Genomic DNA, 268,971 nt, shown 5'->3' with positions numbered 1-268,971 from the left:
TAAAGAACTGAATACTGTATTCTTGAATATTAGGTAAGAAGTAAAATTTGGACGAGGGAGTCAAATATAAAATTAAAAAATTATCAAAACAAAAAAAAAGGAGACGCAAAATTTTCAAGACAAAAAAGGGGGACTGTGCAAAATAAGAAAAAAGGAAATTAAGATTGTGACAGTAAATATACGAGGGTTAAATAAAGGGTGCGGGACAAAGTAAAACGATGTAAGGAATAACGCCGAAGTGGTATAAATATATTTTGGATCTAGTAACAGAAGATAATAGCATATACTACATGGATCCAGAGATACAACCGGTCTAAATTAATACTTAGTATGGACCTTACGTCATGAAATAGTAAAATGGGGATAACCTTATTGCTTATTATCCGGAACGGGGGCGAAGCAAGGACTTTTTATGAACGAAAACTGAGATCACGTGAATTTCTGCACGTGCTACAAGTATGAATAACTTTTTCTGGAAAAAAAAATCAATTGGCATTTAACAAGTTCTTTAAAATTAAATAATAATAATATTTTTTTTTTTGATTCGGACTTACAATGATCTCCATTTCTTAAATTTATTAACTAAATAATAATTATTTTGAATCATTATTGCATTAACTGAGAATCAGCTAAATTTTGAAATTATACTCAAATTAAAAATTGAGAGACTAACGAAAAGATGATTTTTAGCATAGATGTAGAAACTGGAATTATAACCTTGTTATGTTATAAAACTAACCAAACATGGTTTCATAAAAATAAAACCATTAGTAGTTAGCCACACGATCCATATGACCATTGGAAAGAAATAGAAAATTTCGCGAAATTAAATTTTATGAGATTGTAACATTCGTGAAATCCGATAACTATTCATGAAATTTATTTATTTGCATATACTTTTATCATATTGAAATTATTTTAAGCAAAGAACAAACTTGTGGTTGTATTTATTTTTAAATCTATGTATCACGTTGTGTGGTGAAATAATGCAACTACGAATTTTAGATGATGTAACTGAACATACATCACAATCAACGTGATGTAGTATAATAATCGAGCTGCGAAGAATTCAATCTATTAAATCATCAATTGATAAAAAAAAACTTTACTAGCGCATGCGTAAACTTTTTATTTTAATTGAAAAGTTAAGTTCTGGCCACTATAGTTAATTTTATGCCTTATAATGATCAAGAAGAGAAAGTACTATAGTTTTTATTAGAAAAAAAATACTATTTGGATTTTATATTTTAAAAAAAATTATCATAAAATCCAAACGAACAATATTTTAATTTAAGCAAAATACTAACAATAACAGAATATGTAATGTACTGTATATTTAAGAATAAGCTTAATTTTTTTTTTATTAATTTTTCTAATTTATTTTGAGCTTTTTGATCTCCTTGTTTAGCAGACTTCTCGTACCAATAAATTGTTGTATATTTGACATATAACATTAAGCAATACTTGCAATATTTTTGTTTAAATAGACTTGTTGTAGAATATGACCTTTTGCAATAGTAACATTTATTTTCACCATTATTAAAAGGAATAAACTTAATTATATCCTTTTTAATTCCTTTTCCATATTAGCAAGATTATATTGAGCTTCACTATTTCCCGAATTTGCTGCCTTGTGATATAATTTAAAAGCTTTGTCATGATCTTTATTAACGCCATTTCCATTTTCATACATAACGCCAAGATTATTTTGAGCTGCACTATCTCCTAAATTTGCCGCCTGCTGATATAATTCAAATGCTTTTTGATAATTAACACTAATTCCAATTCCATTTTCATACATAACGCCAAGATTATTTTGAGCCGTACTATCTCCTAAATTTGCCGCCTGTTGATATAATTCAAATGCTTTTTGATAATTAACACTAATTCCAATTCCGTTATGATAAAAATAACCACACTTAAATAATCCTATTGCGTGACCCTTATTTGCTATTTTTTCATAATATTCGAAGGCTAATTTTTCATCTACTACAGTTCCACGACCAAATTGATAACATAATCCAACATAATATTTTGCTAATGCGTGATCTTGTTCTGATACTTTAATGAATAAGTTAACCGCTTTCTTTTCATCTTCACTTGTTTCAATTCCTAAATAATTAAAATATCCAAGTAAAAATATGGAATCTGAATTATTTTGATTACTTAATAACCAATCATAAATTTCTTTCGAATTTATATTATTATCATTAAAATAATTAAGAATATATTTGATCGTTTTTGTATCTTTTCCCTCATTAGCCAATTGATTAATATAATTTACTATATTATTAACTATTTTATTTAATTTTTTTTCGGTTGAAATATCTTCATTTGTTAATGATGTATATAGTACCATTTCTTTTGTATTAATTTTATCAAAATTTTCAATAATTTGAGACATTTCTCCATGTAATGAATTGTTAATATTTGAAGTATCAATATTGATTGGATTAAAATTTTGTCCATCTGTTGATGTTGATTGAAGATTTGATTCCGTTTGATGATTTTCTGTTGTTTTCGTTATAAATGCTTTTAATCTTTCTAATACTTGATTTATAGTTGGACGATTGTCTGGTTCAATATCCCAACATTCTAAAAACATTATAATGTTAATAAATTATAAATTATAATTAATGAGAGTTCATACGTACCAGTATAAATTTTAATATAACTTTCAGGCGTATTAGGAATGGGTTCTTCTCTACGACCTTGTGAAATTTCTAAAGCTAAATCAATATCGTACTCTTCAGTAGCAAAGGGTGGTTGACCACTAGATATCTCCCAAAATAACACACCAACACTATAAATGTCACTTTTTTCATTAAATGAACATGTTTGATTTGAGTTTTTATTTTTTTTTCGTCCACTAAATCTTTTTGGATCAACGTAAGGAATTACTCCAAAAAATTTAGTTTTTGTATTGGATGATGATTCGATTCTTTTTGACAACCCGAAGTCGGACAATTTGATAGTATTTTGATGAACCAATACATTACCGGAATGCTATTAAATTGATATGACGTTAAAAATTGAAAAAAAAAATTATAATTATTATTTTATTATTTAATAAAATGAATTACCAAATCACGATGCACTATTTTTTCATTATGTAAACACGACACTGCGCTAGCTAGTTGGTACGCCAAATTATATTTGTCGTTCCAGGTAAGGTTATCGAAGTTTTCCTTTAAATAATTTTTGAGAGTACCAGAATCAGCATACTCCATCACTAACAAATAATTTTTCGATTGAACATATTGATTTTCTAATGATGAATAAAAGTAATAACATTTTTGCAAAGTTAAATAATAGAATAAGTATACTTACTATAAATGAATTTTATCATACCTGGTTCAAATTGTGCGACTCCATAGAATTTAATAATATTATTATGAAATTGTATATCACGTTGAAGCTTGAGCTAGAATATAAATATTATAATATTAATTTAATACATATTATTAATATAAAATGACAATAGTATACTTATTACATAATTTATACCTCATGAACGATTTCTTTTGCAGTGACGTCATCAAGATTAAAAAAGTATTTCAATGCTAAATATTGTTCTGAATTTTTCCAATTTGCACGATAAACCTTTCCGAATCCTCCAGTGCCAATTCTTTGAACATTACTAAAATATTTGTGTTCATAAAGTCTAAAATATTCTTTAGAAATAGCTTCTTCAATCCAATTAATACATTCATTTGTATTTTTGGTATTTTGCATTTTGATATTATTATTGGTCATAAAGTAAAATCAAAAGACGAATTTTTATAAAATTTTTTTAATTTTTTCATTATATAATATTTAATGTCGTACAGTACACAAAAGGTTGCACAAAAAGCCACCTGCGGGCTGCGGCGTTTAAAAAAATAAATAAATTTGATTAAATTTAGTGTATTAACAAAAGAAAAAGAAAAATAAATTTGACAGTAATTTCGGGTTATCGGGTTGATCATACTGACCTAAATTAAAAGTTTCTCATAAATATAATGAAGGTAATCAATATTCTCAGTTGCTATAGCGAATTTAGAAAAATCGATAAAAATAGATCAACATTTTATTAAACTAATATTCGAACCAAAGGCTCGTCTTTTAGGGGTTTGTACGAGTCTTTTAGATGTGACTAATTAATGAACGATTAATTTGAGACTGCCATTATAAATTTACTGCGGTTCAGATGTTTAATGATCATTGGACATAGTTATTAAATAACGTAATTTTGATTTTCGAGCAATATTATTAGTTTTTTATATATTACAAGTGTTTAGAATATTGAAATTGTTTGTGTATTGTTAAACTAAAAATGTTCAAACAATAATTTAATGTCTTCAAATATTTTGAGCATGATTTGACATCCTTGTTTAGAAAATTATTCAATTCCATCTCCTCCTTCATATTAACAAGATTATATTGAGTGAATCTATCTCCTAAATTTGCCGCTTTTATATAATATGGCCTCACTTCTCTTATTAACACTAGTTTCATCATAACAATCCTAACATCCTTATTCTACCCAAATGTTCTTGCTTTGTTATCATCTTAGTTAATCGATTTCATTTCCAGTTACATAAGATAAAACTATTTCTTAATTTTACCGCTTTTCAAATACTAAATAAGCAGTTTTTTTCAACTTTTTTAATTCCACTATGTACAATCCTTTTAAAAGCTAAATTTTCATTTTTTTATGGTTCCATTATCAAATTCATAACATGCTCCAGGAAATTTTTTCCAAGTAAAATCCACATGGAAATCCACATCAAATATTGTGGAATTATGTGAAAATCTGAATAGTTCCAATATTTTCCAAATACCCTGTGACGAAACACATGGTATTTTCTAGGATACAGTATATGAGAATGTATAGAATTCCACATATTTCTGAACCGATCTATCTAAAAATTTCATGAAGTTTACACTTATTTAGTTAATTAGGTTAATTCATGATAGCATACCATAGCAAAAAAGAAATAGTTGTATTTTTTTAGTTATGAATTATTTAGTTAACATTTTATTTTTATCAAATTAGATTTACTTGGAGTGGTACGAATTAATATTGTAAATGTTAAAAATCTCAATAGATACTCTGGATGTAAAAATTACTTGTTTAAAGGGTTGTAACAAATATAACACAATTAATGTCTGCAAAAACGTCAGACTTATATATTTCAATTCATGACATTGATACTAAAACTATTATTTCCTTTTATAATTTATGTAATCGCTTATCAAAGTCAAGATGATAGTAAATGATGATGAAAAAGTAAATCGATGATAGTGTATTAATTGCAAATAACTTGAATTCCTTTCATTGTTATAAGATAATTATAATTTTATTAATTATTTAATATTTTACTCATATATTGAATACATTCGCGACTCTTTACCTACAATACTCTTTAAAGCTTCATTATGGAATGAGAAAGATTATGTATCTTATATGCATATGGATCAAAGATACTGAGGATTGTCATCAGGCACTTAAAACCAATGAATCTTCTTGGTTGGCGAGGCCATACAATCTGCAACCATAGACGATCCTATAAAAAAATTCTGAAAAAAACTCCGATAAATGATCATTTTCCTAGTTTTCATCTTGAAGAAACTCAGACACGCACGTGATCGTTTTTCTGAAAAATTTTTTATAGGGCGTATCCTCAATCAACAAAAACTAAAATTAAATATGAAGATATCAATGAATTTGCTGAAAATTCTGCTGAAGAATTTGTACTGAGCTTATTAAATTTTAATTAAAGCCTGAAAATGCTAAGAGGCTTGTTTCCCAGCAAGTCAATGCCGATACATTATCTATTAATAAATATGAAAAAGCACGGGAATGACTACAACAGGAAGTGTTAAAGATTATTAGATGAAGCTAATTAATGAATCGGCTGTTGAAGAAATTATAACTGAAGATGGAGTACAAAATAGTGTAAGTTCATCCGAAATAATATCTAACAAAATTACTGAAGAACTTGTAGTAGTACATGCTGCATTATTTTGCCAAAAGAATGATGGATCTCTACAACTTTCTCTAAAATTTTGGCATAGCTTTCGCGAGGTATACTTCTGTTATTCAAATTTCCCAAAATTTCCTTTTCCCCATTTTACTATCAAACTGCATTCGCCTCCATATATATTATGTAATCGGATAAACCTTTTTCCTTTTCTAAATATTTAACAGTTATTCTTTTATGAATATAAGGCATTCTCGGAGCAAATGCGCCAAAAATGTCAAAAATACTGTTTCCAAAGAACTTTCTCAGTCACGAAGGTTGTGCGATAATTTTTGACTTCTAGATAACGATGATATCGATAAATCGGTTATTCAGCATTTGATAAACTCATTGCAATACAGAAACCATGAAGGCTATTTGGATTCAACTCCTATTCAAGAGAAAAATACTTTAAAAAAAAATGATAGATTATATTAATAGAATAAATTTTGTCCATAAGCTTTAGTTGATAACGATGGTCTACTATATACTGTATCTGTTGCTATGCATGTTAATGATGAGAAAAAGCTATTACAAAATATGCATTATTATTTTCAATTTTCATAATTACCATTTCAGTATAATGAAAATACAAACTTCTACAAATGATTCATTTAATATCCTTAATATTACAATTGTAAATTCAAATATATGGCTTAATATCCTCTTTTTAAAATATATTCACATGGATAATTTATATGTTTATTGAACATTTTAACATGATCTTTTTTTCATCAAATTAAAATTACTACTAGATTAAAAATGAAAAATAAGCTCTATTTTAGAAAAAATCATTTTATTTATTAAAACACGTATTTAATTTTTGAATTGAAAATTTGGCGTATTTTTATAGACTAGTTTTCGCAATTAGTCTAATCATACTAATTCCTAATTTGGATGAAAAAAAAAGTTTCAGATTAATTTTATACATTATTAGTATGGGTGAAACTAACGTTTTTCCACTCTAAGAAAAACCCATAAAAATTTTGAATAGCTTTAATATGATATTCTTTTTTATTGTTTTATATGAAATAAATTTTTTTTAGTTGCCCATGATATGCAGTACAGGAGAGCCGTCTTAATCGTAATTGCTATTCTCTTTTTTGTCATGTACTAAGATAAAATAATTTAAATTACAAAAATTACGGCGTGAATGATGAAACTGGTCACTGTAGTTGATTGGCGTGACAGTCACGTGATTTTGGCCTGCATTACGGCATTATGGTCATATAAGTATAAACGAGGTTGAACAAGAAATTACCTCGTGAGCGCAAATAATAAAAGCTAAGTTACAAAAAAAGAAATTAAAAGGATACGTATAATACACATTACAATATTTAATATTAAAATAGGATATTTTTATTTTCCACTAGACTATTCGATCGATGATCCGAGAGTTATTAAGTATAAAGAGAGATGATATCTTAATGAATTCTTTTTTTTAAAAAAAAAAATCGGTAATAATGGTATTGTGATATCGGTAACCAATAATAACACGGCAAGTAATATTACGGTAATTAATAAATTATAATTAAAGCAATTAAAGACAACAGAACTCAATTATTCGTACGATTTTATTTTCTATCTTTTTTTAATCAGATGATGATAAAACTTTTGTGTGTGTTCAGATAAATGGCCTTGACCTCATAATATGTGACCAATTGCAATCATAATATCCATAATTCCGAATTATATTTATTCTAACGATTATTATCTTATATTTTTATATTTTTAATTTCGAATCAGGTACATACATACATATATTCAGTATATACTATAAATACGTACATACTGTACAAGTAAGATTCATCCATTCAAAAGTAATCTAATATATACCTATAATTTCTAAATAATAACATGATATTTTAAAATAATAATAACTAATGATAATATAAATAATAAATAAGATGTATGAACGAAAGAATAAAGGATAATAATTTATAATAATAATTACCATATATGTTAAAAAATTGAAAGAAGGTAAAAAAGTATTAAGAAAACGTAAAAAGTAATAAGTCCCAGCTTAATTACTTTTATTTCAGACTTTCAGCCAATAATGACCAAAAAATAATAATATGAAGCTAAATTCACGAAAATAGAATGAGATTTAGCGGTAAACGCTGGTCTTACTGTATGTCGATATTTACAAATAGAATTCCTCCTCGTGTTAAAAAATATTAAACATACTCAGAATTAGACTCAGTACTGTAATACTGTAGTAACATATGTTTCCAGCTGTACTGTAATGATTATAATAATTTCTTTAGGGAACGTTTCGTAAGTAATTCTAATTTTGGATAAATATTTTTTTTCTTATCGCGGTTTATTATCTCCGGTAAATAAAAGCATCTTTTTACAGTAATGATAAATAAATATTTCATCATCTTAAATTTCCTTTTAAGGAATTTAAAAAGCAATAATTAAATGTGTTGGCGTAAAAACTTTAAAATCATGAACGAATTAAAAAATATATATTTATTCTGTTTTTATTATTATTATTATTATTATTTTTGTTGATGGGGTATTGAACTCTAAAATTTTTTTCATTGTCAAAAAGAAATAAACAAAAAAATTTGTTGAAATATTATTATTTTTTTTACTCTTTTGTTGGTATTTGTATGCTAGGTAATAGTAAATAAAGAAGCAAAACCATCATCATTAGGAAAGAACAAAGTGTTTCTCCTGTAAGAAAAATAATCTTGTAAACAAAAAAAAATAATCCTTTTGTTATGTTCAGCCGCTCATTATGAATTTACTATATTTGGAAATGTTTGTTTAACATCAAATTCAAAAAAAAAAATAAAATACAATAAAATAAGTAATTGGAAATTACTGGTAAAAAAAATTTACCAATAATTATGATTAATTTTAGACAGTAAAATGTTCTTGTACGTTTTAACAAAGGTAATTGGAAATTATCATTGATATCAAGAATAATGCTTACCAAAATTAACGTTATTGCAATATTTACTATAACGCCTTGCTTAAAAACTTCTCATTCAACGACTCCCAAATAGTTGTAAATGTAACCTGATTTTTCTTTTTCCAATTAATAAATCGGAATTCTAAACCAATATAGAAAATTTCTCAATGTTTCAAGCATGAATCACATGATCTTATAACGAAAAATTCCGCAAAAAAGATATTTTAATAAATATAACTTTACAAATAAATGTATTTTTTTTGTCTATTATGCAGGGTTATTTAATTGAGGGCGTCAAAGGTGCATTAAATGATCGCCTTATTTTGGATGGAAGTTGATACACCGTGTACAAATAGAAATTCCTATTAAAGTATATATGTGCATTTGTGTAATACCAGAGTTTGCTGGTTGAATTGCTAAATTGATTATTATTTATCTTACTAGAATAAAATGAATCACTTAATTAGTATTCATTGATTGATAACTCTTTTACATTAAAAAAATTCGTAGAATTTCAATAAAAAAAAAGGAAGAAAGAAAAAAAAAGCAAATTGCCCTTAATTATAATAGGATATAAAATAATTATGTATTTATGACGTAACAAGAAATTTTTCTCTAAAAATATATTTGAATGATATTTGGATGTCACAGATAGGCTACAACATGCGTATTATGTAGATAATAATCCACTTTATATAATTTTATTATATTCAATAAAAGAAATTGAAGTTCGGTTAGAAGAATGACCAAATTGGTATAGATTATTTATTACTAATTTTAAGAATCAATACTATAATCTTTAAAATGTTTGTGTATTGAAATTCGAAATAGGATTTCTAACGATATTTAAGTTATTCGAGTTTTTACTATAAACAGATTTTGCATTTCTAAATTAATAATTTACGATTTACAGAAATAAAACGACGATTTCGAATCATTTTGAATTAAGCTTAAGTGAAAATGAAAATGGTGTTTAAATTAAATATTGTTAATAAGCGAATATAAAAAATAAATCATATCATAAGTTTCGTTCTTAAAAAAAACTTTTGGGAACGTAATGTATCAAGTATCATATTGATTAAAAAGAAGAACCATTGAAAAATTGATGTGTGAATGGGGGATCCGTGTATTGTATTGATAATCGACTAATGCGATTTAAAGTATTGACATGTCTTATTTTTCGTCGTAGTGGTCGACGATTTCTTCGACGAATTACACGGGGCATTATAGGAATCTGCATAGAATCTATATCTTTTCTTTGATACTTAGAACTGATAGAAAAAAATAATGACGACAATTAAAAAAGAAATAATTCACTAAAAAAAATTTTTTTTCTTTCTTAAAGCTTACCACTCTAAATTCTCTGGAGAAGCAAATGTGTTTCCTTTTCTAATATAGTGACCACGTTGTGATACTTGTAATTGTTGAGCAACTTTTTGAGATAGTTGTTTAGAATACGAAGAGCTTTTACTTAGTTTCTCTTGTCCCTTTTGTTTGTGTTCTTCACGTATTATCGCTTGACGAATATCAAGTTGTTTGCAAACCTCTCTATGAGAGGAACTAAAATTAGTATCGTTCTGTTTATGAATTTGACCGAGATAATTAACAGGTTGGATGCCAGAATAAGTGATTGATGGTGGTTCCATTTTCTTCGTTTTGTTGTTCTCTCAAAACATTACTATTAAATTATAAATTTCATTTAAAGAAGTTTCGAATATTATTTTTCCTTTCAAAATGAGAACTGAACCAGGGGATTTATTTTATGTATAGTATACTGTATATATATATATATATATTTTTTTTGCTGATCAGGTATTTACTTTATTGACTCATTTATTTTTAACTAACTAATATATATATCGAAAAATATTATATAAACGTAAATAAAAAAAAATTTTTTTTTTATAATAGTATAATTTATATTTATAAAAACCTGTATAACAAAAAAAAAATTTTTTTCAAAAAGATGACAAAAATACAAAATACTAAAATAGGATATTTAAAAAAACCATAAATAGTATAACAGATAAAGTCGATTATCATTCATTTTATTACGTACTATAAAAAAATTTATCCGTTATTTCTGTAAAAACTCCGTAAAAATGAGCCTTTCACGAATCCATTCACGGAATAAAAACGGATTACAGGGTAAATGTTAGTGTGCTTTTGCTTAATTAATGTTTTGTTTTCTTATTTTTAATTTCTTTACTCCATCTTTAACAAAAGTTTACCAACAGACTAATTTTTATTTAGATAGTTCTTCGGCTCCCTGGATGTGCGGAATTTTAATAAATGTAAATTTTGCTCTTAGGCTCTTCATTTTTTGCATATGGACGATCATTTTATGGCTGCAATTAGAGTATTAGACTCGCATTATTCACGTGATGCGTAATTTTGCACGTATTTTTTTTAAATTTTTTTAAAATATTAATATCCCCTCCTCTGTGGATAGGTAAAGACCCTCAGTGTCTATAGGGGGAACAAAAAAGAGGGAGTGGTGGAATATATACAGTATAATATTTTAAAAAATAATTGGTAGATAAGATAAAATTATTTTACTCAAATTTTATAATCTATCCAATCATCAAGATAATATTAGTAATTTGGTTTGGCCGAATATTGCCTCCTAATACATTGCAAAAATATTTCAAACTAATGTTTTCTAATTGAATTTCAAAACTAATGAGTTACTATGAAACGATAGCAATATTTTTACAATTCGTGACTATTTCGCTGATAAATAATCGATGCGAATTTATGGCATGATTATTTAGTAATTGATTAAGCAACAAAACACAGGTTCCTGTAAAGCGCTTAATTGTCAAAAAAATTATCCACGAAAAAAATTTTTACATCCAATTTATTAAAAAAAATACATTTAAATTAAAATTTATACTACTTTTAAAAATATATTAATTGGTTGCAAATTATTTTTATTATATTTTGAATAAAAATTCTTTCAGGCTTGATCAAATGGAGAGCTTTGAAATTATCAGCCGGATCCTAATTATTAAATTAGAATTAATATTTTTTACTATTTATTATTATTATTATTATTAAAAAAATATGTTAAATTAACATTTCTATTTAAATATATCATATTAGTTATTAATTGTTTGAAATTATTTTTAATAAAAATTCTTTGGGTTAGAAATTTAATTCTTGATACCCAACAAGATCTGTTATAGAAGCTAATAATGTGCAAAAATCGGAGGAACATTGTTAATTAAATGTAAATTCATTATTTCTTAAATTTAATAATTAGTGTATTTAATCGAGTCGATTATTTAAAAATTCTCATTGAAATAATGATCGACATTAGATTACTTTCATGCATCCATGCACAATTACGTTTTAGTAATACCTTACTTTTATTTAAATGCGCAAACTTGCATAAGAAGAAAAAAAAAGAAATATTAACTTCGTCAATAAAAAAGTCAAGTAACTAAACAATGTCTGAAAACAATGAATCTAATATACCTGTAAAATTTACTGGAAATTCAAATAATGAGTGGATTAATTGGATTGAAGAAGCTATCGCAAAAGATTACTTCAAATATTACGAATACAACCAATTTAGTAATTTTCAAGAAATTGGGAGCGGAGGCTTTGGAAAAGTTTACCGTGCCAACTGGAGAAGCTCTAATGTTTATTTAGCATTGAAATCATTTTATAATTACAATGATATTACAATCAAGGAAATTGTTAAAGAGGTAACAGAGATATATTTTTACTTAATATAATAATACGATATTTTCTAATTTAAAATTTTATTTAGCTTAAAATTCAGCGTGAAGTAGATTTTCATAAGAATGTTATTCGTTTCTTTGGTATTACAGGTACAATATATTTTCTTTTATGATTATTTTGACTATAAATTCTGATTAAATATTTTATTTTATTTTTTTATAAGAAAATCAAAATGATAATTCAAAAAATTATTGGTTAGTAATGGAATATGCAGACAGTGGTACTCTTCAAGAATATTTGAAGGAGCATTTTGATAAACTTACTTGGGATGATAAATCTAATATGGCACTTCAGTTAGCCTGTGCTATACTATGCTTACATGATGAAGGGATTATTCACCGTGATTTGGTAACTCATTTATTTACATTTACCATTTTATATATTCTGTTATATCTTTTGAATAATAATTAATAAACTTATTGTAAATAGCATCCTAGAAATGTATTAGTACATCAAAATATGATTAAATTAGCAGATTTTGGGTTATCAAAAAGAATTGAAGAATCATCCAGCCTCCAGTCTTCAAAATTATTTGGGGTAATCCCTTATATAGATCCAAAAAAACTTAATAATGATAATTACAAATTAAATAAAAAAAGTGATATTTATAGTATTGGAATACTTTTATGGGAGATATCTAGTGGTAAATCTCCTTATAAAGGATCAAATACTATTAGTTTAGCGATTAAAATAGTAAATGGCGAAAGAGAGAAACCTATTCCAGATACTCCCGAAGATTATGTAAACATTTATACTGGTAAATATAATTAAAATACAATTATAGTATGATTTATATTGAGTATTGCTAATATCACTATTTGTGACGGACTACCAAAATTAGAGTGGAGTTCTGGGCAGAGTTAAAAATGTGAAATTCTGCTTAAAATTTTACCTAATGCACTGGTGAGATTTAGCAATTTTCTATATTAATAATGTTAATTATTATGTATTTTTTAGATTGTTGGAATTATGAACCAGATAATCGTCCAACCGCCAATCAGGTTGTCTCTAGATTAGATGCAATTGTTCCAAAGAACAATAATATAATTATAAATGATTTTCAGTTAGATGATTCTCATACAAACATCCAATTATCAAACAATAAGCAATATAATTCAAATGCTTCTGAGGATTCTAGTAATAAGTCATATTCTAGTAATAAGTTGTATGAAGAATCACAAATCATTCAATTAGAATCTCCACTGTTGTTAAATGATAATTTTATATTAAAAGTTGATGAAATGGTTGAACTTCTTAATAAGATAGCGATAGAAGTGGAAGAAGAAGATAGTCAAAACATTTATAATTATCTTAATAATCATAATATAACTTCAAAAGAAATTTATAATTGGATATTAAATAATCAAAATCATTCAAACTCTATTGTTTTGCTTGGGGATTTTAATTATTTAGGAATTGAAATTAATGTTAATCAAAAAAAGGCATTTGAATTATATCAAGAAGCTGCAAATTCAGGAAATATTATAGCTCAATATAATCTTGGATGTTGTTATCGATATGGAAAAGGTGTTGATAAAGATTTTGATAAAGCTTTTGAATTATTTGAAAAATTAGATAAAATAGGATATTCAAAAGGAACAAATTATTTAGGATATTGTTATTTTAAAGGAATTGGAACTAGTATTAATAAACAAAAAGCATTTGAATTATATCAAAAGGTAGCAAATTTAGAAAATACATATGGAATAGTTAATTTGGGATATTGTTATCAAAATGGAATTGGAACTGATATTAATAAAAATAAGTCATTTGAATTATTCCAAAAAGCAGCAGATTTAGGAAATGCATCTGGAATGAATAATTTAGGGTATTGTTATGAAAAAGGAATTGGAACTGATATTGATAAGAAAAAAGCATTTGAATTATATCAAAAAGCAGCAAATTTAGGTAATTCATATGGAATAAACACTTTAGGAGATTGTTATAGAAATGGATTTGAAACTGATCTTGATGAGAAAAAGGCATTTGAGTTATATCAAAGGTCGGCAGATTTAGGAAATGTATTTGGAATAAATAATTTAGGATATTGTTATCAGAATGGAATTGGAACTGATATTGATAAGAAAAAAGCATTTGAATCATATCAAAAAGCAGCAGATTTAGGAAATATATTTGGAATAAATAATTTAGGATTTTGTTATAAAAATGGATTTGGAACTGATGTTAATAAGGAAAAGGCATTTGATTTATTTAATAAAGCAGCAAATTTAGAAGATGCATCTGGATTATATAATTTAGGATATTGCTATGAATATGGAATTGGAATTGATATTGATAAGAGAAAGGCATTTGAATTATACCAAAAAGCAGCAAATTTAGGTGATGCATCTGGATTAAACACTTTAGGAAACTGTTATAGAAATGGATTTGAAACTGTTATTGATAGAAAAAAGGCATTTGATTTATATCAAAAAGCAGCAGATTTGGGAAATGCATCTGGAATATATAATTTAGGATACTGTTATGAATATGGAATTGGAACTGATATTGATGTGAAAAAATCATTTGAATTATACCAAAAAGCAGCAGATTTAGGAAATGTATTTGGAATGGTTAATTTAGGAGATTGTTATAAAAATGGAATTGGAACTAATATAAATAAACAAAAAGCATTTGAGTTGTTTCAAAAGGCTGCAAATTTAGGAAATGTAGATGGAATAAATTTTTTAGGAGATTGTTATCGTTGTGGAATTGGAACTAAAATCAATAAACAAAAAGCATTTAAATTATTTCAAAAGTCAACAAATTTAGGAAATGCAGTTGGAATAAGCTATTTAGGATATTGTTATCACTATGGAATTGGAACTAGAGTTAATAAACAAAAAGCATTTGAGTTATATAAAAAAGCAGCAAATTTAGGAAATAATATGGCTCAAAATAATCTTACTATTTTAAATAAGGAATGGTGAAAATTACAAGCGTTTTATTAGCAAGAAATTTGTCAAACAGTTTCCTAATTAAAGATCTATATAAGTATCAAATGAATAATATCTATGTATAATTTTTCTTATAAAGCAATAAATAAATTTTCTATGATTTACAGTATTTGTAAGAATTATTATTTATTATATCCTAATAAAATAAAATACATTTGCTGGTTGAGTGGGTAGGACCCAGAAATATATATATAAAGGTCAGGTGGCGAAAATTTTTTTTACTATGAGCTGTATGCAGAGACTTTTTATATGAGTAGTACACATAATTGACACCTGATATTGAAAATCCTGCAAAAATATGCAAATAAAATTTCAGACATTAAGTTATTAATTATTTTATCATGACTTTATACTATTATTTATAAAACTAAATACTAATGTGAAAAATAGAATTTATTCTAATTTACCATTTTTTCAATAATATTTTCTAAATTTTCACTTTTTAACCCTTAGAAATTTCTTTCAATTAATGCTAAATATTACAATGCGGTTAATGTACAGTAAATATATGGGATTAGCCAAGCAAATTTAAGCCAAAAATACGCAAACTAATTTTTTACATATAAAAATTTTGATAAAAATATGCAATCTTGATAACATGAAAAATTCTTAGATTGTACGCAAATCAAAACTTTACTCTGTCTAATTTCACTATGATGGCGACGCATCTGTGTACCCTACTCCTGTATATATATTTCTGGGTCCTAGTGGGATGTTTTTCAGAAAAATTTTATGTATATATAAAATATTATTTCTCTAATAAAATACTGATTCCCATGAGGGTAAATTTTTTAAAAAATAAAATAAAAAAAAAAACCCCGAGACTAAAAGTATTTGTGGCGAGTTTGTTCTGTGGTGGACTTCCCCATGGCACAAAATGGCCAGTGTAATGCCGTAATATACCTATTAAATTTAGTAATTATGAGGCGCAGTATTATATTTAAAATTAGTGTATAAATTTTTAATATTATGAAATTGTGTTTTAATTGGTCCGCAATGACGTTAAACTAAGGATCGAGTGAATAAGGAAATAAAGGAATAAATGTCAGTGATGACGTAAAACTAATTGATTAGAAAATTACATGAATAATTTATTCAAGTGAGTATGTCTTAGAAAGGAATAGTCAAAATTTATGTTGTAGAGCATTTGATTGGAAAATATTAAGTCGATCATTTGATGAAATTATGAAAGTAGAACGTCAGGATATTTAAAAAGGACATGAATCTGATCAGAGTGAAATATAATAATTTGAGAAAAATTAGAAATTTTAGAAAATGATACAAACATATATTTTACTCTAGAATAGTTAATATTCGAATCTTTTTAACTTTTTCTTATGATGAAAAAGTGCCACATTAATTAAATTAATGGTATTAAAAGATCTTTAATATGAGGGGAAATTATCGCAATTTAGAATTTAGGAGAAATAATGTATTTTTATTAAACAAGCATACTTTTGACATTATTAGGCCTAGATCATTACACTGGCACTACGGATTTGGATGGCATATCATGTGATTTCGTGATAGGCAATCATCTGTGGCGCGGCAACCTAAAAGATGAATCTTTTCTCGAAATTTCCAAATAAAAAAAGTAATCAATCAAATGGTATGCTAACAAGCTAATCAAATAATGATATTTTTATCACTTAACTGAATATTACTTTGAAGCATTATTATTACATTGACCGAGAATCAACTAAATTTGGAATTATACTCAAAATTAAAGATTGTGAGACTAACGAAAAGATGAATTTTTGACATCTATTTTGAAACTGGAGTTATAAACTTGTTACAATATATAACTAACCAAACATTGATTTCATAAAAATAAAGCCATTAGTTAGCCGCGATCCAGACAAGAAAATTTCGTAAAATTAAATTTTATGAAACTGTGCCATTTTGTAAGTATTCATGAAACTATATATATTTTATCACAAGAGGTATAAAGAAAGTTTAGTTCTTGCCACCATCAGGAGATTAAATTATGTGTATATTAATCATTAATGTAGATTTATCAAATATGGGTAATCCCGAAAATTTACACCTTGAAAAAACTCGTAAATACGCGATATTGTTTAATTTACACTTAAAATATAGTATTTGATAATTCGTGTCTAAAATAATTGCATAGATTTTTTATAAACAGTTAGTTTCAAAAATCTATATTCTGAAAAATTGTATAAATACATAATTTTGAGTATTCTATATATAAAATCACAGTCTAAAATATTTCAACAAATTTCCATCTAAAAAAAAATTGTGTAAATTTACATAAACAAGTAGTTTCGGATATTCACATGCTAAAAATTGTACAAACATATGATTTTAAGCAATCCATACATAAATACAACAATTCGAAATATTTTGATAAATTTGCGTTTAAAAAAGTAGTGTGGATTTATATAAATAGATAGTTACACCATTTTATGATATAAAAAAACATGTAAATATGCAATTTTGCGTAACTTACTCAAAAAGTATGATTTTTAAGATAAATATAAAATATAATACTGTAAATTATAAAAAAAGTTAAATAGCATAGTGGTTAAGTTGCGAGATATGATATATAATAAAATAACTCAAGGTAATCAGTTCGATTCCTAAGGTAAGCAAAAAAAAAAAATAAATAAATATAAAAAAATTATGCCGAGTAAATAAAAATATTAAGGAAAGAAATAACAAATGAAGGAAAGGAGAGAGGTGAGAGAGAAATAAAGGGAACAAGAAGAAAAAGAAAGGAAGAGAAGAATTTTATCGTGTATTCCCTTATATTTAAAAATACAAAAATTTTTTTATTAAATTAATATAGGAATTCTCATTATTAAGAATATTTGTGATTTTACACGCCCGTATACCCACGTAGGTGTCGTGAATTTGCGTGATTTTTTACATACGTGTAATTTTGCAAATCTACACCCTTTTTAAACTCCTGATGTATTTATGTAGAATTTATGAAACTTTTTAAGATACAAAATCAACGAAATATTTTTTAAATTGTTTTTTTGTGTAGATTACTTAAATCATATGTTCAAGAAGTTATTTCAAGATATAAACTACCTATTCACGAAAATTTTATGACATTTTTTAAGATCCGCCTTATTAAATAACTATGTTTTAAGTGTAAATTATGCAAAATTGTATATTTATAGATTTTTACGGAGTATAAATTTTCAGGGATTATACATATTTGACAACTCTACGCTAATATTCGCCTCATATAATCTCCTGATGTAGGTAGTTTCAGCAATCTACACTTTCGAAATTTGCATAAATACATGATTTTGCATAACCCACGCGAAAATGTAACCTAAAATATTTTGAAAAATTTTTATTTAAAAAAGTTGATTAAAATTTACACAAATAGATATTACTAGATATATACGCTAAAAAAAAATTTCTAATAATATATGATAACAATTAAAAACATTTTTAACACTGAGTCGAGGAAAATTAGCAAATGAAGTTTGTTTTATTTTAAATATTTACACTAAAAAAAATTATATAAATACATTTTTATTCTAAGATATATAAATATGAAATATAATATTTATAATTAAAAAAAAAAGAACAAATAGTGTAGTGATCGGATAATGAGACTTAATATATTAATAGTCTACCTCGAGGTATTCGGTTCGATTCTTGGTGTAAGTAAAAAATAAAATGTAATTAATTAATGAGGTATTTGGTTCGACTCTTAGTGTAAGTAAAAAATAATAAAATGTATTCAGTTCCAACTCCTTAATGTGAGTAAAAAAAAAAATAATAAATATTAAAATGTGAAAAAATTAAGAGAAAATTTTTATTACATTATTTTTTACTATTAAAAAAACTACGTCATTTTTAAAAATACACCATTTTATACTATTGAAAATTCCTCTAAATTTTTCACACTCGTACGTGTATTATTTTGTAGATCTACGCTTATTTTATTCTCCTGATGTTAAATTTTCTAATTTAATTTGAGCGTATCGATCTCCTTGTTTAGCAGATTTCTCGTACCAATAAATTGCTTGATTTATATCCTTGTTAATTCCTTTTCCGTATAAATACATAAGAGCAAGATTATTTTGAGCTGTTATATGTCCTAAATTTGCTGCCTGTTGATATAATTCAAATGCTTTTTGTTTATTAACACTAAATCCAATTCCATTATCATAAAGATAACCACAATCAAATAATCCCATTGCGTATCCCCTATCTGCTATTTTTTCATAATATTCAAAGGCTAATTTTTCATCTTTTACAGTTCCATAACCAAATTCATAACATAATCCAACATAATATTGCGCTAATGTGTGATTTTGTTTTGATGCTTTAATGAATAAGTTAAACGCTTTCTTACTATCTTCACTTGTTTCAATTCCTAAATAATTAAAACATCCAAGTAAAAATATGGAATCTGAATTTTTTTGATTAATTAATAACCAATCATGGATTTCTTGTGAATTTATATTATTATTATTAAAATAATCAAGAATAAATTCGCCTACTATTGAATTTTTTCCTTCATTATTTAATTTGAAAATATAGTTTACTATATCACTAACTATTTTGCTCAAATTTTTTTCCGATGAAATATTTTCATTGGTTAATGTTGTATATACTACTATTTCCTTTGTATTAATTTTATCAAAATTTTCAATAATTTGAGACATTTCTCCATGTAATGAATTGTTAATATTTGAAATATCAATATTGATTGGATTAAATTTTTGTTCATCTGTTAATGTTGATTGAAGATTTAATTCCGTTTGATGATTTTCTGTTGTTTTCGTTATAAATGCTTTTAATCTTTCTAATACTTGACTTATAGTTGGTCGATTGTCTGGTTCAATATCCCAACATTCTAAAAATCATAATAATGTTAACAGATTATAAATTATAATTGATGAGAGTTCATACGTACCGGTATAAATTTTAATATAATTTTCAGGCGTATTAGGAATGGGTTCTTCTCTACGACCTTGTGAAATTTCTAAAGCTAAATCAATATCATACTCTTCAGCAGAAAAGGGTGGTTGACCACTAGATATCTCCCAAAATAACACACCAACACTATAAATGTCACTTTTTTCATTAAATGAACATGTTTGATTTGAGTTTTTATTTTTTTTTCGTCCACTAAATCTTTTTGGATCAACGTAAGGAATTACTCCAAAAAATTTAGTTTTTGTATTGGATGATGATTCGATTCTTTTTGACAACCCGAAGTCGGACAATTTGATAGTATTTTGATGAACCAATACATTACCGGAGTGCTATTAAATTAATATGACGTTAAAAATTGAAAAATAAATTTATAATTATTATTTTATTATTTAATAAAATTAATTACCAAATCACGATGCACTATTTTTTCATTATGTAAACACGACACTGCGCTAGCTAGTTGGTACGCCAAATTATATTTGTCGTTCCAGGTAAGGTTATCGAAGTTTTCCTTTAGATAATTTTTGAGAGTACCAGAATCAGCATACTCCATCACTAACAAATAATTTTTCGATTGAACATATTGATTTTCTAATGATGAATAAAAGAAATAACAATTTTTTAATAAGTTACATTTTTACAAAGTTAAATAATAAAATAAGTATATTATAAATGAATTTTATCATACCTGGGTCAAATTGTGCGACTCCATAGAATTTAATAATATTATTATGAAATTGTATATCACGTTGAAGTTTGAGCTAGAATATAAATATTATAATATTAATGAGTACATATTACGAATATGAAAATGTCGCATTATACATTTTATAATTTATACCTCATGAACAATTTCTTTTGCAGTGACGTCATCAAGATTAAAAAAGTATTTCAACGCTAAATATTGTTCTGAATTTTTCCAATTTGCACGATAAACCTTTCCGAATCCTCCAGTGCCAATTCTTTGAACATTACTAAAATATTCGTGTTCGTAAAATCTAAAATACTCTTTAGAAATGGCTTCCTCAATCCAATTAATACATTCATTTGTATTTTCGGTGTTTTGCATTTTGATATTATTAGTAATAGTAAAGTAATAACAAAAGACGAATTTTATTTAATTTTTTTCATTATCGTAGAGTAAAAAACAGACAATAGCCTTTTCCTATTCGGTAATCTGTCGTACTCTCTGAAATATAGTGGTACAATTTTTTTTTATATTTTTTAAAATAATGTGCCCCATAGACTCCCGGTCAAACGATCATCAAAACACTTGCAAAGTATACTCTTTTTTGGTTGTGATCAACACGAAAAGTTTGCCTGCGAATTTAATATCTTAGATTTTAGATTATAGATTTAATAATAAGAATAATGAATCCTAAATCTAAGAGTATAACGCCCACCCTCCCTCCTTATGAACCGATGGGCTATATATATTTTTTTTCCTTCATTTTTTTTCATTTTAAAAAAAAAATAAATTTCGGGTTACTCTCTGTATTACGCAATATTTACTTACGCAAAAAAAAAAATTTTATTTTATACCCAATATAATTTATCAATTTATTCAACAAATCAAAAAAATTTTCTTCATTATCTTCATATATAAAAAATTACTCAATGTATTATGCAATATTTACAAAAAATAAAATAAAGAAAATTTTACGTATTACTCAATATATACTGTATTATATAATATAAAATTTGTCAATTTATGTAAAAATAAATAAACCCATATATTACTGCAATATAAAATTTATTTTTTTCATAAAAATTTTTCAAAATTAACTTATTACGAAAATTATTACGAAAAATATATTTCGTAAAAATTATTTTTTCTTCATAAAAATTTTACACATTACTCAATCAATCAATATATTTTACAGTATAAAATTTATTTATTCATAAAAAAAATAATTTAAATCAAAGAAAAAAAACTGATCTTTATTTGTTTCCTATCTCTTTTTTTTTACTCATTTACTCAATCAAATTTCATAATTTCATAATTTTTACATTTACATAAATAAATAAATCGAATAAATTCATGTAAAAAAACTGGTATAAAAACAAATTTTTTTTTCGTGACTTTTATTTGACTTCTAATTTCCATAAAGGTATAAATAAATAATTAATTAATTACAAAAAGGCAGATGATGTGGCTATAATACAAATATTACATTAATCAAAATATAAATTATTTCCAAATATATAAGTTGTTTACGATATAATATAAATTTTTATATATTATCTATATAAAAAAAGGAAAGATTCGGATGATGTGGCTTAAATAATTACAATATTACATAAATTACTCGTGCTTCTAAAAAAAAAAATCCTAAAATAGGTTTTTTTGCGGCGATCAGACTCCTTTATTTTATTATCAAAAAAAAAAAAAATAGATCTTTAGTTAATCAAATCAAATAAAAATTTTTTTTAAAAAAAATGAATCTTTATTCTGGAGTGCAAGAATGATTATTAAAAAGAATCCACTCTTTATCATATTTTTTTTAAAAACTTTAATAAAAGAATTCCTTATATTTTAATTGAAACATTTTTTTTAAGTCTTTTTTTTTAATTTTTTTAAATAAAAAAAAATTTCATGTAATTAAAATAAAAATAAAAAAATTTCATGTCGTAAATTCATACATTTTGCATTTTTTTTTCTTCAAATTAAAACCCGATTATCATTTCATCTATTGAATATTCGTATATAAATACTCTGATATTTTTTTTTTACTTAAAAAAAAAACGTATATTTATATTTTTCAAATATACAGTTTTATTCTTAAAAAAAAAAATTACAATATCTTTTCTACCTCCTATATCTCTAATGCCAGCAAAGTTGAGTACGATATGCTACATTCACGATTCAACCCAGAGGTCGACAAAGGAATATAGCATAAAAGAAATAACTGGAATATCCAGACTGAGTGATGAAGACCCAACCAAAATCATATATCTAAAAATTAAAGCGTTTGTTCCATTGGATAAAGAAATTGATACACAAATTGAAGAATTTGAAAATGGCCAGGTAATTTACTTGAGAGGTAAATTTATTGCCTGCAATGGATGGTACACGGTAATGTTACTTATTTTTAGTTCAAAAAACAAAAATTAAAATAAAATAAAAATTAGTATCAAATTATTAATTTTGAAAAAATTGAAATAATAGGTCAACGCTACATCAATTAAACCTATGCCAAGTCTTGATTTTGATATGATGCCAGCTGTAGGCATAAACATAATGGTGACGGGTTTGACCACTCAAACTGTTAAAAATGTAGGTGACGAATCTGTTCTTGACTTTCACGTGGAAGAAAATCTTGGAAATAGAGAACCAAAGGATTTTTGGTTAGAGATGAGACATAATTCAAATATTAATTATTTGGCCAATAAAACTAATTCTATCAATCAAACCATGAGATCTACGATGGCAATTTTATCAGGCCTACTCTATTATCAAGAATCCATCATAGATACCAGCACAACTGAAGAGTCTATACCTGGGAAACATATCTTGAAATTAGATGATATATCACTAATTTCTAGCAACCGACCTAATACGTCTGCTCAATCCATTAATCTACCATGGTTGAACCAAGAGTCAACAAGTTCAAGGAACACACCTCGTACACCAAGAGGATCTACTTTGCAGAAACCTCTGGTTTTCACAAAATATGTTAGATATAATCACTACATATTACCAACTGATGGTATATATATGTTCTACACATTTCAATACACGCAATATGTTTGTAATATTAATAAAATAATGTTATAATATTTTTAATATATTTTAAAATTTAAACTTAAACTAATATAATGTAGTAAATATTTTTGTAATATGAATAAAATAATTTTACAATATTTTTAAAGTATGTTAAAACATGTACTTAAACTAATGATATAGTGAATATTTTGAATATGTTGTTAATATATTTCAAATATATTGTTGATATATGAATAACATATTTTGAATACTTGTTGTTGATATACGAATAATATATTTTGAATATGTTGTTGATATATTAAAAATATATTTTGAATATGTTGCTGATATATGAATAACATCTTTTCAGAAACTATAAAATTTTTTCCGATGTTAATATGACCATGCTGATACGGTATCTCATATAATGATATGTCACGAGACACTTAACGGGTAAAAATAATGGAGTATCATTACAATATTATCACTTTATTACACAAATATTAAAAACATCACATTGAATTAATGTCACAATATATTGTTATCATAATTGCAATATTAATTTATTAACATGTATATTTAATATATAAAATACATTATATTATAAAATATATTATCTAATGTAAAATTATCTATACTATGATATGGACTTCAAAAATGCTGATGATTTACGCTAACTGTATTACTTAACTTCCTCTTGTTATAATTGGATAGCCACGGATTTTTAAGCGATCAACGTACTAAATTTCCGTTGACATAGCGCCCCTGGTGACACAACTATAACAAGGTGGGAATTTGATTTGGATAATGGTATCATCTGACATCGTTAAAATAAAAAAAGATATTTTTTCACTAAAAATTAATTACTAAGTTTCATAATTATATATACGAAACTCTAATCAATTTCTCCTATATGTCCAAATAAACTTTAAAAAAAAGAAATTAATATATAAACTATAAAAAACTAAATAAAAATAAAAAGAAAACCTACTTAAAAGAGCGTATCTGAAGAGACAAAACTCATCTAAAATCACAAAAAATGAAATCATTAGATTAATATTTCGTTAAAATATAGAGTTTAAAAATATAAAAAAAAACATACTATAATCTTTTCCTATCAAATTTCCACGTGTTAAATATTTGAAAATTACAAAAAAGAGTAAATATTACTTTGCAGAAACCTTTGGTTTTTACAAAATATGTTAGCGATATTTTTAAAATATACCAGACATATGATATTCCTATTTATGTTATCTCTGTTTTAACTATATGCTGACAATATGTTGAACATATAATATAAAAATCTTATTTTTATATAGTAACTATATGTTAGAGACATGGTAAAATATTATTTTGAATGTTAAATTTATATGGTTATTATATGCCAAATATGTGTCAGAGATGTGATAAAAATATTATTTGAAATATTAATTTTATATAGCCATCATATGGTAAATATGTATCAATAATATAATAGAAATTCAATTTTATATAACAATCATATATTGAAAATATATCGAAGACAGAGTAATAATAATAAAATAATATAATAGCCATGTTTCAAAAATAATAAAATAATATAATGATTGTATGATAAAAATTTCGATTTAAATTAAAATTTCCTCCAATAAATTCATGTACGACTTGATTTTTGAAAGAATTTCTCTAGTGTAATATAATAATATAATGTTAGCAATATAGTTGTCTAGCTGATTAAACTGCAGTATAATAAAAACTATTTAAAACATAACTTCAATTAGCCTCATCATGCTTGGTGCTACATGTACTTTTATATTCGTGAATAAAGTGAATTTGAGACGTGATCAATAAAATTGATTGGAAAGATTCAAAACTAACGTGATTCTTCCAGCTTCTGAATATTATAAAGTGGACATCTTGATATAAAATCAACATAGTTCGTCACCTGAAATTAAATAAAAAATAGTGTAAAATTTGACCATTGTTTGCTTTATAGCATATGCGACACCTTTAAATTCTTCATTTAGATCTACAATATCGCCAATATGAAGTTTTAATCGTACAGGTTCTTGATTGTCTTTAATAACCATGTATGAAATTGAACTATAAAATTCTATGTTTTGTTCAATATTGCTGCACTTTAATTTAAATAATCTGCATAAGCTCTATAGAGATTTCGATAAAATGGATGATTATCAGCCAACTTTCTTGATACGTCTTTACACTTAACTTTTTTGGCACTCCATTGATCTTTAATAGCCACCTCTATTTCCAGAAAGAATCAGCAAAACCTAAAAGAGAAAAACCAAAGAATAAACTGTTAATAAGTTGTTAAAATAAAATTATTAAGAAAAAAATTAAAATTACTTACCAAAATTTCATATCCAAAGATTTGAGAGAACGCCTTAAAAAACATAAAATGAACAGTTAGAAACCATTTGTTAAAAGGCGAAAAAAATTTTGAAAAGTGAAAACATATACTTACCAAAATCCAATATCTTAAGAAATCCGAAAAACTGTCTAAAAAAAAAAAGAAATGTATTAGAAACTGTTCGTTGAAAGATGGAAAAGTTAAATAAAAAAATAGTCAAAAACTTACCAGAATGTAACCTCTAAAAAAACCTGAAAGAACCATCTAAAAAAAAGAAAAAACGAACAGTTAGTAACTATTTATTAAACTAAAAAAGAAAAAAATAAAAATTTTACTTGCCGAATTCCCACGTCCAAAGAGACTCAAAGAATTACCTAAAAAAAAAGAACTAAAACTGTTAATAATAGTTCGTTAAAATATTAAAAAAAAAGAATGAAAAATATATTTACCGAAATCTGGTTTCTTAAAAAATAAGTTTTGCAAAAATTGCGAAACTTTCTATATTCAGAAAAAAAAATGGAACCTACAAAGAAATGAGAAAAGTTAGTAACTTTTCTCAAAAAAAAAAGTAAAAATTTGTTCGTAAAAACTTACTATATCAAAATCGAACCCAAAAAGGAAAAAGCTTATTTTTAGTTTAAATAAATAACTGCGGCTGTGGCTGCGGTTATATTAATATTGTATCACATGATTCATGTATAAAATAGTATAAATAGGAGGCTTCCCCGAAATAAAATTTTTTTTTTTTATATTTTTAATGATATTTATATGTGCTCATATATATACACACATATATATATCTAATATAAATAATATAAATAATGATATGTATTCGTCAGAGAATACATTATCAGTTATACTAAATATAATATCAAGTCTATTAAGAAGCTTAATAACGTTGCCTTGAGACTTTCATTAGATTAGAATGAATAAACCATATACTTTAATTAATTAACTCATTTTATTCTTTATGGACTCTGTATAATATTATATATTTAATACATTTTAAATGTTTATTTTACATATTCTTTACAATTATATCTTATACACTTTTAGATTGAACAATTATATTTTATTATTCTTTAAATCATTTCATCTCTTTTTTAAAAAAAGTATTTAAAGCTAATCTTTGACGAGATTAGACAGGAACCACTAGAGTAAGAAGCTTAAAGTTTTTGGATTTCCGATGAATATTTGCTCTTTAGATGGATCTAGATGCGTAAAATTTGGTTGATAATTGATATATTGATGATCATATGGCTGTAATTTTTCCGGGATTGTCTGTACAAGTCTGAAGTGTGAACTGTTATCTCAATTGATAACATGTGATTATAAACAAAATGAAAGTATTTTATTTTTTTTTATTTTAATTTGATGAATGTTTACTAATTGCTCATTTAATTTTTTTCTTTTTAGGGATTCTTTGAAGTACCTTAACTATACTTATACTTTTTATTAGTGGTGCAAACAGTCTGGGTTTATTAGTATAACAGATTTGAGGTTAAAGGTCATAAGCTATCCCACCAGCTGGCAAAGTGTATGAAATTTCTTTAATTCACAAAGAAAGCCTTGCTAAAGTCATCTTTAGTGTAGGTCTAGTAATACATTGCCTTAATTGAGCGTGGCTACGAAGTTTATGATTCTTAAGTAAGCTCCAACTATATATATATATCAAAATATCTTATGTTTAATTACACAATTTATTGACTACCATTTAAATTTAACATGTGTATAAAAGTCACAATTTGTTATTATACATTTTTGCTATATATCAATAAATTAACAACTATTACTTTTTAACATTAGGTAAATTTGAACACAATTTTATTTCAGATAATATTTTCGTTAATGGATTAATAAAAAAAATTGTTGTATTAACATTCTTATTGCCGAGTTGAAGTGAAAGGACAAAAAGGATAAAATCTATAATTTAAATTTTTTTTTTAAAAAAAATATAATTGTATTATTTAAAATTAAAAAAAATTAAGGTTTCATAGTACTGCCTTCATATAGCCAATATAGGACAGCCGAGACGAAAAAAAATGCCACTAGCGATCGACCTTATAGTCATATGATAGTCACATGCTAGAAGCGTTGTTATTCATATATCAACAACATATTCAAAATATATTATTCGTATTTTTACTTCAAATTGGTTTTTCTGAAACATAAAAATAAAAATATATTATTCGTATATCAACAACAGCATTCAAAATATGTTATTCATATAACAACAGCATATTTGAAATATATTAACAATGTATTCAAAATATTCACTATATCATTAGTTTGAGTACATATTTTAACATACTTTGAAAATATTGTAAAATTATTTTATTCATATTACAAAATTATTTACTACATTAGTTTAAATTTCAACATATATTAAAAATATTATAACATTATTTTATTAATATTACAAACATATTACGTATATTAAAATATGTAGAACATATATATACCATCTGTTAATAACATGTAGTGATTATGTCTAACATATTTTGTGAAAATCAGAGGTTTCTGCAAAGTAGTAATTGTTTTGTCAAAAGAAATAATAATAGATGGTAAGAAAAACCTTACCTACTGAATTTTTCATGTCTAAATATTGTATTTCGTCTACAAAAGAAAAAAAATTTTAATTGTTTCATTAAAAAATTAAAGAAAAAAAGGTAAAATAAAAAGCCTAAAAAAAGAAAGGAATGAAACAACTTGAAAAGAGAAACTTACAAATTCATGTTTAGGGAGATTTGAAGCAGTTGTAAAAAAAAAGTGAAAAAAAGAAACAGGGAAAAGGGAAAGGGAGAAAGGGAAAAAGGAGCTAATAAAAAAAAAATAAGCTTAAAAAAGCTTAGTCTTTAATAATCAAACTGCAATCTGCGGATCATCGGTTCTTTCATCATCTGCCGCAGTAGTTTTAACAAAGCAATTAATACATAAATAATGAGAGTGTTAATATTTACAATCAAAAAATATTTAGTTTTTTAATATATTTTTTGATATACTGTGACAATACCTACAGTAGTGGCGGAAAATAATGATAATATCATGTGATTTGATCAGCATTGTTCATCATTTTCTTTTCAATAACAAAAATATTTTTTTTTACGTGATTTTTAACCTAATACGTGAGCTACAAAATAAATAAACAAAAAGTCATAAGATCAGCTAAAAAAATTTTTTTATCCATCTTTTTTTTTAATAATACCGGAAAAACTAACCTTTGATGAAAAACGTTCATTTGTAAGCAATTTGTGGCCAATGGAATCCGTAATATACCCGAATTACATAAAATAACACATATTCCGAAGTCTACTTTATATAGATATGTCCAAAACTCAAAAATTCTGGTACTATTAAATCAAAACCACGTCCAGGAAGGCCTAAACTCTTACCCCAAAAAAACATATTCAACTCAGAAAATTAGCCAGGAGAGCTTTATCATGATAATTTAACTAAAAATTTTTTTCTAATGCTACAAGAATACTTGGAAGAAGGTGGACATTCCAATGACCCTAAGCATAGGGCAAAGTTGACAACAATTCTTCTTCAAAAAAGGTGTCCACGTGTGTTGGATTGGTCATCCTATTCTCCCGACCTTAATCCCATAGAAAATCTATGGGCAATAATGAAGAAAAGGTAGAAAAGAGGGTAAATCAACATATTGCACAAAAAAAACTGGTTGGATTAGATGATTTTTTTGTCAATTATTCAGTCAGAATGCGATAATCTTAATCCAGAACTCTTATCGAATTTATGTGCATGCATGAAAAAACATTTAGAAGAAGTTATTGAAAGGAGGGTCGTATAATTAATCATTAAAATTTTAGTTTTATTAACTTGTGGTATTATACTAAATGTCATTAAAGTTTTATGTAAATAAAATAAAAATTGGCCAAAAAATTTATAACTTTAAAATTATCATTATTTTCCACCACTACTGTATAATACGAATGTTGGAACAATTTGTTAAAAAAAAAGTATCATCACATTTAATTATAATTTACGTGTATTTTAATAATAAAGTAATGATACCTTGCAAAAATTCAAGGTTTCTGCAGATATTTTGAATAAGACATGTCATTGATATAAAAATAATATGAATTTGAGCTTAAATTTAAACTGAATCTTAATTTGCTAATAAAAGTATGCAAAAAATATCATTATCATTAGCTTATAAATATCATTACTATATATTACATCTTTGGTTCATAACCTGACGCTCACAAACTTGCAAATCATAATCCTGAACATTATTTTAAATTTTTCAATAAACAGACTAATATATGAATATACAGTTGTCTTATTTTAATGATGGTTACTTTGCAAAAAAAATAGAATTATGATATTTACTATTGGTTTAACTATTCATCAAACTTGCTATTTATGCATGTAATAATACTTAGTTCAAGAGTTCTCGTACTGGCAATGATTCAACTACCCCAAGCTTTGTTGGTATTTTTAAATCAATCGTATGTTCATCATATTTTTTGATAATAGGTTGGGTGTCTCTACTGTTTTTTTGTGCTATAATAACTGCTTTGACGACCTGCTGCATAAAGATACCAAGTTTCGTGATTATTGCTTCATCTTTTTTCAGTTTTTGTTGATCTGTAGCTTTTAAATGCATACAGAGAACTCGTCGCCAAACATCTTCAGTGATGAATTCATTTAATTCATCATATGGTTCTACAGCACTATTTTTAATAATGAGTTAATTTTAATAATTAAAAGTACTAATTAAATAAAAACTTTATAATAATACATACTTCTCATGTGTTACAATAAAATCATCTGCAAGTTTCACAACAGCAACATGAAATTTGCAACGATATGTATTATACCATCCACCTACATCTTTGAGTAACGCACCAATTCTAGAATCAGTCTTAGATATTTTGCATACACGTGAAATTAATTCTTCATATAATTCTTGTGTATTGTTTCTAGTACGAATGAAGAGTGCCTTGCATTCTTCTTGTAACTGAAATTTCTTATGCTAAATTTGAAATAAAGTAATAAATATTAAATATACAGTACATGAAATTATTGTTATATTATTTTGTTACCTGATCAATTTCAACAGGTGTTGATAAAAGCTCATAAGAAAATTGTTGTGATGGTAAAGCTGAATCATCACCTTCATCAGTTCTGGTCATCATTCCATTTCTAATATTTGCTGCTAAGTCTAAAATTCTTTTATGGTGTGCAAGCCAATATGCGATCTCGAACTCATTTTGAAATTGAGTTGGAATCGCAACATTTCCTATTTCTTGTCGTACTTCTTCAGGTTTTTTTTGTAATAGTGATTCTTGATTTTGTAAAACTTGCATTTCTATAGAAGAATGTAAAGTACTATTTGTTGATGTCATTTCATGTTGTGATGCAATTGGTATATGATTTTTGGGGCTTGCTAAATTTGTAACATCAGGATTTTGACTTGTAGTTTCATCTTCTGATAAAATATTTGGTGATGATAATCGTGTTGTTTTTGTTGGAATTGAATTTATAATTTCAACATCACTTGATGAATATTCCTCTAATGGTTCTTGTGAATTTCTTTTTTGTATTGTTTTTGTATGATGGTTTAAATCTTTTGATTGTTCCTGCTGACTTTGCAACTTTTTAGTTGAACTTCGAGTTCTTCTTGGATTAGTATCACGTTTTTGTACTTTCTTTTTCTTTGTTGAAGGCGAATTTATAACAGTTTCATCATTTAAAGAATCTGCAAGCAAAATAATATTAATAAAAATTGTGTTGCTATCAGAACCAAATGTCAATAATGTACTAGTACTACCTGATTGTATTTTTGTTGTTGTAATATCTTTAGGTACTATTAATCCTATAATAAAAGTCTGTTAAAACAAATAAATAATATAGAATACTAGAAATTATTAACTTACTAAATCTTTTTTTAGACATGATATAATCAAATAGTGTAAAGAAAGAAATGATTATTGATATGGAATTTATTAAAAGAATTTAGTTTTCTTCGTAAAATAACTTATACTGTATATATATAAAAATTTAGATTTAATCATAAAGGATTTTAAATCTATTTATATTTTTTAATATGAGCAGAATGGTCTATTAGTAATCATATTGTAAATTAATTGAATAATAAATATTTTGTTATTGTATATATTTTAATAAAGGATGGCGTCAAGCATATTGTAATTGCATGAGTTATTTCAAAACTTTTATTGATTTTTAGTATAAACGGAATTTAAAAAATTAGATAATATGATAACATTAATTAATTATGGTGTAATTTAATTTTAATATTTCCTGATTTAGGTATGAAGGATTATTATTGAAGATTTAGCTTACTTTTAACTACTAATACCAATAGTTTATCGTATATAAAAGTTTATTAAAGTTTAAAATATCTTGCTAATTTTTATCTTAATTTTTACAAAATAAAAATAATTGTTTTTTAAAAAAAAATCAAAAAATAATTAATGAACCGCTCAAAAAGAATTACTCGTGTATATGCATCAATCCCAAAGCTACGTGTTAGAGCAACTAATAAACAGCGTGATGATGAATATGGAATATCTTCTATATCTAATAATGTTTTAGCATATAGTAGGCCGGAAAATGCTAATTTGCTTTCTGAAGAATCAACAGTTAGCCACATTCCATTATTAAATGATGAGGTTAGTATAAGGTATTATATTATCTACAAAATAATATTAATGCATTAATAAACACTTTTCAATTGTAAAAATCATTTCACTAAACAGCAGATACAATTACTTAATGATGTAGAAGTTGCTTCAGTAAATTATAATAATGAAGTTTTAAATGATGGTGATAATGAAATTTTGGTTAATAATGGTAATGACGTTTTGGATAATAGTGAACCAATATTTAATGCTATGGACGAAGAATTTGTAGGTAATGGTGAACCATTACTTGATATTGTAGAAGATTCGGAACCAGAAGAAGATCCATTAATAAATGCCGAAATTTTAGAAGAATCTTCCAACTTTAAGGGTTTTGATGGTGAATATGGCCCATACTTCCCAAACTTCACATCAGCAATGCTTTTTATCTGGATTACCAAACACATGATTTGTAAGTGATATTATTAATAAATTATTTTAGATAAAAAACTATGCAAGTAAAATTCTTAATATACTGGTTTTTTGTAGCAACAAGTGCATATGAGGATCTTGCAAAGATCCTCATACATCCCAAATATCAAAAAGAAGATGTTACTACAAATATCCGACAAATTCGCAAATGGAGAAACAGATTACCTTTGGCTAAAGTATGCCAGCATGATGTACCTCTCCATATGCAACGGATACCATCTACATATGAATCTATTAGAAAGGCATTTACCATCTCACCTTTAACACACCTGGAACGCATTTTAAACAACCCAATACTCATGTCAAATATGTATTTTGGTCCAGGAGTAGTCACAAATGAAAGGCGAGAATTTTGGCATGGAGAATTTTGGCAGGATTCACCTATGTTTGGAGAAAATGAAATAAGAAGCAACAATAAAGGTTGGTAATAATTTAACTGTTATTTATTAAAAAAAATTGTTCAGTTTAATGACTTTAATATAAATTATAATAAAAAAAACTAATCAGCTTTTTTTTTAGTATACAAAGCAGGTGATTATTTAGTATATTATAAACAGTCATCAACATATATGTGTCGAGTTCGTGGTGTAGTAGTTGATGAAACAGATGGTAATATGCTAAAATTAAAGGTTGATCAACTCTTCTCACATGAAAATCTTCCAAATTGTCGCTCTACTGATAATCGGCATATTCGTGGAAATGGTAAGGAGTTGTGGTTAGTTGAAGGTGAAGCAAAATTTATTAATCCACAAAATATAGAACGACACATTACTGTTTGGTTACGTGATATGCCAGAACCAGAAGAATATGATTATTATATTCAAGAAATTGTATATTTCTTCAATGGCAAATGGAAATATCGTAATATTATAATGAGACACCACTTACCATATGAATATATTACAATTACACAACCACCACCATCTCAACGGCATTTGCCTATCATGAAAATTTTTCTTGATATTTATGTTGATGATTTTGGTACATTTAGGAATGTTTACCACTCACTAGGTGGTGTGTATTTGCAAATTGGTAATATGCTACAATCACATCGGAAGTCACTTAAAAATCATTTTTTAATTGGTTTTGTTCCATTTGGAGCAAATTTTGAAGATTTCATTAAACCAATACTTCAAGATATAAAACGTCTAGAAAGTGGCTTGGTTATGAAAACAATAAATGGTGATGTCTGGATAATTGGTGGACTTGGATGTGTCACAGCAGATCTCCCTCAGGGAAATGATATAGCAGGTATAAAACGTCATGGAGCAAATCATGGTTGCCGAACATGTAATGTTTCACATGATCAGCTTACTAGCCTAAATTATAACTATATAGAGAATGCACGTTTTAATCAACAGACAGAAGAACGTCTTATAGAAATCAAAAATCAATATGCAAAAACAAGAAAGGAGCAACTATCTACTGAATATGGTATATCAAACCCTGGGTCTTTTAATGTACTAAAATGGGATCGACACATTCAAACACCACAAGATGCATACCATTCTATGGCTGGAAAAGCACGAACACTTTTAGAGGCAACATTCAATGTCTTTAACGCAATTGGCGAAAAGGAATTTTTAAAACATTGGAAATATATTGAAAAACCCACTAATTGGAGTCGAATGCCAAATCCAATACAACATCGGCAAAGTTTCATGTTTTCTGATGTATTAAGAATTACAATGTTGATGCCATTTATACTTAGACGTTTTTTAAAATCTCATCATATAAAAACAGAAGCTTTGAATAATTGGCATGAAAAACTTGGAATAAGGCAAAATTCAGCTGTACTGAAATTATGTTCTTGTTGGGCAATTGAAGCTAAATTATTAAAACTTGCATTTTCAGTTACTATAACAAATAATATACAACAAGAATTTCAAAGATTGCTTAAAGAAGAGCATGAAATACTCATTCAGGCAAGACAAAATTATTTTTTTCTTCATATTTTTAATAAAATAGTACTAAGCTAATAACTTTTTTTTATGAATTTCCATATTTCTTATTAGTTATTTCCAAATATTTTCACAAACTTACCCAATTTGCACATAAATGTTCATCTTTTACAACATATGTGCAATTTTGCCACCCTTGTAAACACTGCAGTTGGCATAAAAGAAATGGTGCATCGCATATTCAAGGCAATGGTTCCACATATAAACTGTAAAGTAGTTGAACTTGATCTTACCCGAAGATATAATACAGTGCAGGCACTACGACATCTCATTGATGGTTGGATAGATCCTCGCTTTAGTATAGAAACTAATGCATTAAACAATCTTACTAAAGATCCAATACTTTACTCAATATTATCAGACTGGTATGCTACAGAAAGTTCATTCACATTTACAAGTATTCAGAATAATGACAATGAAAGTGATGGTAAATATATTTAGTTATTTTATTATTGGAAAAATTTATTTGCTAATTTAAAACTAATTTTTATAGATATTACATTTGGAGTAAGCAACTTTAAAAATATTATTGATATTTCGCTTAAAGATCAATGGAGTGCCAAAAAAGTTGAGTGTAAAGGCATATCAAAAAAGTTGGATGATAATCATCCATTTTATCGAGATCTCTATAGAGCTTATGCAGATTATTTAAATTCAAGTGCGGCAATATTGAACAAAAATATGGAATTTTATAGTTCAATTTCATATACAGTTATTAAAGACAATCAAGAACCTGTACGATTAAAACTTCATATTGGCGATATTGTAGATCTAAATGAAGAATCTGAAGGTGTCGCATATGCTAAAATTGAATTCATTATTCAACATAAAGCAAACAATGGTCAATATTACACTTTTTTTTTATTTAATTGGTTTCAGGCAACGAACTATGTTGATTCTATATCAAGATGCCCACTTTATAATATTCAGAAGCCAGAAGAATCACAATGGTTTCAAATTTTTCCAATCAATTTTATTGATCACGTGCCTCAAGTTCACTTTATTCACGATTGTAAAAGTACATGTAACAGTTGTAACACCAAGCATGATGAGGCTAATCGAAGTTATATTTTAAATAGTTTTTATTACACTGCAGTTTAGTCATTATATTGCTAACATTATTTTATATTACACTAGAGAAAAAATTCTTTCAAAAATCAAGTCGTACATGAATTTATTGGAGGAAATTTTTAATTTAAATTGAAATTTTTATCATACAATAATTATATTATTTTATTATTTTTGACACATGACTATTATATTATTTTGCTATTATTATTCTGTCTTTGATATATTTTCAATATATGATTGTTATATAAAATTGAATTTCTATTATATTATTGATACATATTTACCATATGATGGCTATATAAAATTAATATTTTGAATAATATTTTTATCATATTTCTGTCACGTATTTGGCATATAATAGCCATATAAATTTAACATTCATAATAATATTTTTACCATGTCTCTAACATATAGTTACTATATTAAAATAAGATTTTTATATTATATGTTCAACATATTGTTATCATATAGTTAAAACAAAGATAACATAAATATGAATATCATATGTCTGGTATATTTTAAAAATATCGTTAACATATTTTTTATATTGATAGGGTTTCTGCAAAGTACCATACATTCCATGTATAGAAATCATACCATACATGACTCTTTTTGTAAAAGAAAATCTAAATTATACTATACATAAAAAAAAAAAAATTTTTTTTTTATATAATAGTTCTCCATTTTTGAAGAAAAACAAAATATTCGAAACTTCTTTATATGAAATTTATAATTTAATAGTAAGGTTTTTGGAGAATATTGAATAACAAAAACAACATGCACTTTTAAAGGTGTCTTTAATTCTTTTTGAAAAAAAAAATGGAAGCACCACCAGTCACTCATTTTGGTTTTACCCAACCTGTTAATTATCTCGGTCAAATTCATAAACAGAACGATGCTAAAGTTATTTCCTCTCATAAAGAGGTTTGCAAACAACTCGATGTTTGTCAAATGATAATACGTGAAGAATATGAACAAAAGGGACAAGAGAGACTTAATAAAAGTTCTTCATTTTCTAAACAACTTTCTCAAAAAGTTGCTCAACAATTACAAAAATATCAACGTGAAAGAAATAACATTCACTGTAAGAAAACAAACTTGCTTCTCCAAAGACTTCAGAATGGTAAGCTTTAAGAAAAGAAGATAAAAATCTTTTTAGTGAATTATTTCTCTTTTTAATTTTTGGTCATTAACTTCTCTATTTCTATTAGTTCTATGTATCAAAGAAAAGATATACTATATTCTAAGCAGACTCCTATGATCACCTTATTATCCTATATAAATCTTAAACGAAGAAATCGACGACTACGACGGCTAAGACAAATAAGACATGTCAATACTCTAAATCATATTAGCCAATTATCAACTACAAAACACAAATCAGTACAGATTTTTAAATCGGTCCCCGCAAAAAACTTTACGGAGAATAAAAAAAATTCTTTATAGGGTCTTAAACGAAGAAATTGACTTGGATGGTAATAAATTGTATTAGCCAATTATCACAAATCAAAAACGATAATTAGAGGCCCGGACCTGAAACTCGGGTCAGGTTCAGGCCGGGAAAGGTCCGAACTGGCTTCGCAGTTTGGATGATATTTTAACCACCATACACAATAACAGTTATCATGCAGACTAAGATCATGTTCCATATAAAAATAATAAATGAACTTTATAAGCTTATCTATGTATTTTTACCTATAGAAATCTAAATAACGTAATTCGCTGAAAATATCAAAGATATTATGCAATAATAATTTATTTAAAAAAATATCAGTATGTTGAAAATGACATGATCCTATTTGGCTGCATAATAACAATAATAATTCGAAATCGTTGTTTATTTTCATAACTCAAATATCGCTAGAAATTCTACCTTCGAAGTTCAATAAATAAAAAGCTTAAAAGCTTTCCAATTAAAAAAATAAAAATATTAAAGTTTATAATATTGATTCTTGAAATTAGTTTATAAATAATCTATATCATTAATATTTACAGTTAATTCTTTATTGAATAAATGATAGAAAAGAAAAATAAAATGATATAAAGTGAATTATTAAACTACATAATACGCCTATTGTAGCTTATCTGTTACAATCAAATATCATTCAAATATATTTTTAAAGAAAAATTTCTTGTTACGTCATAAATGGACAAGTAAACTTTTTTTGGCAACATTTTCTTTCTTTTTTTTATGAAAATTCTACAAAATTTTCCTTTTTTGGTAATTTCCTTATGATAATAAACATCCTAATTAATTGATTTATTTTATTCTAGTAAGACAGATAAAAATCAATTTACTTTAATATTCTAACAATTTTTTATATGCAATTAGAAACTCTGGTATTTATTTATACACTGTACAATCTGTACATATTAGTATTTTTAATGACATGGAAAAAAAGACGATCAAATAAAGATTTGATAAATAAGCCCAAAATGTCATTCAAAGCCATTTTTGATTTAATGACATTTTTTTAAAGTTTACACATTAATTAAAAATTTTTTTTCGCGGAATCTTTTGTTATAAGATCATGCGATTCATTTGAAACGCTCGTGCATATTGAAAAATTTTTTATATTTCGAAAAAAAGAAAAATTACAACTATTTGGGAGTCATTAAATAAGAAGTTTTAGTTTTATGCAAAACGTTATAATAAAAAAAGAAACTCTTAAATAATCTTCCAAATAAAAAAAATTATAAAGATTTTTATCTTACAGGAGAACCATTTTTTTAATTGTCTTTTCCTATCTAACGAGCTTCTTTATTTACTATTTATTACCTAGTATACAAATATAATATTATTCCACCTTCAGTCAAGCAATTTTTAATTCGTTCATGATTTTTAAAGTTTTTATTTAGGAACAATTTTGGAATTTCTTGATTATCAAACGCCGACATGTATTATTAAATTCCTTGCCTTACTCCTTTTATGTTGGCTTCTTTGTAAAAAAAAAAAAAGTGCTTTTTGGAGTAAAAAGATACTTTTATTTACCGGAGATAATAAACCGCGATGAATATTTATCCAAAATTAGAATTGTTTCACGAACCATTCCCTAAAGAAATTATTATTGTCATCACAATACAGCTAGCCGGTAACATTTATTAAAACCCTCGGTGTTGCTACTTTTTACGGGGTATTATTTTACGTAGTACACATTAAAAGAAGTTTATTGTTTTTTTCGAAATGAAAAATTATCTATCATAATTATATTTTAAATAAGATAAAATATGAAAAACTGACAACTTTATTTTTATAAAGAGAAAAAAAATCAGCCATATACTGTAGGCTTTTTTTTATGGATATACAGTAGATACAAAATAAATCTTTGAATTTTATTTATATTATAGTTTCCATATAGAAAATATTTATTATACTTTATTATTATAAAATATTATATAATATCTCAAGTAGTCAAGTTGAAACTAAAACTAAGACACCTAAAAACTAAAACGATTCTGTATATCTGATATATTCAGTTATTTATAAATTACGTGATAGATTTTAATTTGTAAATAAATACTGTCTAACCACAAGTTTAAAATGAACGATTAAGTCGAATAGATTAAAACTTATAAATATATACATACGCCTAAATGGTGTTATTCATTATTTAGTTTGATTTGATTTTTTAAATTTCAATGATCATAAATTAGTATTTCTATAATAAAAGAAATTAATTAATCACTCAATTAAAATAAAAGTTTTAAGAAAGCTTTTTCATTGAACATTTTTTATTTTTAGAATTTGAACTATCGTTAAATAACCGTACAATTTATCATTTACTGTAATACTTAATAATTCTTCGCTTACAATACGTAAAAAATTTCAATATTCTAAACACACGTAAAATAATAAAAAGCAATTATTTTTATACTAACAATATTTATAACTATGGATAAATATGATCTGGAACATAATAAATTTACAACGCCCGGTTTAAACTAATCAATCAATGTCAAAAAATTAATTTTTTTGGTTCACTAATTAGTTACTATGTCTAAAAGACAACCATATAATTTAAATATTAGTTTAATAAAATGGTTAATTTGCTATAGCAACTGATATTCTGAGAATATTAATTCTTTTCCATGATTAATTTTATGAGAAACTTTTAATTTAGGTCAATATATCAATCAGATATTACTGACAAATTTATTTTTCTTTTATTAATTAACTTACACTAAATTTAACCAAATTTATTTATTTTTTTGAACGTAAAAACATAACGATAGATCTGTAGATCGCCGCAGGTTATGTGACTTTTTTTGTACAACCTTTTTGTATGCTGTACGACATTACCAAAAATTTAATATATAACTAGCCAGTATTTTTTTTTTTTCAGTACCCACCACAGAACACGGGACTGACGGGGACAAATTCGAGCGTATTAATTAATAGCATCACGGGATCAATGATCAGGGATCGGAGCATATTATTTTTTAATATTAAAATAATTAAAGATCGTAAATTTTAGAAATGTAAGAATGCATTTGTTTATACGAGATTATCATAAATGTTGTAAATCATCATTAGAATAATGAAGAAAAATAAATTGTTTCATTTGATGTATTGTTTTAATTTTATTTATTATTTAAAAAAAAATACAATAAATTAAAAATTAATGTGAAAAATTTTATATATTTAATAAAGGAAAATAAGTTTAATGCAATCTCCGATACCTTTTTTGTTTATTATTAACTTTTTTATGCTCAGCAATTATATGGTTAAAAATATATATATATATATTTTTTTAAAAAAGAATAAGAAAATAAATTTTATTATTTAAGTTTCACTAGAGGTTTCGTTTTGGGTCATGGTTGGAAGGGGGTTTTCTTGTAATGCGGATGCTAGTGATTGGCTTCGAGTCTTCCTGGTGGAAGATAGTTGTGAAAGTGTAACACGACCTCTTTTTAAACGTGGTGTACTTTGCAGAAACCCTATCAATATAAAAAATATGTTAACGATATTTTTAAAATATACCAGACATATGATATTCATATTTATGTTATCTTTGTTTTAACTATATGATAACAATATGTTGAACATATAATATAAAAATCTTATTTTAATATAGTAACTATATGTTAGAGACATGGTAAAAATATTATTATGAATGTTAAATTTATATGGCTATTATATGCCAAATACGTGACAGAAATATGATAAAAATATTATTCAAAATATTAATTTTATATAGCCATCATATGGTAAATATGTATCAATAATATAATAGAAATTCAATTTTATATAACAATCATATATTGAAAATATATCAAAGACAGAATAATAATAGCAAAATAATATAATAGTCATGTGTCAAAAATAATAAAATAATATAATTATTGTATGATAAAAATTTCAATTTAAATTAAAAATTTCCTCCAATAAATTCATGTACGACTTGATTTTTGAAAGAATTTTTTCTCTAGTGTAATATAAAATAATGTTAGCAATATAATGACTAAACTGCAGTGTAATAAAAACTATTTAAAATATAACTTCGATTAGCCTCATCATGCTTGGTGTTACAACTGTTACATGTACTTTTACAATCGTGAATAAAGTGAACTTGAGGCACGTGATCAATAAAATTGATTGGAAAAATTTGAAACCATTGTGATTCTTCTGGCTTCTGAATATTATAAAGTGGGCATCTTGATATAGAATCAACATAGTTCGTTGCCTGAAACCAATTAAATAAAAAAAAGTGTAATATTGACCATTGTTTGCTTTATGTTGAATAATGAATTCAATTTTAGCATATGCGACACCTTCAGATTCTTCATTTAGATCTACAATATCGCCAATATGAAGTTTTAATCGTACAGGTTCTTGATTGTCTTTAATAACTGTATATGAAATTGAACTATAAAATTCCATATTTTTGTTCAATATTGCCGCACTTGAATTTAAATAATCTGCATAAGCTCTATAGAGATCTCGATAAAATGGATGATTATCATCCAACTTTTTTGATATGCCTTTACACTCAACTTTTTTGGCACTCCATTGATCTTTAAGCGAAATATCAATAATATTTTTAAAGTTGCTTACTCCAAATGTAATATCTATAAAAATTAGTTTTAAATTAGCAAATAAATTTTTCCAATAATAAAATAACTAAATATATTTACCATCACTTTCATTGTCATTATTCTGAATACTTGTAAATGTGAATGAACTTTCTGTAGCATACCAGTCTGATAATATTGAGTAAAGTATTGGATCTTTAGTAAGATTGTTTAATGCATTAGTTTCTATACTAAAGCGAGGATCTATCCAACCATCAATGAGATGTCGTAGTGCCTGCACTGTATTATATCTTCGGGTAAGATCAAGTTCAACTACTTTACAGTTTATATGTGGAACCATTGCCTTGAATATGCGATGCACCATTTCTTTTATGCCAACTGCAGTGTTTACAAGGGTGGCAAAATTGCACATATGTTGTAAAAGATGAACATTTATGTGCAAATTGGGTAAGTTTGTGAAAATATTTGGAAATAACTAATAAGAAATATGGAAATTCATAAAAAAAAGTTATTAGCTTAGTACTATTTTATTAAAAATATGAAGAAAAAAATAATTTTGTCTTGCCTGAATGAGTATTTCATGCTCTTCTTTAAGCAATCTTTGAAATTCTTGTTGTATATTATTTGTTATAGTAACTGAAAATGCAAGTTTTAATAATTTAGCTTCAATTGCCCAACAAGAACATAATTTCAGTACAGCTGAATTTTGCCTTATTCCAAGTTTTTCATGCCAATTATTCAAAGCTTCTGTTTTTATATGATGAGATTTTAAAAAACGTCTAAGTATAAATGGCATCAACATTGTAATTCTTAATACATCAGAAAACATGAAACTTTGCCGATGTTGTATTGGATTTGGCATTCGACTCCAATTAGTGGGTTTTTCAATATATTTCCAATGTTTTAAAAATTCCTTTTCGCCAATTGCGTTAAAGACATTGAATGTTGCCTCTAAAAGTGTTCGTGCTTTTCCAGCCATAGAATGGTATGCATCTTGTGGTGTTTGAATGTGTCGATCCCATTTTAGTACATTAAAAGACCCAGGGTTTGATATACCATATTCAGTAGATAGTTGCTCCTTTCTTGTTTTTGCATATTGATTTTTGATTTCTATAAGACGTTCTTCTGTCTGTTGATTAAAACGTGCATTCTCTATATAGTTATAATTTAGGCTAGTAAGCTGATCATGTGAAACATTACATGTTCGGCAACCATGATTTGCTCCATGACGTTTTATACCTGCTATATCATTTCCCTGAGGGAGATCTGCTGTGACACATCCAAGTCCACCAATTATCCAGACATCACCATTTATTGTTTTCATAACCAAGCCACTTTCTAGACGTTTTATATCTTGAAGTATTGGTTTAATGAAATCTTCAAAATTTGCTCCAAATGGAACAAAACCAATTAAAAAATGATTTTTAAGTGACTTCCGATGTGATTGTAGCATATTACCAATTTGCAAATACACACCACCTAGTGAGTGGTAAACATTCCTAAATGTACCAAAATCATCAACATAAATATCAAGAAAAATTTTCATGATAGGCAAATGCCGTTGAGATGGTGGTGGTTGTGTAATTGTAATATATTCATATGGTAAGTGGTGTCTCATTATAATATTACGATATTTCCATTTGCCATTGAAGAAATATACAATTTCTTGAATATAATAATCATATTCTTCTGGTTCTGGCATATCACGTAACCAAACAGTAATGTGTCGTTCTATATTTTGTGGATTAATAAATTTTGCTTCACCTTCAACTAACCACAACTCCTTACCATTTCCACGAATATGCCGATTATCAGTAGAGCGACAATTTGGAAGATTTTCATGTGAGAAGAGTTGATCAACCTTTAATTTTAGCATATTACCATCTGTTTCATCAACTACTACACCACGAACTCGACACATATATGTTGATGACTGTTTATAATATACTAAATAATCACCTGCTTTGTATACTAAAAAAAAGCTGATTAGTTTTTTTTATTATAATTTATATTAAAGTCATTAAACTGAACAATTTTTTTTAATAAATAACAGTTAAATTATTACCAACCTTTATTGTTGCTTCTTATTTCATTTTCTCCAAACATAGGTGAATCCTGCCAAAATTCTCCATGCCAAAATTCTCGCCTTTCATTTGTGACTACTCCTGGACCAAAATACATATTTGACATGAGTATTGGGTTGTTTAAAATGCGTTCCAGGTGTGTTAAAGGTGAGATGGTAAATGCCTTTCTAATAGATTCATATGTAGATGGTATCCGTTGCATATGGAGAGGTACATCATGCTGGCATACTTTAGCCAAAGGTAATCTGTTTCTCCATTTGCGAATTTGTCGGATATTTGTAGTAACATCTTCTTTTTGATATTTGGGATGTATGAGGATCTTTGCAAGATCCTCATATGCACTTGTTGCTACAAAAAACCAGTATATTAAGAATTTTACTTGCATAGTTTTTTATCTAAAATAATTTATTAATAATATCACTTACAAATCATGTGTTTGGTAATCCAGATAAAAAGCATTGCTGATGTGAAGTTTGGGAAGTATGGGCCATATTCACCATCAAAACCCTTAAAGTTGGAAGATTCTTCTAAAATTTCGGCATTTATTAATGGATCTTCTTCTGGTTCCGAATCTTCTACAATATCAAGTAATGGTTCACCATTACCTACAAATTCTTCGTCCATAGCATTAAATATTGGTTCACTATTATCCAAAACGTCATTACCATTATTAACCAAAATTTCATTATCACCATCATTTAAAACTTCATTATTATAATTTACTGAAGCAACTTCTACATCATTAAGTAATTGTATCTGCTGTTTAGTGAAATGATTTTTACAATTGAAAAGTGTTTATTAATGCATTAATATTATTTTGTAGATAATATAATACCTTATACTAACCTCATCATTTAATAATGGAATGTGGCTAACTGTTGATTCTTCAGAAAGCAAATTAGCATTTTCCGGCCTACTATATGCTAAAACATTATTAGATATAGAAGATATTCCATATTCATCATCACGCTGTTTATTAGTTGCTCTAACACGTAGCTTTGGGATTGATGCATATACACGAGTAATTCTTTTTGAGCGGTTCATTAATTATTTTTTGATTTTTTTTTAAAAAACAATTATTTTTATTTTGTAAAAATTAAGATAAAAATTAGCAAGATATTTTAAACTTTAATAAACTTTTATATACGATAAACTATTGGTATTAGTAGTTAAAAGTAAGCTAAATCTTCAATGATAATCCTTCATACCTAAATCAGGAAATATTAAAATTAAATTACACCATAATTAATTAATGTTATCATATTATCTAATTTTTTAAATTCCGTTTATACTAAAAATCAATAAAAGTTTTGAAATAACTCATGCAATTACAATATGCTTGACGCCATCCTTTATTAAAATATATACAATAACAAAATATTTATTATTCAATTAGGCCGCACCAATTCAATTTTTCGTTTAACATAACCCCCTCCCCCCTGTTTTTGGATTTTTTATGTAAAAAAAATACATGTAATTTAGGCCGGAATTATACAAATCTTTAAGTATTGGCCGGAATTATCATCCAAAATTTTTGCTCACTCTTTTGGTCAAAATTTTGGCCAATATTAATGGTAATTCTGGTTATGTATTGTATTTTATATATTATTTTTTGTCCTCCCCTCCCCCCTAGATTGGGGCCCCTATGTTATGTTAAACAAAGAATTGGCTTGGAGCAGCCTTAATTTACAATATGATTACTAATAGACCATTCTGCTCATATTAAAAAATATAAATAGATTTAAAATCCTTTATGATTAAATCTAAATTTTTATATATATACAGTATAAGTTATTTTACGAAGAAAACTAAATTCTTTTAATAAATTCCATATCAATAATCATTTCTTTCTTTACACTATTTGATTATATCATGTCTAAAAAAAGATTTAGTAAGTTAATAATTTCTAGTATTCTATATTATTTATTTGTTTTAACAGACTTTTATTATAGGATTAATAGTACCTAAAGATATTACAACAACAAAAATACAATCAGGTAGTACTAGTACATTATTGACATTTGGTTCTGATAGCAACACAATTTTTATTAATATTATTTTGCTTGCAGATTCTTTAAATGATGAAACTGTTATAAATTCGCCTTCAACAAAGAAAAAGAAAGTACAAAAACGTGATACTAATCCAAGAAGAACTCGAAGTTCAACTAAAAAGTTGCAAAGTCAGCAGGAACAATCAAAAGATTTAAACCATCATACAAAAACAATACAAAAAAGAAATTCACAAGAACCATTAGAGGAATATTCATCAAGTGATGTTGAAATTATAAATTCAATTCCAACAAAAACAACACGATTATCATCACCAAATATTTTATCAGAAGATGAAACTACAAGTCAAAATCCTGATGTTACAAATTTAGCAAGCCCCAAAAATCATATACCAATTGCATCACAACATGAAATGACATCAACAAATAGTACTTTACATTCTTCTATAGAAATGCAAGTATTACAAAATCAAGAATCACTATTACAAAAAAAACCTGAAGAAGTACGACAAGAAATAGGAAATGTTGCGATTCCAACTCAATTTCAAAATGAGTTCGAGATCGCATATTGGCTTGCACACCATAAAAGAATTTTAGACTTAGCAGCAAATATTAGAAATGGAATGATGACCAGAACTGATGAAGGTGATGATTCAGCTTTACCATCACAACAATTTTCTTATGAGCTTTTATCAACACCTGTTGAAATTGATCAGGTAACAAAATAATATAACAATAATTTCATGTACTGTATATTTAATATTTATTACTTTATTTCAAATTTAGCATAAGAAATTTCAGTTACAAGAAGAATGCAAGGCACTCTTCATTCGTACTAGAAACAATACACAAGAATTATATGAAGAATTAATTTCACGTGTATGCAAAATATCTAAGACTGATTCTAGAATTGGTGCGTTACTCAAAGATGTAGGTGGATGGTATAATACATATCGTTGCAAATTTCATGTTGCTGTTGTGAAACTTGCAGATGATTTTATTGTAACACATGAGAAGTATGTATTATTATAAAGTTTTTATTTAATTAGTACTTTTAATTATTAAAATTAACTCATTATTAAAAATAGTGCTGTAGAACCATATGATGAATTAAATGAATTCATCACTGAAGATGTTTGGCGACGAGTTCTCTGTATGCATTTAAAAGCTACAGATCAACAAAAACTGAAAAAAGATGAAGCAATAATCACGAAACTTGGTATCTTTATGCAGCAGGTCGTCAAAGCAGTTATTATAGCACAAAAAAACAGTAGAGACACCCAACCTATTATCAAAAAATATGATGAACATACGATTGATTTAAAAATACCAACAAAGCTTGGAGTAGTTGAATCATTGCCAGTACGAGAACTCTTGAACTAAGTATTATTACATGCATAAATAGCAAGTTTGATGAATAGTTAAACCAATAGTAAATATCATAATTCTATTTTTTTTGCAAAGTAACCATCATTAAAATAAGACAACTGTATATTCATATATTAGTCTGTTTATTGAAAAATTTAAAATAATGTTCAGGATTATGATTTGCAAGTTTGTGAGCGTCAGGTTATGAACCAAAGATGTAATATATAGTAATGATATTTATAAGCTAATGATAATGATATTTTTTGCATACTTTTATTAGCAAATTAAGATTCAGTTTAAATTTAAGCTCAAATTCATATTATTTTTATATCAATGACATGTCTTATTCAAAATATCTGCAGAAACCTTGAATTTTTGCAAGGTATCATTACTTTATTATTAAAATACACGTAAATTATAATTAAATGTGATGATACTTTTTTTTTAACAAATTGTTCCAACATTCGTATTATACAGTAGTGGTGGAAAATAATGATAATTTTAAAGTTATAAATTTTTTGGCCAATTTTTATTTTATTTACATAAAACTTTAATGACATTTAGTATAATACCACAAGTTAATAAAACTAAAATTTTAATGATTAATTATACGACCCTCCTTTCAATAACTTCTTCTAAATGTTTTTTCATGCATGCACATAAATTCGATAAGAGTTCTGGATTAAGATTATCGCATTCTGACTGAATAATTGACAAAAAAATCATCTAATCCAACCAGTTTTTTTTGTGCAATATGTTGATTTACCCTCTTTTCTACCTTTTCTTCATTATTGCCCATAGATTTTCTATGGGGTTAAGGTCGGGAGAATAGGATGACCAATCCAACACACGTGGACACCTTTTTTGAAGAAGAATTGTTGTCAACTTTGCCCTATGCTTAGGGTCATTGGAATGTCCACCTTCTTCCAAGTATTCTTGTAGCATTAGAAAAAAATTTTTAGTTAAATTATCATGATAAAGCTCTCCTGGCTAATTTTCTGAGTTGAATATGTTTTTTTGGGGTAAGAGTTTAGGCCTTCCTGGACGTGGTTTTGATTTAATAGTACCAGAATTTTTGAGTTTTGGACATATCTATATAAAGTAGACTTCGGAATATGTGTTATTTTATGTAATTCGGGTATATTACGGATTCCATTGGCCACAAATTGCTTACAAATGAACGTTTTTCATCAAAGGTTAGTTTTTCCGGTATTATTAAAAAAAAAATGGATAAAAAAATTTTTTTAGCTGATCTTATGACTTTTTGTTTATTTATTTTGTAGCTCACGTATTAGGTTAAAAATTACGTAAAAAAAAATATTTTTGTTATTGAAAAGAAAATGATGAACAATGCTGATCAAATCACATGATATTATCATTATTTTCCGCCACTACTGTAGGTATTGTCACAGTATATCAAAAAATATATTAAAAAACTAAATATTTTTTGATTGTAAATATTAACACTCTCATTATTTATGTATTAATTGCTTTGTTAAAACTACTGCGGCAGATGATGAAAGAACCGATGATCCGCAGATTGCAGTTTGATTATTAAAGACTAAGCTTTTTTAAGCTTATTTTTTTTATTAGCTCCTTTTTCCCTTTCTCCCTTTCCCTTTTCCCTGTTTCTTTTTTTCACTTTTTTTTTACAACTGCTTCAAATCTCCCTAAACATGAATTTGTAAGTTTCTCTTTTCAAGTTGTTTCATTCCTTTCTTTTTTTAGGCTTTTTATTTTACCTTTTTTTCTTTAATTTTTTAATGAAACAATTAAAATTTTTTTTCTTTTGTAGACGAAATACAATATTTAGACATGAAAAATTCAGTAGGTAAGGTTTTTCTTACCATCTATTATTATTTCTTTTGACAAAACAATTACTAATATTTACTCTTTTTTGTAATTTTCAAATATTTAACACGTGGAAATTTGATAGGAAAAGATTATAGTATGTTTTTTTTTATATTTTTAAACTCTATATTTTAACGAAATATTAATCTAATGATTTCATTTTTTGTGATTTTAGATGAGTTTTGTCTCTTCAGATACGCTCTTTTAAGTAGGTTTTCTTTTTATTTTTATTTAGTTTTTTATAGTTTATATATTAATTTCTTTTTTTTTAAAGTTTATTTGGACATATAGGAGAAATTGATTAGAGTTTCGTATATATAATTATGAAACTTAGTAATTAATTTTTAGTGAAAAAATATCTTTTTTTATTTTAACGATGTCAGATGATACCATTATCCAAATCAAATTCCCACCTTGTTATAGTTGTGTCACCAGGGGCGCTATGTCAACGGAAATTTAGTACGTTGATCGCTTAAAAATCCGTGGCTATCCAATTATAACAAGAGGAAGTTAAGTAATACAGTTAGCGTAAATCATCAGCATTTTTGAAGTCCATATCATAGTATAGATAATTTTACATTAGATAATATATTTTATAATATAATGTATTTTATATATTAAATATACATGTTAATAAATTAATATTGCAATTATGATAACAATATATTGTGACATTAATTCAATGTGATGTTTTTAATATTTGTGTAATAAAGTGATAATATTGTAATGATACTCCATTATTTTTACCCGTTAAGTGTCTCGTGACATATCATTATATGAGATACCGTATCAGCATGGTCATATTAACATCGGAAAAAATTTTATAGTTTCTGAAAAGATGTTATTCATATATCAGCAACATATTCAAAATATATTTTTAATATATCAACAACATATTCAAAATATATTATTCGTATATCAACAACAAGTATTCAAAATATGTTATTCATATATCAACAATATATTTGAAATATATTAACAACATATTCAAAATATTCACTATATCATTAGTTTAAGTACATGTTTTAACATACTTTAAAAATATTGTAAAATTATTTTATTCATATTACAAAAATATTTACTACATTATATTAGTTTAAGTTTGAATTTTAAAATATATTAAAAATATTATAACATTATTTTATTAATATTACAAACATATTGCGTGTATTGAAATGTGTAGAACATATATATACCATCAGTTGGTAATATGTAGTGATTATATCTAACATATTTTGTGAAAACCAGAGGTTTCTGCAAAGTATATACGGATGCATGTATGGACTATAGCATAGTGGTATGAAGTGATACTGTGCCAACAATTAGAACAATTAGATTTTATAAACCTTTTATTATTATATAAAAAAAACAACAAAATACAAATATCAAAATGGGTTTTATAAGAAAATTATTTTAAAAACCATAAATAGTTTAAGTCGATTATTCGTACCATATAATTTCAATAACTACTTTATAGAAATCTATATTTTTCAACAAAAATAGAAACGAAATAGTGATAAAATGGTATAACTTTTAGTCAAAAATTTGCATTAGTCTATACAGTTACTATTGAAGCTGTAAATATTATTAAATATTCATGTTTTCAATATTTTATAAACTCAACAAATACATTATAAAGAATTAATAAATTGCATCTCGTTTAATTTGTGAGATTGGTAGTCATTCAGCAAAAATTAATAATTGAATATCCGCAAACTTACATCTCGATTGAACAAAGTCAGGCACTTGGCATGCATAATTAGTCATTAAATGATTAAAGCTTGTATTTCATTGCAATCAGTCATGTTATATGATATAAATTAAATAAGAAATACTTGTTACAAGCCATTTTTTAAAAAAAACTCAATTAAAGTTTCGAATCCAAAACTTACCCAGCTCATCCATTCCATTCTAACAAGTTGACTTATTCTATGTTGAAATATTCTATTGTTGTAATGTAAACCTAAATCCTGCAAAAAAGTAAAGAAATGGCTACAAAGGTAATCATTTTTACCCTCGAAACTTATCAGTAAACAAAGTTTCTACAAAATAACATTTCTTAGTTAACAAAAAAAACTAAGAAGAGCAAAAAAAACTGTTTCGATACTTACGAAACTTAGTCCTTCATTTTTTCAGAAGTCCCAGTCCCTACTAAATTTTAGAGAAACGTTAATATAATGTTTCTTTTTTTTTAAAAAAATAAACTTAAGTTTTGTGCAAAACTTAGCGCTTTTTTTTTATTTTTTCCCAGAAGCCCATCCTGAAACCTAAGAAAAGAAAGTAGGTGAAACGTTTAATAAACCATTCCTTCAATTAAAATCAAAGTTCGAGTAAGTAATTTTAAACTTACCACGCACATCCTTCAACATTTCCAAAGGGGAAACGTGCAAAGAAAAAAAATATGAAACATTAGCTAATGTTTCATTAAAGAAAATAATAAATTAAAGAAAAAAAGAAATTTAACTAAATACCACATTCAAAGAGCTGAAATGCCATCTAAAAAAAGAACTGTTAGAAAGAAAAAGAAAGAGTTCCTTTTTTTTTGGAAATCAAAAAGTTGCTAGTTCGGTCCAACTTTTTAATTCCATCACTGCCAATTTTTCTGCATAAGTAACAAAATCTTGCTTTCTAAAAAACTTTATACCGAATATTTCCTGCGCTTTATTATTAAATTTTTGAAACGTGGATAAATTATTTTTAAGCTGATTTTTTAATTTTGAGATGTCATATGTACAAGCCCGATTTTCATTTTTTGTCCCTATCTGAGTTTGGGGCATTTTTTCTTTTTTTCTCCCCAACTTTAGCTATGGGGTACGTTATTTTTTTCTCCCCAATTTAACTGGGGAGTTAACTTTTTTTTTTTCTCCCCAACTTTAACTTAGAGTACTACATTTTTTTCGCCCCAAAGTTAAAACTGGGGAAGAAACCTTTATTTCTCCCCAACTTTAGCTATGGGGTACGTTATCTTTTTTCTCCCCAATTTAACTGGGAAGTTAACTTTTTTTTTTCTCCCAACTTTAACTTAGAGTACTACATTTTTTTTGCCCCAAAGTTAAAACTGGGGAAGAAGCCCTTTTCGTTCTCCCCAACTTTAACTTTGGGGCATGACAATTTTTTCACTCCCCTCCTTCGTTTATTGCTATCAAAAATGAAAGTATACCCTGTGTGTTGCTGAGGCTCAGCAACACACATGTCCACCTTGATTTGCTTTCATATTATAATAGCCTCTATGCCTACATATCACATGGTTACTCCCCTTCTTCGTTTATTGTTTTATAAAAAAATGAAAGCATCTTTGCAATGTTGCCGCAAGTAACACGCCCTCCCCTACTTTTTTGCTTTCATATAATAAAAACATTATTGTGCATGCATTGCTAATAAAAATGAAAGCATACCCTGTGTGTTGCTGAGGCTCAGCAACGCACATGTCCACCACTCATATGCTTTAATATTATAATATCGTTTTTATACCCACTCACGCCTGTCCACGTATGCCTGCTTAGATTACTCTGTTTACTCATACTCATCTTTCAGTCGGAGACTGCTTATTGCGGTTTTCAGAAATGTTGGCATTGATAGATTTTCAATATATTGTATATTTTGTGTTTTTGTGTTTTTCCGGACATTTTTGATGACAAATTCCGGACAATTTCCAGATATTTTCTGGACAGAAAAAAACAAACAAAATATAATTTTTTTCCGGACATTTTCGATGACAATTTCTGGACATTGCCTGGACATTTTCCAGATATTTTCCGGATATTTTACAGACAAAATATTGTATTTGTGTTTTGTATTTTGTGTTCTTTTTTGTCCGGAAAATATCTGGAAAATGTCCAGAAATTGTCATCAAAAATGTCCGGAAAAACACAAAAACACAAAATATACAATATATGGAAAATCTATCAATGCCAACATTTCTGAAAACCGCAATAAAGGCACATCCAGTCTTATGTTAGTTTTTTTTCATGTTAGTAATTATGCTAGTTTTTTTACACAGGATTTGTGTTAGTTTTTTGTGTTAGTTTTGTGTTAGTTTTTTTTTGTTAGTTTTTGTGTGTGTTTTTTATGTGGTATTTTTTGTAACGAGGAAATGACTAAAATATATGATGATTAGGTTTTGTGTGACAAAATACTATGATAACATGATTCTTACTTCGTAGATGATCCACATGATACCCTGAACTGAGTATCACGTAAGAAACGAGACAATAATGCGAAATTGAAATTGTACTCTAATATATAAGGTTAAAACACTATAATAAAGACTGGCAATATACCATGCCATTGGCTAGTAAAAGGAACAAAAGAATATTGTACCCGACCCACAAAAAATCAATACTGCAGAAAGCATGCATTTGTGTTAAGAAAAGGGTCTACACTACCAATGCCATATAAAAATTGTGGTAATGGGACAAATTCTGTATTACAAATTTGCATCCCCTGCGGTCAGTACAGGCTAGCTTCAAAGCTCTGGCATGAAAGAAAAATAACGGAAGCAATTAATTAAAAATACAAAAAAAATTTTTTGAATTGAATATAGAAAGGATACTAGATACAACCTACAAGATAAAGTAGCAATGATTCCTCCATGTGAAAGATGTGGAAAAACATTCAGAGATATGAGGGCATGAACAAGCCATGTGAATATGAAAGGGAAAAGGCAATACAGACCAGTCGGAGACTGCCCAAGGGCACAGGCAGAACAACAACTTTGCAGAAACCTGGTATTTTGTTACTAAGTCGTCACATGAACGACTCTGATTCGTAAGAAATTCGTATCGATCACGTTACTGCATGTTATCATAACGAAATCATCACGAATCGTAGCAAATTCGGTTGAGAATTAGTAGCAAAGCTGTGACAAATTATAATTATCATTTTTAAGAAATTGTTCTTAGCGTTTAAAATTAGCCGAATAAATTAATCTGAAACTTTTTTACAATGTATTGGCGAATATTCAACGATGGAATGACTAATTTTTTTAGATATATTTTTTATTGAAAAACATGAAAAAAATTAAATAAAAATTTACAATGTATTGGCGAATATTCAACGATGGATGACTAATTTTTTTTAGATATATTTTTTATTGAAAAACATGAGAAAATTAAATAAAAAGAGCAAATTAATAATATTTTTTTTTAAGTATAAAAGCGAAATTAAATGTTTACAAATATAAAAAATAATAGTTAAAAATTAAATTAATAAATATGCCAATGAATAATAACTGAAAATAATTAAATTTTCAAGTTGCTCGCGAAATTATTGCCATTTCGTGATGGTACGGCAATTTTTTGCGTTAATATATCTAGGGCTTTGGTAGCGTCAGTATCTCTGGATACATAATTGACAACAAATGCCTTCCGAATAAACTGGCGCAAAATGTTTAGAGAGTTTTTTGAGCGTAACTCATCTATCTTTGTGGCATTCAACCACCTCTGCAAGACGTTCATTACAACAGTATCATCAATGAACGCACTTATTTCCTCCTTTTGCGGCAGACGATCACTATAAAAAATTGTTAAAACTGATTAGAAAACTATTGTAAGATTACACACAACTTCTATAAGCATTTTCTAAATAGTACTAACCTTTCCAATCTTTCCTTAAAGGAATTGATTAATCTTTCTATCCCATCAATAAATTTGTTGCGAAAATCGCCAAAATTCCTATTGGCTAACCGAAGCCATTCGATACCATCAGCCGAATTAAGATCACATTTGACGATTTTTCGCACTAATTCTTCAAGTGCACTTTTTGGAGGATCACGGACCCGAAGGAAGAGGCATTTTAATTCCTCCAAAAAGTCACGGCCAATTTTTGTCTGTAATTTAAAATAAAAATGTGGGTTAATTAAAAATTTAAAATAAAATAAACTGAAAAAATCAATTTGAATAGAATCTATTAAAATATTACTTTGTCTTGAGCTTGTTCTTGTTGCAATTGTGGTGGCGCAGATACACATGGTACAAATGATGAACTGTTTGCGACTGGCGTTTGCATCGATAAATACAAGCTGTAAGCAAATTGTAAGACACTCGGATTAGCACATAACTATAGACAGAGTTGGTGGATAGTGCCCATTTCACGAAAAGGTGTTGGAAGTTCGGGATCAATAGATCCAGGCATACTATTGACAGCTCCAGATGCATTGTTTGACATATCACGAAATGGAGTGAATATGTTACTAGTATTCATGTTTTTTGTTATTGACGTAAGAGTTCTTGGAGGTGAACTAACTGGAGATAATGATAATTGAAATGTAGCATCTTTGCGTCTGATGTCTACATTATCATTACAATCATTGCCTCGATTTTCATCTAAAGGAGAAATTGTGAATAAAATATAATAAGCTTTACTAATCAATCGATTGAAGAAACTTACCCGTGAGATCATCATCACTACTGTATAAAAGTTCATTAACTGAACTTGAAGGAATAACGGTTTTCTGTTGTTTTTTTTGACCACGCTTATTAGGACTTTCGTTAACTGGTTCTGGAACTAAAGGAAGGAAAAAAGCATGAACAATATATTCGCAAGCCTTCAGTTATCAATTAAAGCAAACATTAACATGAAAGATGATCGTCATCGCTAATAATTAATGGTTCATTAGTAAGTTCCTTCTGCTTTTCCTTTTGACCACGTTTAACAGGAGTTTTGGCAACTGGTACTTGGATTTCAGTATTTAGAACTAAATAAAAAGGCATGAATAAAGTGATTACAAGCCTTATCTATTAAAGCAAAAAATACCCCAAAAAAATACCAAAAGGTCCATTATTTGGCTCCTCCTGCTGCTTTCTCTTTCGACCACGTTTAACAGGAGTTTTGGTAACTGGTACTTGGATTTCAGTTTCAAAAGGCGTAAACAAAATAATCACAAGCCTTGCCGATTAAAGCAAAGATACCCAAAAGAAAATTACCAGAAGGTTCATTATTTGGTCCCTCCTGCTGCTTTTTCTTTCGACCACGTTTAATAGTAGTTTTATCCGCCATAGAAGATTAATTTGTAAAATAAAAATAACGGTTGTAATTTAAAGAAGGAAACTGATACAATTATATTTATTAATAAAATATTATTATTTATAATGTAAAAAAAAAGAAAACCAGACTTTATTAATTAACCTTTTATTATATAATAGTTTAAATAATAATTAAAAAATAAATTGCTATGAAAAACGCGTAATTAAGCTAAAATAGTTTGTCGCGTAAATTTTTGCTTATCATATAATAGTCTAATAATAGTTAAAAAATAAATTGCTATGAAAAACGCGTAATTAAGCTAAAATAGTTTGTCGCGTAAATTTTTGCTTATCATATAATAGTCTAATAATAGTTAAAAAATAAATTGCTATGAAAAACGCGTAATTAAGCTAAAATAGTTTGTCGCGTAAATTTTTGCTTATCATATAATAGTCTAATAATAGTTAAATAAATTACTATAAAAATGTTAACGCGTAATTAAGCTAAAATAATATAAGTTAAACTAATATATAAATAAGCTTTATTTAAACTAAATGCGAAAACAAGTTGAAATATTTGAATGTCCATTTTCTCTTTTTTTTCTTTTTTTTCATTCTGATAAAATTATGTTTCGCAATCGCTATATTTCCTTTAATAAACAACGCAATTATATTAGACAACGTTATGTGTTTAATGCATCTTCACAATTTTCTACTAAAGAAAGATATACTGAAGTGGATGGTGAGTATTATTTAATTTTAAAATTGATATGTATTAGCAGTATTTTAATATATTGATATTTCAATTCTAGGAGATGATAATATGTCCACTACTAGTAATAATGGTTTCATTCAAATGGATATATATAATGACGAGAAGATAAATGAAAAGTTAAGTAAAAAAAATTCTGAAGTCACAAGTGAAGAAAATTCTGAAACCACAAGTGATGATGAAGATGAAGTCACAAGCGAAGATCTTGAAACTGCAAGTGACGATGAAGATGAAACCACAAGTGAAGAAGATCCTGATGAAAATGAAGTCACAAATGAAGAAGATTTTGATGATGAAATAAATGTTGATAAGTCTTTCAGTACTGAACAAATGCCACGAAATTTTGGTGATTTTGCACCATACTTTAGCAATATTACAGAAGTATTATTTTTTTGCTGGATGCAAAAACATAACATCTGTAAGTTGAATTTTTTTATTAATTTTGAATAATAATTTGACTCATAATAGTTTTTATTAGCCACCCGTGCATACGATGAATTAGTGGATATAATTCGTCATCCACAGTTCAGGAGTGAAGATGTCATACCAAACAGTCGACGGTTTAGAAAGTACAGACAACGATTGCCGTTACTTCCAATCAAATCTCGTAGAGTTCACATTTCTGACAAGAAGACTCCATCCACGTCTAAGAAGATTGGAAGAGCATATTCTTTATCTATATCTGACATTATTTGTCAAATTCTAAACAATCCTTCATTATTTAACAAGATGTATTTTGGACCAGGCCAAGAAGTTGCAAATAATAAAGAACTTTGGCATGGAAACATCTGGAAGGAATCATCAAGATTTGGGCAATCATCTATTATAATTGCTAATGGTAATGTCCTACTATTGATGATAAATTTTCTTTGTAAAGTCATTTGTTGTTAGTTTGTACTTAATTAATTTCTTTCATAGTAACATATCACTCTGGGGATTTCGTAATATATAAAGAATCTAATGAAAGAAGATTTGGTCGTGTATTAGCCATTATCCAGCAAGATAACAGGCTAAAGATCAAGATCCAACGTATCTTAAGATACGAAGAGTTGCCAAAAAATCTGCAAAGTAATAGCCGAAAAGAGCGATCACGAGAAGGCGAGGTCTGGTTTTTTGACAGAGAAATGGATAATGCAATTGCAATTGTAGAATTACAAGCAATAGTTAAACTTGTATTGATCAGTATTCTTTATGATAATGTTAGCAATGGACATTCAATTAAAATTCGCGAAATTCTTTACAAATATAATGACCACTGGAAATTAAGAGATGTTAAATACTCTTATCAGCATCCTTCTGAATTTGCACTATTAGAAGAACCAGTAACAAATCGTCCAGTTTATAAGCTATTCATTGACCTGTATTATGATGACTTTGGGACGTTCCGTAACGTCTATCATTCACTAGGGGGTGTCTACATACAGGTCGGAAATATGCCATTTTACGAAAGAAGATACCTTAAGAATCACTTTGTTCTTGGCTTTGTGCCTTTTGGTGGTTCTTTTGATGAATTTATAAAGCCTTTCATTGCAGAAATGAAAGTATTAGAGAAAGGCAAGATTATGAATATCCAAGGAAAAGAGTGTCTTGTGATCGCGAGTTTAGGTGATATCACTAGCGATTTGGTACAAGGCAATGATTTGGCTGGTGTGAAACGGCATGGTGCAAATAGAGGTTGCCGCACCTGCAATGCAACAAAAGATTCTTTAACATCTGATGTTGACTTGCAACTTATCTCTCGTTATCATCAACAATCAGATAAACAATTTGAGGAAATATGTGCAGCATCAACATTGTCAGAATGTAAAAATCTTGCTACTGAATATGGTTTACATCTGCAACCACCAATACTCAGTCAATTGCAATGGGAAAGGCACTTGCAATCACCTCAAGATGCTTATCATGCCACTGCTGGAAAAGTTCTGAGGTTTCTTAAAATAACAATTGATGCTCTTTTGCCAGAAGGAAAGTCAAAATTTATCATAACTTGGAAAAATTTTGAGTATCCAAGAACCTGGCATAAATTGCCAAATCCAATTTCCCACATAGATAGTTTTATGATGTCTGATTGTTTGCGATTGGCTATGGTGATTCCATTTATACTTAATAGATTCTTAAAACCTCAGCATTTCAAACAATCCGAAATTGAGAAGTTTCAGATGCGAATGGATGTTTCTCGCAGTAATTTGGCAATAAAACTCTGGGTGAAGTGTTGGATATTAGTTTCAAAAACAATGGCTATGGTATTTAAAAGTTCCTTTACAGAAGAAGATTATGCTGAACTGCGTAAATGCTTGGATAATGAACGAAAACTCTTATCACAGGTATATTATATGACTAAAATTGTTTGATATATATTTATTGTAATCTCATTACTATGATTTGTTAAATTTCACATTATAATTTATTAGTAAAACATTTCATACAAAGTGTATAATACTAATTATTGAATTAATTAGGCGTTTAAAGACTTTGAAAATCTTCCGAATCTACACGTCAATTTTCACCTTATGCAACATGCAAAAAGTTATGCAACACTATTGAATACTAGCGTTGAAACAAAGGAGATGATGCATCGGATATTAAAAAGTGCTGTGCCACGAACAAACCTAAAAAATGTGAGTCTGGATCTATTAAAACACTATACTACATTATTTGCAGTGCGTCATTTACTAGATGGTGGTATAGATATGCGCTTTTCCACATCAAACCATGGTTTTATGAATCTTCCACACCACTTGCAGCGCATGATGAGTGACTGGTTCATCATAAAAGGTGAAGTTAATATTGAAGATGATGCAGACGAAGGTAAGATGAATAAACAATTTGTATTCATATTGAAATAAATATTTTTACTAAACTGTGTTTAAAGTTTATTTAAAAAAGCGTATTGTTCGAAGACATGTTGATGCATCACTATTGTTAAATTTTCAAGCGGAATTGGCGTTAGCATATGAAGATTTAGAGGATTATTCTATGAACCAAAACAGTTCACCTGTATTCTTCGAATATGCAAGATTTTATATAAAAGAAAATGATGATATTGTTCAATGCCGTTTGCATGTTGGAGATATTGTCACAATCAATACCGAAGAATTTGGAGGTAGTTTCGCGGTTATACGAGCAATATTTTATCATCAAAAGAATAATTTCCGTTTTACTTTCATTATCATCGATTGGTTTGAAGATATGAACCGTACAAAACTTGGCTGCCCAGTATATCGATTGCAAACGGCAAATAATTGGCGAAGAATCTTTTCTATTTCTCTAGTTAATGCAGTCAATACTGTACATTTCGTTCATGATTGCAAAGATGGTGAATGTGCTGGGGGAAACCACGACTTTAGAAACAATTTGTATATGAGAAATTTGTATTTGTTTAATGCTGTTTAATTGTTTATTAATTCTAAAGGTTCGAAAATGAAATAATAATGATCTAATGCTAATAATTTAATATTACTTTACTAATTCTTTAACACTTCGACAATAAGATATTAATAAAAATTTATTAATTCTTTATGATTTCGATAATACAAATATGTTAATAATTTACATTCTCGTGAATATTAATTTATTGATAATTCACAATTACGAAAATATTAATTTACAATTTCGAAAATATTAATTTACAATTTCGAAAATATTAATTTACAATTTCGAAAATATTAATTTACAATTTCGAAAATATTAATTTACAATTTCGAAAATATTAATTTACAATTTCGAAAATATTAATTTACAATTTCGAAAATATTAATTTACAATTTCGAAAATATTAATTTACAATTTCGAAAATATTAATTTACACTTTCGAAAATAATAATTCATAATTTCGAAAATATTAATTTATTAATTATTTACAACTTCGAGAATATTAATTTATTAATTATTTACGGTCTTGCAATGAATTTGGTAACGGTTTTCTTAATATGCAGTAACTGTTTGTAGACGAATTAATTGGCAAATTCTTTTTTAAATTTAATCAAGTTATTACCGAATACTTGTCGTTCAGGATGCGATTTTGTTACGATCCGCTTGCGATTTAGAATATTTCTGCAAAGAACTTGTGCAACAGCCTGCGCCACAGTCTATACCACAAAGTTCAACACAAAGGACACTAAATAATTTTTAGCAAGTTAAGACTATCCAGTGAGTACGAAATAGAGTACAAAATATAGCATTTGTAGTGCAGAGGGGTATGTGTAAAAAATGTAAAAATCCTATTATTGAAAAAAAGTATGTCAGTATTGGTATGCAAACTGAGAGATACCACTGCCAAGAAAAATGTGGAAACACAAGGTGAAGAGGTAATAACTTCAGCAAAGCTGGGTCAAAGCAGTGTCAAAGCCCAATGCAATTAGTCCCAAAGAAACAAGTGACTGAAAATACACTTATTTTCAAGAATAATAACAATAGTACATATGATTTTTACAATGGAAAAACAAGTTGGAACGGAAGTAATAATACTTTCAGAGAATTATCACATCAATATTTGTTTATTCCTGTAAAAAGAAATGAGACTTTAGAAGAGGCATATGCCCGCATTACAGTAGAGTCAGAAGAATTGATGGAAAAGTCAAATGGAGAGATTAATATGAAAATAACAGAAAATTATTTGAAAACAACATTAGAACTTTTTTGTAAAAAATCAAAGGCCACTAATTATAAATAAATAATAGGTAATAAAGAAAGTAAATAAATAATGAAGGCATCAACTGGTGGGATAATATGGTCTGAAAAATATGAAGGTCCTGCCCAGGAATTAGATTACGAAAATATGTACAAATTCCTCGCGTGATATTGGTCCTTTCAGGGATCCTTAAAATGATATACTGCAAGTTATAAACGAAATGATAGCTTGGATCCTATCCCATAAATAATGTGTAGATCTTTTAGCTCTGGACGTTTTCTAACCGCAAATTTACATCATTAATGTCTGGGAGAAGGGATTTTCTTGCCAATTACTCATCGATGTTGTTTACAGACTTGATATCGAATGATGCATATATAGAAGATTTTTATTGAAGAGAGGAGAACAAAAAATATAGGAAAAAGCATTAAAATGTATTATTATTTCAGTAGAGTAAAATATTACGCTAAAAAATTAAAATTATATAAACTAGCATTAAAATGTATTATTATTTCAGTAAAGTAAAATATTACGCTAAAAAATTAAAATTATATAAACTAGCATTAAAATGTATTATTATTATTATTATTTCAGTAGTTACGCTAAAAAATTAAAATTATATAAACTAGCATTAAAATGTATTATTATTTCAGTAGATTGTTATAAATTTTTTGGAAGTAAAATATTACGTTAAAATTAAAATTATATAAACTAATTCATCGATATTTTTTTGCTAATTCTTCTATTTCCATTGTCGCCTCAGGATATACATCTGAAAGAAAGTGTAAAAATTAGTCAAAGTAATATTATCAATACACAATGCTGCCATAATAATTTTTTGCATATAGTACGTACATTGAGGTTTCCTAACATACTCGCGTACAACTCCATTCTCTACGAACCATGCTAACTCATCCCCATCAGTTGAATATTTTTGCGCTTCCTCGGGAGAATCCCCAAGTGGCCATAGAAATTGACTCTCATCATCTAACTGAAAAACCCGGCCATAACAATCTAAAAAAATCATTCCATAATCTGTCTCTCCAACAATGATTATATGATCAAAGCCGTATTCGGCAACACAAGATATATAATACATTAATTCCTTTGGATCAGTATCAAGAACCTTAAAACTAATAAAGTCCGCAATGCGAGATTTGTCCTTGAATTTTTCAACTAAGGTTGATATGGGAGTATCGTTGCAGCTTCGTTGTGAAGCATCTTTTCTATTATATACGTGCACTTGCAACATGGCGCTTTGGCTATCAATTCTGACTGATCCTTCTTCCTGGGCAAGGCGAGAGTATGCGTGTACAAAACGACAGGTTCGACACGTTTTCTCAAGTGTTGGAAATTCCCACGCATCGCCTCGAAAGGCACCGATTCCGCACAATTCCCCAAATTGTGTCTGCAATTCCTCCTTTTTTCGCTGGTTATGGCATCCGAAGCATTCGACGCACACTTTAACGCCGCCATGTTCTCTACCCTTGACTTCGCTGCCTGATCGTTCACTGGTGGTATACAACGGATCGATGCACCAAACATGCATCGTATCACTGTTCCTTTCCGGTTTGATAATATTTGGTGCGGGGAAAATGTCACGTTGACTGTTGATGGGCGCAGAATTTGAACCGGCTGTATTATCATTAGGCTTTTCGCCAACAATTCCAGGCTTCTTATCATATAATTTATTTGTTCCTCTGACGTCATCTTTTTCGCAACTCGTCTCGAAGGCCGATGTACGTAAGCCCAGAGAAGACTCCACGCATCCCAAATTGTGATGATGATTACCGGGTTGAATTTGTATGGTTCTACTTTCCTCCCCGTCGGACCGAAGGGAGTCATTGTTCCGTCCTTTCTACATAAAAATGGTCGTTAGCTTAAAAAGTAATTAACAAATAAAAACTAAGATTTTTTTTTTCTACCAAAATTAGAGTATCTCCATAATATCACGATTATTAAATAGAATTTCATTCAAGCATTTTTTTTTCTGTACCCTCATTTCTTACCTGAAAGGCTCCACAAATTCCGTAATCAATTTTTTCTGCCATGCTTCTTTTAGATTTCCTAACCACTTATACGCACTTAAGAGATTTATTTATTTATTTATTTGTTTTATACGCACTTAAGAGAGAAAAGAGGGAGATTATTAACTTGCGAAACAGGTTAGGTTTCACTTACTTTATTTGCTCTATGGTTTCAAAAGTGGCCATTTATATAAGATGTACGACTGAATAAGGATTAACATGCTTTGGACGTTGATTAATAATCAAGCCTTTAGAAAAAAGCGGTAATTTTTACGCCTATATTACATCATATTTGTATATGGCGTAGTGAATTACGACAAGTGTTGACACCCCGATTAATAATCAAAGCTTTTGACCTGCGTCTATATTATATCATATTTGACTATTTGTGTATAGGCGCTATGCCTAATTCTATTATCTGTTATGATGCAAATTTTACGATTTTTCTCTGATTCTGATTCATCAAAATCAATGTCTTAATTTTTCTACTTCATTGTCTTTAAAACCACAACGTCTTAAAATTTTCGGCAAGATTAAATCCGTCATCCGGGTTACACAAAAAAATCCGGATGAAAATTAAAATCTAGAAAAAAAAATAATTATTTCGAAAATTTACATCAAGGACTATTAAACAAGCCATTAATTGTTAAATCTGATCATTGGTTTCGGAAAAGTTTTAAGTTATCGAAATCTGACAATCCGGATGAATCCGTGCACGAATCGAAGCACTATGCCCTCCACTCTAACTCCACATTCTGAGCATTCTCTGCCTCAAGCTCAGTGATGCGCTATCTCAATAATTTAAGCTTAGATAGTAATATTTTTTTTTTCACGATGGAATTATTTAATGTTATATTGCGAATGTAAACATATCGGCGGATTTGTTCTATTCGGAATTATGAAGATTAAATAAAATCAAATCAATCGTACCCAAAAATTATGCCGTAACACTAAAAATCAGCTGATGGTTAGTCATCTGACTAAATGATCAGCTGAGGTAAAAAAAAATTGCGTCGCGAAATAAAATTATTAGGCAAAACAGAGCCGCGAAAAACCCATTTCTCACTTTTTACTTAAATAATAGGCCACTATTCTGAAAAATAAGTTTTTTTTGAATATACTTGTGTAAGAATAGCAATTTTATAAAATATTCTTTTAAAAAAATATTTTAAGAAAAAGCGGGCTCATGGCCAAATGGAAAAGTATATTTTGATAAAAAAAAAAAGGATATTCGAATTAAAAGTTGTACATAACTCTCATTTATTATTTAGATAATAACAACATTCAAGGATAATGGCTTATACCTCCTACACCAATTTCTCCAATTACCGTTAAATCCAAGCGTGGTTTAAGCCAACATGATACTATAATACGCAGATATAATATTTTTCGTAAAGACTTCTATAAACTACCAAAAAAATTCATAAATGAATCTAAAAAGACATTTGTTCTCTTAATTCACCGCCAGTTCTTGTCATTTTAATACTGGTGTAATACTATTTTCATATGAATCTTCGAGGTGTAATATATTTCACCATTACGCCACCTTAATGCCGAATTATCTGAAATAATTACGCCCACATGTATGGCCGTGCGGCTGATGTGCATTGGAAGCTTCCAATTGGCTTGGAATTGGAATAATTGGAAGAATTGGAAGATTCCAATAGCTCCCAATCTTCCAATGCACCCTAAATGATTTTTATATTAAATTTAAAGCTAAAAAAAATTTTTTATTTGCAAAAAAAAAGACCGATCGGCCTTAAAAAGACTGAAGACCGACGATCTCCCTTTTTTAACAAGTTGTAACCCGGATTAAAATAAACTTTCTTAAGTAACTGCGCCACAAATAAACAAGATACAATCGGAGTTTGTGGAATATTTGTTCCGTTGTTCAGTTTTCTTGATTAGGAAAATCTATTTTTCATTGTATATACCTTTTATATCTTTTTAAATGAAGAATAATTTTCTTTCTTTTTTTTAAAAAAATAAAAATAAAAATACCCTTTCGTTATTTTTTTTTTAAAAAAAAAGAAACATAGAAAACGTAAATATAAACGAATAAATAAATAATCACAATGTCAAAAAATAATAATAAAAAGATCAACCTATCAATTACTACCACCACCAAAAACGCTAAAGACACCACCACCACTATTATTATTAATTCAAAGGGTGAAATTTTCTTAAAAAAAATTTTAAAAGATTTTCATAATAAAATTATTCAAACGAAAGATTTCAATAATTTTGAAAAATTTTTGGTTGAATGGATGAAACTTAAATTTGAAATTAATAAAAATGATCCAAAAAAAATTTTTAATTTAATGAAGAATTTGAAATTTTATTATGATAATAATAATAATAATAAAAGAAATAATAATAATAATTTTATTTGGTTTACAAGTTTAATGGGATTCTTTTATCAATTTGGTATAGGTTGTATTATGAATGAAAAAATTGCTTTGGATTTATACTTTTTATCCGTTAATAAAAAAAATCATGACGACGATGATGATGATTATGATAACGAAATACCTCCACTTACTTTAAATGATGATTTTAATAATAAATTATATTTAACTGAAGAAAATAGAAATGAATTTAATTTATTAAAGAATAATAATATAATTATTGGAAAATATTTATTATCATTATATTATTATAAAGATATTATTATTATCAATACAGTCAATACGATGATATTAAAAGTTAATGAATTTACTATTGATAAACAAATGGAACTACAAGAACAACCTATATGTAATGATAATAATATTATTCAAGATAGTATTAAAAAGTTAAAATCACAAGAAAATAAAGAAAATACAAATAATAATACAAATAATTCAATTATGAATAAGAAAAAAATAAGTAAAGAAGAGTTTGAAAATATTAAGCGATCCGCTTTAAAAGGTAATTCGGAGGCACAATATAATTTAGCAATTTGTTATATGGATGGAATAGAAACAACAAAAAGTAAATTAAAAGCTGCTGAATGGTTTTTATAATCTGAAAATAAATATTTAAATAAAAATGAAGAATTTAATTTAAATTTAAAATTAGCTGTGTCAAATAACGCTGATGCACAAAATAATTTAGCTGATTATTATGAAAATGGTAAAATATTAAATAAAAATGAAAAGAAAGCATTTGAATGGTATTTTAAATCCGCTAAAAATGGAAGTTCTTTGGCTCAAAATAATTTGGCAACTTTTTACCTAAATGGTATTGGAATAGATAAAAATGAAAAGAAAGCATTTGAATGGTACTTGAAATCTGCCGAAAATGGAAATTCTTTGGCTCAAAATAATTTAGCGGCAATCTGTTATTTAATTGGTATAGGAATAGATCAAAATGGAAAGTTAGCATTTGATTGGTTTTCAAAATCTGCTTCTCAAGAAAATGATTTAGCACAATTTAATTTGGCATATTGTTATTTAAATGGTATTGGTACAACTCAAAGTTACAAAAATGCTTTCAAATTGTATTTAAAATTGGATAATTTAGGACATAAAGATGCTCAAAATAATTTAGGTGGTTGTTATTATTATGGTGTAGGAACACATCATCATAAGCCACATTATATAAATGCGTATAATTTGTTTTTTAAATCAGCAAGTAAAGGTTGTGATGCAGGTAAATTTAATTTAGGTTATTGTCTTAAGCATGGTATAGGTATAGAAAAAGATGAAAAGTATGCATTTAAATCGTATCTGGAAGCTGCTGAATCAGGAAATTCAGCGGCTCAAAATAATTTAGGTTATTGTTATTATTATGGTATAGGAACAAATAAAAATGAAAAGAAAGCATTTGAATGGTATTTAAAATCAACAAAATCAGAAAATTTAATCGGACAACATAATTTGGGAATCTGTTATCTAAAAGGTATAGGAATTGATAAAGATGAAATGAAGGCTTTTGACTTATATTCAAAATCTGCTCATGCAGGAAATGGTTTGACACAAAATTTCTTAGCAACTTTTTATTTATATGGTATTGGAATAAATATTAAAGATGAAAAAAAAGCTTTTGAATGGTACTTAAAATCTGCCCTTACAAAATGTGATAAAGGACAATATAATTTAGGTTATTGTTATGAAAATGGTATTGGAACTTGTAAAGATGAAAAAAAAGCAGCTGAATTATATTTAATATCTGCTAAAGCAGGAAATTTAATGGCACAAAATAAAATAGCAAATTGTTACTTAAATGGTATTGGAATAAATAAAGATAGTTATAAAGCATTTAAATGGTATAAAACATCTGCTGAAAAAGGTTGCATTTTAGGTCAATATAATTTGGGTCATTGTTATGAAAATGGTATTGGAACACATAAAAGTCAAAAGAAATCATTTGAATGGTACTTTAAATCTGCTGAAGGTGGAAATCTGAAAGCACAAAGTAATTTAGCAAATTGTTATCATTATGGTATAGGAACGGATAAAAATGAAAAGGAAGCATTTGAATGGTATATGAAATCAGAAATTGCAGGATGTACAAATTACTTAGGTTATTATTATTTTAATGGAATATGTACCAATGTAAATTATGAGAAAGCATTTGAATTGTTTTTAAAAGCTGCTGAATTAGGAAATGCAAATGCACAGCATAATTTGGCAGTCTGTTATCAGTATGGTAAAGGAGTAAATTTAGATTATAAAAAGGCATTCGAATGGTATACAAAATCATCAAACAATGAATATGCAGATAGTTATTTTAATTTATGTGAATGTTATTATAATGGTATCGGAATTGATAAAAATCTTGAGGAAGCAATTATTTGGTATAAGACAGCCTTAAATAATGGAATAAAAAATGCAGAAATTAAATTAAATAATATTTATTTTCTTTATAACTAAACTTACAATTGAAAAAATTGAAAGAATAGAAACATCCTAAATTCTTTAAAGACCTTTAATACTACTTATATAGATGTTTAAATTTTTTTATTATTATTTTATTTCTGTTTTTCTATTTCAATAAAGAATGTTTAAAATTTTTTTTATTATTATTCTATTTTTGTTTTTCTATTTTTAATAAAGAATATAAGATGTTTTAGGAACCTGGGCAGCTGATATACTACTATACTGATTTCACCCAATTCCCGCCATCTTATTTTTTGCATTATATACCTTAAGACAGCTTTATTTGATATTTTAAAGCATTCCCGCTATGTAATAAGACTAGGAAACGGGAACCATTATAAGTTCAGAGCGAAATCTAAAATTTGCGATTTCATTAGATGATGATCACATGGCGGACAGAGAAATTCACATGATCAATTTTTTTTGACATATATTGTCCTTCACTTCACTCCGGACAATTAGTATTACAGGGCTTTGTTACCGTGTCAGAATCATTTTTAGGGTATCATAAAATTTATGCTATGTCAGATTGCATTTATAAGTGCCAAGGGTATGAAGAACACGAAATGCCTGTAATGCCTTTGGCACGATTCAGAAATCCTTTATAGCATATTATTTTTTATAATACCTTAATAGCGATTCATTTGGTAAATAAATCAGTTAAAAGTATAACCTCTAAAGCATAGTAGGATTGGTTTAAAATCCATGTTGTCCATTTCTAAGATTGCTATTAAGGTGACAGTACGCCCAGACGTACACCTTGATGTAAATTTTACATCCAGACTGGGACACTATTGGGCAAGATCAAAAAAAATTACACCTAAAAGGTAAGAAAATTTTTACCTACCGGATATACTTTTTTGGTTGACATATTTAAATGCCATGCTGCTAAGTTTGCCTAGTTATTAAATTAAAATTAATATTTAGAACTATTTGGGGGAGTCGTAAAAATGGATAGAATCTAACCTATTAAGTCGAACAATTAGATTAGCATATATGATATTTTGGAAAAATCAACAAAAAAGAATTTTTCTCTGCAAAAATTTTTTGAAAAAAAAGAAAAGAATTATTCAAATGTACTCTGAAAGATAGCTTGCCCATTTATTAATAATAAATTCACGGTTCCATCTTCCTCTCATGTTAATAACGAAACACTAATCAATCAGTGATGTTGATTCAGCTGTTAAAGCTGCAACAGATGCTTTACATTTAACATTATGGATATCATTAAGCGGAACTGACAGAAGAAATATTTTACTAAAAATAGCTGTTGGTATTGATAAAAATTTGAAAGAAGCCAAACAATTAAAGATTTTAAACTTGAAGTATCCAATTTGCAGAATGATTTAGGTATCATTAAAAATTACTTAAATTCAAATTTCTATTAAAAATGCATTATAGTTTTCTAATTACAATTTTCAATAGATTTTTTTGCAGGATACATGGACAAATTAGTTGATCACACTACCCTTTGTATAAACAAGCTACACTCATACCATTAGAAACCTGTTGAATATGTGAATTGATAAAAAGCTTTATTTTTTATTATTAGCATCATGAAAATTAGCACCAAGTTTAGCTTGTGGGAATGCAATTATATTTAAACCAGCACACAAATTCAATTAATTACTTCAATATTAGCAAACACAATTTCTGCTGAAAAAATATTACCTCCAGGTATAATTAACGTAATACCAGGATATGAAGTAGTTGGAAGGAGGATTACCAATCATAGAGAAGTAGTAAACGTAGTTTACAGTATCAGAAGAAAAGACTCTTCATCAAGTAACTTGAAAAAGGTTACACTTGAATTAGGAGGTAAAAACAATGATTGTTTTTCTGATATACTCTAAAAAAATTGTAAGTATGCAAGAGCTACATCATATTTTTATAATCAGTAATTTATGAGTTATTAATATAAACAATTCTCAAATTAATTTTTGCATATAATATATACATAGTAATAATATTTATCCATACGAAAGTAATTGATTTCATTTTATCTTAAATTTAAGTTTCTAGAATTCCAAATTACAAAAAGTCAACTAGCGCTACCACAAAAAATATGTCGTCAACTAGCACTTTTAGTACTCAAATGAAGGGGCAATGTCTATTATGCTCAAAACTATTCATATTCTAATTCAAAGTTAGGAAGAAAAATTACGATATGTTACATCAAGATTAATATCTACTTGTAAAGCTAGAAAGTATCTTTCAAAATAAACTTGAAGAAAGAGGAAAGGTTCCATTATCTCTTATTGGTCCAGGAATAGGTGATAAAAAAGATCAGTAATTAGTGTTGTGATTCCTCAAGTATGTTTATTGGCCACATTTAAAGGTACTGTATCTAGTGCTTATTAATACAAACTAGCTTTTAGTCTTTAAGCTCATTATATTAGAAATCTAGTAAGTGAAAAGAAACCTCTCTTCAAGGGAACTGTGCAAAATCAGTTCCCATCAAAACGATGCGTGGAATATTCAACCCCATCAAACCCGTCATTTGTACATACATGCGTACCCTCACCATACCCAAGACTAAGAATTACAATCAAGATCAAATAGATAGATATGACTACAGCTTACTGAGTATAACTTTCAGGATAATTTCTATTTACCTTAGAATATTTAAGCCCAGTATTAGCATTTGATGTTCAATACATTCACATTATTAGGCAAAGAAATTATACTTACTTTTGGGAATTGAAGCTGTATAAGTTTGTTTTTTCTATAATTCACTAAAACGCACATTTTTGAAAATTAATTATACAAGTTCCTGTGGTAAAGTAACCTACAAATTCGATGGTATTTGTAATATTATTAATTATTATTTTTGTGAAGTTGATGACTTGATAAGGTATCAGTAGATGATTATCAGCAGTAGATGATTTAAGCAATCTTAAACTACTATTATTCATAATTGCATAGCGATGACAGAACATTTATGAGTTATAACCAAAAGAGTAGAAATGCATATTCTTTTGCACCAATGATCTTCTTGTTTCTAGTGTTGGTTGTCCATTTGGTAAGTTGGTATATATATTAAAAGCAATGCCTTCCTATTCTTATTAAAATTTCAGTTATTTATGTATGTTGAACTGAGTGATGCTTTTATTATCATACTATTATCTACTATACCTAAACGCAAACTGTGTATTTACTTATACAGTATTTGTTCCTTTCGTTTGGTTTACTTAGGTTTGGCTGTTTTTGATGACAATGGGAAATACTGTGGATTTGATCCTCCATACCATTTTATTATTCCTATACATTTAATATTAAATGATGTTCAAACAATAATTTCAAACTTATTATTCAGTTAATTCTGATTTTGAATAGTATGGTAGCAATAATAATGATGATTTCATACATCACACTTAAATAATAATGAATACAGAACAAGTATTATACCAAAATAATGAGGAAGCAAGCAAATTATCTAAATAGTTATTATTACATAGTGTGTAATTGTACCTATATATTAATAATGTTCTTCTAAAACCTCCTGATAGTATCTATATAAGGCAATTTTTTTTTAGCTGTGCTTCTCACATTCTTTATGATATCTAGCCTGAAACTTATTTATTAATTAAAAAAGACATATTGTAGATAATATAATAAAAGAAATTTTGTGAAAAAAATTTTCTTATTAAAAAAGTATTGCATAATAGTATATGTTTTTATATAATCTTCAAATGTATTGGAATAGTTCTTTGTAAAATTCCTAAAACAGTAAACTAAACAATATCATGTTGTTTATTTTTGGTATAAAATGGAGGTTGACTGTTAGAAATCTCCTGGAAATTTTAGTATATAAAAATGTAGATTTTATCAATCATATCGTACTATTTTAATGGAAAATACATTTAAAATTTTTGCGCCAGAGATCGTACGTCGAATTGTACCAAATCACGTGAATTTTGCGTAAACTAATTTTATATATCATTTTGGGTTAAGTATAATTAACAAAAACAATCAACTTTTATTAAAGTTAAAAGGTTGATTATTCAGTTAGATTTTTTTGTCATTTTTGAATTTTTATTAGTATAAACTAGCAGTCACCCGTTAATGAGTTTGTTTAAATAGAAAAATTTAGTATCATAATGTAATACTAATTAAATTAAAGATGGTTACGGTAGTTTTTTTGTTTAAAATTAGGAATTTGTAATAATTAGTTAACAAAAAATAATAAAATAATTTATCCCCTGATCGGCACCATTTACACGATTATGCAAATGTAGTTATACCTACTGGATAGCAAATTTTATATGTATTTATTTATCCGTTTCTAGGAAATTTTGCGGTAAAAATTAACTATTGATTATACTATAATGGACTGATTTGAAAATTTGAGTAATTTGGAAAGATTTGCATTTTCCAAATGAGAAAAACTTTCTTTTAATTTATTTGTAATCTCAATATTATTTTTCAAGTGTATTAGTAATAGTTCCGAAGCTTTTTAAAATTCAATTATTTTTTAAAATCTTTTAAAATGAAAAAAAAAACCAAGTGAAAGAAAAATAAGATACAACAATAAAATAAACTATATTAAACTCACGATATACTATAAAACACTTACTATTGTGTAAATGGCAGGGGATAAATCAATTATCTCCTGGCTAATTGGAATAGTAAAATTTTACTTAGAATCGGAACATGATCAGCCTTCGGCCGATCATTTATCCAATCCTAGTAAAATTTTACTTATTCCTAATTAGCCAGGAGATAAGTAATACATGTATTAAATTATATTTATAAAGAATGATATAAATTATATTTACAATAATGTAGTTATTTATATTAATGATTTGACGTTTGAGTGTAGAATGAAATTCGGATTAATTAAGGAATTGTGAAAAAATAATTATCAATAAAATTGATTAATTTTTTAAAAGTATTCTCGAAAAGAATTTTTCTAACTATCATTAGGGGTGATGATCACCGGTGACTGAAATTATGATAATCAACCAGCATTAAAAAACTATAGTGCCGGTAAAAATTGATAATTCTGGCCAACGGTGATGATCACCCCCGGTGATTTGAAGTAAAAACCTTTCGAGAATCGAAAAAACTTTAATATTATGAAAATATTACAAATATTTTTATTAATTACTAATTATAAATTTTTATAATTATTTCTTATTATTTATATTACGTCAATCTTATAACTAACTTAGGAAAAATATTTGAACAATTAATTGCCGATCCGCTTAAAATCGGCACTGTAATGCCGTAGTATACCTAGTAAATTTATTAATTGTGAGGCGCAGTATTACATTTAGTCTTAGTGTATAAAATTTTAACTTATTTTTATTTTTATTTTAATTGGACCGAAAAGTCGTTAAACTATTAGTCATGAGAATCAAGGATAATTGGACCGAGAAGTCGTTAAACTAATAATCACATGGATTAAGGTAATTGGTCCGTGATGACCTTAAACTATTAGTCACGAGATTTAAGGATAAATGAAGATCCGAAAGATACTAAATTGAATGAAATCAAGTGATCTGAGATGTCAAGTGAGTAATTTGTTGATCACTACGTTAATATTATAAATCATAATTCAGGAGTTTATGATGATCAAATGGATACAAAATTAAGATAATGGAAATACTTTAAAACAATGGAAATACTTTAATAATTTAAATCCATGAATTGAAATTATGAATTTAGTTACACAAAAACAAACATAAAAGGGCGTGAAGATCACCTTTTGGGAGAAAAAATTAGACGAATTTTGTTATGAATTATTTATTTTGTTATTTAATGTTATTAAACCAAGCATATTATTGTATATATTTATATTATTAATAAAGAGTCATTTTGTTAATACCTGAGGTGGCAAACATAATTCTCTATGGGCTCAGGTGTTACAAGTGGTGCATGCTCCGAGAAAGGAAAAGTGATCATCCTCACATGATCACTACAGGTTATAAGTACAGGATCTCTGAGAAAAGAAAATGATCACCCCCACGTGATCATTAGAAGTTACAAATAAAGGATCGACGAAGTTAAGGAATTATAAAAGTAAAAGTTCTAAGTCTTGGTTAAAAAGAATTTAAGGTGTATTAACGTTAAATTTTAATAAAATAAAGTTAAATATTTTAAAGGATACGTGAAAATAATGGTTACCAAGGTAAAAGGTATTAATTTGGGTGAGTATGACCATAAATGTATAAAGAGATAATGTTAAAAATTAAATTTTTGATCTAACTTGACCACCGGCTGATAAGTCAATGAAAAATTATTATTATAATAATTTTCGTACATATGAACCAAATATGTATGGTAGTAATTGATTATCAAGGGAAATGCGAGGCTAATCAAGTTAGAAGGGGTTTTAATAGAATATTGTAAATAAGTTCCATGAATTAAGGATTAAAAATAATTTTATAAATAATTGAGGTTAAGTTAAGGATAAAAAGTGTACCCAAAAACCGACACTATAAATACGATGGTAGGGTAATTCTGTGTGAACTCAATTGAGGTTTTCTGTGTGATCAATTGAGAATAGTTCTGTGTGAGCTTTTTCTGTGTGAACTCAATTGAGGTATTCTGTGTGATCAATTGAGAATAGTTCTGTGTGAACTTCCAAAAACAATTCTGTGTGAGGGTACCCAAGAAAAATCATGATTAACGTTAACAAAAATTAAAATAATGTTTGCTGGACAAATATATCTAAGGAAAGTTATTAAAAATTAATAAGGATATAAATGATAAGAGATTTTGTAGCGTAGTAAAATTATATAAAATGTCAATACAGGTGTCGAGATTATTAATTAAAGATTATCAAAGCACAGTAAATTTTAGGATATAATAGAATTAGAGGCGTAGTAGAAGTATATGAAAGAGGGAGATTTGAATCTCCCACTTATTAAAATTGTTGACACCGAGGAAAGATACATCAGTCTTGGAAATACAACAAATAATCGGACAAATCAAATATGGATTCACACTTCAACCTTAGGTTGGAAAATTTTATGGAATATAAATTTATTTGTACAAACCTGTAAACTACCATACTCAGTAACGAACAAATGAGGTAAAGGCAAGCCCAGTATAGGTCAAATAAAATATAAAAGTAGGATAAAAAGTAAAAGACGCGAAAATTTTTAGAGAATTTTATTAAAAATGGAATGGTACCATGTTTGGAACGCTGAATATATAAACCATAAACAAGAACATGACCTAGGAGTGATAGAACCAGAGGAATGTTTAGCATGTGAAATATGTAATCCAATAGAAAGAGAAGTATCAGCAGCATTCAAGAAATTTTGGGATGCTTTATTTAAATTTGAGGATACAATACTAATGTACAATAATGTGACACATAAAGAATTATTGAATTTATTAAGTATGGACAATAGAGAAAGGGAGGATACAATACATAAGGGAAAATGTAGGAATATAGTAGATAGAATAATTGAATCAATAAGGTACAGACAACAACCAAAAATGAAGGAAAAAGGATTGAGAATAATAATTGTAGTAATTGTAAGGGATTGTATTGAAGGAAACTTGGAAAATGAAGTATTTGATCGATTAATAGGATGTCCAGAAATAATGAAACATGGATACATTTTAGAAGATTGGGATGTTGAAAATAGATTTCAAAAATTTTGGGATTGGTATAACACGATATTGGAAAATGAAATGAAAGCAATACATGTTAAGAAGTTAGCAATGAAGTTATTCAGGGATCTATTATATGAAGAAACAGAAGATCTGTTGAGGAAAGAAGAGGTAATTGAATTATTACTCCAGATAGAATATCAGAATAGATGTGAGACAGACACGCAAGAAGGAGGTGATGCATGGATAAGATATGTATCAAAAGTAAGACAAAGATTTATTGATACCAAACAATTTACAAGGGAACCTGAGGACCCAGAAAGTGATAGTCCTGAAAGTTATGAACTAGAGGACAGTGAGGGTAGTATACATTATGAAATAAAAATAGAGGATGATGTCGAATGGACAGTGGAATCATTAAAAAGAAAAATTGAAGAAATGGGTGGAAGGTTCACTGACAAGGATATACAAAGAATGTGGGACCTAAGGATAAGGATAGAATTGATATTAACAGAAGACTTTTTAGGTACATTTTTCGAATTAATGAGACTAAGTGATGAAAAATTAAAAGATGAAATAAATGAATGGTTAACAAAAGAAACATTGAGATGTGGAAATTGTAGAAATAGAAAGTTACCTGATATGATAGCAGACATTGGACAATGTAAAAATTGTGAACAAAAAGAATTATTAGAATTAAAGGATGACTTAGAAAAATTAGGATACGAATTAAATGTGTCAGAAATAGAAAGAATGAGAAAATTCAGGATAAGCAATAGTATAATATTAACAATGGAATTTATGGAAAAATATTTCCAGGAAATTGATACGAATGACAAAGAATTAAGGATAAAATTATATGAATGGATAAATGAAAATACCACATTTTGTAATGAATGTGGAATAAGATGGATAAACAATAAATTTGACGAAGGAAAAACCAAGTGTAGGGATTGTGAGAATGACGAAAATGAAATTGATATCAGGGTCAAAAGATTAAAACAAATATGTGATGATAATAAAATAGAAATAACTAATGGAGAGTTATTAAGGTTAATCAGTATGGGATATACTGATGGAGAAATATTGGATCAAGAATTTATTGAAATATTCCAAGGAAATAAAAATGAATTGGAGAAAAATTTAAGGCGGATATTAAATAAATTTCTGAAACAGCAAGCTGGAATTGAGGATAGTGAAAGTAGTGGAAATAAATCTGATGATGAAGAATCGAATGGATCTGAAAAAGAATCAGATGGATCTGAAAAAAATGGAGAAATTTTAAATCCAAATGATACCGATAGCAATGAAAATTTTGAAGAACCTTATGAAGAAAACATTATAAATAGACCTGGTTTTGACTCAAGTGAAAGTTCAGAATCAAACTCTGAAGATAAAAGTGAAATATCTGATTATAATATAGAAAATTTATTTGAAACACCTTTAACACCACCGATACCACCAATCCTACCAATAGTACCAATAATTATGGGAGCAACAAGAGCTGAAGTAAGGGAAGATTTTAGAGCGGCTTTACTAGCAGCAACAGGACATGATATAGGAGGTAATTGGGCTGGATTAGTCGCAGCCAACCCATTAGCAAATGCAATTGAGGATGCAGGAAATGTAGCTGGAGGAATAATTAGTATGCCACAATTTTATGGAAGGGAAGAAGAAGACATAAACGATTGGGTAAGACAATTTGAAACAGCATTTACTGCTATAGGAAAAGCAGCAGGAGTAAATGGAGCTAGACAAGCAGCAATGGCAGCTACCTGTTTGAAAGGTGCAGCAGCACAATGGTATAATGAAAAGAAGGAAGCAAACAATGGTCATTTGGTAAATTGGCAAGATAACGATAATGATAATGATTTAAAACATAGGATTAAACAAAGATTTACCAGGGAAGATGTTAGAAAAAGGAAAATGTTAGAATTAAGGAAAATAACACAAGGAGTAAATGAAAATGTTGAGGCATATACGATAAGGTTTAGACAAATATTAAGGATAGCTACCAGAGGCCATGCATTAGATGATGAATTACAAGTGGATAATTATATCGAAGGATTAACACCAACATTGGGATATCAAGTCAGAAGACAAAACCCAGCAAATTTAAATGATGCAGTGAATACAGCAAGAAGAGAGGAGGAAGCTACTAATGAATTAATAAGAAAGACACGTGGTATATCAGTTAGTACCCAAAGAAAAGGAATCGATATACAAGATGACAAGCCAAAGAATATATTTGAAAAACCATTGGAGAAAAATTATGAGGATGACCTTGCCGACATGTTTAAAAAATTAGAGGTAAAACTAGTAAATCAACTTGGAGGGCAAAAGAGACCACCAAACAATAACAATAGACAAGGACCACCACCTCGAGCATGTTATAATTGTAAACAACCAGGACATTATGCAAATGAATGTAGGGTAAATAATGGTCAAAGAAACTATGGAAGACCAAATAATCAAAATTATAATAGAAGATCAAATAACTATAATGGAAGACCAAATAACTATAACAGACCACCAAACCACCAAAACAATAATCGAGGATTCAATGTAGTGGAATATGATAATTATAATGACCAATATGACCAATATGATTATGATAGTCAGGATTATCAGGATAATTATGACCAAGGATATAGTTATGACGACCCGTATTATCAAGATAATGATGTAACATTTAACCATGTTGATCAAGATTTTTATATTGGTGAAAGACAAACGAGAAGTAACATAAAAAATAGGTCAAGTAATCGAGATATAAATATGGAAATTGATCAAGAACAAACACGAAGAAGGAATGATAAATATGCAAGCCAAGAGGAAAGGGCAGCAGCATTACCAAAAAGAGGATTCACTGACGAAAGTCTGAGGAAAGCACAAGAAGCAAGGAGAAATAATAATACATGTGGAAATTGTGGACAAAGAGGTCACTATGCAAAACAATGTAAAAATGAACGTGTTGAAGGTATTCATAGGACAAGCGCATTTCAAAGAAATATACCAAAATATAACGTATTAGAGGATATGAAAAGTACCAGAGCAAATGCAACTTTTTCACAAATTATAGATATGAGCCCAGAACAAAGAAAAATATATTATGATGGTATGAGAAGGTATCCACAAACAGATTGACTACAAGAATCAATGAACAACATTGAAGCAGAACACTTAACTGCATTAAGGGGTAAATTAATAATAAACCAAGAATTAAAGGACGTAATGTTTGATACAGGAGCAGCAGTAAATGTAATAACTAGTCAGATAATGGATGAAATGGACCTAAAAATTGAGGAACCGAGTACAGTAAGATGTGTGATGATAAATGAGGATAAATTAGCATCTAGGGGTACCACAACAATATACATACAATTTGGGGATAAGGAAATACCCATTAAGGTTGAAGTAATTGATTCAGGAAAAAACGAAATTGTGTTAGGAAATGGAGTATTAGATATGTTCAAAGCAAATATAGATTACACAGATAAAACAATAATAATTAGAATGAATGATGAAACTATGGATATACCAGTAAAATACACACAAAGGACCATTAAAGGGTTTGAAGAAACATTTGATGAAGAGGAAATATTAGAAGAATTATACCAGGATGAATTGTATAACATATATGAAGATGACCATGAAGGTCAGGAAGATGAAAATTTTAAAGTATAAGTCTTGGTCAGAATGATACTGAAGAGACGATAAAGAAGCACAAAAGTGACCATGGAAAATTTACTGAAAAATTTAAAGTAGGGGACATAACCAATGAACAAAAAGGTAAATTAAAAGTATTAGTAGAAAAATATAAGGATATATTTGAGTACGATGGTGAAAAATATAATAGGACAAACCTAGTAAAACATGAAATCAGATTAAAAGGGGGTACTGAACCAATAGCCCAAAAGAGGTACAAAGAAAATGATGAAAAAGGTAAATTCATCAGAAAAGAGGTTGACGAGATGTTAAAATTGGGAAAAATTAGAGAATCTAGAAGTCCATGGTCTTCACCAGTGACTTTAGCAGGGAAAAAGTCGGGAAATTATAGATTTTGCATCGACTATAGAAAATTAAATAAAGTTACAATAACAGATGCATATCCATTACCGAGGATTGATGAGCAATTAGAAAGGATAAGTTCAGGAAAATGGTTTACCAGTCTAGATTTAGCATCAGGGTTTAATCAGATAGAAATGGCTGAGGAAGATATTGAGAAAACAGCATTCATATGCTCAGCAGGATTATATGAATATAATGTCATGCCATTTGGGTTAACAAATGCACCTGCAAGTTTTCAAAGGTTAATGGATAAAGTATTAAAAGAGTACCTAAATGAATTTGTGATAGTATACATTGATGATATAATGATATATTCGGAAAATTTTGAAGACCACCTAAAACACATAAAGTTAGTGTTAGAAAAATTAAAGGAAGCCAGTTTAATACTAAAGTTAAAGAAATGTATATTTGGGAAAACAGAAATAGAATTTTTAGGACATGTAGTTGGTAAGAATGGATTAAAACCAAGTCCAGGAAAGGTTGAAAAGATACAAAAATTAACAGCACCTATAAATATAAAAGGTGTAAGGTCAATATTAGGGTTATGTACGTACTATAGAAAATTTATTAAAGATTTTTCAAAAATAGTAAAACCAATAACATCTTTATTGAGAAAAGATGAAAAGTTTGAATGGGGCATCAAACAACATGAAGCATTAGAACTATTAAAAAGGAAATTAACCGAAGAACCGGTGTTAAGACAACCAGATTGGTTAAGGAAATTTATATTAATTACAGATGCTTCGGGAATAGGATTAGGGGCAGTGTTAGCTCAAAAAGATGATAAAGGTCAAGAATACGTAATAGAATATGCCAGTAAAAGTTTAAACAGGACAGAACAAAGATGGCCAATAACCGAACAAGAATGTTATGCAATTGTATGGGGAATACAACATTTCCATAAATACTTGATCAATAGAAAATTTGAGGTAGTAACAGACCATGCAGCTTTGAAGGGATTAATGACTGCAAAAGTACCAAAAGGAAAGAGATCAAGATGGGTCATGGAATTGGAACAGTATGATTTTGAAATAACCCATAGACCAGGAAAAGAAAATAAAAATGCAGATGCCTTATCAAGAATAATATAAATAGATGGGTAAAAGAGTTACTTTTCAAAAATAAAAATGGAACAAGTGGTAAGAAATACAAATCACAAAATAAAGGATATAATCAAAAATTTAGAAGGTATAACAAAGGAATTAAACAGGATAAATTATAACTATAAATTCAAAACCAAAAATTTTGAAGATAGTGAAGAAAGACCATTAATATTGGAAACTCAAGAGGAAATATTACAAATAGAGGTAATATTAAGTAAAGTAAACGAGCTAAAATTATCAGAATTATATAAAAATGGGACCTAAAATAATAATCATATGTGGAGTTGATGGTACTGGGAAAACATTCATTGTAAATGAACTTATAAAAGAATTTGAAAAAGTAGGACAAAGTGTGAGGTTTAACACCTTTAAAAGGAGAAGAGAGGACAATGATAAGTATAAAATACCAAAGAAAGGTATAGAATGGGAATTCAGGAAGGAAGTTGTCGAACAAATCAACAGGAGAATGGAAGAACATGATAATGAGGATTGGTTAATATTAGATAAAAGTCCCTATAGTGAGTACTTTTATCAACAAACACCATCATTCGACAGAGGATACATAACAAGATATGAGAACCACCTATTAGAAAAGGAAGTATTTAGGAACAAAAGGATAATTGATAAATCAATAGTGATATTTTTAGAAAATGAAAAATGTTGGGAAAATTACAAAGGTAGAGAATATTTGAAAAAGGATCAAGGACATAAAACATCATATCCATTATTAGATGAAGAAAGATATATGGAGATGGTGAAATCATTTAAAGAATGTCAAGATATTTACGAAGGAGAAAAATATGCTAATATTAAAATATCAAATAATGACACAGATTGGGAAAGAGTATATAATAAAATAGTAGAATTAGATGGAGATAAACCACCAATAGAGGTTAAAAATGTTGAGATTAAGGATAACATCAGAGTAACTGATGGTAAAAAGTATATGGAGAAAAATGGTAAAAACATCAGAATAATAGAAGATTTTGAAAAGATGGGAGTACTATATTTAGCTCATAGTCATGAATTATCGGCACATATGGGAATCAAAAGTACTTATGATAATGTAAAAGATAAATATTATTGGGAAAATATGCTGAATGATGTTGAAAGATATGTAAGGACATGTGATGAATGTCAGAGAAGAGGGAAACCACAAGGGAAAAATGAATTACACCCAATTAAAGTAGTAGAACCATGGTATCAAATCGGGATTGACTTTGTTGGACCATTGAACACAACAACAAATGGTAATAAATACATCATAGTAGCAATGGATTATTTTACAAAATGGCCAGAAGCCAAAGCAGTAAAAGAAGCAACTGCCAAAGAAGTATCAAAATTTATTTATGAAGACATCATTTGTAGACACGGATGTCCAATGAAAATATTGAGTGATAGAGGAAGTCATTTCAATAATGAAATGATTAAGGAATTAATGGAAAAATTCAAAATTAAATGGAATTTTTCTACAAGTTATCATCCAGAGACAAATGGACTTGTTGAAAGATTCAACCGAACATTAGGTCAAGCATTAGCGAAATTATCAACCAAAGATGATTGGGATCAAAGGATAGCACCCATATTATTTGCTTACCGAAATAAAAAGCATAGTTCAACAAAAATTCGACCATTTTATTTAACATACGGAAGAAATGTACGGACAATAATGGATGAAAATATCAAAGAAATTAACCTAAGTGATAGAATAGTTGGATTATTAGAAGAACTACCAAAAATCCGACATGAAGCCAAAGAACAAATACTGAAATCTCAAACAAAACAAAAAGAGTATCATGACAGAAAAATAATCAAAGAACACACCTTTGGAATTGGAGATAAAATACTACTCTATGATAAAGCCAAAGCACAACAACTATCGGGAAAATTAGAATCAAAATGGTTGGGACCATTTTACATTCATGAAATACTACCGAATGGAGCTTATAGAATTAAAAATATTAAAGGTGTCATCAAGAAGATACCTGTAAATGGAGAACTATTAAAGACTTACCATACACCGATGAGTAAATGATAACTATCATCAATGGACTTAGAAAAATAAAGATAATTTATAATCATGTGAAATAAAATCACATGACATAAAAATAATTTTCGAAAATAGGAAAAACTAATGAAAATTTCCTAAGAAAGACCAAAGTGAAATCCGGTACAGGAAAACCGTAGACTTAACAAACACATGATAAACCGTAGATGTAGACGCAGCAAAAAGGAATATTTAAAACGCAGCTGAGTCAAGTGACAATGCATGTTTGATTTAGTGGTATAATTCGCACCTACCACTTCGAGACACGAGTTCGATTCTTAGAATAAATTTAATGTGGGCATTAAATTTTTATGCGGGGGATAGTTGTAATGCCGTAGTATACCTAGTAAATTTATTAATTGTGAGGCGCAGTATTACATTTAGTCTTAGTGTATAAAATTTTAACTTATTTTTATTTTTATTTTAATTGGACCGAAAAGTCGTTAAACTATTAGTCATGAGAATCAAGGATAATTGGACCGAGAAGTCGTTAAACTAATAATCACATGGATTAAGGTAATTGGTCCGTGATGACCTTAAACTATTAGTCACGAGATTTAAGGATAAATGAAGATCCGAAAGATACTAAATTGAATGAAATCAAGTGATCTGAGATGTCAAGTGAGTAATTTGTTGATCACTACGTTAATATTATAAATCATAATTCAGGAGTTTATGATGATCAAATGGATACAAAATTAAGATAATGGAAATACTTTAAAACAATGGAAATACTTTAATAATTTAAATCCATGAATTGAAATTATGAATTTAGTTACACAAAAACAAACATAAAAGGGCGTGAAGATCACCTTTTGGGAGAAAAAATTAGACGAATTTTGTTATGAATTATTTATTTTGTTATTTAATGTTATTAAACCAAGCATATTATTGTATATATTTATATTATTAATAAAGAGTCATTTTGTTAATACCTGAGGTGGCAAACATAATTCTCTATGGGCTCAGGTGTTACAGCACGTTACTAATAAAATTCGGGGATAATAGCGATAATAAAAAAAAGCATTTTTTGCATCTCGCGCGCGAAATAAGTTTCACCTATTTTACAAACAGAAATATCATAAATACAATATTTTCTTTCATTTTATGACAAGTCATATTTGCCAAAAAATTTTATAATTATATTTCTGTAACTGGGTTTCTTCAACTTTCACTTGTTTTTAATAATAAAAATATTTCAAAAAAGCTTTTAAAAACAATTTTAGAAGCTAAAAATTATAGGTTTTTTATGTAAATAATGCAATATAGTAAAATGAAATATTGAAATTTCGTATATTTTAAGGTGTAAATCTGACACGCGCGCATAGTAAACTCATTATTTTGCATACGAATGTATAACTTTTTTTTGCAAATTCGTTTTTTTCAAGTATTTTTTCAGTATATCATATGATTTTTTTATATAAATTATTAATTTAACTAAACCATTTGAATTAAAATCAATTAAAAATATCAATTTTTTTTTGATTTTTATGAATTTGGAAATCAAAATATTTATGAAAAAATTTTAATCATCTTTCTACCAACGTGGGTCAATTTTCCTTACATGTTATATTGATTTTTTTTTTAAAAAAAATAATAATTTTGTAAATATATTTAATATAATATTTTGTTTCTTTATTTAATAATAAAAAAAATTGAAAAGAAAAGAATAAAAAATTAAAAAAAAAATTTGAGAGGGATAAAGAAAGAAATCGGTTTAAAAAAAGAGAAATTTCCGGAAAAAAGGAATCCGAAAAAAAAATAAGTACCGAAAAAAATTCTGAAAAAGGACAATAATTCGGTCCAAAAAGAGTGAAAAAAAAAAAATTTAAAAATAGCAATATCGGTCTAAAAAAAAAGATCGAAAAAAAAATAATATGAAACAATAGGATTATTTAATAATAATGGAAAAAGAAATTCCGATTAGGGTAAAATTTCATTAACTGAAATTGGATTAGTTGATTGGAATGCGGATGTCCCGATTGTCACGCCTGTCACGGGTTCTAATTATATTTCAAGTTACACAATTCAAATTTTTTTAGTTAATTTTTAATTTATTAAAATAAAGTATAATTTGTTGTGTTTTATGATTCATTTAAAATTATAAAATATTAAATAAATGAAAAATCAACATGGTTCATTATACAGTACTAGAAAGTTTATAAATATCTGCGTGTTGATATTTGTAGGCTAGGTATTGTTTCTCCTGTAAGAAAAATAATCTTGTAAACAAAGGAAAAAATAATATTCCTTTTGTTATATTCAGCCGCTCATTATAAATTTGCTATATTTGATATTAAATTTAAGGTATTTGGAAATTACTAGTAAAAAAATTTACTAATAATTATGATTCATTTTAGCCAGTAAAATGTTCTTGTACTATAATAACATTCCATATATTAGGTTTAACAAACAAAGGTAAATTAGAAATTATTTATTAGTAAAAATTAGATTAATAAACCAGAATTTTAACCAATATAGAAAATTTCGAGCGTTTCAAACATGAATCACATGACCTTATAACGAAAATTCCGCAAAAAAATTTTAATAAATAAAAATGGCATTTTTTTGTCTGTACTGCAGGGTTATTTAAGGGGGTCAAAGGTGCATAATATATTAAATGATCGCCTTACTATGTTTGAAAGTTGAAACTCCGTGTGCAAATGGAAATTCCCATTAAAGTAAGTATATATGTGTAATTGCGTAATACCAGAGTTGCTGGTTGCATATAAAAAATTGCTAGAATATAAAAAGTAAATTCGTTATTAATATATATTAAACATCCGGCTTTCTCATTATCCTTCTTTTTCATCTTATATTTTTCTCGCATCCCTTGCATTTAATTAACTCCGCCGGCGAACCATCTAAATTTTCTGTGTTGCCTAAATGGACCTATTCTTTTAAATTGCTTACTTTTTGATTTTTTCCTATCTATACAAAAAAGAACTTCGTTATTATCATTCCATATTATCACTAAAATAAATTAATACTTAATTAGGATGTTTATTATTCACTGATTAAGATATTATACCAAAGATGCAATAATAACTCTTTTACATTAAAAAAATTCGTAGAATTTTCATAAAAAAAAAGGAAGTAAAATATTGCTAATAAAAAGTTTTCTAAAAGGCAACGAAGTTGTCCCTTATTATTATCCTGTAAAATAATTATGTATTTATGTCGTAACAAGAAAGTTTTCTTTAAAAATACATTTGACGGTCACGGATAGGCTACAACTGAACATGCGTATTATGTTGATAATAATCCCATTTTATAACTCTAAAAATAAATAATCTATACCACTTTGGTTATTCTTCTAACCGAACTTCATTAATATTTAAACTAATTTCAAGAATCAATACTATAATTAATATTTTTATTTTTTAATTGGAAAGTTTTTTTATTCATTGATATTCGAAAAATAGGATTTCTTACGATATTTGAGTTATTCAATCGCAAGTTTCATAAACAGATTTTGCATTTCTAAATTAATAATTTATGATTTACAGAAATTAAACAACGATTTCGAATTATTTGAATTAAACTTAAGTGAAGTTATCTTGGATTTTTAATTTGTTGTTATTGACTAGTTATGATGATTGCCGAACACCTTTATTACTTCTTGTCCGAATTCTTGTTATTAATGCGTATAATTTTTTTCTGGAACCTAACATAACGCTAGTTGTGATATCAACATGTGCGCTAACGCAACAGAACATTGAGAACATCTTGAGTTACAGCTTACCCAGATATTGTTCTATAATTAAGTGTGCTCTCGTATATCATCATTACTTTGCAATCATAAACAATAACATATTTAGAGATCTTGTAGAGTAATATAATTAGAGATTATTGTGTCCGGCTAAGAGGGATATATGGGCAAATTATTCATGCATTATTCTATTATGATCATAAAAAATATGGGATCGCCAATGGACAATGATAGATAGTGATAGGTTGTGTGTGATATCGATATGTATGGAAATGATTTACTATTCAAGGGAAGGGATCGCAAATATGCAATCAGCATTTGCATTAATTTAGGAAAATTTTGATCCGTTAGCAAGTAAATTATTTAATTATTTTGTTAAAATAATGCCATGCGGAAAACAACGGAGATTTACATTACAGTATGACAAGTGTTACATTAAGGGGCTTGTTTATTTGGTTTTAATATTTGTATAGAAGTATGAATATAGACGTTAAGAAAAAGGTGTTTGCATAGGATTGGCTGATCATGGTATTTCATATTACATTTTGTGTTCATTTAAAAAACATAAAAAAAAATAATAATAAAAATAAAAAAAAAATAAAAATAAAAATATACACACATATATATATATACATACATATAGTATATACGCATTTTTTTTTTCAAACGAAATGATTTTTTTAAATAATTCACTGATATATATTTTTGCGTTTGGTGCTTTTCTTCAATTGTTAGTTGAAGTAAAGTCTCAAATAAGTAACCCGGATTTACGTTACGCTCATACTGCTACATTAATTGATGATAAAATATATATATTAGGCGGAGCAGTCCCTCCTCGTGCTGATAACGGGATACTACCAAAAGAATCGTTTTTATATCTCGACGTCTCTACTCCTTTTAGCACTAATAACGTAAATTATATTGACATCTCAAACATCAATGGCGTTCCATTGAGTCGATATTCTATAGCTGTTAAAGGTGGTGCAAACAATAGTACGTTATTCTTATATGGTGGTGAAAGCCTTGGCAATCAAACAAGGGAATTAGTTAATACGTTTGATGCACAACATAACATATGGAGTGCTCCGAAAATAACTGGTGATCCTCCTCCCCAAGGAAAGAATTTTATGTTTCCTGCAATTGATTATAATGGGGGATTTTATACATTTGGTGGGAGTTTTCCTTATGTGAATGATATGCATGTCTTGGATACAATAAATTTAAGCTGGAAAAAATTCAGCTCAATTGGTGCACCTAGTGTTAGAGATGGTTATGGTGCCGTATTCTTACCAACCAAACAAATTATCTATATGGGTATGTAATATGAACATATGATTTATTAAGAATTTTTCCAGGTTCATGATATTATTATTATATCTAGGCGGGTTTGGTCCGAGTGGCCTTTTACCAATGAATGAGGTAATTACTATAGAATAAAATAAATAAATTAAAAAGTAATAACTCATGATTTTGATATTATTTTAAGGTATACTTATTTGATACAATCAACAATTTATGGGACACTAAGGTAGTGTTTTTATTAGTTTTTTGTTATTAATTTAATTTAATAGTGTGTAACCTTCTTTCTTACGTTAGACAACTGATGGAAATATACCCACAGAAAGAGCTGCATTTTCAGCGGTTCTTGGTAAATATTTTAAATCATGGTTATTACGTAATATATCAATATATTTAATTTAATTTAATCTACAATCAACAGGATTAGATGGACAAAGTGTGATTATTTTTGGAGGGGATTCAGCAATCCCTCTAGTCGAAAAACTTTATGTTTTAGATGTAAATAAATTTAAATGGAGTGTTCCGGGAATCTCTGGAAAAATTCCAGCAAGCCGTTCTTTTCATAGGGCGTTGGTGGTTGGAAATTATATGGTCGTAACTTTTGGTAAATATAATAATTATTTAGATTTTAGTATTTTATAAATTATTTAAATTTACTAAAATATATTTGATATTAAAGGTACGGGATACGTGCGAGAAAATGATAATGATATATTATTACTTGATATCAGTAATAAAGATGGATTTGTTTGGACAACATCTTTTGTACCTCCATCACTTACTTCTCAATCTCAATCACCTACTTCTCAACTACCTAATCAATCATCATCACATTCTAATATTAATGTAATCGGCGTAGCTATAGGAATTTCAATAGGTGTAATTGGTGGTATTGCATTGACAGTCGGAGGTTTCTTTTTATACAAACAATATAAAAATAGAAAAGAAAGAAGTAAAGCAATACCAACTCCTGGAAATGAGAGTATTAATATCAAATATTCTTAAAAAATTAGATATATCAAACCCTAAGAACTGTAGTGGTTGAAAAAAGTTATCGGAATAATTTTCCAGTCAAAATTTAACCGGTAATTTCGCAAATCCACACCCTTTTTTAAACTCTTATATATGCCATAGACTTTATTATATCATATTCTTAAAATAATTGAAAATAAAATACAAATCTGAAAAAAAAATTTAACGATTAAAATTCTGTTAATGTCGCATGATTTGTTTTGTTGGGAATTTCGTACAACTCCTTTATGATAACAAATTAACCACAAATAATAAATTAGATGTCGTATTGGGTATACCCTAAATTCATAATTAGATTCCTTTCCATAAAGGCAATTATAGATACATTTGCATATTTTCCTAATTTTTTAATTGCTGCGGAAAAATATTACCGCAAATCTTGTACTACATGTGCGCAGTTGCCATGAAATAAACGATCTCGTTGCTTAGCATTTTTCTGACAGAGATTTTTTTTCCGATGTATTATAGATTGATTAGAGTGATCTCGATCCTGAATTAAAAATGCTAAGCCCTGAAACTCGATTAGCTTTATGTAACCAGCAATTAGAGCTGCGACCCGTCAGAATTTCTGGATTCGGATCATACCCAAACAAATATTACCCGACTCCATACCCGTTTATACCTGTTTACTTTTTTATCAGATATGACTCGAGTAATATCCAGGTATTACCCTGATAAAAATCAATTTTTTTTCTAATAAATATACACAACAAGAAAAATAAAATAAGTGCTGCTAAAGCTCACCAGTACTGACCATCAGCACACCTCTTAATTCTGGCCGAAAGTTATACAAAATAAAATCAATATTAAACCTTAATTCTGGCCGGAAATAAAATTTTACCAGAGTTAACATCTTAGCTCTGGCAAAATTTGAGTAATTACCCGGGGGTATATATGCATTAACATAAAAACGGATACAAAGCGGGTATTACCGACTTTTACCCGTTTGCTATTCCATGGTATTGTATTTTGTAGAATATTGTTGCCGTATTAAGACTGGCGTTATGTGAAAAATATTGGTCACAGGTAGGGATGGCAAAAACGTTTTAAAAACGTTTTAAAACATAAAGCACTTTACTAGCTTTGATTGCATCACTATGTGTAACGGCCTCAGGGAAACCTATAATTTCTTTTACAAGATCAAGTATTATTTTTTATTGCTTAAAGTAACAGTTATCAACAGAGTAATAAAATTGAACTAGTGAATAATATAGATAGGGATATAATTCACATAATAGTTGTAACCTTGTCTTTCTTTACCATCATCGTGTTGCGAATTAAAAAGGTCTTACCTGTTTTAGGCGTATATAATTTACCTATCAAATTACACTTTAGTTTTGAATCGATAATACTTAGAGCATAACCAATGACTGAACGTAATCATATCTTTGATATCGGACTTCTTTATTTCTCCAATCTCAATGTTAAACGTTTCAATTTCATGGAGAACCCGCGGTCATGGATTAAAAAAGAGCGTCGTTCTTTGCTTCCTAACAGTTAACAAATATGTTAGCTTCTCCATACCGTTACTTTCTGTAAAACTGTTACGAAATTTTCATCAATATGATATAATGTTATTGCTACGCTTTCTTACTAATGATGATGATGTAGTCTACTAAAATACACAACTTTACCTTTTTTTTTCCTTAACTTGTTTATTCGCGAATACATTTTTTTGGCTTTTTTGAGGTTTTTTTGAACTCATCATTTAATTTCGTTTCCTGTCACAAAAAATAAGCTACTTTATTATAAACGAAAGTACATAATTATTACAGGAAAAACAACAATCGCCAGTCATCACTCACATTTAATATCTTATTAGTTCTATATTCCAGAATAGAGACCTGGTTGTCATATTCCAATTTTTCAGACGAAAGTTTTTTTCTTTTAGTGTAGATAACCTCATGAGCCATTTAAATCAAAAACTATGAAACCATCCGAATAACGTTGTCCGTTTAAAATATCGTACGTTAAAATTTGTAGTCCTCTGCACGCTGTAATGTGGGAAATTTTCGTTACATGACCTACAGTTAATACAGTCATAATAAACTTCTAGTTTGAAAAACGGAACACGTATATTAATTCATTCTGCTAATTTTTTAAGAGAGATTTTTATTACTCGTATTAGTGCATTTTAGTTAGTCGTATTCGGTGGGAGGTTCATTGATAATTTTTGGAGAGACGTTTGAAATTACAGTACATTGTTTGCCTTCAAAAGAAGAATTTAAATTTGTTTCAATCAACTTTATCGCCTAAAAATCTTCGCAAATTAAACGTAAGAACGCAAATTTTTTCTACTAGATGAAATCTAATATTTATCGATTTACATCGTTTGGAACTTACAACCATTGACTATATGATACATTTCTTATACCACACTTTATTAATACGAACAAAATTTAATGATAACGAATTTTATTTATTTTTTATTAGTATTATAAATGAAATTATATAATATTACATATTATAAAATTGAAAGTTTACGAATATTTTTATTCGTGAGTTGTAAAATAACCGGAATTTCCACTCGTACGTTTATTCACAGTAACCTTAACATAATATTTGCTCCCGTCATTCGCCCAACTTGGATTAATCAAATATCTAATTCTTCTGGAAGTATTTTTCAACTAATATAATATAATTATACAAATTAAATAATGTATATGTCGAATAAAATAAATTGGAGGAATACTTACATAACCATTTTTGATGATATTATAAGCTTTTTTACCATCAGCATTAATAACACTGATATCAATCCTGTCTCTTTTATCTATAATCATATTGAATAAGAACAACATAGTCATATTATAATTTACGAACGGAATTACCAATTTTATATATAAAAATTTTAAAAAAGAATTTAACACGAACCTTTAAAGCAACCACTACTAACACTATATTCTACATAATTCCAACTGTAAAATCGAAAATTAGACCCTTGTTTAGGTCTATAAACTCTAATTCTGCACCCTTTTCTTTGAGTCTCTGTCTCTTGAGCATGAGAGAAATTAAATGTCATCATCATAATAATAAAAACGAAGTAAAAGATGAATGCGGAATTGAATTTCATTTTGGTTAGGTTTAAAAGAGAAATTTTTATTTAAATTTATTTGGTGGTTTTTTGTCGAGATTCTGGACAGAATTCGTCGTTTATATGTATTTTTTTTTTGTTTGTAACAAATTTTGTGATCAATTTAAATAATATGGTGTTAATAATATCAAGTTTGTTTGTATTTATTTAAAATTATTTTAAATAAATTAAAATCACTAGAATAATTATTATAATCAACTTAATATTATAATAAAGAAATGATCCGAATCAATACAATCCCGATAATTAACATATTTGTTGCTATTTTTAGAATAAACAACTTTGGTCTCGAACTCCAGTATTATAATTGAAATCATAAGTATAGAAAGTTAAAGATTTATATATTATCTTTAGAAAAACAAATTAATCGATCACTTACTTTTCGCTTAATTATTATAAATCTATCCCCTTTGATAATTTTTACAAAATAATAACCAAAAATATAAAGATATTGATGTAATAAAAGAAGTTATATTCCATTTATTATGCATATTTTAATTATTTTTGTAATATTAATATTAATTATTAAAATTATTACCATTAAAATTACTTGATGTATTTAATTTAAGATAATTAATTATTTATTATTCGACTTATGTAACTGATTTAACTGAGTGATTAATCAAAAGCAAATAAATATAATAAATTTATAGATTGAATAATCATAAAATTATAAATATACTATAATGTTTTAATAATAACTTATATTGTTCATTCGTCATAATTATCACATTAATAAAAATACAAGAAATATTATGTTTTTGATGATTAAAGAATATTATCAATATTAATTAATATTTTTTATCAGATTGGCTACGACAAGTTTTATAAAAAATTATTGATTATATTTTTCGGTGATTTATTTGATATTGCGTTAAACGTTAACTACGTCTTCTTTAGTTAGTAGTTTAATTAAAGTGAAGAGGAGTCAATTGTGCATTATATGACGTCACTAAAGTTTAATTTAGTGGATTAACTTTAATTCTTTAAATCTCTCAGAGTCAGTAACAGCTGTTAAACATGTGATATACCACACAGTTACCATGTATTATACTTGGTTTATTCAGATCATCGCAATATATAATCCATTGCGATGGCCATGTGGCTTTGTTTGCGTAACTTTCATGAGAATAAAAAGAAAAATTCACATAAAATATTTAGAATCTTTTGTCTCTTTATTGTTACTCTACGATTACTAATATCAAAATGCAAGTCACTGAAAATACAAACGAATGGATTAACTGGATTGAAGAATCTGTTTCTAAGGAATATTATAGATTTTACGAACGTGCCCATTTTAGTAACATTCAAAAAGTTGGTACTGGAAGATTCGGAAAAGTTTATCGTGCAAATTGGAAAAATTCAGGAAAATATTTAGCCTTGAGATCCTTTTTTAATCTTGACGATGTTACCGCAAAAGAAGTTGTTCATGAGGTATATTAAAATACTTTCATTATTTTATAATGCAACGGTTAATATTCATCATTTAAATTTGTATTTTATAATCTAGCTTAAGATTCATCGTGATATACAATTTCATAATAATATTATTAAATTCCATGGAATTGCAAAATTTGACCCAGGTATGATAAAAAATTCAATAATAATTTTCAAAGTTATTCTTATTATTTGACTTGCAAAAAATTTTAATAATAAAATTATTAATTCCTTTTATTTATCGTTAGAAAATCAAAATTTTCAATCAAATAATTATTTGTTAGTAATGGAGTATGCTGATTCTGGTACTCTTAAAAATTATTTAAAAGAAAATTTCAATAATCTTACCTGGAATGATAAATGTAACTTGGCGTATCAATTAGCTTGTGCCGTTTCATGTTTACATAATGAAGGAGTAGTACACCGTGATTTGGTATTAATTTACTTTAATTATAAACGTATTTATCGTAAAATTATTTTCGTATTTTTAACATCACATCATAACGTGTACATTTTTTTTAAATAGCATTCCAGCAATGTATTAGTCCGTCAGAATACTATCAAATTATCTGATTTTGGGTTATCAAAGAGAATTGAATTATCATCCAACGCACAATCAAATTTACTTGGAACAATTCCTTACGTTGATCCAAAGGGATTTAGTGAACGAAGAGAGAATAAAAATTCAACACAAATATCCTCATTAAATGAAAAAAGTGATATCTATAGTGTTGGCGTATTATTCTGGGAGATATCAAGTGGTCATCCTCCCTTTTATACTGAAGGTGGACAATATGATATTGATTTGGCTTTAGAAATTTCACAGGGTCTTAGAGAAAAACCCATTCCCAATACCCCTGATGATTATATTAAAGTTTATACTGGTACGTAACACATTTTTTTTAAAAAAAAATAATAATAATTCAACGAATACTGTAATTAGTTATATTATTTACAATATATGTTTTTAATAGATTGTTGGAGTGGCGAACCCGTTAATCGTCCAACCATAAACCAAGTAGTAGAAAGATTAAAAACAATTATTGAAAAATCAAACGTAACAACTACTATTGATACTTCTACAAATATAGATAATTCATTACATGGAGAATTATCTCAAGTTAATCAAACTTTTGATAAGATAAATATATCTGAGAAAGAATTAGGTAAAACGGTTAATGACATAGTAAAATATATTTTTCAAATGGCTAATGAAGGAAAAGATACAAAAACGATCAAATATATTCTTAATTATTTTAATAATAATAATATAAATCCACAAGAAATTTATAATTGGTTATTAATCAATCAAAGTAATCCAGATTATATATTTTTACTTGGATATTTTAATTATTTAGGAATTGAAACAGAAATTGATGAAAAGAAGGCTTTTGATTTATTTATTAGTGTATCGGAACAAAATCACACATTAACACAATATTATGTTGGATTATGCTATGAGTTTGGTCGTGGAACTGTAAAAAATGGAAAGTTAGCTTTTGAATATTATGAGAAAGTAGCTAATAAGGGTTATGCATCAGGAAAATTCAAAATTGGTTACTTTTACAAGAATGGAATTGGAACTAACGTTAATAAGCAAAAAACGATTGAATTATATAAACAAGCGGCAAATTTAGGAAATTGTGCGGCTCAAAATAATCTCGCTATTATGTATAAATCTGGTGATGGTGTCGGTAAAGATTATGTTAAAGCTTTTGAATTATATCACAAAGCGGCAAATTTGGGAGATAGTACAGCTCAGTTTAATGTTGCTGCTATGTATGAAAATGGTGATGGAATTGTTAGAGATTTAAGTAGTGCAATTTACTGGTACGAAAAATCTGCTAAACAGGGATTTCAACGTGCTCAAGATAGATTAGAAATATTAAAATTTTTTGTTTGAATACATTATTAAATTTTTAGATAAATACTGTGGAGAATAAAGAAGAATTCGTTTGATGGATGATACAAGAACTTTAGCAGTTAGGAGATAATCAGATTTATTACTGTATATATAGTATCTCTCACATTTCTCAATATTTCTCAATAATATTTTGTCGCAAATAGTAATAGATCGCTCTTTAAATTTGATTCTTGCTTTCAAATTATCTATAAATAAAGGGTTCATTATTACTTACTACAGATAAAAATTATTGTTTGCATGTTTCTTTATCGTAAAATTTACAAACGTAAGGTGTAATAATTTTAGATTTTTTAAAGCTAAAAATATTTTTTTTTTTACAGGTTTGACTAACTCACTTGATTCTTAAGATAACTATAGACTATTGACTTTCAATTAATCGGCCGGCTAGTCATTTTAACAAAGCAATATTATATTTATATACCAATATATTTAATGCCTGTCAAAATTATTAGCCAGTTGTTAACTGGATTTTTACAATAATTTCTCTTCATGAATGTTTTTATAAAAACAAATCATTCAGTATATTCAGCATTTTCTAGATTTAACGCTTTATCGTAATTGTAACGAAGAGCACAAATTACAAAATAAAATCTATGCACGCGCTTTATATACTCAGGTCACTAACGCAATTTACGTGATCCTTTACCCTAAACCATCTTCCTCTCCTGTTCTTATAGCTTTATTATCATTACTATTTGAGAAGAATCCCACTTTATCTGGTGTAGATTTGGATGCGATTTGTCATGTTGACTCACTACCTTCCTTCTTTGACCTATAATCTCGTCCAACTTGAACTCGCTGTCATCAAGTTATAATTGTACGAGCTTAAAGTAAACCAGAATTTCGTTGGCCAGTAAACTCGATATTTCATTAAAAATTCACATCCTTCTATTATTTCTAGAGACGTCTTGCTAGTCTCCTCGGGTACGATATCGATCAAAACTTTGAATTTTCGCACTCTTCGTGCGTTTTAAGATCTCAGTCTCCAGGATACAATCTTGCTTTCCTTCTTAAATTCTTTTTATTTCGTAATTAAACTTTCTATATATGACTAGAATTTCCATTAGTTGACATACAAACAAATATTTTAATCATAGCCAATTTGAGAGCAAGATTATTTTTAAACCTTCAAGAGAAATTTCTCGCATACAAAGATTTATGATAAAACTTTGAATTTTCATTAGAATTAAAAAATTTTAATCATTTAAAATTTAAATATCAAAATTTTGTCAATTTAAATTTTAGGATTTTTAATATTAAGAAACGTTGAATAAATATGATTCATCAATAAAGATTAGGAAATAATTGAGTAAAACTAAGAACGTTCAAATATAATGTACAGTAGATAGAAATTCAGCTTTATTACCAAGTTGATTTACTCTTAGGATTATTCTATAATATTATTATTTATATACGACAGAAAAAGTTTAACCAGATATACGCAAATAATAATAAATAATAAAAAGTTTTATATACTGTATCTAACTTCGCATACAACAAAGAAAAGGAAAATGTTGAAAACAAGCTAATGAATGAACCAAAGACAAATTACTAGTTTGTTTTTATATTTTATTAATGAATCACCTTTAAATGTAATTTATGATAAAATTTTACTGTATAAAATTTTTAGAATTTAAAATATTTTTTTCTAAGGTTAATTTTATTAATTACTAACATCCATAATTTTTAATCTATCGGTTTCGAGATTAATATTTAATTCAGTATGTTGAGTTGTAATGATTTTGGAAACAATATTATTTTTCTTAGTAGCCATACGAGGTATTGATTGTTTAATTGATTGGTTGTTAGAATACAAAAAATATTCTAGTAGTTCTTCATATAATTCTTCAGGTAAAATTTTATTATAAGGTAATACTTCGTTTGAAAATTCATTAGAAGATAAATTATAGAATCTAATATGTGGAATACAATTTTGTAAGTTATTTCTTAAATTATCAAAATCTTCCTTTGAAAAATTTGCGGGATCAGAAGGAAGTTCTGGATTTTGAGCAAGTCCTCATTTAAGCACATGATTCCATACTTGAATTTCGTCCATTTGAAGAATATCACTCTGAATGAGCGAGACCAAAAGTTTTCTGAAATTAATGAAGAATTCAAAGATTTGAATAACTTATTTTGGTTATATTATATCAGTACAATATTTTTGAAGTTCCAAAAAAGAATCGTTTTCAAAGCATTTTTGATATATCAAAATAAAATTTTGTTCCATCCAATTTGCCTTAGTTTCAATCAAAAAGGATTGTAAATAATCGATTAGTTCTTGAAGACCAAGTTCACTTCCAGCAACCAAAATGTCAATTATATTCCTAATATGATATCATGTTTATCCAAAGAAATACTTTCATCATAAATATATCTAAAAATAAAAATGTAAATTTAAATATACTATTATATAACTTCAATTTAATTCATTTCTTCTTAATTATTATTATTACTGACCTCAGGTGAAATATTTGGTAATTTTATATGTACCAAAGTTCCATCATTTTTCCTCTTATTAGTTGTCAAAATTTTTTGTAAATAAGTAGAACGATATTGTAAGATAACCATATGAGCACGAAAAAACTTTACATAAGGATCATTTCCAATTTCAATAGTAATATCGTAATACTCTATCATTAGTAAATTTTGTGGTAATAATTTATTATTTTTCATATGCTGAATATAAACTAAAAATAAGATAAATTCACTTACGGTTAGGATGCGTAAATTTTAATCAAGAAAGCTAAGTTAAAAACTCAAAGAGATTACACGTGTCTCTATATAGTATATACTCTTAAAATAATTTTATAAATCTTAGCATTTCTTCCTATAAATATAGTTATGGCTTCGAATGTAAGCATTAGTATAGCTGTAATAATAGCCAACTTGTAACATATAAGAAAATTTATATACCAATATGAAAGCAAGGTAAAAGACATCATTTATTCATAACTTCATTTAAATGGTATACGATATCAAAATTTATCAAAATTTAGAGATATGCACTGATTAATAGTTTGAAGACCACTACGACCTCATTCTTATGCGATTGAATACAAATATCGATCAACTTATTGTTTATCTACCAATTATAATAACATTTGATTCTTATTTTTAAAGAAAAAAAATAGTTTTATCGGTTTATTAAGAAATTTACAATATTAGTGTTCTCGTGAACATAAAAAGAAATCTTGTATTGAACGAGTTATTAAAAGAAATACTAAACCGAATTATAATGTGTTTGAGAAATATACTATATTTTTTTTGTTTAAAACATTATAACAATTATTTATAGAAAAATTTATGGCTTAATTGATCTGGTTTGAATGTAAATTTCTGGCTAGATCAGGGATTTTGTAAAGTAAACAAGTTAACATTCTAAGCTTGGTAAAGATAAGTAGAAATCACAATCAATTTATATAATATGGTGATACGATAATAAACAATAAAAAGAAAAAAAAATTAATATCCACTATTGCAAAATTGATTTTAATTTAGAATTTGAAATACTTCATATTCTTCCACATAAAAACCATCTTCAGTTTCTCTGATTTGATTTTCGTAATAATTTTTACCACATAAACCAGAGTCATTAATTAAAATAAGGCCATAATCAAAAGATGGACCAAAACCACTAGAGTTAAATATGGCACGTTGTTCATTTTTTACGCGACTTAAAATATAACTTTCAATATCATCGCTATTCCTAAAAGAGAATATAAAACTATCTTTAGTAGCACGATAACAACAATCAGAATTCCATTCAATTGGATTATATCCCCCAAGAATTTCAGTACTATCTTTCACTTTAACAATTGTTATAGTATTAGACTGATAATCACAGATTTCATGAAACTTTTTAGCTGTAAATCCATCACGAGATCCACGAAATAACAATTGGAATTTGTACGCAGTCTCTATTTCATCCGTAATTTTTAATCTATCGATCCATTTCGAGATTAATTCAGCATGTTGAGTTGTAATGATTCTGGAATCAATATTATTTTTCTTAGTCATACGAGGTTTTGATTGTTTAATTGATTGGTTGTTAGAATCCAAAAAATATTTCAATAAATCTTTATATAATTCTTTTGGCAAAACCTTTTTATAAGGTAATATTTCTTTTGAAAATTCATCAGAAGTTAAATTATAGAATCTAATAAATGGAATACAATTATGTAAACTATTTTTCAAAGTATTAAAATCTTCTTTTGAAAAATTTGCAGGATCCGAAGAAAGTTCTAGGTTTTGAGCAAGTCCCCATTTAAGCACATGTTTCCATACTTGAATTTCTTCCATTTGAAGATTATCACTTTGAATAATTGTGATCAAAAGTTTTTCTGGAATTGAAGCAAAATTTAGAGATTTGAATATCTTAGCTGGCTCTTCGGAGGTTAAATTAGTACAAAAATTTTGAAGTTCCAAGAAAGAATCGTTCTCAAAGCATGTTTGATATATCAAATTAAAATTTTGTTCCATCCAATTTGCCTTAGTTTTAATCAAGAAGGATTGTATATAAGTGATTAGTTCTTGAAGTCCAAGTTCACTTCCGGCAATCAAGATTTTAATTATATCCGAAGTATCATATTCCTCCAAGGAAATTCTTCCACTATAAATATATCTAAAAAATAAAAAATCGTAAATTTAAATATGCTGTTATACAGTATATTAATTTTGTAATTTTAATTTAATTCTTTTTACCTTAAGATTATTTGAAAAATTTCAGGTAAAATATTTGGTAATTTTATATGAACCAAAGTCCCATCATTATTCTTTTTATTTGTTGACAACATTCTTCGTAGATACGTGGAACGATAATGTAAGATAACCATATGAGCACGAAATATCTTTATATAAGGATCATTACCAACTTCAATAGTAACATCATAATATTCATCATCATTTAAAATTTCAAGTAAATTTTGAAATAATTTTGGTAAAAGATTATTATTATCCATAATTTTTAATTTCATAGAAATGAAAGAAGATTGACAATTTTGTTGAACGGGTTAACCCTTATATACTTGTAAAGCTGCTGATCATTTTATTAACCAGTCATAATTGTTTGTGTCACTCATAACTGTTCTAATAAATTACAAATTTATTTTTTGATAACTTCAATTGTCTGTGCTGATTATGATTATTTACCGCTTTTTAATCTTGCTATTACTTCTTTTCCGGTTTATTGCCGTGTCGAACATTTTACACCGAACATACCGAATATATCATAAATAATTATGTGTATAACCTATTTTTGTCGTTTTTAAATGTGAATATTTCAATATACCGAACGCACATCAACCCACCATATTTTTTAACTATTTTTTATTTTGTAGGAACCCTCCGGCGCTTCATAAAAACTAATTATTACAAAAATAATTGTAAAAAAGTAGTTGTTCAATTTGGACATATAAAAAAATATGATAGAAGTTTGTTATTTCAAATGTTATTGCCATCACCTTCATTTTTGTTATTTTCCGCTGTTTTACAATTTTGACTAATCCTAAAAGTACTTTACTATTTAAAATAATCAATTTATTTTATAGTGAAGAGAATTAAAAACTATAAAGAAAATTTTAATATAATCAATATTATACTGAAAGTATTGTACACAAATGACGAAGAATTTCATTACAATCAATTTCAGTACATATTCGGGAATTCTTGTATATGGCATAATTTTATTTCGCACTAATATGATTTCAGATAGTATGAGATAGGATTCCGGAAATGATTTGACGCTATATTTGTAGCACGACGTGTGAATTTTCTTCTTTATATTCCATAGGCTTTGAGTTGATGAATAGAATAAAGAAAAGGAAAAATGATTAATTTCCAATTTTAGTTTATAAAGTTTTTTTTTTTGTAATAATGTTTTTGAAAATCTTATTAAAAAAAATTCTCAAAAGAATTTTTATATCAATCTTATTATAGCTGTTTTCAAAAAGGTGTGATTGGGTGATTTTGATTTTCGTGTATGTGTATTGAAAATCAGAAAATTGAATTACCAATCAGACTTACCTTTTTTATATAATTTATAAACCAAAACCATATACTATTATTTTTACAACTGAAAAATATATTGCATGTGGATATGGATTCATTTGCAATTAAAAGAATTATTATCGTTAACTAGGGTGGCGTCAGGAATCAAGTTGGCACGCCCTTTAATATTTTTTCAGTTAATATGTTATTTATTGTGAGTTGTGTATTTATGTTTTTGTTTGTAATAATGTAGAATATATATTAAGAAAAGAATCTGTTTATGGATTTTTTTCACTTTATTATCAATTCTCTCATCTGCTTTTAAGTATCTACATTTTATATTAAATTTGTCAGCAACATTTCCCTTTCCAACAATTTCATTAAATAAATCATCATCATCTTGTACTTGTCTTATAACGTAACCAATGAGAAAAACAGAGATTGAACTAATCGTTAAATGATGACCTGCATTAGCTGTTATCTAATTTATTTTTTTTATTTTTTAATTTTTAAAAAAAGAATCAATAATTATTTTCTTTGGGTATTATTTTTTTTTTTTTACATAAATAATAAATTAAAATTTACCTCCAAAATATCATCATGAGGAGGTTCCTCATTGAGAGAAATTTTTCTTGTAGACCTAACTACATCACCAGATGTAAAATCGGGAATCCATTTCAGAACTGATGGCTTTTTTGGAAAAAAAGAATTTATTTTTAAATTCATTGTTGTATTATCTTCTTTTATCATAATACCAATGGTTTTTTTATAATAGAATTATTACTTTCTCATTCAACAATTGAATGAATTACACAAATTAAAGTGAGTTTTGCTGGTATAGTATTTATTTATTTATTTTTTTTATGTAAGGAATAGATATTTTAATAAAATATTTTTCTTAATCGATTTTTTTTCCTTTTTTTTCTTTTTTTTTAAAAAAAAAGAGATACTTATTAAATATTTTTTTTATATAAGCTTCATTAAATTAAAAATGAAGTCAATATTTCTTCATAAAGCTTCAAGCTTAATATAAAAATGCTGGAAAAGTTTAAGCTATATTTGGGCATCAAACTAATCATATATTGAATTTCATGGTTAGTACGATCAACAAATTTATTAAAATAATGCTACGATTAAAAGCTAGACATATTACACAGGCTTTTCGGTATTCTTATCTCCAAGCTAAATAAAACAAGCTAGCGAATGAAAAATTTTATCAAAAAACTTTGTGCAACCATCTTAAATAATATCCATAGCAATCACGAATAGACCCCACTTTTTTTATATCTCCTGTGTTAATTTCTAAGCCATCATGAAATTATTCATCTAAGAAAATTAGCTGTTCACATTAATATTGTACCTATATGTACCATAAAAGCACTACGAAGTAATTCATTACGCTCTTTTACTATTTTATGCAGCTAAAATAAATAATTGTATGAAAATACAAAATATAAAATATAAACTTTTTTTCGTGTTATTCCACAATAAACTAGTGATTTTCAAAGAGTAGAAACGGAAACATGTTTGCCACTTCGAAACTATGTTATCTGTTTAGATAATTTTAAACTTTTTTCTCCGTTAATAAAAATTTTGTTGCACGTGATTTATATGAAAGTCACGGGATTCATAAAAATTTTTTTTATTGACCTAAACTTCTATAAAACTTGTTTATTCTTCAAAATAAAAGGCAGGAATGCAAGATGAGTTAGAACTTACCGATATTTTATTAGAATAGACCTTCTTTGAATAGAATTTCTATAAATTTGTTTAAGCCTTCTGTTTTTTGTTTACATAACAAAAACAAAATTAAAAATGCAACATACCACAATTTAATTACTTTATATAGGGCAAAATGTGACATGCATTGGGAATAATTAATTCCATGATTAATAATAAGAAAAATTGGTCTAACAAATTGACTTGTAATACATGGCTTTTTTTGTGAAATGTAATTTTAAATTGAATATCAGAAATTATAGATTTCGAATGATTTTATTATAATAACTAGAATATGCGATTTGCTGGGGGACTTCGTCCCCCAAATATAACATTTATAATTAAAAAAATTCTTTGATATAAATAAATTGAATTGTTACTGAATAATAAAATTTTATTATAATTAGACCCTATAAAAAATCATGCTTTAATAAGATTTATACAATTTTTTCTTAAAAATAATGTATCTAAACTATATATAAGGATATAGGAAAATGCACAATTCCATATCACAAAAATGCACCATTTGTATGATTGACCATAATTTATACTGAATTTATATTGATTTGATCAAAGAAATTACATAATTTGAGCATAGAATTTACAAGAATTGGTCAATGAATTTACTGCTTAAATTATAATTATTAATATTAGTTGCATTTATATGAATTTAATTTTAAATAATAATATTTTATTAAATTATTAAATCAAATAGTATCATGTGATTATAATTAGCCAATAATATAAATTAATTTTTATAATTTAAAATAATGACATAAGCTGTAATAAGTGTTCTAAAGTTAATACAGCTACAAAAAAATGAAATCTTATGAAAACTAATATTCAAGTAGTTTCAACTTGCCTGAACAACTTTCAATTAATAAATAAAATTGATTTCATTTGCCCAAAGTGGATATATTACGCTCTAAATTAAAAAACAGAAAAGAGAGTTAATATCATCAAGAAAAATGCAATTTTCTCTGAGCACTACACCTACATTCATGAAAATTAATATTCAAGTGGTTTCAACCTGCCTGAACAACTTTCATTTAATAAATAAAGTTGATTTCATTTGCCAAAGTGGAAATATTACGCTATAAATTAAAAAACAGAAAAGAGAGTTAATATCATCAAGAAAAATGCAATTTTCTCTAAGCACTACACCTACATTCATGAAAATTAATATTCAAGTGGTTTCAACCTGCCTGAACAACTTTCAATTAATAAATAAAGTTGATTTCATTTGTCTAAAGTGGAAATATTACGCTCTAAATTAAAAAACAGAAAAGAGAGTTAATATCATCAAGAAAAATGCAATTTTCTCTAAGCACTACACCTACATTCATGAAAATTAATATTCAAGTTGTTTTAACCTGCCTGAACAACTTTCAATTAATAAATAAAGTTGATTTCATTTGTCTAAAGTGGAAATATTACGCTCTAAATTAAAAAAACAGAAAAGAGAGTTAATATCATCAAGAAAAATGCAATTTTCTCTAAGCACTACACCTACATTCATGAAAATTAATATTCAAATGGTTTCAACCTGCTTGAACAACTTTCAATTAATAAATAAAGTTAATTTCATTTGCCCAAAGTGGAAATATTACGCTCTAAATTAAAAAAAACAGAAAAGAGAGTTAATATCATCAAGAAAAATGCAATTTTCTCTAAGCACTACATCTACATTCATGAAAATTAATATTGAAGTGGTTTCAATCTACCTGAACAACTTTCAATTAATAAATAAAGTTGATTTCATTTGCCCAAAGTGGAAATATTACGCTCTAAATTAAAAAACAGAAAAGAGAGTTAATATCATCAAGAAAAATGCAATTTTCTCTGAGCACTACACCTACATTCATGAAAATTAATATTCAAGTGGTTTCAACCTGCCTGAACAACTTTCATTTAATAAATAAAGTTGATTTCATTTGTCCAAAGTGGAAATATTACGCTATAAATTAAAAAACAGAAAAGAGAGTTAATATCATAAAGAAAAATGCAATTTTCTCTAAGCACTACACCTACATTCATGAAAATTAATATTCAAGTAGTTTCAACCTGCCTGAACAACTTTCAATTAATAAATAAAGTTGATTTCATTTGTCTAAAGTGGAAATATTACGCTCTAAATTAAAATACAAAAAAGAGAGTTAATATCATCAAGAAAAATGCAATTTTCTCTAAGCACTACATCTACATTCATGAAAATTAATATTCAAATGGTTTCAACCTGCCTGAACAACTTTCAATTAATAAATAAAGCTGATTTCATTTGTCTAAAGTGGAAATATTACGCTCTAAGTTAAAAAACAGAAAAGAGAGTTAATATCATCAAGAAAAATGCAATTTTCTATGAGCACTACACCTACATTCATGAAAATTAATATTCAAGTAGTTTCAACCTGCCTGAACAACTTTCATTTAATAAATAAAGTTGATTTCATTTGCCCAAAGTGGAAATATTACGCTCTAAATTAAAAAACAGAAAAGAGAGTTAATATCATCAAGAAATGCAATTTTCTCTAAGCACTATACCTATATTCATGAAAATTAATATTCAAGTGGTTTCAACATGCCTGAACAACTTTTAATTAATAAATGAAGTTGATTTCATTTGGCCAAAGTGGAGATTATAGTATATTTGGAAAAAGAAGTTTAATTTAAAAAAATTTTATATAAAAAATAAATGTAATATAAAAATTAAGAACTGAGATGATAAAAATTTGAAAATGACCTGACATAAATTTTTAATTAATTTTTTCATTAATTATAAATTCAAGTAGTTTAAAAATAAAAATAGTAAGAAAAAATATTTTTTATGAAATATCACATTATTTTCTAAAAGAAATACACTTAAATACACTTATAAATTTAATTTGTGATTATGTAATATCCAAATATTTAATCTTACAAATAGAAAAAAATGTAAAAAAATTTATAAAAAAAGAAAAATTTTTGAAAAAAATTTTTGATTATCACAAGATCTACATGATCATCTACACGTTTCAATTTTTTTAACGAAAAAGAAATATATTTGAATCTATTTTTATTGAAAATCAATAAAGATCAACAAAATCAAATACAAATATAAAACTTATTGTTTGATGCATCAAGTTAATATGTAGCGAAAGTGGCACAAAAATTAATATTTTGTAATTTTATTCTAATGATATCAAAGAAGCAATATTGCAATAACAACGTCTATAGCTATATAGCTATTGCAATTAGCAATATATATAGCTATATAAAATTGAATCAAAAAAGTTCACATTGAGCATTTCCGAAATTATGAAAAAATGCATGTAGATCGTATGACAAACTACAAATTAAGCGAAAAAGTGAATAAATTTGGAAGATGATCGTCAGAAATTTATCATCCAAAAGCATACTATCGCTAATTAGAAGTTAAACAATCTTTGTCATATAATTTTAGGAATGAAATTTTGGATAAATCTATGATTTTTTGGAAAGTGAGGTGTAATAAACTTAATGAAATTGATAGAGGTTTGGGAATTGATAAAAATGTTAAAAAACAACATTTTGGTAAAGAGCAGTTTATTGACAAAACGCGTAAATCAAAAAATAAGAAATACTTTAATCTACAAAGTCTTCAAAGTCATATTTATTTTGGGGGTAATACAATAGATTACTATAATATTGTTGATTACGGTAGTGTTTTGTAGTATTATTTTTATTATCTTTGATGTTGTAGTAGTAATTAAAGGAGTTGTGGTGAGTTTTTATATAACATTACCGAAGTCCATACGAATAGTAGTAGTTATGCGGATAGTTTAGTGAACCTATTTGGGTGAGCAGGATGGTAGATAGTTCTTTTGAACATAAAATCTTAAGTCCCTAATAATATTATAGTATTAGTTCGATCGTGTTCTTTACTAAATGTTATATAATGTAGATCTTTTCCTTTTTTGTAATTTTTCTTATTTCTAAATAAAGTCGACTTCGTTAAAAAAAAAAAAAAAAAATTAGAAGTTAAACAATCTTTTTTTTTTATATCAATATTATTATTAGCCAATATCGCTAACTATAACTAATAAAAATTAAATTTCAATAATTTTTTTTTAAATTTTTTTGATCTGAACTAATACAACTTTATTGCCATCCCAATTTTTTCGCGTATATGAAACGTAAACATTTAATAAAAATGTTTGATTTTTTTATATATATATTGGTTTATGGGTCCTTTATACACTATATATTATAAACTTAGAGCCTTTTACTAAAGAAATACCATATTTTTATCGTTTAACTTGGTGATCACACTTTAGATGATCACACTTGGTCACATTCAATCACACTTTCTTAAAGAGGATTTAAGAAGGAGTGTGATGTATTTGTTTTGTAATAGTTATGGAGTGCAGGAGATTGCTGAGTTACTAAAGCTTAGTACGACAACAATATGAAGAATTATTACACATTACTAGCAATGGAAATGTGTAATAACTCTACTATAAGAGCAAAATGGAAGGATGAAAATTTTTAATTCTCATATCTTTTATTTATTTTTATTTATAATTTATTTATTTTAAAATTTATGCGCTTTTATTTATAAATTTACGTGAAATTATGAAAGAACATGCCTATTATTATTTGGATGAAATTGTAGGAGAAATGAATAGAGAAACTTTCAACATCTACATTACGGAGATCTTTAAAATATTGTGGAATAGCAAGAAAAAAGGTTAGTGTATTTATTATAATTTTATTTATCGCTTTTTACGTTAAATTAAAATTACCGTGATAATTTAAATTATAGTGTAACAGAAGTCGTGCACGACTTCGTTATTAATTGTAAGTTTCATATCATGAATCGCAAGACAATAGAACTTTAAAAGAAATGGTCTTGTAATGAATTCACATTTTAAGCTTTACATTAAATCTATTAGATGGACCATAAATAAAATTCACTTCTGATATCATTGACCATTTGCCTTTGTCGCTGAATTGGAGTTTTTGATCGTGTTATAATATACGACTTACATTTTTCAGCCAGAAAAAAAAAACAATTTGGTTTAGCTATCCGTTTAATCACAATCAATCATAATTATGGATTTTAGTTGCGAATTTTGTCTTAATTTGATTGGTTAAAAAAATAATGATGATATTTTGTACTTTATTTCATTTTCTATTTTTGCGTTTCACGAAAATATAATATTTTTCACACAAAATGTTCTATTAAAGCCTGGTTCAATTTATTTTATTTATATTATTTAAAATTTCGAATTAGTACCCAAATATTTATGTTGTGACCCAAACGAATATGTCAGATGAACGATCAGCTCAAATTCTTGTCCAAATGATTGATCTACAAATTAAGTTGCGCTTACTTGGTGCGCTTATAAGTTCAATCAGAAAATACTACTGAATAATTCCGACTTATAATGAAATATGTTGCTCAAATATATTTATGTTATTGGTCAATCTAATAGGATCATGCTGATTTTGACGGACTGATATGTAATTGTTATCGGTCATGTTGTAGATGATAACTGATTTACCACTAGGATTGCTATGTATATCATATGGCCGAAGGCCACATGATAGAGTAGCATCCTAGTGTAAATCAGTTATCATAAACATGACTGATAATAAAGTTATTGGATATGTATGACGTAAAGCAACTGAGACCTTTTTCGCGTATCTTATTTATTATTTTATAATAATGTGATCAAAATTTTGTATATCACTAATTATAAAGTGACCAAAATTTGTGTATCACTATTATAAAGTGATCAATAACATACATGAAAAATGTCCAGTGCTTACATAGAACTTATACAATAATTTTTGTTAATGGCTAAATAATTGATATTTTTCTTTTATTGGCTAAATATCAAATATATTTGCAATCATATTACAATTTAATTTTACTTTTTATATACTCTTACTATAATAATAGTATTATCTTGCGTGTCTGACGCAATAATCTAGTTATTGGTTGTGGTGGATAAAATATCGTGTCACCCCTTCGGGGTGTAACTATTATATATATTGTAATTTCCATTTTATAATTTATTTCCGCCAGGGAAATATCCTTTTAATAAAAACATATCTCATTATTTAAGAACAATGTACTTTATGCCTTTATCATAATAATTTAACTCACTGTCGTACAGCACCAAGTTTTTCCGTCGAAAATCGGGGCAATTACATCCCTAGGATAACTTCGTTTCCTTCATTTTCTAAGTCGACTTATTTCTTATAAGGAAACTTTGGTTTATTTTTTCAATCGATGTAATTCCTTTGAGCGCTCTCAACTTACCCCTAATTCAATAAGAACTACACATCCTTAAGTGGAAAACTAAAAATAGTTCCAGCCAAGTACCAGGCTAATGTGGTACAAAATTTCCGGCATGATAGCAAATTCAATGCTGATTGGTTCCCGTCATATCTCAATAAAGAAAGTAGTAATACCGTTGTTATCAGTTTTCGTCACGCGGTAAATAAAATTAATACACTATCTTATGTCCTGTGGCCCTGTTTGGCTGTTTGGCTGTTCCCTAGTTTACCATAAAAACTTTGAATTAACTTTATTAGGTTATACAAATGATGTTACTTTGTCCTTATTATAATTGATCTGTTTCAAATAGTATAATGACATTTTTTTTGGAGATTTATTACCAAATTGATAAAGGCGTGCAATAAAGATAATGATTGAAAAAAAAGATATTGTTTTTAGAGAGATAACTATTCGTGCATTGTAATACGAAAATTATTATAGAGACTATTGTTATTTAAAGTGAAAAAGCCCAAAAATGAATTCTTTCGTCTCTTGATTTTTACATTCTATAATTATTCATAATTATCAAAATGCAAAATACAACAAATACAAATGAGTGGATTAACTGGATTGAAGAAGCTATATCAAAAGAATATTTTAGATTTTATGATCAAAACCATTTTAGTAACTTACAAAAAATTGGTATGGGAGGATTTGGAAAAGTTTATCGTGCAAATTGGAAAAGTTCAGGACAATGTTTTGCGTTAAAATCCTTTTTTAATTTTAACGACCTCACAGCAAAAGAAATCGTTCATGAGGTATAAATTATAAAATATAAACTATATAATACAAGTACGACAACGTTTTAATACTCATTATATACTTTAAATTTATATTTATAATATTTTATATTCTAGCTTAAACTTCAACGTGATATACAATTTCATAATAATATTATTAAATTTTATGGAATTGCAAAATTTGACCCAGGTATAGTAAATTTTAATGATATTATTCTTAGCTATCCTACTGCTAAATTTAATTTAATAACAAATGATTATCATTTTCATTCATCGTTAGAAAATCAAAATTCTCAAGCAAAAAATTATATGTTAGTGATGGAGTATGCTGATTCTGGTACCCTTAAAAATTATTTGAAAGTAAACTTTAATAGTCTTAGTTGGAACGATAAATGTAACTTGGCGTACCAATTAGCTTGCGCCGTGTCATGCTTACATAATGAAGGAATAGTGCACCGTGATTTGGTAATTTATTTTATTAAATTATTCAAAAATTTGGTTTCATATTTTAACGATTTTAACGCGTTTTTTTTTTAATAGCACTCCAGTAATGTATTGGTCCATCAAAATACCGTCAAGTTATCCGACTTCGGCTTATCAAAGAGAATTGAATCATCATCCAATTCACAGTCAAAACTTTTTGGAATAATTCCTTACGTTGATCCGATAAGATTCAGCGGACGAAGAAAGAATAAAAACTCAACGCCATTATGCTCATCAACTGAAAAAAGTGATATATATAGCGTTGGCGTATTGTTCTGGGAGATATCCAGTGGTCAGCCTCCCTTTTGTACTGAAGGTGAACAATATGATATTGATCTGGCTTTAGAAATTTCACAAGGTCTTAGAGAAGAACCTATTCCAAATACGCCGGAAGATTATATTAAAATTTATACTGGTGCGTAATATTTTTTTTTTAAAAAAAAATTTCATCAAACTCTCTTTAATTATATTATTTACAATATATTATCATACCTTTTTTTTAGAATGTTGGAATGGCGAACCAGATAATCGTCCAACTATAAATCAAGTAGTAGAAAGATTAAAATCAATTACAACAATAACAAATATTACAATAAAAGATTATGAAACAGGATTAAATCTTCAATCAAAATCAACAGACGGACAAAAGTTTAATCAGATTAACGTTGATACTCCTTCAAATATTGATAATTCATTACATGGGGAAATGTCTCAGTTTATTGAAAATTTCGGTTTAATGAATACAAAGGAAATATATAAAGTACCAGAAAATAATAAAACAAAACCAAACAAAAATTATCAAACTGGATTACACCTTCAGTCAAAACCACAAATATTCAATAAAATTAATGCTGATACTTCTGGGGAGATGTCTCTGATCATCGAAAATTTTGTTATATCGGATACAAAAGAAATAGTGTCTACAGCACTACTAACAAATGAAAATATTTCATCCGAAAAAAATTTAATAGTTGATGATATAGTAAATTATATCTTCAAGGTAGCTAATGAAGGAAAACACTCATCATTATACAAAAATACTAAAAATATTCTTAGTCACTTTAATAATAATAATATAAATTCACGAGAAATTTACGAATGGTTATTAATTAATCAAAAAAATTCAAATTCTATATTCTTACTCGGATATTTTAATTATTTAGGAATCGAAACAAGTGAAGATAATAAGAAAGCATTTGATCTGTTTTTTAATGCATCAGAGAAAGGTCATATATTAGCACAATTTTATGTTGGATTATGTTATGAAACTGGTCGTGGGACTGTAAAAAATGAAAAGCTAGCTTTTAAGTGTTGTGAAGAAATAGCTAATAAAGGTCATGCAATGGGATTATTAAAAATTGGTTATTTTTATAAAAAAGGAATTGGAATAAATATTAATAATCAAAAAGCATATGAATTATATCAACAAGCGGCAAATTTAGGAAATAGCATGGCTCAATATAATCTTGGTTATATGTATAAAAATGGAGAAATTGTTGATAAAGATTATGTCAAAGCTTTTGAATTATATCACAAGGCAGCAAATTCAGGGAATAGTGTGGCTCAACATAGTCTTGGCCATATATATAGAAATGGAGATGGTGTTAGTAAAGATTATGATAAAGCTTTTGAATTATTTAAGCAATCGGCTGAAGGAGGGAATTTAGATGGAATAGTGGCATTAGGTTATTGTTATAATAATGGCATTGGGGTTAGTATTAATAAGAAAAAAGCATTTGAATTATACCAACAGGCAGCAAATCTACAACATAATTTGGCTCAAAATAATCTTGCTCTTATGTATAAAAATGGAGATGTTGTCAGTAGAGATTATGGCAAAGCCATTGAATTATTTCAACAGTCGGCAAACTCGGGAAATAGTTTGGCTCAACGTAATCTTGCCTATATGTATAAAAATGGGGAAGGAATGGACAAAAATTATAACAAAGCTTTTGAACTATTTAAAAAATCAGCTGAAGGAGGAGATTCAGATGGAATGATGAATTTAGGTTATTTTTATAGTAGAGGTATAGGAACTAGTGTTGATAAGAAAAGAGCATTCGAACTATACCAACAGGCAGCAAATTTAGGACATAGTATGGCTCAAAATAATCTTGCTCTCATGTATAAAAATGGAGATGGTATTGGTAAAGATTATTACAAAGCTATTGAGCTATATCAACAAGCGGCAAACTCAGGAAATAGTTTGGCTCAATACAACCTTGGAGCTATGTATGAAAATGGGATTGGAGTGAATAAAGATTATAATAAAGCTTTTAAATTATTTCAAAAATCAGCTGAAGGAGGAAACTCAGATGGAATAGTGAAATTAGGTTATTATTATAATAATGGTATAGGAACTAGTGTTAATATAAAAAAAGCATTCGAATTATATCAACAGGCAGCAAATTTAGGAAATGATATGGCTCAAAATAACCTTGGCAATATGTATGAAAATGGAGAAGGTGTCAAGCAAGATTACGGAAAAGCTATGGAATTGTATCATAAGGCAGCAAATTCAGGAAATAGTTTAGCTCAATTTAATCTTGGATATATGTATAAAAAAGGAAGAGGAATCAAAAAAGATATTAATCAAGCAATTTATTGGTTTGATAAATCTGCTAAACAAGGATATCAAGATGCTCAAAATCAATTAAAAAAATTAAGAAAATGAATAATACAAATGGTAAAATTTTTTAAGATATTTATGCATATTCTTTTTATTACTATATTTATTATATTTATTAAAAGTGTTATATAATTTTTTTATTGTAATGGTCATTTACTGTATATCATTCAGATGTATAATACTGTAAAAAAGAAATAAAATTTGTTTATAAATTACTTCTACAAGTTGTTTTTTACTTTTAAATCTAAATTTTCGCAATTAATAATAAAACAATAATTGTGTGCATATTTTTTATCATTTGATGAAACTTTCCATTTTTACTAAGTATTCCAAGGACTTAAATTTTACAATTTTACAGTATTTGAGTATAAATCATACAATAATTCATGTAGATAACTTTTTTTAACTTCTAATTTCATAATATATTGATAATACTATATTGATCTGAAGTATTTATAACAATCTTTCCAATTGAATAAAAAGAATTCAGCTTAGTTTTATACTAATTTGTTCCAAAATTATAGTACCGTTAAGGCGTTAAGAATTGTTTATATCAAAAGTCTTTTTTGGTAAACTGGATAGCATCTGTCGTCATTTGATGGATTCTAATGGTCAGTCACTTAACAAAGTTGTACCGAATAAAGATTCAATGGCAATTTATTACTTAATTTTAACTGTATTATTCTTATTTTATTTAACTAACTAGTTGTAGCCCGTCGCGCTGCGCCGGGGAATGGAGGGTGCATAATGATTAAAGCAAGAGAGTAATATAGCAATATATTTGTAGCATACCCGATTTGCAATGCAGATTTTTATTGTTATCATATCATTACAATTGTATTAGTATAAGGCAAAAAAATGTAAATAATTTTATGTCTCTATGACCAATAGAAGGTGAGTTATTCCATATTTTTTCTTCAGAATCGCAGATTCTAAATTATTGATAAAATACATATGAACTTATCACCGCCTTTTAATAGTCAAATTTTATGGTTCACTGGTGGATCACGAATTAATTCTTTCCAGAAGTCCATTTTGCCTCCAGGTGGTGTTCCTATAAAACTATCAATAAAATGTTAGGAAATGTTCTTAAACAAAATTAGCAAAAGAAAACCTTTTGTCTCCAAGAGTCTCTGAAAGTCGTTCCTATAAAAAAAATTATTAAAAGAACATTAGGAACATTCTTGAACAAAATTAACAAAAGAAATAAAAGAAAACTTACTTTTTATCTCCAAGAGTCTCCAGGGGGCATTCCTATAAAAAAAATTATTGAAAGAACGTTAGAAACATTCTTAAACGGAATTAAGAAAAGAGACGAAAAAGAAAACTTACCTTTCGTCTAGGGTGTTCCTACAAAAAAAATTATCGAAAGAACATTAGGAAATGTTCTTAAACAAAATTAGCAAAAGAAAATGAAAACCTTTTGTCTCCAAGAGTCTCTGGGAGGCGTTCCTATAAAAAAATTATTCAAAGAATGTTAGGGAACATTCTTAAATGAAATTAACAAAAGAAAACATAAAAAACTTACCTTTCATCTCCAAGAGTCACCAGGAGGCGTTCTATAAAAAAAATTATTGGAAGAATGTTAGGAAATGTTCTTAAACGACATTAGCAAAAGAAACAAAAAAGAAACATTACCTTTCATCTCCAGAGTCACCAGGAGGCGTTTCTACAAAAAAATTATTGAAAGAATGTTAGGAAACGTTCTTAAATGAAATTAACAAAAGAAAACAAAAAAGAAACATTACCTTTCATCTCCAAGAGTCACCAGGAGGTGTTCCTATAAAAAAAATTATTGAAGAACGTTAGGAAATGTTCTTAAATGACATTAACAAAAGAAACAAAAAAGAAACATTACCTTTCATCTCCAGAGTCGCCAGGAGGCGTTCCTACAAAAAAATTATTGAAAGAACGTTAGGAAACGTTCTTAAATGACATTAAAAGAAAACAAAAAAGAAACATTACCTTTCATCTCCAAGAGTCACCAGGAGGTGTTCCTATAAAAAAAATTACTGAAAGAACGTTAGGAACGTTCTTGAACGAAATGAATGGGAAAAAATGAAAAAAACACCTTTTATTTTTAGGAGTCCATTTTGTCTTCAGGGTATTCCTACAAAAAAAGGGTAATGAAAAAAAAACATTATAAAACGTTCCTAAATGAAGTAAAAATAAAAATAAAAAATAAAAAATAGATTGATTATCTAAATACACAACCAATAAAATTTTAAAATCACATCACGTGATAGGGTGCATTTGAACGCCAGGTGCGTTTAAATTTTAAACCCTTTTATCTATTATTTATATCTACATATCTATATAACTAAAAAGTCATATAAAATTGTATAATGATATAATGTGTATTTATCTGTATTATTGATTTATTATCTGTTATTTTTTAGTTAAATTTTTGGATCGGTAAATCAATATCATGAATACCGATCAATCTGATCATTTATATCATCATTTTATCATTACAAATGCCGATCATTTTATATAATAAATCATACTATGAACACCGATCATTTCTGTTGACTGAAATTATCATAGCTTTATTACCAAATTACCAAAATTTAGATATTTTAAAAAAAGCTATTATAAAATTAAATTATCTATAATATTATAATTTCGTATGATTTAACATAAAATATATTTTTGATCCCTGTTTCATATGATACATCTACATAACATATTATAAATTAATTTTTTCATTATATAGCACATATTAAAGTAAGTTAAATAAAAAAATTCTATAGTATTTAGATTACCCTGTATAAATAATTTGAATTGTGTAATGGGTGGTTTGTCTGCTCCCGAAATATTTGATCTATATTATTATGGTTAAAATCCATTAATCAGTAAATTATAGCATTAATACCAAATTGCTAATCATTGCTATTTTATTGCTGAAATTAAAAAAAAATTAATTAGCCCGTTTATTGATTACAAATACTTATTATTATAACTATGTACTCTTTTCATGATTAGATTGAAGGTCCTGAAAGTGTGATCCAAAGTATTCGTGTTGGATATTTACTAATTAGATTCCAATTTTTTTAAAATAAAATGTAATTAAATGTTTTTTTGATTGTTTTTCTTATAACAATGGGACACAATTATTTTTTTTAAAAATTATATTTATTTCGTCAATAACAATATTTTTTTCATAATAACAATATTTTTTTCGTCAATAACAATAGGATACAATGTAATTTTTTTTGATATTAATAATGATAACTTTTAATATTATTCATTCAATATTAAAATTTTTCGATAACAATAAATTCCACAAATACATTATTTTTATCAAAATGTTCTTTGATAAATCATAAATCATCAACATATATTTTATTTTTGTGATAATATATATAAAACATCAATTTTCCATCAACATAATATGTAATATTTTGTTAATACTAAATTAATATGGCTTCACTTCAGGAAACATTTGAAGATAAAACGCCTGAACAATGTAAAAAAAGATTAAATAATGAAAGTCAAACCTGTACAGACATGCATAAATCTCATAGATATCAGTGAATTAAAATTCTCATATTACATCAAGAGAACTGTCAGACAAAAAACATTGTATATAATGAAATTTTTCAAAATATTTAACACTCATTTATTGTAAATATAATTTAAATTACTTTAATGCACTATAATTATATCATTCTAATATATAGCTACATTATTGTAAATATAATTCATATCATTTCTAAATATAATTTATATTATTCTAATACTGTAAATATCATTTTACTAATTGTTAATATGATTTAATATATCTTATTTTAATATTTTTTTGTTAACTAATTATTAACTATATATCAAGTTTTAATTAATAAACAAAAAACTGTAACCATTTTTAATTTACATTATAATACCAAATTGTTCTATTTAAACAAACTCATTAGGTCCAGTGCGAAGCAACAGGTAACTGCTAGTATATATATAAAATAATTAGTACTGTTAGGCGCAAATGAATCATGTGAATCATGCGATACAATTCAAAGATTATTTATACAGGCTAATCTAAACGTTAGAAGATCGACATGTATTTTTTTATTATATTATATAGATTACAGGGTATGAATATCATGGAATTACGGTTAATTTCTGCAGAAATGATCAGCATTGGGAATTTAACGGTGCAATATCTGGATAATCTGGATAACCCGGTAAATTTATATTCAGATCTAATTACAGCTGATTTCATAATATACGGACACCTAATAGTTACATTCGGTAAAACTCGGTAAAGTTCAGAATAAGGTAAAACCAGTGGTGTAGTTATTATTTTATTCTTAATTATAACGAATCTTACCGAGTTTCTCTCGGCGGTATGGAGTAAAAATGATGGGTGTTCCGTATATTATGAAATCAGCTGTAATAGCGGATATCATTAACCGGACAAACACTAGTCTATATCTGAGCCAAATTTAACTGACGCTCTTTAGTGATCTTACAAGTTGCAATAATTTTATTATTGAATATTTTAGACCTCAATTTGAATATAAATACATAATATATATAATAAAATATATTATAGAAAAATCATCTAAAAAGAATAAAGTTAATTAATAATATAAATAGTAATTGTTTTAAGCATTAGATCTATTCAAATTAACTGTTTGACAAACTGAATGATTAGAAATGAAAATAATTTCAAATGATAGGTTATTTGATTTTATCACATATTATGCAAGATTTTATTATGATTTATCCTATTTATTTAAAATGAATCAATTCTATTATTCTTATTATTCTCAAGAAAAAATATTAAATATTAAAAAAGTTTTCTATACATATATTTCTAATGCCTGCAAAGTAAACCACATTGTGCATTGCCCCAAAGATACTCAAAAGAAATACAACATAAAAGAGATTACCGGGATTAATTGAAGAGAGCGTAAATAAAATTTTTTTTTTAAAAAAAATAAAAAGTGATGATATATTTATTTTTTCAGTTGTTAGTCATTAAAAAAAAATTTTAAAGTGCATGAAGTTTATATGAAAAAATTTCTTTAAGAATTATTTTTAAGAGGAGAAATTTCGCTTTGTACTTTTTTTTACTTAAAATTTTGATTATTGTAAAAAGTTCCTTCTTTAAGTTAAAGATGATTTTAGATATTGGATTCTTTTTTCATTAATTGCTCTTGCACTCTAAAATAAAAGGATTCGTTTTTTTAATCAAAAATTTTTTTAAGATCTCATTCAATTTTTTTTTTGTAATAAAGGGTTTTATAGAATGGAGAAAAAATTTCCATTTGGGAATTTCTTTTAAAAGTCATGAAATACTTGTAATACATATTTTTTTTGGAAAAAAAGCTTGAGCAGCTAAAAAAAGTTGCGAAGCAAATTTTTTTTACTCTGAAAAGTAATCACGCTTTTTTTGGAAAAATTATTAGAGTCAAAGGGATGAGATTTATAATTTTATATTTTAACAAGGAAATGGATCTGATGAATGCGATTAATGCATCTATAGAAAATGACGATTTGGGAAATGGATTGTGGATAAAGAAACAATATGATTATATCGATAATGGAGATCTGCAAGAATGTATTCGACGAACGAGTTATCAGAATATTGCCTCAAGTGGTGTTCCGATGGAGTGGCAACAAAGTAGGTCATTATCAAATTTTCTCCGTCGAGATTACATAAACAATGGAGGTAAAAAGTAAATTTTTTGGTAAGGAAATTTTAGAAAATAGTTATATACATATATTAGCAAAAATTATAAAAACGTGTAAAAAATAGTTTTTTTTAATATAGCGTATATAGTCTTAGTTTAGTTTTACTTGTGGTCTGTTGAGGATCAGTATTATAGTTTAGCTTAGTATAGAAACACAACTGGAACAATGTAGTTTAGTTTTATTTAGTTTAGTATAGAAATACATAATGGATGATATGCGAATAGCGCTCTGGTTACACTCTTAGCTGTTTGGTTGCAGGAGAAAACCCTTATGAAAATGCATTTGCAGTTGAAATAGATACAATGAAGCTAGTTAGTTTTTTCAAGGACGTTATTAAGGAGAACCAAAAGCCTTTTTTCGATAACGTTGCTTCCAAAGAACTCAAGTTATTGAAGGTCAACATTTCCCTCGAAGAAGGGATGATTCACTTGAGGGCCAGAAAATGCTTATGTGTAGTTTTTAATGTTTTGACTCAGATAAGGGTACTAAATTATGTGCTAAGCACAAACAACCGGAAATGATTGATATTTTTTATAATGATTATAAAATTTTATTTATGGACTATGAATTTTATGATGTAAATATGAAACTATAATAATAATTATAATAATTACAAAAATAAATTAAAATAAAACAAAAATATCGGTACCATTTAGTTTCTATTTGACATAATCTCGGTAGTATATATCTTCACTAATACAATGTCTACTATTTCCGGAATCGTTTCCACAACTCCAATATACTGAAATCCAAATATCATACCAAGTTCCTCTTGGAGGCACCCGCTACCAGCAGGATGACAACCATGAATTTTTTTAATGAAAAAAAATACAAGTAAAAGGATGAAGTATTTTTTTATTCATGACGAATTATGATTTTAATAATTCAAATGGTTAAGTGTGTACATTATTTATATTTCTTCCCAAAAATATCTTTTCTTATAAAGGAATAATGCGTGTGACGTTCTTGGCACAGATCATAAATAATTGTACGGTTCACACATGGTTAGTATGTACGATTTAAATAATTCCCAATAAAGCGTTTTTTTGTTTTTATCACATGAAGTGTACGGGGATATATCTTTACTATTGATATTGCACGACGAAAAAGGAATTCGAAATTATGCAAAATTTTAGTTCGCCCAAATCACGTGTTTTATTTTATTTGAAGCATTATTCATATAATTAAGCCCAGTAGATCCTGCTTCTAATTGGTTGAGTCTTCACGATTATCATATGACACAGCATGTATCGGCGAGTACGTATCAAACTTAAATTCTATCATATTTAGATTACCCGTTTAAAATTGTTTAACATCTATTATTAATTTATTATCTGTCGATTTTTAGTTAAATTTTTGGATCAGTAATAAATCAATATGAATACCGATCATTTCTATTTATTTATATCATTTTATCATTACAGTAAATAATCGTACTACCCCCTTAAATCTGCATGTGGTATTCAATTGATCAGCAAATAAGGAAGTTTCATACTAATTGCAAACGGGATTCATTTAATGATGAATGATCGTACTATGAAACCTGATCATTTCTATTGACTGAACATTATGGGTCTGGTACTAAATCCTGACAGATACGAAAATCGTTATTGACTGAAAATATCGTAGTTTTTTATTACCAAAATTTAAAGGATATTTAAAAAAGCTATTATAAAATTATCTATAATATTCTAATTTCACATGATATTGTTTCATACGATAACATCTACTCCGTAAATTATAGCTATTTATTATTGAAATTAAAAAAAAATTAATTAGCCCGTTTGTCGATTACTAATACTATTATAACTATGTACTCTTTTTATGATTAGATTGAAGGTCCCGAAAGTGTGATCCGGGATGACCCAAAGTATTCAGATATTTACTAATTAGATTCCGATATGGTCAATTTTTTTAAAATAAACCGCAATTAAATTTTTTTGATTTTTTTTCCTGATAACTAGTATTGATCCGGCCGTTGATTAGGATCACAACATTTTTCTATTATTTTTGTCAAACTATAATTTTTGTCAGATTTGAAAAAATTATTCTTCAAATTTTATTAATTTTGGCCAAACTTATAGCTCCAACTCAAATAAACCGTTGCCAACCCGTAGTAAACCGCGGATTGATCCGTTAAAAACCCATCCGGATCGAAGTACTACTGATAACAATGGACACAACGATTTTTTTTAAAAAATTATATTTTTTTCGTCGATAATAATAGGCCGCAACAGGTTTTTTTTTAATAATATTTTTTATTTGATAACAATTGGGAGCAACGGATTATTTTTTTTAGCATAATATTCTTTAATAATAATTTTTTTTTAAATTATATTTTTTTCGTCAAAAACAATAGGATGTAATGTGATTTTTTTTGGTATTAATAATGATAACTTTTTAATATTATTTATTCAATATTAAATTTTTTTTTTGATAACAATAAATTGCACGAATACATTATTTTTATCAAGTTGTTCTTTCATAAATCATCAATACATGTTTTATTTTTGTGATAATATATATAAAACATCAATTTTCCCATCAATATAATATCATAATATAAGTCTTATAGATGCTACACAACATGTTAGCATAAGGCGTCATGAATTGGGAAGAATGGATCAGATTTACATCCATTGTGGCACCAAATTTTGGATAGAAAAAAAACATAAAATAGTAAAATATCACCATCTTTTACTGTATGCTGTGCTGATGATAAAGTCAGATTACCGCCTCTGCTTAAACCACCTCCATATTTACTAGATTTATATACTTCATCAGATTCTGATACAAATTTATTTTACAAAAATATAAGAAGTTATAACACTCTTTTATCATACACATATTGAAGCCAATATTAATCATCTTAAAACAAGGTGTATCTAATTTTCAATATCATAGGCAAATTTATCATTGTATTGGATCATTACTACCAGAGAATGGACATCCGCCAATATTTATTCAATTATATATTTATGATACTGAGCATAAAATAAGAATCGCCACAATCATCAGGAGTTTAGATAGGGTGTGAATTTGCAAAACTATACACATATAAGACAACATGTTGAATCACACCACCTACGGGTATATACGAAGCTGCAAAATTGCGAATATTACTTAAGGGACAGATCGAAACTTAACAAGAGAAATAATAATCGCGGTTTATGCAAATCATTACTAAACTTGGCTAATATAGGGATAATCGAATCAAAATCGAATCTCATTTGTTGAAGAGAAAATTGAAATTAAGCAAAAAAATTAATTTAGCATTGCATCCAAAATTAAAGTGCATGATTTTTTTTTTTTGTGCAATTTGCACCTTAAACTGTAACGTATCTTTATTAAGAAAAAAAATTAAGGGTTCCCAATACATCTAGACACTTAGAGCCAACCATGCTCACACGGCACGGAAAACCCTATAACAGAGTATTACTTTAGCACTAAATAAATAAAATAAAATAAACTTACCCTTCCTAACTGAACTAAACTATGTGAATAAAGACTTTCTAAGATATACTAATGTAAAGGATATCAGAATTAAACTATGATTTTTCCCTAATCTAGCTTACGAAACTAATCAAACTCTACAATATCCTAAATTTTTATATTTATCCTAGACCCCTAAAAAAAAAAAAATTAGTTAAAAATTTCTACCAAAGTTTAAAATAATTTGGGATCAGAATCTTTTTTACGTGAAATCACGTGACTTCGATAAAACTTTGGGTATAAATTTCGATAAATCTTCTATTTTCTATTCTTAAAAAAAAAAAAACTCTCTCCTTAATTTTTCCAAACCGTTAGAATGGCGCAGTAGAAAATTTTTTCGCTATACGAACTTTTTGTTTTCATTATAAAACATCATAGGACACCCAAATAGTATACCCAAAACAACTCATGAATATTATCCATTCCACACCTTGCAGTATATACGTGTGGTAAAAACTTTTGTTTTTAATAGAAATATACGCTCGCTTTAGTCGATAGAAGTTCATTTAGTTATACCTAAAACTTTTTTCACATATATCTATATATATTTCACCCCTAGGATAGAGTAACTACTTTTTTCTTTTCTATCTGCCCATATACGCCCCCTTTAATATACAACTTTTATATTGACATTTTCTTTCTTTTTACAAAATGTCTTTAACAAATACTCCCTTCGATATTTTGATAAAAAAATTTCACGTGACCAAACCAACACGAACCGGTTATAACAAGATTTATGAAATTAGGTGTTCAAGATGTTACTTTTTTGAGCTTGCCGATCAAAGAACAAGCACCAATCCCCTTAATTTTATAATACACACAAATGATTATCATATAAACACTACCCCAGTTAGGCATTATTCTGCAAGCAAAAAACTCAACGCCAAATTTGCAATATCCAAGATGCTCATGCACTTTTTTCTGGCGCAACGAGTTATTCCGAGCAAAATTCGCCAAAAATTTTTCAATTTTATTAGAGACAAATTATTGGATAGAATAAACATTATAAAATCACGTGCTTCTAGTGATATTAAACGAAACCAAACCACCAAAACATTTTTTCCCTTTTCTTACAAAAAGTATAGATTTTATTTCGGTATATACATTCCTTGTTCACATTTATGTGTATCATCTCAATTCATCAAAACTACCTCTCGTTGTGATGTACCCTCCCCCTTTGTGATGTCACAAGGCAGATGAGCATGTGTAACCCACCAATCATATTTTTTTAAAAATAGTTTACATAATTTTATTAAATCCCCCGATCGTTCCAAGTCGGAAAAAAACCAAATTTACAACAACAAAGCGGGCCATGCTAACCTCACGTTTGAAAGATGGGATACACATCAAAAGAAGTCGATATACTCACGTCGCCTTGGTATCAGTTATCAGACTCGATATTACGCTAATGGTAGTAGCTCATTCTTCAACAGACCGAAGAAACCAATGTATCGAAAAAGATATTGGGATTTACAGTTTCATCCTAGTAAACACCCTTGTACACGTAAGAAACAGGAATGACGTTTTAAAAGGGCATGTACTCGTGTCTTTAATGTTGGAAAACCTAACGTATCACTTAGTGTTGATGATAAACTGAGCGCGTCTAGAAAACATAATTTTCTTTTTACACCTTCACAAGTCATTGATAAACATTTATGTCATGTTCATTATCGAGCGAACGATACGATTCCCGATCCTACACATTATAATTATTTGGTCCCCTTTTTTCACTTTAAACCTAAAACCATATCGACCTTAAAGAAGAATATTGTGATTGAACCTATTGAAATGAAAGAGCAAGACGTGGAACTCTCTCTTGATATCCCGACCATGCCCATTAATGAATACATACCTTATAAAGAATGAAGATTTAGACAAGAAGTCAAATGGCGTGAAGAGGCTATTAACAATTATAATCCCTTACCTGATGATGATACTTACATTCATCCTTTCTTATACCTCACATTCCCAAATCACCATTATTTTTCAAGAAAAACCACTATAGTAAATATGGTGTTGACTATAAATATAACACACCTGGTACTCGTATATGGTTTAATATTGTTCATCAAATTGCTAGAAATGCTGATCCGTCAGGATACAAAATAATGGTAAAGGACGAAAAAGAAAAACTTCAAAGAGAGAAAGACCAACCCAAGCTCGATAGAAAAACAAAATTAGCTTCTGAATTAGGTACAAGTATTAAACGTGCCGACCAATGACAATTACAATCGGAACTACTTACATCATTCGCCGATGAATATCATGGAAGACTTCGAGGTTTATGTAAGAAATGAAAAATCCATATGGCGCCCACTAGTGCCAAAAATGATCCACTTAGAGAGAAAATTCTCAAATTCTCGTTGAATTTTGAAGATACTGTAAAAAAATATTATGATAATCCGGACAACCCTGACGAGATTATATACTCAGAAACATCTGATAACACCCATGCTATTGAGCATAGACCACACAAACGTTCTACCTTAATTAACGCTAACCTTAATATTCATAAACAGGCGCTACCCTCCAAACGTATTCGGTATTCGACCGATGACGTAGAAAAAATTAACCCCTAAAAATTTTATTTTAGTACATTTCTTTTTTTGTAATTTTTATACACACATACTTTATTTTTACCCCAATAGCTTTTTGCTATATCAATATTTTTACCCACTACTTTATACAAAAACAATTTGAATAGTGTGAATCATTCCACCTCTGACAGTATTTACAGGTGGCGATCATGAGATCAAAAGCAAAATACGGGTTTATTTCTTTTAGTATTTAGACTGTTATCTACAGACATTTGTTTATTTTATAATGTATAGTTTTGCTACACCTAATTTTTATATAAGATACTTTATTTACTTGATATTTACCACATTAATGTAGTCATTTGATAGTTATTCGTTTTTTCTTGGTTCTCTAGTTTTCTATTTCCTTTCACCTGCTCCTTTATCGGTCATGTTGTTGGAGCAGTCTATTATATATAATAATTAGGTAGAGTCTGCCCCTCGGGATAGATGATGGACTAAATGTTGGGCACACTTCTTAGAAGTAATGCTCTCTTAGAATAGTTCTTCCGACTTTACATAAAATAAATAAATAAATAAAAATCTATTTTCTATTCTTCTTCTTCTTCTTCTTCTTCTTGGCTAGTGTAGTCTTGAGTCCCTCTTTGTCTTTCTCAAAGTGCATGATTTAAAATATTTTCAAAAAAGAAAAATTGATCTTCAAAAACTTAAAAATGACAAAATGATCGGCAAATGATTGGGCAATGATGTTATAGTAATTTACAGTTGGGTATTAGTAATGATATATAATTTCTTAATAGATTTTACTGATTATGGAATTAATTATCAAAGCTTAAAATGGATTATCTTTTAAGGAACAAAAAATCGAATCTATAATCGATTCCCATCCTTAGGATAATACACAATGTTATGTAATATATATAACAAACTAGAGTCATACCTAAGTCTGCTATAACCATATATTTTTAGTATTTATTATTTTTTAAAAATGAGTAAAACTGACAAAAGAAATACAAGATTTAGAAATTTTTTTTCAAAATTAGAATTAACTAAATCGATTATTTGGTTTAATGACTCAAATTAATTCAACAAAGCAATCTTTATGAATTATTAATCTTGAATCATAATCATATTAATATGACGGGATATCATATTGTTTCATGTGAACATCTGAAATTATTACATTCTTATTTATATACATCAAATGAGTAAGCCTGACAAAAGTCAAGTCATTTCTTTAATTTAAGTTGTTTGGCAATGATTCAGTTTTGTTATTTGTCATTCTGACCAATTATTTCTATTTTAATTGTCATACTTTACTATTCTATTAATCAGAAACTATAGTACAGATGTTTAACTATATATATTGATAAAAAATTATATCATGCCATATTTGGCAAAATGATTCAGTTTTTGTCAGTCTTGTCTAGTGCTTCGATCCGGATGAAATCTGTCATTCGGATTGAATAACAATTTAATCTGGATGAAAACTGTTATTAAATGAAAATCTGGATAAAAAATTATTTCAAAAAATCCAGTCCTACCATTAAATACACAACGTCAAGCACTATCAAACATTCCTTAAATTGTTAAATTCTGATCATTGGTTTCAGAAATATTTTAAGTTATCTGAAAACTGGCAATCCGATGAATCTGATGAAATCTGGTTCAAACCGTGGATTTCATCTGGATTTTTGATTTAATCCGGTCAATCTGCATATGGATCGAAGCACTAGTCTTGTCAATGTTAATATCTCATACATCAGCTCAAGTCATAATACCTACAAGTGATTTTTTTTTTATTTAAGATCCCTTCCCATAAGATTTATCTGATTTATTGATTTATTCTGATTTCTAATTTACTAATTTTTATTTATTGATTTATTCTGATTTCTGATTTACTAATTTTTTTTAGTATCAACCAAAGTTTGCTAAACTTGACCTCAGAGATTTACCTAAGACAATTTTCTAATTATCAATCCATTACAAAGAGATTTCATCAAGATATTTTACCAACTATCAAAGATTTTACCTACTCTAAACAAAACCAATGACAGAATAATGTATTTGTGAAAACAAAGTTTGGTTTTGTTCATTATATTGCAATGTATGCAAAAAAATTTAAATGAAATTAGAAAATGTGACCAGAAAGGATTATGAAAAAATTGGTGAGACTGTGAATTGTCAAATTATCAATTTATCATCATGAGTATATCTGAAAGTTACCCTGGCCAAGATGGTAAATCTTGTAAACTTAAAATTGTATTTTAACTTATAATATTCACAACTAATTAACCTTTCAATCTTTCTAGCACTTATTTCTTATATAAAATAGTGAAGCAATAAAGCATCATATTGGGGTTCTTAAATAATTACCATGATATTATTGTTGATTGGTGTGAGCTAAATAATACTTGGACTGCTTGATTTTTGCATGAAACAAAAGATCTTCCTGATTTTAAAGATAAGGTGCATTTTTTTTTATTTTGCAAAGGAAGGGTAACCTGGATTTGACATCTTTGGTAACTAATCCAAGGCTCTCAGTTCAGGCACCCTAACTTTGTTGTTTTTATTTTGCAAAATTAGGATAACCTCTAGGTTGATCATTGGTTTGGCTTAGAGGAATTACTGGATTTGACATCTTTGGTAACCAACCCAAGGCTCTCAGTTCAGGTGTCCTAACTTTTGGATAAAGTCTGCTAATTCTGGAGAAGGAATTGGCTATGTACCTTCTTTATCATAAAATAAAAACTAAATAAAAATTTGATGCACTACTAACATTTTCTTTTTTATAACAGATAATTACGTTATGCAAAAAGATTACAAATATTTTGGCAAGAAATTATTAAAGAATGTAAAAAAAAAAATCTTGTGCCAAAAAGCATTAAACTTATTGACTTTTGCCATAATATTCTTCAAGAACTTGATAATAAATCTAATATTCATCCATTTTATAAGTATGATGAAAAAGAAAATCCTATAAAAAATCCAATGGATTTTTTTACTATAAATTCAAAATTAAATGATAATCAATACACAAGTGCAAAAGACTTTGAAAAAGATATTTGTCTTATATTTTGCAATTGTTATACATATAATAATATTGGAAGTGAAATATATAAATTAGGAGAAGCATTAGAATTGGCTTTTAATAAAATATGGGCTGAAAAAATTATTTTTCTAGTTAAACAAAAGGAAAAATCAAAGAGAGTACAAGATAATGATACTAATTCATCATTATATATAATATATTTTAATACTTTTTTTGCATTTATATTATTTATATTACTTACTTGTAAAAAAACAAATTTGAATTTTAGAAGAAAACAAAGATAAACTAGTATACAGGCAAGTTGTAAATGATGCTTTTCTTATTGCTTCAGCATATGAAAATCTTGTTGCAAGTAATATTATACCTTTTATTGAAATTTTAGAAACATTCCTGTCAACAAGATCACAAATGTCATTATTTTCTGCAAATGAGCCAGTTCTCCAGGCAATTGTTGAAAGTCTTTTACCATTAAAATATCATGTTCCTGAATTATCACTAGTAATAGATGGCACAAAATTAAAAGGATCTGGTCAGTTTTGATATTTTGATATTTTTATTTTAAAAGGAATAGGCAATAATAATGTTAGTTTAGAATTAAAATATATCTCATTAGTTAATTTAATAAAAAATCAAAAAAATAAATTTAATGCAAATGATTTAGAAAATCTAGGTAAAATTATTGAGAAAGAAAATGAAAAGGATCTACTAAAAAGATCATATGCATATTGGTTGAAAGAACATGAAGAAACTAAACAAACAACTATAGGAGAAGTATTAGATAATGGAGTTGATCAATTGAAAACATATATGAATATCATTTCAAAAGGAAAAATAATTAATTATTCTAGTTCAGGAATATTTGATAAACGGGTAAAAATAACTGAATCAAATCCTACTAAATTAAAAGGATTTGTTATTTTAGTAATTGGTTTTCATCGTAGAAATAATAACTATGATAAGATTTAGTATAATTTTTAGTAAATACTTAGTATAAAGTTGATAGAATAGATAATAACTAATTTTTATATGATAAGATTTAGTATAATTTTTAGTAAATACTTAGTATAAAGTTGATAGAATAGATAATAACTAATTTTCATATGATAAGATTTAGTATAATTTTTAGTAAATACTTAGTATAAAAGTTTATTATCATTATAATTATTATTGTTTGCAATAATCTAGTATTATTTACAATTCATTTTGTTATTTGTTAATTATATATGATTTATTGTTTATACATCAAAAAAATTTTTTAATAACTTTTTATCCAATTAAATTAGTAAAAAAAAAAATAAAAGGAATAATTAAATAATTTTTGTTAAACTAAATTAGCATGATAATTTAACAAATCATCCAATAAAATACCAATAACAATATAAGCCATATTATACAATTTTTATTAGTCTTTACCAATGTGGTTTAATATTTTACATATTAAGCTTTTTTACAACTAAAAAAATGAAGCATATACAATAAATATTACAAAATAAATTAGCTTTTGTCAGTTTGACTATTATTATAAAAATAATAATCTTTAACTGTTGGTTTGTCATTTTTTGTAATAATAAGTCAAATTGATAATTAATTTTGCATCAATATATTAGTTCAAGTCATATATATTAATAAAATATTTAGAATATTTCACAATCACAAAGTTTTGAAATTGTTTTCTAAACATTTATTATAACAAAATAATTATAAATTAGCTTTTATCAGTTTGACCATTATTACAAAATAATAAACTTAAACTGTAGATTTTTTATAAATTCTAACATCTATAATCTATAATACTTTATATATATAATACTTTATATTTTTTTAAACTTTATATTTTTTTGAAATTAACAAACTAATTATAAGTACAACTGAAAATTATATTGGATTTAAAGAACTTGTTTTTTTATTTAAATGAGTCAAGAAATTTGTCTTACCACAGATTTTTGAAACATAACTAAAATACTATTATTGTTTTATTCTGCTTTTATTATTATTGTTGAAATTTCTTATTAAGAATAGCAGTCAGTTGCCATTTTATCTTTAAATCTTTATTATATTAGTTATACTTGCAAATTTAAATAAATCAAATTATTTATTTAATGATTTTATTTACTTTCAGAAGGAATGAAAGTGCAATTTATTATAAGTCTCCTCAATACTAAAAAGGAGTAAAAGGAAATAAATTTTAAGATACGATTTTTAATTAAGGAAATTGGTATATTAACTGAAATTTTAACCTTATTGTATATTATTTGAAGTTAGTATATTATACACCAAAAGAAATACCTTCTGGTGATACCCTACTGATAATGGATCAGCAATTAAATATAGTAGAAGTAAATTATATTAATAGTCTGATAGCTAATTAAATATAAAAGTTTGATATTTATAAATTTCCTTATAATTGATCTTTAGTGTACTTGTAATACTTTATTGTTATCTAAATTTTACTTTATATAGTAGTCATAACAAATAACAAATGGTATACAATATATATAGGTAAATAATTCCAAATATATATTATATATTATTTCCAAATAAATATACTTATTGATCAACTTTAACAACAAAAAGTATTATAGATTTAAAAGTACAAAATCTTTAATTTAGCCTACTGAAAATTGTTTTGAAATTTCTAATATTACTAATAGTATTAACAACTAAGTAAATAATTGGATTGAAAATAAAGTAGTATATAATACCAGATACTTATTGTCTGCTATATCTTTATTCTGAAAGTATTAAACCTCACAATTTTTTATATAAATACAAACTATATACTAATAGTAAACTCATCCAATTTAAGAAGAATAATAAAATAACTATATTTTTTAAAATGTAATGAAATAAGATGTAATTTTACATATTATTTGAATTACTTTAAATTTACTAGTTAAATTGCTAAACTAAAATAATACTTAAATTATATTATATGTATAATTAGATATTACTTCATCAACAGGTTTCCATAAAATACGACGAAAACCAATTACTAAAATAACAAATCCTTTTAATTTATTAGGATTTGATTTAACTATTTTAACACGTTCATCAAATATTCCTGAACCAGAATAATCAACAACTCTTCCCTTTGAAATTGTATTCATATATGATTCTAGTTGACTTATACCACTGTTCAATACTTCACCTATAGTTGTCTGGTTTGTTCTTTTATGTTCTTTGGACCAATATGTATATGGTCTTTTTAGTAAATCTTCTTCACTTTCCTTTTCAAGGATTTTATCTAAGTTTTCTAATTCATTTGCACCATATTTAGCTTTCTGATTTTTTATTAAACCAACTAATGAAATATATTTTAATTCTAAGCTAATATAGTAAATATCACCTATTCCTTTCAAAACAAAAATATCTGAATAACCAAAGCGACCTGATCCCTTTAACTTTTTGCCATCCATTACTAATGAAAGCTCTGGAATACGATATTTTAATGGTAGAAGACTTTCAATAATTGCCTGAAGCATAGATTCATTTGCTAAAGATAAAGACATTCTTGATCTAGTTAATAGAAATGTCTTTAAAATTTCAATAAAAGGTATAATATTGCCTACAACAATACTTTCATATGCTGAAGCAATAAGAAGTGCATCATTAATAACCTGTCTATATATTAAATTATTTTTATTTTGTTCTAAAATTTGACATTGTTTCTTCCAGAATCTATCAGTATCATCAGTATCATCAGTATCAGTATCTCTTACTCTTTTTAGTTCTCTTGTTTGTCTATCATAAAGAATAATTTTTTCATTCCATTTTTCATTAAAAATAGATTCTAATATTTTACCTGAACAATATTCTTTACTTTTAATATCATTATATGTATAACAGTTGCAAAATATTAAACGAATATCTTTTTCAAATTCTTTTAAACTTGTATATTGATTATTTTCTAATTTTGAATTTATAGTAAATAGATCCATTGGATATTCTATAACTTCATTTTTAACATCATCTTTAGTATATTTATAAAATAAATTAGCATAAGATTCATTTTCAAGTTCATGAAATATATCATAACAGAAGTTATTAATAAATGTTATATTCTTTTTAGATAAATCTAATTGTGAAGTTTCAGAAAGATTTTTAACAGAACTTTTACCTGTTTTTTTTGAAAGCAAAGATATATCTGGTTGTAAAGTTTTAGAAAGTGATTTAACAGTGGTAAAAGTATTTTCTTTTAATTGTAAAGTTTCAGAAAATTTAATTGGCTTTTTTGGAAGAGGTGTAACAGTGGAAAAAGTATTTTCTTTTGATTGTAAAGTTTCAGAAAATTTAATTGGCTTTTTTGGAAGAGGTGTAACAGTAGTAAAGGTATTTTCTTTTTCATATTCCTTGATAATTTTCTGACTTTTTTCATAATCTTTAATAACTTCTTGCCAAAATATTTGCAAATCTTTTTTACGTTTTGAATGCTCTATATTTACCTATTATAAGAAAGCAGATTGTTAATGTATGCTAAATTTTTATTTAGTAGTAAAGAAGGTACATAGCCAGCTCCTCCTCCAGAACTAGCAGACTTTACTAACAACAAAGTAGGGCGCCTGGAATGAGAGCCTGGAGTGGTTACCAAGCGAACGAGACCAGTAATTCTCAAAAAGTGACCACGGTGAGTATTAAGGAGTTACCCACCTTTGCAAAATAAAAATAAAACATACCTTTTTCTTTAATTCAGTAAAAGCGTTTGAATCCAATAATTCTTTTGCATTATCCAAAAAGCGATTAGTCCAAGCAATATTAAAGTTTTGCCACTTTTCTAATGGAAAATTAGTTAATTGAGACAATGAAGCGATAATAGTATTTCGGTAAATATCCAAAAATCCATGGTAAGAAATTTTTCTTGATTCATTTAAATAAAAAACAAGTTCTTCAAATCCAATATAATTCTCAGTTACACTCATGATTAGTTTGTTAAAAAAAAAAATATATAAGTATTATATATAGATTATAGTAAATTTATAGATTGTAGAATTTGTTAATTTACAAAATTTACAAAATTTTACAAAAGCAAATGTAAATTAACAAAATTTTACAAAAGCAAAAAGCAAAGAATTTATGAAAAGTAAAAGTTGGAAGAAAAATTAGACATCTTAAATATACAAAAAAAATGATGACTTGAACTGATATATTAATGCAAAATTAATTGTCAATTTGACTTATTATTACAAAAATGACAAACTAAAAAAATCAGTTTGTAATAATGGGTCAAACTGACAAAAGCTTATTCATTTTGTAATATTTATATTGTGTATGTTTCATTGTAATACTTATTTTTTAGTTATACCATTAGTTAATTATCAATATGAATATGTAAAAGATTAAGTCACATTGACATAAACTAATAAAAATTGTAATTTTTTCCAAATATGGCTAACATTAAATATGATTAATAATACATGAATTATATGACTCGTAAGTCATTAAAATTACATATGTTCTCATTAATCTTACTCATTATTACGACTTAGGTATATAATAGATGTAGTAACTTCTACAAATAAATTACAATAAAGTCGTAATATTTGTAATTTTAGTATCATATTAAATCATATAGTATAATATCAAATAAATTGTTAGTAATTTTATGAAATATTATGACATTTAAATTTATATTACACAGCGAAATTAATTTGATAGAAAATTCGAGATGCGATCTTTGAGAGTCATGTGATAGAGATGAGATAATTTTGGTAATATTAACCAATTACTGATGCATATCAACTGATATATATCTAAAAAAGCTTGCGAAATATTTTATAATTAATATGTATTGATAGAAATATTAATAGTTACAAAGTATAACAAAATTATTACGTCAAATAATGTAAAATCTTGTCAGGATTGTGAGTGTAGAAGTTTTAAAATATGACGCACGTATTCATATAGTATCATAAAGGATGTAAAATGTAAGTCATTCACTTTTTAGATAAATTTTTAAATCTGTCAAATAGAAGAATATGAATGATTAACAATGCTGAAAGATAAGACTATAAATACATTTTACTGAGAATAATAAAAAATGTGTACAATGAAATTTAAAATTTTTTAATAAAATCCAATTAATTTTTAAATATATTCTTTAATAAATAAAACAATAAAAGTTATATTTATAAATTATTTAAGTATTCTTTGTAAAATTCCGAAATCTGGAAAACTAAACATCACATGATTTAAACACTATCATGTGATTTATGTGACAGATATCTAGAGATAAATAAACACAACTGTAACTACCATTATGTCGTATCGTGATATTTACACCATTTACTAAAAAGGAATTTTTTCCAATAGTATCACATAGTATCATCTTTATAAATTTTACTAAAGCCTCCTTCAGCAATAAATTCTATATTAATGAATTATTTATTTGGGACAAATCCATTTTCCCATATTCAGTATTGTCATATGTCACATTTGGCATTTACCATTTGCAAATCCTTTGGCCAAATGACTTGGTCAAATGACTAGGTCATTTCCGAATACTACTGACATGACCTGTATTTTTGGCCTAATCTCTTTCTTTAGGCTTTAAAGAAGAAATCAAATCTGAAGGTAATTAATAGCTAAAAAAAAAAAGAATTATAGTGTATTCTCATTTACAAATTCCAAAGTTATAATGAATTCAAAACCTCTTGCTTTTTAATAAAATTTTTTTAAAAAAAATCTTTATTTAAAGAATTTATTTAAACTTTTTTGAGATATTTTTTTATAAAGTTTGTGAAATTTCTAATAAAATCTATTAGAATTAATTGATGATATTTTTGTGAGAAATTCTTTAAAAATCCATTTTGAATATTCTTGATTACCTAGAGTAGACGTTAAAAATCTTCAATTTTTTTTGCTCATTAATTAATTCTTTAAAAAATTTTTTCTATATCATGAAATTATTATTAATTATTATTGTAAATATTAATGCAAATTCTAATAAAAAAAACATATAAAGTGGTATGTAGAGGCATATTACTATTTTATAATATAAGGTTTTGGTATAAAAAGAGTCAAATAATGAATTTGAGCCCGTATTTTTTCAAGTCTTTAGGTCTAATTCATAAAATTAATAAATTCCGATGACAGCTTTTTGGAATTTTGGACCGATTAAAGCAATTTAACGTAATGCAGCGCACGCATGCGTACGTATGGGATTTTGCCATTAAATAGAAGAAAATTACAAAGGTTAAATCAAGTTTAAAAGTTGTAGCATCGAAGGGTCGTTTATTAAGTCATGTGACCATGTGCCGTTACTGACGGGACTGCCATAACTATAAGAAATTCAAAAGTCTGCACCCCTAGGCCCTAGCCGGCCCTAGCCTAGCGTGACCAATAAATTTTTGTCATATAAATCTATGCGAATTTTTAATTAACCGTATTTCTTTTTTTTCATTTTGAACTTTATATGTGCTTGCAAAAATATCTTCCCATTTTGTATTTCATTAACCTTTTCCAGATGTGTCAAATACAAAATAAATTTTTCATGATATTTATTTAGTAAATTTTCAAAATAAAAAATGATTACAGTTTAAAGGATTTTATGTTATTACTTTCAATTTATTCAGTATTATTATAAATATCAATTATGTATAATGGTGATTTATTTAAATAAAAAAATATTTTTTTCTTTATTAAACATTTTATATAAAATCTTATTTAAAAAAGAATATAACTAAAAATAGTATTGCTATTTTTAATTATCTATGAATCACATAATAATTTTTTATTATTTTTATTATATTTTAATATAATTATTAAATAAATAAGAGATATTAAAATCAAATTATTTCACACAAACACTTTTCTTTTTTCAAAATCTCTTTATTTGATCTTCAAATTCTTTTTCCTCTCCTCTTTCATTTTTCTTTTTTTTTAGCTGTTTTCTTTAACATTATTTTGAATATCATTCACTATTATTGTCTTTTTATTGATTTTTATTAGTGCTCCTACCGGGTCGGATTCGGTCGGGTTTGGAGAATATATCCGACTTGACCCGGCAAAAATAGAAATGATCCGATTTTAACCCGACCCGAGTATATTTAATTCGAATAACCCGGGTTAGACCCGAAATTTTCATTGGATAATATACTGTATGCTTAGTAATATATCAAAAATATTTTTTCAAATATAATTTTTTCAATAACGCAAGGTAATTGATCTACAAGATGATCATATAGGTCACACAACTTTTTGTTATTAAAACTAAAGCTAAGCACGAATTTAAAGATATCTTCAATTTCCTGTTTATTTATTGCTTTATATTTGAACTATAAAATCGAAATTATATCACTTGCTTTAACAGAAATTTGACTATACTTTATATCTGCCAGGACTTTAAACACATGCATGCTCTAATTCTATCTGCTTTAAGACTACATCTTTTTGCAGCTATCAAATCGGTTCCACTGGAAACTATTGGAATGCTGGTTGCTTTATTAATCATCAAAATCAACTTATTAGTTAATGTAATGTTAATAATTAAAATAATAATTCATACACATACCCAAAATTGCGAGGTGTCTCTAGCAATTTTCGCTAAGTTGAGGATATACTACCTCATTTATCTAACAAAATTATATAACGTAATCAATATTAATGCGTAATCGATATGTGATCAGTGATTTTAATGATCATCCGGGTCTAATTCGGGTCAAAACTCGAGTCAAGGAAATGAATGACCCGACCCGACGGGTCGGGTCATGCGGGTCACGGGTTATTAAAATTGTTAGTACCGACCCGATTTAAAATTTACTCGGATTGAATTATCCGGGTTAGACCCGAATTTTGCGGAGCACTAATTTTTATTAGTTTCATTGATTCAGATATTGCATTGATAATTTCGAAAATTTTGAGTTCCCTATTCTTTTTTGTTATATAAGATGGAATTGGGCCGATCACTCCCTATCTTTCTTCTTGTTTAATAAAAGATATTTCTTAATGGCAACCCGTGTTTTTGTGTAATAATACTTCATTTTTAATATTTTTTTTGTCAATTATTCATCTTTTAATTATACTTTTTACCTTTAAAAAAAATTTGGTCAAAGTGATCAACCATATGTAAAAAGATTTTGAGCGAATTAAAAAAATCTCATTTGAGAATGAGTAATTTGCTTAAATATAAAATAAATGAAAAGAATAGTTATTTATTTAATGTCTGAACCAAAAATATTTTTTTTTTTGGCTTCATATTTAATAGTGTTAGTTATAAATAAATAGATACAATAAAAAAAGAAAACTATATTTATTTTAACTAAAAAAAAATCATATGAAACATATTTATTCAAATAAAAAAAATTATGTATTTATCTTGGTTATAACAGAGGTGACTTTGATCCAATCCAAAAAGTGAAAGAACAAAAAAAATCAGCAAGAAAATAAATATTTAGGAAAAAAAATTATTATTAAAAATAAGAGTTGAAAGCGTTAATCCGATCACTGATCTGGATTCAAGTTTAAAAAACAAAAATAACAGATAAGTAATGAAGAAATATAAAAAAAATATTGTATAAATTATAAAGGAAAAAAAATTTTTTTAAAAATTGTTTTAAAAAGAACCAAATCAAAAAAAGAAAAATTAAAAATATTTAAAAAAAAAAATTCGGCTTTAGAAAAAAACCAACCCGAAAAAAGGAAAAAATTAAAAAAAAAGATCGATTTATTTAGAATAAAATGGTTTACAATATAGTTTTAGAATTCTATTATAATAAAAAATTAAATAATTATAAAATATAATATATAACCCTTTTTATTGATTTCAGAATTTAACCGAACAAAATAACTTTCAGCCAAAACTTTAAGTTGGATTATCATTTCTAAAATTAGAAATCGGAAAAAATTATAGGCGGAATTATACTAATTATACTTTTTGTGTATCGTATATTTTTGTACGACATTATCGATATGATTTTTAAAAAAAAGATCCACAAATGGAAATTCTTTTTATTATATTCTCCGATTTTTTTAAAAATATCAAAATGCAAAGCAAAAAAAATGAAAATGAATGGATTAATTGGATTGAAGAAGCAATTTCTAAAGGGTATTATAAATTTTATGACTATAAACATTTTAGTAACGTTCAAAAAATTGGAACTGGAGGATTCGGAAAAGTTTATCGTGCAAGCTGGAAAAATTCCGAACAATATTTAGCGTTAAAGTCTTTTTTTAATATTGACAACGTCACTGCAAAAGCAATCGTTCATGAGGTATAAAACTATAAAATAATATAATTTAATAGTTTATACTGTACTTTTTGAACTTAAATTAATAATATTCATATTCTAGCTTAAGCTACAACGTGATATACAATTTCATAATAACATTATTAAATTTCACGGAGTTGCACAATTTGACCCAGGTATGATAAACTATTAAACAATATTATTCAAGATCATCTTGTTATTTGACTTGCATAATTTTAATTTAATAAATAAAAATTATTATCTCTTTCATTCATCATTAGAAAATCAAAATTCTCAATCAAGAAATTATTTATTAGTAATGGAGTATGCTAATTCGGGTACTCTTAAAGATTATTTGAAGGAAAACTTCAATAATCTTAATTGGAACGATAAATATAATTTTGCGTATCAATTAGCTTGTGCTGTGTCATGTTTACATAATGAAGGAATCGTGCATCGTGATTTGGTAATCTACTTTATTAAACATAATTAATTAGATGAAAAATTGTTTTATATTTTAATGATTTAACATAATATGCTTATTTTTAATAGCACTCTAGTAACGTATTGGTTCATCAGAGTACTATCAAATTATCTGATTTTGGGCTGTCAAAGAGAATTGAATCGTCATCATTCAACACACGATCGAAATTTTTTGGAATAATTCCTTACGTTGATCCAAAAAGACTTAATGGACGAAGAAAGAACAAAAATTCAACACAAGATGATGAAAAAAGCGATATCTATAGCATTGGCGTTTTATTCTGGGAGATATCTAGTGGTAAACCTCCCTTTTATACCGAAGGTGAGCAATATGATTTCGAATTGGCTTTAGAAATTACACAAGGCCTTAGAGAAAAACCCTTTCCTAATACACCTGAGGAATATATTAAAATTTATACCGGTATGTAATACTTTTTTTTAAAAAAATATTTCACAAACTCTCCTTAATTATATAAATTACAAATATTTTATCGTATTTTTATTTTTATTAATAGAATGTTGGAATGGCGAACCAGATAATCGTCCAACCATGATTCAAGTATTAGAAAGTTTAAAAGCAATTATGACAGAAATAAACGTAATAACAAATGATTGTCGACCGGAATTACACCTTCAATTGGCATCAACAGATGATCAAAATTTTCCAACTAATATTATTAATTCTTCAGATACTGATAATTCATTACATGGGGAAATGTCTCAAATTATTGAAAATTTTGATAAAATGAATACAAAGGAAATAGCACCTACAACATTAACAAATGAAATTGTTCACGATACAGTGAATTATATTTTCAAAATAATTAATGAAGGAAATGAATCTACATTAATCAAAAATATTCAAACTATTACTTATTATTTTATTCGTAATAGTATAAATTCACGTGAAATTTATAATTGGTTATTAATTAATCAAAATAATTCAGATTCTATATTCTTGCTTGGATATTTTAATTATTTAGGAATTGAAGCAAGTGTAAACAATAAGACCGCATTTGATTTATTCATCAATGCATCAGAGCAATGTCATGCGTTAGCACAATTTTATGTTGGATTATGTTATCAATCTGGTCATGGAACTGTGAAAGATGAAACATTAGCTTTTGTGCATTTTGAAGAAATAGCCAATAAAGGTTATGCATCAGGATTATACAAAATTGGTTATTTCTATGAAGAAGGTATTGCAACCAGTGTTAATATGCAAAAAGCTTCTGAATTATATCAACAAGCGGCCAATTTAGGAAATTGTATGGCACAATATAATCTTGCTTATATGTATCAACACGGAAAAGGTATTGATAAAGATCATATCAAAGCCATTGAATTATATCAAAAGGCAGCAAATTCGGGAGATTGTGATGCTCAATATAACCTTGCTAATATATATTATTATGGAGAGGGTGTTGATAAAGATCATGAAAAAGCTTTTGAATTATATAATAAGGCTGCAGAATCAGGAAATAGTTTTGCTCAATATAATCTTGCAATTATGTATGAATTTGGAATAGGAATTAAAAAGAATGTAAATCAAGCCATTGATTGGTACGAGAAATCTACTGAACTAGGATATCCCCGTGCCAAATTTAGATTAGAAGAATTAAGAAATCGAGATTTTTTTATTTGAATACATTATTAAAAATTTTAAATAAATATATAAATATATTACTATAAATTTTTTTTTATTGATATATTTTATTTAAACTATGCCTAAAAATGAATAACATTTTAAATCTTTTTTTTAAATCACTACTTTTTTGACGTATCCATGCCGTCATAACAAGCCACAGATCAAGAAGAGTCTATTTTCAGAAAGGTTCATAAGGATATATATATTCTAAATGAACTTCAACTTACTTATTTACTTCCTTTATAACCTACTTATTTGCTTATAATTTTATCGCTTTTATTACGAATGGTGCGAAGCCTATTTGTCACCAAGAATATGTCACGTGCAGTACTTTATCATGTGATTTACGTGATAGCACAAGTTTAAATTACGTAATCTATTTCAGTGATCATTGTAGAAAAGATTCAGCCTCCTTAGTCCTTATAATGTGTATATATTATAAATGATTCAATTAATGGTTTTTTTATGGTCAGGTCAGGTTATATCAGATTATCTGTTTGACCTGACCTACAAAAAAAAGAAAGGAAACGTTAAAAAACAAAAGAAGCTAAATTTATTAATAAAAATAATTTATAGATTGGTACGTGATCATCATTTCACAAGATCTGATTTGTCAATTGGTGGTCTACATGTGTTAAATCATGCAGTTTTGTTTTGTATCATTAATTTGTACGACATTATCAACATAAAATTTAAAATTCAAGAATTTCAGTATTTAATAATTCTTTCTTCCTTTATACTCCACAAATATTAATAATATCAAAATGCAAAACACCAAATATACAAACGAATGGACTAACTGGATTGAAGAAGCAATTTCTAAAGAGTATTATGGATTTTATGAGCAAAAACATTTTAATAATATTCAAAAAATTGGTGCCGGAGGATTTGCAAAAGTTTATCGTGCGAAATGGAAAAATTCGGATCAATATTTAGCGTTAAAATCCTTTTTTAATATTGATAATATTACTGCGAGAGAAATTGTTCATGAGGTATAAATTATAAAAGAAATAAAATATAATATTTTAATATTAATAATATGTACTAATTAAAATTTATATTTGTAATATTTATTATATATTCTAGTTTAAGCTTCAACGTATTATACAATTTCATAATAACATTATTAAATTTTACGGAGTTGCACAATTCGACCCAGGTATGATAAAATATTCAACAATATTAATATTATTCAAGGTTATATGTAACTTGACTTTCGCAAATATATAATTTAATAAAAAATTTTATTTATTTCATCAATTAGAAAATCAAAATTCTCAATCAAAAGATTATTTACTGGTGATGGAATACGCTGATTCCGGTCCTCTTAAAAATTATTTAAAGAAAAACTTCGATAATCTGACTTGGAACGACAAATACAACTTGGCATACCAATTAGCTTGTGGCGTATCATGTTTGCATAATGAAGGAATTGTGCATCGTGATTTGGTAATATATTTTATTAATTATAAAATTATTATTTTAAAGTTTTTCTATATCTTTTAACATAATAATACATTTTTTTTAATAGCACTCTGGTAATGTACTGGTCAATCAAAATACTATTAAGTTAGCCGACTTTGGATTATCAAAGAGAATTGAAACATTATCTAACACACGAACGAAAGTTTTTGGAATAGTTCCTTATATTGATCCGAAAAAATTTGGTGGACGAAGAAAGAATAAAAACTCACAAATATTCTCATTAAATGAAAAAAGTGATATTTATAGTGTTGGAGTATTATTCTGGGAGATTTCTAGTGGTCAACCTCCTTTTTATACCGAACAATATGATATTGAGTTGGCTTTAGACATTTCACAAGGTCTTAGAGAAGAGCCAATTCCAGATACACCAGAAGATTATAAGAAAATTTATACTGGTATGTAATAGCATTTTAATTAAAAGAATTTTAGTAAATTCGTTAATATATTACTTACATTATATTATTATTAGAATGTTGGGATGGAGAACCTGAAATACGTCCATCCATAAATCAAGTAGTAGAAAGATTAAAAACAATTATAACAAAAACAAATATAATAACAGAAAATTATCAAACAGGATTAAATCTTCAACCAACAATAACGGATGAACGAGAATTTAGTCCAACTAATAATACTAATACTTCTTCAAATACTGGTTATTCTTCAAATACTGATGATTTTTCAAATACTGATAATTCTTCAAATACTGATAATTCATTACATGGAGAAATGTCACATGTTATTCAAAATTTTAATATGATGAATACTAATGAAATTATATCTATAATAAACAAAGTCATTTCACCTGAAAAAAATATAAGTATAATGGTTAATAATATAGTAAATTATATTTTCAAAATTACCAATGAAGGAAAATATTCGACATTAAACAAAAATATTAAAAATATTTTTGATTATTTTAATAATAATAATATAATTTCACGAGAAATTCATGATTGGTTACTTATTAATCAAAATAATTCAGATTGTATCTTTTTACTTGGATATTTTAATTATTTAGGAATTGAAACAAGCGAAGATAATAAGAAAGCATTTGATTTATTTATTAATGCATCAGAGCAAGGTCATGTATTAGCACAATTTTATATTGGATTATGTTATCAATCTGGTCGTGGAACTATCAAAGATGAAAAGTTAGCTTTTAAATATTATGAAAAAGTAGCAAATATGGGGTATGCATCAGGATTATTAAAAGCTGGTTATTTTTATAATTTTGGAATCGGAATTGCTACTAATAAGAAAAAGGCCATTGAATTATATAAAAAAGCGGCAAATTTGGGAAATAGTATGGCTCAAAATAATTTAGCTTATATGTATAATAGTGGTGATGGTGTTGATAAAGATTATAATGAAGCTTTTAAATTATTTCATAGTGCAGCGAATTCAGGGAATAGCAATGCTCAATATAATCTTGCTCTTATGTACCAAAATGGAAAAGGAGTTAATAAAGATTATAACAAAGCTTTTGAATTATTTAAACAATCAGCTAAAGGAGGGAATTTAGATGGAATAATGATGTTAGGTTATTGTTATAATAATGGTATTGGAACTAATGTCGATAAGAAAAAAGCATTTGAATTTTATCAACAGTCTGCAAATTTAGGACATAAAATATCTCAAAATAATCTTGGTATCATATACGAAAATGGAATAGGTGTTGATAAGGATTACGATAAGGCTTTTGAATTATATGACAGGGCGGCAAATTCGGGAAATAGCAGTGCTCAACATAATCTTGCTGTTATGTATGAATATGGAAAAGGGATTGAAAAGGATATAAACCAAGCAATTTATTGGTACGAGAAATCCGCTAAACAAGGAAATCAAAATGCTCAAAATAAATTAGAAAAATTAAGAAAATGGTTCCTATAGATTACTAAGAATATTTTTATTTGTATAGAAGATACAATGCATATATATCCCCTTTCATCATTAGCCTAAAATAGAGTTTCTGGTTTTTTTACATCTATTATAAAATTATTTTCTATAGATATTTATCGCTCTTTAAATTCGATTTATCTAACAATAAAGGGTAATCGAAACATATTTAAAATAAAGATCGGTTTGACAGAACCATTTAAAAAAAAATAATTTAAGATTTTGCGCCATCATTAAAGATCGCTCGGATACGCGACGCGAGCCAGTACGACGTTCACCGGGAGGATTTTTATTTTTTTTTCCTTTATCTTGTAGTGAAGTTTCTGGTATAGCAAATAGTAAAGCTAAACTGAATATTTACTCCTTTATTTACCTACACGCAACTGTCAAGTTGATATCTCCATGATGATTTTTAGACCTTTATTCGAGTATAAATTTGAGTAATAAAATCCAAATAATCGATTAAGGTACCTCAAAAATCAGTTAATCGATTAATTTAGATCATTTCAAAATTGAATCATTCGATAAGTTTTTTTTAGTATATTTAGTTTGATTAATTATTTTATCATTAATTATGGCGCAGCGGATATCATGTGATTGTACGCAAATGCGGGATACTAGAAGTATGTTGATATATGTTTAATTTATAGTGTTAATAAGTTTGTAAACCTTATATTTTATTTAAAACCATATTTATAAAACATTTTGATGTTTGAATATAAAATTTGGAATTCTAACACTAGTATTTTATACTTGTTTAATCTATAGTATATCTCTTTTTTAACAAAAGTTAATGACTATTGATAAATATAAAATAGTGCACGTCGGTGGACGGTGGGATCTGCTTGTAATTTACAGATTACTTAAAAATCTTTCAATAAATTATAAGTTCTCTAAAGGTTTCTATAAATTAATACTAGATTTTCAAAGAATAATTTTCGATAAAAAATTTCTATAAGAAACTTGTAAAAAATTTAAGATCATTTTATTAAACTCACGTTTGATCATGCGATCAATTAGCAGTTATGTCTTATAGTATGATAATGATCTTTAGAGTATGTATTATACATAAAAGCAAGTCATATCGGTAATAAAATTCCAGGAATTTATCGGTATTTGATTGACCTTTACCAATCAAACTATAAATTATTTAAAGCCATGAACAAATATCTTGTTTTTTTTCTAAATCTCTTGGTTCCATTCAATATCTAATTTTTCTCCAGGTAAAAAAAGAACCTACTTTAAAAGTTTTTTCTCTTCTGAAAAGGATTCGAAAGCAATGTTTTATAATTCATATTACAACACGTTAATCTAACTTAAAAATCTCCTAATTAATCATCGATTAACATCAATCCTACTCGTGCCACAGAAATTAAATATACAATCCTGTGTTTAACTTATATTTTTTTTTCCAACCGATCTAAATTTTTTCGGTTCCCCTTTTTTTAATTTTCATTTTTTTTTCTTGAATTGATCTTTACAAATGGTTCTTTCTTTTTTTTCAAATTTCTTCTTTTCTCGAAACACCTTTTTCTTTTCCTATTTTATTTCTTTTTTAAAAATTTCTCGTTTTTTTTCCTTTCTTTTTTTTTAATTCTTTTCCCGTTTAGATTTGGTTTTTTTCCAAAATCGAAAAATTATTATTATTTTTTTTTATTAAATAATCTTTTAAGATTTATATCATTTTTTTCGGTCTTTTTTTTTAGACCATATTATTTATTTTTTTACTTTGAATTTTTTTTTTGGTCTTTTTGGACTGAATTATTGTCCTTTTTTTTTCGGAATTTTTTTCGGTACTTATTTTTTTTTTAAACCGATTTCTTTATCCTTTTTCTTTCCCTTCAAATTGTTTTTTTCTTTTTCTTTCGATTTTTTTTTTCAACCCGATTTTTCTCTTTGTTTTTCCCACAAATTTTTTTTTTAATTTTTATTTTTTCAAATTTTTTTCCGGTTGGCTTCTTTTCCAATCCGAAAATTTTTTTCCCCTTTTCCTTTTCCGGTTTGGCTTTTTTTCTTTCAAACCAAATTTTTTTTTCCCGAATACATTTTTTTTTCTCATTACAATAGATCGTTATAATTAATCTTTTTGAGGTTTTTTTTTCATAATAATTAGTGAAATATTTTTTTTTAGAGGATGTAATTTTTTTTAATGCTACAATGGAATATTTTAAGATAAAAAAAAGATTTTTTTTGTAACAATGTAACAATAAACTACTTATACAAAATTGTTTTTGTAATGAATTTGTAAATTTCACAGTACTGCAACATTTGTTTCGTACGATAAATAAAATTTGCATTTAATAATAATATTATATACTACACATAATTCATATAATCATATAGATTGTGTAATTTACTACATTTATTTCCTACTAATATCATCATAATAATAGTTACCTACTCTCTTGCTTAATGGGCAAGTATCATCCCCGGCGCAACGCGACGGGTTACGTCTAGCTTTTTTTTAAAAAAAAAGATTTTCATTTTATGAGTAAAAAAATACCCACAACTATGAAAAATTTATTAAAAATTGTCAATCACATTATATTGTGAATATTGTGATATACTGTAGATAATTTTCGCCACCTTTTTTAATTTTATATAGCCTGTTAAAAAAAATATTTCACTTCTAGTTTCTCTTCATTTAAATGAATTAACTCGAAAATTATCTGAAGATGTTTTTTAAATGAAAGAAAGGAAAACTTTCATATGGTACATTTCTCGTATTATCTCTCTCGCAATTGTCCCCTCATTAAAAAAAAATTTTTTGAAAATAAAATTGAATATATCCATATAATTATGCTAATAAAAAACCTTATTTTATTTAAGCAATAAGTAAAAACCTATTTAAGATATTTTATTATTTCTTTATTCTTGATTACGATGTAAAAGATGCTACTGTACATGATAATGATTTTTTCAATATGCTAATATATTAATATGCAGAGTAATATCCGAAATTAGAATATCTATAACTAGTTTACACTTGTACATAAATTAATTTTACAGATAATTAATAGCAATGCGGAGTAGCAATCTTCAAAGAAACCTTTATAGTAGGCGGTCTATCAGTCCACTTTTTAAAACTATGTCTAATTTTCGATTTTTTTTTGAATATCGCCATAAAATTGTGGCCGTGATACGAGAGAAGGTGAATAAATTTTTTCTAATTCTTTTCTTCCAACAATGATAATATTTTTGTTATTCAATATTTCATCATCGAGTTTACCTATATCTCTCCATACCACTAAAATCAGGTAAATGTCTCCTATTTCCATTCTGAGTTTCCTTATGGGAGGCTCTTTACTTTGACGTTTTTGATTCACATGGGGTAGATATTTATCCTTCATATGTTTATATTTTTTTTAATTTCTTCACTACTAAGCACCGTTTTACTTTCTGGCCAAGAAAATTTGCACTCAATATTTAAAGCAATGTAACCACCACCGTTAGCCTTTTCTTCAAACATCACCATTTCAAATCCACTGTTGTTTGATTTTGTAGGAACAAACATATATTTATCAAGGTGATCATTAATCTCAATACCTCTACTGTCATTTATTTTACCATCCTTTGAAGGAAACTCTATGCTCATGTGTAATGTTACAATATTCTTCCGTTGAATCCTGATTTTTACCTCCTTACTCTGATTGGGTAAACATAAACCATAAATTTCATGAAGGCCCATTTCCGTTCTATCCTCGTGATCATCCTTATTCCTATGATGTAGTGCACGGTAGAGCAACTCCAAATTCATATGAAACTTTTCAAACGCCTTTCCATCATTTGATTTTAAATCAAAATGATCTTCTACATGAAATAAATTTTTTAATATCCTGGCAACAGTCTTTGCATCATCACCTTCCACAGTTTTCATACAAAAATAATAGAGGCTAACAAGAGTTAAGGTTGGAATAACTTCATTAACATCATCTTGATTAGTAACAGAATTAATATAAACTCCAGAAGTAATGAGATCTTTAACGCTCAACTCCTTACAAGCTGTTACTTTTACCATTGTATCTAAGCGTACATATTCTCCTAATAGAGCCAACTTAACTACAGGAAATGTAATATAATTAACAAACCAATTAACGATTTTTTTTGTTAACTCTTCAATGAGAGCGGCCCAACCATAGGTCGTCAAAGCTGTGGTGTTACTTAAAAGTTCATAAAATTTCTCAAGCGTTCTTGGATGACCATTACAGCCTGATATGCACTTGCAAAGAACAGACACTCTACTATCTGATTCTAATTTTTTTATGACCTCTTTAAATAGCTCTATTGATTCCGAAAATTCAAGTCTTCGTAAAGGTATCCAATTTATTTGTCTACCTAAAGCCGTTTGAGTATCCCATAAGCAAATTGCATCAAGAGTAGTTATAATAAACCTAAATTTTTTATCTTTGGTTGCCAAACTATGGTAGGGTGTGTAAAGATTATTTAATAAGCTAATAATATTTGAGTGATTTTCATTATCAATTTTCATAATCTCATCAACACAAAGAAGTACTGATTTTCCTGAATGATGTATGATGCTTTGAGTGGCTGTCAAGATATCCAATGAACCAAATTTTTCTTCGAATTGATTACAGAAGAAAGCCCAGGGCAACTTTGTTCCATCAAAAAAGTAACTCCATATAATACGCATCACTAATCCCTTTACGCCACCATCTCCATCTCTACTAGCGACATATACTGAACTCCCATTATATGATATACAAGTGGAAACTGAATTACACAGTTCCTTTATAATACAATCGACTATTTCAGTTGGGTCATTTAGGTTTTTTTGTTTAAAAGAATTAAGATCTTCTTTTTTTAAAGAGGCAAACTCATCAAGAAAATAAGACTTTCCTCCTCCTGGTGTAGATTGAAGTGCAAAAAGAGGATAGAATATTTTATCGTTTAAATCCAATTTATTATCTCTTGCGAGTTTAACTTTAAAATGCTGGTCCAAAATATATTTATATGCATCATAAAATGACCCTTCTCGGCCTTTTCTTTCAAGCTTATTTAGATTAGCGCAAAGTTTATGTGGTTTACTGAAATCATCCTTAAGTCCCTTTTGTTCCAATAAATATTCCACTATAGATTCAGGAGTAGATCTGAAAGTAAAACCTTTAGATTGCATGAAAGCATGAAAGTAACAAGAAATATTAGTATAACATAATGCTTGCAACGATAATGTATGGTTCTATTCACCACGTAATTACATACCTGTTAGTCTTTCTTTTTTCGAGTTTTGACTTATATTTTCTTCGCCTAAGTTAAACTCTTCCGTCTTCCTTTTGCCTGATCGAATGAAAATAAAAGGTGAGATAATGGAAATTTCTTGTTCGAGAAGTAAAACATTGAGACACTTACCAATAGCAGAAACGGGGCTACAAAGATATGAAAGATAATTAAAAAAAGAATATGATACAGTGCAAGGTTAAAAATTAAATAAAGGTATTTTTTTCAACTCAATTAAACATTGAGAGACACTTACCAGTGGTGGCGATGATGTGAATGTTAGACGCTTTAAAATTTTTATGATCTAATTCATCTTGAAAATATTCTTCAAATAGTTCTTGAAGTTCTATTTCTTTTCCACCAAGTTTTTGTACAATGTCTTCTTCGGTAGAAACATTTTTATCTTTGATATCTTTTCTCATGACATTAACTTTCCAAAGTTTCATATTGTTGGAATTAACATTTACCTTACTACAAATATCATTTTGAGAAGTACACCTGTAAGTTCGCTTAAGTAGACTTTTTGTTGATGATCACCTTGTTGAAGAAAGGTGTACTTTTTAGTATTATCATTATTCTCATTGAAAAAAGAAACCGGATTTAGAATATTAGAGTCTAGATGTATACAATTGAACAACTGTGACATTTCGATGATATTGCTAATAAGAGTGAACAAATGTAAGTTAAAAAGAAGTAAGTTAAAAAAAGTTGAAAGAGTTTTTTTGAGGGTATATATATTTGTAAAACCTGTAAAACCTCATCATGACTGATAAAATAGACTCGGTGGCTTATTATAAGTTTATCAGTAGTGAAAGAAATGATAGCATGAAAAAATTCTCATGAGTAATTATCACGAGTATTTATTAATTATTTATTAATTACTATTACGCAATTTTTTGGTCATACAGTCTATATTTAACTAAAAAAAAATAAAGCACAGTAACTCACTCATATTTAAAACACTAAAAGATTTGTTGGTTGCCGATCGTACTAAAATAGAAAAGCTTGATTTGAAATGTATTTATATAATCAGCAAATCAATACCAAAGATGGGGGATCAGCATCTTAAAATGGAAATCACTCAAAAACTAATCTTATGTTAACGTTAAGTTAACGTTAACCTATCATGACATGTCAATCATTTCAAGTCATAACAATAACGTGACGCGCCACCCACCCACCCATAGGGTGATATTGCACTTATATAGAATGATCTTTCTTGCTTAAAAATTATGGGATAAAATTTTTAGCAAATCATGTGAAAACTGAATAATTTTTTTGTTAGCCAAAAATGATCAACAACCGGATGACAAATTTTAATATTATGTAAATAAACAATTTGTTTGTATTACTTATTTAAATATAGATACATTTTTTTTTTTTATTTTTAACCAAAAAATAAACAATAATCAAATGGTAAATTTTCATTATCGTCATCATTACATTATCGTTATAATTAAAGTTCCCTGCCGAAATTAGGGAGTTTCGGCATGTCAAAATTGTCAAAACCTAAAAATATTACATTTCACGTAATAACTCGGCGTCCAATGATCATAGAAAAATGCACCATATCTCGTTGGAATCATCTCATAACGACGAGTCGAATGGTGGCTAAATCGTCTTTCTACGATCACTGGATGCCGAGATATTAAGCGAAACGTCAAAAATCGGCATTTTGTAATTTGCGATACTGCGCCATTTGACGTTTCACTTAATAACTCGGCATCCAATGATCGTAGAAAGATGCACCATAGCTCGTTGGATTTGTCTCATAACGACGAGTCGAATGGTGGTTAAATCAACTTTCTACGATCACTGGATGCCGAGATATTGAGCGAAACGTCAAAAATTGGCATTTTGTATTTTGCGATACTGCGCCATTTGACGTTTCGCTTAATAACTCGGCATCCAATGATCGTAGAAAGATGCACCATAGCTCGTTGGATTTGTCTCATAACGACGAGTCGAATGGTGGTTAAATCAACTTTCTACGATCACTGGATGCCGAGATATTGAGCGAAACGTCAAAAATCGGCATTTTGTATTTTGCGCTACTGCGCCGTTTGACGTTTCGTCTATTATCTCGGCATCCAATGATCGTAGAAAGTTTATTTAACCACCATTCGACTCGTCGTTATGAGACAAATCCAACGAGCTATGGTGCATCTTTCTACGATCATTGGATGCCGAGTTATTAAGCGAAACGTCAAAAATCGGCATTTTGTAATTTGCGATACTGCGCCATTTGACGTTTCACTTAATAACTCGGCATCCAATGATCGTAGAAAGATGCACCATAGCTCGTTGGATTTGTCTCATAACGACGAGTCGAATGGTGGTTAAATCAACTTTCTACGATCACTGGATGCCGAGATATTGAGCGAAACGTCAAAAATCGGCATTTTGTATTTTGCGCTACTGCGCCGTTTGACGTTTCGTCTATTATCTCGGCATCCAATGATCGTAGAAAGTTTATTTAACCACCATTCGACTCGTCGTTATGAGACAAATCCAACGAGCTATGGTGCATCTTTCTACGATCATTGGACGCCGAGTTATTACGTGAAACGTAATATTTTTAGGTTTCGACAATTTTGACATGTCGAAACTATTTTGGCATTTCGGCATTTCTACAGGTTTTAGTTTCGACATTTCGACAATAGCCTGTAGAGTTTTGGCAGGCAACTTTAGTTATAATGCTATCATGAAAATTTTTTCAGGGTAGTAATTCTAAAAATGATTAACAATCAGATAATAAGATTGTTGTTTTATTATAATGTTATCATAAAATTTTTTTTTCTCAACAATTGGATGATAAAATTAAATAAATGTTATATCAAGTAATTTTTTATTTTGAAACAAAACAATAAACAACAACTAAATGGTAAAATTTCATTATCATTGTCTTATTATTATGATATTCAGTTATCATAATTTTCCAGAACTAAAAATGATCAACAATCGGATAGTAGAATTGTTTTATTACAATATAATCATGAAAAATTTTTTTCCAGAGCCGTAATTCCAAAAATGATGATAGTAAATATTAAATAAATGCTCTATCAAGTAATAAACAATCTTTCTGTATTGTTATTTAAAGTTAATCACATATTCTGATATATATATATTTTTATTTTTAAACCAAAAAATAAACAACAATCAAGATAATTAACCTTAAAATGATTAACAAGTGAAATAACTAAGCCAAAAATGATTAACAAGCAAAATAAACCGAAAACGATCATCCTTTACCAAATGAGAAAAAAATTATGTTAATAGCTAGTTAAGAGTAATTTCTCATTTTTTTTTATAGATATGTTAAATATAATCAAAAATTTTGCAAATAAAGTGAAAGTTATGGTTTGGCTAGAAAAGCCCGGCGAGCGAAGCGAGCCAAATGAAATTGCATCATCATAATAAATCACATGAATATTTAATACACAATCACATGATCTACCAGTAATTTTTCCACCAGTTAAAATTTAGAAATTCTCTTTAAATCTTAAAAACTATTTATCATAATAATTATGATACTGTATGGTAGTATAAACCAACTTAATTAAAAAAAAAGTCAGAATTATTACAGTTCTAATTATACTATGACTATAGCTCCCTGCCATGTTTAATGTTAACTTGTTACCGTTATATACTTTCTCCAAGCCTGAACTCGTTAAAGTAGATTGAAGGAAATATTTGCGAGAAATTATTAACAACATTAAAGCCTGAACGATAGAATATGCAATTAAGGTATGAATATTTCAGCTGTGCAAACTAATGACCATTTTTTATATAGTTTTCTAAGGACCTTACTAATACCTTACTAGATCACAGAACGCAAACAACATAAAATTTCGGCAGGACTTTACTAGGTTAATGTTATGAAACGTTATTTACTTTAGACATTATATTGAATCTCACTCAAAAAGTTAATAAACGAACTGGTATCAACTTTATAGTGTATTGTATTTTGTCAACAAATTTGAACTAGATTCGTGACTAAAAAAGTTTTTTTGATGAGAATAAATGATAATATGAATACAGAAAATCTAATACGCTGATTCGTGTGTTTTTGCCAACACAGAAAATTGCATTCTGTCGACATCAATTGACTGGTTCTAGGAAAGCCATTCAGAAATATAATCTCTATCAAAATTAATGAAAACGAAACAATTGGCGAACTTAAAAGACGCATTAAAGCTGAAAAAGATTACTTTGACACTATCGGTGCAAGTGACCTCAGATTATGGCATACAAATACCCGTATAGGAAGCAATAATGCAATTCCTTGTTGTGATAACAATTTTTCAATTAATGAATGACAATCAATATCATTTATAGGAAAATCTAAAACCATTGATGAGATTGAATTGCAATTAGAATATAAAAATTTTAACAATGTAATAATATTTTGAGTATTATAATCATAAATATGGAATGTTAAATTTCCAATATTATATGTAAGGTTTGGATTTTGTAAAATTAAGTCTAAAGTATTATCAAAATAATGAATATCATAATACGTAGAACAGTACACTTCAAAAGAATGTAAAGTTCCTTCATTTTCAATAAACATTTCAAGTAATGACCTATTAATTAAGTTTACTAGCTTCTTTTGGTTTTTACCCACTACAGTATCAACCCACATTTGAACAGAAACTAAAATTTTATCTATATCTAAGTATTTAATAAAACTAGGATAATTGAATAATAATGTATTTGAAGATACTAAATTATTATTAACTCCATATTCATATAATTTTGTTTTGACATCTTTATTTAATTTACTTAAGTAAATTTCAATAAATTGTTAATTTCCAAAATATCCCCTTGAAAATGGATCTTCCCATAATAATGGAATGGTTAAATCACACCATGATCTATTAATTAAAATGCATGAATACAATGTTGAAAAATCTTTTCTAAAATACTGTATTATTTCATTTATCAATTCGGGTAAATCTCCTGAAAATATTTTTGAGCATATTAAAAAGAAAGGGAAAGAAGGTTACTTTCGTCAATTTTCAGGGTTGTCAGATTTGTACAATTTATTTAGTATTTCATAAAAGACAACAAAAGGTCCAAATCATTCCTTTTCTATTAATTCCATGTCCAATAATATGGCAAGTAAGCTGATCAACAAAGGATCTAACCTAATATTTAACAGTGTTGTCAAATGACACTGAAATGACATTGAAATGACATCAAATGATATTAAATGACATCATTTTTACTATGAAAAAGTATGAGAAATGACAAACATTTGAAAAAATCAAATTTATTAGAGTATTATATGTAATATGTTTTTATGAAACAAATCAAAAATAAAAATTGAAAATAATAGAAATAAAGGTTGTTTATTGCTTATTGTTTATTATGTTTAAGACGTAAAATTCAATAAAATTCCTGAAAAAGCTTCTTGAATACTATACATCATGATCCATCAATTACTTACTCTTTACAACAACACATACCAAACATTTCCTTGTCCTTTAACCCAAATGTCCACAATTTAAGAGTCCCTACCTATGAAGCATATAAGAAACCTACCACCAAGTTTCCCTCCATTCTTTCCTTTACCTGAGGAAATACCTTCTGTTCTTCTGCATAAGAGGAAGTTCCTGTCACCTATCTATCAGCAAAGGAAGAGATAATCATTCATGTATTGAAAAATTTGGATACTTACAGAGTACCTCCCAGAACATCCCACAAAAATTTCTTTTTAAAAATATGATGTCTCAAAATTAAAGATGTAGTATGTAATTGATAATTACTACCTTGTGTTGTAATAGTAAGGGTTGCAACCTATTACTACTTTTAAACTCAAAGTGTTGTAATTACAACACATGACTTTTCAAAAATTTCCTTTTTTGAAAAATAAAAATTACAAAAATAAGTTTTGTAAAACAGATATCATTACAAAAAGAAATGATTGATATACTATAATATATATTTGTATAATTGGCAATAATTACAATATTACTATATAATAATTACAATACTAGTAGTAATTATAATAGTACTATATAATAATTATAATACTATACTATAATTACAACAAAAGTGTTGTATATATGTTGTAATATTTGCAACCTTACAACATTTTACACTTCTTTCTATGAAAAATAGACTTTATCACTTTATTTATTTATTAGTTGTTTATTTATAAGTGAGATTTATTATTTAAAAATAATTACATATCACATCTTTACTCAAAATTATCAATTTGGGTTGATATATTTCAGTCAGATGGAATAAAAGCCTTGACCTTAAGATAAATGACCTTGGTCACATCATTATCATCAGTTCTTGAAACTGTTATGATTTCTTTGACCATGTAATCTTGAATCAGACGTTCTGTAGAATCATGTATGTAGGTAATAGTTGAGATTTTAGCAGGCATAGTGGGAATTTTGTTAGCAAAGTGGATAATTGAAAAAAAAATTTTTCATGTTATTTATCCATGAAAATAAAACTATATCATATGAAAAAAAAAGATGTTATTAAAAAAATATACACATATATATAAAAAGAAATAATTCTTAAAATAGGTCAACCTCATATAACTTACAAGTAAAAAGCAGGTTGGTTGTATGAAAGAAAGAAAAAAAAATAATACTCTAACCTCATGCTTGGCATTTTTTTTTACAATGGGTTGAGGCACTGTCACATATCATTAAATCAATCAAACCTAAGGTTAAGATGATTTTTTCTAAAAAAGTATCAAAGTATTGTATTTAGAAATTTCTCTTTTTAGTTATAGGTGAAACATTCATAATTTTATTTAAACAAAAAAAAAAATTATTTTTTATTTATGATCCAAATGGAGTAGAAATCCTAATCTATATTTAAGCAAGTGTTTTATACTCATGGTAAAAATAAAATGATTTACTTTTAAAAGAATTGTAGGACAATGCGCGGGAGATACAAAATAGGAAAAACATATCTACTACGATGAGTGATAATCGGGGCTTAATCAAAGAAAAAAATGCAAGGTGCATGAATTCGATATGAGAAAATATTTTTGATTTTTTTAGAATATTTTAATTAATGTAATGAAATAATTGAATTTTTGACACGTTAATATAATTCAATTTCGAAATTAATAATACTTTATTCAAATTTAACTTGATAAAACAACTTTTCAGCCAGTTAATCTTTAACTAACTAATGCTTGTTATTAAATTAAAATTGTTGTATTTTGTTGTAAACTTGTATCTTATGCTATTTGATAACCGTGGCAATATCCTTTTACGACGATGTACACCGGTATTATTTCCGTATAAATGCAGACCAATTTTGTATGACATTGCATTGTTTTGTTTGTACTACTTGTATATTGTGTATCTATTTGTATGACATTACTAATATATATAATTGGTACAGAATTCCAAATAAGAATTATCATTCTTTCGTCTCTACAATTTATGTCAAAATATTAAAATGGAAAACACCGAAAATACAAATGAATGGATTAACTGGATTGAAGAAGCAATTTCTAAAGGGTATTATAGATTTTATGAATATAAACATTTTAATAATATTCAAATAATTGGTACTGGAGGATTCGGAAAAGTTTATCGTGCTGATTGGAAAAATTCAGGACAATATTTAGCGTTGAAATCATTTTTTAACTTTGATAGTGTTACTGCAAGAGAAATCGTTCATGAGGTAATATAAATTATGAAACATACATAATATTAAAATTATATATATGTATTCTTTAAATCTAACAATTATCTACTGTATATTCATTCTAGCTTAAGCTTCAGCGTGATATACAATTTCATAATAACATTATTAAATTTTATGGAGTTGCACAATTTGATTCAGGTATGATAAAATATTCAATGATACTATTTAAGGTTTATATGTGTAACTTGACTTTGCAAATATGTAATATAATAAAAAATTATTATTCATTTTATTCATAATTTAGAAAACCAAATTGCTCAATCAAAAAATTATTTGTTAGTAATGGAGTATGCAGATTCTGGTACTCTCAAGAACTATTTAAAAGAAAATTTCAATAGTCTTACTTGGAATGACAAGTACAACTTGGCATACCAATTAGCTAGTGCCGTGTCATGTTTACATAATGAAGGAATCGTTCACCGTGATTTGGTAATTAATTCACTTTATTGATTAATAAATGTATAAGTAAAGAAAAATTTTTTCAATTTTTTTTTTTAACATCATAATGTATATTTATTTTTTTAATAGCACTCCGGTAATGTATTAATTCATCAAAATACTGTAAAGTTATCCGACTTTGGACTGTCAAAAAGAATTAAATCATCATCTAACACACGAACGAAACTTTTTGGAATAATTCCTTATGTTGATCCGAAAAAATTTGGTGGACGAAGAAAGAATAAAAACTCACAAATATTCTCATTAAATGAAAAAAGTGATATTTATAGTGTTGGAGTATTATTCTGGGAGATTTCTAGTGGCCATTCTCCTTTTTATACCGAACAATATGATATTGATTTGGCTTTAGAAATATCACAAGGTCTTAGAGAAGAACCCATTCCTAATACACCCGAAAATTATATAAAAATTTATACCGGTATGTTATAGTATTTTAATAAAAAAAAATAATTCAACAAACTTATTAATGATATAATTTATTATTAGAATGTTGGGATGGCGAGCCTGATAAACGTCCATCTATAAATCAGGTAGTAGAAAGATTAAAAGCAATTATAGCAAAAATAAACATAATAACAGAAAATTATCAAACAGGATTAAATCAACCAACATCAATAGAATCAATAGATAAGCGAACATTTATTCCAACTAATAACACTGATACTACTTCAAATTCTGCTGATAATTTATTACATGGAGAAATGTCTCAAGTAATTCAAAATTTTCATATAATGAACACTAAAGAAATTATAAATAAAGTTGTTTCAACTGAAGAAAATATAACAAAAGCAAACATAATAACAAAAGATCACCAAATGAGATTGAACCTTCAATCAACATCAGCTAATGAGCAAAAATTTAATCAGAATAATATTGTTGATTCTTCTTCAAATTCTGATAATTCATTACATGGAGAAATGTCTCAGGTTATTCAAAATTTTCATATAATGAGCACTAAAGAAATTATAAATAAAGTTGCTTCAACTGAAAAAAATATAACAAAAGCAAACATAACAACAAAAGATTACCAAATGAGATTGAACCCTCAATCAATATCAGCTGATGAGCAAAATTTTAATTCAACTAATACCATTGATACTTCTTCAAATGCTGATAATTCATTACATGGAGAAATGTCTCAAGTTATTCAAAACTTTGATATAATGAATACAAGAGAAATTATATCTACAATAAACAAAGTTATTACACCTGAAAAAAATTTAATAGTTAATGATATAGTAAATTATATTTTCGAAATAACTAATGAAGGAAAAGATCCAACATTAAGCATAAATATTAAAGATATTTTCGATTATTTTAATAATGATGATATAAATTCACAAGAAATTTATAATTGGCTATTAATTAATCAAAATAATCCAGATTCTATATTTTTACTCGGATATTTTAATTATTTAGGAATTGAAACAAATGAAGATAATAAGAAAGCATTTGATTTATTTATTAATGCATCAGAGCAAGGTCATGCATTAGCACAATTTTATGTTGGATTATGTTATGAAACTGGTCGTGGAACAATAAAAAATGAAAAGTTAGCTTTTAAATGTTACGAAAAAATAGCCAATTTGGGTTATGCATCCGGATTGATAAAAACTGGTTATTTTTATAGTTATGGAATTGGAATTACTATTAATAAACAAAAAGCATTTGAATTATATCAACAAGCAGCAAATTTAGGAAATAGCAATGCTCAATATAATCTTGCTCTTATGTACCAAAATGGAAAAGGAGTTAATAAAGATTATAACAAAGCTTTCGAATTATTTAAACAATCAGCTGAAGGAGGAAATTCAGATGGAATAATGATGTTAGGTTACTGCTATAATGATGGTATTGGAACTAATGTTAATAAGAAAAAAGCATTTAAATCTTATAAAAAGGCAGCAAATTTAGGAAATAGTTTAGCTCAATATAATCTTGCTATCATGTATGAATATGGAATAGGTGTTAAGAAAGATTATAGCGAAGCCTTTGAATTATATCACAAGGCAGCAACTTTGGAAAATAGTTTAGCTCAATATAGTGTTGCTGTTATGTATGAACATGGAAAAGGAATTGAAATAGATCTAAATCAAGCAATTTATTGGTACGAGAAATCTGCTGAACAAGGATATCAGGATGCTCAAAATAAACTAGAAAAAATTAAGAGATTATAAAATTTTCTAAATATATCCCACATGCTTATTAATTTTATTAATAGTAATTTATTTAAACGGTGAAAATGATAAATCAATTTCATTAATTTAAGTAGAGTAAATTGTAATACTATTATACTATTTAATCCCAACAGTATTTTTGCTTATATCAGATACTGAAAAAAAAAATGAATTGTGATCAAATTACATTTACGCTTACTAAATTTTGTTCTTTGATTATATCCAAATTATTAGGCGGTGATGAAATCATTTATAAATGTTTTATTTACCGCATAACTTGGTTATGTTCTTAAATTTAAATTCGAACAATCATATAGAGGTACATGTATAATAATTTCATACCATTATCTTTAAACCTTTGTTTGAGTATAATATATAATAAAAAGTACCCGTATTACAACATTACTACAATTTAATAAAAACTTATGAATTTTACTTTACTACATGGTTTCATTATTGTATTATTACTTATGACTCTGTAATTCAAAAATTCTTCACATTTCGTAATTAAATTAAAGATTTCATATAAATTATAAAATAAATTTTAATAAATCTTTTTAAAACAAGTTTATTTTCCAATAGAAATTTCAACATACCCAAATTTAATAACTTCAAATTTTCATTTAAAGTTAAAGTGATCTTAAAAATTGATCATTCAGAAATTTGATATAGTTGTAATAATTATTATAATTATTATTATCATAATATTAAATGATGAATAATAAAAGTTTGATTTCACATTCCCAATTTCAGAAAGTTATTTATTATTAATATATTGTTCGAATTTATAAAATCCATATTAATCAATTGAAATCTCAAAATCCTTCAAAAATTATGCTCCGTCCCGTTTAGATTACCCTCTGTATAAATAATTTGAATTGTGCAAAATGGAAACGCGTGATAATCCGTGATATGTCTGCGCCTGATCTATTCCTTGTTTTAAAAAAGTTTAATTTATTAATCACATTTCAGGATGCGCTAGTCACAGCAGATTGTTGATTTTTTAAAAATTTTTTCGGTTTTTTAAACCGAAATTACTATATTTTTTTTTACGGTCACATTGTAAATATATCTAAAGCTGGGAAATATAATTTGATAAGTTATAATTACGAACCACTTGTAAGGGAACATTATGACTAGTTGCCTACAAATTTAGTAGGACGACTAGTAATAAGCTATACTGCGTCATATTTTTTGAGCGATTTTGTAATTTTTTTTTTTAGTAAAAATGCGTCACATACTTTAAGTGTATAATCGGCATAACCTGTCACACATTTCAATAAAATATAGTTTTTCGAATTTTCTTTTATAAATTTTTTATATATCGTTGTTACTTCGTTTATTTTATTTTAATAAAGATTTACAGTTAGCCCTAGGAAAATAAAGGATATAAAATCTTATCTCAAAAAGTCCTAATAAGTAATACATCATTTTTCTATAAAATAGTATTTTTCTTTTTTGTTAAAGTACAAAATGTCTTATAAAAATAATCAACAACAAGAAGACAATGATAAACAGCAAGATAATAATAAACAACAAGAATTTTACATACTAGTAAATAACAACTTGGCGCCATTTGCTAGTCATCATAGTGATCATACAGTATTAGACATTTTTGAGATGGTTAAGATTCAAGGCTATATTGAATTCTTTATTTGTATTAGTTACCGTTGCGACGTTGCGTCATTGTTATTTTACGATAAAAGAAAGCAAGTAAATGTAAATGATCTCCATCTCTCAAACTTTTAACTAAGAGAAAATATATAACTCGAACAATAGTATGAAATTTCTTTATTTTTGTTATTTTGAACAAGGGAATTTTCGTTAGAAATTTTAATGAAATACAATAATAATAATGACGTATACTTAAAAGACTTAAATATGTCAGTTTACGAAAATCCTATCTTCAACTGTTGAGCCAACATTATTGACTATCAAGATCCATAATTGCCGCATATATAACAAAAAAAAATCGTTGACAATGTTAATGATTAATGTTGCACAGACTATGAAGTGAATACCGTTTAAACAATCCTGTGATTAAGATGGCTGTGTAATATTGAATGTAGTGCGAAGGGTCATTGATTAGTAGGTTAAAAAGTAAGTTTTTTTTAAAAAAAAAATATTTTTTTTTTTTTTTTTTAGAATAAGCCAAAAACGTTTTTATTAACTTTATTTTTTTCTTTTTTTGTAGCGAAGGGTTTTTGTTTCTTGAATGGATCGGATAGTAAGTTTCGAAACTTTTGAAACTTTATTTCCCTTAAATTTTTATTTGAAGAATTTATTATTAACTTATCTTTTTCTCTCCTTTTTGTAGGAATGGTTTCCTATTCTTGGATGGATGGATCAAATGGTAAACTTTAAAAATTTTATTATTATTATTATTTATGAAAATTTATCAACGTTCCATTTTTTCTTTTTTGTAGTTTTTAGACGGTAATGAGAGAATTGAGAGATGGGCGTATGTTTCAGGTTGATATCTTTAACAATAAATTGTATAATAAATTTTTTACAATGAAAATTAATTTCAATAAATATTTAACACGATGCCCTACAAGAGTATCTTATTTACAATGTATCACATGACATAATTTTGCAATATGTTTAAAAAATTTTAGGTTGTTGACTCAACATAACCATTCTCTAGTATATAAGGCCGGGTAAAAAAAATTTTAGATTCTCGTGACATAAAATTTTAAACTGACCCGGCCGACTCTAAATTTTTTTTTTTTGCCCGGCCTAAAGTACAAATAAATTTTTTAACATAATCTTTTTTGAGACAAGATTATTTTTAACCTTTCAACAGAAATTTCCACATATCATAATTTAATAATTTAAAATTTCATTTAAATTTGAGCGAACTCACTAATTATAATAGTTATATTAATTATAATGATGATATTAAATTATGATATCAAATTTTTAAATGATGTAAGATTATTATAATAATTATTAATTATTATCATCGATATAAAATTTCGTTAATTATAATGTTTAAGATTTTAGAATATTTCAATATATTAAGAAATACTGAATAATGAGATTGATCAATTTGTAAAAAAAAAAAAGATGATTAAGATTAGGGATGGCAACAGTCGGTCACGGTCGGTTATCGGTCGGTCATAACCGGTTAAGATCCTTTGACCGACCGACCGTTTTGGCTGACCGTTTTTCTGACCGTTTTTCTGACCGTTTTTCTGACCGTTTTTATGACCGTTTAACCGACCGTCAGTAGTAGAAAGATTAAAGGAAATTATAACAAAAACGAACATAACAACAGAAAATAATATTAGCGCTTCTTTGAATACTGATAATTCGTTACATGGGGAAATGTCTCAAATTATACAAAATTTTAATAAGATGAATATAAAAGAAATTGTACCCGCAAACATAATAATTGAAAATTGTTCATTTGAAAAAGTTAATGATATTGTAAATTATATTTTCAAAATAGTTAATGAAGGAAAAGAATTTACATTAACCAAAAATATTAAAAATATTCTTGTTTATTTTAATAATAATAATACAAATTCACAAGAAATTTATGATTGGTTATTAATTAATCAAAATAATTTAGATTCTATATTTTTACTTGGATATTTTAATTATTTAGGAATTGAAACAAGCGAAGATAATAAGAAAGCATTTGATCTATTTATTAATATTAGCACAATTATATGTTGGATCATGTTATCAAACTGGTTACGGAACTACAAAAGATGAAAAGTTGGCTTTAAAATATTACGAAAAAATAGCAAATATGGGTTATGCATTATGTTTATTAAAAGCTGGATATTGTTATAATTGTGGAATTGGAACTAGTGTTAATTATCAAAAAGCTTTTGAATTATATCAACAGGCGGAAAGTTTAGGAAATATTGTTGCTCAATATAATCTTAATAAGTATTATATTGGAAAAGGTGTTGAGCAAACTTTAGCACTATATCACCAAGCAGCAAATTCAGGTTATAATTTAGCTCAATATAAAATTGGTCGTCTGTATGAATATGGAATAGTAATTAAAAAGGATATAAAACAAGCGATTTACTAGGACCCAGAAATATATATATGGGGGTCAGGTGATGAAAAAATTTTTTTACTATGAGCTGTACGCATTTTTTCAGGGCCGGAGTTATAATAATGTCAGTCGGTTACTATAATAGGAAATAAAATTTTGACTAGCATTATCAAAAACTATCTAAAAAAGGAAAGATTTTCCTGATTTTTTAAGTTCAAAATACGCAAACTCAAACCTGACCCTTTTATATATATTTCTGGGTCCTGATTTACTGGTATGAGAAATCTGCTAAACAAGGAGATCAACATGCTCAAAATAAAACAAAATCATCTTTTATGTGCGTGGCTTTTTTGTATAACCTTTTGTGTACTGTACGACATTACCAAAAATTTAAAAAAAAATTCGTCTTTGATTTATTTTACAATAATAATATCAAAATGCAAACCACCGAAAATACAAATGAATGTATCAATTGGATTGAAGAAGCCATTTCTAAGGAATATTTTAGACTTTATGAATATAAATATTTTAGTAATGTTCAAAAAATTGGTACTGGAGGATTTGGAAAAGTTTATCGTGCAAATTGGAAAAATTCAGAACAATATTTAGCGTTGAAATCCTTTTTCAATGTTGATGACGTAATTGCAAAAGAAATAGTTCATGAGGTATTATCATACTTTATTCATAATTAGAAAATCAAAATGTTCAATCAAAAAATTATTTGTTAGTGATGGAGTATGCTAATTCTGGTACTCTCAAAAATCATTTAAAGGAAAACTTCGATAACCTTACCTGGAACGACAAATATAACTTGGCGTACCAATTAACTAGCGCCGTGTCGTGTTTTACATAATGAAAGAATAGTGCATCGTGATTTGGTAATTAATTTTATTAAATAATAATTTTTTTAACGTCATATTAATCTGATAGCACTCCGGTAATGTATTGGTTCATCAAAATACTATCAAATTGTCCGGACTTCGGGTTGTCAAAAAGAATCGAATCATCATCCAACACAAAATCTAAAATTTTTGGATGTGTTCCATATGTTGATCCAAAAAGATTTAGTGGACGAAAAAAAATAAAAACTCAAATCAAACATGTTCATTTAATGAAAAATGTGACATTTATAGTGTTGGTGTGTTATTTTGGGAGATATCTAGTGGTCAACCACCATTTGCTGCTGAAGAGTACGATATTGATTTAGCTTTAGAAATTTCACAAGGTCGTAGAGAAGAACCCATTCCTAATGCGCCTGAAAATTATATTAAAATTTATACCGGTACGTAGTATGAACTCTTATTAATTATAACTTATAATCTATTAACATTATTATGTTTTTAGAATGTTGGGATATTGAACCAGACAATCGTCCAACTATAAATCAAGTATTAGAAAGATTAAAAGTAGTTATAACGAAAACAAAAGAAAATCATCAAACGGAATTTAATCTTCAATCAACATCAATAGATGGACATAATTTTAATCCAATCAATATTGATACTTCAAATATTAACAATTCATTACATGGAGAAATGTCTCAAATTATTGAAAATGTTGATAAAATTAATACAAAAGAAATAGTATATATATCATTGACAAATGAAGATATTTCATCTGAAAAAAAATTAAATAAAATAGTTAATGATATAGTAAATTATATTTTCAAAATAATTAATGTAGGAAAAATTGCATCAAGTAAAATTATTCTTGATTACTTTAATAATAATAATATAAACTCAAAAGAAATTTATGATTGATTATTAATTATTCAAAATAATTCAGATTCCATATTTTTGCTTGGATGTTTTAATTATTTAGGAGTTGAAACAAGTGAAGATGAAAAGAAAGCGAACTGTAGAAGATGAAAAATTAGCTTTCGAACATTACGAAAAAGTAGCAAATAAGGGTTACGCAATGGGATTATTTAATTGTGGTTATCTTTATATTAATGAATTAGAATTAATGTTAATAAACAAAAGCATTTGAATTATACCAACAGGCAGCAAATTTAGGACATATAATATCTCAAAATAATCTTGGCGTTATGTATTTTAATGGAGATGGCGTTAATAAAGATTATGGCCGAGCTTTTGAATTATATCACAAGGCAGCAAATTCGGGATATAAATCAGCTCAATATAATCTTGGTAATATGTATGAATATGGAAAAGGAATTGACAAGGATATAAATCAAGCAATTTATTGGTACGAGAAATCTGCTAAACAAGGAAATCAATATGCTCAAGATAAATTAGAAAAATTAAGAAAAAATAATTAAGCTTATTCTTAAATATACAATACATTGCATATTCTTTGTTATTGTTAGTATTTTGTTTAAACTAAAATATTGTTCGTTTGGATTTTGTGATAATTTTAAATATAAAATCCTAATAGTATTTTTTTTTTCTAATAAAAACTATACTTTCTCTTCTTTGATTATTATAATCATGCATAAAATTAACAATAGCGGCCAGAACTTAATTTTCTGATTAAAATAAAAAGTTTGCGCTTGCGCTAGTAAAGTTTTTTGATTTAATTGATGATTTAATAGATTGAATTCTTCGCTAGAATTGCAGCTCGATTATTATATTACATTACGTTGATTGTGATGTATGTTACATCATCTAGAATTCGTAGTTGCATTATTACAAACACACAACGTGATACATAGATTAAAAATAAATACAATCACAAGTTCGTTCTTCGCTTAAAATAATTTCATTATGCTAAAAGTATATGCAAATAAATAAATTTCATGAATAGCTATCGGATTTCACGAATATAAATGCATATTATATTACCAATTGTGTTAAATTTTTTATCTGGTGTCACATGGTTGAAGATCGCACCATTTTGAAAACGGCGATAAGTCACCTTGAGCTGTTTATATACTCCCCGGTCCCCATGACTAAAAATTGTACGATTATTTATTACTAATTCGGACCGAGTGATGTATTTACTTACCTTTATGTTGCACAGACTCTTATAAATATCTGTTGAGATGCCATCGATCCCATTAGCCACTTTTGAGACTTTAGAAGAAATAAGGTTTTTCCTTTTAAAGGAGAGCGTTTCTATAAATTACAAAACTAAACTTATTCATACTTATTAATAGTTATGGAATTACATGAAAACTCTGTCAGAGACAAGCGAACTATCGAAGTTTTTGTACGAAACCTTCCTAGAGCCATTCCGGTATATTTAGAGTATATTATTGTTTTTCTTTTTCAAACAACTGTTGACTAAAATTTCTGTACAATGCTTCAGGAGGGACGGACAGAGGAAACAGAGATTTTTGCAATATCAAAATGGGGAACCAAAATTGATAGAAGTGGAAGTAGACGGAGCGGTAATTCCAGCAAGTACAATGCTGGACGGCTTCTATTTGATCAATATCATAGCTCCAGAGACTCTCGAGGAACAAACAGAATATCTGTTTCAACATCTGGAACAACTTTCAAGATGGATAATACTCCTAGAAACAAATCCTACATATCTCCCATCAGCGTTAACAGTCTCATGGAAGTCAGACCATCAGAAACACCATCAAAAGATTTCTTTTGGAGCGTCATTGATAGGTACCACAAAAACAAAAGACAAATTATTGGATCTATGACAGACATTCAACCAGTGCATGCTTTCACAGGACGCGGACAGGAATCTGATGATGAAACTGACACTCTGGGATTTCTGCAATTGTGCAGAAACCAACACGTATTATTACCTATCACAATGGAGGGAAGACCTTCCAATTATGACGAGAACAATTCGTACGAATTCACAAGAAAGAATGGATCCATGCGACAATTGTCTGATGATAATGTTAGTCAATACGAAAAAGATTTGCTCAGACTTCTTAGTGTATTGAAAAGTAAATATCCATTTCGTGTTGAGAGGAATAAAGATGTTCTATATGATGATGAAATTGAAAGATTTACTGCTCTTTATGGTATTACTAATGTTTATCCTGTGCTTTTATATCATAATTCAATTTTCTGGTTACAAAACCCTGATGGTGTCTACTTGTGGTCACGTATAGATGACAGAATGATACATGGTGGAGGTAATATGAAAGAGGCTCTTACAAATTTTCTCTTTCAACAAGAAAATCTCTGCTATATCGATGAGGATACACATGTATTAATGTTGTGCCTCAGATCGATTCTTGCCTCAGATCGCAACTCACGCACCTCAGATTGAAATCGTCATGTGAGGTGCGTGATGTGGATCATTGATAATCTGAGGTGCCTCGGTTTTAATCTGAGGCAAATAAAAAATTTTTTTTTAAAAAAAATATCGATCGTTTTCTACTATTTTTTACTATTTTATTAATCTGAAATAGTGTTAGTTTAACTCATTAGTAACTACACTAAAAATTACTTTAATTATTATAAAGTTTTTAACAAGAACGGTTCTTTACGGCTAATTGGCTCTTTGAGGTAAGTTCGGAAGCTTTTATTTTATTTTTTTTTTTGTTTTTTTCTTTTTCGGAACGGTACTAACCATTCCTACCTTTTCTTTTTTTGTTAAACATTTTAAGTAGGTTTTTTTTGTTTTTTTCTTTTTAGGAGCCGTATTTAACCCATTTCTTTTTCTTTTTTTAATAGGAACGGTTAAAATGTTTTAAGGTAGAATTCAATTTTTATTTTATTTTTTCTTTTTTGAACGGTACTAACCGTTTTTTTTTCTTTTTTTTTTAGCATTTCGGCCTGGGCTCTCTCCCGGTAAATAGGTATGCTATAATGTTTACTATAGTGTTAGTTTCTTTCTCCTAGAACGGTACTGACCGTTCTTTTTTCTTTTTTTTTTTTAGCAGTTCAGCCTGGACTTTCTCCCGGTAAAATAGGTATTTTATAGTATCTATAATATTAGTTTCCTTTTCCTAGAACGGTACTAACCGTTCTTTTTTCTTTTTTTAGCATTTCGGCCTGGACTTTCTCCCGGTAAATATTTGGTGCTATGGTGTCTATGGTGTTAGTTTCCTTCTCCTAGAACGGTACTGACCGTTCTTTTTTCTTTTTTTTTTAGCATTTCGGTCTGGTCTCTCTCCCGGTAAATATTTGGTGCTATGGTGTCTATGGTGTTAGTTTCTTTCTCCTAGAACGGTACTGACCGTTCTTTTTTCTTTTTTTTTTTAGCATTTCGGTCTGGACTTTCTCCCGGTAAATATTTGGTGCTATGGTATCTGCGGTGTTATTTTCTTTCTCATATGTTTAAATAATCGGCGTATTTGTAAAGTAGAACGGTACTGACCGTTCTTTTGTCTTTTTTTTTAGCATTTCGATTTGGACTCTCTCCCGGTAAATAGGTGGTGTTATGGTATCTATAATGTTGGTGTTTTCTTCTAGATATTAGCCATTCTCTTTTCTTTTTTTAATAGGAATAGATTAATGGTTTTTTGAGAATAGGTAAATAAGATTTTGAGTAAGAAAACATGGATGTTAGAGAAATGAAAATTTATAATAAGAGGAACGAAAAAAAATTTAATGTAAAATCTGATATTGAATAATATAAAATTGTGTATAATCTATTAACAAATAAAATCAATGATTTAAGCATACATGAAATTACTTAAATTCAAATTCTTTATTATTTTTTCATATAAGACATCAGTAATAATGCATTTTTTTGACTAATTAATATATTTTTACATATAACAAATGCCGCATCATTTATTTTGACATGAACGTCCACTATGGCATCTACTGCTACAGTCTCCACCTGCCTTCTTACAGCGACATTTATTACTATTGCATTCACCTTTACAATTACATATACCCCCTGATACTAAACCCGCACTCTGAAGACGTGCAGCCTCTCTAATTGATATTTTGTTTAAGGGAATGACTTCTAATTCAGGAAAAGTTTCTGTTCCAAGTGGTTCTAATTCACTAGCAGAATAATACACTCCAATTATTCCAAATTTTGATCCCAAACTATATTTATTATTTTCAGTTTTTTCCATAATTTTACATGGCAAAGTGGGTCGATCAACACTAAATCTATCAATTTTAGGAACAGCAACCCTTACCAGATCACCAATCTGATATTCTTTAATTCTTTTTCTTCCCTTGCTCATTTGATTGGCCATCTTATTTGTATAATCTTGAAGGTCTTGACGAGCCATATTTCTTAATACTTCGTGCTGTGTATTATTTGTAATATCTAAAAGGACTGGATCAATAAGTACTATATGTCTATTATTTTCATTATCTTGATCTTGGACCACTGCTCTTTCAATATCTAATTGTTGAACTGGAATATTTGATTCTAATTGTATTAGTATGATAAATAATAAAATTTGGCAATTAGATTAAAAAAAACATTTTATTAAATTTAATAAATATTATTGAAATTAATAATTTTTTTAGTATTAAAAACCTTACCTTGCAAATCATCTATTATATCACTATCCAAATCTTCAATACTATCATATATTTGTATAGTATCAGGTATATCCTCTTCATTACAGATATTTTTTGCAAATAATTCATCAATTAAAGTACAATTTCCACGTGGTTTATCACCATATACGAGTTCATATGGTGTTTTTTTATGGGACCGACACCATGAATTGTTCATAGCTGAAATAACAAATTTAAGACCAAAAGACCAATCAGTTCGGCCAGTATTCTCTCGCCACTTACCGAGCTTTTGTTGTAAAATTCCATTAGCACGTTCAACTAGGCCCTGAGACTGCGGATGTCGTGGACGACCATTTATAATCTTTAGGGGCGTGCCAGAAATTACGTGATTTAGTGGGTGGGTGGGGGGTCAGGTCCTGCAATCAGGTGTCACAATATACCTTTTATGGTAATAGTATATTTTTATAGTAAAAATATATAATTTGTTTATTAAGAAGCTTTTTTTGCAATTATCTCACCATCTAAAAGTCCAATTTTAATGATTTTTTTTTTGTTTTATAAAGTATAAAGAGAGCTACAAAATAAAAAAAAGTTTATGCAAATTGAATTATTGGATAGTAAAATAATTGTATTATAATATATATGTAATATATAGTAATTTATTTATTAAGAAGCTTTTTTGCAATTAACTTACTATATAGCAGTTCAATTTTAATGAATTTTTTTTTGTTTTGTAAAGTATAAAGAGGTCTACAAAACAAAAAAAAAGTTTATGCAAATTGGATTATTGGATAGTGAAATAATTGTATTATAATATATATAATATATGGTAATAATTTATTTATTAACAAGCTTTTTTGCAATTATTTCACCATCTAGCAGTCCAATTTCAATGAATTGTTTTTTATTTTATAAAGCATAAATGGGGCTACAAAACAAAAAAAAGTTTATGCAAATTGGATTATTAGATAGCAAACTAATTGTATTATAATATATATATTAATGTAATATATTATATATTATACTGTATATATTTTTTTAGCCAATCAGAATTCAATCACATGGTGGGTAGGGGGGTCAGGTCTCTAATTGAACATAATCACGTGATTTCTGGCACGCCCCTTACTGTAGGCCACATTTCAATTAATTCCTTTATTACTCCCACACAAAACTCTTTCCCATTGTCAGACTGTAAAATAGTTGGAGGAGAGCCTAAAAAATGGAAAAGTTCAAAAAGATATGCTGCTACTTCAATAGCTCTTTTTGAAGTAAGAGCTCTGGCCCAAGAGAATCTTGTAAAGTGATCTCTTACATGGCAAATATATTTATATTCGCCATCTGCGTCAAATGATAAATCAATAAGATCCATCTAAAAAAAATAAAAAATAAATTAAATATAATAATAATAAAAAAAAGAATATAAAATAAATTAAATATTTACTTGCACATGAGATAGAAAATTCCTTGCAATGATAGGCTTTGCTGCTAAAGGGTGAAATGATGGTTTTTGTACTGCACATATTGTACAATTATTAACAAATTGTTCTACAATATCTTGTTTAATCCAACCCCACCTTTCTATAATAGACTTCCATGTCTGTCTTTGCCAACCATGCTGTGTAATTTCTGCATGAGTTCGACATAAAACTTCGTACATATTTTCTACAGCCAACACTGGGTTGTTGTTTGCTGCAACAATTACCCTATAGTCACCAGGTGTTATTTCCTCAAGCTTAAACTTTTTCTTAATCCAGCTACGTGTATTTTTATTAGAAATAGTATTATTTTTAGGGTCTAACAATACTTCTTTAATTTTATTTAAAAAATTAAGATTTATCAAAGCTTTTTCTTGCTTTGACGTAGGGAGGTTGCCAATGTAACGTTCAATAATTCCATTAAATGTATCTCTGCTGATAAACGTATATTCCATGACAAAACATATAGCTACAAACATGTGTTTTCAAGCTGTAATGATATAAAGCATGTGTCTTCAGACTGTAACGAGATAAAACATGTGTTTTCAATCTGTTAACGCGATAAAACGTGTTTTCCATAAAAAAAAACTGTAATAAAAAAATGTCGTGTCTTTGTAAAGATTATCAATGGTTTGCATCACACATATCACCTGACAATAATCTCAATTTTTAAGTTGATTTTATTTATTACACAATTTTTATATTATTCAATATCAGATTTTACAGGACCGGAAAAACCTATAATGGAGGTCACTGTAGTACCCGGCACACTAGTAAAATCCATTGAATTTTTTATATATACAATTTTTAATGAAGCCAAAATGTGTGGATTAAACTTATCTGTTTAAGTTTAGAGTTGAATGCATGATTTATACACTCAATTTAGATTTTTATATATTCTGTGTAACACAAAAAGGTGGTTCGCATAATTAGTAAATTTTTTAAAAAGTGGTTCGCGTTATTATAAAATTTTTTTCGGAAAATTTAATGATCTCAGTTAATATTGATATTAAAAGAATAATTTATGATTCATTTTATTTTTCAGACATTTCTGTATGATTTGTTAGATTTTTAGTTTAATTACTTAAGAAAAATTTTTATTAATTTGGGCAAAACCATCATTTTACTATTGTCCGGTGACCTTTATTATAAGTTTTCCCGGTCCTGATTTTACATTAAATTTTTTTTCGTTCCTCTTATTATAAATTTTCATTTCTCTAACATCCATGTTTTCTTACTCAAAATCTTATTTACCTATTCTCAAAAAACCATTAATCTATTCCTATTAAAAAAAGAAAAGAGAATGGCTAATATCTAGAAGAAAACACCAACATTATAGATACCATAACACCACCTATTTACCGGGAGAGAGTCCAAATCAAAATGCTAAAAAAAAAGGACAAAAGAACGGTCAGTACCGTTCTACTTTACAAATACGCCGATTATTTAAACATATGAGAAAGAAAATAACACCGCAGATACCATAGCACCAAATATTTACCGGGAGAAAGTCCAGACCGAAATGCTAAAAAAAAAAAGAAAAAGAACGGTCAGTACCGTTCTAGGAGAAGGAAACTAACACCATAGACACCATAGCACCAAATATTTACCGGGAGAAAGTCCAGGCCGAAATGCTAAAAAAAAGAAAAAAGAACGGTTAGTACCGTTCTAGGAAAAGGAAACTAATATTATAGATACTATAAAATACCTATTTTACCGGGAGAAAGTCCAGGCTGAACTGCTAAAAAAAAAAAGAAAAAAGAACGGTCAGTACCGTTCTAGGAGAAAGAAACTAACACTATAGTAAACATTATAGCATACCTATTTACCGGGAGAGAGCCCAGGCCGAAATGCTAAAAAAAAAAGAAAAAAAAACGGTTAGTACCATTCAAAAAAGAAAAAATAAAATAAAAATTGAATTCTACCTTAAAACATTTTAACCGTTCCTATTAAAAAAAGAAAAAGAAATGGGTTAAATACGGCTCCTAAAAAGAAAAAAACAAAAAAAACCTACTTAAAATGTTTAACAAAAAAAGAAAAGGTAGGAATGGTTAGTACCGTTCCGAAAAAGAAAAAAACAAAAAAAAAATAAAATAAAAGCTTCCGAACTTACCTCAAAGAGCCAATTAGCCGTAAAGAACCGTTCTTATTAAAAACTTTATAATAATTAAAGTAATTTTTAGTGTAGTTACTAATGAGTTAAACTAACACTATTTCAGATTAATAAAATAGTAAAAAATAGTAGAAAACGATCGATATTTTTTTTAAAAAAAAATTTTTTATTTGCCTCAGATTAAAACCGAGGCACCTCAGATTATCAATGATCCACATCACGCACCTCACATGACGATTTCAATCTGAGGTGCGTGAGTTGCGATCTGAGGCAAGAATCGATCTGAGGTACAACATTATCAAATAAAATAAAATTTTCATCTACACAGTGAAATTCGATAAACCGGATCTTCGATAAACTGGATTTAGGCCTAAACCGGACTTTTTTGCTGGAACCAAATCACGTATATTAAAATAGTTTCGATATACCGGAGTTTACTAGTAAAAGCTCGATATTCGCTATAACGGATCAATTTTCTAACCAGCTATAGTAAAAATGATTCGATAAACCGGATCACGTGATCATTAGCCAATAAAATTTAAGTAATGTGATGCGGTAAATCTTAATTTTGGCCAGAATTATAAAAATCTTAATTCCGGCTGAAGTTATGTATTACTTATATCTTCAATTAATAGTTTTAAGTCACAGATTTCATGAAAATGAATAAGATGAAAAAACTAAATTATAGCGTGTATTAGTTCTATTATCATGAAAATTTTTTGAAAATTCAGCATAATAGATTTTCAGTATATCGAAATTTTTTCGCTATACCGGATATCCCGATAAACCGGATAATTTTAGTGGAACCGATAGATCCGGTTTATCGAATTTCACTGTGTAATTAAAAATGGTCACGTGATTTATATATAATGTCCGGGACATAAAAAATACCGGACATGGACATGGACAGTCCCGTCCCGTCCTGTCCAATGTCCGTGTCCATGTCCCATGACAACACTGGGGTAGTTATCCCGACCCGTCCCAACCCGTGACCGTGGTAAAACAACACAGTGATGACAAATAGGATTTTGACTAACGAAAAAAAAGATCTCCAGACACTTATGGATTAGGTGACAAATAAAATCTATTTTTAGAAGCGGGCGGAATGACTGATCCGGGATGACAGCTCGAAAGGATTGGCTTAGATTATAAGATGAAATGTTAAACAAGGTGGCTTTGTTTGTACTACTATTGTGTATGTACGGCATTATCAAATTATTTTTAAGAAATAAATCCATAGAACTCTTTTTGTTTCTTTTCGATTATTTATTTTATCTACGATTACTAATAATATCAAAATGCAAAACACAAAAAATACAAATGAATGGGTTAATTGGATTGAAGAATCTATATCTAGGGAATATTATAGATTTTATGAACATGAACATTTTAGTAATATTCAAATAATTGGAACTGGAGGGTTCGGAAAAGTTTATCGTGCAAGCTGGAAAAATTCCGAACAATATTTAGCGTTGAAGTCTTTTTTTAATATTGATAACGTCACTGCAAAAGAAATTGTTCATGAGGTATAAATTATGAAGTTAATATTTTAATATACGTAATATATATGTGCTCATTTAAATTTATATTATAAAATATTTAATATTCCAGCTTAAGCTTCAGCGTGATATACAATTTCATAATAACATTATTAAATTTTATGGAATTGCAAAATTTGATCCAGGTAGGTATAATAAAATAAATGTTCTAATACGTTGTTTGATTTTATAAAAATATATTTTGATAAAATGACTATTTCTTCTATTTATAATTAGAAAATGATAACGTTCAATCAAAAAATTATTTACTAGTTATGGAGTATGCTGATTCTGGTCCACTTAAAAATTATTTAAAGGAAAACTTTAATATTCTTACTTGGAACGATAAATACAACTTAGCATACCAATTAGCTTGTGCCGTGTCATGTATACATAACGAAGGCATCGTGCATCGTGATTTGGTAATTTATTTTATTATTAATTATAAAAGTGTTATTATAAATTTTTTTCCATATTTTTTAATATCATAACGTATTTACAGCACTCTGGCAATGTTTTGGTCCATCAAAACACTATTAAGTTGTCCGACTTTGGGTTGTCAAAGAGAATTGAATCATCATCCAATACACAATCAAAACTTTTTGGAATAATTCCTTACGTTGATCCAAAAAAATTTAGTGGACGAAGAAGGAATAGAAACTCAACACAAATATTCTCATTAAATGAAAAAAGCGATATCTATAGCATTGGTGTTTTATTCTGGGAGATATCTAGTGGTCAACCTCCCTTTTATACAGAAGGTGAACAATATGATGTTGATTTAGCAATAGAAATTTCACAAGGTCTTAGGGAAGAACCTATCCCTAATACACCAGAAGATTATATTAAAATTTATACTGGTATTAATTTTTTCTTCAAACCATTTCATTAACCTTTCTCATTAATTACAATTTAGGTTTATTTGGTTTACTTACAATATATAATTGTCTGTTTTTTTTAGAATGTTGGAATGGTGAACCAGATAATCGTCCAACCATAAATCAAGTTGTAGAAAGATTAAAGGAAATTATAGCAAAAATGAACATAACAACAGAAAATAATATTAGCGCTTCTTTGAATACTGATAATTCGTTACATGGGGAAATGTCTCAAATTATTCAAAATTTTAATAAAATGAATACAAAAGAAATTGTACCCGCAAATAATTCATTTGAAAAAGTTAATGATATAGTAAATTATATTTTTGAAATAGATAATGAAGGAAAAGTATCTACATTATTCAAAAATATTAAAAATATTCTTGATTATTTTAACGATAATAATATAGATTCACGAGAAATTTACGATTGGTTATTAATTAATCAAAATAATTCAGATTCTATATTCTTACTTGGATATTTTAATTATTTAGGAATTGAAACAAGAGAAGATAATAAGAAAGCATTTGATTTATTCATTAGCGCATCAGAACAAGGTCATACATTAGCACAATTATATGTTGGATTATGTTATCAATTAGGCCATGGAACTACAAAAGATGGAAAGCTATCTTTAAAATATTACGAAAAAATAGCAAGTATGGGTTGTGCATCAGGTTTATTAAGAGTTGGATACTGTTATTATCATGGAATTGGGACTAGTGTTAATTATCAAAAAGCAGTTATGTTATATAAACAGGCAGCAAATTTAGGAAATTATACGTCTCAAAATAATCTCGGTGTCATGTATGAAGAAGGAAAAGGAGTTGATAAAGATTATGACAAAGCTTTTGAATTATATTACAAGACTGCAAATTCCGGATTTAGTATAGGTCAATATAATCTTGCTCGGATGTATTATAATGGAAGAGGAGTTGATAAAGATTATGAAAAAGCTTTAGGATTATATTACCGATCGGCAAATTCAGGTTATAATTTAGCTCAATATAATATTGCTGTTATGTATGAATATGGAATAGGAATTAAAAAGGATGTAAATCAAGCGATTTATTGGTATGAGAAATCCGCTGAACAAGGAGTTCAAGAAGCTCAGGACAAACTAAAAGAATTAAAATATAAATAATAAACTAAGTTACTTTTTATTTAAATACATTATTAATTATTCTGTTAATTAAATGGTGCATGTATATTATTTATTAAAAGTACTACAAGATGAAAAAGATGACTCGCATATATAAGATTATATATTTAATTACTACAACTACAATGCAGTTGTGACTACGAGTACATGATATCACGTACTCCCACGTAGTCATAGATATCCCGTAGTCATAGACTCATGTAAGTACAATACTGCAAAGCGACTACATTATACAGTACAAATAGTAAATTTTACAATTACATAAATTTATTTTTACCTACAAAAATGTCACGAAAAATCACGTGACTGTTTTTGTCACATGCGCCACACCCTTCCTTGTTTCCATTTTCATAAGTATCTGAGGGACTTAGAATTTTTCGAGGTATGAAATCCTATTTGTCACACATTATTTGTCACATAGTTTAATTTCTTAATCTCTTAATGCCGGCCGTTTCGTGACATTTTTGTAGGGTACGCTGGGGTAGTCTATGATTACGTAACTACGTAAGTACGTGATAGGTAATGTAGTCGATTATATTTTTGTGCTCACGTACTCATGTAGTCATGAAAAAAAAATATGATTACGTAGTTAGGTAGTACGTAATGGTAAAGTAGTTACATGTACTCGTAATCAGAAGCACGTTGTAGTTGTAGTAAAAAGCTAATAACCGCATATATAAGTTTAAGTAGTTTAAGTTTAAAGTAGAGTAACCGTAATCCCAATAGTATTTTTACTTTTATTTAGACAAGTGATGATTTAAAAAACATAATTATAAATTTTTTTCTAAAGTTGTTTATCACTTCTTAAATTTATATCCATATTATAAAATAAAAAATATTGCGTACATTTTTTTTAGTCAATGAAATTATTAAAAAAATCATAATAAGATCAATTTTATTATTGTACCATGATTACTAACCGAAGAAATAATATCTATTTTATTTTTTAAATATAGACAATGACGGGAGCCATACATAATATCTGATATAGTAGATTTAAATAATGTTAAAAAAAAATGAAATATATTTCATGAAAAAATTTTCAATAATTCAGGTTTGAACACTCTATATCGTTCTTTTTCTTCTTTCAAAATGAACGTTCCATTAAACTAGTTAAACATAAAAGTATATTTAACAATTTACATATTTATTAATATTTTTATTTATTATACGTGTGCGTGTGTCTGTTCACAATAGTAATTCAGTTTGATTTAGTAATCTTCGCCCAAATTTACCGATGCATTAAATAATTAATATTATAATTCTTAAAATAGTTTGTGTTATTGAAGAGGATTATTACTATGATTTTCATGACGTGAAAGGAGCGATACGAATTGCATAACAATTCTTTGATGAGAATTTTAAAGATCGAATAATATTTACTATCTTTGCAGATTTAGAAGAATTAATAAATTTTAATTTTTTGGAGATTTTTTATTATTCATCATTTATTAATTTATTAACATAGGTAATAATCAAAAAGATTAAAATTAAATCAATTAAATCATCATATTCAAATTTATTGAAGTTTCTTCTTTAATATTAGAATCATATTCTTGTTCTTTAATTTATTATTCAACATTTCTTAATATATATAATAATTTTATAATAGTTTATTAATTATAATATGATTTCAAATTTTTAAATGACCGATTCTTAAGAGATTTCACTCATAATTTAAATAAAAATTTAAAATTATTAAATGTTAGTATGTGGGAAATTTCTATTGAAGGTTTAGAAATAATCTTGTATGTTACGTGGAAAATATAAAACTATGTTATTGTCCTTTTAAAGAAAGGAAGGGATAGGGTGATGGTAAATGGTGTACACGTGACCGTTTATCAGGAACGCGGCAGTTGTCGCGGCACCATCTCGATAATTTTCTGTTTCGATTTTTGTTAACGTTAACGACTGGCGTGTCTTGTTCATCTTCGCTCGTAGGAAGTGTTCGTTTTAGAAAAACATCTGGTTTGTTCAAAAAATTTCGTGCTTCTGTGTCGAAAATAAATCCGTATTTATGATTCGAGGAATGACTACGTCATTTACCTGCGTAATGATGAAGTAGATGGAATGTTCGGATTGGGTTTGGTGTTAATGTAGAAGTGTTCTCATCTATGTCCATTTCTTGAGTGGCCGTTGATAACTCGACGACCTGATTTCTTAGCTCTTTGTCTGGCGTTCGGTCGACTTATCACGTGACCGTAGAAGTGTTGCGGTAATAAATTTACGAAATATTTTTTTTTTCTTATATGAATAGAGTTATTATATACAGCTTAAATTCTAAAATAAAGAATAAATATATTTTAGTCATATCTTGATGATAGCCATTGTTTATATATTTTTTACACTAATACAATTATGTCTGTGTATTTTATTATCATATATACGCACTATATAGCATTATAGCTTCATACGCTCATATACATTTATACACAAAATTTTCCCAAATCCAATTAATTATAAAGATATCATGAATGTAAAAAACTTATTATCTTTTTTTTTATTTAAATAAAAAAAGCTACATATTTAAGTCGATATTAAATGTAACCCCAAACAGAATGAGAAACGAAAAAGAAAAAATAGTTACATCTATAATTAAAAGGAAAAAAGAAAACAACAAGAATAAAAAGAAAAAAAAACCAAAAATAAAACTAAAAGAGAAGAAAAACTCTATAATTGAAAAGTTCTATTTGTCTATGGGAGTAAAAATCTATATCCCAGTTCAATTCTTCAACTCCCTTCAGAATTACCCTGATTAATAGCCATAATTGCATAAGAAGTAAGAATTACACCTGGCGCCAACGTTAAGACACCTATTTTTAAAAAAAAATGAATTGATACATGCCCTACAAAATTTACAAAATTTTTTAGTCACTATCACCTCATACCATATGAGGTTTACCACCCTGTTAATTATGCCTAAACAGGGAACCCAGGACACCCATGTGGCCATCATAGGATCTATGGTAAATGGACTCATATAGTATTCAATAACAATTACTAAGTAAGTGACATGGCATAGGAGATATGTGTCATTTCCAACGGGAACCTGGCCTTCCCTTCCATATGGATCAGCTTGGGGATCACCTATATGGCATCATTGTAGCTATGCCTTCGTGCACAAAAGCAGATAGCTACTAGCCTGTAGCAAATGGTACGTACTACGAGCACATAAACCCCTATGTCAATTATAACAGTTCACCATCCGGAAGACTTTCAGTGAACCCTGCAGTGTTACACCTACACATACGTCCATCCGGTGAACTATTATAATTATACTCACCACTTAATGATATGACCTAGCCTCGTTTAGTGTTAGCTTGTCCACTATCGAAGGAGCTCTAGTAGTAGAAGAGGGATCCGCAGGAGAATGAGAAGAAACGGAACCAGAAGCTGGAGCGTGAATAGAGGCTTCAAGAGAAGAGTTTTCCGGAGCGGTAAGTTCGGCGGTATTTTGAGTATTCATTACTTCCTATACAAGCTCTATTGAGAAGTGAATATTCGTGATGCGTAACCAAAGGAAGAATGATAACAGTAATAAAATTGCAGTGGTACTAAATTTGGCAAGAACCACAAAACGTCTAAACTGACAGGAGTAGTTAGAATGTTTTTCACTTACAAACAAGTTTTTAATAGCTAATGAAACACATTACCCATATGTTGTCCAAAGGCAGTAAATACAGTTCTTGATGTTGATATATCTTTTTTTTCCGTCTTAGTATTTACTTGCGCGTGAAAAAAAGGTATTTCTCTTGCGCGTGAAAAAAAGATATTTACTTACGCGTGAAAAAAAAGGTATTTATTTGTGTGTGAAAAAAAGGTATTTGTTAGATATTTATTTGAAAAGAAAGTATTTATAAAAAAAGTATTTAATTGTGTTTGAAGGAGGAATGAAAGAGATGGAGGAGAGATATGTATTAAAAAAAAAGAAAAGAACTGTATAAATATTATTTTTTTTGTTGTACAATGATCAAATGATATCAATACCAATACGGGATATTTGGTCGGTTACACTAAAAATTCTGACCAATAAAATTTAACTGTAGAATGATCAACTGACCGTTCAACGTGAACCACCAAAAACGTAGTCGAGTAGACAAAAATACTGATAAAAATAATGTTTATCAATCAAACCAACTCAATTGAACTTTGATCATGAGATTAATGTAACCTGACCAAAAAAGCCGATCGAACAATTATGAACTGGCCTAATATCAATACGTATGGTTATTGTAGCTTTTAATTACCTAATCATGACGTATTTACCTTTAAAAAATCTAATAATGATTTGCTAGTCAAAGAGTATAATTTACTGTAGTATAAATTGAGTAGATTATTTTGAAAATGATAATCAAAAATTCGGATTCAACACATGAATGACTCATCATGGTTAAGTGATACATGATTAAAATATATAAAATAGCCACTTTTTTCTCTTATTCTCTTTAACTCCTCTCTCCTTTCTTATTCCTTCTCGCTTTTCTTTTTCTTTTATTTTTTTTTCTTGTTATTAATAAATATTAAATTACGCTTTGTTACCAATAAGGTAGAAATTATTTAAGAACTTCTCTACACTCTCTGAAATCCAGTGAAATATTCCGACGAATTCCAGATGATTACGTTACATTATGCCACAAAGCCGAAATTAAAAAATTATTTCGGCAACACGTATAATGATAATAATAGTATAATAATAGTACGATTTCCATTATAAAAGTACAAAATAAATTTTTAAACATAATCTTTTTTGAGATAAGATTGTTTTTATCCTTCAATAGAAATTTTCCACATACCAAGACATAATAATTTTAAATTTTCGTTTAAATTTTGAGTGAACTCTCTTAAATATTGATCATTTAAAAATTTATCATAATTATCATTAATATAAAATTTCGTTAATTCTATTGTTATAAAGATTTTTGAATCTTTCGATATATTAAGAAATGTTGGATAATGTGATTGATCAATCTGTAAAAAGGATGATTAAAATTTAAAAAACTAGAATATTCTAAGGAATTTTTTTAATAATATTTGAATAATGATTTAATTGATTTAACTTCAATCTTTTTAATATTATTTTAAACTAGGAAACGGGAACCGTTGTAAGTCCGGAGCGAAAAACTAAAATTTGTGATTTCATTGGTAACGATCACGTGGCGGACAGAGAAATTCACGTGATCGATTCTTTTTCATAGTGCGTAGACATATATTGTCCTTCGCTTCGCTCCGGACAATGATGAATAATAAAAAATTTGAATTCCTATTATAAACTTTCATCTATAAATTAAATTTATTAATTTTTCTAAATTTGCAAAGATAAAAATTATTCGATCTTATAAATCCTCATCAAATTGTTATATAATTCGTATCGTTCCTTTTACGTCACGAAACCATAATAATAATCCTCTTCAATAACACAAACTATTTTAATTAAGAGTTATAATATTAATGGGAGAAGATTACTAAATCAAACTGAATTTGTGACGGACACACGCTGTTTTAATATCATTCAAATAAAATATTAATAAAATATCTGTGTAAACTGTAAACTGTAAATATACTTTTATCAGCTTAACATTTAATACTTAAGTTTCTTTAAAAGTTATTTTATTACATTATCATATTCTATTGGTCCTCCAAAATAGTTCATATATAATATTAAAGTTCTTATCGAAAATATATAAGATCTCTCTCACGAAATTGTTTCTAATAAAATCTGGATCAACTGCTAAGATACCACCAAATCAACACTATTCACGTTATTTAATATTTCAAATTGGAAATAAAGTATCCACACATTGATTGGTCTCTTTATAAAAACTGCTTATTTTCAATTAAAATACACGATGTTGAATGTAGAAATTGATGACTATTAGTTGCTACTGTACTGTAAAGAGTCTTTATATGAGGTAAATCGAATAAAAATGCATAAAGGGTAGACAATCCTTAATAATGGCTAAATTTAATAATTCTGGATCACGGTTAGTTACTACTACTCACGGTTCTATACTTCTATTGTCGATTAATAATTTAAATATACGATTTGTTAATCTTTGCAATTCTAGTTTTAAATCTAAATTTTTAACTCAAATATTTTTAAAGTGCACTTTTGCTAACAATGCTAAATTTTCATAATGCATTGTGCAATCCTTGTTTGTACAAGTATTGTACAAGCCTTATACAAGGTATTGTGAATTTTTATATAGTGAATAATTTGCTATAGTAAAGAAAAGCTTAGGTACGGATTTTCTATATAAATAATAATTCTTAGTACAATTCACCTTCGCTATAGTGAATCCCTTACTATAGTGAATCTTAACCTTCAGCCCATGAGCTTCACTATAGCGAGGGTGAACTGTATTTTTAATATTAATTTATTCACAATCAATTGTAAAATATATAATTCTGATACATTTTTCAATGAGTTTCATAATTTTTACAGTGTTTTCATAAGATTTTTACTTATGTATATATTGTACGATATAATTTACAATTGATTTCATAATTAACTATTCATTATTACAATAAATTTTGCAAATCAATAGGCTTGCATAATAATAACATTGGTCTTTTATAATTATACTAAGCCTTATTACCTTATTACTGAAGACTCCCACTTTTTGTCAATTCGTAAGATTAAACATATGTACATTGTATGTACATCTGTATATATATATACATATGCTTTTTCTTCTCCTTTTACTCGCTATTTCCCTTTTTCCTTCCTTTTTTTTCCATTTCCTTTCCTTCGTTTTCCTTTCGTTCCTTCTCCCATTTCTTCATTTCCTTCCCTCTTTCCGTCCTTTCTTTTTCGTATTTTATTTAAAAAAAAGTGTTACATTTCTATTTTTCCCTTTTAGGTGATATTTTTTTCAAATTAATTCTTTAACGAAACATTTCTCACGTTTCGTTTTCTTATTTTTTAGATGGCCGGGAAGGTTGCTTTGAAGATGGGATTTCGGCAAGTAAACGAAAAATTTTTTTTTCAACAAGTTTTGTTCTTTTTTCCCTCTATTTTAGGCGACTTTTCAATTCTTTACGTGGAGTGGGAGTTCATTCAGATCTTTTGATGTGGGTGAGTTTCTTATTCTTTTAATTTACAGTAACGAAACGTTTTCTAACGTTTCAATTTCCTCTTTTTTTAGACAGCCGGTCCTTGAGCACGTATTATTTCAGTAAAAGCTTCCATAAAAATATTTTTTTCTTAATTTATTTCTTTAGTGAAACATTTTTCTAACATTTCAATTTTCTCTTTTTATTAGACGGTCATATCCCTGGGCGCGTATTAGGCTTCCAAAAAAAACTATATTTTTTCTTTTTAATTTATTTATTTAGCGAAATGTTTACTAACGGTTTCGTTTTTATTCTTTTTAGGCGATTCTTTGGGCATGTGGCTTAAGGTGTTGTTTTATACTTAATTTGAGTTTTCTGGTCTCTTTGGATATGGATATAGGAATTCGGCAAGTGATTTTTTTTAATTCTTTTTTTATTATTAGTTTAACGAACAGTTACTAACTTTCATTTTCTTTCTTTTCATTAGATGATTTCCGGATATTTGGATTTTCGGTAAAATATAGTTTATTTTTTTTTTCTGATTTACACAGCGTACCCTAGAAAAATGTCACGAAAAAATCACGTGACTGTTTTTTGTCACATGCGTCACACCCTTCCTTGTTTCCATTTTCATAAGTATCTGGGGGACTCGAATTTTTTCGAGGTGTGAAATCCTATTTGTCACACATTATTTGTTACGTAGTTAATTGCTTAATTTCTTAATGCCGGCCGTTTCGTGCCATTTTTTTAGGATACGCTGGGGTAGTCTTTTTTTCTTTACTGCGCCTTTTAACGAGCTGTTTTTTACTTTTTTTAGGTGATTCTCCGGATCTCTTGAACATAGATTTGGTGAGTGGTATTTTCTTTTATTTTAAATTAACTCTTTCACTGAAACGTTTCAGATTCTTTTTCTTAAGTGGTTCTTTCAGTTTCGTTTGATGCAAAATTCCGGTAAGATTCCCCTTTTTTTTCTTGAATTTTTTTTTATTTTAATGAATAATTTCTAATTGTTTGTTATTTTTTTTAGGCGTTTTTTTGGCTCTTTGGATGTTGGATTTAGTGAGTATATTTTTTATTTAAATTTTATTTCCGCCTTAAAATGATTACTAAATTTTTATTTTCTCCTTTTTTTTAGACGGTATGGACACGTAGGATCTCGGTGAAAAATCAGCCTCAGTTTTTCTTATTTTTAGATGAGTCTAGGCGCTTGGAACAGACAAGTTTTGAAAAAGGGAATTGATAAAAGTCTCTTATAATTTTTTTGTAGGGAAATCGGCTCAGGGAATCAGCTCTGACGTGGGCACCATATTCCCAAGTGAGTTTCGAAAAAAGAAATTTGAAACTTTAATAAACCATTTTTTTAATCTTTCTTTTCCTTTTTTTTGTCGAGAGATCGACTTCGACTTGGAATCAGATCCAAGATAAGTTTCAAAAAAATGAATTCAAAACTTTAAAAAATTAAAATCAGTTTTTAATATATGGGATCCCAGATAGATCAGTTTCGAAAAAAAATATTCGAAACTTGGTTTTGTAGGGAAAATCGATGGCAACAGACTCCCAGGTGAGTTTCAAAAAAAAAAATTGAAACTGCAAAATAATTTTTATTTTTATTTTTTATTTTGATTTTCTTTTGTATCATAGGACTCCTGAGTCCTGACTTCGGAACCTTATGAAAAGACGATAATTATAGTAACATCTTCTTTTATCTTCTCCTCTGACTTCATTATCTCTTGGTGTAATGGATTTTATGTTTTACAAGTGCGAAATTAGTAGATTGAAAGTAAATTTTTGAAAAAATAAATTTTGAACCAAGTTAAAAACGTTTTTTATTATCATTTTTTTCTTTTTTGGAGGAACGGGCTTCCATTTCTTGAATGGATTGGGTGGTAAGTTGGAATTTTTTGAACCTTTTTTTTATTAGGAAACTTTGTTAATGCTTCCTTTTCTCTCTTTTATGTAGGAACGGGTTTCTGATTCTTGGCTAGATTAAATGGTAAATTCTAAAAGGTTCCGAGAATAAAACATTAAAACTGTTTTATTATCATTATTTTTAAAGTTTATCAATAGCATCAATTTCAATATATTGTAATATTAGCAATAAATTGTACAATAAATTTTTTACAATGAAAGTACAAACAATTTATATTACGATTTGTATTATAAAGCTATAGTGAAATGTCCCTACAAGACCAATAACGAATATCTTAACATGGTTTGTATATAATGCACCGTAATATTAATTTTACAATACATTTAAAAAATTTTAAGAGTAATTTTCTAATCTTAGAATATATATTTAATTATTTCAAATATAGCTGAATAAACCTAAAACATAGAGTTAATAAGTGAATCGACCTTGTTGATAAAAAAAAATTTGATATATAGTAAATTCGCAATTTAATAATTTAACTTGTACTAGCAATAATCATATCAACTAAAAATAAAATATCATGTCCGAAGGTGCACTTCTTTCATTAATGAAATAATGTTCATACTATAGGACAGAATTAGAAAATTTTGGCCAAGATTATAAAATGAAATTACGAATCACGGTAAACACGGTGGCTTTGTTTGTACTACTATTGTGTGTATAACATTACCAAACTATTTAAAAGAAAAAATCCAAAGTAGTTTCGTCTCCTTTTAATTATTTATTTCACCTACGATTACTAATAATACCAAAATGCAAAATACAAAAAATACAAATGAATGGATTAATTGGATTGAAGAATCTATATCTAAGGAATATTATAGACTTTATAAACAAAAACATTTTAGTAATATTCAAAAAGTTGGAATTGGAGGATTCGGAAAAGTTTATCGTGCGAGTTGGAAAAATTCAAAATATTTTGCGTTGAAATCTTTTTTTAATCTTGATGACGTTACTGCAAAAGAAATCGTTCATGAGGTATAAATTTAGATGAGCACATATACTGTATATTATGAATATTAAAATGTTATTCTTATTCTCATTTCATAATTTATATTTATGATATTAATATTTCAGCTTAAGCTTCAACGTGATATACAATTTCATAATAACATTATTAAATTCTACGGAATTGCAAAATTTGACCCGGGTATAATAAAATTTTTTTAATACTATTTTAATGTTGCTTGATTTTACAAAAATATATTTTAATAAGAAATGATTATTTTTTTTATCCATACTTAGAAAATGATGACGTTCAATCAAAAAATTATTTACTAGTTATGGAGTATGCTGACTCTGGTCCTCTTAAAAATTATTTAAAGGAAAACTTCAATAATCTTACCTGGAACGATAAATACAACTTAGCATACCAATTAGCTTGCGCCGTGTCATGTTTACATAATGAAGGAATAGTGCATCGTGATTTGGTAATTTACTTTATTAATATAAAAGTATTATTATTTTTTTTCCATATATTTAATATCATCATGTATTTGCAGCACTCTGGTAATATATTGGTCCATCAAAACACTATCAAGTTGTCCGACTTTGGGTTGTCAAAGAGAATCGAATCATCATCCAATACACAATCAAAACCTTTTGGAATAATTCCTTACGTTGATCCAAAAAAGTTTAGCGAGCGAAGAAAGAATAAAAACTCAACACAAATATTCTCATTGAACGAAAAAAGCGATATTTATAGCGTTGGTGTATTATTCTGGGAGATATCTAGTGGTCAACCTCCCTTTTATAAAGAAGGTGAACAATATGATGTTGATTTAGCAATAGAAATTTCACAAGGTCTTAGAGAAGAACCTATCCCCAATACACCAGAAGATTATATTAAAATTTATACTGGTATTAATTTTTTTCATTAACCTTTCATTTCTCATTAATTATAATTTAGAATTATTTGGTTTATTTACAATAATCTATTTGTTTTTTTTAGAATGTTGGAATGGTGAACCTAATAATCGTCTAACTATAAATCAAGTAGTAGAAAGATTAAAGGAAATTATAACAAAAACGAACATAACAACAGAAAATAATATTAGCGCTTCTTTGAATACTGATAATTCGTTACATGGGGAAATGTCTCAAATTATACAAAATTTTAATAAGATGAATATAAAAGAAATTGTACCCTCAAACATAATAATTGAAGATTGTTCATTTGAAAAAGTTAATGATATTGTAAATTATATTTTCAAAATAGTTAATGAAGGAATAGAATTTACATCAACCAAAAATATTAAAAATATTCTTGTTTATTTTAATAATAATAATACAAGTTCACAAGAAATTTATGATTGGTTATTAATTAATCAAAATAATTCAGATTCTATATTTTTACTTGGATATTTTAATTATTTAGGAATTGAAACAAATGAAGATAATAAGAAAGCATTTGATTTATTTATTAATGCATCAGAGCAAGGTCATACATTAGCACAATTATATGTTGGAGCATGTTATCAAGCTGGTTATGGAACTACAAAAGATGAAAAGTTAGCTCTAAAATATTACGAAAAAATAGCAAATATGGGTTATGCGGCAGGTTTATTAAAAGTTGGATATTGTTATAATTGTGGAATAGGAACTAGTGTTAATTATCAAAAAGCTTTTGAATTATATCAACAGGCAGAAAGTTTAGGAAATATTGTTGCTCAATATAATCTTGGTAATAAGTATTATAATGGAAAAGGTGTCGAGAAAAATTATGACAAAGCTTTAGCACTATATCACCAAGCAGCAAATTCAGGTTATAATTTAGCTCAACATAAAATTGGTCTTCTGTATGAATATGGAATAGGAATTCAAAAGGATATAAATCAAGCGATTTACTGGTATGAGAAATCTGCTAAACAAGGAAATCAACATGCTCAAAATAAACTAGAAGAATTAATATATAAATAATCAAGCTAAATGCATTATTAAATTATATAGTTAATTGTATGATGCATATTATTTAACTGATCCGTTTAAGTAGAGTAATTGTAGTCTAATAATATTTTTATTTTTGCCACGCACGTGATACTTTAAAGAAAACATAATTATAAATTTTTTTTTTTCTACAGTTGTTTAATTTATTCTTTGAGCATATCTATAACTAAAAAAAATATTGTGTGTATTTTTCTTTATTATTGAAATTATTTTTTTTCAAAAAAAAATCAAATATAAGATCAATGTTATTATTGTATCATGTTTAACAACTGAAGAAATAATACACAATAAATTCGCAAAGTTAAAATAATTTTTTGCTCTACCACAACACATCTAACTTGGTAATATTCAATGCCGGTCAAATTATATTTTAACTTTGACGACGTCATGCGATAAGTAGCCAGGGATGGAATTGGATCAAATGAGTCGACTCGAGTCGATTCTGGAACCGAACTTAAACTTAAAAGATTCTGGATCTCTTGGGCTTAAACCTATTTTTAACCATAAAAACCGTTCTGAACTCCGAACCGATTCGAACCGACTTCAAGAACCGACTCAAATTGAGTCATCTGACGATCACATACCAACTAACATTTGAAGGCCAATCAAAATTTTTCTGATTCACATGCTTGTATCTTGCACGTAATTCATATTTTTATTTATTAGAGCCGGAAATAGAACCGACGAATCGATTTCCATCCCTAGCGATAAATCGAATTCCCTAGTCATCTTACAAGAAGAGTATAACAAAAATATAATAAAAAATTCAAAATTACAACAATACTACCATTACCACCATTATTACTTATTTCTCTAAAATCCATTCAATATAAACTTTATGATATTTACTAGATGATTTTTTACCATAATAATAATCTACACATGATTTCGTTATTGTTATTAAATTCTTTATATTTCATAGTAATTAACCATTATATAAAGCACAAAATAAATTTTTTAAACAAAATCTAGATTATTTTTAAACCTTCAATAGAAATTTTCCACATAGCAAGATTTAATAATTTTAAATTATTAGCGAAATCTCTTAACTGAAATATTGATCATTTAAAAATTTGATATCATAAATTCATAATTATCATTATTATTACAATTAATATGATTATTATAGACAATAAAATTATCATAATAATTATCATCATTACTATAAATTTCGTTTTTAAGATTTTTGAATCTTTTAATATATTAAGAAATTGATTAATTTGTAAAAAAAAAATGATTAAGATTTAAAGGATAAGAATATTCTAATATTAAATTAGGAATAGTTCAATAAAATTCGAATAAGATGATTAAATTGGTATAATTTCAACAGGACCCAGAAATATATATATGGGGGTCAGGTGATGAAAAAATTTTTTTACTATGAGCTGTACGCATTTTTTCAGGGCCGGAGTTATAATAATGTCAGTCGGTTACTATAATAGGAAATAATATTTTGACTAGCATTATCAAAAACTATCTAAAAAAGGAAAGATTTTCCTGATTTTTTAAGTTCAAAATACGCAAACTCAAACCTGACCCTTTTATATATATTTCTGGGTCCTATTTCAACCCTTTAATATTATTTTAAATGATAACTAACAATAAAAAATTTGAATTCATATTACAAAATTTCATCCAAAAATTCTGCAAAGATAAAATTATTCAATCTTATAAAATCCTTACTATACAATTTGTATCGTTCCTTTCACGTCACGAAAATAATCCTCTTCAATAACACAAACTATTTTAAGAGTTATAATATTAATTATTTAATGCATCGATCAATTTGGGCGAAGATTACTAAATCAAACTGAATTTGTGATAGACACACGCACTATCGTGCTGTTTTAATATCATTCAAATAAAAATATTTATGTAAATTGTAAATATACTATTATCAGCTTAACGTTTAATACTTTAAAAGTTTCCTTAATAAAAATTATTTTATTACATTCTCACTATTCTATTGGTCCTCCGAAATTTTAAAATTTCAGATTTTTTACAAATTAACTACAAGTAAATGTACTTTTTCAAATTGATCTAAAGACTTAGGAATTTCTCAAATTATATAACTAATATTAAAGTTCTATTTACGTATTTATCAACATTATTTACATTATTTAATATTTAAAATTGTATCCACATATTTATAATTAAGATAATTAAGATTGGTCTCTTTATGAAAACTGCTTGTTTTAATTACTATTAGCTATATTGAAATACACGATGTTGAATGTAGCAATTGGCGACTACCAGCTGTTACTGTCCTGTAAAGAGCTTTTATATGAGATTAATCGAATAAAATGTATAGAAGACAGCAAATAATCACGGTTAATTGCTACTCACGGTTCTATATACTTCTATTGTCAATAAACAATTTAAATATACGACTCGTTAATCTTTCAATTCTAGTTTCAAAATCTAAAATATTGACAAAATTTTTTTAAAGTGTAATTTTCGACATATACAGTATATTTTATTAATTTCAAGTATATTATCTGAATAAATCTTCGCAAAATATCATTATAGAGTTAATAGGTGAATTGATCTTGTTGATAAAAAAAATTGATATATAAATTCGCAATTTATAAAATTTGACTTGTACTAGCAATAATCAGGCATATCAACTAAAGAAAAAACATCATGTTCATATTTTTTCGAAGGTGCGCTTTTTTCATTAATGAAATAGTGTTCATAATTTAGGCCAGAATTAAAAAATTTGGAAATGAAATTACGAATCACGTTAAACACGGTGGCTTTGTTTGTACTACTATTGTGTATGTATAACATCATATTTAATAAATGAAAAAATCCATAAACCCCTTTTGATTATTTATTTCACCTACGATTACTAATAATATCAAAATGCAAAACGCAAAAAATACAAATGAATGGGTCAATTGGATTGAAGAATCTATATCTAAAGAATATTATAGACTTTATGAACAAAAACATTTTAGTAAAATTCAAAAAGTTGGAACTGGAGGATTCGGAAAAGTTTATCGTGCAAGTTGGAAAAATTCACAATATTTTGCGTTGAAATCTTTTTTTAATCTTGATGACGTTACTGCAAAAGAAATCGTTCATGAGGTATAAATTTAGATAAGCACATATATATTATGAATACTAAAATGTTATTCTTATTCTTATTTCATTAATTTATATTTATGATATTAACATTCCAGATTAAGCTTCAACGTGATATACAATTTCATAATAACATTATTAAATTCTACGGAATTGCAAAATTTGACCCGGGTATAATAAATTTTATTAATATGTTAATGTTGCTTTGATTTTACAAGAATGTATTTTATTAAAAAATAATTATTTTTTATCCATACTTAGAAAATGATGACGTTCAATCAAAAAATTATTTACTAGTTATGGAGTATGCTGACTCTGGTCCTCTTAAAAATTATTTAAAGGAAAACTTCAATAATCTTACCTGGAACGATAAATACAACTTAGCATATCAATTAGCCTGTGCCGTGTTATGTTTACATAATGAAGGAATAGTGCATCGTGATCTGGTAATTTACTTTATTAAATTATTATAAATCTTTTTCATATTTTTTTAATACCATAATGTATTTACAGCACTCTGGTAATATATTGGTCCATCAAAACACTATCAAGTTGTCCGACTTTGGGTTGTCAAAGAGAATCGAATCATCATCCAATACACAATCAAATCCTTTTGGAATAATTCCTTACGTTGATCCAAAAAAATTTAGCGAACAAAGAAAGAATAAAAACTCAAATCAAATATTCTCATTAAACGAAAAAAGCGATATCTATAGCGTTGGTGTTTTATTCTGGGAGATTTCTAGTGGTCAACCTCCCTTTTATACAGAAGACGAAAAATATGATGTTGATTTAGCAATAGAAATTTCACAAGGTCTCAGGGAAGAACTTATCTCCAATACACCAGAAGATTACATTAAAATTTATACTGGTATTAATTTTTTTCATTTCTCATTGATTATAATTCAGAATTATTTGGTTTATCTACAATAATCTATTGTTTGTTTTTTTTTCAGAATGTTGGAATGGCGAACCTGATAATCGTCCAACTATAAATCAAGTAGTAGAAAGATTAAAGGAAATTATAACAAAAACGAACATAAAAACAGAAAATAATATTAGCGTTTCTTTGAATACTGATAATTCATTACATGGGGAAATGTCTCAAATTATACAAAATTTTAATAAGATGAATACAAAGGAAATTGTACCCGCAAACATAATAATTGAAAATTGTTCATTTGAAAAAGTTAATGATATTGTAAATTATATTTTCAAAATAGTTAATGAAGGAAAAGAATTTACATTAACCAAAAATATTAAAAATATTCTTGTTTATTTTAATAATAATAATACAAGTTCACAAGAAATTTATAATTGGTTATTAATTAATCAAAATAATTTAGATTCTATATTTTTACTTGGATATTTTAATTATTTAGGAATTGAAACAAGTGAAGATAATAAGAAAGCATTTGATTTATTTATTAATGCATCAGAGCAAGGTCATATATTAGCGCAATTATATGTTGGATCATGTTATCAAACTGGTTACGGAACTACAAAGGATGAAAAGTTAGCTTTAAAATATTACGAAAAAATAGCAAATATGGGTTATGCATCAGGTTTATTAAAAGTTGGATATTGTTATGATTCTGGAATTGGAACTAGTGTTAATTATCAAAAAGCAATTGAATTATATCAACAGGCAGAAAGTTTAGGAAATATTGTTGCTCAATATAATATTGGTACCATGTATGCAAATGGAAGAGGTGTTGATAAAGATTATAACAAAGCTTTTGAATTATATCAGCAGGCAGCAAATTCTGGAGATAATAATGCTCAACATGGTCTTGGCCTTTTGTATGAATATGGAATGGGAATTAAAAAGGATATAAGTGAAGCGATTTGCTGGTATGAGAAATCTGCTAAACAAGGAAATCAACGTGCTCAAAAAAAACTAGAAATATTAAGATATAAATAATCAAGCTTATTTATTTAGTAATAAATACATTATTAAATAGTTAATTATATGGTACATATACATGCATATTATTAATAGCACTACATTATTTAAATTGCGCCAAATGAGTTGCATACATGAGTTTGAGACTTGAGTAGACGTAATCTCAATAATAGTATTTTTACTTTTATTAGACACGTGATGCTTTAAAAAAGCATAATTATGGATAATTTATTCTTTGAGCATCCATATCTTAACTAAAATAAATAACGTTACGTTCATTTTTTCTTTATTGTCAATAATTTCATTCTACACTTAAACGTCAAATCTTTAATATAAATAACTACATTATTATAAATATAATTGGGAATTGCTAAACGTTTCCTGGGCGATTGTCGCCTGGATTTTTTTTAAATATGTCACATGATGTACAATAAATAAAGAATAAATTTATTGATCTGATTTTTTCAAACTAGCTAATTTTTGATCGGCTAAACTTAAAAATTTTATCGCAAACATCTATTTTAAAAAAAAAATTTTTTTTGCAAGCATATTTATCCAAAATAATCTTATCTTTTCTTTTATTTGTATCACTTCATTAAAAAATAAATACAGTGATTTTTTTCTTTAAAATCGTAAATGTGTGATTTAAAATTTAATATTTACAAATAAAATTTTATTAGATAAGTAAATTACAATGATCAAGAAAAAAGATGCTAATAAAAAATGAAATAACAATGGAGTAATGAGAAGTAATAGAAGATGAAAGGAGTAAAAAAGAGTAAGGAGAAGTGTTAGGAAGCAAAAAGGAGAAATAGGACATGATGGAAGATGAAGAGGAGTAATAGGAAGATGAAGAGGAGTGATGGGAGACGAAAAGAAGTGATGAGAAACAAAAAGAAATGATGGGAAGTAAATAGGAGAGAAAAAGAAATAATGGAAAATGAAAAGATGTAATAGAAAATAATGGGATACGAAAAGGATGGAATAATAAGAAGTAATAAGAGGTAAAAAATGATGAGAGATAAAAAATAAAAAAATGATCATGATAGGAGGTTGGATAGTAAAAGATAATGATAGGAAACCAAGTAAAAAATAAACCATAAAGTAAAAAAAATGAAGTTAGTAAGAAACGAAATGTAAGATAGAAACAAAATAAAAAAAATAAATAAAAAATAAAAAACATACCTTTATTAATTGTAGAACCGGAAGGACTAAAAGACCTAAAAATAATGAAATAGAGTTAGTAGGAAACAAAGTGTAAGGATGTAAGTTAGAAATAAAAATAAAAAGAAAAAAAGAAAAATATCTCGAGTCCGAAATAACCGAGAAAATGAACCTTGAACCTATAGATTCCATAAACAAATAAATATGACAAATCTGCTGCATGATCGAAGACCCAGGCAATGTTTACCAATTCCCAATATAATTTAATATTATAATTATAATTTTAGTACATATTATTTTGTTAACTAATTATTACCTATATTAAATTCTAATTATAAACAAAAAACTGCTGTAACCATCTTTAATTTACTTAGTATTACATTATAATACTAAAATTTCTATTTAAACAAACTTATTGGTCCCGGTGCGGAGCAACGGGTAACTGCTAGTTACCGACTGAAAAAATAGTTAAATAATTTTTTTTTGCTCATACTATATCTAATTTGGTAGTAGTTAATGCCGGCCAAAATTATATATTTAATTTTTGCGACGGTCACGTGAATATCTTTGATAAGTCGACTTCATCCATCCCAAATTACAACAATATTACCGTTACTACTGCTACTACTTATTACTTTTAAACCCATTCGATATGAATTTTATGATCTTTACTAGATGATTTTTTACCATAATAATAATAATCTACACATGGTTTCGTTATTGTATAATTATTTATAACTCCATGATTAAATTCTTTATATTTCATAATTAATTTCTCAATATGATACGGATTTCCATGATTATATAAAATAACCTTTAATAGAAATTTTTCACATACCAAATTTTTGAGTGAACTCTCAAAAATTGATCATTTAAAATTTTGATATCATAATTATTAACATTATTATAATTAATAATATAACTATATAAATTATTATAATAATTAGTATTATCATCAATATAAAATTTCGTTAATTCTAATGTTTTAAGATTTTGAATCTTTTCGATATATTAAGAAATGTTAATAATGAGATTGATCAAAGATGTATGATTAAGATAAGTATATTAAATAAAGAATTTGTTTCAAAAAAAATCCGAATGAGATGATTTAATTGATTTAATTCCAATCTATTTAATATTATTTTGAATAATGAATGATAAAAAATATGTATTCATATTTTTCATATTCAAATCTTCATCTAAAAGATTAATTTTTCCAAATCTGTAAGGAATATTATTCGATCTTATAAAATCCTCACCAAAGAGTATTGACTCAATATTTTTTTAAAGTGTAATTTTCTAATCTTAGAATATATACTATTTAATTACCCTTTTCAAAATTAGTGTACCCCTAAATATCACCTCTAAAAAAAATGATTTCCAAAAATTTGCGATTATACTATGCAATTTTATTGTATCATTATGCAGAAAAGGGTTGATTATTAGTGATTCTGAAAGAATTTGAATGGTTTTCTCGATTTTTAAAGTAGTAGTTTCCTTGTTAAAAACATTTGTATTACATAAGATTTTAAATTTTGTTTATAATGAAACTACTCTAAGGATTGAGAAAATCACCAAAATTCTTCCAGAATCACTAATAATCGACTCTTTTCTGTATAACGATACAATAAAATTGACTATAATCGCAAATTTTTGGAAATCATTTTTTTTTAGGTGATATTTAGGGGGTACACTAATTTGAAAAGAGCGATAATTTCAAATATAGCTGAATAAACATTCGCGAAATTAATAAGTGAATCGATATTGTTAATTAAAAAAAAAATTTGATATATAAATTCGCGATTTAATAATCTAACTTGTATCATTAATAAAAAAGTGTTCATAATTCAGGCCAGAATTAGAAAATTTGGCCAAGATTATAAAATGAAATTACGAATCACGTTAAACACGGTGGCTTTGTTTGTACTACTATTGTGTATGTATAACATTACCAAGCTATTTAAAAGAAAAAATCCATAAAGTAGTTTCGTCTCCTTTCGATCATTTATTTCACCTACGATTACTAATAATATCAAAATGCAAAACACAAAAAATGCAAATGAATGGGTGAATTGGATTGAAGAATCTATATCTAAGGAATATTATAGATTTTATGAATTTGAACATTTTAGTAATATCCAAATAATTGGAACTGGAGGGTTCGGAAAAGTTTATCGTGCAAGTTGGAAAAATTCCGAACAATATTTAGCGTTGAAGTCTTTTTTTAATATTGATAACGTCACTGCAAAAGAAATTGTTCATGAGGTACTGTATAAATTATGAATTAATACTTTAATATACATAATATGTGCTCATTTAATTATTTAAATTTATATTTATAATATTTAATATTCCAGCTTAAGCTTCAGCGTGATATACAATTTCATAATAACATTATTAAATTTTATGGAATTGCAAAATTTGATCCAGGTAGGTAAATAAAATAAATCATATTCTAATACGTTGTTTGATTTTTAAAAATATATTTTAATAAAATTACTATTTCTTTTATTTATAATTAGAAAATGATAACGTTCAATCAAAAAATTATTTACTAGTTATGGAGTATGCTGATTCTGGTCCACTTAAAAATTATTTAAAGGAAAACTTTAATATTCTTACTTGGAATGATAAATACAACTTAGCATACCAATTAGCTTGTGCCGTTTCATGTAAACATAACGAAGGCATCGTGCATCGTGATTTGGTAATTTACTTTATTATTAATTAGAAAAGTGTCATTATAAATTATTTTCCATATTTTTTAATATTATAACGTATTTACAGCATTCTGGCAATGTTTTGGTCCATCAAAACACTATCAAGTTGTCCGACTTTGGGTTGTCAAAGAGAATTGAATCATCATCCAATGCACAATCAAAATTTTTTGGAATAATTCCTTACGTTGATCCGAAAAAATTTAGCGGGCGAAGAAGGAATAGAAACTCAACACAAATATTCTCATTAAATGAAAAAAGCGATATCTATAGCGTTGGTGTTTTATTCTGGGAGATTTCTAGTGGTCAATTTCCCTTTTATACAGAAGGTGAACAATATGATGTTGATTTAGCAATAGAAATTTCACAAGGTCTTAGGGAAGAACCTATCCCTAATACACCAGAAGATTATATTAAAATTTACACTGGTATTAATTTTTTCTTTAATAAAAATTTCATTAACCTTCCTCATTAATTACAATTTAGGTTTATTTGGTTTACTTACAATATATTATTGTTTGTTTTTTAGAATGTTGGAATGGCGAACCTGATAATCGTCCAACTATAAATCAAGTAGTAGAAAGATTAAGGGAAATTATAACAAAAACGAATATAACAACAGAAAATAATATTAGCGCTTCTTTGAATACCGATAGTCATGGGGAAATGTCTCAAATTATACAAAATTTTAATAAAATGAATACAAAGGAAATTGTACCCGCAAACATAATAATTGAAAATGATTCATTTGAAATAGTTAATAATATTGTAAATTATATTTTCAAAATAGTTAATGTAGGAAAAGAATTTACATTAACCAAAAGTACTAGAAATATTCTTGATTATTTTAATAATAATAATATAAATTCACAGGAAATTTATGATTGGTTATTAATTAATCAAAATAATTCAGATTCTATGTTTTTACTTGGATATTTTAATTATTTAGGAATTGAAACAAGCGAAGATAATAAGAAAGCATTTGATTTATTTATTAATGCATCAGAGCAAGGTCATATATTAGCACAATTATATGTTGGATCGTGTTATCAATCTGGTTATGGAACTACAAAAGATAAAGAGTTAGCTTTAAAATATTACGAAAAAATAGCAAATCTAGGTTATGCATCAGGTTTATTAAAAGTTGGATATTGTTATGATTGTGGAATAGGAACTAGTGTTAATTATCAAAAAGCAATTGAATTATATCAACAGGCAGAAAGTTTAGGAAATATTGTTGCACAATATAATGTTGGTACTATGTATTTAAATGGAGAAGGTGTTGATAAAGATTATAACAAAGCTTTTGAATTATATCAGCAGGCAGCAAATTCTGGAAATTGTAATGCTCAACATGGTCTTGGCCTTATATATGAATATGGAATGGGAATTGAAAAGGATATAAATCAAGCGATTTATTGGTATGAAAAATCTGCTAAACAAGGATATAAGAAAGCTCAAAATGCATTGGAAATAATCAAGCTTTCTTTTTAAATACATTATTAATTATTTGGTTAATTATATGGTACATGACTACATGCATATTATTTATTAATAGCACTACTTTATTTAAACTGCGTCTAAAAGATGAGTAAACGTAATCTCAATAATAGTATTTTTACTTTTATTAAACACGTGAAGCTTTAAAAAAGCATAATTATAGAGTTGTTTATCACTTCTTAAATTTATTAATTTATTCTGAGCATCCATATCTATAACTGAAATAAAAAACGTTGCATTTATTTTTTCTTTATTGCCAATAAAATTGTATAAAAAAAATTATAAATATGGTAAATATGATTATTTTTTTTGTACTACATTGCCGACTGAAAAAAATAATACACGTACTATAGCCAAAATAATTTTTTGCACTTATTTACAGCAATTCATGTAAGTTAATGCCGGCCAAAATTATATATTTAACTTCACGTGAATATCTTTGATAAGTCGTCATCCGAAGTACTCTTTTTAAACGTTATGATCTTTACTAGATGATTTTTTACCTTTTTACCTAATAATAATAATCTACACATGGTTTCACTATTGTATAATTATCTATAACTCTATGATTAAATTCTTTATATTTCATAATTAATTTTTCAATATGATACGGATTTCCATTATATAAAATATAATAACCTTCAATAGAAATTTTCACATACCAAGATTTAAAATGTCATTTAAATTTTGAGTGAACTCTCTTAAAAATTGATCATTTAAAATTTTGATATCATATTTATCACTATTATAATTAATATAAACTATTATAAATTATTATAATAATTATCATCAATATAGAATTTCGTTAATTCTAATGTTTTAAGATTTTAGAAATGCTGATAATGAGATTGATCAAAGATGTATGATTAAGATAAGTATACTAAATAAAGAATTTGTTTCAAAAAAAATCCGAATGAGATGATTTAATTGATTTAATTCCAATCTATTTAATATTATTTTGAACAATGAATGATAAAAAATATGTATTCATATTTATCATATTCCAAATCTCCATCTAAAAGATTAAATTTACTTATTTTTCCAAATCTGTAAGGAATATTATTCGATCTTATAAAATCCTCATCAAAGAATTGTTATACAATTCGTATCGTTTCCTTTCACGTCACGAAAATCATAATAATAATCCCAAACTACTTTAGGATTAATTATTTAATGCATCAGTCAATTTGGGCGAAGATTACTAAACCAAATTTAATTATTATGACGTGATGTTTTAAATTTTAATATAAAGACCGCTCAAATAAAACATTAATAAAGTTTGTATAAATTTTACTAAGTAAATCGTAAATATATTTTAATCAACTTAACATTAAAAGATCCTTAAAAGTTATTTTATTACATTCTAACTATCCTATTGGTCCTCCGAAATAGTTCATATACGGTAATAGTTTATTGATGGTCCGTCGTGCTTATAAATTTAAAATTTCGTAATAAAATCAGATTTTTATACAATCTAGTTTTGCAAATATATTCTTTTCCAAGCTGATCTAAAGACTTAAAGACTTCTAAATTTCGCGAATTATCTAAATAATATTAAAGATATTTAAAGTTCTATTTACGCATTTATCGAAAATATAGTATGTTTCCTAATAAAATCTGGCTCAACTGCTAAGATACCGACTGAAATCAAAATTATTTGATATTCCAAATTGGTATATAAAGATCTACTTATTCATAATTAAGATTGGTCTCTATATGAGGATATCGAATGTAGCAATTGATGGCCACTAGTTGTTACTGCCCTGTTCAATTGTTACTGTCCTGTAAAGAGTCTTTATGTGTGAGATAAATCGAATAAACATGTATCCTTAATAATGGCTAAAATTAATAATTCCGGATCACGGTAGTTCTATATTTCTATTATCAATAAATAATTAAATATACGATTCGTTAATCTCTGCAATTCAGTAAAATATTATTTAACTCAAGAATTTTTTAAAGTGTAATTTTCTAATCTTAGAATATATATTTAATTAATTTCAAATATAGCTGAATAAACCTTAAACATTCGCGAAATATTAGTGTTAATAAGTGAATCGATCTTGTTGAGAAAAAAAAATTGGTATATAAATTCGCAATTTAACTTGTACTACAATAATCATATTAGCTAAAAATAACATATTTTTTCGAAGGTGCACTAACTGCGCTTCTTTCATTAATGAAATAATGTTCATAATTCAGGCCAGAATTAGAACTTGGCCAAGATTATAAAATGAAATTACGAATCACGTTAAACACGGTGGCTTTGTTTGTACTACCAAACTATTTAAAAGAAAAAAAATCCATAAGTAGTTTCGTCTCCAATAATATCAAAATGCAAAACACAAAAAATACAAATGAATGGGTCAATTGGATTGAAGAATCTATATCTAAAGAATATTATAGACTTTATGAACAAAAACATTTTAGTAATATTCAAAAAGTTGGAATTGGAGGATTCGGAAAAGTTTATCGTGCGAGTTGGAAAAATTCAAAATATTTTGCGTTGAAATCTTTTTTTAATCTTGATGACGTTACAGCAAAAGAAATCGTTCATGAGGTATAAATTTAGATGATCACATATATATTATGAATATTAAAATGTTATTCTTATTCTTATTTCATAGTAATTTATATTTATGATATTAACATTTTAGCTTAAACTTCAACGTGATATACAATTTCATAATAACATTATTAAATTCTACGGAATTGCAAAATTTGACCCGGGTATAATAAAATTTTATTAATATTTTAATGTTGCTTGATTTTTACAAAAATGTATTTTAATAAGAAATGATTATTTTTTTTATTCATAATCCATACTTAGAAAATGATAACGCTCAATCAAAAAATTATTTACTAGTTATGGAGTATGCTGACTCTGGTCCTCTTAAAAATTATTTAAAGGAAAACTTCAATAATCTTACTTGGGACGATAAATACAACTTAGCATACCAATTAGCCTGCGCCGTGTTATGTTTACATAATGAAGGAATAGTGCATCGTGATCTGGTAATTTACTTTATTAAGTACAAAAGTATTATTATTTTTTTTCCATATTTTTTAATATCATCATGTATTTGCAGCACTCTGGTAATATATTGGTCCATCAAAACACTATCAAGTTGTCCGATTTTGGGTTGTCAAAGAGAATCGAATCATCATCCAATACACAATCAAATCCTTTTAGAATAATTCCTTACGTTGATCCAAAAAAATTTAGCGAACAAAGAAAGAATAAAAACTCAACACAAATATTCTCATTAAACGAAAAAAGCGATATTTATAGCGTTGGTGTTTTATTCTGGGAGATTTCTAGTGGTCAACCTCCATTTTATACAGAAGACGAAAAATATGATGTTGATTTAGCTATAGAAATTTCACAAGGTCTCAGGGAAGAACCTATCTCCAATACACCAGAAGATTACATTAAAATTTATACTGGTATTAATTTTTTTTATTAACCTTTCATTTCTCATTAATTATAATTTAGAATTATTTGGTTTATCTACAATAATCTATTGTTTTGTTTTTTTTTTCAGAATGTTGGAATGGCGAACCTGATAATCGTCCAACTATAAATCAAGTAGTAGAAAGATTAAAAGAAATTATAACAAAAACGAACATAACAACAGAAAATAATATTAGCACTTTTTTGAATACTGATAATTCGTTACATTGGGAAATGTCTCAAATTATACAAAATTTTAATAAGATGAATATAAAAGAAATTGTACCCGCAAACATAATAATTGAAAATAATTCATTTGAAATAGTTAATGATATTGTAAATTATATTTTCAAAACAGTTAATGAAGGAAAAGTATCTACATTAATCAAAAATACTACAAATATTCTTGATTATTTTAATAATAATTATATAAATTCACAGGAAATTTATGATTGGTTATTAATCAATCAAAATAATTCAGATTCTATATTTTTACTTGGATATTTTAATTATTTAGGAATTGAAACAAGTGAAGATAATAAGAAAGCATTTGATTTATTTATTAATGCATCAGAGCAAGGTCATATATTAGCACAATTATATGTTGGAACATGTTATCAATTAGGTCATGGAATTACAAAAGATGAAAAGCTAGCTTTAAAATATTACGAAAAAATAGCAAATATGGGTTATGCATCAGGTTTATTAAAAGTTGGATATTGTTATGATTGTGGAATAGGAACTAGTGTTAATTATCAAAAAGCAATTGAAATATATCAACAGGCAACAAATTCAGGAAATTTTATCGCCCAAAGTAATATTGGTGTCATGTATGAAAGTGGAAATGGTGTTGATCAAGATTATGATAAAGCTTTTGAATTATATCAACAGGCAGCAAATTCAGGAAATTACTTAGCTCAATATAATCTTGCTAATATGTATAAGCGTGGAATGGGAATTGAAAAGGATATAAATCAAGCGATTTATTGGTATGAGAAATCTGCTAAACAAGGATTTCAAAATGCTCAAAATACATTGAAAATAATCAAGCTTGTTTATGATTTAAAATTGAAATACATTAATAAATAATCTTAGTTAAATATAATGTACACGCATATTATTAATAGCACTAGTACTTTATTTAAACTGCACCCAAAAATGATACGCATACATGAGTTTGAGACTTTGAGTAATTTTTTATTTTTATTTTTATTTTTAGAAAACAGAAAATCAAACCCGTAGATTCAATTATACAGAGAACCTAAAAAGTCTATATATAATACAATCACTACGAAGCAAGCCACCCCAAGGCGTGACGCTTTCTGTTCTTTATGGAATAGGTGAACGCGAGTCAGAACCACGAACTTTCCCAGGAACACCCGCCAAAAGAGAAAAAAAAGAAAAAAAAGAAAAAAAGAGAAACAAGAACAATTTTACCAAAATTCCAAGAAAAAAAAACAAGAAAAATTAATAAAACCCGTATTTTGCTTTCAGCCCTAAGGCTGCCACTTGTCAATACTGTCATAAGTGGAATGGTTCACACTATTTTAAATTGTTTAATATATATACAAACGTGCATGATGACGTAAGGGTAATTCATAGACGCCAAAATGAAGAATGTAAAATAGGAAAAAAGTGTTTAAGACTCATTACATGAACAATATACATATATAGAATAAGAAAAACTAAATTAATTAGAATTAAGACTAGAAAATAGGGAGTCGGTAGGGAAACTATTCGCTGGTCTTGATCGTTTGTGGTCATGTGATTGTGACGAAGTGGAAGGATAGGACAAAGTGTCCCTCTTGTTAGGTCGGTATTCCACCGATTCAGTTTCGTCTGAGGTGTATGAAGGTAAACCAAAGAGATCTATATGGTATTCAGCCGGGTGACAAGGCCGAGGAGTGTACGGTATGCACGTATAGTCGTAGTAATCTTGATATTTTTCCACCCATTTCTTCCACTTGCGATGTTGTTTCTTTTTGCAAGGCATTGGAGGAGGTGGGGGTTGTTTCATCTGCTCGTGAAATCCATTAGTATGAACCGTCAGTTGTCGAGTTGATATTCCTCGACGATAATAATGTTTAAGTGTGGTGCCCATACCGTTAGCGGCGGATGAGTCGTAATCTAAAGGGTTAGACCGACGTATATGGGTAGTCGGGGGTAAGTCAGGTTCAAAGGGGTTGTATTGCAAATAATAACTACTGTTCACTTTAGACGGGTCTACGGGATTATAACCATAGTATATAGTGCTACGAGGAAGTGGTTCTAACGAATCCATGAGAGCCTCGATTTCTGCAGCATTCAAATAATGAGGGATAGTATTAACGCCAGAAGGCCTAGATAAGGTCGAAGGTTGTGACGTAGTGCTGCAATTCGGCAGCGTGTGATGAGGTATTTTAAATCTATAATCATCAGGATCAGGTAATAATTTCTCCGTTGAAAATTTTTTGAATTTCAAATGGTGAAGAGGTGAGTAGATATGTTGTGATTCATCGAATAGGAAGCGAAAACGTCTTCCAGCTGAGAGTTTGTTATCTTTCAGAGTGCGGGAGGTAGGGTCAATAGTTTTAAGCACCCTTGCACAATGTCTCTTGAAGCGGGTTTCCTGTTTGCGCTTCGTTGCAGGATTACTGCTATGGTTGAGTTTGAAATTCGAAAGGTGTTTCCTGTAAATATAGGCGCCTGGATGTTTGCGCACGAAATTAGTACTGTTAGCCACATAGCATACATTGTACTGAATGCCAAGGCGGTTGGAAAAGATCTCATTTTTCCATCGATGTTGCCAAAGATCGTATACATGATTAGCGTGTGAAGATTTTGAATTCGTATATCCTGGGTCCAATTCAGGCACAGGTTTCAAATGGTGATTTATTTTTGTTCTCGAAAATTCAGGTTGATGAGTACCACAAGCACGTCTATTTAAAGACATGACGAAAGGGCTCGGGCTATGACACCGGGTAAGAGAATTAGATAAAGCGGGTGTGCAAACATGTTCACAAGGAATGTAAATACCAAAGTGGAAGCGATAGCGCTTATAAGAAAATGAGAAGAAAGTTTTTGTATGAGTGTTCTTCAAAGTTCTATTAGAAGCACGTGACTCGATAAAGTCGATTCGATCCAGTAATTTCTGGCGAATCAAATCAAAATACTTTTGTTGAATACGTTGGGGTAAAACTTTTTGTAAGGTAAAAAAGTGTGTGAGCATTTTACTAATTTGATATTTTGTGTTAGGCAAATAGCTCGTGGATGTGTATTGAATAGGCGTAGAATCCATGTGATAATCATTGGTGTGTAAAAATAAATGAAGATTATTGGTGTCCGAGAAAAGATCAGCAAGCTCAAAAAAGAAACTTTTTGAGCGCCTGAATTCGTAAATCTTGTTATAACCGGTTCGGCGTTTTGTCATCACGTGAAATTTTTTCACAGAGACAAGGAAAGTATTTTTATGAAAATTGGACGTATTATTAAACGTTTTTGAGGGAGAAAGAAGGGGTAAAGGTAAAGTAGTCTGGTCGTTATGAACCAGCTGAACGGGAACAGATATAACATCTGTATCCATATCTCTCAAAGGTCAAGGGTAATAAAAGGAGACCTTTCCGTAGAGGCCACCAAGTGGTCCTCGCTCCTTACAAAAATATAAGTGTTTGTGAAAAAATTTATATTACTGCGGTTTGTTAACAAAAAAATCGGAAAGGGGAGAGAGTTTTTTTTTTCTTGAGACTTTGAGTAAACGTAATCTCAATAATAGTATTTTTACTTTTATTAGACACGTGATGCTTTAGACACGTGATGCTTTAAAAAAGCATCACTTCTTAAATTTATTAATTTATTCTTTGAGCAACCATATCTATAACTAAAATAAATAACGTTACGTTAATTTTTTCTTTATTGTCAATAAAATTATATAAAAAAATTATAATATAATAAATACGATTATTTTTATGTAACACATTACCGACTGAAAAACATGCAAAATAATTTTTTTGCTCATATCTATATGGTAGTAGTTAATGCCGGCCAAAATTATATTTAACTTTGGCGACGGTCACGTGAATATCTTTGATAATTCGACTTCCCCATCCCAATATTACCGTTACTACTGCTACTACTTATTGCTTTCAAACCCATTCAATATGAATTTTACGATCTTTACTAGATGATTTTTTACCTTTTTACCATAATAATAACCTACACATGGTTTCGTTATTGTATAATTATTTATAACTCTATGATTAAATTCTTTATATTTCATAATTAACCTTTCAATATGATACGGATTTCCATTATATAAAATACAATAACCTTCAATAGAAATTTTTCACATACCAAGATTTGAAATTTCATTTAAATTTTGAGTGAACTCTCTTAAAAATTGATCATTTGAAATTTTGATATCATATTTATCATTATTATAATTAATATAAACTATTATAAATTATTATAATAATTATTATCAGGCTTATTTTGAATAATGAATGATAAAAATATGTATTCATATTTTTCATATTCCAAATCTCCATCTAAAAGATTAAATTTACTTATTTTTCCAAATCTCTAAGGAATATTATTCGATCTTATAAAATCCTCATCAAAGAATTGTTATACAATTCGTATCGTTTCCTTCACGTCACGAAAATCATAATAATTCCAAACTACTTTAGGATTAATTATTTAATGCATCAGTCAATTTAGGCGAAGATTACTAAACCAAACTGAATTATTGTGACGTGCTGTTTTAATATAAGACTGCTCAAATAAAACATTAATAAAAGTCTTGTGTAAATTTTTTACTACTAGGTAAATCGTAGTATACTTTAATCAGCTTAACGTTAAAAGTTTCCTTAAAAGTTATTTTGCTACATTCTAACTATCCTATTGGTCCTCCGAAATAGTTCATATACGGTAATAGTTTATTGGTGCTTATAAATTTAAATTTTCGTAATAAAATCAGTTTTTTATACAATCTAGTTTTGCAAATATACTATTCTTTTCCAAGCTGATCTAAAGACTTCTAAATTTCGCGAATTATCAAGTTCTATTTACACATTTATCTAAAATATGTTTTCTAATAGAATCTGGCTCAACTGTTAAGACACCGACTGAAATCAACATTATTTGCGTTATTTAATATTCCAAATTGGTAAATAAAGTATCTACTTCATTATTCATAATTAAGATTGGTCTCTTTATGAGGATGTCGAATGTAGCAATTGATGGCCACGAGTTTTTACTGCACTGTTCAATTGTTACTGTCCTGCAAAGGGTCTTTATGTGAAATAAATCGAATAAAAATATATAAAGGGTAGATAATCCTTAATAATGGCTAAAATTAATAATTCTGGATTACGGTTACTCGGTTAGTTGCTCACGGTTCTATATTTCTATTGTCAATAAATAATTTAAATATACGATTCGTTAATCTTTGCAATTCTAGTAAATTTTTAACTCAAATATTTTTTTAGTGTAATTTTCTAATCTTAAAATATATATTTAATTAATTTCAAATATAGTTGAATAAACCTAAAACATTCGCGAAATATTATAGTGTTAATAAGTGAATCGATCTTGTTGATAAAAAAAAAAATTTGATATATAAATTCGCGATTTAATAATTTAACTTATACTAGCAATAATCATAGCTACTAAAAATAAGATATCATGATCATATTTTTTCCGAAGGTGCACTTCTTTCATTAATGAAATAATGTTCATAATTCAGGCCAGAATTAGAAAATTTGGCCAAGATTATAAAATGAAATTACGAATCACGTTAAACACGGTGGCTTTGTTTGTACTACTATTGTGTATGTATAACATTACCAAACTATTTAAAAGCACAAAAAATCCATAAGTAGTTTCGTCTCCTTTTCGATCATTTATTACTACGATTACTAATAATATCAAAATGCAAGACACAAAAAATACAAATGAATGGGTTAATTGGATTGAAGAATCTATATCTAAAGAATATTATATATTTTATGAACAAAAACATTTTAGTAATATTCAAAAAGTTGGAACTGGAGGATTCGGAAAAGTTTATCGTGCAAGTTGGAAAAATTCAAAATATTTTGCGTTGAAATCTTTTTTTAATTTTGATGACGTTACAGCAAAAGAAATCGTTCATGAGGTATTTATTTAGATAAGCAAATATATATTATGAATATTAAAATGTTATTTTTATTCTTATTTCATAATTTATATTAATAATTAACATTTCAGCTTAAACTTCAACGCGATATACAATTTCATAATAACATTATTAAATTCTATGGAATTGCAAAATTTGACCCAGGTATAATAAAATTTTATTAATATTTTAATGTTGCTTGATTTTACAAAATGTATTTTATTAAGAAATAATTGTTTTTTTATCCATACTTAGAAAATGATGACGTTCAATCAAAAAATTATTTACTAGTTATGGAGTATGCTGACTCTGGTCCTCTTAAAAATTATTTAAAGGAAAACTTCAATAATCTTACTTGGGACGATAAATACAACTTAGCATATCAATTAGCCTGTGCCGTGTTATGTTTACATAATGAAGGAATAGTGCATCGTGATCTGGTAATTTACTTTATTAATTATTATAAAAGTATTATTATAAATTTTTTTTCATATTTTTTTAGTATCATAATGTATTTATAGCACTCTGGTAATATATTGGTCCATCAAAACACTATCAAGTTGTCCGACTTTGGGTTGTCAAAGAGAATCGAATCATCATCCAATACACAATCAAATCCTTTTAGAATAATTCCCTACGTTGATCCGAAAAAATTTAGCGAACGAAGAAAGAATAAGAACTCAACTCAAATATTCTCATTAAACGAAAAAAGCGATATCTATAGCGTTGGTGTATTATTCTGGGAGATATCTAGTGGTCAACTTCCCTTTTATACAAAAGGCGAAAAATATGATATTGATTTAGCTATAGAAATTTCACAAGGCCTTAGAGAAGAACCTATTCCCGATACACCAGAAGATTATATTAAAATTTATACTGGTATTAATTTTTTTTAAAAAAAATTCATTTCTCGTTAATTGCAATTTATGTTTATATGGTTTATTTGCAATAATATATTGTTTGTTTTTTTTTCAGAATGTTGGAATGGTGAACCTGATAATCGTCCAACTACAAATCAAGTAGTAGAAACATTAAAGGAAATTATAACAAAAACGAACATAACAACAGAAAATAATATTAGCACTTCTTTGAATACTGATAATTCGTTATATTGGGAAATGTCTCAAATTATACAAAATTTTAATAAGATGAATATAAAAGAAATTGTACCCGCAAACATAATAATTGAAGATTGTCCATTTGAAATAGTTAATAATATTGTAAATTATATTTTCAAAATGGTTAATGAAGGAAAAGTATCTACATTAATCAAAGATATTAAAGATATTCTTGATTATTTTAATAATAATAATATAAATTCACAAGAAATTTATGATTGGTTATTAATTAATCAAAATAATTCAGATTCTATATTCTTATTTGGATATTTTAATTATTTAGGAATTGAAACAAGTGAAGATAATAAGAAAGCATTTGATCTATTTATTAATGCATCAGAACAAGGCCATACATTAGCACTATTATATGTTGGATTATGTTATCAATTAGGTCATGGAACTATAGAAGATGGAAATCTAGCTTTAAAATATTACGAAAAAATAGCAAATTTGGGTTATGCATCAGGTTTATTAAGAGCTGGATATTGTTATGTTTTTGGAGTTGGAACTAATATTAATTATCAAATAGCAGTTAAATTATTTCAACAAGCAGAAAATTTGGGAAATATTAGTGCTCAACATAATTTAGCTCTCAGGTATTTTAATGGACAAGGTGTCGATAAAGATTATAACAAAGCTTTTGAATTATATCACAAGGCGGCAAATTCAGGAAATAGAAATGCTCAATATAATCTTGCTGGTATGTATGAATATGGAATGGGAATTGAAATGGATATAAATCAAGCGATTTATTGGTATGAAAAATCTGCTAAACAAGGATATAAAAAAGCTCAAAATGCATTGGAATTAATCAAGCTTTCTTTGCTTTCTTTTTAAATACATTATTAAATTATTTAGTTAATTATGTGGTATGATACATGCATATTATTTATTAATAGTACTATTTTATTTAAACTGCGTCTAAAAGATGAGTCGCATACATGAGTTTGAGTAAACATTATCTCAATAATAGTATTTTTACTTTTATTAGCAATTTTAGGTATAGAAAAAATATCTTTTTGATCCTTATGCACTTTCATTTACATCATTTCCAATTTTATACTTTCGGTAAATATTATTTAAAAAAGCATAATTATAGAGTTCTTAAATTTATTAATTTATTCTGAGCATCCATATCTATAACTAAAATAAAAAACGTTACATTCATTTTTTCTTTATTGCCATATAAAAAAATTATAAATATGGTAAATATGATTATTTTATTGTACTACATTACCGACTGAAAAAAATAATACACGTAGCTAAAATAATTTTTTGCACTTATTTACCGCAATTCATGTAAGTTAATGCCGGCCAAAATTATATATTTAACTTTGGCGACGGTCACGTGAATATCTTTGATAAGTCGTCATCCATCCTACTTGAAATACTCCTTTCCGATACCACCACTGCTACTACTTATTACTTTAAAACCCACTCAATATAAACGTTATGATCTTTACTAGATGATTTTTTACCTTTTTTACCATAATAATAACAATCTACATATAATTTCGTTATTGTATAATTACTTATAATCCTATTCCTATGATTAAATTCTTTATATTTCATAATTAATCTTTCAATATGATAAGGATTTCCATTATATAAAATACAAGATAAATTTTTTAAACATAATCTTTTATGAGACAAGATTATTTTTAAACCTTCAATAGAAATTTTCCACATACCAAAATTTAATAATTTCAAATCTTCATTTAAATTATTAGTGAAATCTCTTAAATTTTGATCATTTAAAAATTTGATATCATGAATAATATCATTATTATTATAATTATTATAATTAATATAACTATTATAATTAATAAAATTATTATAATTAATAAAGTTATTATTATAATAATTATTATCATTAATATAAAATTTCGTTAATTCTAATGTTTTAAGATTTTTAAATCTTTTCATTATATTAAGAAATGTTGAATAATAATGAGGTTGATCAATTTGTAAAAAAAGATGATTAAGATTTAAAGGACAAGAATATTCTAATATTAAAGAAGGAATTTCTTCAATAAAATTTGAAAAAGATGATGATTTGATTGATGATTTGATTTCAATTCTATTAAGATTATTCAAATGATGAATAATAAAAAGTTTGATCTCATATTCCAAATTTTCATTTTCATCCAAAAAATTAAATTTACTAATAATTTTTAAATTTTTTAAATTTTTAAAGATAATATCTTTTAAAATATTATTAGAACTTATAAAATCCACATCAATCAATTGAAATTTTTTCAACTTGTTACAATTAATAAAAAATCTTAAAAGATCATCTGAAACATTACATTTCATAATTTTTAAAGATTCCAAAGAATTCGTTATAGAACCTTCCATATCATGAAAATCATAACTTCCTTCATAATTTAATCCACTAATAGTGATTTTCGTTAAATGATTTTGATTCAATAAGAATTTCATTAATTGATGATTTTTTAAAGTGAAATCATATTTTTGTATATAAACAATTTTTAATTTAGGATTACAATTCATAATTTGATTAATTATACCAAACTTATTAATAAAACCTTTAATCTTAAATTTTTTTAATTTTGATAAACATTTTTTAGCATCATTTAAACCGAAAAGACGAATATAAAAATCATCACCTTCATCATAATCACCATTATAATTATCATCATAATTATAAACATTAATATAAATAGTATTAATTTCATCAGTATATTTTATAATAGATCTAAAAATCATTTCAGTTAAAGCCAAAATAATATTATTATTAAAAATAATATTTCTTTTTCCACAAATGATTTGAAAATATTTCCATTTATTTTCATCAACATAACTAGAATATCTATAAAAATCACTATTATAACTTAACCATAATTGAATAGAATTAAATAAAAAAGAAAAATCAATAAATTTTATAAAATGAGGATAATTAAAAATTGGTTTTTTAGGAATATAAAAAAATTCTTGATAATTATTTTTTAAAAAATTTCTTATATTTGTATTTTTAATAAAAAATAAAAGTATTGAAATAATTTTTATAGTATTAATATTTTCGATAAGATAATCTCTTATATTATCAAAATTATTTGATTTATTGGTAGTAATAAGAGATTTTTTCCATAAATAAGGAATCGAAATTTTACATAAAATTTTATTCGTTAAACAAAGATAATATAAACTTTTAAGATCATTATTTTCTTCAATTATTTTAATAATATTTTCAATAACTTCAAATGAACAAGTATTAAAAGACATTTTTCGTCATATAGATTGAGATTGAGATTATTATTATTTAAGATTGAGATTTAAGAAGATTAAATTTTATTTATGTTATTATTATAAAATTTCACGTGGCAATTCATGTTAAGATGATCACCATACACATATAGATTAATTGATACCAAAAAACAGGTAAAACTTCAATATAACCAAATTTGGGTAATAAATTTAATTGGCGTAACGTTTTATAAAAATTAAATTTAGGTTGGTACGTTGGTACCCGGGCGTAAAAAAAAAATACGAATTTAATTTTTGATGTAATTTTCATACTGCGGTATTAAAATATACTGTATAATTTCGAAATGTTCTAATAGCGAAAAATACTTTCAAATGTAAAATAAATTAAAAATATTTCTTATTCTCCTACGACTAAATAAATATATTCCTAACAAATCATCCAAATATAAATTAACAAAAGTGAAAGAGACTTAAAAAGAATATGCAAATTTTAATTTCCCACATTCTCCGCATGACGTGGAGTTTTTTTACATATGAGCAAAGTGATTACAGTAAAATTTGTTTGTTGTTGATATATAAATTCAACAATAGAATAAAAAAAAACAAAATTAAAATTTATACTATAATGATTTTCAAGCGCCAAAAAAAAAAATTAAATTTATTTTTATTTTAGCTCATGGCGTAAAAAAAAGGTCATATTTTTTATGATTAAACAATTCAAAAAAAAAATTGTACTAGATTAATATGGATAGATTATCTGAATATTTTTTTTGTGTGGCGCAGTATCGTGGAAAAAAAATCGGATGTTGACGTTTGAAATATTTTGATACCTCCTTATAATCAGTTCACTGTAAACTATATAACTATAATAAAATTAATAAAATTGTAATATTGTACTGATAGATAAAATTAGAAAAAACCTGACAATATATTTTCAAATTAAGATATTTGAAACATGTACTTTTTTATTATTTACATTATTTTTAAAAAAAGGAAAATTTATAGAAAATTTTTATTGTTTCATAAAAGGTAAATTTTCTCCAATTACGGTAAATAATTTTAAAAGGTAATGTATATCCTTCCAATTTTGTTCTTGAAAAGAAAGAAAGGTAAATTTTGTTATTGTTTGATAATTTGGTAAAGTTTTTAAATGATTATAAAGAAAAAACCGGTACAAAATCCTGATCCTTTTAAACGTTATTCATTGGTTATTATATTTTAAGTTTAAAGTTATTTATTTCTTCGCCTTTTACGTAATAATATTGTAAAAAAAAAAAACATTTATATATTTTATATATTTACATATTTACATATTTACATTTGACATTTGACGACTAATAACGGTTGATGCCGAAAAATTACTGTGCATAATGATATGCATATATTTCTGGAAAATCATTTGAATCAATATGAATCACGAGTCATATAGAATCACGTCATGGGGTTTTAAAGTCCGCCAAATGATCCGCATGTGTCACTTTGATCAACTAAATTTTATTTAGTAAATTTATAAGCCATATATAAACAGTTGTAATAAACAATGGAAAAAAAAACAAACGCATTTTTTTTTCTTTTTTTTTCTTTTTTTTTTCTTTTCAAAAAAAAAAAAAAAAAAAAAAGTTTCGTAAAAAAAAATTATATAGTATATATATTTTTTTACTCACATGAAGAAATGTCAAAATTACCTTTAGAAACTATTGAAGAGATCCTTAGTTACATCGATGAAGACGATATAACAACTTTTCATTCTTTATCATTTATTAATAGAACATGGTGTAATCTTTGTATTCCTCATTTATGGAAGAAACCTTTTAACATAAAAAATAATAATAATAATTCAAAAAATCTTTATAAAATAATTACAATAATTTTATCATTTCTTGATGAAGAACAAAAATCCGTACTTAAATTAAACGAAAAAAAAACTGGAATATTTTCAACAAAAAAATTATTATATAATTATCCTTCATATATAAGACAATTAGATTTTAATAAATTATTTTTATTAATAACAGAATGGATAATAAAAAATAAAAAATATCGAACGAAATTTAAAGAAAATTATTTTATAAAGAATAGTGATAAATTTACTTTTGATTTTTCAATCTTTAAAGAGGATGAAGAAGATTATGAATTAAATTTTAGTTATAATCGTATTATAGAAAGATGTTGTTTAAAAGATCAAGAAAAATTGGCGTTCTTTGAATATATTTTTAAAATTATTATAGCGAGGAGTAAAGGAATTAGAAAATTATTTGTTGATATATATCATGAAAATGAAGAAATCGCTTATACTATACCAAAGGATTATTTTAAATATATTTTTGAATTAAAAGATTTTGGAAAATGTTTTTCTGGATTAAATGAATTTTCTTGTAAAGGAAATTTTCATAAAACTTGGTTAATTAATGGAATCAAAAAATATTCTCATGATATAAGAAAATTAACAATTTATCCTTGGAATAGAAATTATATTAATGATTTAAGAGTAAAAGATTTAAAAGGTTTATTAAAAGCTCAAAAAAATCTTAAATCTTTATCATTTTCCGTTGATTCGGAAGTTGAAAAAAAGGTTATAGAATGTATGCAAGGAAATATTTCGAAAACTTTGGAATCTTTTAATATGAAATATGGTGATTTAACGGATAATGAATTAAAATATTTATCAAAATGTAAAAAATTAAAAAAATTATGTTTTGATACCGTTTATTTTGATGAATCAATTAATATTTTAGGTAAAATTATTTATCCTGATCTTGATGAATTAATCTTTTTTAATTGTAATTTTTCAAATTCTTTTATAGATTTATTAAAAGAATTTATTAAGAATAATGGTCATAATTTAAAAAATTTTCAATTAAGTCAAAATATTATAGATATTAATAATATTAATAATAATAATTTAGATATTAATGATATTCTTTCTACTTTATTAGTTTCTTGTTCTAATTTATCCAATTTTTATGTAAATATTGATAATCAATCCGATATTATTTTATTTTTTAAGATTTTAAGACAATTTAAGCATAGTTTAAAATCCATTAATGTTGGTAATTATAATAATGGTATACCAAAATTTAATTTTAATTATGATTTTATGTTAGAATTTATTGAAATTTTTATGTCAATGTCGAATATTATAAATTTAGATTTAAGTAATTGGGAAATTTCTTTTAATTCTTTTAAGATTTTTATTGAAAATTGTTGTCATAGTAAGATTTTATTAAAAGTATTTAAAGTATCATGCGTTGGTGGTTCTAAGGAGGATTTGGAATCTTTAATCGAATCTAATGCAAAATTAAATTCCAGATCATTAGATAATATTTTAATTATAGAGAATGATGAAATTAAAAATATCACCATTGTATGGCATTAACAATTTTGACGACGACGTTAGACGGAGTTAAGTTATATTTTGACGGAGTTAAGTTAATTTATAATTTTGACGAAGTTAATTTATAATTTTGACGGAGTTAATTTTTAATTTTGACGGAGTTAATTTATAATTTTGACGGAGTTAATTTATAATTTTGACGGAGTTAAGTTAATTTTTAATTTTGACAGAGTTAATTTATAATTTTGACGGAGTTAAGTTAATTTTTAATTTTGACAGAGTTAATTTATAATTTTGACGTCATTAGGTTTTTATTATCATTCATTTCATTCCATATTTTTAACACAAATTTTATCTCATAATTTTTTATATAGAATTTTTTCAAATCTACCATAAATATTCTTATATTATTATCCATTAGTTCTTCAATTCTAAATTCATTAAAATTTCTTGTTAATATTTCATAAATTATTTCTTCATAATCATATTTTTTAGAATAAAATGAATAAAATAAATTAAATATTTTTAAAAAATAATATTTAAATAATTTAATTACATTATTATTTTCAATAAAATATATTTTAAATAATTTTTTTTTAGAAAATGTTGTAATCATTGTAAAATTTTCAACAAAACATTTTGTCATTTTTTCATTTTTTAATATTTCATTAGAAAGTAAAAATATTATAGTATCTTCTAATTCTTCAATAATAATAAATTTATTAAAAATTTTTTCTTCATTTTCATTTAATTTTATATTATTAAAAAATTTTTCAATTTTAATTCCAGCGTTTGATAAATTGATTTTTGAATTTTTGAAAATTTTGAAATTTTTGAAATTTTTGAACGGATTCAAAAAATAGAGTTTCGAATAAACACTCGATGTACTCGATGTACTCGATTTAATTCGTTCATAATTTGGTATAAACCAATTCGAATAATCGGTTCCTAATCCATGAATAATTGCCATTATTATAATTGGTGGCATTAAGGAACTATGTAATCCTAACGCTTCTGCTTCTTTAATTCCATCCTTCCATATTTGTTGATACCAATCGGTTTTATCCGTTTTTATGTAATTATTGTTTACAAAAGCAGAAAATAAATTTATCGTGAATAATTGTTTATCGGATACATGTAATTTATTTTGAGACGACATTGCTGAATTACAAGAAATAGTTAACTTTCTAAAAAGAATAGAAAAGAATGTGAGAGAAAACTTTGTGAAAATCTCTTAAATTGTACTTTGTTCATTGGTTGAAATCATGACCAATGGAATTATTAGTCAATTAAAAATCCTAAAGGAACTAACTCTCTTAGTACTCTAAATGAAATCCAAACTTCTTTGTGATAGGCTGCGTAACAAGAATAAGAATTTTTCGATAATCAATACCTAATCTTAGATATTCTTTTATTCTATAATTCTATCATTCTACGTGCATTTTGAAATATTGTATCACACAGCAGATTATTCGAATTACCAAATTTATGCTAGTATAAACCAATTCACTTTGTAAATGTGTCTAGTTTTAATTGCCTTTTAAAAATTTGTTTGTGAATGTATTTGACGTGTTGTTATTTATTTGTAACTAATGTGGGACTTTTAATGTGGCGAAGTCACTCACTTTTTTTTGCTGTTTAAAGCCACATTTTTTAAAGCCTCATTTTACGTGGCTTAATAACAAATGTTTATATTGTTTATATTTTGATACGTAAATTGACACGATGTTAAGAGTTTTATAAAATATGGTCAAATTTAATTATTTAATTGGTCCTAAAGTTGATTGATTTTTGTAAACTCACTTTTTTCGTTAAATAATACTCGCTTTCCCTTTTTTTTTTCATTTTGCACTAACACTTAAAAAAAATTTATACCACTTTCAAAATAAATTTGAAATAATTAAGATGGGATTAAAGGATGACTTTGTGACTTCACTAGCAGAATTTATTGGAACTACATATTTCATTTTCATAGGTAATTTTAATTTTAATTTTTAAATGTATTATAATTACGACGTTAATGGTTAGTAATTATTTAAGGACTCGGAGGTAGTGATGCAATAGCTGCTTTTTCTGGAAAATCTTTAGGTGACATGTAAGTTATAATATGACATTCGATACCTTATAGTGCTGACATAAATTCAAATATGATATAGTGCTGACATAAATCATTCTGATAACCTATAGAAAACTCTTTGCTACTGCATTCTCATTTGGATGGTCATTAATGATAAATGTATGGCTTTGGAGTGATATATCCGGCGGAGGTTAACGTTCTTTCTCTCTCTAGTTTATTTCGCTACAATTTATTAAGTGAATTAACACAACTCAATCGCCTTTCAATATTTTAGTATTGAATCCTGCCATTACTATAGCATTAATGTTTACAGATGATCAAGAATTAAGAATAAGGAGAGGAATTTTTTATATCATCGCACAATTCGCAGGAGCTATACTCGGATCATTACTTGTAAAATTATTTTTACCAGCTCCAATTGCAGCTTTAACAACCCTTGTATGTATTAAAACATAATTGTATAAATGAAATTAATTATTAACGGTGCTTTTTATTTATAAGTCGGACGGAACTACAATTCTTCAAGGATTGGTAATTGAAATTATTACTACATCTTTATTAACATTAACTGTGTATACATTAGCCGTTAATGAAAGAGGTGGATTTATGAAATCTTTTGGAATTGGAACTTCTGTATTAATTTCTGTACTTGTTGGTAAAGTATTGTAATGATTTTTTTTTAATTGTTCTGTTACAAATTTATCTTATTAACCCAAAAAACTTTATTAATCAGCTGGACCATATACAGGAGCAAGGTAAAAAATTATACGTACAAAAATTAATTTTTGTATATTAAATTTACGCGTTATAAAATTATAATTAGCTTGAATCCAGCGAGAACTCTTGGTCCAGCCATTGTAGCAGGAAAAATCTCCGGTGATATTTGGATTTATTTCATTGGTCCTATTATAGGAAGTTTATTAGCGGCATCATTTCATACTTATTTTAAAAAAAATTTTGTAGGTTGATTTTATTGGTTATTAATGTTAAAAAAAGTACTTATATACATTTTATATACTTTTTTTAGGGAGCTCTACATCTTGATAGGGATAGGGATGATCTTGATAGGGATCTTGATCTTGATAGGGAAAATCTTGGTAAGGATTAAATGAAGTTTAAGGATTAAAGGATGTTTAAAATATTTTAAGACCTTTTTTTTCTATACCTAAATATTATATATATTGTACAAGTATATATTGTATAACTAATAATAAAGGAGAATTGTTGATCTGTTGTTTGAATCAGATAATGTACTGCTTATCAATTTAATATCCAATACTTTTTTGACATTTGCATATATCCAACAGTATAACGTACTGTATGTAAACTAAAAATAATGCATGTAAAGAAAAAATTTTTTAATAAATCTTTTAAATGATTTGAGTGGATTAAAAAAAAAAAAAAAGTTAAAAATAAAAAAATCATAATAATAATTTTTTTTTTTATAAATACCAATTAGACGCGCTTTTAAAAAATAAAAAGATTTTTCTTTTTAAACGTGATTTGATAAAAAAAAAAAAAGTTTTTGCCAAGAATTTTTTAAATATAATTTTTTTTTTTTAATATATATATAAATAAATAAAAAATCCAGTTTTTGATTCGACTATACGAAATATGATTATCATATTAATATTAAAAAAAGGTTTTAAAAAAAATATTTTATATTAAAAAAGTCAAATTATTAATTATAAATTGTTGATAATCATAAATAAAATGATGTTATTCGAAACTTTAAAATTAAAGTTTTGAATATCAAATCAAATTAATTCGTTAATAATAAACAATGAAACGGTCAGAATATTACGTAATTTAATTTCGGTAAATTTTTCGGATATTTATTTGGTAAAAACATTAAAAACAAAATAATAAAACCAGTTTAAAATTATGAATTTTTGATTCTAGCCAAAATTTGAAAATTATAACTTGAATTACTTTGAATTATTGAATCATAAAAATAGATATATATTATTTATATTATTGTATATACAAGATATAATATTTTACTACTATCTGCTATTTGTTGCTTATTTTGAGTCTTTTTGATTTTTTTATTTATATAACATCGTATCGGTATCGTATATTAAATGATCTCTTTTTTTAAGATAATTTATCTTTGAGTTATATAATATTATTTCTTCCTTGGTTTATATCAAGTAGCAAAATCATTCCATCATGTCATCACATGTCAATATGTCAACATGTCGAATTATCTTACTTTAATATTTGATCGGACTTTTAAATTATAGAAAGTTTTTATAAGCATGTTATTATATGAGTTACAATAGTATTGCGGTATACGGGACAGGAAGTTACTACAACATTACAGTCTTGTATTGTCATTACTTTAACGTCTCAGTTCAATCCCAAAAAAGTGTGATAAATCAATCCCATGGATAAAATAGCAAATTAGGAGATTGAAGAGGTAGAATATCGATATAAATAATATAATATATATATACGTCTTGTACATGTAGCTCACAAACAATAAAAATTTACCCGAAACTGGTCTGACAGCGGTCCGACAATTTGTCGAAAAATCTTGTAGAAAAATAGTAAGAATGTGAAAGATCGTCAGAGAAAAAAAAAACAAGTTATATGTACTGTATGACTGTATGTATATCAATGAATTTTACCGTAAATAATGTAATTTTACCACCGTTGTTCCACTGGTACTTCTCGTACATCACGCGCGAGATAAAACTTGCCGCAGTGCTCATATTTAGATTCGTTACACGGATTATCATCAATTTGTTATTTGACTTTGAGCTTAAAAAATTTTTTATTTTTTGACAATTTACAAAATGGGTCGACTTTGTGTTATTTGTGACAAAGAACGGGCAATAATAAAAAGACCAAAAACAGGTCAAAAACTTTGTAAAGAATGTTTTTATTATGTATTTGAAACGGAAATTCATAACGCGATTATAGACAATAAATTATTTAAGAAAGGTGATAGGATCGCTATTGCTGCATCTGGAGGAAAAGGTAATGGAACAAAAAAAAAATTTTTTTTTTCTAAAATTTTATTAAAAATAAAAAGTGAAATATCAAGAAAATTAAAAGAATTGTTACTATTTTTTTCATAGATTCAACGGTATTAGCTCATGTTATGAAACTTTTAAATGAGAGATATCAATATGGATTAGAACTTTTTCTTTTATCTGTTGATGAAGGAATAACAGGTTACAGAGATGATTCGTTAGAGGTAATTTTTGTTTTATAAAAAAAATTATTTTTTTCAGAAAATTAATGATTTATTTTAAATAAAAGACTGTAAAGAGAAATCAACAACAATATGAATTACCCCTCAAGATCATTTCATATAGTGAATTATATGGATGGAGTATGGATCAAATTGTAAAAGAAGTTGGATTAAAAAATAACTGTAAGAGGAAAATTAAACGTTGAATTTTTTTTTTAATTACTTTTTAAGATTATAAACGTATTTTATTGTTCTTTAGGTACTTTTTGTGGTGTATTCAGACGTCAAGCATTAGATAGAGGAGCTGTGATACTTAATGTTGACCATATAGTAACAGGGCACAATGCGGATGATATTGCCGAAACAGTTTTAATGAATAGTAAGTATGTTTTCTTTGCGTTTGTTTGGGTAAGGGGCTAAGATGCAAGATAAACATTATGCAGCACCATGAATAACTCAGGCCAGAGATTATTTTTCGGTGAAATGGCTATGTCCCGATACCATCTCAGATATATTTATAATGATTTTCTAATTTCAAACAAAAATTTATGCAAATATATCATGATATATATATTTTCCAATGGTTATATTAATTTATATTTATTTATCTAGTCTTGAGAGGCGATATAGCAAGACTTCAAAGATGTACAGAGATATGTACGACTGGTGATGGATGTATACGAAGATCAAAACCGTTCAAATACACTTACGAGAAAGAAATCGTCATGTTAGTTTTATACTATGTATATATTAATTTTAATCCATACATTATTAATTCAATTTTTATATTTTTAGGTATGCATATTTTAAGAAGCTTGATTATTTTTCGACGGAATGCATATATTCACCTAATTCATATAGAGGTCATGCTAGAACGTTTCTAAAGGATTTAGAATCTGTTCGACCCAGTGCTATTATTGGTAAATATAAATGAACCCAATTCTCCAATTTCTTCACTTTTTTTTTTTAAAAAAAAAAAAATTTGAAATTAACCAAAAATTTATTATAAAAGATATAATACATTCAGGTGAAGCATTTGAAATCAAGAAAGAAGTAAAATTACCTACACAAGGAGTATGTAAGAGATGTGGATATATGTCAAGTAATGAACTATGTAAAGCGTGTGTATTATTAGAAGGATTAAATAGAGGTTTACCAAAGTAAGTCAATAAATACAGTCAGATCTCGATATACTGATATTCTACATTAAAAACGATATATAACGATAAAATTTTACTTTCCCGCTATATGAGAATATCGGTATAATTTGATATAACGATATTTTTCAATGATTTTCATATGGATCCCCAACATATCGTTATATCGGAGTTTGGCTGTAATTTTTTTATTATTATAATAAACATAATAAACATCCTTTTACTAAATTTTTCTTTTTTTCTTTTTTATTAGGCTTGGTATTGGAAAAACTCACAGAATGGTAAATATTATTAATAAGAATTTTTTTTTAAAAAAAATACTAACTATTTTTACTGATTTTTAGAGAAAAATTCATGGAGATATGCCACAAGATACAGCCATAATACCTCATTTTAATAAAATTAAAATTAATGATGATGAAAATAATAATATAATTATTGACGATTCAAATAATTTAAAAGAAAAACTTGCTGAAAAGTAATAAAAATAATTATATAAAAAAATATGTAATTATGCGCAAAATTTTATAAATCCGTAATAAAATGTTTAACCAAACACGGATACTGAAATCCGGTTATTGATTGTTATTCGAAAAAATTTTTATTCAACTTCTAAAAAAAATTAGACTATTCCTATAAAAATTCAGGTCGCTGGGTTGCGGCAGGTATGCGTCAGCCTATTATGTTAATAAAAAAAAAAATTTTTTTTTGATCTGATCGTAAATTAGTTTATTCCTTTTTAAAAAATTATTTCCGGAAAAATTTCTAGCCTTGACCTTTCAGCCTGTTTTTAGCGTGATTATTTCATGAACCCAGAAACTCGGAACCCAATTATATGCTCAGATGTGCGTTTCGCAGTACGTAATCTTGTTTCCACTTATATATAAACAAAGCAAACATTCCAATTTCCAAATCTCATTTTCTTCATTTTCATATTTCGGATGCTTTGCTTTTAAAAAATACTTGATTTGGTATTTATATTTATATAATTCAAAAGTTTCTTTATCCTTACTGCGGATTATTTATAATTATATAACTAATATATAAATTCTTTATCATTTTTAAAGCAAAAAAAAAAATTATAAATTATTAGGATAATTTTATTCCAAATATATAATTAAGTATCATGCTGACAAATTAATATTAGTATACATTGATTCTAATTTAATTTTTTTTTTTGTGATCAAGGTCTTTATCAGGTAATGAGTTGAATAATAACTTTGTGTAATTTTTATGAATTTCTTTCTAACGATTTATAGTATGTATTATTGATTAGACATATCACTGTTTCGCATCGAAATTCATCTAATTGTAGAGATTTAAAGAATAAAGGTTTTTAATAAATAATTTATTATTTATGTTTTTTTTGTATCGTATTTTGATTCTCACTTAAATATTTTGAATTTTTTCTTTTTCTTTTTCTTTTTCTTAAAAATACGTTGACTTTGTCCGCAAAAGAACTTATTCTGAAAATTTAATTATTATACATTTTTTTTTTCTATTAATATCATCATGGATAATTCGAGTGTTGATATTTGTAGTACGGTAGATTCTTTAGATACATGCGTTGCAACTGAATTTTCATACGTTGAACAAGCATATAGAGTTGAAGATAATGATACAGTTAATTTGGAAGCTTTGGCAAGTTTATTTATAAATAATGATGAATGGCGAGTGAATGGAACTGTTCCTTTCATGAAGGATGGAGAAGTTTTGGAACATATCTTATATTATTTACCTTCTTTGGAAAATCCTGCAAAAGAACAATTTATAGAACGTTTAATATGTTTTGCAGAATATTCCGATATGAATAAATGGATTATGTTCGAAAAAAATACTACTAGTAGTCTTTTAAGAGAAATAATTTGGAAAGCATATCAAAGAGATAAAGTCGCAGAATTAACCATGAGACTTTTGGATATTATTTGTTCATATTCTGTAAAAGTTTATGATGTGAAATTGATATTAAATATGATTTGTAACAAATATGAAGGTGATACGACTTATCAAGGGGATTCAGCTTGGTATCAAGGCGTGTTATTAAAATTATTATATTCAATTTCACAAAGACAGAATACTTCAAATTTTTTTTATCTTAGAGGAATTGAATCAGGAATAGAAATATCCTCAATAGATAAATTTCCATCAAATGGTTATTCTTTTTTTACTTGGATTAAATTGGATCCGACTCCATCACCAAAAGAATTAATAGGTTCTAAAGAATATGTACCAAGACTTTTTTCCTTTTTTACAGAAAAAGGAGATGGGATAGAAGCTTATTTTGAAAATAATGAATTAGTATTCTGTTGTAAAAAAGGAAAAGATGAATCGACAGTTGTTATGAATAATTTTAAGTTCACACAAAAAAAATGGTATTTTATTGCTATATCTCATAATACAGCAAAACGTGGATGGACTTCTACTCCAGCGGAAATAACAGTTGTTGTTGATGGTAATATTACATTCAAATCTCGTTTAGAATATCCGGCGGATTTTTATTTTTCACGTCCTTTTAAATATTGCGCGATTGGAGCATCAATGTTATTGAAACCATCATCAAGTTCCGATAATGATTCAAATTCTTCATTATCAAACGCATTTTATAATTGTTTACGTGGTCAAATTACTACTTTATATATGATATGTGATATTCTTACGAAGGAACAAATTTTGGACCTTTACGCTCTTGGAAAAAATAATGCTTCACAATTTCTACCTTATCAAGAAAATGGAATGAAAAGTGATCTCTTTGATGGTATATTTTGTCAAAAGATTCTTTTCATCTTTCACGTGAAAGCGTCAGAAAATCAGAAATGTTTTAACTTATCACCTCGTTATCAATCATCTCAAGATTCATTTACTGCTACTTTATATGGGGTGGAAAAATGTTCAACTCTTAGTTTACAAAATGCAATACATTTTCTTGGGGATCTTGAAATTTTATTCCCTATGATAATGAGATTTGATGATTTGGGTTCCGTAAATTTACAAGCTCCACTTGAATCGCAGGACGATTTTTTTGATTCTGAAGGACCATGCAAATCTTTCTTCTCCCTTTTATCATCATTACTTCAAAATAATGAAAGGAGTCAAAAACACGTTATTAAATCTCGAGGGATTAAAGTTATTAGTCTTTTACTTCAACAAGTAGGTCCCCGACATTTTTCAATATCAGCTTTTAAAAGTATGATAGCTTTGGCTAGCTCTTTATCATCTAATGAGGAGCTTTCACGTGAGGTTTTCTCAAATCTTGTTTTTGAATTTAAATTATGGATGTACGCGTCTATTGAAATTCAAAAATATTGTATTGATTCTTTGAAAAATTTTGTGGATGCAAGAAAACAAATGTGTAGAAAATTATTTGGTATTCAATTCTTTTTGGATATTTTACAAAATATTTATTGGTATAAACAAGGAGAATATTCTGCTTTACATAGACATCCTACAGCAGGAGTTACAAGGCCTAAACCATCACAACTTAAGGAACTTCGAGGAATGTTAATTAGTATCATTCATGGTTATTTTAAGGATGGTGTCACAAAAGATGAGACATTATTCTTATTTAGAAATATTTTAAACAGTGATGATGATACTCATGTGCATGAGATATTAACTTTACTTTTTGATTTATTACAAACAAAGAAGGAAGTGGTCGATATATTTTTTTCTTATAGAGGATTCGAAATTATTTGTGAACTTTTGAAAAGACGTGATGAGAATGTACGAATAGATTGTATTAAAATTTTCACATTTTTAATAACGAGTCCATTAACGCCACCAAATTTTATCAAAAAATTACGATTCGAAGATACGGATCCTATTAATTTGATAAAATTAATGTATAATGCACCAATGACTATCGATATTTATCATGCTTTATTAAATTGGTCATTAGAACAATATAATAATAATATTTTTGAATTTACTGAAAAAATTAATGAAGGATTTCCTTTAACATTACCTCAAATAAAAAATTTTCGAATAATTTTAGTTATATTAGCATTATTAGATTCAGAAGGAACGAAAAGAATTGTTCAATGTAAAATTCTTGAATCTTTAATCAAAATTTTCAAAAAAAATATTTCATATTGTTCTGAACTTAATCAATTTTGGTTTTGGCAACGTTATCTTATTAGACTTATACCAATTTATGGAGGTCAAGAAGGTGTACTTACTGAAAGAGAGAATAAAGATACAGCAGATTGGGCATTTGAATTTATAGCAAATGTTATTTGGAATTTATTTGAAATTGATAAAACTTCTTATAGAACTGTTGAAGAAACTATTATATATATTTGGTCTACTGATCGTCAAGATTGTTTGGAATGTAATCGATCTTTCCTTAGTCAATTGTTTTCTCTTATTTTACAAGATATTAAGAATTCATATGTTGCATCATTCGCCATTACTAAATTGGTAAGTAAAATTTTTTATTTATAAAATCTAAACACGAAAAATTTTATCTAATTTTAATGATGATCTTTTTTTTATAGCAAAATATAATGAATCTTTTGGCTACAACTGAAGAAATACTTTTTAATCATAAAGATTTGGTACAAACATTTATTCAAAGACAATCTACTCATATTCTAAGAAGTTCATCACAATCTGAAAGTTACCCTTCTTCAATAAATTCCGGTCATGGTGAGTTTAATTTTATAAGTTTAATTTTATTAATTTATTATTATTTTCATTCATTTATTTTTATAATTAAATACATATAATTTGTACTTGATTATTATTATTAGATTCCAATATTTCCAAAACAAATAAATTTGATGATAATATAATTCAAAAATTGGAAGCTACATTTACTTCACAAAAATGTGAAGAAATGATCTATCAAAGTGCTAGTAATCCTTGGGAAGAGAATCAAATTCTTGCTAAGGTATATTTAGAAATTGTAGATATTTTAGATAGAACAGGTAGTTGGAGATTAGACTTACCGGCTAAGAGTGAAAGGGTAAATACTTAAAAAATATATATATATTTTTTTTCATAATAATTTTAATTCGCTTTTATATGATAATTTTTGCATGATCACTTTTATTATTATAGGTACCTGGTGAGATTTGTAGAATGGTTTTAAGAACATTAATTGCTGGTATTTCTATTCCGGATCGTGAATTACGTGATCAATCTCTTGATCATATGACAGGATTTATTGAAAGGCATATAAAAGTAACTTTTACGGATTCAAAGACTGGAAAAAAAGAATCACCGGATGAATTTCGTTGTCAGGATAGTGATGTTTTTCAACGACATATTCTTATGTTATTGGGAGAAATGCACGAAATTTTCATGTATGATTCATTTATTATGTTAACATGTACGTGTGTATTTGTATTAATTTTTTAAAAAATTTTTTTTTTCTCCCTCTGATAGGACCACACAGACAAATGGTTCATATGATGAAAAAGTAACATTCACTTATTACTTTGTTATGCATAAATGTAAAGATTATTTGATTCATCTTAGTGATGATGGATCATTTAACGAAACATTTGATTCAATGTGGGTTGGGAAAAATTTCAATAGTCATATTTTTACACAATTCGTTACATCTCGTAGTTGGATATCAATACATAATAAACATATTGTACCTGCAATGAAAGCTGCAAATGAGGATGAATTTACAATGGTACGAAAAATGGTAGACCGATTTTCAAAAAAGGTTAATATGCTTTTACATCGTTTCAAGAAGGAAGATTCAACATCTCTTAAACTAGAAGAAGTTTTTGACAATGAAATGACTTTAATTATTAAGTCTTATAAGGATGAAGAATCAAATAGATTGACTAGTGTTCAAGCTGATAAGAAGAATGATGATATGCGTACTTCTAGGAAATGGTTATCAAAGTTTCATGAATTAACACAAGAACGTGGCGTTTGGTCTTTATCACGTCAAACTGATTTACATTGGAAACTAGATAGAAGAGAAAATTATTCTAGAATGCGAAGAAAATTAACTATAAACTATGATTATGATGCTCATCGTGAAGCAAGTGCAAAAAGAGATAAAACTCCTATTGAAGTTTCCTCAAATAAATCAAAGATACAAAGACTTAAGAAAGCTAATACAGATAACGGTAATAATTCGACTCCATTATTAAATGCCGTAGAACCATGGACAGATGGATGGGGATTCAGTGGATCTTCTTTAATATCAGAATCAGATAGTCTTGCTTCATCGTCTGAGGATCAAGAATGGAATCTTATAGCTGGAGATAAAGTAGTTGAAACTATTGATATCTCTTCTGATATGAAATTATTCTCTACAGAATGTGAAATGATTGTTCTTCTTTCTGCGATCAAAGGAAGAATTGAACTTACGTCAACTCATCTTTGTTTCTTTGTGGATAGACGTAATTTATTGCAAGAACTTAATAATATTGAACAAGGATCTATAGTTGTGGATAGTGAGATTTTACGTGATAAAAAATGGCCAATTTCTGACATAAGAGAAATTCATATACGAAATTATATGTTGAGACGAAGTGCGTTAGAATTATTTTTAACGGATCAAACAAATTATTTTTTCAATTTCTCAGAACCGAAAGATAGATTACGTTTATTTAATAAAATTACATCACTCAAACCTAGTTCAATGAAAAATCAGGATACTAAATCTCCTAAAACAATATTTCAAAGATCAAATTTAACTGAACGGTGGAGAACACATGAAATATCAAACTTTGAATACCTTATGCATTTAAATAGTATTGCTGGAAGATCTTTTAATGACTTAACACAATATTTCGTATTTCCTTGGATTTTAAATGATTATGAATCAGAAAGTTTAGATTTATCTGATCCTAGTATTTATCGTGATTTAACAAAACCAATTGGAGCTTTAAATCCCGATCGTTTAGAACAATTTGTAGAACGTTACGAGAGTTTTGAAGATCCATCAGGAAGGATTAAAAAATTCTTTTATGGAACTCATTATTCAAGTGCTGCAACCGTATCTTGTTATTTAATTCGATTGGAACCATTTACTTCTGTTCATATTTCTTTGCAAGGAGGCAAATTTGATCATGCAGATAGACAATTTCATTCTTTACAAGAGACATGGAATTCCGTACTTAGTGCAAGTGGAGATGTTCGAGAATTGATTCCGGAGTTCTTTTATCATCCCGAATTTCTTACGAATCATAATAATTTTGATCTTGGGGTAAAAAAAAATTATATATATATATATATTCCTGATATTGTCAGATCACCTTTATCTAATGATTCATATGTAAATTAGGTCAAACAAGATGGTACGCGTGTAGATAACGTAGTTTTACCAAAGTGGGCAAAGACTCAAGAAGAATTTATACGTATTCATCGAGAAGCATTAGAATCAGATTTTGTTTCGGAAAATCTACATCATTGGATAGGTAATTTTCGAAGAATATTAATTCATACGAATTTAAACTCTAATATTTATCATGATTTTTATAACTAGATCTTATTTTTGGATATAAACAAACTGGAGAAGAAGCAGTTAATGCTTATAATGTATTTTATTATTTGACTTACGAAGGGGCAATAAATATTGACAATGTTCAAGATCCTATTGAAAGAAAGAGTATAGAACAACAAATTTACCATTTTGGACAAACTCCGACTCAATTATTAACTAGACCTCATCCGAAACGACATCTTAGCAAAGATTTTTTGAAAAAAGATCTTTTATTATCCTCAGATCATGAACATCAACGGTTTTTAATTGATTTGAAATGTGGTCGATTACATCTGGCAGATTTACCAAAACCCGATAATGAAATGCACTCTATAAGTGATATGCAACAAGTTATTACAATTGATGAAAATGGTATAATTGGTTGTCATCGAGTTTTAAGAAAATCAACTGCACCGGAAATACCTTTTACTGTGGAAGTTGATCCTAGTTTAAAGTATAAGAGGTACCTAAAATATTCATTATTGCTTAATCTATAATGATGTCTATTAATATATACTAATTATTACTATTGTCTTTTAGTAAATTGGATAGTCCATATTATTATGATGTAGTGATCTCACCTAGGTGCTTTGCGTGCAGTAAAGATGGGAAAGTTATCATTAGCACTGGTCACTGGGATGACACAATGAAAGTGACTTTAACTGAAACAGGACGAACTATTGATAGTATTTCGGGAAATGATGATATCCTTTGTTTTTCATATCTTTAGTTTTTTTACTATGTTCTCTATTTATTGTTCTTAACTTCTACACACATGTTGTAACAGCAATAGCAATAAGTGAAGATGGACGAATTATCGTAACAGGGAATAGAAGTTCAAATTTATTATCATGGAAGGTCAATTTGACAAGTGATAATGAATTTTTGAATATTGAACATACACCCTTACGTTCATTCTATGGTCATGATGATGAGGTATCTTTCATAGTATGATTTATTGTTTTATTATAATCAGTTAACAAGGTGATAACGGAAAATTTTATTTAATAACAGATTACATGCATCGTTGTTAATGCGGAACACGACATTTTGATAAGTGGATCCAGGGTTTGTAGACGATATCATTATTATTGTTGTTATTTGAACATAATATATTAATTTCATTCTCACTTCTATATTTGACTTTTAATAAATAGGATGGAACATGTATAGTACATTCACTACAACATGCTAATTATATTCGAACTTTGCGACCTCTGCATGATCTGGATGCGATTGTCGAATTCGTTTGTATATCAAAAGATGCGAACATTATAGTGTACACAGAAGTAAACGTAAGTTAGTCATTATTATTCATTTATTAAAATTTGTAATAAAAGGTATAATTAATGATCAATTAAATTTTTTAGGAGGAATATTTTCTACATACTTACAGTGTAAATGGAAAATTACTTAATTTTATCAAAATATCTGATCGATTAAATCATATGATTTCTGCACCGGATAAGAATATAATACTTACATCTAATGATAAAGGACAGATTACTGTATATTTTGCTCTTAGGTTTGTATAAATTTAAGTAATCTATATGTTTATTTATTTATTATTAACATTTATTTTTTTTTTTTTGCAATAATAATAGTTTGGAAGTCAGTCATGAATTTAGTGTACCATTGATTGGTAGATGTATTAGGTTAGGTGGTAATAATAGACAATTATGGGTAGCAGGGGATGATGGTAAACTATTTATCCTTTCACATAATGCTGCACATTATGATAAGTTAATTTAATATCCGATTTTTTGTTTCGCTTTCTTTTCTTTTTTTTTTTTGTACAATAATTTATTTACATTAATCATTTATTGTATTTTTATGATTTTTTTAAAAAAAATAAATAAATAAATACACGAATACTCGATGTAAAATTTTGATTAAATCAGAATTTGAATGATCGTTTAATTTTTTTTTTTATATGTATATATGTGATTAAAACCATCATCTGGCTGAATTATATTTAAAATAGTTACGAGAGATTTATTAAATTTTTACTAAGAAACTTAACAGTATATGATTATTAAAAACTAGCAGCTAATCATATGTAAAATTATAATAAATATTCATTATTTAGTTCCATTAAAACTACTTATAATATAGAATTAAGTGGCAAAAATAATTTTTAGTTTGTAAGACTTTAACTCCATACCAACTTGTGTGTGTTTGAGCGTTAATTTATTCCCTAACCCTTAGACCCACTTAAATTAATTAACTAAATAATAATTGTCCTCATTCTGTTCTTCTTTTAAAGATTAAAGGTATTGGATATGGTCCCATAGTTCCACTATTATCAGGTTCAATTTGTAACTTATCCTTGTGAATACTATCTGCTGGTAAGGACACTTCATATTTTCTTACTGTATATATAAGATTACTTTTTAGTAAATAATGAAGATTAAAATTATGAATATTATAAAATAACTTACATAAAGCGCATAGAGTTATTCTCTGTTCAATAAGTGAGAAATTATTTCCTAAACATCTAATTAATCCAAAAAAAAAAATGTTATCTTTTTTTTTTATAATAAATATAATAAACCAGTATTTCGCATACTTACGCTCTACTACCACCACCAAAACCTAACCAAGCAAAATGATCATGTTTTTCATTCTCAAATCTTTCAGGAATAAATTCTTCGGGATTCTCCCAATTTTTTGACGAATGATGAATTCCATAAACAGATAAAAATAAAGGTGTTTGGGCTGGAATTATATGATCGTCAAATTTAACATCCTGTACATTTTTTCTTACTGATAATTGTGCAATCTTAATGATACAGTTAAAAAAATTTTTTAATAAATGAAAACTAAATCTGATCAAAATGTTAAATCATACATACCGGAGGATATAATCTTAGATTTTCATTTATAACCATGTTCATATATTTTAATTCTTTATGTTGCTCCATGCTTGGCATTAAATTATCACCAAGAACGCGTAAGATTTCATCACGCACTTTTTTTTGCGCATCCTTATTTAATTAAAACAAAATAAATAATTATGATTTTAAAAAGAATTATCTCATAATATGAAATTTTTAAATACCTTGTGGATAGCCAAAAGATACAATATGGTTGTTAAGGAATTTGCGGCTAATTCACAAATGAAAAATAATAATTTATATTAATAAAAACAATAAATAAATGGACAACAAAGATCAATATTGATTTTTCTTACTAGTGTCATGACCAGCTAACATAAAAATTGCAAGATTATACTATAAAAACGTAAGGATTATTATTTAGTTAATTAAATAAAATTCAAAATTCAAAATTTTAACTCTTACCCGTAATTCATCATTTGTCAAAGTTGGATTTTCTGGATCATTGCAAGCACTTATCATATGCTCTAATAAATCGGCAGAATTATTATTTATCTTTTCATCTAACTCTCCTGATTTCATTGATTGACGTTTTTTTTCAACAAGTCCATCATATAAATTATTAAGTTTTGTCATCTTCTTAAGTGCTTCAGGACGCGGAAGATATGAAAGAAATGGGATAACAAAATATAATGGATTTCCCAATTCTTTTAATACTTCATTATAAGTAGTGACATATACATTTTTTGGATCTTCAAGATTCTAATTTTAACATTAATAAATAAAAATTAGCTTTTGATTTTGAAAAATGCACTTTTAAATGAATAATTATTTATAAATATAAAATTGATTATATCATACGTTAAAATCAAAACCAAAAGCAGCTCTACCAAGTACATCTAAAGTCAAACTATGCATGAAATTTTTGATCTCTATAGGTTCATTATCAACTTTTTCCATGACATCTAACAGTTTCATAACAGATTCAACAAATACATGTACTGGTAAACTTCGAAAAGAAGGATTTGTAATACGACTAGATATTATAAAGAAATTTAATTATATATACAACAAATTATATATACAATATTACTTAAATACGCAATTAATTATACCGGTGGCGTCTCCAAACCTATACAATCAAATAACAATGATTAGCTCGGATAATTCTGATCACAAGATTAGATTAACATACTCACATCACCGTTGGACATTACTACGTTTGTACCATAATATTGAGCAATTAAAGATCCAGGGAATGATTCTTCGAGAGGGATCTTGGGATATAAATCTAATTCATAAAAAGAAGTTATAACGATAAATTAAAAGAAATTACAACGTTAAATTAAAAACGAAAATGAATAAAAAATCTAACCAGATTTTGTAATTATGTCTTTTACTAATCCCAAATCGGTTATCATGACCATCCATTCTCCATTGAACCAAAACTAAAAAACTTTTTAAAAATTTACCTTTTAAAGTGTTAGAATAAATAGACTACTTACCTTCCCAATTCCTTCTTTTTCTACAAGATCTTTCATTTTTTCCCAACGCTTGTCTGGTCCAGCTTTATTAAGTAATTCAATAATAAAGCCGGTGCTACTTATTGTTGGCACATTTTCAAGTCCTTTAGGTACTCTTAATTTTTGATAAATTTTATAGACTATAAAAGATATCAAAGATAAGATTATTATAAGGAAATTCATTTTGTCAAGAATTAATCAAACAAGAGTCAATTCGAATGATTAATATTTATTTTTTTTGTTGATAAATTTCGGCCCGTAAAGCTGCTACACAACAAACATTTCATTTTTGGTTTTTTACAAAGATTGGATCAAAAAGAAGTTTGAAGGGGTTCTAAAAAAAAATTACGATAAATGAGCCAATGTCGCAGATCATGGCTAAACCTGTTTGAATTATGATTGCATAGATTTGCACTACATTATTATAGAATTCTATTTAGAAATTTCGCCTAGCCTTCGGTTAAAAGAACGGAACTATCATAAAATTTGGCGTACAAATACAAACTCTTACAAGAATGAATAATTCGATATTTTTCTACATGGTATGATTTTCACAAATGAAATAATGTGAAATCTGACGCGCGCACAATGTAATCTCTTTTTTAAAATAATTTTTTTTTTATTTTTTTCCCTTGGTTTTTTTTTGCATAATAAGATATAATTTTACAAGGTATCATGAGTTTTCGCAATAGTGTTTTTATTGCCAATTACATGTGAAATGTTAGATTTAGTCCATATCCTTGTAAAAAAAGTTGATCCGTTTTTTATATTCCATCTTTTTTCCGTTAAAAGGTCATATTTCCGGAATTAATAACTTTATATCCCGATTTATTTACATTTTTGTTGAATGGATCCGTAAAAAGCTCATTTTTACGGAGTTTTTTAGAAATAACGGATAAAATTTTTTATAGGGTTATTTTTAATATCTTAGACGAATCGGCAATTAATCTTACAACTTCAAAGTTTGATTAAACACATATTTGTTTAGTTTATTAGCGCAGAGAAAAAAAGGTTAGAAAGGTATGACAATCTAAAAGTGTAAATACGGCTGTGCAACATTTAAATGCAGATTTGTCACTTTTGTCACTACCGATAATCATTGAGTCCTTTAAATTGTCTTTGAATGAACCCGCAGGTTTGACACTTACTAATTCCATATGATCGCACAAAGCCACAAACTTTTTGACACTACAGTACCTAATATTTGTTGGATAAATAATATAATCAGTATTTTTAATATTTATATACATTAAATTTTTACGAATAAAAAAGTAAATAAAGAGCTTAAATTTGAACTTAGTAGTATATGATTTGTTTTTGTTTATGCAATTATTTCAAATATATATATAATTATTAAATAATATAAAATAGTAAATAATCAAAATACAGTTATTACAAATAATACAAAATAAATCTAATATTATTTTTAAAGTTATGAATATTTATTCTGTTCTTCTTTTAAAGATTAAAGGTACTGGATGTGGACCTGAAGTTCCGCTAACTTCAGGTTCAATTTGTAATTTATCTTTATGAATACTATCTGCTGGTAAAGATACTTCATATTTTCTTACTGTAATGGCATATAAAAATTAGTTTAATAAAATTTTTAATAAAATAAATAAAATAAAAAAATTATTAGATCAAAAAAATAACTTACATAAAGCACATAACATTATCCTTTGTTCAATAAGCGAGAAATTAATTCCTAAACATCTATTTATGGAATAAAATTTTTTTTTTTAGATAAATTCGAAATTTCATATATCACAGTCAGCTCTCGATATAACGAACCCTCCGGTTTAGATTATAACGAAGAATTTAAAGAATTTAATTGGCTGATTCGTTATAACAAAGGATATTTGACGTATTTGATTGGTTAAATGTCACGTGTTGGGAAATTTCGTAGTTCGTTATATCGAGAATGACCGTATATATAATTATTATATTATATTCAACTTACAATCTGTTACCGCCACCAAAACCTAACCAAGAATAATGGTCATGTTTTTCATTCTCGAATCTTTCAGGAATAAATTTTTCAGGATCTTTCCAATTTCTTGATGAATGATGAATTCCATAAATGAATAATACAATGGGTGTTTTTGCTGGAATTACATGATTACGGAATTTAATTTCTTGTGAATTAAGTCTTCGAGGTAATTGTGCGACCTATATTTAAAATTTTAAAGATAATTAATAAATGAAATTAAATTAAATGTTAAAAAAGTCATTTAATACATACTGGAGGATATAATCTCAAGTTTTCATTTATAACCATGTTCATATATTTTAATTCTTTTTGTTGCTCTACACTTGGTATTAAATTATCACCAAGAACACGTAATATTTCATCACGAACTTTTTTTTGTGCGTCCTTATTTTAATGAGAAAGTAAAGGTAATTAATTTAATTATATAGAAAAAAGAAAGAACATTTGCATGAAATTCTTAATTAATACCTTGTGAATGGCTAGAAGATATAAAATAGTTGTTAAAGCATTCGCGGCTAATTACATTATTGGGAGAATAAAGATTTTTTATATTAATAAAACTGCAATAAAATAAATAAAAACAACGTATAATTAAAGTTCTTACTAGTATCATGACCAGCTAACATAAAAATTGCAAGATCATGCTACAAATACAAAAAAATATTGATATTTAATAAAATTCCAAAGTTAGAAAAAAATCATATTTAAATAAATCATAATTCTTACTCGTAATTCTTCATTTGTCAAAGTTGGATTATCCGGGTCATTGCAAGCATATACCATATGCTCTAACAAGTCAGCAGAATTATTATTTATTTTCTTTTCTATTTCTCCCATTTTCATTGATTTACGTTTGCTTTCAACAATTTCATCATATAAACTATTAAGTTTTGCTATCTTCCTAAGTGCTTCGAAACGTGGAAGATGATCAAGGAATGAAAAGACAAAATATAATGGTTTGCTCAATTCTGCCATCACTTCATTATAGGTAGTGACATATACGTTATTTGGATCTTCGAGATTCTAGTTTTTAATTACCAATAAATGTTAATTATAAATTGATAGCAAAACATAAGTGTACCCTTAAATAATAAATAGATATATATATGATATTCTTACGTTAAAGTCAAAGCCAAAAGCAGCTTTTCCAAGAACATCCAAGGCCAATCTATCAATTTTGCTTCTTAGTAATTAGCAACTTAAGAAATAGAAGTTTACACTATATCTTTCCTTACCTATGCATAAGACTTTTAACTTCTATTGGTTCATTGTCAATCTTTTCCATGACATTTAACAATTTCGTGGCAGATTCAACAAATACATGTACCGGTAAATTTCGAAAAGATGGATTTGCAATACGACTAAAAGATAAAAGGAACTTAATTATTTATATATCATAAATGCTATTCTTAATAATTAATGCAATTTGAACATACCGATGGCGTTTCCAAACCTACATAATAATTAATCTATCATTAGTTTCAGAAAAATAAGTCATGTGATTTATTAAAAAACCATACTCACGTCTCCGTTTGAGAGTACTACATTAGTACCATAATATTTAGTTAATAAAGACGTGGGAAATGACTCTTTGAGTAAGGCTTTAGGATACAAATCTAAAAATTATAAAGTTAAAATCTAGCCAATAAAAGAACTACAGTAAGTAATATCTTTAATAAAATTCCTTACCTGTTTTTGTCATTATGTCTTTTACTAGTCCCAAATCCGTTACCGTAATAGTCCATTGTCCATTGAACCAAAGCTATTTAAAAAAATTTATTTTTTTAGAAATTTTTGATGAAAATGAATATTTTTAAGGTATTATTACCTTCCCAATTCCTTCTTTCTCTAAAACATCACGCGTATCTTCCCAACGCTTATCTGGCCCAACTTTAGTAAATATTTCAATAAGAAGATCTAGGAAACTCAATGTCGGTATATTTTTAAGTCCTTCAGGTACTCTTGTTTTTTGATAAATCTTATAAGCTATAAAGGATAAAACTAAAATAACTACAATGTAATTCATTTTGTTAATTGATTGCAAAAAAAAGGAATATATATTTAAAATAGAAGGAAATAAGTTCGAAATATTTTTAACTGAGAGTTAACATTTTATTTTGGAGGCTTAAATATTACTTCGATAATCAAAATTACCGGACGTAATTTAACCGGCCCGTCGGTACGGCTAATTTAAACGGATAAACTTTCGGCAGTTACAAAATAAAACTTAATATAACAAGGAACCAATTGTACAAAATATTAGATAAAGTTTCAAAATTACAATTAGATAATAAGGTTAATAACCGATATTTATAGAAATTCCATTTAAATCGAAAAAAGAATTTTGGCCAATTACAGCCTGATAAATCGAAAAAAACAGATTTATGATTATAAATTGATAAATAAACATTTAGGTGATTCACGTGAAATATTTAGAGATTACCAAAACAAGAATGTTCCTAAAGAATATTATTATGACTCTGCATAACTTTATGAGGCGAACAAAATAATGTTCATTCAACTAATTCTAATTTAATACTATACATTTATTAAAAATTGCCACGTCTTTCGTGATAATAATAATTACTCCCTTGTATAAGTAAGCATGAGCAAATTAATTTCCGATTTTCCGGTAAACAAATTTCTATTTTTGATTTTATATATAGTATTTATACTTCTTATACTTCTTTAGCGACATTAGTATAAATAGATTCTTAAAACTATACCGTACAGTCGTGCGACAATTTTTATAATCATAAATATATGTCATTATTATTACGTTGCTCTGCCGTGAATTGCTACTGGATATAATCACAAATAATATATCGCAACTGCATCATATCAACTTGTACTTATCAAGTAACAGCCTTTTTTAAGAGTGATCAACAAATAATTAAAACAATTTTAACTTATCTAGACACAAATAAAAAGTGAAGGCGAATAAAAACGAATGAATAAAAAAAAACATAAATCATATGACTATAGTGTTGAGCACCGCGGAACGGGAAAATTATTTTTTAAATATTAAAACTATTAAATATAAAGTAACTTACATAAAGCCACACAGAGATATTCTTTGTTCAATAAGTGAGAAATTAAATCCTAAACATTTATTTATCAAAAAATAAATTTAATTTAATATATAATAATAAAATTAAATTTTTTTTTCACATAAAATAAACTTAACTTACAATCTATTACCGCCACCAAAACTTACTAACCAAGCATAATGATCATGTTTTCATTCTCGAATCTTTCAGGAAAGGATCTTCCCAATTCTTTGATGAATGATGGACTCCATAAACGAATAATACTATAAACGTTTTAGCTGGAATTACATGATTGCGGAATTTAATTTCTTGCGAATTAATTTAGCGATTGGAACCGGTTAAGGTTAACCGGTTAAATATGAAGATTGTTATATCAGATAATTTTTTAATTCAGAACTTCCGATATTCCTATATTGGCTAACGGCTAGCTAAAAAAAATTAACTTTTTATTGCTCAATTTTTTACGAAATTTTTTTTTAAACTATTTTTTTTTTTATTTTTTATACAACATGGATGATATTGACTATAGAGACATACTAAAAGAATCTCAATCTGAGTCATCAAGACAACAATCTTCTTTTTATAAAAGAAATTCAAAGTATTTAAGTTGCTAGCACTAATAAGGTAAATAAATATCATAATTAAATACTTGAAATATTATCTATAAAGTCTTTTTAGAGAAAATAGGTTAAGAACAACCAATCGTTTCGTTATTTCAATTTTATCATTTTTACTAGTATTTATATTTTACATTATTTATATAAATTATGTGTTTACAATTTATCAAATATTTATGAATAGTTAAAATGTGTTTTTATCATAAATGATGCATAATTTTAAGAGTGAAATTGCGATAGATATTTATCAAATATTCAAATGGGCAAAATATCTTTAACCGGTTATGATTATCCGGCTAAGGTTTTTTTGGACGGTTCCAATCCCTAAATTAAATCTTCGAGGTAATTGTGAAATCTAATGATATATTATAGATTTTAAAGACTGTTAATAAATTTAAAATTAAATATTAGAAAGTCTCTAAACGCATACCAGAGGATATAATCTCAGATTCTCATTTATAACCATGTTCATTAGTGTTGGTTGCTGTAAGTAATAATTATGACATTTCGGATTACAACCACATATGTCGTAAATATTACAACCTTACTATTTTGCGTAACCTAGTATATATCAAATATTGGTTTACAACCATTGAAATTAGGTTACAACTATGGTTGCAACCCGGTTGCAATATTACGGCAGCCAACCTTTATGTTCATATATTTTAATTCTTTTTGTTGTTCCACACTTGGCATCAAATAATCATCAAGAACACGTAATATTTCGTCGCGAACTTTTTTTTGCACATCCTTATTAATAAAAAAAAATTAACAAGGATAATTATATAATACATGAAACTTTGAAATTTTTAAACTCAATACCTTGTGAACGGCTAAAAGATATAAAATAGTTGTTAAAGCGTTCGCGGCTAATTTCATTATTGGAATAACAAAAATTGTTTGCATTAATAAATATAATAATGATAAATAAAACTAGCTGTCACCCGTTGCTTCGCATCGGAACAAATGAGTTTTTTTAAATAGAAAGATTTAGTATTATAATGTAATACTAAGTAAATTAAAGAAGTTTTTTGTTTATAATTAGGAATTAATATGGTAACAAAAAATATGTATTAAATTATATTTATAATATTAGAATGATATAAATAATAAATTATTTTTAGAATAATGTAGCTATTTATATTAATGATTTGTTGTTTGAGTGTAAAGTGAAATTCGGATTAATTAGGAATTGTGAAAAATAATTATCAATAAAATTGATTAATTTTTAGAAGTATTTTTGAAAAAACTTTAATATTATGAAAATACTACAAATATTTTTATAAATTTTATAATTATTTCTTATTATTTTATATTACGTCAATTTTAAACTTATAATTAACTTAGGAAAAATATTTGAACAATTAAATGTATTGGAAATCAGTTCATTTCATTTACTATTATTCTTTTGATACTCATTTTATTCGATAAATTATTAATTTAACTAAACCATTTGAATTAAAATTTTTATTCAAAAATCTGGTGATAATTTAGAGAATTTCGGATATGGATTTGGTTATAATAGTCTATTATTAAATCAACAATTTCTTTAATTAATTAATTATAAAATATTGTAAAAATATCAATTTTTTTTTGATTTTATGAATTTGGAAACCAACCTATTTATCCAGCGTTCAATTTAATTGAAAATCTTAGTCATCTTTCTACATGTTATTGATTTTTTTAAAAAAAATTGAAAGAAAAAAAAATTAAAAATAAATTTGGGGGAAAGAAAAAGGATAAAGAAAGAATCGGTTCAAAAAAGGGAAATTTCCGAAAAAAAAAGGAATCTGAAAAAAAAATAAGTACCGAAAAAAATTCTGAAAAAAAAGGAAAATAATTCGAGAAAAAATATTTTTTAGTTTGGGAAAAAAAATTAAACCTAAACGGGAAAAGAATGAGAAAAAACAAATTTTTCGATTTGAAAAAAAATTAATAATCAAAAAAAAAATCCGATTAAGGTAAAATTTCATTAACTGAAATTGTATTAGTTACACGGATAAATAGAAGTTACACAATTCAAATTATTTATGCAGAGACTAATCCAAACGTCAGACAAATATTTTTAGTTATATAGTTTTTTTAGTTATAAAGATTTATAAAATTTATTATAGATTTAATAAACAATCTCACTAGTCTTGATCCAAACCAAAAAAAAAGAATAAACTATATTTTTTGGGTTAAAAAAAAATTCCAAAAATTTTGATAAATTCCGATTAAAAAAAATCCCCTAAAAAAATCCAATAAAAATAAAACAAAAAAAAAAGAATAAGAAAAAATTTTGGTTAAGTTAATCAAAAGAAACAATAATGATAAAAAGAGGGATAAAAGAAATTAATAAAAAAAAGACTAGTAAAAAGGTAGTTTCAGTTATTACGGTAAAAACAAATATAAAAAAAAATTATTATTATAGAAATGGGGTAACTGGAAATGTATTAGTTTAAAGATTGGTTATCGTAGTCAGTTAATTTTTTTATGATAAATACGAAATAGATCGAACGCAAGAATATCACACTTTTCAATGTTACACAATTCGAATTATTTATACAGGGTAATCTAAATATGAAAATTTTTTAATTAGATAGATAGACGTATAATTAGAGTTGACCAGCCAACATAAAAATTGCAAGATTATGCTATAAAATAGAATAGAATACTGATATTTAATAAAATTCTAAAGTTCATTTTATATAAATTATAATTCTTACTCGTAATTCTTCGCTTGTTAAAGTAGGATTTTCTGGGTCATTACAGGCTTGTATCATATGCTCTAATAAGTCAGCAGAATTATTATTTATCTTTTCATCTAACTCTCCTAATTTCATTGATTGACGTTTTTTTTCGACACGTCCATCATATAAATTACCCTGTAAAAAATCTGATCCGTGTTTTATCTTTCCATGTTTTTTCCGTGAATGTATCATTTTAATGGAATTTATAGCCTTAAATCATGGAAATTTTCATCTCGCTAACACGGATATCCGTGAATGTATCATTTTCACGGAATTTTTACGGAAGACACGGAGAAATAATGGAAATATTCGGATAAAAATTTTTTATAGGGTTATTAAGTTTTGTCATCTTCTTAAGTGCTTCAGGACGCGGAAGATATGAAAGGAATGGGATAACGAAATATAATGGATTTCCCAATTCTTTTAATACTTCATTATACTAAGTAGTTACATTTTTTGGACCTTCAAGATTCTAATTTCAACATTAATAAATAAAAATTAGCTTTATTTTAAAAAATGCACTTTTAAATGAATAATTATTTATAAATATAAAATTGATTATCATACGTTAAAATCAAACCAAAAGCAGCTCTACCAAGTACATCTAAAGTCAAACTATGCATGAAATTTTTGATCTCTATAGTAGGTTCACAACTTTTTCCATGACATCTAACAGTTTCATAAGAGATTCAACAAATACATGTACTGGTAAACTTTGAAAAGAAGGATTTGTAATACGACTAGACATTATAAAGAAATTTAATTATATATACAACAAATTATATTTACAATATTACTTAAATACGCAATTAATTATACCGGTGGCGTCTCTAAACCTCACTATACAATCAAATAACAATGATTAGCTCGGATAATTCTGATCACAAGATTAGATTAACATACTCGAAAAGTATACTCACATCACCGTTGGACATTACTACATTTGTACCATAATATTGAGCAATTAAAGATCCAGGGAATGATTCTTCGAGAGGAATATTCCTAGCCTTCGGCTAAAGAACGGAACTATCATAAAATTTGATGGCGTACAAATACAAACTCTTACAAAAATGAATGAATAATTCGAGTTTTCTACATGGTATGATTTTCACAAATGAAATAATGTGAAATCTGACGCGCGCACAATGTAGTCTCTTTTAAAATAATTTTTTTTATTCTTTTCCCTTGGTTTTTTTTTGCATAATAAGATATAATTTTACAAGGTATCATGAGTTTCAGTTTCGCAATAATGTTTATTGCCAATTACATGTGAAATGTTAGATTTAGTCCATATCCTTGTAAAAAAAGTCGATCCGTTTTTTATATTCCATCTTTTTTCCGTAAAGGTCATATTTCCGGAATTAATAACTTTATATCACGGGTTATTTACATTTTTCGTGAATGGATCCGTGAAAAGCTCATTTTTACGGAGTTTTTTTTAGAAATAACGGATAAATTTTTTATAGGGTTATTTTTAATATCTTAGACGAATCGGCACTTAATCTTACAACTTTTCAAAGTTTGATTCAACACATATTTAGTTTATTAGTGCAGAGAGAAAAAGGTTAGAAAGGTATGGCAATCTAAAAAGCGTAAATACGGCTGTGGATAAATCAACTTCAACATTTAAATGCAGATTTGTCACTTTTGTCACTACCGATAGTGTTTGCAATAATGTGATTTAAATGAAGTTGAGAAAAGTCCTTTAAATTGTCCTCGCAAATTTGACACTTTCTAATTCCATTTGATCGCACAAACTTTTTGACACTACAGTACCAAATAATTATTGGATAAATAATATAATCAGTATTTTTAATATTTATGTACATTAAATTTTTATGGATAAAAGAAGTAAATAAAGAGCTTAAATTTGAACTTGGTAGTATATGATTTGTTTTTATTTATGCAATTATTTCAAATGTATGTATAATTATTAATTAATATAAAATAAATAATCAAAATACAGTTACAAATAATACAAAATAAGTCTAATATTATTTCTAAAGTTACGAATATTTATTCTGTTCTTCTTTTAAAGATTAAAGGTACTGGATGTGGACCTGAAGTTCCGCTAACTTCAGGTTCAATTTGTAATTTATCTTTATGAATACTATCTGCTGGTAAAGATACTTCATATTTTCTTACTGTAATGGCATATAAAAATTAGTTTAATAAAATTTTTACTAAAATAAATAAAATAATAAAATTGTAAGATCAAAAAAATAACTTACATAAAGCACATAATATTATCCTTTGTTCAATAAGCGAGAAATTAATTCCTAAACATCTATTTATAGAATAAAATATTTTTTTTAGGTAAATTTCGAAATTTCATATATTTACAGTCAGCTCTCGATATAACGAACCCTCCAGTTTTAATCTCAAACTCGCTACATGATTATAGCTTAGAATTTAAAGAATTTAATTGGCTGATTCGTTATAACAAGAAGATATTGACGTATTTGATTGGTTAAATGTCACGTGCTGGAAAATTTCATATATAATTATCAACTTACAATCTATTACCGCCACCAAAACCTAACCAAGAATAATGGTCATGTTTTTCATTCTCGAATCTTTCGGGAATAAATTTTTCAGGATCTTTCCAATTTCTTGATGAATGATGAATTCCATAAATGGATAATTCAATGGGTGTTTTTGCTGGAATTACATGATTACGGAATTTAATTTCTTGTGAATTAAATCTTTGAGGTAATTGTGCGACCTATATTTAAAATTTTAAAAGATAATTAATAAATGAAATTAAATTAAATGTTAAAAAAGTCATTTAATACATACTGGAGGATATAATCTCAAGTTTTCATTTATAACCATGTTCATATATTTTAATTCTTTTTGTTGCTCTACACTTGGTATTAAATTATCACCAAGAACACGTAATATTTCATCACGAACTTTTTTTTGCGTGTCCTTATTTTAATGAGAAAGTAAAGGTAATTAACTTAATTATATAGTAAAAAGAAAGAACATTTGCATGAAATTCTTAATTAATACCTTGTGAATGGCTAGAAGATATAGAATAGTTGTTAAAGCATTCGCGGCTAATTACATTATTGGGAGAATAAAGATTTTTATATTAATAAAACTGCAATAAAAATAAATAAAACAACGTATAATTAAAGTTCTTACTAGTATCATGACCAGCTAACATAAACATTGCAAGATCATGCTACAAATACAAAAAAATATTGATATTTAATAAAATTCCAAAGTTAGAAAAAAATCATATTTAAATAAATCATAATTCTTACTCGTAATTCTTCATTTGTCAAAGTTGGATTATCCGGGTCATTGCAAGCATATACCATATGCTCTAACAAGTCAGCAGATTTATTATTTATTTTCTTTTCTATTTCTCCCATTTTCATTGCTTTATGTTTGCTTTCAACAATTTCATCATATAAACTATTAAGTTTTTCTATCTTCCTAAGTGCTTCGAAACGTGGAAGATAATCAAGGAATGAAAAGACAAAATATAATGGTTTGCTCAATTCTGCCATCACTTCATTATAAGTAGTGACATATACGTTATTTGGATCTTCGAGATTCTAGTTTTAATTACCAATAAATGTAATTATAAATTGATAGCAAAACATAAGTGTACCCTTAAGTAAATATATATATATATTCTTACGTTAAAGTCAAAGCCAAAAGCAGCTTTTCCAAGAACATCCAAGGCCAATCTATCAAATTTTGCTCTTAATTAGCAACTTAAGAAATATAAGTTTACAATATATCTTTCCTTACCTATGCATAAGACTTTTAACTTCTATTGGTTCATTGTCAATCTTTTCCATGACATTTAACAATTTCGTGGTAGATTCAACAAATACATGTACCGGTAAATTTCGAAAAGAAGGATTTGCAATACGACTAAAAGATAAAGGAAATTAATTATTTATACATCATGAATTCTATCCTTAATAATTAATGCAATTAGTATATACCGATGGCGTTTCCAAACCTACATAATAATTAATCTATCATTAGCTTCAGGAAAATAAATCATGTGATTATTAAAAACCATACTCACGTCTCCGTTTGAGAGTACTACATTAGTACCATAATATTTAGTTATTAAAGACGTGGGAAATGACTCTTCGAGTAAGGCTTTAGGATACAAATCTAAAAATTATAAAGTTAAAATCTAGCCAATAAAAGAACTACAGTAAGTAATATCTTTAATAAAATTCCTTACCTGTTTTTGTCATTATGTCTTTTACTAGCCCCAAATCCGTTACCGTAATAGTCCATTGTCCATTGAACCAAAGCTATTTAAAAAAATTTATTTTTTAAGAAATTTTTAATGAAAATGAATATTTCTAAGGTATTATTACCTTCCCAATTCCTTCTTTCTCTAAAACATCACGCGTATTTTCCCAACGCTTATCTGGCCCAACTTTAGTAAATATTTCAATAAGAAGATCTAGGAAGCTCAATGTCGGTATATTTTTAAGTCCTTCAGGTACTCTTGTTTTTTGATAAATCTTATAAGCTATAAAGGATAAAACTAAAATAACTACAATGTAATTCATTTTGTTAATTGATTGCAAGAAAAAGGAATATATATTTAAAATAGAAGGAAATAAGTTCGAAATATTTTTAACTGAGAGTTAACATTTTATTTTGGAGGCTTTATATATACTTCGACTGATAATCAAAATTACCGGACGTAACTTAACCGGCCCGTCGGTTAACTACCAATTTAACGGATAAACTTTCAGCAGTTACAAAATAAAACTTAATATTACAAGGAACCAATTGTACAAAATATTATATGAAGTTTCAAAATTATATTTAGATAATAAGTTGATAACCGATATTTATGGAAATTCCATTTAAATCGAAAAAAGAATTTTGGACAATTACAGCCTGATAAATCGAAAAAAACAGATTTATGATTATAAATTGTAAATAAACATTTAGGTGATTCACATAAATATTTAGAGATTACCTGCTCCTGAAGTATATTATTATGACTCTGCATAACTTTATGAGGCAAACAAATAATGTTCATTCAACTAATTTTAATTTAATACTATACATTTATTAAAAATTGCCACGTCTTCGTGATAATAATTACTCCCTTATATACCCACTAAACAAATTTCTATTTTTGATTTTATATTCCCGACATCCCGACATCCAATGACGTACGTGAAAATCTATTTTATTGAATTACGTGATATGTACTAGTCATAGTAGCAGATTGGTCGTGCAAGAATATTATTGGTCGTTCATATAACGAAGATCTAACTATGAAACAAGGCATATGTTTATACTTCTTATGCTTCTTTAGCGACATTATATAAATAGATTCTTAAAACTATACCGTACAGTCGTGCGACAATTTTTATAATCATAAATGTATGTCATATTACCACTGGATATAATCACAAATAATATATCGCTGCATCATAACAACCTTTTGATCAACTATTTTGGCTTAGCTAGACACAAATAAAAAGTAAAGGTGAATAAAAACGAATGAATAAAAAAAATCATATGACTATTCCTTCGTTTGTAGACCTTGGCAGGCAAATTTGCCTGCAAGCAAAATTATGAGCCAAGGAAAATCATTGCTCATCAAGACGAATCCAATGGTGGTTATGCCAAGGAAAATCATTGCTCAACAAGACCGAATCCAATGGTGGTGGTAGATCAGTTGCAAATTAGGCAGATCGCAATAATTATATGCTTTATATTTTTTCAATTTGTGGCAGATTTATCACACCTAGAGATACGTGTTTACTATCATTAGATTCGTCTTAATGAAACGATTCCAATGAGCTGTATTCCATGTTTCTATGACTAGAAATCTTGCTTGAAAATTTTACAGACAAATAAGATTCAAATAAGCAGGCAAATAAATTTCTAAGCAAAATTATGAGCCATTCGGTGATCATAGAAGGATTATATACAGTTCATTGGAATTGTCTCATCAAGACGAATCTAATGGTGGTAACCACGTATCTCTAGGTGCGATAAATCTGTCACAAATTGAAAAAATATAAAGCATATAATTATTGCGATCTGCCCAATTTGCAACTGATCTTTGGATTCGGTCTTGATGAGCAATGATTTTCCTTGGCTCATAACCACCATCGTCTTGATGAGCAATGAATTTCCTTGGCTCATAACCATTATTGGATTCGTCTTAATGAGCAATGATTTTCCTTGGCTCATAATTTTGCTTGCAGGCAAATTTGCCTGCCAAGATTTACATACGAAGGGATAGTATTGAGCACGATGGAACTGGAAAATGATTTTTTTAAAAAAATAAATTTACTTAATCGGTTCTTCTTTTAAATATTAAAGGTATTGGATGTAGACCCATAGTTCCACTACCATCACTTACAATTCTTAATTTATCTTTATGAATACTACTATCTGCTGGTAAAGATACTTCATATTTTCTTACTATATTAAATATAAAAACTAACTTTAGTAAATAATATAAATATTAAAACTAAGTAACTTATAAAGCGCACAGAGTTATTCCTTGTTCAATAAACATCTAATTTATCAAAAATAAATTTAATTTAATATTAATAGAATTTAATTTTTTCTTCACATAAAATAAACTTAACTTACAATCTATTACCGCCACCAAAACTTAACCAAGCATAATGATCATGTTTTTCATTCTCAAATCTTTCAGGAATAAATTTTTCGGGATCTTCCCAATTCTTTGATGAATGATGGACTCCATAAACGAATAATACTATAGACGTTTTAGCTGGAATTACATGATTTCGGAATTTAATTTCTTGTGAATTAAATCTTCGAGGTAATTATGGAATCTAATAATATATTATAGATTTTAAAGAAGACTGTTAATAAATAAATTTAAAATTAAATGTTAGAAAGTCCCTCTAAACGCATACCGGAGGATATAATCTCAGATTTTCATTTATAACCATGTTTATATATTTTAATTCTTTTTGTCGTTCCACACTTAGCATCAAATTATCACCAAGAACACGTAATATTTCATTTTTTTGCACATCCTTATTAATAAAAAAATTAAACAAAGATAATTATATATTGCACGAAACTTTGAAATTTTTAAACTCAATACCTTGTGAACGGCTAAAAGATATAAAATAGTTGTTAAAGCATTCGCGGCTAATTTCATTAATGGAATAACAAAAATTGTTTGCATTACAGCTATTTGCAAAAATAATGGACCACCCAATTCATTTTTGCTCCGAAGGTTCATACGCAGTCATGCACAAAGAGCATAATTGATCGGCATAATTCTGGCCAAATTATGAATTTGACCAGAATTATAATTTCCATTTTAGAAATTTTTGTTACACAGGTTCTAAAAAGGAAATTTTCATTTTTTGGAAAAAAATTGTGGAACGCTATCACCAAAAAAGGATATGATCGGCATAGCATTTTATAATTCTGGCCAAAATTATAATTTGGCCGGAATTACTGGCGTATGATTGCGTATGACTGCGTATGAATTAGGTGATCCGTTATTTTGCAAATACTGTAATAAATATAATAATGATAAACAAAACGTAATGTATAATTAAAATTCTTCTTACTAGTATCATGACCAGCCAACATAAAAATTGCAAGATTATGCTATAAAATAACTGATATTAGTAATTCTAAAGTTATTTTATATAAATTATAATTCTTACTCGTAATTCTTCGCTTGTTAAAGTAGGATTTCTGGGTCATTACAGGCTTGTATCATATGCTCTAATAAGTCAGCAGAATTATTATTAATTTTTTTTTCTATTTCTTCCGTTTTCTGATTTACGTTTGCTTTCAACGATTTCATCGTATAAATTATTACTTTCTTAAGTGTTTCAGTACTCTGAAAATAATCAAGGAATGAAAAAAGAAGATAAAGTGGGTTGTTTATTTCTTCCATCACTTCATTATAAGTAGTGACATACATTATTTGGATCTTCAATATTCTTGATTACTAGGGATGTTAACGGACCGGTCCGGTCCGTCTTGGTCCGGTTTTGGACCGAGGACGGGACCGATCGGTCCCATAAAAAAAATTTTGGCGTTAGTTTGTTACAATACTTCGCATAATTTTTACCGGAATTAACAAAATTTCCTTTTTGGAAACTTATGTAACCTCGTGCAACAAACTTCAATTTTCGCGAAAATAAAAATTTCCTTTTTTGGAATTGTATAAACGTTACACTGCCATAATTCGGGCCGACTATAGGACGACTGACGGTCCTATCGGTCCGGTCAATCCGGACCGGACCGTTAACATCCCTAATTACAACCATCAATAATATCAATTAATACAAGTTTAACGTTAGTACTTTTATATCTATATATATAGAAAAATTGATTCATACATTAAAATCAAAACCAAAGTCAGCTCTTCCAAGAACATCTAAAGCCATCCTATGTATGAGATTTTCAATTTCAATAGGTTTATTGTCAACTTTTTCCATGACATTCAATAATTTCGATTCAATAAAAACGTGTTCTGGCAAATTTCGAAAAGAAGGTTTGATTGCAAATTGCAATACGACTAAATTATAAAAGAAATTAATTATTTATGTAATACTACATGTAAATAAATAATGCACATACCGATGACGTTCCAATCCTATATAAGTTTAAATATCAACGATTAGCTTCGATTACAAGGTTAAAACATTTGTACTATATTTTACTCACGTCTCCATTAGACAATACTAAGTTTACACGGCCATAATATTGAGTTATTAAAGATTTTGGAAACAATTCTTTGAGTAAAGCTTTAGGATACAAATCTAATTCATAAAATATTTTACGTTAAAATTATGATAAAATTAAATAAATAAATTTTAAAATATTGTAACCTGTTTTCATAATTATATCTTTTGCCAATTCCAAATCGGTTACCACGAGAATCCGTTATCCGTTAAACCAAGACTATTAAAAATTTTTCAGATTCTGTTTTAATGATAGGATGAATAACCATAATATTACTAACCTTTGCGATTCCTTCTTTCTCCAAAGTCTCACGTGAGGTTTCCCAACGCTGATCTGATCCAGCATTAGCTAATATTGTACTAAGTAAATTTAAAAAACTTAATGTCGGTACATTTTAAGTCCTTTAGGTACTTTTGTTAATTGATATACAGTATTTTAAAGGTCATAAAAGATATCACAGCTAAAATGGCTATAAGGGCATTCATTTTGTTAAGGATTTTTAAAAAAAAGAATTTTTTTTGAAAAAATAAATAAATAATTTAAAGTACAAAACCTATATAACTTTAATTTGTTGCAGCAGATTATCCTTTCATTTTTAAATGGATTGATAGCGGAAATATTTTGCCAGTACTAGAAAAGCGCTACACAAAATTCAAGAATGAAAGTTTAATTCATTTTAGTTAGGATTATCTAATAAAGAAGTTTTATTTTAGAACAGAAAAATAATTTCGTATATTGGTTACATGGCAAATTCTGCAATTCTAAATGGCATAATAATAGAGGAAATAAGTAATAATAATTATAAACCTTATAAAAAATTTAAAAGTTTGAAAACAATAATAAGAATCATTGATCGGAGACCGAAGTATGTCGCCATTTCTAAGGAGTTTTATTATTCAAAAATTGACACTGGAGGATTCGGAAAAGATTATTGTAAAAATTATATATGTATATTATTTTTAATTTAGATCAAGTTTCAACATGATATACAAACTTGTAACAATATTATTGAATTATAAAATACTCAGTGCACAATATTTTTATTTGATTTCACAAAAAGAAAATATGATTATTTCTTTTATTCTCTATTAGAAAATCAAATTATTTAAGCAAAAAAATTATTTAAATGCGATAATTCTGATCTTAATATTATTTGAAAGAAAACTTCAATATTCTTACTTGGACAATAATTTCGATAGATTATGCCGTATCCTATTACATAATGAAGGCATAAAAACGTGTAATTTTTTTAATAGCACTCTGGTAGTTTATTAGTCCATTAAAATGATAAGATAAACAATTGGCTTTAGAAATTTTGCAAGGTCGTTGAGAAAAGCCCGTTTTTAATACACCACACCAATTATAGAAGTTTATATATACAATTATACTGACATGTAGTTCCTTTGATAAAATAAACCTTTAATCTTATAATTTTACAATATATTATTTATATTTTTTAGAATGTTAAGAAAATGAACGAGATCGTGCGTCCGATCATTAGTAAAAATTAAAAGCAATTGACTAATCTTCAACGTTATCGGATAGTAATAATTTGTATCATCAAATATTGAAAGGAGCTTAAATAATTTATTATTGAAAGGATAACATTTAATAATTAGGAACTTTCTCAAGCTATTCAAAATTTTGATAATATGGATATAAAGAAATAGTATTTATCATTGATGAAAACATTCCATCTAAAAAAAAATTAAAATAGTTAACTATATGACGAAGAATTTGACTCGTTTATTAATGCATCAGAGAAAGTAACATATTAGCACAATATTATGTTGGGTCTTGTTAATAAACTTGGTCATAGAACTGAAAAGCCTGCTTTTTTAAAGTTATAAGAATTTGGCATCAGTGAGATTATCAAAATTGATTTATTTTATGATAAAGCGATTGAATTATATCAACAGGAGACGAATTCAGTGAAGAATAATATTAATCATAAATGGATTATTGTGAATCTTACTGAGATTTATTATTAAGTGGTAATTCCTATTTCTAAATTCATTTTCAATTTTGAAATTAGAGATTTTTATATGAAGTAATACTTTTATCAAAATTAATTTTCTATAAAGATAGTATTGGATTAATTTTATACAAAGTGGAATTAAAATCACAGTTCTCACGAGATTTAGTATTTCTTGCATTCTTATTAGCTTCATTACTAGTTTGTTGTGTCTAATCTTTAATGTTAGGTACTAGCTTTCACATAAATGGTTCTGACTGGGACATTCCGGGACATTGTCAAGTTATTCCTCCCGTCCAGCTGTCCAGCTGTCCGGTGTCCGGTGTCCGTAATAATTAAGTCCGAAAAATAATTAGTATTAATATCTTTATTAATATGTTTTATATATAAAAAACAAATAAATAAAATACGTTTTCCAGCTTTTTCTTTTGTCAACTTTACTCATTTTTAAAAAATAATAAATTACTAAAAATATGTCATAGAAGACTTAATCTAAGTCGTGATGAGCAAAGAAAGTAAATCCAATTTCGCAATCACTAAGACGCATCTTGCATAATTGATCAATGTAAATAAAGTTCCAAGCTGTGTTTAGTCATCGTCGACTCATTTAAATTTGTTGCACTATTTTTAATCAGAGTGTACAGTATGACAATCGGTTACGTTAATGAATATGGTAGTTAATCAATTACGTTGATTTTTTTCAAATTATGCATTATGAGTCATTACTGGACATTATTTTGTATCACGTAAATTATTTTACGCTAAAAGTAATATATATGAATAATGAAATTGACTAAAATATGTGTTTTATGATAAAATAAATATCGATATCGATTACGATTAATTGGTCACGTATTAATTGATTGGTTATATATCACGCGTTTGTAGATCATTTGTTAATGATGAACTCGAATGTTCGATCATAATTAGATGAAATTGTTAACAAGTAACAATTAGTCTTGGATAATCAAATATTTTCATTCACTTTAAGACATCGAATGATTCAGTTTGGCAAGTGATTTAGTTCGGATTGACATATCAATGCGAAAGTATTTAAACTGTGTTTAATCAGCTTTATCAATGAAATAATGTAATTAAATTAATAATACTTTTTTCCCGTCATCTTAATATGATTATGATTCAAGACTAATAATTCGTAAAGATTACTTTGTTGAATTAATTTGAGTCATTCAAATTTTGAAAAAAAATTCCAAAATCAAATTATATTTAAAGTAATGACACCTATTAATGGAGCTAATAAAAAAAATCAGATTCTAATAAAAAAATTGGTTTCTTAAAAAGCTAAATAATAAGCTTAACCAGATTCTTAAAAGTTAATCATGAGCGCATCTGAGAACACATCTGAGAACTACCCCAAAATGGTGAGTCCTGTGAACAAACTACCTAGTCAATTGGTCAATTTCTAATTTTCGCCAACCTTTCTACCTTTTAGACCTTATTTCTTTTATAAAAAAAATGCGAAGCAATGACTTATCATATCGGATGCTAACTGTGACACCATCATCGCTTCAATCTCATCTGCAAACACATGCAATAGTCTTGATACTTTGTGGGCTCGTCATTTTCTAAAAGAGGCAGAATTATTGTTGGAACAAAAAATTTTCATTTCATTGAAAAGAAGGTACATTTTATTTTTTATTTTGCAAAGTAAGGTAGTAGCTCCTTAGTTGACTGCGTCTCGACTTTGGAGAATTACTGGGTTTGTTCGCTTGGTACCACCAATCTTTCAATTCAGGCGCCCTAAGGGTAACTCCCTAGTTGACTGCATCTCAACTTTGGAGAATTACTGGGTTTGTTCGCTTGGTACCACCAATCTTTCAATTCAGGTACCCTAACTTTGTTGTTGGTAAAAGTCTGCTTATTCTGGAGGAGGAACTGGCTATGTACCTTCTTCTACTACTAAATAAAAAATTTGCGCACTGCTAATAATTCATTTCTTATAACAGGTAAACAGAACGTTCACAACACAAGAAATATTTACAAAAGTTCTGGCAGGAAGCAATTGAGGAATGTGAAAGGGTGAGTGAATACATTATTGAAACTCTTAATTTACTAAGCTAACATATTTGTTATGCTAACATATTTATTACTATAGAATCCCAAAAAAATGAAGCAAAATGAAGATAAAGAAAATGTTTAGCCATCAAAAAAATTCTGAAGTTATATAACCCTTTTTTGTTAGGTTCGTGGGGATGTGCCTGCAGCCGTGCATGCTATTACAATAAAAATTAGAAAGGAAAACACTATTGGTGAGCTAAAAGATCTTATTAGAGAGAAAATTAACACCTCTATCATAGCAAAAGATATTAAACTTTGGAAGATCAAAATTCCAGACAATCATGATGATGAATTAGCAAATTTTCCTCTTCAAAACTCCAATATGCTTCTTGCTACCCGCAAAATTGGGGAATATTGGGAAAAAATGCCACCAAAATGACATATTCATGTTATTATAGTAGTCTTTAAATAATGCAATACAAACTCTCTTCTGAGACACAGCATCAACAGTTTTCTCAATGATCATAATGTTGATGAGTTGTGTTTATACATTGAATCAAAATTAAAGAAATGGATTAAAAGAGGAAATCTTTATGAAGACAGAGAGTTGGTCACAAAAGTGTTGTTCCATGCCTTGCTCTCAGATATCCCAAATTACTTTGTTGATACAGAGGTTCATATAGATGCTTGCCACAATGTATCCCTTTATACCAATCTTTTAATAGTTGAGTTCAAACCAGCTGATAATGCAAAGCAGAATCAGTTTATTTTTAATCAAACTTTTACTAACGAAATCAGGTAGTAATAATAACTGGGAAGTGATGGAACAAAGAGTAAAGAAAGTTGAAGCAATGTCAATAAGTGATGTACGTCAATTGAAATGTGGCAATGCAGAATGATTTGATAAAGGTATGACTATAGAGGATATTTTTAATGATACCCGTAAACAATCCTCAATTATGTACACAACATCAGTAAATTTTTGGGGTGCAGATCCTCAAGATTCCTAAAATCTCGTAATTAGTAAAGATCCCTAAGGAACCTTTCCCACCAGCGAGGATTCCCTATCAAAAGAATTCTATAAAATCCTTAAGGATTCTAAATTTACCATTAAGGAATCCTTAAGGATATTTTTTTTAATATTTATTTATTAATTTTATTTTTTATTTATTATTTAAAATTATTTTTATTTGTATATTTATTTATATATAATTTATTTATTAATTATATTATTACATAGTATTTTCTTTAATTATTAATATTTTTATAATTAGCACAAAAAATTATTTCTTTGGCTTAAATTCTTAATTAGAATAAATACAACTATAAATTCGCATCTTTGTTAATTTATTGCTCATTTCTATAAAAATTTAAAAATGTTAGAATAAAAGAAACTACCATATATATATGCCACCACATTCCTTTAAATACATACCATTAGTACCAAGTGAATAAGTCTGATTTGTTTAGTTGCGAGTTTCCTCTAACTTCTAAAAAAAATAAGATATTTACACTAGGAATATTCGGCCTTAATACAATTCAGCCTATATTCGACTAAAATTAAAAAATTTGACTTCAATTAGTAATGATCTATGATTAGACATATATTCAACCTTGTTGAATTATGTTAATTAAATGTTATGCATTACATGTTACGCATATTAAAAGTTTAAAAAAGGATCATCTTATTGCATTCTTTTTTAAACTTTTTTTAATTTTCTTTCTTTCCCTTCCCTTTCCCTTCGTTCCCCTTTCCCTCCTTTCACTTCCCTTCGTCCCTTTACTTTTCTTATCCTTTTCCCCTTTCCCCTTTTCCTTTGTCCCTCAGTTTTTTTTTCTTTTATAGGTCTAAGACGCCCATTTAGAAGGCCGGACTCCTATTTTGAAGGTATATATATACCTTCAAATTTTATTTTGTTGTTTTTTAACGAAACGGTTTACTAACGTTTTCATTTTTTGCTTTTGTAGATCCAAGACGTGACTGAGATTTGTAAGTATTATTACAAATAGTGGATTTTTTTTAATATTATAGAACGGTTTACCAGCCATTCTTGTTTTTTTATAGGTTTCAAGAGGAAGTGAAAATGAAAGGGGAAGAGAAAACAAGAGGAGAAGCGAAAAATGAAAGGGGAAGTGAAAAAATGAAAGGGGAAGCGAAAAATGAAAGGGAAAGCTAAAATGAAAGGGAAAGCTAAAATGAAAGGGAAAGCTAAAATGAAAGGGAAAGCTAAAATGAAAGGGAAGCTAAAAATGAAAGAGGAAGCTAAAAATGAAAGGAGAAGCTAAAAACGAAAAGGGAAGCTAAAAATGAAAGGGGAAGCTAAAAACGAAAGGAAAGGTTAAAACGAAAGGGATAGGGTAAAACGAAAGGAAAAGGAAAATGGAAAAGAAAGGGAAAATGAAAGGGAAAAATGAAAGGGAAAATGAAAGGGTAAAACGAAAGGGTAAAACGAAAGGGAAAAATGAAAAGGTAAAATAAAAGGGTAAAACGAAAGGGAAAAATGAAAGGGTAAAATGAAAGGAAAAGGGTAAAACGAAAGGAGATTGATTTCTGAAAGAGTATTTTAAGATTCGTAAGTATTATATTACAAATCAAATATTTTTTTTTTGTTTTTTTGTTTTTTTTAATATTATCATTATGAACGGTTTACTAACCGTTCTTTCTTTTTTTAGGTTCGGGTGGGCTTCTAAAGAACGGAAAACCCAAAGATTCGTAAGTACGAATCTTTAATTTTTTTTTGTTATTTTTTTATTATTACGAACAGTTTACTAACCATTCTTGTATTTTTTTTTATAGGTTCAGGAGAGCTTCCAAAGAACGAAAACCCAAAGATTCACGTACGAATCTTATTTTTTTTTATTTTTTTTTTAATATTATGAATGGTTACTAATAGCTGTTCTTTTTCTTTTTTTTTTAGGATTGAGTAGGCTTTCTTGTTCTGAAGAACGGAAAAAACCAAGATTCGTAAGTAAATACGAATCTTGGTCTTATTTTTTTTGATTTTTTTCTAAATATTAATGAACAGTTACTAATAACCATTCTTTTCTTTTTTTTTAGGATTGGATGGGCTTCCATATTCCGAAGAATAGGAAAATTCCAAAGATTCGTAAGAATCTTGGATTTTTTTTTATTGTTTTTAAAAAAAATATTACAAACGGTTACTAATAACCATTCTTTCTTTTTTTTAGGATCAGATGGGCTTCTGACCTTTGGAAAAAGAGAAACCAAGATTCGTAAGTATGAATCTTGGTTTATTTTTTTTTAATTTTTTTTTTAATATTAATGAACGGTTGCTAATAACCGTTCTTTTCATTTTTTTTATAGGTTTAACCGTTCGGGTAAACTTCCGAAGAACGGAAAAAACCAAGTTTCATAACTTGGTTTTTTTTTAGTTTTTTTATTATATGAACGGTTACTAACCGTTCTTTTCATTTTTTTTATAGGTTCTGTGTCTTGGGTGGGCTTCTGAAAAACTGAAGAATCAAGATTCGTAAGTAAGTACGAACCTTGATTCTATTTCTTTTTTTTATAATATTACAAATGGTTTACTAACCATTCTTTCTTTTTTTTTATAGGTTTGGGTGGGCTTCCGAGAATCGGAAAAAGGAGAACTAAGGTTCGTTACGAACCTTGGATTTTTTTTTTAATATTATGAACGGTTTCTAACCGTTTTTTTCTTTTATTTTTATAGGTTCAGTTGGCTTCCAAAGATCGAAGAAACCAAGATTTATAAGTAAGTATGAATCTTGGTTTTTATTATTATTTTTTATTATTATTATTATTATGAACGGTTACTAACCATTTTTATTCTTTTTTTATAGGTTTTGGTGAGCTTCTGAAGAACGAAAAAGAACTAAAATTTGTAAGTATTACGAATCTTAGTAGTTCTTTTTTTTTAAAAAAGAAACGTTATACTGTATTAACATTTCTATTTCTTTATTTTGTAGGAACTCTGGGGCTTTCTTTCTCTCTTCCCCTCTCACCTTCCCTCTCCTCTTTCATTTTTTCCTGCCATTCCTCTATCTCTTACTTTTGTAGGACATTTTCTTGGAATTTTCTTCAGCTTCGGTAGATTTCTTTAGTAGGATGTGTAGATCAGCATCTTGGAATTGGTAAGTTTTTTTTTTATTATTAATTTTGATTTTTTTTTATTGATTTTTTTATCTTATAATTCGTAGAAATCAACAGTTTCGCACTTCCTGAATCGAATTGGTAAGTTTTTCACTTAAAAACTTTTTTTAAAAATTTTTTTTTTATTATTAATTAATTTTTTTATTATCTTTTTTTGTAGTTTCGGCTTCCTTATTCTGGATAATAGGATCGATTAGTAAGTTTCAAAATGGTTCATTTTGAAACTTTTTTTTAAAAGTTTTGTTTTTCCGAATTTTTATTTCAGATTGGACTTGGACTTTATTTTTTTTCTTTAGTTATAGTGAGATGACTTTTAACATTCGTTCTTTTTAAGATGCGATCATGTGATTGTGAAATTGTGTATAATTATTTTATTTATACATTAGATAAATGCTAATATACATGTACTGTATATTTAAGTGTTTTAATAAATTAATAAATTTGAAATTGAAACTAAATTAATGAGACCTTAAAATTTTGTGTCGAATAATCATCTGAACTACGCCTCAATTTGACATCACAATTCGACCTAAATTCAACCTAGTCAAAGTTAGGTCGAATGGTAGTGTAATAATGGTCAAATTTTCTTTCCGAATTTGAGACGATTGGCACCCTAAATGTGCCAAAAATTTGACCTCAATTTGATACAGGTTAGACCATCATTCGACCTATATTCGACCTGGTCAAATTTAGGCCAAATTGTCCTTTTTCGACTAGTGTTAGTAAATTTATAAAAAACAAAAAAATATTAAAATTCATACTCACACTTACAAATCTTCTTTTTCTATTCTTGAAAGTCTACCAAACAAAATAATAAAAAAACAGTTAGTAAACTGTTCTGCTTTATTAAATGTAAAGAAATAACAAAAGATTAAGATTCAATTGTACTAGTATTTACAAAACTTAATTCTTTTTCTGTATATTCTATGATGCATTATTATAATATTATCATTATTATTTTAGAGTGCTATGCATGAATTTGTAGCAGAAAAATGGAATGGAAATACTCCAGAATATTGCAAGATAAGTATAACTAAAAAACGCTATTTGGTTGTTATTATAATTGACATAACAATAATAATTAAGTAACAACAAATTATTTTAGTACAAATCAAATAATCCAGATTTTCCATTATCAATTGGTGATTGGGCTATTTAAATGATGATGCGCCATGCTATTAATCAATAGCATATGTTGATTAAATATAATTTTTAAAGTTTATTGTATAGCTTATTTATTTTATATTTTTAGGTAAAGTAGAAAAAAAGATCACAAAGAATATTAAACATTCTCATGTTGTGAAAAGTAAAGTAATGGTAGTAGCTAAGACTAACATCAGTAAATTTTTTAGGGTAAAAATCTGCAAAGATTTCTAGCCTAAATTTCTGCACAAATCTGCTAGTACCCTGTCAATGCACATTGGAAAAAATTTTTAATAAAATCAGCGCAGATCTGCAAGTGTTAAAAAATCTGTGCAGAATTTTAAAAATAAATCTTTGGAAATCTTCAGAATATTAAAAAAATTTATTATTGAACACTGCATTAATTAATTCATTTATAAACTGAAATCTTTTTATTAAACTATATTTAATAATATTTACAAAATTAAAAAAAAATTATATAAAATCTATTACATGTTGAAAGTTATCAAAGAAAAAAAAAGATATTTATTAATTATTTGCACTAAAATCAAAGTTCCATTATCTTTACTTTAAATTCATATGTTATTAATAGTTTGGATATTATTCCAGTTGGTTCAATTATAACAAACAATGGAGATTTATAAATGAAAAAAATTTTGAAGTAAAGCAGCTTCAAAATATATAATTCCTGGAACCTAAATATAAAAAAAAAATGATCATTAGTATAACAATTATTAAAGAAAGTAAAAAAAAGGAACTTTAAAGTATTTACCCTTGAAGTTCTTTAAATGAAAACCCAGGATCTAAAATAAAAGAAATATGAACGTTATTAATGTTCATTAAATAAATTAATAAAAAATATTTTTTGAAGGTTTTACCTTTGATATAGGAGTCCAGAAACTTGTCTTTCAGCTTCCTTTACCTAAAAAAAGAAGTATGAACATTAGTTAACGTTTGCCAATAAATTAATTAAAAAAAAATTTTTTGAAAGTTTTACCTTTAATATGGAAGTCTGGAACTCGTTTCAGCTTCCTTTACCTAAAAAAAATATGAATGTTTACAAAAAAATTTGAAGAATATACCTTCAAAATAGAAGTCCAGTGACATTTTGAATCTATAAAAATAAAGATGAACATTAGAAAGCCATTAATTTACAAAAGAATAAAATTAAAACATTAGTAACATTTTGCTAAATAAAACAAAAAAAACAAAGTTTTTTTTTCGGTTACTTTCAAAATGGATTTCAGCAGCATTCTGGACCTACAAAAAATAAGAATGAACGTTCGTTAAATAAAATTAAATTTTTTTTTAAAAATTTAAAGGTACTTGTTACCTTCGAAATTCTTCTGTCCAAAAGTTGACTGGAAAAACCTAAAACTATAAAAGAAAAGACAAACAAAATATTAGTAGATGTTTCATTAATAAAAAAATAAATAAAATATAATTTCAAAGGTAAATACCTTTAAAATTCTGAAAAAATCTCCCTTCTATTCCTTATATACATTACAAATCCGGTTTGTTCAAAGAAGCTTGGTGTCCCTATAAAAAATAAGAAAAAAATGTTAATACATTTCTTTAATATTAAAACATATCCCCTTCACCCTCCATTTCTTACATTTTCCAGTCTGGTTCATTCAAAGAAAACTGGAGTCCCTATAATAAAGAAGAAAGAATGTTAAAAACGTTCTTTTATAAAAGATAAAAAAAAATTATAAGTTTCGCAATAAGATGTTGCAAAATTTACCATTTATCAGTTTCAGATCCTTGAGTATCAAAACTTACAAAAAAAATAAAAGAGAAACGTTAGTATAAAGTTTTTTAAAGAAAATAAAAAAAATGGTAAAGTTTAGATGTTGCAAAATTTACCCTTTTAATACCTATTTTGAACTTGAGTACCAAAACCTATAAAATAAAAATATAAAGAACATTAGAAATGTTTTTTAACTTTATAAAAATGAAAAAAAAGTATAAGTTTTATAATACAAAACTTACCATTACCATAAAACTGGAGAACTAAAAATCTAAAAAAATAAGAATAAAAGGACATTAGAAACGTTCTTTTATAAAAATAAAAAAAATTTAAAGTTTTGCAACAAATGTTGCAAAACTTACTGTTTACTTATTTTGGGAAGCTTGGAGTACTGAAACCTATAAAAAAAATTTTTTAAAAAATGTTAGTATAATGTTCTTAACAAAAAAATTAAAAAAAAACAACAAAAAATACTTCACTGGCTTACCTCGCATCCATTTCATCTTTGAATGCATGGTTTAGGGAGCCGTTTTCTATAAAAAAATCAAAAAAGAACATTAGTAAACATTCTTAACGAAAAATATTAAAAAAAAACATTTTTTATCCCTGGCTTACCTTGTATCCATTTCATTCAGGAAGCCATTCTCTATAAGAAAAAATCAAAAAAGAACGTTAGTAAAACGATTTTAATGAAAAAATTAAAAAAAAACAATAAATTTCTTCTCCTAGCTTATTTTACGTCCATTTCATCTTTGAATGGTCCAGGAAGCCATTCTTTATAAAAAAAATCAAAAAAGAACATTAGTAAATATTAGAGATCCCAGGCGAAACCAAAATATTTAGTCATTTAACTAAACTGAAATAGTTTAGACATTTAAAATTAAAAGACGAAATGCCAAAATTCAATATTCCATAGTATTTCCATGGATTTTTTATAGATTTCCATGGATTTTTAATTATTAATAATTACTTATAAAAAAAATAATAATAAATTTATATTAAAATATAATATTTTTTAAAGGAATATATAAATCTATTATATATATAATATAAATTCATATATTTTTATAATAAAACTATAATTTTAAAATTTAAACTTAAAAATTATTACTATATAGTTTAGTCAATGACGAAACCAAAACTGGTTGGTGACGAAACTGAAATTTTTGGTAAAAAGAGTTTAGCCAGGTATCACTAGTAAATATTCTTAATGAAAAAAATCAAAAAAATTGTTTCACAACAAACTGTTGTGAAACTTACTATTTGGAAATTCCCATTTCAAAGGTTTCAAACTGAAACAGACCTACAAAAATAAATAAGAGAAATGTTTGTATAAAGTTTCTCAAGGAGATGTTGCAAAACTTACCCTTTACTCATTTTGGAAACCTTTGGAGTACTAAAACCTACAAAAAAAAAGAAAAACAAAATATTAGCTAATGTTTCATTTAAATAAAAACAAAAAAAAACAGAATTTTGAAGTTTATCTTTGAAATTCTGTCCAAGAGCATTTTATTCTACAAAATACAAAAATGAAATGTTAGAAAATATTTCATTAAATAAAATTATTAAATTTTTTTTTTCAAAGGTTTTACCTTTGATATAGAAGTCCAGAACTCGTTTTTGGCTTTTTTTATCTAAAAAAAAGAAAATATGAATGTTACTAACATTCATCAATAAAATAATTAAAAAAACAATTTTTTGAAAGTTTTACCTTCAAAGTAAAGTCTGGAGCTGTTTTCAGCATCCAGGATTTCAGAAAAAAAGTAAAACAAATGATAATACTGTTCATTAAATAAAAATATAAAAATAAAGGTTTGAAGCTGTTTTTAGCATCTAGGACTTAAGAAAAAAATAAATATTTGAAGTTTTACCTTTGAAATAAAGAGTCCAGAACATACTTTCTTGAAGTCTACCTTCAAAATGTCTAAAAGAAGGTACAAACTTCATTAACTTCGAAGAAACTCAAAGCTTAAATAAAAACACTAAAAAATATTGACTAATTTTTTGGTATCTTTATAGTAGTTTATTTTTTTTTAAAAGATGGTGAAAAAAAAATATTTTTTCAAAGTGTTGTAAGAAAAATTATTTTTTTTTTTAGTGTTGCAAAAAAAAGTTCTTTAAAAAGTTTGTGTTAAAAAACAAATGCAAAGTTTATCAAAATAAAAACTGAAAGAAAGTTTGTAAAGTTTATCAAATAAAAAAAGAAAATGTGAAAATCTCCAAAGATTTTTATTCAAATTTTTGCAATTTTGAAGATTATCGCAGATATTTATATAAAAAATTGTTAAAAAAATGTGAAAACTTAAATCTGCAGTACTATGCAGATTTTTACTAAAAATTGTAAAAAAAATGCGGTAATCTGCAAAAATTGCAGATTGCTGCAATTCTATGCCATAAAAAATTTACCGATGAATAAATCTAATAAAATTCATGGTATGTATATAATATATATACACAGTGAAATTCAATAAACCGGATCTTTGATAAACTGGATTTAGACCTAAACTGAACTTTTTTGCTGGAACTAAATCATATATATTAAAATAGTTTTTATATACTGGAGTTTACTAGTAAAAAATCGATATTCGATATAAAGGATCTATTTTCTAACCAGCTATAGTAAAAATGATTTGATAAACCAGATCATGTGATCATTAACCAATAAAATTTAAGTAACATGATGTGGTAAATCTTAATTTTGGCCAGAATTATAAAAATCTTAATTCTGGCCAAAGTTATATGCTACTTATATATTTAATAGTTAAAAATATTTTATATTTATTTTCATAACCTCTATGACTTAAAACTAAGATGAAAAATTAAAATATAGTGTAGATTAATTTTATTAGCATGAATTTTTTTTAAAAAAATTCAGTATAATAGATTTTAAATATATCAAAATTTATTCGCTATACCAGATATCCCGATAAATCAGATATTTTTAGTGGAACTAATAGATCTGGTTTATTGAATTTCACTGTGTATATTATTTGATTATTAATTAAGATTCAATATCAGAAGATACCAATGCTACCAATGATGAAGATGCCAATACTAATAATGGCAAAGATGCTGATATTAACAGTAATGAAGATGCCAATACTAACAGTAATGATACTAATGATGATAATGTTGTTGTTGATACTAACAATGATGAAGATGCTGATACTAACAATTAAAGCTCCGAATGGTTCGGGCTAAACCGGGGAACCGATCCGAAACTGGCTCAAAATTCGGTTCAGTTCAGTTCGGGTATTAGAACCGAAAAACTGGCAGTTTAATCTGATTTTTTATAAAAATGCGAAAAATCAAATAGCCGGCCATCTAGTGATCGTACAAAGTCGAGCCATATATCATTGTATTCGTCTCGACGAGACGCGTCGAATGCTAGTATGATCATGTCTCTAGCATCAATAGATCACGCATTAACCCACGCTAAATGATTTATAAATAATTGGAATTAGCAAGCTATCTATCGGTGCTAGAGACATGATCTTAGCACCATTTGACGCGTCTCAGTAAGACGAATCCAATGAATATAAATTCGTTCATGTATGACCACTGGATGGCGAATAATATCAAGTTTCGCATTTTTTTAAAATTTTCGAGTGTTAAAAATTAAAAATTCCGATACATGAATTTATTCGTCGTCCAATGGTCGTACAAATATGAATTAAGACTTATTGGATTCGTCTCGATGAGACGAGTCGAATGGTGGTAAGATCACGTCTCTAGCATTCATAGATAGCTTGCTAATGCCAATTTTTTATAAATCATTTAGCGTGAATTAACTTACGATCTATTGATGCTAGAGACATTATCTCACCACCATTCGACTCGTCTCATCGAGACGAATCCAATGAGTCCTAATTCATATTTGTACGACCATTGGACGACGAATAAATTCATGTATCGGAATTTTTAATTTTTAACGCTCAAAAATTTTAAAAAAATGCGAAACTTGACATTATGTGCCATCCAGAGGTCGTATATGGACGAATTTATATTCATTAGATTCGTCTCACTGAGACACGTCAAATGACGCTAAGATCATGCCTAGTATCGATAGATAGTTTGATAATTCCAATTATTGATAAATCATTTAGCGCAGGTTAACTTATGATCTATCGATGCTAGAGACATGATCTTACTACCATTCGACGCGTCTTGTCGAGACGAATCCAATGATATATGGCTCGACTTTGTATGATCACTAGATGGCCGGTTAGTCGATTTTTCACATTTTTATAAAAATCAGATTAAATCGAATCGAACCGCCGGTTTTTTGATTCGGTTCTTACGGATTTTGGCTCTAATCCGAACCGTCTATAATCCGGACCAAACCGACCCGTTCGGAGCTTTACTAACAATGATGAAGATGCTGATACTAATAATGATGAAGATTCTGATACTAACAATGATGAAAATGCCAATACTAACAATGGTGAAGATTCTGGTAATGATAAAGATACTAATACTACTAATTATGAAGATGCAAATAGTGTAAGCGATAATAAAAATACTAATTCAAATAATAATGACAATAAATATAAAGGTAAGGTTTATAATTTTATATTTTATAAGTATGATTGCTAACCTGAATTAATTTTCTCCATTAAAAAAATAAAAAGTTGATTCAAGATCCATTAATAAAAAATTGGATATCAAAAAGTCTAGAAGAATTTTAAAAACGCAGTATGTAAAAGATTATATAATAGTCAATTTTATAGAAATTTTATTAACTAATAATACTATCATAATATGTTTGTTTAATGTCGAATCTTTTTCTTCATGAGATATTTTGAAAATATAATTTGTCATTTTTTTTCAGTTCATTTTTTATATACACTAGTGTTCACCTGTTGTCTACGACAATGGTTAATATGTATTAAAATGGCATAATTCTGGCCAGAATTAAAAGATCTGCAAAGAATTTCCTTTTTTGGGGTAG

General features: G+C 26.9%; 61 protein-coding genes across 62 annotated transcripts; 36 read left to right on the top strand and 25 right to left on the bottom strand.

Annotated features, from left to right (window-relative positions):
• Window positions 1-1,558: 1,558 nt before the first annotated feature.
• Window positions 1,559-3,735, bottom strand: OCT59_007139 (uncharacterized protein; the record flags this gene model as incomplete). The annotated part of the gene is made up of 5 exons (XM_066146688.1): window positions 1,559-2,595; window positions 2,655-3,006; window positions 3,084-3,268; window positions 3,352-3,424; window positions 3,508-3,735. 5 exons carry the CDS (start codon window positions 3,733-3,735, stop codon window positions 1,559-1,561), a joined length of 1,875 nt encoding a protein of 624 aa, XP_065998519.1.
• Window positions 3,736-10,006: 6,271 nt separating this feature from the next.
• On the bottom strand, window positions 10,007-10,574 carry OCT59_007138 (uncharacterized protein; the record flags this gene model as incomplete). The annotated part of the gene is made up of 2 exons (XM_025330520.2): window positions 10,007-10,199; window positions 10,279-10,574. The coding sequence occupies 2 exons, from the start codon at window positions 10,572-10,574 to the stop codon at window positions 10,007-10,009; spliced, it is 489 nt and encodes a 162-aa protein (XP_025174650.1).
• A 1,806-nt stretch (window positions 10,575-12,380) lies between these two features.
• Window positions 12,381-15,608, top strand: OCT59_007137 (uncharacterized protein; the record flags this gene model as incomplete). The annotated part of the gene is made up of 5 exons (XM_025308715.2): window positions 12,381-12,641; window positions 12,707-12,767; window positions 12,842-13,026; window positions 13,108-13,435; window positions 13,636-15,608. The coding sequence occupies 5 exons, from the start codon at window positions 12,381-12,383 to the stop codon at window positions 15,606-15,608; spliced, it is 2,808 nt and encodes a 935-aa protein (XP_025174649.2).
• A 3,956-nt stretch (window positions 15,609-19,564) lies between these two features.
• OCT59_007136 (uncharacterized protein) lies at window positions 19,565-21,636 on the bottom strand (the record flags this gene model as incomplete). The annotated part of the gene is made up of 5 exons (XM_025319051.2): window positions 19,565-20,484; window positions 20,545-20,896; window positions 20,974-21,158; window positions 21,256-21,328; window positions 21,409-21,636. 5 exons carry the CDS (start codon window positions 21,634-21,636, stop codon window positions 19,565-19,567), a joined length of 1,758 nt encoding a protein of 585 aa, XP_025174647.2.
• Window positions 21,637-23,394: 1,758 nt separating this feature from the next.
• Window positions 23,395-24,345, top strand: OCT59_007135 (uncharacterized protein; the record flags this gene model as incomplete). The annotated part of the gene is made up of 2 exons (XM_066146665.1): window positions 23,395-23,643; window positions 23,737-24,345. 2 exons carry the CDS (start codon window positions 23,395-23,397, stop codon window positions 24,343-24,345), a joined length of 858 nt encoding a protein of 285 aa, XP_065998518.1.
• A 6,677-nt stretch (window positions 24,346-31,022) lies between these two features.
• On the bottom strand, window positions 31,023-32,542 carry OCT59_007134 (uncharacterized protein; the record flags this gene model as incomplete). Its single annotated transcript, XM_066146662.1, has 4 exons — window positions 31,023-31,317; window positions 31,390-31,619; window positions 31,690-32,462; window positions 32,524-32,542. The coding sequence occupies 4 exons, from the start codon at window positions 32,540-32,542 to the stop codon at window positions 31,023-31,025; spliced, it is 1,317 nt and encodes a 438-aa protein (XP_065998517.1).
• Window positions 32,543-33,081: 539 nt separating this feature from the next.
• On the top strand, window positions 33,082-35,699 carry OCT59_007133 (uncharacterized protein; the record flags this gene model as incomplete). The annotated part of the gene is made up of 5 exons (XM_066146657.1): window positions 33,082-33,279; window positions 33,367-33,700; window positions 33,778-33,896; window positions 34,278-34,581; window positions 34,858-35,699. The coding sequence occupies 5 exons, from the start codon at window positions 33,082-33,084 to the stop codon at window positions 35,697-35,699; spliced, it is 1,797 nt and encodes a 598-aa protein (XP_065998516.1).
• A 171-nt stretch (window positions 35,700-35,870) lies between these two features.
• On the top strand, window positions 35,871-36,577 carry OCT59_007132 (uncharacterized protein; the record flags this gene model as incomplete). Its single annotated transcript, XM_066146647.1, has 3 exons — window positions 35,871-36,108; window positions 36,175-36,471; window positions 36,561-36,577. 3 exons carry the CDS (start codon window positions 35,871-35,873, stop codon window positions 36,575-36,577), a joined length of 552 nt encoding a protein of 183 aa, XP_065998515.1.
• Window positions 36,578-37,571: 994 nt separating this feature from the next.
• Window positions 37,572-38,013, top strand: OCT59_007131 (uncharacterized protein; the record flags this gene model as incomplete). Its single annotated transcript, XM_025329035.2, has 2 exons — window positions 37,572-37,875; window positions 37,964-38,013. 2 exons carry the CDS (start codon window positions 37,572-37,574, stop codon window positions 38,011-38,013), a joined length of 354 nt encoding a protein of 117 aa, XP_025164297.2.
• Window positions 38,014-41,535: 3,522 nt separating this feature from the next.
• On the bottom strand, window positions 41,536-43,125 carry OCT59_007130 (uncharacterized protein; the record flags this gene model as incomplete). The annotated part of the gene is made up of 3 exons (XM_066146633.1): window positions 41,536-41,690; window positions 42,525-42,821; window positions 42,888-43,125. The coding sequence occupies 3 exons, from the start codon at window positions 43,123-43,125 to the stop codon at window positions 41,536-41,538; spliced, it is 690 nt and encodes a 229-aa protein (XP_065998514.1).
• Window positions 43,126-43,296: 171 nt separating this feature from the next.
• OCT59_007129 (uncharacterized protein) lies at window positions 43,297-45,913 on the bottom strand (the record flags this gene model as incomplete). Its single annotated transcript, XM_066146627.1, has 5 exons — window positions 43,297-44,138; window positions 44,415-44,718; window positions 45,099-45,217; window positions 45,295-45,628; window positions 45,716-45,913. 5 exons carry the CDS (start codon window positions 45,911-45,913, stop codon window positions 43,297-43,299), a joined length of 1,797 nt encoding a protein of 598 aa, XP_065998513.1.
• An 828-nt stretch (window positions 45,914-46,741) lies between these two features.
• Window positions 46,742-48,261, top strand: OCT59_007128 (uncharacterized protein; the record flags this gene model as incomplete). Its single annotated transcript, XM_025329071.1, has 4 exons — window positions 46,742-46,760; window positions 46,822-47,594; window positions 47,665-47,894; window positions 47,967-48,261. The coding sequence occupies 4 exons, from the start codon at window positions 46,742-46,744 to the stop codon at window positions 48,259-48,261; spliced, it is 1,317 nt and encodes a 438-aa protein (XP_025164178.1).
• A 7,076-nt stretch (window positions 48,262-55,337) lies between these two features.
• Window positions 55,338-56,103, bottom strand: OCT59_007127 (uncharacterized protein; the record flags this gene model as incomplete). Its single annotated transcript, XM_066146614.1, has 3 exons — window positions 55,338-55,608; window positions 55,692-55,924; window positions 56,017-56,103. 3 exons carry the CDS (start codon window positions 56,101-56,103, stop codon window positions 55,338-55,340), a joined length of 591 nt encoding a protein of 196 aa, XP_065998512.1.
• Window positions 56,104-56,154: 51 nt separating this feature from the next.
• OCT59_007126 (uncharacterized protein) lies at window positions 56,155-57,093 on the bottom strand (the record flags this gene model as incomplete). The annotated part of the gene is made up of 5 exons (XM_066146606.1): window positions 56,155-56,420; window positions 56,485-56,601; window positions 56,672-56,791; window positions 56,864-56,938; window positions 57,021-57,093. The coding sequence occupies 5 exons, from the start codon at window positions 57,091-57,093 to the stop codon at window positions 56,155-56,157; spliced, it is 651 nt and encodes a 216-aa protein (XP_065998511.1).
• Window positions 57,094-57,686: 593 nt separating this feature from the next.
• On the top strand, window positions 57,687-61,224 carry OCT59_007125 (uncharacterized protein; the record flags this gene model as incomplete). Its single annotated transcript, XM_066146598.1, has 8 exons — window positions 57,687-57,801; window positions 57,872-58,249; window positions 58,310-58,669; window positions 58,750-59,030; window positions 59,352-60,155; window positions 60,291-60,420; window positions 60,493-60,639; window positions 60,704-61,224. The coding sequence occupies 8 exons, from the start codon at window positions 57,687-57,689 to the stop codon at window positions 61,222-61,224; spliced, it is 2,736 nt and encodes a 911-aa protein (XP_065998510.1).
• Window positions 61,225-62,182: 958 nt separating this feature from the next.
• OCT59_007124 (uncharacterized protein) lies at window positions 62,183-62,503 on the top strand (the record flags this gene model as incomplete). Its single annotated transcript, XM_025328527.2, has 1 exon — window positions 62,183-62,503. The coding sequence occupies one exon, from the start codon at window positions 62,183-62,185 to the stop codon at window positions 62,501-62,503; it is 321 nt and encodes a 106-aa protein (XP_025166298.2).
• Window positions 62,504-63,177: 674 nt separating this feature from the next.
• Window positions 63,178-64,512, bottom strand: OCT59_007123 (uncharacterized protein; the record flags this gene model as incomplete). The annotated part of the gene is made up of 3 exons (XM_025322431.2): window positions 63,178-63,233; window positions 63,317-64,319; window positions 64,471-64,512. The coding sequence occupies 3 exons, from the start codon at window positions 64,510-64,512 to the stop codon at window positions 63,178-63,180; spliced, it is 1,101 nt and encodes a 366-aa protein (XP_025166299.2).
• Window positions 64,513-66,563: 2,051 nt separating this feature from the next.
• On the top strand, window positions 66,564-69,344 carry OCT59_007122 (uncharacterized protein; the record flags this gene model as incomplete). Its single annotated transcript, XM_025329611.2, has 2 exons — window positions 66,564-67,461; window positions 67,549-69,344. The coding sequence occupies 2 exons, from the start codon at window positions 66,564-66,566 to the stop codon at window positions 69,342-69,344; spliced, it is 2,694 nt and encodes an 897-aa protein (XP_025166300.2).
• A 711-nt stretch (window positions 69,345-70,055) lies between these two features.
• On the top strand, window positions 70,056-71,203 carry OCT59_007121 (uncharacterized protein; the record flags this gene model as incomplete). Its single annotated transcript, XM_066146579.1, has 3 exons — window positions 70,056-70,177; window positions 70,517-70,675; window positions 70,960-71,203. 3 exons carry the CDS (start codon window positions 70,056-70,058, stop codon window positions 71,201-71,203), a joined length of 525 nt encoding a protein of 174 aa, XP_065998509.1.
• A 10,914-nt stretch (window positions 71,204-82,117) lies between these two features.
• Window positions 82,118-82,357, top strand: OCT59_007120 (uncharacterized protein; the record flags this gene model as incomplete). The annotated part of the gene is made up of 1 exon (XM_066146573.1): window positions 82,118-82,357. One exon carries the CDS (start codon window positions 82,118-82,120, stop codon window positions 82,355-82,357), a length of 240 nt encoding a protein of 79 aa, XP_065998508.1.
• A 6,166-nt stretch (window positions 82,358-88,523) lies between these two features.
• On the top strand, window positions 88,524-90,335 carry OCT59_007119 (uncharacterized protein; the record flags this gene model as incomplete). The annotated part of the gene is made up of 6 exons (XM_066146567.1): window positions 88,524-89,166; window positions 89,234-89,271; window positions 89,339-89,380; window positions 89,449-89,500; window positions 89,573-89,755; window positions 89,831-90,335. The coding sequence occupies 6 exons, from the start codon at window positions 88,524-88,526 to the stop codon at window positions 90,154-90,156; spliced, it is 1,284 nt and encodes a 427-aa protein (XP_065998507.1). The 3' UTR covers window positions 90,157-90,335.
• Window positions 90,336-92,675: 2,340 nt separating this feature from the next.
• OCT59_007118 (uncharacterized protein) lies at window positions 92,676-93,211 on the bottom strand (the record flags this gene model as incomplete). The annotated part of the gene is made up of 3 exons (XM_025311528.2): window positions 92,676-92,810; window positions 92,880-92,956; window positions 93,058-93,211. The coding sequence occupies 3 exons, from the start codon at window positions 93,209-93,211 to the stop codon at window positions 92,676-92,678; spliced, it is 366 nt and encodes a 121-aa protein (XP_025170686.2).
• A 1,272-nt stretch (window positions 93,212-94,483) lies between these two features.
• Window positions 94,484-96,859, top strand: OCT59_007117 (uncharacterized protein; the record flags this gene model as incomplete). The annotated part of the gene is made up of 5 exons (XM_066146554.1): window positions 94,484-94,711; window positions 94,788-94,860; window positions 94,963-95,147; window positions 95,241-95,598; window positions 95,689-96,859. 5 exons carry the CDS (start codon window positions 94,484-94,486, stop codon window positions 96,615-96,617), a joined length of 1,773 nt encoding a protein of 590 aa, XP_065998506.1. The 3' UTR covers window positions 96,618-96,859.
• A 1,442-nt stretch (window positions 96,860-98,301) lies between these two features.
• Window positions 98,302-99,314, bottom strand: OCT59_007116 (uncharacterized protein; the record flags this gene model as incomplete). Its single annotated transcript, XM_066146545.1, has 2 exons — window positions 98,302-98,654; window positions 99,095-99,314. The coding sequence occupies 2 exons, from the start codon at window positions 99,312-99,314 to the stop codon at window positions 98,302-98,304; spliced, it is 573 nt and encodes a 190-aa protein (XP_065998505.1).
• A 625-nt stretch (window positions 99,315-99,939) lies between these two features.
• On the bottom strand, window positions 99,940-101,634 carry OCT59_007115 (uncharacterized protein). The gene is made up of 2 exons (XM_025332532.2): window positions 101,343-101,634; window positions 99,940-101,262 (listed from the first exon to the last, which is right to left on the bottom strand). Exons 1-2 carry the CDS (start codon window positions 101,612-101,614, stop codon window positions 100,131-100,133), a joined length of 1,404 nt encoding a protein of 467 aa, XP_025170688.2. The 5' UTR covers window positions 101,615-101,634; the 3' UTR covers window positions 99,940-100,130.
• Window positions 101,635-102,831: 1,197 nt separating this feature from the next.
• On the bottom strand, window positions 102,832-103,376 carry OCT59_007114 (uncharacterized protein; the record flags this gene model as incomplete). The annotated part of the gene is made up of 2 exons (XM_025327546.2): window positions 102,832-103,107; window positions 103,212-103,376. 2 exons carry the CDS (start codon window positions 103,374-103,376, stop codon window positions 102,832-102,834), a joined length of 441 nt encoding a protein of 146 aa, XP_025170689.2.
• A 7,803-nt stretch (window positions 103,377-111,179) lies between these two features.
• OCT59_007113 (uncharacterized protein) lies at window positions 111,180-114,546 on the top strand (the record flags this gene model as incomplete). The annotated part of the gene is made up of 4 exons (XM_066146521.1): window positions 111,180-111,407; window positions 111,507-111,854; window positions 111,930-112,287; window positions 112,376-114,546. The coding sequence occupies 4 exons, from the start codon at window positions 111,180-111,182 to the stop codon at window positions 114,544-114,546; spliced, it is 3,105 nt and encodes a 1,034-aa protein (XP_065998504.1).
• Window positions 114,547-119,952: 5,406 nt separating this feature from the next.
• OCT59_007112 (uncharacterized protein) lies at window positions 119,953-120,183 on the top strand (the record flags this gene model as incomplete). Its single annotated transcript, XM_025311530.2, has 1 exon — window positions 119,953-120,183. One exon carries the CDS (start codon window positions 119,953-119,955, stop codon window positions 120,181-120,183), a length of 231 nt encoding a protein of 76 aa, XP_025170691.2.
• A 4,838-nt stretch (window positions 120,184-125,021) lies between these two features.
• OCT59_007111 (uncharacterized protein) lies at window positions 125,022-125,553 on the top strand (the record flags this gene model as incomplete). Its single annotated transcript, XM_066146502.1, has 2 exons — window positions 125,022-125,065; window positions 125,220-125,553. 2 exons carry the CDS (start codon window positions 125,022-125,024, stop codon window positions 125,551-125,553), a joined length of 378 nt encoding a protein of 125 aa, XP_065998503.1.
• Window positions 125,554-125,993: 440 nt separating this feature from the next.
• On the top strand, window positions 125,994-126,266 carry OCT59_007110 (uncharacterized protein; the record flags this gene model as incomplete). The annotated part of the gene is made up of 1 exon (XM_066146494.1): window positions 125,994-126,266. One exon carries the CDS (start codon window positions 125,994-125,996, stop codon window positions 126,264-126,266), a length of 273 nt encoding a protein of 90 aa, XP_065998502.1.
• Window positions 126,267-129,684: 3,418 nt separating this feature from the next.
• On the top strand, window positions 129,685-130,242 carry OCT59_007109 (uncharacterized protein; the record flags this gene model as incomplete). Its single annotated transcript, XM_066146490.1, has 2 exons — window positions 129,685-129,805; window positions 129,890-130,242. 2 exons carry the CDS (start codon window positions 129,685-129,687, stop codon window positions 130,240-130,242), a joined length of 474 nt encoding a protein of 157 aa, XP_065998501.1.
• A 1,952-nt stretch (window positions 130,243-132,194) lies between these two features.
• Window positions 132,195-134,192, bottom strand: OCT59_007108 (uncharacterized protein; the record flags this gene model as incomplete). The annotated part of the gene is made up of 2 exons (XM_066146481.1): window positions 132,195-133,718; window positions 133,950-134,192. 2 exons carry the CDS (start codon window positions 134,190-134,192, stop codon window positions 132,195-132,197), a joined length of 1,767 nt encoding a protein of 588 aa, XP_065998500.1.
• Window positions 134,193-139,253: 5,061 nt separating this feature from the next.
• On the top strand, window positions 139,254-141,585 carry OCT59_007107 (uncharacterized protein; the record flags this gene model as incomplete). Its single annotated transcript, XM_025327547.1, has 5 exons — window positions 139,254-139,481; window positions 139,561-139,633; window positions 139,739-139,923; window positions 140,010-140,361; window positions 140,456-141,585. The coding sequence occupies 5 exons, from the start codon at window positions 139,254-139,256 to the stop codon at window positions 141,583-141,585; spliced, it is 1,968 nt and encodes a 655-aa protein (XP_025170694.1).
• Window positions 141,586-142,352: 767 nt separating this feature from the next.
• Window positions 142,353-144,966, top strand: OCT59_007106 (uncharacterized protein; the record flags this gene model as incomplete). The annotated part of the gene is made up of 5 exons (XM_025333622.2): window positions 142,353-142,580; window positions 142,675-142,747; window positions 142,853-143,037; window positions 143,120-143,468; window positions 143,543-144,966. 5 exons carry the CDS (start codon window positions 142,353-142,355, stop codon window positions 144,964-144,966), a joined length of 2,259 nt encoding a protein of 752 aa, XP_025170695.1.
• A 3,352-nt stretch (window positions 144,967-148,318) lies between these two features.
• OCT59_007105 (uncharacterized protein) lies at window positions 148,319-150,653 on the bottom strand (the record flags this gene model as incomplete). The annotated part of the gene is made up of 3 exons (XM_025327548.2): window positions 148,319-150,093; window positions 150,193-150,267; window positions 150,464-150,653. The coding sequence occupies 3 exons, from the start codon at window positions 150,651-150,653 to the stop codon at window positions 148,319-148,321; spliced, it is 2,040 nt and encodes a 679-aa protein (XP_025170696.2).
• Window positions 150,654-157,647: 6,994 nt separating this feature from the next.
• OCT59_007104 (uncharacterized protein) lies at window positions 157,648-160,535 on the top strand (the record flags this gene model as incomplete). The annotated part of the gene is made up of 5 exons (XM_025320730.2): window positions 157,648-157,875; window positions 157,965-158,037; window positions 158,144-158,328; window positions 158,428-158,776; window positions 158,845-160,535. 5 exons carry the CDS (start codon window positions 157,648-157,650, stop codon window positions 160,533-160,535), a joined length of 2,526 nt encoding a protein of 841 aa, XP_025170698.2.
• Window positions 160,536-162,008: 1,473 nt separating this feature from the next.
• On the top strand, window positions 162,009-163,012 carry OCT59_007103 (uncharacterized protein; the record flags this gene model as incomplete). Its single annotated transcript, XM_025327550.2, has 3 exons — window positions 162,009-162,248; window positions 162,853-162,888; window positions 162,962-163,012. 3 exons carry the CDS (start codon window positions 162,009-162,011, stop codon window positions 163,010-163,012), a joined length of 327 nt encoding a protein of 108 aa, XP_025170699.2.
• Window positions 163,013-163,895: 883 nt separating this feature from the next.
• Window positions 163,896-164,586, top strand: OCT59_007102 (uncharacterized protein; the record flags this gene model as incomplete). 2 transcript variants are annotated; one of them, XM_066146440.1, is made up of 2 exons in its annotated part: window positions 163,896-163,967; window positions 164,149-164,586. In XM_066146440.1, the coding sequence occupies 2 exons, from the start codon at window positions 163,896-163,898 to the stop codon at window positions 164,584-164,586; spliced, it is 510 nt and encodes a 169-aa protein (XP_065998499.1). The 2 variants fall into 2 exon arrangements, with proteins under 2 accessions (XP_065998499.1, XP_065998498.1); XM_066146439.1 differs by lacking the exon at window positions 163,896-163,967 and having other exon boundaries at window positions 164,296-164,586.
• A 404-nt stretch (window positions 164,587-164,990) lies between these two features.
• OCT59_007101 (uncharacterized protein) lies at window positions 164,991-166,834 on the top strand (the record flags this gene model as incomplete). The annotated part of the gene is made up of 5 exons (XM_066146432.1): window positions 164,991-165,218; window positions 165,622-165,835; window positions 165,898-166,205; window positions 166,375-166,462; window positions 166,536-166,834. 5 exons carry the CDS (start codon window positions 164,991-164,993, stop codon window positions 166,832-166,834), a joined length of 1,137 nt encoding a protein of 378 aa, XP_065998497.1.
• An 839-nt stretch (window positions 166,835-167,673) lies between these two features.
• On the top strand, window positions 167,674-169,958 carry OCT59_007100 (uncharacterized protein; the record flags this gene model as incomplete). Its single annotated transcript, XM_066146427.1, has 9 exons — window positions 167,674-167,751; window positions 167,824-168,693; window positions 169,164-169,184; window positions 169,257-169,288; window positions 169,370-169,393; window positions 169,585-169,608; window positions 169,695-169,718; window positions 169,833-169,856; window positions 169,937-169,958. The coding sequence occupies 9 exons, from the start codon at window positions 167,674-167,676 to the stop codon at window positions 169,956-169,958; spliced, it is 1,119 nt and encodes a 372-aa protein (XP_065998496.1).
• Window positions 169,959-175,807: 5,849 nt separating this feature from the next.
• OCT59_007099 (uncharacterized protein) lies at window positions 175,808-178,103 on the top strand (the record flags this gene model as incomplete). Its single annotated transcript, XM_025332534.2, has 5 exons — window positions 175,808-176,035; window positions 176,121-176,193; window positions 176,285-176,469; window positions 176,550-176,907; window positions 177,009-178,103. 5 exons carry the CDS (start codon window positions 175,808-175,810, stop codon window positions 178,067-178,069), a joined length of 1,905 nt encoding a protein of 634 aa, XP_025170702.1. The 3' UTR covers window positions 178,070-178,103.
• A 3,172-nt stretch (window positions 178,104-181,275) lies between these two features.
• Window positions 181,276-181,553, bottom strand: OCT59_007098 (uncharacterized protein; the record flags this gene model as incomplete). Its single annotated transcript, XM_066146413.1, has 2 exons — window positions 181,276-181,327; window positions 181,387-181,553. 2 exons carry the CDS (start codon window positions 181,551-181,553, stop codon window positions 181,276-181,278), a joined length of 219 nt encoding a protein of 72 aa, XP_065998495.1.
• A 6,270-nt stretch (window positions 181,554-187,823) lies between these two features.
• On the top strand, window positions 187,824-190,283 carry OCT59_007097 (uncharacterized protein; the record flags this gene model as incomplete). Its single annotated transcript, XM_066146402.1, has 5 exons — window positions 187,824-188,048; window positions 188,148-188,220; window positions 188,316-188,500; window positions 188,573-188,930; window positions 189,022-190,283. The coding sequence occupies 5 exons, from the start codon at window positions 187,824-187,826 to the stop codon at window positions 189,987-189,989; spliced, it is 1,809 nt and encodes a 602-aa protein (XP_065998494.1). The 3' UTR covers window positions 189,990-190,283.
• A 2,598-nt stretch (window positions 190,284-192,881) lies between these two features.
• Window positions 192,882-195,027, top strand: OCT59_007096 (uncharacterized protein; the record flags this gene model as incomplete). The annotated part of the gene is made up of 5 exons (XM_066146392.1): window positions 192,882-193,106; window positions 193,202-193,274; window positions 193,365-193,549; window positions 193,617-193,974; window positions 194,060-195,027. 5 exons carry the CDS (start codon window positions 192,882-192,884, stop codon window positions 195,025-195,027), a joined length of 1,809 nt encoding a protein of 602 aa, XP_065998493.1.
• A 3,183-nt stretch (window positions 195,028-198,210) lies between these two features.
• OCT59_007095 (uncharacterized protein) lies at window positions 198,211-200,629 on the top strand (the record flags this gene model as incomplete). Its single annotated transcript, XM_066146385.1, has 5 exons — window positions 198,211-198,438; window positions 198,531-198,603; window positions 198,696-198,880; window positions 198,961-199,318; window positions 199,420-200,629. The coding sequence occupies 5 exons, from the start codon at window positions 198,211-198,213 to the stop codon at window positions 200,382-200,384; spliced, it is 1,809 nt and encodes a 602-aa protein (XP_065998492.1). The 3' UTR covers window positions 200,385-200,629.
• Window positions 200,630-202,725: 2,096 nt separating this feature from the next.
• On the top strand, window positions 202,726-204,933 carry OCT59_007094 (uncharacterized protein; the record flags this gene model as incomplete). The annotated part of the gene is made up of 5 exons (XM_066146379.1): window positions 202,726-202,950; window positions 203,048-203,120; window positions 203,221-203,405; window positions 203,480-203,837; window positions 203,936-204,933. The coding sequence occupies 5 exons, from the start codon at window positions 202,726-202,728 to the stop codon at window positions 204,931-204,933; spliced, it is 1,839 nt and encodes a 612-aa protein (XP_065998491.1).
• Window positions 204,934-205,534: 601 nt separating this feature from the next.
• Window positions 205,535-206,776, bottom strand: OCT59_007093 (uncharacterized protein; the record flags this gene model as incomplete). The annotated part of the gene is made up of 2 exons (XM_066146375.1): window positions 205,535-206,278; window positions 206,576-206,776. The coding sequence occupies 2 exons, from the start codon at window positions 206,774-206,776 to the stop codon at window positions 205,535-205,537; spliced, it is 945 nt and encodes a 314-aa protein (XP_065998490.1).
• Window positions 206,777-209,752: 2,976 nt separating this feature from the next.
• OCT59_007092 (uncharacterized protein) lies at window positions 209,753-211,932 on the top strand (the record flags this gene model as incomplete). The annotated part of the gene is made up of 5 exons (XM_025327553.2): window positions 209,753-209,977; window positions 210,070-210,142; window positions 210,233-210,417; window positions 210,499-210,856; window positions 210,953-211,932. 5 exons carry the CDS (start codon window positions 209,753-209,755, stop codon window positions 211,930-211,932), a joined length of 1,821 nt encoding a protein of 606 aa, XP_025170710.2.
• Window positions 211,933-212,517: 585 nt separating this feature from the next.
• On the bottom strand, window positions 212,518-214,341 carry OCT59_007091 (uncharacterized protein; the record flags this gene model as incomplete). The annotated part of the gene is made up of 1 exon (XM_025327554.1): window positions 212,518-214,341. The coding sequence occupies one exon, from the start codon at window positions 214,339-214,341 to the stop codon at window positions 212,518-212,520; it is 1,824 nt and encodes a 607-aa protein (XP_025170711.1).
• A 1,654-nt stretch (window positions 214,342-215,995) lies between these two features.
• OCT59_007090 (uncharacterized protein) lies at window positions 215,996-217,699 on the top strand (the record flags this gene model as incomplete). Its single annotated transcript, XM_066146355.1, has 1 exon — window positions 215,996-217,699. The coding sequence occupies one exon, from the start codon at window positions 215,996-215,998 to the stop codon at window positions 217,697-217,699; it is 1,704 nt and encodes a 567-aa protein (XP_065998489.1).
• Window positions 217,700-217,943: 244 nt separating this feature from the next.
• OCT59_007089 (uncharacterized protein) lies at window positions 217,944-218,816 on the bottom strand (the record flags this gene model as incomplete). Its single annotated transcript, XM_025332537.2, has 1 exon — window positions 217,944-218,816. The coding sequence occupies one exon, from the start codon at window positions 218,814-218,816 to the stop codon at window positions 217,944-217,946; it is 873 nt and encodes a 290-aa protein (XP_025170713.1).
• A 654-nt stretch (window positions 218,817-219,470) lies between these two features.
• OCT59_007088 (uncharacterized protein) lies at window positions 219,471-220,981 on the top strand. The gene is made up of 8 exons (XM_025320733.2): window positions 219,471-219,632; window positions 219,698-219,752; window positions 219,845-219,924; window positions 220,009-220,172; window positions 220,236-220,389; window positions 220,468-220,489; window positions 220,558-220,693; window positions 220,762-220,981. Exons 1-8 carry the CDS (start codon window positions 219,563-219,565, stop codon window positions 220,840-220,842), a joined length of 762 nt encoding a protein of 253 aa, XP_025170714.1. The 5' UTR covers window positions 219,471-219,562; the 3' UTR covers window positions 220,843-220,981.
• A 1,484-nt stretch (window positions 220,982-222,465) lies between these two features.
• OCT59_007087 (nucleotidyltransferase) lies at window positions 222,466-224,660 on the top strand. The gene is made up of 9 exons (XM_025320734.2): window positions 222,466-222,719; window positions 222,821-222,939; window positions 223,005-223,119; window positions 223,196-223,315; window positions 223,549-223,663; window positions 223,732-223,856; window positions 223,949-224,096; window positions 224,347-224,374; window positions 224,438-224,660. The coding sequence occupies exons 1-9, from the start codon at window positions 222,536-222,538 to the stop codon at window positions 224,573-224,575; spliced, it is 1,092 nt and encodes a 363-aa protein (XP_025170715.2). The 5' UTR covers window positions 222,466-222,535; the 3' UTR covers window positions 224,576-224,660.
• A 945-nt stretch (window positions 224,661-225,605) lies between these two features.
• On the top strand, window positions 225,606-233,437 carry OCT59_007086 (uncharacterized protein; the record flags this gene model as incomplete). Its single annotated transcript, XM_066146327.1, has 13 exons — window positions 225,606-228,509; window positions 228,587-228,737; window positions 228,842-229,056; window positions 229,152-229,396; window positions 229,479-231,267; window positions 231,346-231,478; window positions 231,547-232,006; window positions 232,084-232,229; window positions 232,331-232,479; window positions 232,558-232,611; window positions 232,701-232,838; window positions 232,914-233,068; window positions 233,148-233,437. The coding sequence occupies 13 exons, from the start codon at window positions 225,606-225,608 to the stop codon at window positions 233,293-233,295; spliced, it is 6,687 nt and encodes a 2,228-aa protein (XP_065998488.1). The 3' UTR covers window positions 233,296-233,437.
• An 83-nt stretch (window positions 233,438-233,520) lies between these two features.
• OCT59_007085 (uncharacterized protein) lies at window positions 233,521-236,190 on the bottom strand (the record flags this gene model as incomplete). The annotated part of the gene is made up of 13 exons (XM_066146322.1): window positions 233,521-233,915; window positions 233,985-234,040; window positions 234,117-234,325; window positions 234,399-234,530; window positions 234,605-234,651; window positions 234,737-234,776; window positions 234,846-235,142; window positions 235,242-235,416; window positions 235,496-235,512; window positions 235,580-235,671; window positions 235,756-235,828; window positions 235,886-236,043; window positions 236,184-236,190. 13 exons carry the CDS (start codon window positions 236,188-236,190, stop codon window positions 233,788-233,790), a joined length of 1,431 nt encoding a protein of 476 aa, XP_065998487.1. The 3' UTR covers window positions 233,521-233,787.
• A 1,011-nt stretch (window positions 236,191-237,201) lies between these two features.
• Window positions 237,202-239,919, bottom strand: OCT59_007084 (uncharacterized protein; the record flags this gene model as incomplete). The annotated part of the gene is made up of 13 exons (XM_025320736.2): window positions 237,202-237,473; window positions 237,561-237,616; window positions 237,864-238,072; window positions 238,146-238,277; window positions 238,362-238,408; window positions 238,498-238,537; window positions 238,620-238,916; window positions 239,013-239,061; window positions 239,129-239,254; window positions 239,330-239,346; window positions 239,418-239,509; window positions 239,583-239,655; window positions 239,722-239,919. 13 exons carry the CDS (start codon window positions 239,917-239,919, stop codon window positions 237,346-237,348), a joined length of 1,464 nt encoding a protein of 487 aa, XP_025170718.2. The 3' UTR covers window positions 237,202-237,345.
• A 6,389-nt stretch (window positions 239,920-246,308) lies between these two features.
• Window positions 246,309-248,848, bottom strand: OCT59_007083 (uncharacterized protein; the record flags this gene model as incomplete). Its single annotated transcript, XM_066146307.1, has 14 exons — window positions 246,309-246,436; window positions 246,524-246,579; window positions 246,659-246,682; window positions 246,809-247,017; window positions 247,092-247,223; window positions 247,308-247,354; window positions 247,443-247,482; window positions 247,565-247,861; window positions 247,948-247,996; window positions 248,061-248,186; window positions 248,261-248,277; window positions 248,347-248,438; window positions 248,512-248,584; window positions 248,651-248,848. The coding sequence occupies 14 exons, from the start codon at window positions 248,846-248,848 to the stop codon at window positions 246,309-246,311; spliced, it is 1,488 nt and encodes a 495-aa protein (XP_065998486.1).
• Window positions 248,849-250,602: 1,754 nt separating this feature from the next.
• Window positions 250,603-251,478, bottom strand: OCT59_007082 (uncharacterized protein; the record flags this gene model as incomplete). Its single annotated transcript, XM_066146298.1, has 4 exons — window positions 250,603-250,729; window positions 250,908-251,002; window positions 251,201-251,323; window positions 251,395-251,478. 4 exons carry the CDS (start codon window positions 251,476-251,478, stop codon window positions 250,603-250,605), a joined length of 429 nt encoding a protein of 142 aa, XP_065998485.1.
• Window positions 251,479-252,649: 1,171 nt separating this feature from the next.
• OCT59_007081 (uncharacterized protein) lies at window positions 252,650-253,486 on the bottom strand (the record flags this gene model as incomplete). Its single annotated transcript, XM_066146289.1, has 5 exons — window positions 252,650-252,834; window positions 252,897-252,912; window positions 252,984-253,078; window positions 253,278-253,360; window positions 253,431-253,486. The coding sequence occupies 5 exons, from the start codon at window positions 253,484-253,486 to the stop codon at window positions 252,650-252,652; spliced, it is 435 nt and encodes a 144-aa protein (XP_065998484.1).
• A 5,889-nt stretch (window positions 253,487-259,375) lies between these two features.
• On the top strand, window positions 259,376-261,349 carry OCT59_007080 (uncharacterized protein; the record flags this gene model as incomplete). The annotated part of the gene is made up of 14 exons (XM_066146283.1): window positions 259,376-259,439; window positions 259,554-259,568; window positions 259,669-259,708; window positions 259,793-259,833; window positions 259,914-259,960; window positions 260,054-260,102; window positions 260,185-260,229; window positions 260,321-260,334; window positions 260,572-260,612; window positions 260,688-260,729; window positions 260,818-260,823; window positions 261,096-261,108; window positions 261,175-261,208; window positions 261,288-261,349. The coding sequence occupies 14 exons, from the start codon at window positions 259,376-259,378 to the stop codon at window positions 261,347-261,349; spliced, it is 513 nt and encodes a 170-aa protein (XP_065998483.1).
• Window positions 261,350-263,054: 1,705 nt separating this feature from the next.
• On the bottom strand, window positions 263,055-264,518 carry OCT59_007079 (uncharacterized protein; the record flags this gene model as incomplete). The annotated part of the gene is made up of 9 exons (XM_066146278.1): window positions 263,055-263,073; window positions 263,149-263,192; window positions 263,353-263,384; window positions 263,604-263,647; window positions 264,015-264,047; window positions 264,148-264,172; window positions 264,263-264,291; window positions 264,383-264,418; window positions 264,508-264,518. 9 exons carry the CDS (start codon window positions 264,516-264,518, stop codon window positions 263,055-263,057), a joined length of 273 nt encoding a protein of 90 aa, XP_065998482.1.
• Between the last annotated feature and the right edge of the window lie 4,453 nt (window positions 264,519-268,971).

Source organism: Rhizophagus irregularis, chromosome 15 (genome assembly GCF_026210795.1).
Source record: "Rhizophagus irregularis chromosome 15, complete sequence".
In the NCBI taxonomy this organism is placed as follows: Eukaryota; Fungi; Glomeromycota; class Glomeromycetes; order Glomerales; family Glomeraceae; genus Rhizophagus; species Rhizophagus irregularis.
The sequence above is the reverse complement of the archived record's forward strand: the minus strand, read 5'-3'. Positions and strand labels throughout refer to the sequence as shown.

Coding starts and splice junctions, on each gene's coding strand:
- OCT59_007087 (XM_025320734.2), top strand. CDS start 222,536: ATGGGTCGACTTTGTGTTATTTGTGACAAAGAACGGGCAATAATAAAA. Junction 223,664..223,731: donor TACGAGAAAGAAATCGTCAT/GTTAGTTTTATA, acceptor TTATATTTTTAG/GTATGCATATTTTAAGAAGC. Junction 223,857..223,948: donor TCGACCCAGTGCTATTATTG/GTAAATATAAAT, acceptor TTATTATAAAAG/ATATAATACATTCAGGTGAA.
- OCT59_007115 (XM_025332532.2), bottom strand. CDS start 101,614: ATGAAATTAAAAATTATGGATAATAATAATCTTTTACCAAAATTATTT. Junction 101,263..101,342: donor ATTTTTCAAATAATCTTAAG/GTAAAAAGAATT, acceptor TTTATTTTTTAG/ATATATTTATAGTGGAAGAA.
- OCT59_007088 (XM_025320733.2), top strand. CDS start 219,563: ATGGGATTAAAGGATGACTTTGTGACTTCACTAGCAGAATTTATTGGA. Junction 220,173..220,235: donor TTGCAGCTTTAACAACCCTT/GTATGTATTAAA, acceptor TTTATTTATAAG/TCGGACGGAACTACAATTCT. Junction 220,490..220,557: donor GGACCATATACAGGAGCAAG/GTAAAAAATTAT, acceptor AATTATAATTAG/CTTGAATCCAGCGAGAACTC.